The 288,358-nt window shown below is 39.9% G+C and overlaps 1 protein-coding gene across 13 annotated transcripts; it reads right to left on the bottom strand.

Annotated features, from left to right (window-relative positions):
* Nucleotides 1–59,827: 59,827 nt before the first annotated feature.
* On the bottom strand, nt 59,828–274,528 carry MITF (melanocyte inducing transcription factor). Of its 13 annotated transcripts, none has more exons than XM_035728636.1 (11): nt 274,268–274,528; nt 146,833–147,082; nt 92,839–92,898; nt 92,671–92,763; nt 91,524–91,607; nt 89,232–89,327; nt 81,574–81,691; nt 78,308–78,382; nt 72,570–72,645; nt 69,049–69,196; nt 59,828–63,401 (listed from the first exon to the last, which is right to left on the bottom strand). In XM_035728636.1, the coding sequence occupies exons 1-11, from the start codon at nt 274,369–274,371 to the stop codon at nt 63,000–63,002; spliced, it is 1,506 nt and encodes a 501-aa protein (XP_035584529.1). In that variant the 5' UTR covers nt 274,372–274,528; the 3' UTR covers nt 59,828–62,999. The 13 variants fall into 13 exon arrangements, with proteins under 13 accessions (XP_035584529.1, XP_027440798.1, XP_035584530.1 ...); XM_027585001.1 differs by adding an exon at nt 158,128–158,212 and having other exon boundaries at nt 63,000–63,401; nt 92,671–92,898; nt 274,268–274,367; XM_027585002.1 differs by adding an exon at nt 158,128–158,212 and having other exon boundaries at nt 63,000–63,401; nt 78,308–78,364; nt 92,671–92,898; nt 274,268–274,367.
* Between the last annotated feature and the right edge of the window lie 13,830 nt (nt 274,529–288,358).

Below are 288,358 nucleotides of genomic sequence, written 5' to 3'. Positions count from 1 at the left end.
TATAAAATGTTTCTTCCTACACAATTAATGGAGGTGGGATTTATGATAATATGACACCATTTTTCATTTACTCTCCCAGCTTCTTCTATAACTGCAAGAAGCTGGTGGGGTAACAGGGGACAGAGGTGTGAGATGGGTTTTACTCAAGCAGATTTAGGGGTGCCTCTTTGTCATTTACTCCTACAAATTATTATTTCTTTTTTTTTAAAAAAAGATATATTTATTTTTTTGGCAGAGAGAGACACACAGCGAGAGAAGGAACACAAGCAGGGGGAGTGGGAGAGGGAGAAGCAGGCTTCTCGCAGAGCAGGGAGCCCAATGCAGGGCTCAACCCTAGGACCCTGGGATCATGACCTGAGCCGAAGGCAGATGCTTAATGACTGAGTCACCCAGGCACCCCCAAAATATTATTTCTTGACTCTGTAATGGAATCACGTCAATATCAGATTGGCCGTCAAGAACACATAAGAGACTCAACTTATTACGGGGACATTGTGAAAGTAGGAATATTCTTACAGGTAATAATTTTTTTGCTTTTCTTATAAATAACTAGTTATTGAGTTAAGAAAATAAATAGGTTATATATTTTTAACTCTCTTTAATAAAAGTAAATATTACTTTTTACAGAGCTAAGAAATCAAACATTAAAACTCCACCAAAACTAATTTAATAATTAAGTTAATAGAAATGGAAAGAAGTCAAATAGGAGAGACCTTCCACAATTTTTTTAATCTAAAGACTATTGTATAAAAAGATACCAATTAAATGGGATCATTAACATAATCAAGATCAGATCTACTGCCTTATTTTTCATTTAGTAATATACAGATCTTCATATGTCCACACAATGTAACACTGAACAACTCCTTTAACAGCACAAGAATCTATGCTTATAAGGGTGTTTATAATTTACTTAATCACCTGCTGTAAATATTTATACTATTTTCTGTTTTAATTAAACAATGCTACTCTGAACATCTTCATTGTTAAATCCTTATGTACATCTTGAATTATGTCGTTAACTTTGTAGAAGTTGAGTAGAAGTCAAATTATAGGAGCCAGATAGCCAAACTGTCCTCCAAAAGATTTTATTGAAAGGTAAAATTCAAGTTCACCTTTACACTTGCTGTTTTGCCTTCTCTAACAATTTTACTCTATTCCTGAAAGTAGTGTCCCCTGCCATTCCGGATAAGCATGATTGTTTTCTGTGATGTGCTCTCCTCTATGGGACAAGAGATAAGCCACAGCCTACCCAAAGCTACCTAAATTGAACTGACTTACAGGTTTTGATTCAACCAGACTTGATTACTGATCACTGAATTATTCAGGTAAAAGTTCACAGACACAGACCCATAGCAAATCTGATTCAGCCATGAGGGGAACCCTAATTAGCAGTTTATCGTTCCTTCAAACCAACCTTCTAACCTCATTCAACTGTCAATGTGTCAATTCAATTTACATATGTAATTAATTTTTAAATGTTGCTCCCAAGGACCACCTACAGGCTTCCTCTTTCTGATAGGCTCTCGGCAAACACTCATGAAGACACACATTATTTGAAATTTCAGGCCTTCCTTTTCTTGTACTTATTGTCAAGAATTTGGTCTTCACTTTTCTTCTGACACCTGCTCTGCTGAACTGGAAGACATTGGAAGTGGTTGGCCAACCTAATACCAAGGTCTTGGGGGGCGGGGAATTAAAAAATAACTACACTGTGTTTTTTAAAAGTCCTTACAGCAGACTGTGTTTGTGCCTGGGCATGTGTGCCATCTACATAAAATATTTGTAATGGAGTGGAATTGATTCCCCGAATGTAAAGAGTGTTCTATGCTTCGAAAAATAGGGACCAGGTTGCCAGGGTGCTGCAGTTCTTCCCTCTGGCCACTAGGATGCCGTTTGCTGCTCCATAAAGGAATTGACGAGATGGGACCGTGAGCCTATAATACCAACTTCCAAGTGTCAATTTATTCTTTCCTGCCTTGCTAGCGACTTTTACTTTTCCAGCTTGGCACATAGAATCTTGCAAGTCTCCCTGGAAGGTGACTCATATTTAAATATGAATGGGGCAGCTGGCTTCTGTTATCTTAAAGGGTTACATTATGTCATTGCACATTCTCAACAGGGGTAAAAACAAACTGTGCCCTTTGCACACATCAATTCCAGGAATATATATTTGTATAAGATCACAGGGACTTATAAACTGTCTGAAATTTTTCCAGCCTTAAAAATTAAGACCAATGTACTCTGTTTCTTGATAATTCGGCAGCAACCACCAAAATAATCCCTTTGTTACCTGTCATGCTATTTTGTGTTTCTTAAAAAACAATGATAATAATGATGCTAATGATGACAATGACAAGAGCAGTGATAATAAATGTTCACTTGTGTTGGCATTTACACAAGGTACCGTGCCAACAGCTTTGTATGGAGTCTTCACCACAATCCAAAGAAAAAGAGGGACATTTATTGTTCCCATTTTTCAGATGAGGGCTCCAAGGGCTTCATAAGGAAAAGGTCTAAACATGAGAAAATGGCAGAGACAGGGTTTGAAAGTAGGCAGGGTTTTTTTCCCCCCCTTTTTGTTTTAGGATTTTATTTATTTGTTTGTTTGAGAGAAAGAGTGTGCGAACGGGGGGAGGGACAGAGAGTGAGGGACAAGCAGACTCCTTGCTGAGCATGGAGCCCAATGGGGACTTGACCCCACAACCCTGAGCCAAAATCAAGAGTCAGATGCTTTACTGACTGAGCCACCCGGGTGCCCTCAACGTAGGCAGTTTTAACTCCAGAATCTATACATTCAACATGATATACATTCACCTGCATATCTTAGTAAATAATTTTCTGAGGCTCTAGTAAGCAAGTCTTGAATTTTCCTCATGACTTATGTCCTCTGGTAGACCTCTCCTGGCCACCCGAAGCTAGATGAGATGTCCTGAACTTTCCTGAGCACCGCATGGGCAGACCTCTGATAGACCAGGCATCACACTCTATTTAACAGTTCCTAGTCACTGCCTGCCCCCACCAAGGACCGAGCACTCCCTGAGCACTCAGGACTTGGTAGGCATTTAGAGTTTGATCAAATAATGAACATATGAGCAAATGAATGCTGTCTGTTTTCTCTTAGAGCAGCAATGTAAAATCTCAGGGCTATATTCCTCTTCCATTTTCACATCATCTCCCACCACAAAGTTTGCCTCACTGGAAAGTTGTCCCAGATCCTGCCTCCTTCTGACTCATGATGGACCCAGAACTCTAACCATCGGGGTTAGAGTTCTGGCCTATCACCCCCTTGATGGAGAAGTAGGGCTTCACCGTCTTGCCTCCATTCCCTCAGCAGTGAAATGGGTTCTGTAACAGCACCTAATACACACTACAGGCCGTGCCGTGGATTAAATATCATAATGTGATTGAGCAAAACCTTAGTAAAAGGTAAGTATTAGTAGAAATGCAATCATATGAATAGTTATAGGTATAGGAGCAAGAGTATTAAAAGTAGTAGTATTCCCTGAAATGCTGAGCATGAGGAATCAGGGAAGGAAAATTAGGGAGGGAAGATTAAGACACAGCCTCAGTTTTTGTTTTTTAACATTTATCTGCTATTTGGTGCTTTCCCTGTAAAGGGTATAACTTCCTCATCAAAAATAGTACCACGTCTTCTTTAGGTACTAAATAATCATTTTAAAAATTACAAAAGAGGGGCACCTCGGTGGCGTAGTCGGTTAAGCATCCAACTCTTGATTTCAATTCAGGTCGTGATCTCAGGGTCATGGGATAGAGCCCTGTATCAGGCTCCATGCTGGGCATGGAGGCTGCTTAAGATTCCCTCTCTTCCCCTCTGCTCCTCCCACCTGCTGGCGCGCTCTCTCTCTCTCTCTCTCTCTCTCTAAAAAAAAGAAAATTAAAAAATAAACATTTTTAAAAATTACAAAAGAATAATTCTCATGTGCCAAGGACTATGCTAAACATTTATGTGCATTATGTAATTTAATCTTTCAAGTGAAGTCCTATTAACCTCAGGCACAGATGAGGAAATAGATTCAGAGAGGTTCAGTCATCTTCCCAGGACCACACAGCAGATAAGTTACAGCACCAGGATATGAACTTTAATCTGTTTATTTACTTAATGGCCTCTCCCTCCCACTAGACTGAAAGTACTATGAGGCAAGAGACAAAATCTGTTCTCTTCAGTATTGTATTCACAGCCCATCACATGGTGAGTCATCAGTAATAGAAAACTTTGGAATGGGTGGAAAAATGAATGAGTAAATGGATGAATAAATCCAGAGCCTAAACTCTTAACCAGTTAAGCCTCTTAATTATCTGAGATGAATGATATTTTTGAATAACACATTATGGGCAAAATTAGAAGCTGGCTGAGCAATTTTATAATAACACTAACAAGGAGACCTGCTATTTATGGAGTGCCTACTATGTTGTTCCTGTCCTAAAAAGCCTTCTAAAGATATCCTTAATCCTTTTCTCTGATCCATAAGGTGGATATTATTATCATAATTTACAAGTACATTATGTCACCCAGTTATGCAAGATTTGAATGCAGGTCTTATGGTCCCAAACCCAACACTTTTCTACCTCAGATTTCCATCTCTGAAGTAGAAGCAAAGGCAGCTGTGCACTCTGCTTACTCTCAGAGAAACACGAAGTTCCTGCCAGCCAATCCTCAGGAGTTACAAGAAGCTTCACAACTCTGTTGACTGTGGTCAAGAAGAATCATCCAGGAGACCAGATGATGTCTGGTGCCCTGTGTATGCAGAGCTTTGTCTTGTCCCCTCCCTGTGTTTTCCACAGGGTCGAAGGAATCCTCAGAGTCATGTTGACTATTTCCTTCAGGGAACAGGCAACCAGGTTTGCACTCGGACCTTTGAGTGTGAACAGTGCCTTCGCTCCAACACGTGACATTTAGTTGTAAGTTAGTACACCCCACACACCTCTGGCAAAACCTGACACCAAGCTCTGGATTTACTTCTCCAGATCAGTAAACTCCTGTAAAACCTCCCCATTTCTCTGCTAGTGACCAACTCTGAAGTACCCTCCCACTTCTGCTAAATGCTCCAAATAATGACACCTGATGAAAAAAGATGAGAGTCAACCAACCTTTCATTCATTTACTCAACAAATACTTGTTGAGTGCCTGTTGTGTATCATACATGGTCATTTTTGTAAAGGGCACAAAAGAGGCATCAAATAAAAAAATGGCAGCCACTACTGTTGCTGTTGACTTTCCTCCTCTTTCTGCTCCTGGAGGCAGAACGATCACCCCCAAAAATGTCTGCATCCTACCCTGTGAACATGTTACTTTACCTTGCAAAAGGGACTTGGCAGATGGGAAGGACTTTGAGATGGGGGACAAGCCTGGGTTATGTCTGGGCCCAACTTCGGTACAGGAGTCCTTAACCAGAGCCTTCTCCTGCTCTGGGGAGAGGCAGAGAGAGATGTGACCATGGATGGAAGAAGGGTCCCAGGGATGTAACATGGCTGGATTTGATGATGGGGGGAAAGGGCCACGAGCCACAGAATGTGGACAGCTTCTAGAAGCTGGAAAAGACAAGGAAACAAACAACCTCCTAGAGCCTCCAGAAAGGACACAGTCCTGCCAACACCTTGATTTTGGCTCAGTGAGAACTAGAATGGTAAGATAATCAATTTACACTGTTTTTTTGTGGTCATGTATTACAATGGCCATAGGAAACCAACAGACACTGCAACTGAAAGAAATAGTTCTCCAAGATTTCTAAATAGTAGGAAAACTGATTTTTTTAAAGTATTTCAAGGGTGAATATCAAATTTTACACCTAAAAATTGGAAAGTACAAGAATGTAATGAATAATTAAGTAAATATTAGTGTTGGATACAGTTAGCACCAGCTGCAAAAATACCTATTGGACGTATCACATTGCAAATCTTCCAGAATCAATATGCAACATTAGTGGATTAAAATGAGCTCCCTCACGAGTTGAGGTAGATGGCCATTCTGTATAACCAGTCAGCAGAACTCTACACTGTTCACCAAGAAGAGCTGCATCAATCACTTGATTTTCATTGTTTAACTTCAAATATTTTCACTGGTCACAGTTACCTGTAAATTTGCTCTTTCATAAAAATGTGTTTTCCACTCTGATCATTTCATCCACTGGGAGGGGAAAGGGAAAAAAGATTGGAGCTGTGCCAAAGAAGAAAAAAATTAATTTTCTTGCGGCAGAGGATCTTGTTAAAATGAAACATCTTTCCCATGAAATGGATGCTAACACAACACAACGGAATACTAATAAAGGCCTTTCATAATATTTTTCCTAAAGATTACTTGCGTTTTAAGAATTGCCTTTTATATCGCCCCCAAGTGATGCTTAAAAAGATAAATCGCTTCTGAACAAGACTTACGTTTTCCTTGCATTTCTGGTTAACTTACAGATGTTTTTGTGAAGTTATCTTTAGTCAAGGAAACTTACCAAAAGACAAGATCATTTACTGTTAAAGGGAAAAATTTGTATGATTTAAAGAAGAGCTAATAAAGCCCCCGATTTTCCCAAGACAGCATGAGTGCATGGCAGGACCATATTTGTGCTTAACAACTGGGAAGAAAGTACTCATGTTTAATATTTCACAAACAATATATTCATTTTATGCGCATTTAATACATGCAATTTTAAAACCCAAGCTTTTAAATATTCACTAGTCACCTCATAATGAAGATTGAATGCATCATGCTTTTGGGCCTTGGGGGTGGAGGGGATGTATAAATTTTTAAGAAAATGTGTATCTCCTCTCCTCTCCCTCAAGAAAAAGGAGGGTGGATAAAGAAAATGTTGATGGTGTCAGGGTATTGGACTGTTGGTGAGCAGGTGTGTGCTATTGAATGGGCCTCTGGGGACTTGGAGGCTTTTAAAAGAGATTGATTCTCTTAACTAATTATTTCAAACACGCTTTTAAAGGTATTAATTACTTGTGGAAAAGATTCTCCATTTGCTTCTAAATTGTTTCTTTGGGTGATTCTTTGCCTGCAAAAATGTCTGGGGTAAAAGTGAACATTCTGTCACCGTAGTTTTAAATAACATATTTAAACGACACACTTAAATGTGATCTTTAAATTTATATAAGCTGTATTTTTTTTTGTCATTAACTTTCTTTATTAGGAACGTTACACAGGTGCTATCGGCAGAGACACAGTAGATGACCTAAAGATATACATTTCACTTTGGTTAGATCTACTGCTCCCACTTTTTCAAATCACCACAAAGTATGAAAAATTACATTTTTTCTTTTATATAAGCTGTATTTCAATGTCATTAGAATTAAGACGTATTTAAAATATTTAAAATTCTTTGTTTTATATGTAAAAGTAATTTATTCATGTGTAAAACCATTACATGTATACATGTAACATGTCTATCATATATAAATATATGTAAAACCATTTGTATACATATATAAGTGTGTGTAAATATGTTTATATCCATATATAAATGTACATAAATGTTAGATTGAACGTCTCTTAAAAGATCTTCGGTTTTATTTGTGAATGTGTGTGTATGTCACATAATTCTATCAAAAATTCTATTTAGCTTATCTTGCAGAATTGTGTAAAAGATACCTAGACACTAATCAGCACCTTCTCTCCCTTCAATCCCTGTCTTTAGTGCTACAGAGTTGTTTATTCAATGACTTTTCAGTTTGATCTGCTGGAGGCATTTCAATCTGCATCAAAAAAGGCATCTTTGGTTGGCCCGAAACATTTTAAATGCATCAAATCTAGTAACACAGGGGTAGACATCCCTGTAATCAAGTCATCGGAATATTACACACAGTTCCATACTGCCTTGTGACTTAATTGTTGAGTGTTAGCAGCCTGGGGCATTCAAGTTCACATGAAAAAAAATTTTTTTTGCAACCCCTCAGGCACAGATTATTCTCACTGTGCAGAAGGAACAACTTCCAGTGACAAGAGGCCGTTTTGCCAGTTTGCTGTCCAGAACTTAGACTCATGAGTCACAGACAGCAGAAGAAAGAAATTTAACACTCTTGTCATTAATGAGGAGGGTAAGGATTGGTCATTTTGAATCTCCTTAGTAATGCCATAAAGTAACAAAATAACACTTAAAAAAAAACCCACTGGCACCTTGATGTTTGAGCAACTACTTTATTCTAACCCAGAATCTGCCAAAATTTGTAGGAATATCTTCCCTATGCCAAGATTTCTATATCTTTTTTCACATAAACATTAGAAACAAAAAAGAATACCTAAAAAAAAAGTAACCATATCAATTTGGTTCACTTCTGTTAGATTTTTTAATAATACTACCTCTATTCACTGTCACTCATCCAGGGTTGTAAAAGTTTTATCGCTAATGTGAAATATATAGATAAGAGAAACACAGAAGGTAAAAAATCAACATCAAAAATGCATCTTTGGTTCCCCCAAAATACATCGTAAGACACCGAGTGAATACCTAATTGTTAAAACCAACACAAAGGACTGAAATCTTTCTCTCCATGTTCCCAACAGGATAATATAGTGGAACAGTTTATAAACACAAGCCAGGAATTAAAATTAAAAACTACCCCAGGTCAGAAATGAGATCACTTTATAATTAGAGAAAAAAAACTACCAGTCCCCAGTGGAGATTAAGAAGGGGATGGTTTCTGAAAATGTACATAAGAGGGACAAAAATAAACAACTTCCACAGTCTGGTGGCACAATTCTGTTCCCTTGTGATGGAAACACAAAAAGGAGTCTCTAACAAGCTCCAAAAATATGTGTATGTGTATTTTAAGTAAAATTTAGCTTTCCAGACAACTACGTTTTTCTGCTGGAAATAATGAACTAACATAAAAATGATATAAGGATGTGTGTAAAAAGGACATTTAAGAGAAACAGGTTGAAGAGCTTCATAAATTTACCAAAGATTAAATTAAAGCTGGATGTGTAAGATGTAGTGATAAAACAATTGGGGGCTGTTCCTTCTTTTAAGCAAGGATGGTTTGGGCTTTATCGGAAACCAGGCTTGCATAACTAATCAGTGGCATGACCAGCCCGGGCTCTGAAATGGAAGTCCCAGGCAGCCCCTTGCAATGCATATATGCTCAAAACTCATTACGTTTGATATGCCTTGTTCTTGACCTAAATGCAATAGAAATTCTTCCTTGGGGTGTATGATATACATGAAAAAGTACAACTTCTTTTTAAAACGCCATTAGAATATTTTATTGTGTGTGGACATACACTCTTGTTACTCCTAAATGCTATTCTATTGAGTACAGTTTATATTCACTGGCAAAGCGAAATCTCCGGGGAAGCCAGAGAGGGAATGCAATTTCTAGTAATAACAGCTCACAACAGTGAATACTATCCACTTATCCCCACAATTTCCAGCTATTTTGGACTCCTTTCTGAATTAACCTTTCATATCAAAAGAAGCAATTGTGCACACTAGAGACTCCGGCACAATTTCATGCATAATTTATTCACTCAGTTCAACATTAAACGCACAGTCCTTGACTTTGTCAAGGTGGATTCTGTTGGCAGACTTCACAAGCAGCAAAACAGGAGAAATGAGATCTACAGCTCAACCTCTTCACCTATTCTGTCTGGCGAGAGATGGTGGGTGGGGGCAGAGGGAAGAGAAAAATAAGGCTGAGATTGGAGCCCAGCGCGCTGTCATATATAGAATCCCTGGCAAGCACACAGTATTTTCACATCAGTAGTCTCTGAAAGGTTGTTGTTTCTTTCTTTCTTTCTTTCTTTCTTTCTTTCTTTCTTTCTTTCTTTCTTTCTTTCTTTCTCTCTCTCTCTCTCTCTCTCTCTCTCTCTCTCTCTCTCTCTCTCTCTCTCTCTTTCTTTCTTTCTTTCTTTCTTTCTTTCTTTCTTTCTTTCTTTCTTTCTTTCTTTTTTAAGTCCAAAACAATTGAAATAAGCTTGAATTCTGTTTCACCAACAAAAGTCTGGGGCAATTTGTTACCTTCCTGACAATTCCACCATCCATGGGAAAAACAATACTTTTATCTTGGGTAGCTTAGGAGGCACAGTTGGAAGAAATTACTCGAAGCTGTTATTCAAACACACCCACACATTAGCTTGAGGTCATATTAGAAGGGCTCATTTCAGAAATTTCAATAACGCACACTTTCCAGTGAGATCCCAAATCCCAGCTTTGCACTCCCAAATTGGCCTTCAAGAACATAGACTTTCATTTTCTCTCCTAAACTACCCATTTGAACCCTCAAATGAGGGATGGGTGCAACCAGTTGTAAAAAACAGAACCGGATACACCATGAAACTCTTCCTCCACGTTTTCAGAGTTGGCTAAAGCTCAGAGGAGACAGGAAGTCCATTTTCTCTCCTTGAAAGGCCACCTTATTCAGAGCTATTCAATCCCATACCTGAGCCCATCCACTGTCCAGGTAGAAACCCACAGATGGTTCTCTTTCTCAGTCTCCTGGATTACAAACAATTCAGCTCATCCTGTTACAGAGGGATTTTTCCTGTTAATGATTACTCTATGAATACTTAACATATGGCAGCAACTTCATTAAAGCCTCACAATCATTACGGAATTGATTCTGTCCAACAGCACCCTGAGATAGTTACTAACATCACAAGCTGCAGATGAAGAAGCTGAGACTTGGAGGTCTTCATTGGTAGGCATACCCTTGCCGGCCTCGTTCTCCCTCGAAAGGCAAACCATGAAACTACAGCAAGAAGTAAATTTTAACACCGAAACAGATCCGAAGTGATTTCCCTAAATACACTAGACAAAGTGAATTGGTCCCTCACTTTAGCACTTGCTCATTAAAATACTACCTTCCAGAAGCCACAGCCCACTTTCCAAACCTGTGAATAATATGAGGCCGAGGAGGATGCAATGAGACGCCTTTTGGAAATACGACAAACCGCTGGAAATTTTCACGCAGGACACCTTGGCAAAAATCTTTAAATCTAAACTTTCTTTGCCGGCAGCCCCCACAGTCTAGTTAGAAGAAGCCCAAAGCACATAAATTGGAGCCTTACCAAAACCGAGCCTCACTTTTATAATTTGCCTTTAAATTTACTGCAAGACCATGAAAATTAAATGCCTCTGTTACCGTCAGAGTAGCTCGCTGAGAGTTCAGCCATCCTCCTCAGTTAACATTCAGCAGCCTTTTTATTGTCTCGAAACTCTGGATTTGGACCAAACCATTGAAATCTGTGAAAACTTAGAGCTGAAGCAGGTTTTCCATTTATGAGCTTTTCAACCCAGAGATTCCCATCCTAATGATGACATAACAAATTGACCTACCAAACTGGGGTTTAGAGGCATCATTTTGCTCTCACTTCCACTGACCTGCTCCCCTGCCCCCTTGCAGTCACTGTGCGAGTTGAGGTGCTTGGCAGGCAGTGGGAATACACAAGGCGCATTGGCCTCGCTGGACTCAAAATGCCATGTCAGTGACTGGAGTCCTTGACATTCCCACCTCTCCCCTCCCTTGCTGCAACATTCCTGGGGGCCATGAGCCCCACAGTAAAAGCCTATAATTTCAGGTCCCTGGAGCAAGATTTCATGCTGCCAGAGTGCCAGTCAAGTCACAAAGCTTCTAGAATTCTATGTGTCAGAAGCCAAACACCATGTCAGGGCTCTACTTCCTGATAGACACTTGGAACAGTGTCTGCTCCTTTGGCTTCCTAGCCCAGTGACCTTGGGTATGTGTCTTTTCTACATCTCAGTTTCCATGTAACAAAACAAGATGAATAATATCTACTTCAGGGAATGATTGTGAGAATATAAACTGGTAACATTTTTTTTTTGAGAGAGAGAGAGGAGAGAGAGAGAGCAGGGAGGGGGCAGAGGGAGAGGGGGAGTGAGACTCTTAAGGGGACTCCACGCCCAGCGTGGAGCCCAACGTCAGGATTGATCTCACAACCCTGAGATCACAACCTGAGCCTAAATCAGGAGTCGGATGCTTAACCGAATGAACCAGCCAGGTGCCCCTAACTGATAATACTTTTAAGTTGTTTAACCTACTGCCTGGCACGGAGGAACTAAGTACTCGCAGGTGACATTTATTGACTTTTCCCATATGACATCAGCTTTCATTTTAATCTTCACAACACATATAAATGTCATTTGGTGTGGAATCCATACCCAGAAATTAAGTGACATGGGTAAATATTGCTCAGCAGATAAGCAAAGAGTTGGCATTCGAACATATATCTCTCTTTGACTTCAAATCCCAAAAGTTGATACCACCATACCGTGCTGCCACACAAATAAATGTCGCTAAAAGGAGCCCAGCAAGAATTCACAAAGTATTGAGGAGGGATTTGTGAAGGGCCATAAACTTAACTTGCTGCTAAATAAATTTAATTTGCTATTTATTCCCACATCATTCTCCAAGCACTCCATAAAAGGGCTGTCCAAATTGGTGCTCCATCAAGAACCCCTTGCCCCTCGGATGCATCCAGCCACCAGCGGCTGCTTAGACCTGTGACATTTGCAGAGACCTTGCCCTTGGCAGATGTGAGCCACACCCTCTGAGACAGAGACCTCTAGGAGGTGTGTTAGTCAACATTCTCCAGGGAAATAGAACAAATAGAATGTGTATATAGAAGAAATTTTTATTACAAGGAACTGGCTTACACAGTTATGGAGGCTAGCAAGACTAAGTCTGCAGTGTGGGCCCAGGATCGCTGAAGGTGCAGTTTCAGCCTGAAGGCTGGCAGGCAGAGACCCAAGAGAGACAATGGTGTAGATGAAGTCTAGAGGCAATCTGCTGAAGAATTCTCTCTTGCTTGGGAGACTGGAATTTTTGTTGTGGCTGTATTCAGTCCTTCAACTGATTGCATACAGCCAACCCACATTATGAAGAGCAATCTAATCTACTTTGCTCAAAATTCATGGATTCAGATGTTAATCTCATTCAAAAACATTCTCCAAATTAGCCATCACGGAAGGTTACCCCCAGCCCTCCCCATCCAGTTGGCCAGTGACTGGTTAATCCAGGATTCAAAGGGCTCAGTTTGAATGACTTTATGGACCAGAATGAAGCTAGACTTCACATGAGATCATCTCCTTGCTTGACCTTTCTCCTTCTCTCTTCAGCTTCCATCTCTCTCTCTCTCTCTTTCTCTCTGCATAGCAAATAGATTAGTGTTTTAAACTTTCTAAGTCCTATTCTCTGATCTTTTTTTCTCATCTCTAAGAACCCCAACATGGAATGTCAAGTTCATTTAACCAAATGTCTTAATACGGCATTCAAATCCCTCCACGCTTCTGAACTCAACAACTTTGTTAAATTTACCTGACAACCCATCCCTCCACATCAGGGAGGTATCTTAGTCCGTTTGGGCTGCTATAGCAAAAATAACATAGACTGTGTGGGTTGAACAACATTGATGTCTCACAGTTTGCGAGGTGGAGAAGACCAAGATCAAGGTACCAGCAAGACTGAGTGTCGGGTGAAAGCCATTTCTGGGTCATCGATGGCCATCTGCTGGCTGCATTCCCACAGGTGAACAGGGCAGGAGAGCTGTCTGGGAGTTCTTCTGTAAGGCCACTAGCCCCATTCATGAGGGCTCTACTCTCATGAACAAATCACCTCCCGAAGGCCTCACTTCCTGATACCGTCACACTGGGGACTAGGTCTCTACATATGGAGGCACCATCATCCACTTGACCTGCCAAGCTCAAACACCAGATGACCACTTCAGCTTTGGTCTCCTTCAGCCCTCCATGTCATCACCAAGGGTCTGCTGCTTCTACATTTCTCCATGTTGCCCTGTCACCTCTTCCCCATTCACACCTGAAGCCCCCTCATCCATCCTCGCTCCCCTGGACTGTTACAGTCCTCCTAATTCCCTGCTTCCTGCTTCCTGTCTCTCACCTCTGAGCATGGCATCCCCACTGAGCATGTCACCTGCCCTCATGGACGGAGACAGTCCCAAATCCTTCTCATGCTAATAAGGCTTTTCTTGATTGACCCCAGCAGACCTCTACAGCCTCTCTGCCTTCCCAGATCCCTTAGCCCAGAATATTCTGACCTCTCACTGCTCCCCACACATCCTATCATTTTATAGGCCTCCCAGAACTGCTCCCAATCCTTGGTGACTTGAGCAGCTGCTCCACCCAGGTGGAAGATACCTTGCCCCTTGGCCCACACACAACCTCAGCTAACTCCTACCCACATCATTCATCTCCCAGCTCAACTGCCACATTCTGTCTTTGTTTGGGTTCTTCCAAAAGCAGAGCCTAAAGCCAGTGCTTGAATGCCGGTGGTTTGTTTGGGAAGTGATCGCAGGAGGCAGGAGGGCAAAGTGGGAAGATTGAGAAAGAGAAGGCACAGTGAAAAAAGCTCCAGTGTCAAGGTTGTTGCTGTAGGCAACACCAGGATATCTGAAAAACACACAGAATGTTTCTTAGAATGTGTTCCTTTAAAGGGGGAGCGCTTGGGAATCTGCCTGTGGGCAGTCATTTCCCCCATCAGTGGGAGGTGGCCCCTGGGGGCATCAACTACCTGGGCAGTTCAGCACTATAGGCCCAGGTCCCCAGGCATCAGAGAAAGTTCTCGGTCAGAAAGGCTGAGATGCACCACTCTCACCGTCAGTGGGTCAGAGCTAGCCCCTTCCTGGCAACCGAATTAGAGATGGGGAAAGAAGAGGTGGTGAATGGCTCCCAGAAGCACCTGCTACTCGTGCTTTGCAAAGCTTTCCCCTACCCCTCCAAAGATTGTTCTCCCTGAAACCCTCCCCAGGGCTTAGTCTTCTGACAGCACCTAGTAGAGTGTATTGTGATTGTCTCTTTATTGTTCTCTCTCTCTCTCTCTCTCTCTCTCACGCACACACACAATCCTGAGCTCTGAGAGGGCATGTCCTGCTAGTTGGAGCCGTTGGTCTATACTTGAATTCCGTAAATGCCTGTTAAATGAATCAACCAAGAAAGTTTTTCTGAAGCCACTCCATCTTACTGAATGTCTGATTCCACATAGTTTGAACACAGATAAAAAGATAAAAGTACCAATTCGTTAACATGAAGCTTAAGATCTGTAGTCCTCCCTGTCAAATGTACAACCACATAATTTAGACTCAGTTCAAAATGCTATAGTAAAGTTGTTTTCTTCTTGTCCTTTGTAATTTTAAAAGTAATAAGTAACAGAGACAGAGGGAGCAAAATCCTCCAGGCTGAAAGAATGTAAAATGTATACATACGTATTGTTAAAGTCAATATTCAATACATCTTTATGATATATTTTTTTAAATTTTTGTTACTGTAAACTCAATTGATAAAAAGTGAGCTTTAAAATAATTTAAGTGGCTATATATTTTTTTTCTATTCCAACCTTATTCAAATTAATTTGAAGATTTTTTTTCTCTACTCTTCTTTTCCTGTTTGCTTGATGTCCCCTGACATAAATTCAATACAAAGACAGGTGGTTGTTCAGAGGGGCGGCCTGGAAATGTTAATTGGCTGATCACAATAATGGTCTCATCCTAATCCCAGGAGCAGTGCACCTCCCTAAAAGAATCATGTTCCCAAATTTCTGTAAATTTAAAATAGAATTCCAGTGCCTTGAAAGCAGTTCCTGCTTTCAATTCCATTTTGAGCTAATTCTTGTACCTGATTTAAAGTAAGTCCAACTTCACTCTTCTGCATGTACATACCCTTGTCCCAGCATCATATGTTGAAAAGACTGTCCTTTTCCCATTGAATAGCCTTGCATCTTTGTTGAAAATCAACTGGCCGTATATTTAAGGGTTTCTCCTACATGTCTGAATTTAGTCCTAGTGGGTCAGTTATAAAAATTAAGCACTAGAAAACAATTTGATAAATCTCACACACTCCACAAAAAGAAATGATCTTTGACATGGCACAAAACATGGGATTTTTAGCATGGTATTTGCCAATTTTGTTCAGATCCCTGATTTTGAAAAATTCAAATATTAAAAATACTATTTCTTCGACTTTTTTGAGAGAGAGAGAGAATGCGTGTGGGGGGGGCGGGCGGGCAGGCAGAGGATGAGGAAGAGAGAGGATGTCAAGCAGGCTTCATGCCCAGCTCGGAGCCCGACACAGGCCTTGATCTCACAACTCTCAGATCATGACCTGAGCCAAAATCAAGAGTCGGACCCTTAAATGACTGAGCCACCCAGGTACTCCTAAAGATCCTATTATTATTTAACTCCACATCTAAATATACCATGCTACACATGAGCTAGAGAAAGAGTATTGCCTCACATTGTCACTTCAAGGTAAGGGTCAGTTTCTTTGGATCCACCTGCTGTAGTGCTCTTGAGCTCAGGAGGGCTCAGGAATGACTCCATTAGCAGTGACTTTTAACCATATTGGATAATTTCACTAATGAACAAAACATGTTCTAGAATTCTGGGCCTACAAGTTACAAATGGTGGTATCTTTCAAAATAATAAGTCCCAACTTCTGCATTTAGCTGACTCTACAGCCCAGTTGAATTCAATCCATTTTCAATTATTAGCTAAGAGATTCTGCAGACAGAATTAGTTTTTTAAGATTAAGGTATATATTCCCTAGACCTAGAAAAAATAATGAAAACATCTAAGCTACCTCAAACTTCATCTTGAGTATGGCATTTTCCTTTGAAAACTTTACCAGGCAAAACAGAACAACAACAACAAAAAAAAACCCAGAAAACCATAAAAATAGAAGTTGTTATAAAAAAATAGTTGAGGCAATTTATGGTCAGACCTTCCATAAATGAAGAGATTATGAAGCCTGTGGCTCAAACAGGTACATAAAAAGTGCTCCACATCACTCTTCATCAGGGAAATGCAAACCAAAACCACGATCAGATATCACCTCCCACCTGTTAGAATGGCTAGTATCCAAAAGCCAAGAGATAACAAATGTTGGCAAGGACATGGAGAAAAAGACTTGTGCACGGTTGGTGGGCATGTAAATTGGTACAGCTACTCTGGAACACAGTATAGAGGTTCCTCAAAAATTAAATATGGAACTACCAGAAGCAATCCCACTTCTGAGTTTCTATCTGAAGGAAGTGAAATAACTATCTTGAAGAGATATCTGCACCCCCATGTTCATTGCAGCAGTATTCACAATAGTCAAGTCATGGAAACAACGTAAGTGTCCACTAGCAGATGAGTGGATAAAGAAAATATGATGTATATATAAATGATGGAATATTATTCAGCCATAAAAACAAGGAAATCCTGCCATTTGCAACAACATGGATGGACCTCAAGAGCATTATGCTAAGTAAAATAAGTCAGAGAAAGACAAATACCATATGATCTCACTTATATGTGATGAATCTGAAAAAGCTGAAGTCATAGAAACAGGGAGTAGAATGGTATTTGCCAGGGGCTGGGGGGTGGGGAAAATAGGGAGATGTTTGTCAAAGGGTATAAACTTCCAGTTATAATATGATTAAGTTCTGGTGATCTAATAATGTACAACCTGATGACTAGAGCTAAAAATGCTGTATTATATACTTGGAAGTTCTTAGTAAAGTAGATTTAAATGTTTTCATCATACACACAAAAATAGTAATTATGCCACGTGATGGAGATGCTAGCTAACCTCATTGTGGTAATCATTTCGCAATATACACCTGCATCAAATCATCATACTGTACAGCCTAAACTTACAGAAGATACTATGTCAATTTTATCTCAATAATGCTGGGGGCGGTGAGAAAGAGGGGGGGTGGGGGAAGAAAGCAGCTCTTAATAATGCTTTGTGACTTGCTTGGGGAAGAGACACCAGGAGGCCAGGTGTAGGTGGTAGGGGTAGAAAGCATGAAGAAAAAGACTTAATCGCTGCTTTATACAATCCTTTGCATTACCCTTATAAGACAAACACCAAAACATTTTAAAATCTGTGACTTTAATGTATTAATGACTGAGAACATTTTTGTTAAAACATCTAAAATGTTTTTATTAATAAAACATTTAAAACATAATAAATGAGGGGTACCTGGGTGACTCAGTGAGTTAAGCATCTGCCTTCGGCTCCTGTCATGATCTCAAGGTCCTGGGACTGAGCACCGAGTCCAGCTCCCTGCTCTGTTCCATCTCCCTCTGCCCCACTCCGCTGCTCGTGCTCGCTCTCCTCAAATAAACAAAATTTAAAAATATATATAATAAAATATATAAATAAAAATATATATAAAAAATATATAACAAAATATATATAATCAAATATAATGTGCATTGCAAAACAAAGCAAAAAGTGACAAGAATTTGTGCCATTATTATCTTTAGCTGAACTTTCTGAAACATTACCAAAAAGTTGGTAATATCAAACAATATCATCATGGGTTTTGGTGTTAGACAAAAAACATATTTATAAGCTGATGAGCCTACTTAAAATATTTCATCTTTAGTTTCCTTATTTGTAAAATGAGGTTGTTAATAACCACTTCAAGGTATTGCTGTAAGAAACAAATGAGATAATAATGTAGAATCACTTAGTACAATGGGTAGCAGATGGTCAGGACTCAACAAACAGTTCTATTCTGAATATATTAGCTGTCTTTTCTTAGGGCAATGGTGAGGTACATTAATATCTTCTCTGGTTATCTTTGTAGAAAGTAAAGCAAGATAATCACCCATCAGAACTAGTTGCTTGATACAGTCTATGAAGGTAGCCTGTGGTATCTTTCCATCTTAAAGAAAATTGATAAAGAATAAAGCTAAAGTTATAGGCTGGTTCCAGTCTTTCAATCACTTAAGCTCCAGAAAGGAAAATCTGATTAAGATAGTAAGTAAACAATTTCTTAAATTTTATAAAAGCTTTATAAAACACTTGCTTTGTGTATAAAACTAAGAGCTTACAAGTGATAACTATTGCATCATTAATTTTTCTTGTCACATCTGTTCAAATTTATTGGCAAAAATATCAAGTAGGGTTGCCTGGGTGGCTCAGTTGTTAAGCGTCTGCCTTCAGCTCAGGTCATGATCCCTGGGTCCCGGGATCGAGCTCCGCATTGGGCTCCCTGCTCCGTGGGAAGCCTGCTTCTCCCTCTCCCACTCCCCATGCTTGTGTTCCCTCTATTGCTGTCTCTCTCTGTCAAATAAATAAATAAAATCTTTAAAAAAAAAATCAAGTAAAACTATATTGTCATCCCATTTCCCTCTTATTGGCACTCACACAAGATAAATATTCCATAGAGTGTGAACCAAAATTAAGCTCATTCAGAAAGATCATTACAATTGGATTCTTTCCTCAGCACTGAGCAAGCTGGAATAAATATGAATTCAAGAAAACAATTCTAGAAGTGAAAACTATCAGGTAATCAGCACATTTAAAAAAATGATTTCTAATGTAATCCACAAGAAAACAGTAAAGAGCCAGGATTTCAACCAAATATTAGGAGAAATTAAAATCACTACTTCAAAGGACCTAACTCAATACATAACCATTTTCATCAATAAATTAAGGTATAATTAGTAAAAATACAATGCTGCCTTCTGGAAGAATGGGAAGTTTAGAGCCACTATTCTAGCTCTTACCTGAGAGGAGAGAATTTTAAAGGTACATTAGACAAAGAAAAGATTTCACATTGGTCTTATCCATTGTTTAAAGGCTAAGAATAATGACATTTTTAAAAACCCTCTAAGTTTGTGGGGTACCTGGGTGGCTCAGACTGTTAAGCATCTGCCTTCAGCTCAGGTCGTGATTCCAGGGTCCTAGGATGGAGCCCCGTGTCAGGATCCCTGCTTGTTGGGGAGCCTGCTTCTCCCTCTCCCTTTTTCCACTCTCCCTGCTTGTTTTCTCTCTCTCTCTCTCTCTCTCTCTCGCTCACTCTCAAATAAATAAATAAAATCTTAAAAAAAAGATTATGAAAAAAAAAACCCTCTAAGTTTGATATGACACCTAGCTAAAAAGGGTAGAGTTGACTCTTCTTGTGCATATGTTTGGCAGGAAAATTGGGTGAATTAAATGTATTATCGTCTGGTAAAAGTCAATAAATTGTGCAAAGAAATTATTATTTTCAAAACCAGTCTATTATGTGATGCCCACATTCTCACGTTGTGGTATGGAGGGAGACATAGGACTCATTTTAAAACACATGAACCTGCAATATAGTTTAATAGTTTAGATCGTGTCATCAGGAGTCAGATGGTCCAAACACCAGTTCTACTGTCACCCTGAGCAAGTGACTTACCTCCTCCAAGCCTAAATTGCTCATCTGTAATATAGGCCTAAAAATTCTGCCTACCCCGATTCAGTGGGACAAAGCACAGAAGCCCCCAGAGCAGTGGCCCACCATACCCCGGACATTTCAGTGATGATTTCTATCATTATTTCAAGGGAGAAGCTCTGTTGTGTGGATATTTGGACTTACCATTTCTTTCCTTGGAAAAACACTAGATACATCTTATTTTGGTTATGCCCAAAGAATGGGAATGATGCTATGTGGAGAGGCTTCACCCCCAAGTATTAAGAAATGATTCGGTTGCAGTTTTTGCTTTCTTTAGCACAAAGAGAAAACACCACACTTACCAAAGGAATGACTTCCACCCAAACATTCCGGTGTTTCATTTTGCCTCTCAATTTCTCGATTTGGGCGTTTGAGAACTAATGAATGACCACACAATTTCTGGGCATGGATGTGACACAACTCTGTGGCACATACAGGAATTGGCCGCCCACCCACATACCTTTGGCCAGAACTAGAGTCTCCAGCCACACATTGTGCCAGTGAGTCCATCCTTCTGACTGCAACCATGAGAACATCAGTCTTGCTCAAAGTAAAGAGCTCAGAGTAAACTCTGCATATTCAAGGCAGCATGATATCCACACAGAGAAACAAACACCAGGTGAGAGATGTGTAAAACAAAAAGAAAACCCAACAAACAAACAAACAAACAAACAAAATCCACCTTAACTCCCATGAGGGAAAGCATTAAATCAGTTTTCACTGAAAAATGCAAGGCCATTTACATTTTCCTTAATACTGCCTAAGTGCCTGTTACAAAGGCATTGAAATACTGTCTGTTTCAGTATTACCCCCATGTGAAAATGGTTTTGAGATGTCTTCTGTATTCTTTGCTGGGGCCTGAAGAGAAATCACTGCATTACCTTGCATTTGCTCTTAGAGTCATTAGCCTTAGACAGCACCATCATTTAAGAAATTTATCATCACTGCTGTCCTTTGCACAATGTATTAGTGCAATACATTATAAGAATACCTCACTCTGATGATGTATGGCTCCAAAGATGGCAACATCTGGGGACAAATGGGTCTAAGAATAGATCTGGTGTAAGAGAATAAATGTATAGATCCACCTTGGTAGTGTTACTCTGAAATAAACCAGCATTTGCTATTTTCAACCAACCCTGGAACACATAACAATCTTTACAACTTCCCTGACTTAAAAAAAAAAAATTATTCATGACATTAAACTGATTTTTCAGGACAAAGAAGGAAGGTTTCTAAAATTAGTGGGTTGGTACATTGAGGGATAACCTCACATGAGCTTGATAAATTTCAATCATGGCTTTCAAGAAAACTCTAATTTAGTCCACCTCTCACTCACTTAAATTTTTCACTAGATTCTCCAAAGGAGAGAGAAGATATTAACGTCTGGTGTCTTCAAGGGTATTAGAACCAAAATTGAGTCACAATTAATTAGTCTATACCAAATTCTAGCTTTCTACATGGCTGATAATACATTTTTTCCAAAGCTCAATTCCCTCATTTTCATTCTTCAAAGTCCAGAATACTGTCCTCTCCATTACTTTGCCTAAATAGGATGCAAATATTTTAACTAACTACTGAAATAAATCATTATGAACATTCAACCTCCAAGAAGATATGGCAAATGAAAATGCTTCAATGGCCCAATTCATGCATGCTAGAGGAAACTTCAGGGCCACAGACGTTGTTTCTTAAAATGGGTACAGAGTGGGGGCGCCTGGGTGGCTTAGCCAGTTAAGTGGCTACCTTTGGCTCAGGTCATGATCTCAGGGTCCTGGGATCCAGCTGCATGGTAGGCTCCCTGCTCCTCGGGGAGTCTGCTTCTCCCTTTCTCTCTGTTCCTCCCCCTGCTCATGCTCTCTGTCTCTGTCTCTGTCTCTCTCTCAAATAAACAAATAAATCTTTAAAAAAAAAAAAAAAAAGGGCACAGAAGGCCTGTTTTACAAACTTCCCAGCACAGTTTGAGCACTGGCCCTATTTTCCCATTTTCAGCACTGTGCCTCTGAGAGAGAGCGCCAAGGGATGCCACTGTCCAAATTGCTACCCTGTCCCATCAGCCCATGTTTCCTTAACTGGAGTTTATCGACATTCCTCATGCTAAGAGAAGAAGAAAAGATCGAGAGGATAAAATGCCAGGCATGCACCATCTCACAATTACGTCCAATTAGTGTATTTCCTGTAACTGTGTTGACACACCAATCAGCTCAGCATCTGAGTGTGGTGAACTCAGAAGGCACCACCAGTTTCTTCAACTCCATGCCCACCACCATGAATCTCGAAAGAGACTTGGGGCTCTCCGGTCTCTCAGCCTGCTATAAGATCATCATATTATCTGACCGTAACAAACCAACTACTTTCCTCCCACAGGATGTTGTGGAGGGAGGGAAAAAAAAAAAAAAAAAAAAAGCCCTAGACTGTCTAGACCACTCGTCTGTGGTGATCAGAGTTGCTGCTATGCTCCATCATCTTTTCGTCTCTGCTGGGGCATGTCCCCATGTTATTTGTTACAGATTTACTAAACTACCAGGAAATCTTGATTTTGGTGGAAAAGAAACATAGAGGTGGAAAGAAATGCAGACAAGTCAGAGAGACTGAGAGAGGAGCAGAAGGGAGGAAGGAATGAAAAAGACATGGATAAAAGAAATAAATTGCTGAGCTTCAAATTGTTTTATATTTAATGAGCTAACAACTATCTTAAATCAGAAATCTTATCCTCAGAAGTTGAGAGAGAATATATTCAACACCTGCAGAGCAGCGCTGAATACCATCTTCTAGTGACATTATTTCCTTCCATGAATTTCAGAACCTTCGCAAAATAAAATATTTAATTAAGGAACATATCATTGTGTCATTGAATAATTTTCCAAAATTATTTCCTCCTTTTGCACTGTTAGGAGTTATGAAACCTTCGCTGCTCACCACTTCCATCATCCTGACTTGTTCTTCCTGTTTTCTGTTTTCTCTTCCAAGTTCTTTCTGAGAACAGGACTTCTGATTTAAGGAGTTGTGAGCAAATTAAATAAAAAAGCAACAGGATGCCCAGTATTAACATACAACCACTGTATTTATTCCAAGATACCTTTTCCTCCAGACTCTTTTAAGCGAGCATGCCTCAAAACATGACCCCACCCAGAAATCCTCAAACGTTACGGAGTTTAGCCGATTTCATTTTAAAATAACATGCCCTCTGCACCTAACTGGGGATTAGCCCGTGGTGGTCTCTGCGGGAATCTCACTGCCTCTTTCAGCCCCTTCACCCCTTTCCCTGGAAATGGGACAAGCACATGACCACAACAGACACAGGTCATCTTTCTCTCACCTTCTCCCACCAACTCCTCCACAGACCCCAGGAGTCAAATGTTCTATAATTATCTGCTTCTCTCACTCCTTTTCCTCGGTATCTTTCTTTGCCATCAGTGTTAAGACCCCCGATTTGCATGGGATAGGAGGAAACAGATGGTCAGGTGGAGGCTCTCATTTCTGGAAAAAAACCAGCCTCCTATTGGGATCAACCTAAGTGGCAGAGTTGTACACTGAGGTTTGGAGTAAAAGTTGCAGCCAACAAAAGAGCATTCTGCTGATTTCCTTTGCCTCGTCCCCAATGGAACCTGTGGAGAACGACAGAAATCAGGACAAAGCAAAATTCAGCTGGGAGGCAGCAGAGCGTGATATTTGAGTGGTCCTCTGGCATCAGAGGCTGGGCTGCTTTCTAGCTCTGTGCATTTGTTCAAGCATCTCACTTTCTCCAACTTCCATTTCGTCTGATGGCATATGGTAACTTGTTGATAAACAGCACCTAATTTTACTATTATTTTTGAGATGCTTGTGTAATATCTCCTAGCTTCTATATTCAATGAGAATGGCTAATTTTTAATTCGGGGCAGATAGAAGAGGTGACTTTGAAAAACAAAGAGGCTAGGACATGAAAAATCATAGTAAACTACTGTTTTATACCATGGTATATCAATACAGCCAGGAAAGCATGTCATGATTCCATTGATCAGATACTCATTTAATATTAAGTACCTACTATATGTCTAGACCTGTGCCAGGCATTGCAGGAAAACAGAAGAGATATGGGACATTGTTCTTTGAATCAAAGAGCTGCCAATCTAGGGGACAAAACAAGATGGACATTGAGGAGTGGGATTTGGACCTGTTAGTGATTGAGGCAGATCTGGAACAAGGGATAGACCAAAGCTGGATGAGAAATTTAGGTTGAGACAGGCAGAAAGGAAAGTGAGGTCAGATGTAGCTCAGTTCGTGACGGTGGACAACTGCGAGCCACTGACAGGACCGAGTTCAGAAGAAGCACGAGAAGAGGGTGTAGCAGATCAGGATTCAAATTTTTATGTACTATGAACACTGCCTCCCAGATGTGAATTGTCAACGGTGCCTGTGATGACAAACAGCTACCCAAGAGGAGAGCCATGACTATGAGGAATAAAGAAAAAGAAAAAAATTATTGGAAGATTCTTAGCCTTGGAGACTGGAAATTATTTTGGTAGTTTCCACTGTAATGAATAATGTTTTAGGAGGCAACTTCAGGAGAGAGAATATGAAATTAGTTAAGGTTTTGCAATTCTGATGTCATAACAAGATGTTTTAGAATCTAGGGCAACATCACATTAAGAGGGAGTTTGGATTCAATTCCTCTAATCATTTTGTTTTGTTTTGTTTTCCTCTAACCATTTTCTGAATTTGGGGCAATCACATGACGATAGTCACCCCACCCAGCTTTTTTTTTTTTAAGATGTATTTATTTTAGAGAGAGAGAGAGAGAGAGAGAGAGAGCACCTGCACATGTGCTCATGCCTGGATGGGGGGAGGTATAGGAGGGAGAAGGAGAGAGAGAATCAAGCAGACTCCTCCCCACTGAGCACGGAGCCCAACACAGTGCTCCACCCCAGGACTGAGATCAGTCCTGATCTGAGCTAAAATCAAGACTCAGACACTTAACCAACTGAGCCACCCAGGTGCCCCACTCAGCTTTTTCTTCACAAGAAATGTATCCATGCAATTGCCCCTCTATCCCCAGAATAAAAAAAGGAAAAATTATTTACAATGACAGAAGCTCTTGAATTTGAAAACGATGGCAGCTACCATTTTGTTGTGCACCAAATTTAGTCAGAGTCATTGAATTCTTTAATGATATTCTGGAGAAACCACCTGGGAAGACAAAGTGAAATGGTGAGATGCTTAAGTCCAAAGGGACCTCATCTGGTCCATTAGAATTGCCTTTGTAATTTATGATGCAAGCCAGAGCACTACATAAATTTTGCAATGAGAAATGAAATTAGCCCCATAAATGTTCCCAACTGAAAGACCAAAAGAACAACAACAACAATAACGAACAACAATATCAAACAACAAACAACAAAGAAACCCACCAAAAAAAAAAAAAAGAAAGAAAGAAAAGAAACCCACCACGAGGGATTTTTAGAAATAATCCATTGTCTCCCTTCTGTACTGGGTATCATACCACATAATTCCTTAATGAAATCAAATGTACATTTGGGGGCCATAATATCATTCGTATCCTCTGAGTCTCCATAGAGAATGAGTGTGTAGAAAATCTCCGTATATTCCAGCCTCAACTCAAGGACAAGAGATTACTAGAAAAAGAAAATATTTAGGTTGGCAAAAACAAAAGTCCCTTCTTGTTAATACGTTGCCTTCCACAAAACTACTTCTCAGCAGGCGACACGAGACTCTGTCACCTACCAGGGTGGTTAACACAGGTTTAGATCTCAAAGTCTTTCTTCTCCTTGATAAGGACTACTTCTTTAAAAGTGTTGACGAAGATTTCACAGATTTCTTTGAAAATAATTATTAAAACAGAAATGGCTCCCAGGCTTTATCCATGCATAGCAATAAGCCTCTGCTGCGAGCAAGTTTTTTAAGTCAAGATTTTTGCTTCCAAAAAACAGATCTGTAGAAATGCATTTAAAAACTTTATTAATTGGAACAGGCTACAGGCCAATTACACCAGTGGCTTGAAAACAATCCCGAAATAATAAAATATATAATAATGCTGACTTTTTCCCCTGTTAATATCACCACAACCTGAGAAATCCTTTGAGGTGTTGCACTAAAAAATGGTTTGGATCCTTAATGACAATTAATTACAGAAAATCAAAGGGAGTTTTGGAAAAGTAAAAAATTATAATCAGGTAAAGTAGACATCCATTTGGCATCATTTAAACAAGCTATGTTTTTCTTGACTACTCTTTTAGCATTTTGCCATTTCTTTATTTTTGCCAGATGTTTTATTTTATAAGTTGGTAAATCTCGTCATTTTTATAGACTACAATTTGTAAAAATGGGGTGAATGATTATAAAAACGGCAAAAGGTTAACAAGACTGAAAGGCCAGATGCCAGCTTCTCTCTTGAAAAGTAAGCATATTGAACAAAAATAAAAGAAAATCCAATACAAAAATTATGTCATTTTTAACTGAAAATGAAAAGTCATTATACTAATTATAATAGCAGGCAAAGTGTTTTTGTAGCCTCCTATATACGTCAAGTCTCCTCGGGTCCTCTCTTCCCTTCCTGGCCTTACACACACACACACACACACACAATCACACACACACACACACAGACACACACACACACACAGAGGCAATTCTTTCCAGGAATAGACAATGTGGTGAAAAGAGAAAGATCTCTGAAGTCATTTCCCACGAAACATAAAATTTCCACTTTTAGCACCCTCCTCGAAGCGAGGGCATCATAATCTCCAGAACGCAAATTCTGACAGGCAAACATTCTTAACTAGGAGGGAAAAACATTTCGCTGGCTATTACCAACTCTTTCAAAACTTGGCTCCCTCATTATCTCACTCTGTGGAACACACAAACTTGCTTCAACCTTAGAATCTGAATCCTTTTACTGGTAAGTAACAATGTATGTTTCTATAACAACACGTTTCCTAAAGTTGGGGAGGGCTTCCTCTGCATGGTGCCTCGTGAATTGTAGGAGCTCCATCAACAGTAGCTGCTACGGGGATGATGATGATGATATTATCATCAGTCTTCCAATTAGCCAGTGGAGAGAGAGGGAGAGAAGTGCACAGAGGAAGCAGCAGAACGCGCTGGGTCCCACGCAGCAGGGATCAGGGAAAGTGGGAGATAAATACCACTCTTTGACAACTTTGCTGTGGCCAGGCCTGACTGGACTCATTTGCGGCTATGACAGACACCATGGTTTGGGGCTGCGATAACAAAACACTGTAGACAGGCTGGCTTCTAACAGAAATTGATCTCCCATGGTCCTGGAGGCTGGCAAGTCCAAGATCAGGGTGCTGGAAGATATGGTGTCTGCTGACAACTCACTTCCTGGTTCACTGCCTTCCAGCTGTGTCTTCAAATGGCAAAAGGGACAAGGGAGCTCTGTGCGGTCTCTTTTGTAAAGGTACTAAGCTCATTAATGAGGGCTCTACCCTCATAAACCTAAATGCTTCCCAAAGTGCCCCTTCCCCACCCCAGCAATACCATCACCTTGAAAGTTTGGCTTAAACATGAATTTGGGAGGAATATAAACATCATAGCATTAAAAGAAAGGATAAAAAGATAACTTCTATTAGACCCAAATGTATTATGCCCAGTGTTTATTTCTCCAAGATTCACCCAGGGATTTGCCTAATCACATAATCATACTCACAACTGGTGCTCAGCTCAGTGCCTTGACACAGTAGAAACACCAGCTTGGGTGTGACTGTGTTGCACACAGGGCACCAGTCTTCGGATATCCCTTGCCTATAACTGAGGAGCCAAGCGAGAACTTCCAGAGCCTCCAGTTCCTGGACTTGAGGCAGCATTTTCTCACCAAGTGTTCCAAATTTGAATAATTGTTATACAAGGTGTTAATCAGTGTGAGAAAGGCTAGTCAGACAAAGCCAACCAGGCTCCCTTATTGCAAGACTTCTCAGAGCCTTTAATGTGCTAGTATGGAATATAAGCTCCCCAGAGAGGCACTTCCTTGATCATCCAACACAGAGCATTTCATGGGATTAGTGGTCTCCTAAACACTTGGGAAAAATGCACTGGCAAGTCCCAAGATGGTTTTCATCTTGATTTGCTTCTTTTGTCTTGCATAGATTCAGAAACCCAAGTCTGTATTATCTACTTAATGGAGGATCATTCTTAGTAATGTGGGTATGATGTTTAAGGACACAGAGCTCTGGATCTCCAACTGAAGCCACAAGTCCTTAAGAGATATAGAGAAATGGACAACTCACACAAAATCACACACTTGACTTCTATGAAAAAGTCTTTTCCTCAAACTCCAGGGTAGACTCTTGAGGATCAAGGCCAGAAGTTACATTGGGGCTTGGAGGAAAGTCAGGGCGATCGAACATACTCTCCATAAGTGGCCCCTTTTCAGGCTCGATGGGGAAGGTAGTCAGAGTCTGTGTGTTCATTCCCACCTCTACCTCACAGAGCAGAACCGGTACATCTGGATTTGGCTGGAACATGTAGGCTCAGAGAAAGGTAGTTTTTTTTTTTTTTGCCTAGATATCAGGCAAATGTGTCTAAGCACAGAATACATTTATAACCTGAGGAATTAGGGATCATGGTCTTCAGAAGCAAGCAATCTCTCCAAAGTCTCCTCATGGTAGATGAGGGTTGATTGTGCTTGCAATTCTTTCCACCTTCTTCAGTTACCAGAATGTGTTTTATTTTCTTTTTAGACACATCCACATCTTGGGGGAATGTCAAGATAAGGGCCCAGGTACTCTACCCTCATTGGAAAGCAGGTTACTTTAGCCAATTAGATTTCCTCTGTCCCCTGGATAAAATCTGGAGAAAAACAGACTTGAAAGATGGGTAAGTAAAGATTCCTGATGACAATGTTAGATCCCTTGGACCCAGCCATACCTCTGAAATGGAACCCTCCAAAGTTTCAAATTACAGTGGCAGGAATGTCTTTTCTGCTTAAGCTAGTTTGAGTTGGGTTTCTAAAGCTTCAATAAGAAAGTGGCGGAATAATCCACTCCTGTTCTTAAAAATTCATGCAAAATTTGCATTCTCCTTCATAATACATCCATGTTTGTTTTAAAAGAAAAATATGTTAAATTATTTACCTTTGAGTAAAGTTGACTTTCCACAAGATGTGCCATGTTTATATAGTCTTCTCACCCACCTGACTCATTGCTGAGGACCCTAGTTTTGAGGTGCATGGTTGTTGAATGAGAATGTAATGGTGCCTTTCTTAGTCCTTTTAATCTTATTATCCTGAAAGTTAGGGAAGGAAAAGCCAAATAAAGGAAGATGAAGAAGGATTACATCGTAGGGAGGCTTAAGCATTGACTCCTGGCTTCCTTTGCTTGGATCCCCACTGATTACAATGTGTCTCAGGTTTACTGAGCAGTTACTATGTGCCACATGCTTTATGTATGATCTTAGTTCTCAGAACAACATTTCAGGTGGTTACTATTATTCTCTCTTTTTATAGATGAAAACAAATTGAGATTTGCTCAGGGGAAAAAACACTGTACAAGATTACAAACCTAATAAGAGAGTCAGAATCAAAACCTAGACAGCTAATCATCATCGTCATCTTTATCATCACATGTACCATGTTCTAGGCACCATTCAAAGGTTTTTATGTAAACAATTCATCAGATGGATACTATTATCCTTTACTCAAAAACGGAGAGACCAAAGTGAACTTATTTGCCTAAAATCTCAGTTAGTATATTTCAAACCAGATTGACTCGCTCCAGAGTGTGCAAACTTGGCCAATCTACTCTCTTCTTTCCTTGGCCTTTTAAGGTAGGTAGAAAGGAACAACAGTGCTTCCTTCCAAGATAGAATAGGCCCAGGACCTTTATGCCATCCCACCCACATAAGAAACCAGAGCTTCTAAAAAAAACAAATAAATCTTAATTTTTCACTTAAAACTAAAGAAGCAGAAAATTTGCTACACAAAACCCTGCTTTTCTCTATATCACACACAAAGTTGCACCTTCTAAACTGTAATCTGATGCATGTCTTCTGATTTGCCTGAGGCATACCAAGACTCCTATAGTTAGAGAGGAAAGGGGCAAGTAAATGTACTAGTTTCCTATTATCACTCTAACAAATTACCACAAACTCAGTGGCTTAAAATGGCACAAATGTATTATCTTATAGTCTGGATGTCACACATCTGGGTCACACAAATGGGTCAGGAGAGCTGTGTTCCTTCTGGAGGCTCTAGGGGAGAATCTGTTTCCTCGCCTTTTCTATCTGCTATAGGCTGCTGTCTTCCTTGGCTCATGTTCCCCTTCCTCTGTCTTCAAAGCCAGTGGTGTAGATCTTCAAATCTCTCTTGGACTCTGACTCTCTGGCCTCTCTTCTTCACTTACAAGGACACCTGAGATGACACTGGGCCCATCCGGACATCCAATGTACCATCTTAAGTTCCTTAACTTAATCACATCTTCAAAGTCCCTTTCACCATGTAAGGTAACATACCCCCAGGTTCTAAAGATTAGAATATGCACATCTTTAAGGAGACATTAATTTAGCTACCACAGTAGGCAAAGGAAGTTTCAGCTTCCCCAGAGGCCAACAGACACTGCTTCTAGAAGCTTCATACTTTCAGAGAAGTAGCAACTGTCTACTCCAGCTCAGGATCTTGGGGTGGAACCAGAAGCCGTCCTGCTGTCTGGGAGGGATCTCAGACAAAGGGGTGGAGATAATTCACACAATTATCCCCAACTTTTCTGGGCCAAAGGTCACATTGCCTTTTAACCCAGAGCCAGCCAGTTGTGGTTTGTCAGGTGCAGGCCCCTGTGGAACTAATTTCACCGGCTACTTCCAGAGTAAGTTTCCAGAGAGCTCTCTTTAATAATTGTGTTTTAAAACATAAGATGAATAATGATTATTTCCTTGTTTAGGTCTGAGATCACTGTGCTTTCCATGCTTTAAAATAGCAAGTGATTTATTTGTTTTATAGCTAGCTTTCTTGGATTCCTGCCCAGGTCATGTTTGAATGGGTGTTATCAGATTTTCCCAATCTTTGTTTTCTTGGCTATTAGAGAAATGGAACTGAAATACCCACAGTTTTCTTTTCAGCCACTTCGTAACCAATGGATTTCCCTTCTATAATAAATTAAAAAATTAAATCTATGTTCATTTCAGTCTCCCATGCAATTCTGAGATATCTTCACTCCCTTGAATTTCAGATTAAATGAAAGCAGTTGTGAGCCAAAGTAGACTTTTGTTATTATTACAGACAAATTATATACATTTCAAATGAATAATAGAAAAAAAAAAAAACTCTCCCCAACTACATATTGGGCTAAATTTAAAAATGTCACTGGCCAGGCCTTAACTGAAGGTACTTTGAAAGCTTTGGCCAAACCCTTAGGCATTCAGAGGAGGTCTGGAATGGAGTTTAGAGGACGAGCAAGGGAGAAGCGGATTTCTCTGCGTAAGAAAATAGGAGACTCTTTGTTTTTCCTTTTTATCTCCTTAGAAAGCAGTCATAGACAATACATAAATAATTGAAAGTAAAGGTGTTCCTACAGGCAGCAACCTCTTCAATCTCAGCCACAGCAACTTCTTCCTAGAAACACCACCAAAGGCAAGGGAAGCAAGGGCAAAAATGAACTATTGGGACCTCATCAAGATAAAAAGCTTTTGTACAACAAAAGAAATAGTCAACAAAACCAAAAGACAACTGACAGAATGGGATAAGATATTTGCAAATGACATATCAGATAAAGGGCTAGTATCCAAAATCTATAAAGAACTTATCAAACTCAACACCCAAAAAACAAATGATCCAATCAAGAAATGGGCAGAAGACATGAACAGACATTTTTCCAAAGAAGACATCCAAATGGCTAACAGACACATGAAAAAGTGTTCAACATCACTTGGCATCAGGGACATACAAATCAAAACCTCAATGAGATACCACCTCACACCAGTCAGAATGGCTAAAATTAACAAGTCAGGAAACGACAGATGTTGGCGGGGATGTGGAGAAAGGGGAACCCTCCTACACTGTTGGTGGGAATGCAAACTGGTGCAACCACTCTGGAAAATAATATGGAGGTTCCTCAAAAAGTTGAAAATAGAGCTACCATATGATCCAGCAATTGTACTACTGGGTATTTACCCCAAAGATACAAATGTAAGGATCCGAAGGGGTATGTGCACCCCGATGTTTATAGAGCAAGAGAGGGAATGCAGGCAGCATTGGTAAAGCTTCTGAATTTTTAAAAGAAACCTGGAATCCAGAATTCTTGCAGAACCTACTGATTCATTATTGCTGATGATTAATTCAAATTTTTTTTTCAATGAGATACCACCTCACACCAGTCAGAATGGCTAAAATTAACAAGTCAGGAAACGACAGATGTTGGCAGGGATGCAGAGAAAGGGGAACACTCCTACACTGTTGGTGGGAATGCAGGCTGGTGCAGCCACTCTGGAAAACAATATGGAGGTTCCTCAAAAAGTTGAAAATAGAGCTATCATATGATCCAGCAATTGTACTACTGGGTATTTACCCCAAAGATACAAACGTAAGGATCTGAAGGGGTATGTGCGCCCCGATGTTTATAGAGCAATGTCCAGAATAGCCAAATTGTGGAAAGAGCCAAGATGTCCATTGACAGACGAATGAATGAAGAAGATGTGGTGTATATATACAATGGAATATTATGCAGCCATCAAAAGGAATGAAATCTTGCCATTTGCAACGATGTGGATGGAACTGGAGGGTATTATGCTGAGTGAAAGTCAATCAGAGAAAGACTGTATCATATGACCTCACTGATATGAGGAATTCTTAATCTCAGGAAACAAACTGAGGGTTGCTGGAGTGGTGGGGAGTGGGAGGGATGGGGTGGCTGGGTGATAGACATTGGGGAGGGTATGTGCTATGGTGAGCGCTGTGAATTGTGCAAGACTGTTGAATCACAGACCTGTACCTCTGAAACAAATAATACATTATATGTTAAAAAAAAAAAGAAGAAGAAGAAGAAGATAGCAGGAGGGGAAGAATGAAGGAGGAAAATCAGAGGGGGAGATGAACCGTGAGAGACAATGGACTCCGAAAAACAAACTGAGGGTTCTAGAGGGGAGGGGGGTGGGAGGATGGGTTAGCCTGGTGATGGGTATTAAAGAGGGCACGTTCTGCATGGAGCACAGGGTGTTATATGCAAACAATGAATCATGGAACACTACATCAAAAACTAATAATGTAATATATGGTGATTAACATAAGATAATAAAAAAAAACGAAAGTAAAGGTGTTCCAATAAACTTCTCAAAAATAGGTAATGGGCCAGATTTGGCCCCTGGGCCGTAGTGTGCTAATGCTTCTAGTTCTTTACACCAATAAGCTCATTTTCGCTCATGGCATGTTTTCCCTTCTCACTTGAGCTAACTTAAATTCTGGTCCTAAATTAAACCATATCTCAATAAAATAGGCTTCTTTTGTATTTTCTTGTATGCATTTAGAAGCACTGATTTGAGGAAACTTTACCACACTGCCAAAGAAGCCGAAGCCCAAAAAAGGATAAGAACCCCTGAGTAACACCACAAAGTGTAAAAGCCAGTGTATTATATACATTTCTCAGAAACCAATTATTCCTGAGAGATTATATAGGATGAAATTATAAATAAGTTATTAAAAGGGAGCCAGGGAGGTTTAACAGAAACCCTAAGACATGAGAATGACATCCATGTAAGTAGCATCCTTCCCTTGTTCCATTGTCTGTTGAGAGCACCAACAGACATTAGAAGAGATTGGTCCCAGAGTGACCCCAGTCATATGTCCCAGGTACAACTGTATTTCCTTTGAGAGACAGCATGGGAGTGGGAAACCATATGGAATTTGTGAAGCACTGAATCCTGGGTTTGAATCCCACTGCCATGTCTCAGTAGCTGTAGGTCCTTGAACTCCTTGCTTCATCTCTGTGGGTCTCAGTTTCCATCTTTGTCAACCTCAGAGGGCTCATCCAAGTAACAAAAGAGAGGACACAAGGAAGAGAGGGCAGGCACTCAATCGATATTCTCTTGCTCCTCCATTTGCTGTGGTTATTGGTTTCCTTTGGATGACGATTTAAACCAAGAGGCTGAAGTATTCCACAAATGTGTATGAGCGCAGTGCTCGTTTAGCATTTCAGGTTTTTATTAAGCAAACTGATAAGACTTATATTCTGTAATTGGTACGTGTTCTTTTTTATGCCTAATGACACTAATCTGTTCTTATCTTAGTCATTTAACTGAGTTTTGTGATTAGCACAGGCAAGGTTTTAGGGATTTAAATAATTTGTTTGATGTTTTTGCTTTTAGGCATGTTTGATTATTTATTAAAATCGATAAAATCAGCTGTGTCAACTAGTTATTAAAACTATAATTCTTTTATTGGCTAATACCAGGAGGGCTGAAGCAAATGAAAAACTAAAACATTACATGAATTCTTGATTATAAAGCAAGCTTCTATAGGGGTGGCCTACATACTTTGCATTAACTGCAGCCTGTTTAGAACAAGTCTGTTCTATCTTTAGTCAATAAGGAAAGGACCAAGTGGGTAAGCATATGCGCGACTCATGTTCTAATTTATGCTTTAAAATAAATACAAGTTTGAAAGAAGCAATGTGTTCTGGTCTTCAGAAAAGAAATATGAAATACTTGCTAACAGAGAGTAGTGAATAGTATCCAAAGATGGCTTCCATCAGTTCCTTCCGTCCCTGTACATGCATGCCACTCCAGTGACCAAGAGGTAGATTCAGTTTCCCTTCCTCTGAATCTGGGCCTGTACTGTGATCTGGTATGACCAGTGATAAATGGAAGTGACACTCTGCTGGCTTTGTTCAAGGTCTTCAAGAGACCTTTCAAGAGCCTCACTTTCAACATAGGAAGCCAGATGTCAAGCTCTCAAGAAGTTTAGGCCAGAATAGTAAATGAGAAGACACACACAGAGAAAGAAAGGACACGTGGAAAAGCACAGAACTGGAATGCCAGACAAGCAGTAACATCTTCTTGTACATTCCAGCCCAGCCCAGCCCACCCATATGGAACAGAAGAACTGCCCAGATGAGCTCTACCAGAATTCCTGATGCAAATATTGGGAAGGATAATAAGTCATAATTGTTTCAAGTCACTAAGTTTGAGGGTGCTCTGTTACTCAAAAATACATAGCTTAAATGGAGGCAGGAAGGATCAGGGAACGAACACAACTTTTCATGTAAGTCCTCAAAATCAAATACCTGGTTGAATGAGTGAGTTTTTATTGACCTAAGATTATTTCTTCACTCCAAAACAACTTCAGAAGAAAGAGTACCTCTTCTGAAACACCACAGCGGAAGAGAAAGAAATGCCCAACGTGTCACACAGTTGTGGAAAAGTTGGTCCAGGAGTTTGCCATGTGAAATAAGAGTGACTGTCAAGAATGGTTTAAAAGTCTTGATGTCATTAATAATGGACTTGTCCATATGAAGAGTTAATTTATTAACTAGAGACAGCTCTTGGACAGATCACTGTGTCTTTGTGTGTGCAGGGACACACCTGCAAAATGAGCAGATATGTTACCGAAAACATAGATCATACTGCCTTCACCTCAATTATGTGAATAATTTAGCCTCTCCTCGTCTCCTGAAAAAAAAAAAATTGCTTTTAACTTTATAAAGAAATTAAATACCTAGGAGAAGAAAGAGAATAGGTAGTAAATATATAAAATATATGCAAATTAAAGCAGTATGATACCATTATCACTTGTCAAACTGGCAAATTAAGAAAATTAATTCCCAATGAAGGCAAAATAGACATTTTCATTCTAAAAGACTAAAAGAATTTGTCACCAGCAGATGCTCACTGAAGAATATATTAAAAAGGGTCCTTTAAGTAGAAGAAAGATTATCCCAGATGAAACAACAGAGATGCAGAAAAGACTGAAAAGCAGCAAAAATGGTAAATAGGTGGATATGTCAAAATGGATATTAAATATACAAAACAACAACTCTAATGTTTTGTTTGCTTTTCTCATGTATAAAATTAAAGTGCACAATGTCATATTAATCTGTAGGGGATAAATAGCATTAAAGTGACTAGCATTAAAGTCCTCAAATTATCCATAAGCAAGTTAAAAATACTAATGGTTGACTTTGGTAAGTCAAGAATGGATGTAATAACCATACAAATAACAGAAGAATGTCAATAAAACTTTCAAACTCCTAGAGAAAAATATGAGAGGATTAAGAACCCTTTAATCCAAAATAATACTATAAAAAAATAAAAGAAAAGAAGAACAGGCTAGACAAATAACATTCTGTAATATATCAATAATTACATTAACTATAAATGTACTAAATCCTGTATTTAAATGACAAAGACTATTTGACTAGGTTAAAAAACAAAATCCACTACAAGCTGTTTACAAGGGATAGGTTAAAAGCAAAATATTTTAAAGAGAAGAAAATTTTATGCCATATAAACTAACAAAAGGGAAGCTGTGGAATAACAAAAAACAAATTTAAGTCAAAAATGCTACTAGAGTTGAGGAGGAACAATTTTAATAATCAATATGTAACTCACCAGGAAATACAAGTATTCTAAATTTATATATGCCTAAAAACTGAGCCTCAACGTGAAGCAAAAAATGACAGAATTATAAGAAGAAATAGACAAATCCAAATCATAATAGGAAATTTTAACATACCTTTCTCTGTTATGGACAAATAAAATCAATAAGGTTGTATATTTGAATAGCACAACTAGCAAACCCAATTCAAAGCAAGTACAAAGAATGCTGCTCAAAAGTAGAGACAATACTCCTCAAAGACACACAGAAATGCAACCACAACTGAACATACAGTGGTCCATGAAGCAAGTCCTAGCAAACTGGAAAGCACTGAAAACATACAGAGTATGTTCTCTTACCAATAGCAATTAAATTGGAAATCAAAAATATAAGTAGAAAATCCCATATATTCAGAATTCAAGACATACGTTTAATGGCCCCTACTTCTAGCTATGATGGTATTGCTAATTGATAATAATCCTTTTTAAAAACACTCGCAAAACTGGACAAAAAAACAATGAGTGGATATAATTCTACCACTGTGGGTAAGAGAATCGTAAGTGACTTGGTGGTTGGCTTTTTTGTAAGTTTATATTTATTTTCCCAGTTTTCTAAGTTCAGCAAGACTTACATTTTCACTTAGTGACCATAAAGAGTTGTTACAAATAGAGTCGTTAAAACTTTTTCATTATTTATATTCTCAATCGATAATTACAATAACACAATCATCCTCATGTGAAGGCCTTCAACAATGTTTGATGTTATTAAAAATGTATAAAAATATCCTTTGACCCAGCAGTTTCACTCCTGGAAGTTTATCCCCCAAAACATATTCATATATCTGTCCAAAGATGGATATACAAGAATATATTGTGTGTGTAGGTATATATTCTCAAGTATCTGTTGACAGAATGCTGGAAACATCTTAAACGTCCACTAATAAGTGGCTGCTCAAGAAACTATGATCCAGACATTCCCACTTTCTGAAAGTTTGCTTTATGCCACTTTGCTTTCATGGAAGACCTACGTTAGTACTTGTTTTTGCAAATCAAATGAAATCTGAAGAGGATTTTCACTTTTGCTTGAAAAGTGAAAACCATGTTGTTTGTTTTGCAGGGAACCCTTACAGAGGCAGCACGTCCTGCCTAGGGAGAGAGACCCCACCAACCGAGCTCCTTCCCTGGGAAACACACTCAGCATCTCAGCATCCAGCTGCCAACACTTTGAACTGCGTTGGCAAGCATCTGTGCTTTATCTCCATTTATTTTGCTCATCTGTTAGCAAGATGTGTCCTAAGGTATTAGAAAAGCCTAAGAAGTTATTTTCGGGGTCTGGGAATGCTCAAGATTTTTCTGTATAAATTAATGGTAATTGCTCCTTCACTTTATGCCACTCCCGCTTACAAAATATTTCAAAGGATGCTCTGCTGTCAGATAGTGGGGGAGACCTGTACATCGATAGAACTGGATGCCTTTCAGATACTAACAAAAATGAGATAGGTCTAGGTATGCTGATAGACTGTATGTCTTGGGCTAAACATCTTGGGTAACAAGCAGCAGAGATCAATTCTGGAGGACTCAAGCAAAAATGAAATGAATTGGGACAACATGAGTCACAGAATGGCCAGAAGGCTGGAGAGAAGATGACGAATTAGTACCTCCTGACCATTCAACATCAGCTTTCACTCCATCATGTTGTCTGGATATTGTTGTCTCAATCCCGAGTCATTTGAGGGTTGAGATTCACTCTGAAGAGAGAGCGAAGGGCGCCTGAGTGGCTCAGTTGGTTAAGCGACTGCCTTTGGCTCAGGTCATGATCCTGGAGTCCTGGGATCGAGCCCCACATTGGGCTCCCAGCCCAGCGGGTAGCCTGCTTCTCCCTCTGACCCTCTCCCCTCTCATGCTCTCTATCTCTCTCAAATAAATAAAAATCTTTAAAAAAAAGAGAGAGAGAGAGAGAGAGAGCGCCTGGGTCCTGGGTCTCGTACCCAACCCTTGGCTACCAGGTGATTTATGTTCCCATAAGGAACATGCAAAGCGAGAAAGAGGTGATCCCCCAAAATAAAATCCGGGTGTTATTTGAAAGAGAAAAAAGAATGTTGCACAGAAAAAATAAAAAAACTTCCTCCACATATTGTTAATGGAATAAAACAAAACACAAAAGTGTATGTAGAGTAAATCACTACTTGTGTGTTTAGAAATGAGAGAATACATATTATGTATATGCATTCACACAAAAGCTATCTTAGAAAAAAAACACTAGAAACAACTTAACATCTGTATCCCCCATGAGGGGAAGGACTGTCTATTTCCAATGACTAACACACAGGAGGCTCAGAATAAATAGATGCAGAATGAATAAAAGAATATAATTCTAAGGAGAAGAGCAGGGAGAGACAGAGACTTGCTTTTCATAGATTATTATTATTTTTTTTTTTTTTTTTGGTCAAGTGCCTGGAGTTCTTTTGCAACTATGAAAGGAGGTACAGGGAATTACTAAATAGAACAATGTATACACATTTGGTTTGAAAATTCCTTACTCTAGGAAGTCTGGGAACTGTTGTTATCAATGACCTGCCTACCCTCCCCTGAACCGTCTCAGTGTGTACGTGCCCAGAAAGAGTCTAGCAGAAAGGCCTCATTGTCCAATGGAACAAACCAGTTTCAGCAGGGGAAGCTCCCCCCCCCCTCCCCCGGGATGCACACGCTGCAACTCAGTTACTCCAGCCTCGGGAAATGATGCCTTTGGAAAGATAAATAGTCAAGGGTGATTTGGTCATCACACTGGGGCTCCAGCTCTTTAGAAGTCTGCACTGATAGCAAAAACATTGCTGAGTGTCTAAATAATTTGAATGATATTAGTCGGGAGACCCTGGATAGAGGAAAACAACAATGGCTTGCTGACAGCAACTGACAATGGAACAGAATTTTGTGGGCTGAGATGATTGTAAACGCAAACAATGGTGATATTGTCCTTCTGGTGTTATTGTGTAACGCTGTAATTTATGGATGAAGTGGAATTTCAAACAAAATAAACAGACTTGAATTTGTTAACTAATACAGTAAGCAGAGAACATTCTGTTATGTGAGAAGAGAAATGGGAATGTTTTCTATGCCCCTGCTATTTGCTAAACAGAAATATGTTTATATTTGGCATAAAGTCTTGCTTTCCATTGTTTTCACTAGCTTTTTGAGAACATCCTCTTTCATTTCATCGTGAAAACAGAGCTACAGTGTGGGCAAGAGAGGAATATTGTCAATATATATCACTATACAATTACTATTATAGTTTCAGGAGTTAAAAATACAAGACCTTATATATCACCGGCCAGAGAAAACTCTTTTGTGCAAGTGTCAACCAATTGTCTCTTAACTTGGAAAATGCAATGCCTGTCTTATCACAGATGAGAGGTGCTGGGACGGCTGCTTTTCTATCACGAGTAGTTTATGGTGTCATGTAGGACAGTTTGCTTTCCCTTACACTTATAAAGGAGGAACTGCTTCTCTCTACACTAAAAACATCAGGCTTATATCTCAGGATGCATTGTTAATACTAAGTTATTACTTACAATATCATTGTTAATGATAAGGTCTTATTTATGAAACTATTTATTATATCTAAAATTATTATTTGTGAAATTTAGGATACTGGACAGAGAGCAAATTATATCTCTTCTGTCTCAGTGCTGGGAATAGTCTCTGGCATGTAGTAGGTAATCAGCAGATATTTGTTGAATGAGTAAATATTTGATTCTTCTATGGGCAAGGTGTTGTTCTAAGTTGGGGATACATCTGTCAAAGACAAACCTAAGTCTGAGACAAAATTAACAAACACTATGTATTCATAAACTCACAAAAGAACCCGTCGACTGTCACTTTTCTTTCAGCAGAGATTCAAGGGTGTTAGAAGGGAGAGTGAGTTTTAGAGTGTCAAAAAGGGAAGGCTAAGACAACCTCTGATTGGTAAGGGTTCTGTGAAGGTGGGATTTTTGGAAGCCAGGATGACTTTCTACATGTATGCTTGGTGGTCCTTGGTTGGCTGTAAAAAAGCAAGTGAGTAATTTGGGGACATTGTTGAAGTGAATGCTAGGGGCAGAGGGTTTTCTGTGGCCAGTCACTTCCCGGAATATCGTGATATTCAAAGGGGCACATTTTTCATGGTCAAACTCTCATGATGGTCCTTAATGCAAGCTGCCTGCCGCCTGCGTTCTCCCTACCCCCCACCTCTCTCTTTCAAAAAACCCCCCAAAACCAAAAACCATAAAACCCCACAAAAACCAAACAAAACCAAACAAATTCTGTCTCTAAATTGGCAAAAAGCCTCCTAGAAAATCTAAAAGTAAAAATATAAAACAAGATTTTATATTGAAAATAAAAAATGCCATCACCCCAAAATCCTAAATGCAATAAAAATAGATGAGTGACATAAATTCAACTGTTCATGAGAATTCATCAGATGTAAGTCAACTTGCATTTTTATATTCAAGCCTTATTTAATCATAGATGTGGTTTCAAGGCAAAGTTCAATAGTTTATTGGAATTTAGGTAAGATCAGTGAAAAATGTACCAAAGGAATCAAGAGCCTGCTTTCTATAGGCGTCACTATGTTTACTGAGCAAAATAACGACCGTAAAAAAAAAAAAAAAAAAAAAAAAGCTTCCACACGTTATTTGAAGTTAATTGCAAGGATTCACAACCTTTCTGATGGCTCTGTCTTTATTTATAAATTTATGAAACTGCTGTCAGGGGGACAGTATTAGTGACCATGGGAAATTTTGAGAAATTAAATAGACCCTTGGCTTCATGCCCAGAAAAAAAAAATGTCAGCCTTACACAGAAAACCAGGCAAAAGATAAAAAAGATTCCATTATATCTATAACACAATCTTCTTATGGCTTTAGTACAAGTTTCTTCTCTGCTAACAGAAGTCCCTGCAGAAGGTTTAAACAATCTCAACAATTTCATTATGTGAGCGTAGCTAAATCCAATAATGTAAAAGGGTTTAGAGAGCCTTCCCATATGCTCAATTCTATACCCTCTCCTTCTAGGGGAAGTCAAAGAACTTGGCTCTCTGGAAACTGATTCTACTCCGATTGCCCGGAGCACAAATCTTGCTTTGTTGACATCAACGCAAGCTCTCCTGAGGACACACAAAGAAGAGAAGAAGCCATTAGAATTTCTCGTGACCCTGCTCCGAGCCAAATCCAGCTTCGCCTAAATGAATGAAAATGCTTGTTATGTGGCCCAAGAAGCCACTTTGTCCATTTGAAAATTAATTAGACCGTAGCTGGATGAACAACCGTAAGACGCTTTCACAATGTTCTTAGATGGATGACCCTGGCTGAGGGCCCAATTTTAACAAATTTGCCCTAAAGCTAAAACATGGCCTTTTGGCTAAGCTAGTGCCTACAATTGTAATGCTTTCCTGAGTGGTAGCCAGCCACGAGGCAGAGCCCCAAAGGAAAGGAACAAGGAAAGAGTCGCTACAACTCTTATAAGCAATTGTAACAGGAGTTGTTCTTGAAGGAAGTTTTTTGTCTCAAGGAGCCAATTTAGTTACCCATTGCACAGCTGGGCTTGGAGGAAATGTGAAAATCTTATATATGTCATGATCCACTGTAGATTAAGACTCCTTAAGAGTAGAGATTCTGTTGTTCCCTGTAGTACTTTAAGTCTAGTGGGACCACATAGATGAACTAGAAGCATAAAACACAGACCTGCATGTAAGTCTGTTTCCCAGAATGTCAGGTGGACAGTGCTCATGTCAGGCTGTGGTTAAGAGAGAAACTTTGTGTGTATAAGACTCTGAGCCACCCCACTCCCAAAGAGACTGATGGCTATTTTTAAAAGTAATCTATATGTTGCTACAGTTAAGAAGGTTGTTAATAAATATTAGGTTTGACAATATAACTGATGCTAAGTATCTGTAACGTAGAGCTGAAGGCCAAGACAATAGGAGTTGGACCCATTGTGTGAAAAATAACATCATCACAAGAGAGGATCAAAAATAGATTTTGGAAAGCTTGCCCAATCTGCAACTTCTTTATCGATAAGAACAAGTCTCAAAGGTTGATTCTGTCCCCCTGATAGCTGATAGGGGCAAGGACAGACACCCAACTCCAATGGAGCCGGTTTGTTGGCTGATACTGACCAATTACACTGTTTCTCTGTCTCCACTGGGCTCTTTTGATCTCTTCTACACATGCTCTCTCTTTCTGGGGCAGACAGTGGAGGGTCTTGAGGCAGGACTAAGATAACTAAGAAGAGACACCAGTCGGCTTGTGAGGAGAATAGTTCAGGTGTGGAGAGGACAAAGAAAAGAGGTCATGTCAGTTTTAGTTTCTTGGTATGTAGGAAGATTATAAAAGCCAAAGAAAAATAATGGAGCAGACTACCAGGTATCCTCAAGAATTCCTTCCTCTTGTTCACCTCCCACCAGGAATTTATAAAGTTCAAGTGCAGGGGCACCAGCACATAGATATACTTTTTCAGTTTTCCTAATGTAGCTAATTGTTTTAGGATAGCTCTTCCTGCCCTCCTTAACGCCAGATCTTCTTTATGTCCTTGTATGGCCTTAACAGTTACCAATCATCATCCCTCCCAGAGCTCCCTGCAAAAGAAAGTAATTAGCTCTGGGCTCTGGAACATCTAACGTGGTCAGAAATCTTTTGGTGGGGTGGTAGTATGGGTGTCCGAGAATGGGTGACTCTGGAAAAGAGGGATATTTCATAGCCCTCCTACCGCTTACATGGAGAGGACTTGTGTAGATTTACATAAATCTGATTCAACAGGTGATTCCTTGAATTGAGTTATGGAAATCACATTGTTTCCTCCTGTGGAGTTACTGGACTTCTCCAGATGAAATCGTTCCCAAGTTAGATGATAGAATTGGCCAGTTTTATCTAGAACCCTCAGGAGGTCACCGCTGCTAGCAAGGAGAATAACTTGATTTCCTGAAGGTAAGCTGGCTATTATAGATATGCAACCCTGCTGTCTATCCTTTCAATGAAGCCTCCCTTAGCTAGGCTCACTTAAGTCAGATTCTGTTCCCATGCTCTTGGCCAATAGTTTGAGTGTTTTCACCCACCACTCAAACTAAAACTTTCACAGAACATCCAACAAGTATCCAAAACATTAGATGGCATCAGGTTCCTATCTGCTGTATTTTGTCTTCCATCCAGAGGAGAACTGACAGAAGGGATCATTTTGACAAAGTGGATTGACCAACAAAGGACCATGAGAAGGCAGCACAGAGACTCCCAGGCTGATTGTATAATAAACAGGAAAGGGGCACCTGGGTGGCTCAGTTGGTGTTAAGCGTCTGCCTTTGGCTCAGGTCATGATCCCAGGGTCCTGGGATGGAGTCCCAAGTCAGGCTCCCTGCTCAGCAGGCAGTCTGCTTCTCCCTCTCCCTCTGTCCCTCCCCGCTTCCCCTTTTCTCACCTCTCCCTTTCCCCCTCCCCCTGCTTGTGCTCTCTCCCCCGACTTCAAATAAATAAAATCTTTAAAAAAAATGGGTATTAAAGAGGGCACGTTCTGCATGGAGCACTGGGTGTTATATGCAAACAATGAATCGTGGAACGCTACATCAAAAACTAATGATGTGATGTATGGTGATTAACATAACATAATAATAAAAACAAAAATTTAAAAAAATAAACAGGAAAGATTAAACACAAAGTCTTATCTGACAAATATACAAACGAGACTCATCACAGGCAAATTAAAGCATTGAATGTAAAAACACAAATCAGTAAAAGTAATAAATTTGTATTTTCCATGATGCTTTACAGTTTTCAAAGAACTTTCAAGTACGTTCTCACAGCTGAATCTCAGGACACACTGCAAGAGAGGGGTTTGGTATTATCATGCTCAGATTGCTGATGCAGAAACTGATTCTCCAAGAAGTGAGGAAATTTAGCCAGAAGAACCAAGCAGAACTGTGCTATGGGCACACACTATAGAGGCAAAGAGATAGAGGTTGGAATTTTGGTTCCCACTTTTTATTATCTGAATGGACTGGGGAAAGTCATTTAATCACTCTATGCTTCAATCTGTCTACCTGTAATAGATATCTGGGCCAATGTACAACAGCCAAGCACTGTTCTAAAATACATTAAATATTCTCCCAATAGCCCCATAAAATAGAACCCCCATTTTTCAGATAAGAAAATTGAGGCAGGTAAAGATTAATTAACTCGCTAAAGATGACACAGCTAGGAAGTGGCAGCAGTGGGAATCAGGCTCAGGCAGCGCATCTCATGCCCATGCACCACTGCTGTGCTCTTGTTAGCTGATGCGAAGGGTAAATCGCATCATGAGACTATGCTGTGTTTGGCACAGTGAGAGCTCAATACAAGGTAAGCCCTTGTTCCTTTTAAAAAAGCTTCTCTTATTTATTGGCTGTCTTTCCTATGGCATGGGGCTCTGCCAGGGGACAGGTGTCAGTTTTGCCCACCATTATAGCCCTAACGCATAGAATAGTGCCTGACCTGAAACAGGGGCCCAGAAGTGATTCGCTAGTGAATGAATGAGTGAATGAGTGAATGAATAAGGTTTGTTCATATTTGGAAGTCTTTTGGAGAGTTGAGGGAGGCGGGGGTCAGAACAGAGCAAGAGCTATTCCCTCTGAACATATTCTTCAAAACTGGTGCACCTCACAACTCTACAGAAATACCATTCACATAAAAGTTAAGAGTATGAGAAAAAGGTGTCTTTGGAAGCAGAATGAAATATACAATCGAAACTTCAGAGGTCAGCCCCTGAGTCAGGCAGAAAGGTGACAGAGGGCTGTTTTGCGTATGTACACACTTGCTCGCCTACCAATGCCTCCCTTCCCCCGCCTCCAGCCTTGCACGCCACCCCCCACCCCCACCCCAGCCTCCCTTTCCTTGAGTTTAGAATCTGGCTGCTTCCCCGCACACACCTGGCCAGGTTGGGGGCTGAATGGAACCCAAACCTCCCGACTCCTATCTCAGTTTCCTATCATCCTTTGTGACCTTGAATGCCCCCAGAAGGATTCCATAAATGGACTAGGATCCAAATGAAACAACTAGATTGAACTTAGGCAGAGAAGTGAGAGTGTCCTTTAAATGCCAATAGGCAGTGCCTTTGGCATAACAAAGGAGTTAAAACATAATTAAGATCTGAAGGCTGATTACAGGAATGGGTATGATTATTTTTATTATTTTTCCTCTTTCTATCTTTGTGATAGCATGTGATCAACCTCTGCCATGCTCCGTTGCTTAGTAGCAGACAGTCAGAGTTTTAATTATATACTAAAATAAGCTAAAGAACAGAAAACTGCTTTATGTCTAATACGTATATATCAAGAAAGGCATGTGACAGCATCTAAATTGCTTTAGTGCCTGATAAAGAGTGCCTCCGGTAGGGTTGTCATCAAAAGATCACAAATGGAGTAGGAAAGTATTATTAATAAAGCTGCTACTCTATTTATATGTCCTCCATTGTTTGTGATTCCTTGTTAGAAGCAAGAAATGAATTTTTATCTACCACTAATTTCATCAGTTTTTTTTCAAGTCAGAAGGAAAAAAAAAAAAAACTTTTGTCAATTGCACTGCCAACCCTAGTCCTCCAAATAGAATTCTTTTCACTCCTCCAGATCTGCAATTCCCAAAATATTGTATCTCGCAATAAAGAATTAAAGAATTAGCTCATTCATTCTTTCCCACGTTCCACGAAGTTGTGTTCCAGCAGCAAACCCCAGAGGCATTTTCTGCCCTCACAGAGATTAGATATTAAGGGGAGGGAAAGATAATCAATCAGTAAAACAATGTAAAGATAATCACAGACTAAAACAAGGGTTAAAAAGAAGTAGAGTGTATTACTTCAAATTAGGTTTAGCTGCAAGGGACAGGAGATTCAAAATCATTTTGCTCAGACCAAGGCTGTGATTCAGCCACAGCAATTTTTGGACATTGGCATCCATTCCAATGGATCTGTGCCTCTTCTCTTTGGTTGGTTCAGGTTAATATGCCGGACACGTTGCTCTATGTGTTGAATAATGATTGTGGTCTCAAAAGTTTATTTCTCCTTTCACATTAAGGAAGTCTCTTCAAAATGGATAAGGCAGTTGGGGCGCCTGGGTGGCTCAGTCAGTGAAGCGTCAGACTCTTGATTGTGGCTCAGGTCATGATCTCGGGGTTGTGAGATCGAGCCCCGCATCTGGCTCTGCGCTGGGCGTGGAGCTTGGTTGAGAGTCTCTCTTTCCCTACCCCTCTGCTGCTTCTGGTTCCCTATCTGACTCTCTCTCTCTCCCCCCCCCCTTAAAAAAAAAGGGAGAGAGAGAGAGAGAATGGGTAAGGAAGCTTCATGAATTCATCAAGGACATAGATTTGTTGTTCACCATTCTAAACACATGGCTTCTACTTCATGGTCCAGGATGATGGTGGCTTGGATTTCAGCTGTTGCAACTATACGAAGGACAAAGACAAGAAGAGGACTATACCTCTCCCCCAAACCCTTAAAGATGTTTCAGTGTTTCTCCCAATAGCCAGATGTATTCTGGGGCTGCAAGAGAAGCTGGAACATGTAGCTTTCATTCTAGGTGGTCCCCTGCCTGCCTGGACATTGCGCACTAATTTATTACCAGGGAAAAAGGGAGAGCAGATAGAGAGACAGGTACCAGACACTGCCACGTCAGGGTGATGTGAGAGCCAGTCAGCGATACGGAGGAGGCTGTGTTAAGTATGGTAGTCGAAAGCCTTCTTAGAAAGGAGATAACAATCAAGCTGAAACCTGAAGGATGCAAGTGAGCTCACCATATGGACTGTAGGGAGAGGACACCAGGCAGAAATAATGCCTTATTTCAAAATAGTTGGACTTATGCTCACAGAGTAATCCTGACCTTGTTTTATAAATAATATTACGCAACTAGTAAGTTTTCCTGGGCTGAATGATAGTCTGTATTCTTCTGTAATTCTTAGTTCTCCAAATTTCAAAGCATGTTACATTATAGGAATTTTTGAGTTATTGAAACAGCCAACTACTGCCACCCAGTAATTTTGAACCGGATAGGAAAATAGTTGAGAATGCATTTAGTAACAGGCTATTTGATGTATTATTTAGGGGTGCGTCTCTTGGGGGAGGGGAGTTAGCCAAGCCAGATAAAGTGTGCATCTAGTACGTCCTAGAAACAACCGTGCGTGGTGTAAATAATGCTAGGTTCAGACAAAACTACCTACAAATTAGGGTATTAAATCACAACTCACATTACAATAACATGATTTGGTTTGGTGTTCACTGGAATAGAACTGATCGTATGGAACTAATGTGATGTTTTGTGTGAATGTCACATTAGTTATGCATTTGTTACATGAGATCGTGGGTGCCAGAATGTAATTCATTGGAATAAACAGAAGAGCCTAGTGGCATTAAAGCCTAAAGCTATAAAGGGGAATTTGCCTTCATTAAGCCTTCTCATACTATAATTAAGGTGACATTACATCCAGCGAATTTTCTTAATAAATATCTCACACTGACATCAAACAAAAGAAGAAATCACTAATACTATTTATTTCTGCAGATTTCATGTGAGCAAAGATCCTTATACAGTAAGTGGTTTTTGTCTAAATATATCATGCAATGACAACACATCCCAGTACTGAATAAAGAGATGGTGTGTGGGGATGCATGTGTGCATATGTGTGTTTCAAGCCTTTCTCTTGACTCTGTTGACCAAAACACAGAAGAGGGGAATTATGGGTATCCTTACTATGCGTTCAGAGGAAGAAGCTCTAAGGATGTGTGTGTTTTTTTAACTGATCAGATTCCCCACATCTATATGTGTCTAGCTATAAACCTAAGACCTAGCTATGAGACCAAAAAAATCATGTCTGTTCTAGAGCTGTTACAATGTGAGACTCTTACCTCTGTTAACTCCACTTAAAACAATGTTTGACATGTAGTGGTTGCTCAGAAAGGTTTAAATGAATGAATGGTAACTTTCATTCACAATTTCCATTTACTCAACAGCGAAGTCTCTATCAATGTATTTGATAGAAACACAATATATAATAAAACTCCAAAAGAAATAAGAATTGATTATAAAAAATGCCATATAGAATTTTATTGCATATATCCACCTCTCCCCAGAAACCTCAGTATGAAACACTGAATATATCTAGTGAACATGGATCATGGTATACATCTTTAGGTGTGCAAAAAAAGGGAACTTGTTTCATTTTTCTAAAACTAGATTTAATTTCTCCTTTGAATCTACCACTTCCTATTAAGGAGGTGGAAGATTAATCTTTGTCATCTGTGGGTTCCCTTCCTTTTCCCATGGGGTTTTGTCTAAGTTTCCTGCAAATATAGAAAAGAGGCTCTGGGTGAAGCAAAGCACCATGTCCTCCATGGTATTCTCTCTGGTCGTTGGCGATGGGCCTATGTGGGTGAGTGATGAGTCTTTTCTCATCCTTCTCTGCAAGGTCCTTCCCTGATTGGTTGTTTCCTTCTTCAGTTCCAGGTCTTTCTAGTGGGTGATGCTGTCTAAGGTCCCATCCCACCTCAATACTGCAATCATCATGTTTTCCTCCAGAACACTGCTTCTTCTACAGGAGCTCACCTGAGAAGACTTTCATGTCCTCTCTGCTCTCGGATCCCATAAAACTACTTGTGATTTTTGCCGTCTCCCCAGCCTTTAACCAAAGTAACAATGCACAGGACCTGTGTTACTGCTACTACTCATACCTCTACTCTTATTACTCTCCCTCTGACCCCCTAACCGGAGAACCTTTATATCCAAATATTTGTCCTATGCAGTGATACTCTTTTCTATTTTCCTATGAAGAGCCTCCTCGGCTCTCCCCTTTCTGAAGAAACATTCCTTTTCTGAGTCCATAAGCATGGAGCTGTTGAACGTCAGCAAGTTGTGGGTAGACCAAGGAGGAAGTTATAGTATTGAGGGAAAGTTTGGCTAGCATTACAAAAATATTATTCCACTCAGTGAGTGTTCTGTAGGCAGATGAGCTGGAGCAAAGAAAGGCGGAGAGAGGCAGGACTGGGTAGTGGGCAGGAACAGGGAACGTTGTCTGAGCTGTGGAGGGACCAAGTGAAGGTTGCCAAAGGGATGTTCTAGAGCCCAAATCCTATGGGTTGGGATTAGTCAAGGGGACACAGCAACCAGGGAAGACTAGGGACCACTCACCAGAACTTGGGTAACAAGTTCCAAACAGAGCCAAACTTATAGGAGGAAAGTTTTAAAAAAGAAAACAAGACCTCAGATCCTTGGCACCTGCATCCAGAGTGGCATCCATGCCCCCTTCCTTGGAATCAGAGAAAACCTGGGATTGCTAGATCAGCCGAGCAGCAGAAGTAATACTTTCTGACTTCTGAGGCCAGGTCACAAAGAGCCATGCTGTTTCTGTCTGGGTTTTTTTTTTTTTTTTCCTGAACATTTGCTCTGGGGTTGCTCCTTCTCAGAAACGAGCCACCATGCTGGGAGAAACCCAAGCCACGTGGAAAGGCCATGTGTGGGCACTTTGGTTAATGGTCCCAGCTGAGCCAAGCTTTTTGAGTCACACAGCCCAGGCGCCAGACTTGGGAGCGAAGGAGACTCTGAGTGATCCTAGTCCTCGGCCATTGAGTCACCACCAGTCCCTGGACTCTTCCCAGCTGAGGCCCCAGACATCACAGAGCAGAGAAAACATAGGCCATCCCAGCTACGTCCTGTCCAGATTCCTGACCTACAGAATCTGTGAGCCCAACAAAATGGTTTTTGTTTGCCGCCACAATTTTGGGCTATTTTTTTGTTTGTTTGTTTTGTTTTGTTTTGTTTAATGCAGCAATAGATAAATGGAACAGTCCAGAACCAGAAAGAAGAAAAACACCAGAAAAGTAGTGGGCTGGCTGGAACTGCCCATTACTAGAATGGAAGGCCCATCCAAGAAAAACAAAAAACAAAAAACAAAAAAGCATCAGCTCCCATGGCACAGTACGAACTAAATTTGCTGAATGTCAGTCCACGGCAGGCACAGATGCTTTGATATGTACTGACTCAGTGAGCCCCACACTGTGCGATGTAAGGAATATCATTTACTGACGTTTTACACACAAGGAAAAAGAGGCAAACAGAGGTTAGGTATCTTGCCCCAAGTGACAAGGCTCCAAGTGGAGGACAGTGTATTCAAACCCAGTCTGTCTCCAGCATCCATGATCTTAACCATGCTAGAGAGCCTGGTATATGGGCCAGAATTTGTGTGGGTCGTGGAGAAAAATCTGCAAACCTAGAGAAGGTTCTATTAGCACTTTTGATTTATAAGAAAAACAACTACTGTCCTTTTTCCTCAAGAAACTCTATTGAAAAGATAAGAAAATCCAAGTTCGACATCTTAAACCGTTTCAATCACTAAGACCAAATGCAGGTTGGGCTTTATAGCCACTAGGATATGCTGGCTAATAAATGCTTTTTTATGGAGAAAAGACAACTCTGGCTTCAAAGAAAACACTGTGGTATAAACACAACTGGAGAGAAAATAACAACTACCGTCGAGTGTGGCAAGACATGTATTTTACATTTTCTCTCAGCCTTCACCTCAGCCCTCTGCAATAGGCACTTTTAGCCCCATCATCTAGACAAGGAAACTGAGACTCAGAAAGCTGAAAGTATGTGTCCAAGAATGTATCACATACCCCATAGCCTTATAAAAGGGTGAGAAATAATGCATTTCTAGCCCTCTTTTCTTGCAGTGAATCACAGCCCACAGACAACGCGTTCGTACGAGTTTCAACGCCTCTTCTATGATTGTCAATTTTGTGCATGCGTGTGTGTGTGTGTGTGTGTGTGTGTGTCTAACACTCTATGCTCAGCAGTTCCTCATCTCAAACCGGATGTGATTAAAGTTCAGCTGACAACCAATCCAGCCTTTTGTAACAATCCCCATAAACAGATAAAATCTGCCTGTGGGTTTTGCTAACCGAGGTAAGATTACATTTGCCAAGTTTGTTTTGCTTCTTGCTATTACAAAAGAGCAACTCCATCTCATGAGCTTCATTTTGGAAATACACAAAATCCTTAGATAGCTTTTAAATTCTATTCAATGATTCTCATCTAAGCTACAAAGGGGAATTTAATTTGTTTTTTGCTTAAGTAGGAAAAAAAAGAGAGAGAGAGAGAAACTCATTGATTTAGATGATTTGAGTAGGAAGGCCAGGAGGAGAGGGTGAAAATCCTGATGTCATTGAAGAAAAGGATGAAGAAGAAGGAAAAACAGGAGGACATGGAAGAGAAGGAGAGAACATGTCTTCCTTTGAACTGTAGAGCATACAGTATATAGTATCTGTGAGTGTATGATCTCAAAATATAGACTTGAAATAAGTTTCTATCTTGTCCACATAGCAGTCCAGAGGCTGGTGGGGCAGCTCTGCCATAGTCATCAGGGCATCTACTCCTTCCAAGGAATGGAGGGCTACTCACATCTGATTAACCAGAATGAAATAGCCTGGTCCCACCGAGTCGCAAGGACGGCTGGAAAGAAAGGAAGCCAGCAGTGTGGCTAGGAGCTGAGCTAAAGTTCAGAACATTATATTACTAAAAGGAAGAAGAGACAACAGATATTGAGGGACAATGATCAGTTTATGCCATAGTCCAGGGGTCGGGAAACTATGGCCCAAATCTGGCCCACTACCTGTTCTCGAATAGCCTGTAAGCTAAGATGGCTTTTACAGATGACTATTTACAATGAATCTGATGCTAAAGAACACTAACTTTGAATCCCAATTAAGCAAAATGTTACTTCCTCCCAAAAAGGGATTTCATTCTTCCCATGAGTAAAACTGTGTTGCAAAAATTATACTTGATTATCATTATTTATACTTTGAAACTCATTCATGTAAAATCCATGGAAATTTGTTTTTTCCCTTCTCATTCACGTACCAATATCATATCCTTGATTTTTCCTGTTGGCCCACAAAGCCTGTGGCATTTACTACCTGGTTCCTTAGAGAAGAATTCGCTGACCACTGTCATCGTCTGAGCTGAACTAATTTAGTGAAACTCTTGCAAAGTGTGGAGAGAAGAACGGCCTGTGAGAGGTGTAGGAACCCAGAAGCCCGTGAGGCCAAGGAGTCTGGCCTGGGTTTCTAATCACAGTAAAATGTCTTTAACCAAGTCACAAACTGGCAACTTCTGTTAGCTAAAGCCCACTGGGAGACAGGAAAGTAGGAGAAAACAGTCTCTGCACAGCCACAGTGAAAGCCTGAAAGCTGATGCACTGCACGTAAGAATGCCCTGATCTTCATCCGTGATGCATCTCCCCCATACAAGACGTAATTCTGTTAACTGTCAATGACTTGACTGGGTTAGCCGTTCTCCCAAACCCACGGTAGGGCTGCAGCAACACCCTGGAAGGGGCTGGGGAGGAAAGAGAACAGGGTAAGAGCACTGTCTCTAGGGCCCTTAATTCGGGGTCCACAACCCCCATTCTAGCTCTGAAGCCCCCAAGGACACTGCCGTCTTACAGCTCAGTGAAATAAGGACCTTACAGATGACCCTGTGCCATCAAGCTCAGGTAAAATTATCTTCATGATATTCTGTCTCAAAAGGCAAGGAATAATACACTTGAGAAAGTCTATCATCAAAATAGAGAAGAGAAAATTTGGACCATTCAAAGATACAAGTTACATTATTTAATTCATATGGAACTTGTACTCTCCCAAGAACTCACGGGAATAGGCTGTGAAGATGTCCTTGTAAACGTATTTCTATAATAAACATATATTCATCTGCTATTTCTTAGCAAACACATTCTTTCAACCTAGTACTTTTTCCCAATCTTATTTATGTTTCATGTTATTTAAAAAGAAAAGGCTGCATACTTATTGATAATAAATTGTCAGTACGTTTCCACCGATCATCGCAAATATGATTATTTTATATACAAGTGACAGGAAACCAGTTCATTGGTTTAAGGAAAGGAGATGGAGGGGAAGGTGGAGAAAGATTGGGAGGGGGAGGAAGAGAAGAATAAACAGGCTCTGAAGGAAATAAACAAGATGGCATACTGAAAAAATACAAATAGAACTTTCTTTCTGAAAGGTGGTCAGTGCCCTCTTCTCTGAGGAGGTAAAATTTAACCTGAGCCCTAAATGATAAAGAGTCCAGTGGTGGAAGAGCAAGAGGTAGGCACCCACAGACGGAAAGGACAAGTGAACAAGGGCCATAGTTGGACCGCCTTCCCAGCTTTCAGGGCTGCCCCTTTCCCCTCCAGATGGACAGAGGCCACTCTGGCTCAATGGGTGGAAACATGATGAGGCACGACCTATCAGTCTGTTCCATGCCCCTGGCAACACAGATGGGTCCCGGAATAAGCACACTGGCCAATCTGGGCCAAGGAGACTCTGGGAGGAGAGAAACACCTCTTCCAGGCTGGTTGATAAACTGCAAGGGTGTGTTTGGGGCCATGAGTCATTCTGCTGCCTCACCAGGAGAGCCTGCATGAGAATGAGGCCAACAGAGAGGAGACCCGAGGTGAGTAGGAGACAGGAAACCATTCATGACCTTGTTGTTTGAGGATGGGAGGTCACCATGCTGGGGAGTTTCATCCATGGAGTTTTTTTGTTATGTGACCAGCAAATCTCCCTTTCCAGTTTGAGCCAGATGGGAGTTTGGTTATCTGCCATGAGCAAGTGAACACACCCTGACAGCTCAGGGGGCTTTGGAAATGATGGAAGTAAGAGTTCTTGTGTACTGAGAGGAACTTGTGCTTCGTGAGTCCTCTCGACATCTTACTGAAGGACTCGGGTCTTAGGATCTCCATGTGGGGGCGGGGGTGAGAGCTGGAGAATTGTTTGTGGAAAACTAGCCACGAGTGATGAGGAGAGAGATACAACTCTAGGCATTGAATACCTTCTTCCCCTCCCTTCCCACCATCCTGCCATTAAGGTAGAGGACAGAAAAATCCCAAATTGATACACGTGGGAGGAGCAAGAGTCTGGCAAAGGGACAGCTTGCCCAAACCTCTCGAGATCTACAAGAATGAGTACTTGTGGTTTTGTCTGCCCAGAATCTCCTCCCCATTTTAGGCTCAGCCATCACTCCTTGCAGTCCGGGTGAATTAACCCCACCTTCCTTTCCCTTGGTCCACACGGTTTCGGTGCGGCTGAGGGAACCTAGGGGAGTGGACCATGTGACCCAGACCTGGCCAATCGGCGAGTGCCATCTTCCTGCCCTGGTGCTCTTACTCAGGGGGCCTGACCAGAACGCATACAGGGACTTGACGATAGACACTGGGAAGGAAGCATCGGCTTTCAGCTGGACTGTGGGGTCCACGTGGAGAAGATTCACCTGCAAAGAGGAGCACAGAATCAAGAAAATGAGAGACAGGCAGACTGAATGCCTTTGCGTCCTTAACAATTCAGACGCACGTGAAGTTACATTTACCAATTCAACTTTGTGGTCATGTAAACCAACGCATTCCTCCGTCCCACCGGAGCCAAGGTCGTCAGCTCACCATTTATTTCCAAACTGTGGGGGCTTGAAAAAAACATATCGTAAAAAAGGTGTCGAATGAAAGAAATCTCTGATCTCGTTTGTAAGGAATAGAAAGATGTGCTAATGTGTTTTCCCTCAGACTTTGTAATATGGCTATTTCAATTCTCAAACAATCTTAATACTATAATATACCTGATCCATGACAATTAACGTGGCTTTTGTGGCTTGGCCTACAACCAATTAACTGAACTTCAGAGGTATCACCTGTTAGGATTTGCCTGCATTAAAAAAAAAGAAATCATTGAGGGGCACCTGGCTGGCTCAGTCAGTGGAGCCTGCGGCTCTTGATCTTAGGATTGTGAGTTCGAGCCCCACATTGGGTGTGGAGATTACTTAAAAATAAAATCTTAGGGGCGCCTGGGTGGCTCAGTCGGTTGGGCATCTGCCTTCGGCTTGGGTCATGATCCCAGGGTCCTGGGATCAAGTTCCACATCGGGCTCTTTGCTCATCGGGGAGTCTGCTTCTCCCTCTCCCTCTGCCTGCCACTCTGCCTACTTGTGCTCTCTGTCAAATAAATAAATAAATAAAATCTTTTAAAAAAAATAAAATCTAAAAAAAAAAGAAATCATTGAGAAGACTATGTAAATTCTGAATACCATACTATTCTTCCTAACTCCCTTCCACCAAAAATCACTGAGCAGGACCCAAAGTGATAAACCCCTTGTACTGCAGGTGAGACCTCCCCCGTTCCTCCTACACATCGGGTATTTGTATTTCAAGGGCTGGGAGACATGCAATATAAAGGACTACTTTTTACCAGTCATAGAAGAGGCACATTGAACGTGAGCCTAAGAGAATTTCTATTTCCATTAAAAATGATAACATAAATTACTTTTTAAATTCAGGAATAATAATATTTAAATAGCAATAGTTTCCTTAACCAGAATTTTATATTTGCAGAATCCAAACCTTAGCAAATCTGCTTATTCAGGAAGAATTCTTTAGTGACAATGGTTTCTACCCATTGAATAATAAATAAATGTAAGCATACTTACCTTAGGAATGAAAGAAGTTATTTTATCAGTTCTATATAATTTCTGTAAAATCTCTGGAATTTCCCAAACTATGTTCTTTGGAACCATGAACAAGTATTTTACACACACACATACACACAAAATCCTGTGGTCAAATAAGATTGTGAAGCATTAAATACATTTCTCAATCCTGAAGACTCTCAGTGCATATTGCCATATTTGAGAATGTGAGAAGTCTCACAGTACAGATACCTGTTCAAATATGTTTAAGTTCCTTAAAATGAAATACGGTGTTTTGCTTCCTATCCCAACCTCCAAACCCCAATTCCCCAAAGCAACTTTTGGAACAGCTTGTGGAACTAGTTCCATAAAGCAAAGTTTGGGAAACACTAGTTGAGTGGTTTCTATCTACACAGATTTTGCTGTCTGAATAATATGGAAGACATTTTGAGTGACAATTGCACCCATTTGGATTTAACTTCAACTGACTCCATAATTAGAAATTTAAAATGCAAATTTTTCAAAAGCAAACTGCCTTTACCATTTAGAAATGTTGCTGAGACTTACTTGGATTTGCGTACAGTTATATTACTTTCCAGTATATCTGGTATAGGTAATAGGCTCCAAAGATCTATAAATATTGAACACAAATAAGATTAGCCATGTCTAAATTTTATTTATAAACAAGGGCTTGACAATTTTAATATGGCAAATTTGCTCTGCTTTTTTTTCTTTCTTTTCTTTCTCTTTTTTTTTTTTTTTTTTTGGTACATGCCTCTTGGGAAAACTGGGAATGGAATGGAAGCTTTTTCATTTATATTCCGCACAAGATGTATATTATGGATTCATGTTAGTATGGGTGAGGACATGAAGCCATTGCTATTGAGCCTCAGATGTGGCAGCAAAGAATTAAGAGATCATCACCATCTCTCACTAAATATAATGAAATCTAACTTTACAACACTCCTCTTAAATGAACTTGCCTCATGCTACTTGGCTATGCATTAAATCTTGGCATACACAAAAAATAAAAACAGGGTAGTTCTAAAGGTTCATTTATGTTGGCTGGATTATGAAGATTAACTCCTCAGATGGTGTTCCGAGGAAGTCATCAAATGTAAGTATAACTGAAAATAAAAACCTGAAAACCATTTAAATATTGATAGGAAAGTGAACAGACAGGATATAATCAAGACATCACTCTTTAGATATATAACATCATTGTATACCATAAAGGATCAAAAAGTTTAATTCTCTAGGGAATATAATGGAGATTTCAACTTCAGTAAAGCACATTTCCTGGGAATAATATAGCATAGTTATTCTCATGGTAGAGGCACCCATGCAGATTATACACATTTAATACAATTTAAATCTTAGGTCATTTGTGCTGATGATGTTTTTAAAAGGTGTTAAATTGGGTTTATTATTCTCTAAAATATTCTTACCCCAGGTCCTAGATACAGTGCGGTCCTCTTCTCGAAAGTACCCTGTGGCTTCTGTCACCTTGCCAGTTCACACGAATATTAGCTCTGTGCTAAAATGCAGCGTTTCTCAAACAGTGCATGCCACGGTTGATACACACAATGTTTTCAGGTAGTCCAGAGAGTGGGCTCCATTTTATTAATGGAGGGGATTATGATCATAAAATCACAGCTACCATTTACTGAGCATTTACTATGTGCTGTCAAACAATAATTCTAGTCTGTTCACTTGAGTGGACTTCACAAGACCACCACGTGGTAGCCGCTGTTATGATCACCAAAGAACAGAAAGGAAAATGAGGCAATGAGAGGCTAAGTAACTTGCTCAAAATCACATAGCTGGAAATGGGCAGAGACAAGATAGAAATTCAGGAGATCTAGCTGCCAGTCCAGGTTTTGTCACTTCATGGATAGATTTATCTGTTAAGTGGGTTCACTTAATACAAAATTTAATAAATCTAAGTCTGTGAATATGAAATAAGGTCACACGAGCTGTAGGCAAATGTGTGATGTTCACGTAACAGTGCTCTAACACATAGGGTGTGTGTGTGTGTGTGTGTGTGTGTGTGTGTGTGTGTGTTTCTTTTGGCAGGGGGAAGCTAGTGATTAAGGATATTTAGGGGGGCGCCTGGCTGGCTCTGTCAGTACAGCTTGCAACTCTTGATCTCCAGGTTTTAGGTTCAAGCCCTATGTTAGGTGTGAAGATCGCTTAAAAAAAAAGAAAGGAAGGATGGAAGGAAGGAAGGAAGGGAAAATAGGAAGGAAGGAAGAAAGGAAGGAAGGAAGAAAAGGAAGGAAGGAAGAAAGGAAGGAAGGAAGAAAAGGAAGGAAGGAAGGAAGGAAAGGAAGGAAGGAAAAAAAATAGGAAGGAAGAAAGGAAGAAAAGGAAGGAAGGAAGAAAAGGGAGGCAGAAGGAAGGAAGGAAGGAAGGAAGAAAAGGAAGAAAGGAGGGAAGGAAGGAGGGAAGGAAAGGAAAGGAAGGAAGAAAAGGAAGAGAGGAAGGAAGGAAGGAAGGAGGGAAGGAAAAAAAGGAAAAAAAGGAGGAAAGGAAAGGAAAGGAAAGGAAAGGAAAGGAAAGGAAAGGAAAGGAAAGGAAAGGAAAGGAAAGGAAAGGAAAGGAAAGGAAAGGAAAGGAAAGGAAAGGAAAGGAAAGGAAAGGAAAGGAAAGGAAAGGAAAGGAAAGGAAAGGAAAGGGAAGGGAAGGAAAGGAAAGGATCCTTAGAGATTGTGAAGTGAATGTGAAGAAGCAAATGCCAGGTCAGGGTTACGGTTCAGCTGCAGACCTCCTGAGATGAAGAACTCCAACCTTCAGCTTACCTGCTTTCAAGGTTGCCCAGAAAACTTCTTGTTGAGATAGGAAATCTTCCTACTTTTACACGTTTTTAAAGCATCACATAATCACATTTCTATGGGAAATATAAATAATTCAAATAACTCTGAAAAAGAAAGGGCTTGATTATTGTATATTACAATTTAAGAAAAAAAATCAAATTTAACAAAAAGCTAACAATCAGATCTGAAGCGTTACAGGAAGTTTCTTGCTCATTTTCTCCAGAGGTTAAACCAGAATATTTTTTAAAGAGGGCAGAAGTTTAAGGTCTAGCTAGGGAATAAAGACATGTTTTTGTCTGACACTTCCCAAGTCAAATCCAACATTTATCAAATGATTCTTAAGTGCTGTATTTAAAAAAAATACAGCCAGGAGCTGGCAACCTGGGTATATTAAGCTTTCATTATTGTAAATTTGTATTTTAAAAACCCAATGTCTTTTTCGTAAATATGCAAGGGCTTCCCTGACAATTTCTCTTCTTGTAAAGCCACCTCTCACTAAAACATGTTAAATAAAACTCCTATATCTAAAATGAATTCTTGGCATCTGGGAGTTTAAAATCTCCCCCAAATTCAGAAGGGGGTTAAAAAGCTGTATAATTATAGTTCATCTGAGTGCAAGTCATAATCAAAAATGTTGAAAACCAAAAAGTAATATCTTAGAGTGGCATTTAAAACCAAAAAAAAGTACTTACTGGCATTTTAAAATTTTTCCTCCAATTTGTTATTCGTTAAATCAGAAGAAAATGTGTGCTACCATTCTGGATAAGGCAAACAATATTCAAAACTGTCATTAACTAAAAACAACTGGCCACCACTATGTGAAAAACCAAATGCTTTAATGAGGCTATCAAGAACAACAGTTCAATTATTTCATTGGATACATTAATATCGATCCATAATATACAGTGCTATGGACCATACAGAAATTATTGCTGCATCCAACAGCAGGTGACTATATTATTAACATTACAGTACCAAGCGTCCGCAAGAGACAGTCATTTGTCATTTTTTTTCAAGAAATAGGGTTTTTTTAATATACTGTTATCAACACCAACTTTTCCCCAGTGCATTTTTAAAAAATATTAATAAGTGCATTCCTTTGTGCTTTATTTTATATCTCTTAACTTCCTATGTATTTTATTTGTTCTTATTGCTTTATTATTTAAAAACAACCAGAAAGAACTTTGTCATCCTATGTATGACCAGGTTGGTTGTAGGATTTTTGGCAAAGTCAAAAGGTTTGGTATTTCCATTGCCTTACCCGGAGGCAGGTGGACAAGTTTGGCATTTTGGTCACTCCATATGGAGGCCCAACCCCGAGTCACAAGTCTGCTCTCAGGGATGGGGGGAGTGGTGTGGATCGTTCTCTCGTTGTTCATAGACGACGACCCCAAACCACCGCTTCTTGGCTTAACTAGTCCCTAAAACAAATCCACACTCGATTTGGCAAAAAAGAAAGAAATAAAACCACCCCCGAAGCTGCAGCATTCTCCTGGGCTTCCTCACCCGTCACTCCCAGAAATTGTCTCTTAAGAAGGGGATGGGGAAGCAGGCGACAGTGAGCTCAGGAGTTGCGAAAGTCAGGACAGTGGTACGAGATGCCATGCTTCCTCTCAACAGAGCTTTCTGTAAGGTCACTTAGCCCTGGCCATATTCCCTGGGCCAGAAGCTAGTCACCTTGCTCCATTTTTAAGAACCCTCACCATCAGCTAAAGAAAACAAGCATCATACCGTCGCGATCTTTGACTTCTGTACCCAGCTCCCCTCCCCCCATATAAATATGAAGAGAAAAATAGACAATGCTATGATTGTATCAATGAACACTATGGTACAGTTAGCTGTTCATGCAGATTTGCATCACTATTCTAGGAAAAGAGCTATACAATTAAGGGGACTGAAAGAATGGGAATTAATTTTCCCTACCCCCTTTGGTAATAAAGCTATAAAACTGATAGCATCATCAATGTTTCCAAGGATTCTCATTGCCCAACGTGCATGGGAAATATGCAGTTGATTATTTTCACGGAAGCCATCCATTCATACATCTGACAATCACACCCTCTCTTTGAACCCTCCAATACCCATCCACCAATTCATATTTGACATTTAAACTCATTTTCTTTTTTTTTTAAAAAAACCCTCCTGAATAAGGTTTCCTGATGAAAGAAGTTGGCACTCCGTCACTAAAATATATTTAATATGAAAAATATCTGAAGGAAAATTGGAAGCTCTTATATTGTCTACATAGGCACCATGCTCCATGTTCCTCTTGACTATAGATACCATCTTGAAACTGTCTCCTATATTACGGTTCAGTCAGTGCTAGTCCAAAAAAGACTACTGCTATATTTAAGGCACTTCATTCTGAATGGATATGCTTTATGCCACTTGCTATTCAATTGTAGGCTGCTACTGAGAAATTCCATTCAACAGCCTGGCTCTTAACACCATATGTCAGCTGTATAAAACACGTAGGCCAGATAGATTACATGTAACACTACTGTTGTTGCAAGGGACTACACAAGTAGATAATGCACTGAAACTAACTTACAACTTTGCTGCTTGTTAAAACACGGTTATCAAGTAACAGTAATTTGCCAATACAGTATTTCTCTCCTTCCAAACATTCAGCAAGTTTGCTGAAATAAACCCCAATTTAAGTGACCATAATGGGCATATTAACACTACGGTTATCAGTCTCCAAGAATATTGCTACTTTTATATCACTAAAAATAAATATGTAAGTTTATTTTCTCTAGAAAGCCAGTTTTAACCTATTAATACTACACCTTAAATGTGTGGAAAAAACAGTTCCGAGTGAGACTGTAATATACAAAATATTTGCAAAGCTCTCTTTAAACACAAGACCTTGCATAAAAGTTTTCTTTCACGTGTGTACAAAGAATGCAGAAAACCACCAGTGAGTTGTAAAAATATTGAAAACTTGCCATTTTAAGATGCATATTCTTACAAATTAATACAAACATACTGAAAAGAATGATGATAATAAAGAATCTGTACAAATCAAATGAACAGTAAAACATAATTTAAAAATAAAAATAGGAAAGCCAATTAGAAATGTGCCCAGTTTGGTTTTATCAAAAGTGAAATTGAAGAGAGAAAGAAAAAAAAAAGACAACTTGCAGTGCTCCTCAATATTTTACTTTGAGAGGACACTCATTTCCTTTTCAAAATAAAATATATCTTATGGAAAATTGAATCACACTCATTGATGAGGAAAACTGTAACAGAGCAAAGAGTGAAGGACAGCAAGATTAGAGCCCATGTTTCAGAGCCTAGGTCTCTAACCCTTCAATTTCACTTGCACCTAAGTAAGGGAACAGTTACATTTTCTAACCAGACAATCCTCATGAAATTGGGTGCACTTTTTTTTTTCTTTTACAGAATAGTGTATTGCCTTAAATAGTTTGCAGTAGAAAAACCTAAATGCTATTAGAACGGTACTGGATCTTTAATGTAGTACCAATGAATCAATACATTTACAAAATAAAAAAAAACGTTAGTGTGGATTTCTTCCTTTCTTTCCTCAATCTCTTTCTCTCTGCCTTTTTTTTTTTTTTTAATTTTTGGTTGCTCTACATTCTTTCGATTAAACTTTACATTTAATTTCCAAAGATGTCACAGGCATAAAGATCTCAAACCAAGTTTCCCCTGAATAAAAATGGACAGAAACTTCTCTGACGCAGAATCCTCTTGCTCAGAAAGCTGAAGTCCAGGGTGAATTCAGTTCGCAGATACTGTACACTCATTGTACAATACCTCGGAGGCATCTGTAGTTGTAAAATAGAATATACAAGTCTGTTTCACAAAATTCTAAAAATAAAATATATCCTGGGCTATTGATAAAGCATGAAAAAAACTTTCATATTAAAGGAAAATTATCAAGAAACCCCCTTCGGGTAAATTATGAAACCTATGAATCAAGAAAGGAAGCAGTTCCTGAAAGCGCAGGGCAGGGAGGGCCCGCTAACAAGCGTGCTCGGCTTCTTCCATGCTCATGCTGCTCCTTCGGCTGCTCGTTTTGGAAGCTCCAGGGGACACTGACGAAAGCAGTGGGTCAGTTACGCCCACGGGAGAAAGCGTGTCATCCATCAGGATGTCTTCCAGTTTGGATCCCATTTTCGTGGGGACGCCGTAGGCTTGGTTACTCTCGGTCCCGGCTCCAAGGTTGTTGTTGAAGGTGATGGTGCCATCTGTGAGGTCGAGCGTCGTCGTACAAGGTAGGTCTGCATGATGCTGAAGGAGGTCTTGGTTGCAGTTCTCGAGAGTGGGTTCTTGCTTGATGATCCGATTCACCAAATCGGGGGAGCAGAGGCCCGTGGATGGAATGAGTGAAAGTCCGTGAGCTCGAGCCTGCATTTCAAGTTCCTAAAATGAAAGTAAAAAAAATCAGATGTTTCAAGAGGGGGAGTACAGAGGACTTTAGGGTAGTCCAAGTACTGTATGTGATACTATAATGGGGGATACATGTCATTATGTATTTGTTCAAACTCACTGGATGTACAACACCAAAGGTGAACTCTAAGGTCACGTAGAGACTTTGGGTGATGATGTTGTGTGGTGTAGGTACATCAGCTGTAGCAAATGTACCACTGTGGTGGGGGATGTGGCTAGCAGTGGAGGCTATACCTGTGGGAGAGCAAGGAGCATATGGGGAGTCTCTCTATACCTTCTTCTCAATTTTGCTGTGAACCTAAAATTTCTCTAAAAAGTAAAGTATGAGGGGTGCCTGGGTGGCTCAGCCAGTTAAGCGTCTGCCTTCGGCTTAGGTCATGATCTCAGCATCCTGGGATCCAGCCCCATGTGGGGCTCTCTGCTCAGCAGGGAGTCTGTTTCTCCCTCTCCCTCTGTGCTCACTCTCTCTCTCTCTCTCTCTCAAATAAAGAAATAAAATCTTTTTTAAAAAAGTAAAGGATTAAAAATTAGACACTTGGAGGAAAAAATAAATTATGAAAATAATCTTTTTATTTTTGCTCTTTTCAATTAATAAATGCTATTTCTTAAAATAGAGTATAGGAACCATCAGTAGTGTATGATGTGAGTTTTAGGTTCTACACGGATTTCATTAGGTATTAAATACAGAGACAGTCTCTCCCAGATGTTCATATTTCTGAAGATAAATTTTAAAAACACAGAAATAAAAATAAATATAAAAATAAAATTTCAAAATGTAAGCTGATTAAAGGAAAGTGTTCAGTAAATAATGCAATTCTGGGGTCCCTAAACTGTGTGCACATATCAAGGGGTGTGCTGCAGGGAACTCTCAGGGCACTGTGACATTTTCAGATATCTGGGGAAATAGCACACTACTCTGAGAACTACCAAATTCAAGACGGTTCACAGTCTCAGCATTAAACTGTGCGACATGCTTCTCCATCATGTATCATTGCGAAGCTGGGTCTTTGGTGGTTGCTGTGATAAAAAGTAAGAATTGCATGAAAACCAGCCCGGGATGAGAAATGAGGGTGGCACTATCCAACCAGATTCCGTGGCTGGAGAAGCTGTGCAGTGTGCAACAGACACACACATCCCATTAGTAGGTATTGCAGTTATTAAAAAATAAAATAAAAATGCTTTTTTCCTTTCGGCTTATATGTTTTATATTTTCAAGTGGCGACTAAGTTGTTAGGACCTAAATATTCAGTAAGTTGCTTGGACCTAACAAAGAAATGGTAGGTATTGCTTTGGCCGAGGGCAGAGTGAAACAGTTACGAAGGGTATCATGACCTAATAAAGTCTGGGTGGGAATGGTGAAACTTGTAGAAGTCGTACAGAAGGAACTTAAGTTTGAGAAGTGTCACTTAACTCATCTTACCACGGCCAAGGGAAGTATGGTGTTTGGTTGGTTTCTGTTTTTTTTATTTCCAAAAGAAAGTTCTTATAGGGAGGATGAATAATTCCTTTCTACGCTTCTTCACATCCTTCATATAATGGGCTGAATTGAAAAATTTATTATGTTCCAGGGTCATGAGATCAAGCCCCACGTCAGGCTCCCCGCTCAGTGCCCTGCTTGAGAGCCTCTCTCTGCCCCTCTCCCCACTTGTGCTCACTCTCTCTCTCCCCCTCTCTTCTCTCTTTCTCAAATAAATCTTAAAAAAAAAAGAAAAATTTGTACAAGTCCTAACTCCCAGCACCTCAGAATGTGACTATGTTTAGAGATGCTGTTTTTTAAAGAAGTAATTAAGTTCAATGAGTTCATTTGGGTGGGCCCTAATCCAGCCTCCAATAGGACGGATGTCCTTAGAAGAAGAAGAGATTAGCATATGATCTCACTGATATGTGGACTTTAAGAAACAAGGCAGATGATCATAGGGGACAAGAGGAAAAAATGAAACAAGATGAAACCAGAGAGGGAGACAAACCATAAGAGACTCTTAATCTCAGGAGACAAACTGAGGGTCGCTGGAGGGGAGTGGGGGTGCCGGGATGGGGTGGCTGGGTGATGGACATCGGGGAGGGCACGTGATGTAGTAAGTGCTGCGTATTGTATAAGACTGCTGAATCACCGACCTGTACCCCTGAAACACACAGTAGCTCATATGTTAATTAACTAAATTTAAATTAAAAAAAGAAAAGAAGAGATTAGAACACGGACACACCTAGGTAAGACCATGGGAAAACACAAAGAAGAGGCAGCCTTCGGGCGCCTGGGTGGCTCAGATGGTTAAGCGTCTGCCTTCGGCTCAGGTCATGATCCCAGAGTCCTGGGATCAAGTCCCGCATCAGGCTCCCTGCTCTGCGGGGAGCCTGCTTCTCCCTCTGCCTCTCTCTCTCTCTCTCTCTGTCTGACTCTCATGAATAAATAAATAAAACATTAAAAAAAAAAAAAGAAAAAAAAGAAGAGGCAGCCTTCGAGAGAAGTACAGAAAAACCAATCCTGCCCCCACCCTGACCTTGGATTTCCAGCCTTCGGAACTGCGAGAAGATGCAGCTCTGGTGTTTCAGGCTCCAGACCAGTGGTATTTATTAGAGCGGCCTGAGCAGACTAATGCACTTCCCAAGTGTCACAGCCTCCCCGGGTTCCTCGTTTCAAAATGCCTTCCAAGTGCGCTCTTTCCACTCTCCCTGAGTATCCCTGGATCCCTCCTAAAATGAAGCCAAATGACTCTCAATGAGCGTTCTGCTTCTATGTGCCAAGACGGTCCTTTCTATGCTTGTCATAATTTAATAAGGACAGAATATAAATTTGATGCAAGTCACGGTGCCTCAGGAAGAGGGAAAAGTAGCCTCCCACGTGATCCAGCCACTCAACCTATGCCCACAAGCCTAGAAATGCATGTTCCTGAAAAGTCATGTTCAGTGTGCAGTAGAGATCATTCTCTGGACGCATGACACGTCAGAGACGGGAGCCTGAGATGTCACACAAGTATGTACATGTTCCTTTGCTCGATCTCCAGAAACACAAGTCTCTTCAGGTATCATTTTAAAGCCTTGGGCTGTTTAATAAAATTACGGTTCCAATGATATTAAGGCTTCATGCTCTTTCTTCTGTGAAAATTTCTGCATGCATCACTTGGAGCGAAAATGAAAGGAAGCCCTTAGGCCCAAGCTTAAAACATGCACTATTGTAAATCAACACCAACATGCTAATAAGAACAGCTCCTCCACACATGTAGTTTGTCTTAAAAAGGAAAAAAAAAGTTGGATGAAAAGAGGCAAACATCTTACTCTGATCTCTTATTGTTTAATTAAAAATGTTTATCAGCTGATTAAAGCATTACTTAGATTTCTAAACAATGTGCTAAGTCTCATCTGGAGAACTCAGGCTCATCGTATGGCAGAGCCTCCCTAATTACCAATGTCTTCCATGATATGCAAAAGTTCTACAGGCTGCCCCACACTGTCACCGGAAGAAACCCACGACATCCTCACTGTGGCATTTCCGATCCACGTTTTTCACAATACTCATATTCCACATGAAGAGACGTGTTTGGATGCTGAAAACAAGACTTAGCTTCTCTTTCAAAAGAGTTCCTATGTTTTAACATTTGTATAAGGAAATAATGCATTAGTATAAGCTGCTTTTATAAATGGGTATGTCACATTCAAGAGAAAAGGACCTATGGCTACTTACTGAAGAGATCATATGAACATAAAACAAACAACAAAAAACAAAAAAAGATTTTAAAAAAGGGACTTTCAAATGACATGCAACCTCTGCTTCACTATGGACATTCGAAAATGCACCCCCTAGGGGAGAATCGTCATCTGCCCCCCTGCTGAAGATCACTGCCTGCAATGGGAGAAGTGAAACTGAGCGATGTCGACAGTGTTCTGGGGCACTCAAAAGATCAGAGATCATTATTATAAATGAATGACTCTGTTAAAGAGGTTCGGTGTCCAGGACACACACCACCAGATCAAACACGCTGCTGTCTGAAGGGTCAGGCTTTGCTTGCCACAAAGAGTTGCCCTGGAAACCTGAAAAAATGGCTTTTGCGGTCCATCTACTCAAGAAGGTACTCCGTTGGCTCTTACTGGTGGACTGTGTTCAAGGTCAGCAAGTAAATGAAAATTACTCTTGCCAATTCCTTTGGTCAGCAGCAGAGATTCCATTTTTCTTTGTCTTCTTCAAGACAGTTTCAGAGGAAGTTACGTATTTACTCTCAGCCGGAGAGCCTGAGCACCTACGAGGAGTACCAGGAGCTGATACTACAGAAGGACTGCCCCATCTCACACTTCACACTGGTATGTATACTCGATACATAGAACAACAGATGAATTCCACATATTAGAATTAGTATTTCTCCCTCTAAGAATAAATAGTGTGAGTTAAAGATATATACATACATATGATATAATTTCACTAACTGTAACTATTTCCACAATTTTTATCTTGAGGATAAGATCTTCTGGATGTCTCCAAGTTCCCTATAAACATGGGCTTTGACCATGGGCTACATGCCCCCACCAAATACTAAGGCATCTTGGAATTTAACAACTTCGATCAATTCTCACTATTGGAGGTAATCATTGCTACTGATGGAATGTTTGCGTTCCCATCCCACCCCTGCCAAAATTCATATGTTGAAATCTAATCGCCAAAGTGATGTATTTGGAGGTAGGGCTTTGGATGGTGATTAGGTCATGAGGGTGGAGTCCTCATGAATGGGATTCATGCCCTTATAAAAGAAACAGCACAAACCCCCCCTCCCCTGCTGCCATGGTGAAGACCCAGACACACTACCCCTTGTCCATGAAACAGGAAGCAGACTCTTACCAGACACTGAATCTACCTGCACCTTGATCTTGGACTTCCTAGTCTCCAGAGCTCTGAGAAATAATGTTTGTTGTGTAAGCCACCCAGTCTGTGGTATTTCGTTACAGCAGTCCAAATGCACTAAGACAGTTATGATCTATAAAGTTGCTCTGAACTCCGAATTAGTAAATACCAAACGATTGCTTCTAGAGGAAATACAGAGTTAGGTTTCTATGAGTGTCTTAGTCACATTTTCGTTAACCGATCGACATATAACCTTGTTTTATGTTCAAAGGCACCTTAATATATAACGTTGATTCATTAACATTGAACTCACAGCCAACAGCACTGCAACTCACCTACAAAGGAAACTTATCTCCGTAAGACACCTTACAGCCTTTTCATGCTTAGGAACACCAGACAACTTCAGTAACACTCTTAGGGGCCATTTTAAACAGCAAAATTCACCCATATAACCCAGAGAAATGTGAAAAGCCTAAGGACCATGAAAAGGATGCTTATTTATAGTGTGAGCTGAAACAAGACAACAGGTCACTGCCTTGTTCAATCTTAACTCAGATTAGCCACTCTGCACATGTCCATGAAGGACCATGAGAGTGCCAAGAATGTTGATCTTGGGGTTACGGTGAATTTTTATGAGTAGCAAATTCACAAACAGGGAATCCATAAATAACGAGTAGCTACTGTATTAGGACCGTGTAAAAATCAAGTCCCCCATGGCTCATTATATCCCCTTTTCCTCCCACCTCCAAGTCAGGGACATATTGCAAACCATTCACAACACATGCCCCATACCTGTATTCTGAGCAGTAAATGCCGGTTGGCGTGCTCCAGTTTCTTCTGTCGGTTTTCAAGTTCTTTTGCACGTTGCTGTTCTCGTTGCAACTTTCGGATATAGTCCACAGATGCTTTTAAGATGGTTCCCTTGTTCCAGCGCATGTCTCTGTAGCGAAGAGGAAGAAAACAACCTTTTTCGGGATTTGAGGCACAATGAAAATTCATTATTCAGGGCATGAATAATGCAAATATAATGCAATGATTTCTAAAGATACCGTAATCAATGACACGTTGATGACAGCTACCATTCACTGAGTGCTTCCATGTGCCGGACACTATCCACCCCCTTCTTAGACCTTATTGTACTTGTCCCAGACAAACACCTTGGGAAGGAGGGGTGAGTGCACATGCTGAAACAGATACTATTCAATATGCCCTTGGGTACAGAGTTACTCTAAGGTGGAGTCAGGACTTAAATTTAGTTCTGTTGATTACAAAAATCAATATTCTTAAAAACCATATTAAAGAGTTACAGGTTTCTAGGACTATCAAAGTTAACTCATTCAGACAGGCAGAATAAGCTACAGTTTAAAAAAAAAAATTCCGTGAGATCCTACTACTTGACCATGTGAAGCATAAAAGTGGTATCCTTGGATTTTCTCATGAATATTCCTGGCCAAGTTCTCTAACCTCTCTCTGTGTCCCTGTTTCTTCATCTATAAAATGGTGATACTACACATGTATGAACAGCCTCGCAGGTACGTTACTGAACTCTAAGGAGGCCTCTTAGAGGAATGTGCTATGAAAAGTCCAGAATGCAATTCAAGTAACAGAGCAGGCACTGTGTTAAAGGCTCAACAGAATAATTAGAATGGTTATCTTTAAATAGCATTTACTATGTGCTAGGTATGTCTTAAGGTATTTTACAGATCATTTAATCATAACAACCTCAGTGGCAAGGCACTAATATTGTCCCCATTTTGTAGAGTGGGAAGGAAACAAAGGCACAGAGAGGTGAAGTAATTTGCCCAAGGACACACAGCTAGGAACTGGCAGAGCCAGGAAGCCTAGAGGATATGACTCCAGACTCCATGCACTGAATCATTATTATATCATTCTTCTTATGTGACACAGTCCTCAAAACAACCAGACTAGGAAGGAATATTCTGAACACCCCTGCCTTTTTTAACAGATGAGGAAGATCATGTGTCTTTCCCAAGATCACACATCTAGTAAGGGACTGTTTTGGAATTTGAACCCAGGCAGCCTGAGCTTGGTGCCTTTGAGTTTTTAAATCACTGTAGCTGTAATGTAGTCATGTATATGAGGAAATTAAGAACACCATTAAAATGTAGGTAAAAGTGAGCTGAAAAATTTAGAGCACTCCAGAAAAATAATTAAGAATTAAATTATAATTACATAAGTAGTATTTCTGGGGTACCTTAATCTGAGCTCTTTCATAGACAGTGCTCATGACGACAATGACAGGGACAATGAAAAAAAAAGCAAAAACAACTTCATGTATGAAAACTCTTCTACCCCACAACCTACAGCTGCTCGAGGCAGACCGGAAGTATCAGCCGGGGATGTATGAATGGAGGGTCATTAAAACAAGTCACCAAGTAATTGATCCTCCTATGGATTAGATGAAAACAAAACAGAAGTTCTCTCATGAGAGGCAGACTTACAGACCCCAGAGAATTCGCTGGGGGGGGGGTGGATCCCTGGGGTCTAAGCACCAGAGGGCTACCCAGGGAGGTGTCCTGAGATAGAGGGAGCACCCAGCTGACTTGTTTAAGGTTCAGGGCTAAGATCAAAGTAACAGACCCTTTAGCAGCCAGAGAGAAATGTAACTATAATGAAAGATGCTTTAATGAGGCCAGTAAGTTGAAAAACCCATACTGACATATGTAAGCAGCTACTCAGTTTTTAAGAAGTGACTATTCCAACCAATTATCTTATTAGGTTTTGCTTCCTTATGAGACCCAATCAATCCATTATGCCTTTAGGCTTAAAGGAAGGGTATTCAAACTTTTTTTTTTCCCTTATAATTAGAGAGCAACCCTTTTTTCACACAGAAGTATAAAAAGATCCCCAATATATAAATCAACAAAAGCAGATCTGCTGTAGGGGAGGAGAGCATATGGGGCTAAGACCCTGGTCAGATGGACTGTGTCCCTATAGCAGCCCCAGAGCCTGTTCCAGAAACTGGCATGAAAAAACTCCCCTTAGAGATATAGTCCATTTATCTTAAAACAATGCCTACAATTAAAGATCATTATCAGTTCAGATTATAAACACGTAAGTATTCTAATACAATAGAGAAAGAAGATATGCAAATAGAGGCTTTCACTGCAGCTCCATAATTTCATAATACGTTGCTAAAGAGATTCATATGCTACAGTTTAAAAGAATATGCTAAAAAGTGAAAGCTGATAAAGAACAGGAAAATGGGAATTCAATTTCAACTATCATGCAAGACTGACTATAGGAAATGAAGGTCACAGCCCCTTAGTAGGATAAATTTGTGCTGCAGAACTGAGAATTTGAATGTTTTGAGTTTCAAAATGGCTTTCCTTGAAACGTGGGAAAGGAAAATGTTGACGATGGAAATTGTGCTTGAACATCCATCAAAACCACCTTACAATGGGCAATGATTTTATTTTATTTTGTCACAAATTCCCTGACAATAATGTGAATAGCAAATTTAATAAGCCTTGCATGAATAATGCTTGATTTCATCTTTACATTTTATTAGGTAGCTAAAAGGTCATATTCAAAGGCTAATTTCATCGGATGCCTGTGGGAGCCATTAAAATGTATACATCCTCTAGCCCCTTACTTCAAATGGGCCACTTTCTAATGGATAAAAATTGTGTATTTGTTGTCCTACTTGCTGACATTGTTGGTAGGAAAACTATCTTTACAACTGTTAATCTCTGTCTGAAAGGGGGTGGGAGGTAAGCAGAGACTGGAAATTGAAACCCAATTAGCTGACGTGTACTTAAAAAGAGGATTAAAAATTACTTTTCTCCAGATTGGTAACATACCGAGGGCATGCAAGTTTTCAAAAAAAATTTGTGACCTTTTGTCAGTTGAATATTGTTAAATTCAAAGTCTCTAATACCAGCTCTCAGGACCCATAGATATTGTATGAGTTGTACAGCAAATAGTCAACAAATCTAGTCTAAACAGCTACTAAAATCTCTGCCCTGCGTGAACTGTTAAGAGAATTTTTCTAGCAGCTTGGTGATCACTTGCCAAGGAGGCTCAGATTTCAGAAAGCCACCTTCTCATATCCAAAGCTAACAGGTGATGTCCAGTAACCCTTGAATACAATTCAGTTGATTTCTCTCAAAATTTTAGTTTGATGAGACCAACCAAAAGAAAGGAACAAGAAACATACCAGAAATGGAACCAAAGAGAGAGGGGGTACTTCTTGACTCTAGTTTCTGTAACTGTGCACTTTTTGCAACATATGAATAAACATTAAGGTACCAAAAAATATACGATGCAGATTAACATGGAATTGTACTCACGGATCATTTGACTTGGGAATCAAAGTACCTAGTTCCTTAATGCGGTCATTTATGTTAAATCGTCTTCTTCGTTCAACTTCAAGAAAAGAGCACAGGAAGGGACAATTAGTAACAGCCGCCTCATACACATTTAGTATATCTTGTTAAAGCCATGTGTGCCTTAACTTTGCCGGCTCAAGGCCATATAACCCGAATCTGTATTTCCCCATTGTTATCACGTTTTTGGGACTGAGGTTAAAGCACTTCCAAAAAATGGGCTACCTTTGTACAGAACTTTATCATTTACAAAGTCCCGAGGCTGTAATTTCTCATTGGATCCCATAACACCACTGAAATTGGAGTGAGTATCCTCAATTATAAATGTCAAAACTACTTGGGGGATATTAGGGACTTGACAAGGATACCCAGCAATAAGTGGGAACAGCCAGAACTCAACCCTGAGTGTTCAGATTAGGGGGCAGCCAACTTTTACAGGGCCAGATGATGAGTTACTTTTGGCTTTGAGGGCCAAATGGCAAAATTGAGGATATTATGTAGGTACCTAAATAACAAAAGAGAAAATAGAGTTCCATAGATTTTTTTTTCTTTACTGACAAAATTCAAAATGTGGTAATATTAACTGGATACAATTTTTTTGCAATGCAAGTCTACCAACAAGAAGCACTGGGTGCCAGAATTTGGATTTTATATAACTTCCACCTATCACAGAATATTCTTATGTTTTTTTTTGTGTTTTTTTTTTTAACCATTTAAAAATGTAAAAAACCCAGGGGGCGAAATCAGAGCGGGAGACGAACCATGAGAGACTATGGACTCTGAGAAACAAACTGAGGGTTCTAGAGGGGAGGGGGGTGGGGGATGGGTTAGCCTGGTGATGGGTTATCAAAGAGGGCACGTATTGAATGGAGCCCGGGTGTTATATGCAAACAATGAATCATGGAACGCTACATCAAAAACTAATGATGTGATGTATGGTGATTAACATAATAAAATTTTTTTAAAAAAGGTAAAAAATCTTTTTAGCCTAGAGGCCATACAAAACTCCCTGCTCTAGGCTCTGTCTTGCCCAACAGAAATACAATGCAAGTAATTCCTGTAATTTTAAATTTTCTAGTAGCCACATTGAAAAAGTAAAAAGAAAGATTATTTTTGTATTATTTTGTAAAAAGATTAGATTATTTTTGTAAACCCAGTATGCCTCAAATACCATCACTTCACTGTAATCTGTGTAAGTATTAATAAATTAAATGTTGAACATTCTTTCTTGGTACTAAATTTTTTTAATCCAGCATCTTTTTTATCCTTACAAGCACATCACAATTTGAACTAGCCACATTTCAAGCGCTCAGCAAGCAGCTCTGTTGAGTGGCTAGAGTACAGAGTAACACAAGCCCAGGAGTCAAGTCCAGCTTGTTTAACTACACCATGCATCCTAATGGCATCCCTATTTTATCAATTCAGTTGCGTGGTTAGCTAAATTACCATCTTCTTAGGGGAGGATGAAACAGTAAAGCATATGAGTTAATAAATGTTTCTAATTTACCTACTCTGGCAAATAAATTCCAAATAACTTAAGGTCTAATACATTGGATTAAAGATGTTAATATTTCAATTTAAACATATTATGTCCTGATACATATTTATATTTGACCTACTAATACTCCATACACTTAGGTAAATAATATTATGTGCTACTTTCCCAACACATATTGGTTTTTTTTTTTGTTTGTTTTTTTCTTAGCTGGGTGATCACTTCTATGATTCAATCAGTTACATAAAATACTCCCTTATCATTAAGCTTTTATAAAATAGAAATAGTGATACTCAATGAGTCTAAAGAAGGAATTTTTGGACCTCTGATCTTCTAGCTAAGCTCCTCTAAAACTCTGAAGCATGACATGTTTTCTTACTTTTCCAAGCATATAATAATCATAAAGATTCAAATAGCACTGAAATACATAAGGTGAAGTAAAAGTCCCCTATGATCCAAATATGACCACTGTTAAGTTTCTTATACATCCTTTGGGATGATTTTTCATTCTCCAAACATGCTGCGTACCCAGGGCACGGTTCTTGGGACTCTTCTTGATCTCCACTCACTTAGTGGTGACCTCATTTAGTCTCACAGTTTTCAACACCACATACACACTGATGACCTTCCTAGTTGTATTTCCAGCTCAGACATGTCTCTGGAACCCCCGACTCATATGTCTGACTACTAGATGTTTCCACAGGGAGGTCTAATGAACAGCCCTAATACTCCACACACAATCTCCTGGTTTTCCATGCTCAAATAACTCTACCCACAGGCTTTTCCATCTCATTTAATATAATTCCATCCTTCCAGTTACTTAAGCCAGAACCTTGGAATCAATTCTGCACCTCTCTTCCTCTCATACCGCACATCTGATCCATCATCAAAGTCTGTTGGTTCTACCTTCAAAATATTTCTAGAATCTGTGCACTTCTAACCTCCACTGCTACCTGAGAGAAGCCACCATCCTCTCTCGCCTGGATGACTGCAATGCTCCTAACTGCTATCTCTGTGTCACCCATGCTCACTGCTTCCTACCCACTTTGGTCTATTTAGACCACAATGGCCAGAGGGATCCTGTAAAAACATAAGTCAGAGCATCCAACCCCTTGCTGAAAACCTGCCAATCATTTCCCACCTCACCGAGACAAAGGTCAAGTCCTACAAAGATCTGGAGGGCTCCCATCCCTCTGACCTCATGTTTTCCTCCCCCTCTCTGACCATATCTTCTGTCATGACTCACCTGTGTCCCACCTCCCTTCAGCCCCATGGGCTGCTTGCAATTCCTCAACCACTTTAGGACTCCCCAACTTTAGGACTTCATACTGCTCTTCATCCTGCCTGGAACACTCTTCCCCCAGATATCTGAACGGCTCCGCCCTCTCCTCCCTCAGGTAGTAACTCAAATTTACCTATGAGCCTTCCCTGACCACCCTACTTAAAAATGAACCACCACCTCCTCCCGTGCTTTCCCTGACACTCTATTCCATTGCCTGCCCTTTGTCTCCTCACAGAACCTTCTACCATCTGCATAGTTCATTTATGTGAATATATATATATATGTATATATGTATATGTATATTTATTCATTGATGCATTCCAAGTACCCATATTAATCTGGCACCCAGTAGGCCCTCAGTAATTTAGTATTAAACAAAGAAAGATACACTTAAGGTAGGATTACAGTAAAACTGATTCTGCATCTATCTTTTCTCACTTAACAGTATATTGTTGACATCATGCAACATTTAGACATACTACCCCTTATTTAATGCAGTGCCTTCCCTCCCCAGTTATTTTTTGTTATAACTTGCAAAATACTGCAAAACATACACAAGTGCATAAAGGAAAAAGTAAAAGCCAACTCTTTACACCATACAACACCTATTTGCCTGAAGAAATTGTCAACGATAAAGGTAAACTCCTAAATCTCCCAGCACACACATATCCTCCACCCCACACACACATGCACATGTCTAACCACTGTGATCTTTTTACATAATGAGATACATACATATTATTCTGCCACTTGCTCTTTTCACTCAGTAATATATTGTGGACACCCAGGTAAGTCAGGTGAAACAGACCAACTCCATTTTTCTTGAGCCACTGAGTATCCCGTATATGGATAACCCATAATTTATTTACAAATACTCTACTGATGAATATTTAGACTATTTCCAATTTCTCCATCACTGTCAAAGGTATAACAAATGTTTTGGCCAATGCTCACAGGTACATTTTATTCCTGTCGTAATTCTTGCTCTATACTGAAAACACCACCTTACTGTATTTTTTTGCTCATCTATTCTGTCTGCCCCTTACTCAAATGGAAGCTCATAAGAGTGGGAAGCCTCTCTGTCTGATTCACTTCTGTAGAAAAACGCCTCGTAGAGAATGGGGGCTCAATAATAGTTATGAGTAAATAAATGAATATATGATTGTGCACATTTTGGCAACTACTTTTACAAGGTAAGCTTCTAGGAGAGGAAAAGCTATGCCAATGGACAATCTAACCTTGAATGTTCATTTCTAATGGTTAGATGAGATTTTAATATGTTTTTATAGCCCTCAGAGTGTGACCTGATCATGTTTATACTTACTGACAACCCTAAACTTGAGAGTTCGGGTGCCTAAGTAAAGGCATTGTTTATGACAAGATCCAGCTTAGTTTTCCACATTTCAGTTAGGTGAAGTTTTGGATAATGCTTAATTATCTTAATTCTAAGTTATTTGAAAAGAAGAAATATCTTCGAGTACAATTACTTGGAAGCTGGAGGAGACCTTAGAAATATTAGTGCAAATCTTTTGGTAGAAAGGAGCAAAGCTTCTCAGACCTGAAACAGGAACTGGAAGGGCAGAATCTATTAAAAGAAAGCACTGACCCCTCTCTGGGGCCCAGCAGTTCTATTTCTCAGTACCTAACCTGGAGAAACAAACTTCCCTGTACACAAAGAGGTGTGTGCACAAATGTTCACTACGGCATTGTTTGTAACTGGGAAGAACTGGAAGCAATATCAACACTTAGTAGTAGGAGGATTACTGAATTTCACACCGTCACGCCACGCTATGGAATAGTATGCAACAGTTGTTAAAAAGGAGACAGATCTATACTAATAACAGCAAAAGTTCTTCGGGACGGACTGCTGAGTAAGAAAATAAACAGCAACAAACATGGATAACATGATACTGCTTGTGTTACAACAGACACACACAAAAACCACTGTTTATTCTCTGTGTGCATGTGTATGTTAATTACTGGGCAGAGGCTGGGAAGACCAACAGCAAACCGAAAACAACAACATCAACTACAATGATGATGACTCTCAGGGATCAGAGGAGAACTCTAGCTTTATTCTATCATTTTAAATTATGGTCTCATTTTACCATTTTTACGAGGACAAAGTATTTATATGTAACCTACGTTCTTAAAACTCAGTTTAGCAAGAAGAGGACAGGGGGCCGTGAGATGAAAAATTCACACACACACCAATGACTTCCTACCACCAAACCTCATCTTTTTTTTTTTTTAAACTGTGCAGTTTCTCTTACTCTTGTTATGAAACAAAAATCTTTAGTTCTCATAGGAAAAAGCTTAAAGACTTGGTTAAGAGTAAATTAAAGACATAAAAAATAATTTTAAATGTTGGAAGCTATTTTTTTAAGTCACAGTTTAAGTTAGAAATTTGGGAGGCGACCTCACCACAGACTCCCCTCCAACTGTTTTTTTCTTTTTTTTTTTCTTTCAAATCTCACTGGAGAAGGTGATCCCATAATCCCCTTTTGTTAATAAGTTCCAGTGTGAGCAACACTTGTAATTGGGTAGTTGGGGATCAAGTCTCCCTCCGACCACACACACACACACACACACACACACACACACACACACACACACACAAGTCTCCCTCCGACCACACACACACACACACACACACACACACACACACACACACACACACACACACACACACACCAGAACTATTTCTATAAATAAGTACTCTTCAGAAGACTGGAAAAAATTTCCATTTGATCAGAGAGAAAATATGGGAAAAACCTTAGTTTCTCTGAAAAACATTTTTTCTTCCATAAATGTACTTTTAACAGCTATACATATCAATTTCCTCCCATAAGATTTCAAACAATTTGGATATAAGGGGGAACATCCACTCCAATATCAAACATCATGAATATGAAACCAACTTACTCAAGTTGTGATTGTCCTTTTTTTGCCTCTCTTTAGCCAATGCTCTTGCTTCAGATTCTGTGGGAAAAATACACGCTGTGCACGTGAATGAAGTAATTAGAAACGGGAACTGTTTAAGGCACGCAATGATGTAAACTACAAAACATCTCATTTTCTAGATATATATGAAACCTTATCTGACTAGACTGTCATAATAAAAAAAACAGGATTTTTAAAATCATGATTTTTCAAAAGCTTGTATTTTTTCAAAAGCAATACATATCAAATAAATGCAAAGACTTGGCTTCTACAAAATGGTAAAAGACCAGTAACAAAGTTGTCTGACACACTACAAACACACAGGAGAAAAATAACTAGAAAACTAGAAATTTGTTGTTGATATGCTATTATCAGGAGTTGAATATTCTTTTCTTTTTTTTTCTTTTTAAGATTTATTGATTTCAGAGAGAGAGAAAGAGAGAGCATGAGCAGGAGAGGCAGAGGGAGAGAGAGAATCTCAAGCAGGCTCCATGTTGATTGCACAGCCCGACGCGGGGCTTCATGCCACGACCCTGAGATCATGACCTGAGCGGAAACCAGGAGCTGGACGCTTCACCGACTGAGCCACCCAGGCACGCCGGGAGTCAAGTTTTCTTTTCATGCAACAGAACTTTTTGTTATTTCTTTGATGCCTTTGTAACACACTGACATGAAAATTGGGGAGGGAAGCTATCACGTCAGATCTCTGACTGGTGGAAATGGACTTATTTTTTTTTTGGAACTTGGAGCCAGGTTCCAACAGAACTTGCTAGAACAAAATGACCCTGAGGAACTCAGACCCTACTAGTCTGAGTCCATAAAAACAAAAATAGGAATAGGGTACAGAGGTGTTCGGGGGCAACTCCATTTGAAAAGATCTATTTGCATTGCAACTCTTGTGGGATCTCTGTGGGGGGATGACTTTGCACCTTACAGAAGGCAAAACAAAACAAGAAAAAGACAGTTGTCTGATTAATCCTGCCATTCTGGGGCCTCTGTTACCTTCTTGTCACAAGTGGTATCTGCAACATTACACTACCATCATTCAGAATTTTACCCAAAATTAGAACTCTTTTTAGCATAACTCATAGCCACTGAAGCTTATATATGTATATATATTTATTATACGTGTCTTAGATATACATATATACATATAAATAATTCAGAAGCTGAATTATTTCAATTGGGAAGATCAATCCCAATCATTTTCTATTTTTTACTCACACGAGCATTATAGGCAGGTTTTACTTATACACCCTCCCCTACAGTATCTTTTTTTTATTTTGTTTTCTCTTATTTATTTATTTATTTTTTCAGTTTGCCAGCCCCACAACCATGGTTTTCTGCCTATCAACCTCAACCCACCAACTGTGGACCAGCTTTGATCAAGGCAATCCTGTGAACTTCTCTGCCATTTTGTAGTTTCACCTACAATCTCCCCAAGGGGGTAGACTCTTGGCCTTGGGCAGGGGGGCAGTTTTCTCCCACCCCCTCCACAGCCTTAGGGTATTCTATAGTATTCATCCTCTCAGTAGATAAGTGCCTATACATGGTTAACAATTCTTTATCTTAAACCTACCCTGCTCAAATCACCTTGCAGTCTCTGCTTCCTGACTAGATCCTAACACGGCTGGGAAAGATAATTTTTTTTCCCCTTAGGTCAGATCTGACTCCTAAGTCTATTCTCTTTTGGCGACATCATGCTGCCTCTCGAGCTAGCAGTGTTCAGAATTCCAATTCCTGTCCACCTTCTCCTTTTCCTGGCATTTTACACTTTTCCTGTCTGGACTGGTCATTTTCTAAGATACAAAGTGATTCTAGAAATGTATAGTTCATTATATCAGCTTCTTTTTAAAAAAAATAAATTTATACCCTCTTACCCATTCCTCTCATTCCCACCCCCTGCGTCTGTTGTTTTGTTTTTGAAGAAACAATCCTACACATAATTCAGAAGTCTACTTTGGGGGCACTGGGGGCACTGGGGGGCTCAGCTTCCAACTCTGACTCTTGGATCCAACTCGGGTCATGATCTCAGGGTTGTGAGATTGAGCCCTGTGTCAGGCTCCATGCTCAGCTTGGACTCTGCTTGAGATTCCCTCCCTTTCTCTCTTCCCTTTACCCCTGCCCCTCTCTCCACTCATGCTCTCTCTCTCTAAAATAAATAAATTATTTTTTAAATTAAAAAAAAAGTCTACTTTGCATGTAATTTGTAAGAATTCTGTTCATGCCACGCTAACCATATTTTATCATTATTTAGTATAGATCTCCGACAGCATTATTTTCTAAGACTTCATGACATTTTTCCTTCCTGGGAGCATACCTACTTTTTTGTTGACTTTCAATGGGTTTACATAGTAATTAATTTACTACCTTTTAACCCCAATGTTTTGTTTTTTTTTTAACTGCTTTTCTCCTGCCACAATCTTCTGAATATTTTTTTAAAAAGACACCCTTGAACAAACAGGAATTTTTTGCACCAAATATATAGTTCATATTCTCAGACCATTCACCTAATCCTGCAAGATGCAAGGGCCAGACATTAAAAAGGGGGATGAGGTGAGGGCCATAAAACTCAGCATGGTAGAATGCCAGTTCTAATGTAGTTTCGTCATGTTTTAACGGCCAAATGCCTTCCGTAAAGCCTCAAACAAAATGGCAAAATAGATAATTTCACACTTGCCTCAGGAACAAACAATACCCATTGCTCCATTTTATAATTTATTTTTTTACTCTGTATAATAAATCTTTTGCACATGATGTAGCAAAAATAAGATGAGGCATCTAAAGATGTAAGAAATTCTTTCTTTACCCCCTCCTGACAAATGTGGGCTTGAACGTGTGTCAAAGAGAAATTCAGACCAGGGTTCTCAAAGTGGAATGCCTCTAGGGGCTTGGCAAGTAACACAAACACCAGACTGGGTGGAGACATTTTATTATTAACAGTGTTGCCCACTGCGCCCACCCCAAAGGGTACAGCAGCCAAAGACCCAGCGATGGGTGCATGGTGTAATATGGGGCCTTGGGGAGACAGCAGCCCTCCTCCCAGAACCTCAAGAAATACTGGAAACCAGGATTTCCAAGTATAAATCCTCCATCCTAAAATATTCCTCAATGGTTTCACCTCTACACAGACCTAAAAAAATTACGTCTACAAACGGAAGAGTCCAGAGGTCACAATTTTGATAACTTTGCTTGCCAGAAAATTAACAGAAAATCCCCAGGAAGAGGCACACTTGCCAGTAATTTACCTGTGAGCTCCCTTTTTATGTTGGGAAGGTTGGCCGGACAGGAGTTGCTGATGGTGAGGCCTGGGGGCGGCAGGCCTTGGTTACCATAAAGGTCAATCAGATTTCCAGAGACAGGTAACTAGAGAGAGAAACAGTAACAGAAATGAACTGCTAAACAATTCCTAGGTTATTCAGCTAGAACCCAGATCTATTCCAGACTTTACTTAAAAGAAATGGTTTGATGTAAAAAAAAAAAAATCATTTTTTTTTAAAACAGGAAGGCATGACACGTTTACCTTTCCACTCACTTAGATAAACGGTGACATTAGCTCGTTCCTTTGAAAAAAGAACATTATCTCACCCCCGTAAGACGGTTCTACGACCAGCCTATAGTTATATTTTGAGCATGCAGACAGTGGCCAAGGTGGCAAACTCATTATCTAGCACATCCAGCAGCACACAGATGTTCAGGAAATGCTGGCTTTTACTGTAAAATGGTGTTCCATGTGGCCTGACTTTTTCACCAAATCAGGTTTTCCATCAAAGTCACTTTTTTCCTTCCCTCTCTTTCCCTCTCCCTTTTCTTCTCTCTATTTGATAAGGAAAAGCAATAAAAAGTGTTTTCTACTGGAAAAGAAATGGTTTCCTTATTGCTAAAGAAAAGCTCTTTTCCTTGAAACTGAAATCTTTCACGGAGCCACAAGGGGGAGCCCACTGACTTTAAGAAAAGAACAAAAATTTACACTCAAAAAAAATATATATATATATATATATATTTAGCCCTCTCGAGCTAGCTTAAGAGTGTTTTTTCTCCAGTTCTGCACTGAATATTCTGAAGTAGTGAACTTCTTTCTGCCCCCGGTGCCGATTTCCTTTTGTCGTATACACACTTCCCCGCACCTCATTCACTGAAGGAGTTTGATGCACCCATGTTTGTGGACATCAGAGGTCCCAGACATTTCTTCTTCCCACCCTCTGAAATAAAGTTCTGAGTATTAACTAAGGGGGCACAGTTACGGGACCTCACTACTGTCAGTGAAGAAGCTCCCTCTTCCCAGCTTAATTCAAACAACTCCTGTAACTATTACTGCCAAGGAAGACTTAGAGCATTTAGCCCACCCCCTCCTTGATCATACACTCTAAGTTTTACTCTACATCTGAGAAAAGTGACTTGGGACGGCGTTCAGGTTGTTTAGTGACCAAGAGGTATTGAGGACAGAGTACACTGCACATCTCACCTTTCATTTTCTCCAATGGCCACTAACACACAGATAAAAATATCCCACAAAATAAAGATACGAATGTGTTTCCCTTCGACGATCTCTTCCCATTGTGGCTTCTAGAGAAGTAGTCTATGAACCAAACCCCCAGCTAAAGAGGCAGGAGAGGCCTATACCTTCTGACAGGTAAACAGGACACTTGCTCTAATACGACTGGGGCTGAGGGCGGGGAGCACAGACAGATCAGCAGAACAGGTCTCTCTCCTGCCCACTCCGTCCTTTGCTTCTTTTTGAAGGCAGGATTTATATTGTGTATATAAAATGTAATACACCTATCCCACCTCACAGATGCATATAAACAATGCACTGTGATCATTCAAAAATGCCCCTGAAGCACAATTCAAGCCCCTCTAGCTAAAAACCTGATAACCAGTGACTTTGATTCTTAGCTGTCATTTCGCTAAGCGGTTTTATTTGAAGTAGGTCACCTTCCTGGAGTCAATCTTGCTCTGTGAGTGCTCAGTTCCACTCTTGTACAACTTAAGACAGCAAAGTGAAAGGTGTGCAAATGTCTCAGTACAGCACTGTAAAGAGTCAGAGCATCAAAACTCAGAAAGCTGCTAGGCCATCTCATAACCCCTCTGGATTCCAAAGATTTATCCTCCTATCTTTCTGGAGTTTCAGATTTTGGAGGAACTACCGAATATTAATAAACCAAGAATGTGGCTTCAAAATTCAATGCAACAAGCTAAAAAATATTTCCATACCTCTAGAAATACAAATCGTATCTATCATCTTTTCAAATGCAAACTGTAGGCAAAACAATGCAATTGTGTTATTATGATGATTTGTTAGGGAAAATTTAATAGGCAAGAGATACATACAGTAAGCTTTAAAAAAAAAAAAAACCTCTAAGTCCTCAATGGATTTACATTGAAGAGATAGGTATCTAATTATAAGCTTCTCTGGGACAAGACCATGTTTTCTAAACACATTCTAAAGGAAACTATGTGCACATATACTTAATAAATGCAGAATCATACAGAGGGAGGGAGGGAGAGAGACAGAGACAGAGGCAAAAGAAACAAAAATTGGGAACGAGACAGAGCGACAAAGACACAAGGGGAGGGGTGGAAACAAAAGAGAGAGACACGTGTACACAGAAGGGGGGAGGTGGAAAGACGGACGGAGACACATTCAGCAGAGGGGTGGGGAGGAAGAGCATAGGACGGGGGCGCCCAGACACGAACGGGCTGGGCAGACAAGATTGCTGTGACTGGCGTGGACTGACAGCCGTGCCTGCCAAGAAGGGAGAGGAATTAAAGTCTCTATAACAAGATGCCTTATCAGACACTCCAATGAGATCAGACATCATTACTTCCAGTCCAAAGAGTGGCTTATAGCCTTCCCCTACTTCTCTAAAAGATTTCCCGCTTCGGCTGCTTCTCCAATACTTGCCGATTAGGAATTGGCAGCATACAACCTGCCAGAATATTTTGCCGGGGAACATTTTTCTGTGGGCTCCTTCTCTGGGCCAGGCACAGAACTAGAAAGGCACTTGGTATATGTTGTCTTAATTGATTTTACGAAAGATCTAGCTATGCCTGAATAGAGCTTTGTGGTAGGAGGTTCATGTACTATGTTAATAGCAGTATTTGGGGGGCAGTGTCAACTGCTGATAAACCAATTCGAAACTGCAATTTTCAACTAATCTCCAACTGATTCTAAGCAAATAAAAACCTAACTGCTCACGAGACAAGTATGGATACTCAAATTTACAAATTAATAGTGCAGGCTGGCTTAGGAGGCAGAGAACTGGGTTGACACCTGCCTGTGTGATACTAACCTCTCTGAGACAGGATGCCCCCTTTGAAAAGTGGCAATCCTATCAGCCCTCTCGCAGGGTTCTGTACGAATCAGAGGTCGACTGGGTGAAACACTGTATTTAAGTGATCAATACTGCCATGTTTAGTAATATAATTTTCTACAAAGTACTGTATTCCTAGTCTGTTTTCAACAGTCAAGCTAATTTCCACTTTGATAGACTACACCCCTCGCCCTGATAATTACTAAGTATCCTGTCAACCATTGCACCAATTTTACCAGGCTGCAAAGCAAGTCCAAACACAGGGATCAGGGAACTACAGGACTGGAGTAACGGCCCAGTGTTCAAATCAGGGCTTCTCCATTGTCAGTGGAGGGCATTTGTCAATGTCTAGAGCCATTCTGGGGTGTCACAACTAGGGAGGAGGGTACCACTGACATCTAGTGGGTAGAGGCCAGGGATGCGGCTAAACATCCTACAATGGGCAGGACAGCCTCACCACAAAGAATTATCCACCTCGGACACCTGGGTGGCTCAGTTGTTAAGCGTCTGCCTTCGGCTTGGGTCATGATCCTGGGGTCCTGGGATTGAGCCCCACATCGGGCTCCCTGCTCAGCGGGAAGCCTGCTTCTCCCTCTCCCACTCCCCCTGTTTCTGTTCCCTCTCTCGCTATCTCTCTCTCTCTGTTGAAAAGTAAATAAAATCTAAAAAAAAGAAAGAAAGAAAAAGAAATAAAATCTTAAAAAAAAAAGAATTATCCACCTCAAATATTAATCATGCTGAAGGTGAGAGACTCTGCCCTGAAATGGTGCCTTATGTTTTTTGTATTAATGGCTGTCATTTGTTGAAGCTAATGGAAGGTTAATGAAACTAAAAGGAAGGTTGATGAAACATGGCTTTCTAATGAAAAATCAGCCATGCATATTTAAGAAAGGATTTTGTGGTTCCCCTTCTGGGTTAGAAAACCTGCCCCATAAACATTATAACTGGGTCAAAATAATATCTTTGGAGCTAAGGAAGAGGAAGAGGCATCTTCTGCTAACATGGCTATGTTGTATTTTTGCTAGGTTTTTATGCAGCATATTCACCTGATGGACAAGATTTCACTTCCAGCAAACAAGCTGTACAATGGATGGAAGCCATAGTCTAATAGGGACAAAGAAAGAGAAAGTAGACACATGTGGGTCTGTGCCCCAAACTTGGTCTGAATTGAGTTCTTCAATGTTCTCCTCCACCAAAATGAATATTTTTCCAAGTAAATGATCATTGTAAAATGTTATTATTTTTTTCTTTCTGGATGTTCCCCTTCTCTGAATATCAATTGAGTACTGTTAGCACAAGTAAACTGGGACTTTTATTCTTTGTAATGGTACAAGAGGGCCCTTGTGCTCTCAGAATAGTTATTTCTAGACTCCAATTCCCTTAGGATAGTTTCCTCTCTAAGTGCTCCCTCCACTTTATTTTTTTTAAGAAGTTAACTTGAAATAAAGCCTATCAAAGAATCAAATAAAAGGGAAAAATGCCTAACATGAAGAACACTAAGTTTAAACTCTATGGGGGTGGGGGGGGATTAAAATGTTAGTAAGTTGTTGATAGCTTTGTTATTTATTTTGACAATCCAAACCCAAATTTACCAAGAATAAGAGCTAGTAACTAACATCTAGTAAGAGCATATCAGAACCAAGATTCTAAGTGCTTTTTGTAGAATAACTCTTACAATTTTCATACGGATTCTATTGTTTTAGATGCTATTTTTATTCCCATTTACCAGACAAAGAAAGTGAGGCAGAGAGGTCAAATAGCTCACTCAAGAGTAGGCACTGAATTCAGCTATCTGGCTCACAGTCTGTGATCCTAACTTTTATTTTATACTGTGTCTCCTCTAATAGCAAAATGCTGAAACAGTTTTGTCATGGGCTGGTTCTGATGGGTAGATTTTTTCAGGGTAGAAATATAGAAAAGTAATGAATGCCTGGAGAGTCAGTGACATCTGAGGGTGGCTACGGGTTACTCCTCCCCGGCTGGCAATTAATTCAACTCTGCCCAGGGGATCTTTCCTACCCAGGAACTCCCCTAAGATGGCCCCTCTGCCCCGGAATTATCCTCCTCATTCGAGGTCTGACAGGGTCTCCCCTTCCCAGACTGGTAAGCCCCATGAGTACAGGAAGCATACCCTACTCATCTTCATCTACAGCACCTCACCCAGGGCTGGTGACATACTAGGTATTTAATAAACACTAATTCCATCTTAAAGTTAGCTTGGAAGCAATCAGATAATGAAGGAATAAGATTCCATTCTAATGTAGAATGACTGAGGAGGAGACATGGGTGTTCAATCTAAAGGAGAGAAGCAATTGGGGGTCTTGAGAACTGTCTTCAGAAGGGTTGTCATGAGGACAAGTTCTCCATGATGGCAAACTAGACCCATGTCTGGAATTCACAGAAAGACACACTGTGAATAATATCTGGATTATTAACTATCATGTTATTTTGAAGTAGAGTTGAACACGTTACAGATGCTCAAGGAATATCACCTGAATAAAATACTATCAAAACTATTTGCTGTTAAAAGAAATTATACTTAATTTAGATATTGTTGAGTACAGCTTATGTTTCCAGTGCTAAATGCTATACATATTTCATGAGATGACCATGGGAGGTAGGTACAATCATCAGTCTAATTTTAGAGATGGAGAAATGTAGGATTTCAAGAAACTAAGTATCATGCAGGATCACATGGGAAATGGCAGACTTTGGAGATGAACCTGGATATGATCACACATCTCCAACTCCTAACCTCTGTGCTTTCCAGCCTGTCTTGTGAGTTAGTGCATATCCTTCACTGGAGGCTTTCCAGAAGATGGATGTCTAGTTTTTCTGTGTATGGGCTGGGGGGGAGGAATACAGAAGATATGCAAGAGGAGACTAATGCACCGAGTACTTGATTGGCTCAGATGACCTCCAAGGTGCTCACCATTGGAGAAAATTTTTTAAATTATTAACTACTGGCAAAATGACCATGTTCATCAAGCAAAGTTCCTTTGGGATGACTGGGCCATTGCTAATAATTGCTGTTGGGCATTGAAAACATAGTAAATATACCCATGTTTGGGGGTATATTTATAAATTTCACAGTGCAAGCTCTCCCAAGTGTCTTGTTCACACTGGTCCTAGGATTCTGACCGCTGACAAGTGTAGCCCAACTCACAAGAGGCACAAAGTTGGAAGCAGAGGGTTCTACAGAAGCCAACCAAGGGCTCAAAGAGGGTGGGGAGAGTCTGACATGGAGACATCTGTCAAGACGGCGGAACATCTAGTTCTTTCAAAATCAGGGAGTGAGTTTAAATGGGTAGGAAGTTGACAGAAATGAGAGATCCCAGAAAAGACTTTGGGGCTGCCAGGGGAGTCCTCACCCCTCAGGACTTCAGGTTAATGAACTGAAAGAACCGGACCAAGACGGAAAAAAGAAAATGCTACCTATAAAACTTTAGTTCACTAAGAATTTTGGTGTAAATAAGTAAGGGCTATCATATTCCCTGGTCAAGGGAATTTATTATATGACTTTATTCTTTAAAACAATTTTCTATTGTGGTAAAAATACATAGGACATAAAATTTAGCATCTTAATCATTTTGAAGTGTACAGTTCAGTAGTGTTAAGTCTATGCACACTGTTGTGAAACAAATCCCAGAATTTTTTCATCTTGCAAATATCAAACTCTATACCCATGAAAGAACAACTCCCCTTCACCCTTGGTCCCCTGTGGGAGTTAGTCTTTTAAATACAGGTTATTAAAGAATATGACACTCTCATGGCATTGCTCTTATAGAAAACAAAAAAAAAGATTGAACAAGTTATTCAAAGCCTACCAAGAAGTCCTGACTCTGACACATCGAAGCTATGTAATCCTGTGTAAGACCAGCTAACCTTTCTTAATCCTAAAAATGAGGGCAATGATACCACCCCAACTTGACTCAAAGAATTATTGCAAGAATTATTGCAGAATCTCTAGATTTAGAGAATTATTACAAGGACTAAATACGATCTATAATAAGACTTTGGTAAAATGGAAACATAAGACACCATTGTAAGGAGTGAAAAAAAAAAAAAAACCCAGTAGGGGCAAGGCTCCAAATTATAGAGAAAAATAAGTTTAATAAACCACTGATTTATTAACCAAAATCAGAATAAATTTTGCTATTGAAGAAAGGCAAATCGAATGTCAGTCACTCCATTACTTATTAATAGTAGGTACTGCCTTTAGAAGCTGCATTCGTTTTTCAGGCCAACTAGAATGCTACTGTAAATAGTACCATCTATAGTATTCCCCTTGGCAGCAGTGTACTAAGCTGGGCATTAGATGTCAGGGGGAATTGGAAGGCCTAACTTCCTATTGAAAGTGGACTTGGACTCCAAGGGAATGTAGAGCTTTATCATGGGGTTACTGATAAACTCATGAGAAATTCTTAATTTCTGATGTCAAAGTCACTTATTTGTGATCCTGAGATAATTCTTTTATTATTAATAAATTTCTCAATCAATCACTTGCAGAAATAAACTAAAAGTTCAGGAAAAGGGAGAGAACGCTGGAAATATATCAAGATTTTCTTAAAAAAAAAAAAAGTCATCAATACCGTATTTGCCATTTGCAAAGCAGGATCCATCAATCCCAGGATTTCTTCATTATAACTTGATTCTAGGCTAATGATGTCATCGATTACATCATCCATCTGTGGGAAAAAGGGCAATGTAAGAGAGACAAACATAAGCAAAAACTGTGTAAAACCACCCAAAGAGAGATCCGTGGTCTTTTCTTACCCTAAGCACTAAAGCTCTTCAGTTAGATGCTAAGAAATTACTGCCCTCTTCTTCCCAAATAGGAACATTACTGAAGGTCACGGACACTAACAGGTGATAAGGATGACATTTGCAACCAGCACTTAGTGAGGGATTACTAGGTGCCAGGCACCAGGTTCAGGGCTTTTGATGGGTTAAATTATTTCCCCTCTCAGAATAACTCTATCGGTGTAGGTACTATTAGTATATCAATCTGCCAGGTGAGGTAAATGAGAAGCAACTTGCCCAAAGTCATACACAGAAGAGGGTTAAAGCCACAACTTGAACCCATGCTCTCAAGTGCTATGCTCAACTGCCTTTCCCAAACAGGAAAGATGAACCAGAAAACCTCATCTTGAATGATGGCTGCCATTTCTTTTTTTTTTTTTTCTTCTCAAGACTATACCCCACAGCCTTCCTAGACCCTCCTTGCAGTAGGACAACCCAGATAGTAGTTCAGACCTTTGCTCTCCTAGGGACGTAGGGAGCACTGTGGCTCTCAGGCAGCTGGCTAACCCTGCACTGATCCTGCAGTGACTTGTAAAATAAGTTTCTCCTTGTACAGCTGCCAGTGTGCTCGGTACTCCCCAAGGACTACACCAGGACGAAGTTACCATTACAGTCATGGAGCTGACATTCCCACTAGATCAATTTTATTCCTGAAGTACCAAAACATCAGTTATGATAATAAACAACAGTGATTACATGTGCATTGCAGCAGTTGCAAAGACAAGGTTGTGAAAACATTTCTTTGTAAACACCTGATGTATCTGAGCTGGTTGGTGTGTGTGTGTGTGTGTGTGTGTGTGTGTGCACACACACGTGCACCCATGCTTGGATCTAAATAGTGCTTCACAAGTACACAATGAAATCTCAAAACTCAGAGGAATGTTCCTTTATGTCTTTTTACCATTTCCAATTATAGGGGACAGGATCCAGTGCCACAGGGCTTGGAATCCTCATTCTCCCACGTTCTGTATTAGGGGCAAAGCCTTCCATCTTTAAGAGCCTCAACAGGCCAATCTGGAAAATGGGGTTAAGAATACTCATTGCCTTATTGGATTCTTGTGAGATTTCAGGATAAACCATATAAAGTGCTCATAGAGCCATGGCTATATAAACACCCAAAAAAATGAGGGTTATTAAGTGACCCCCCCAAGAAGAATAATTGCAGGTCAGTTTTGAATAACTGCCAGTAGTTTATTAAGTTTCATTTCTAGATACACCAGTTTTGTTTGTTTGCTTTCAAGAGATGATTTTCTAATTGAGTTGAACAGGCAAATGGGTCAGAGAACTTAGGATCGACCTTTCATTGTAAATTTTTTTAGGGAAATAAAATTAGTGGGCTCGGTGTGATAGTTTTTTAAAATAATTTCTTTTTCTGATAAAAAAGAACCACTAATGCAAGTTAATAACAGGAAATATAGAAAAGCAAAAAAAAAGAATTTTTCAATGCTTATTCTTCTTTCTCTTATGTATCTATACACACATTTTAAAAATATGTTGATAAATGTAGCATTATTTATATATTAAATAGGATGTCACAGAAGAATCTCTAATCACTTGGGAAAAATCCATGAAGTATTATTAAATTAATAAAGTTTCAAATGTGTGTTTGATGAGATTCCATTTTATAAAACAATATACAGATCTCTCTCTTTCTCTCTCACTCTCTCTCACACACACACACACACACACACACACACACACACAATCACATGCATATTGTGGTTTTACTAACAGTCTACTGAAGTTGCTACCCTACAAATTTGTGTAACACACTGATGATGGTAACTAAATGAAGTACAGCATATTATATTTTATGTATCAAAATGTATGTATTTCAAGCACTTTTTTAATGACTTGAAGCAACTTAGGGAAAGTGCATTTTAAGTTTCATTTCCCTGAGTTATTTAATCATGAGACACTATGAAGAAAATGGCCCTGTTCATAGCTTTCTCTTTTTCAAAAAAAAAAAAATCAATGAGGGGGGAAAAAAACCCTTAAGTCATCAGGAAGGTGTGATGAGCCACAAATATAGATTCTCATTACAAAGTGTTACATCCTTGGGCTGCCGAGTCATTCAGTACCTGCATGCACGATGCTCGTGAATGCGTGTTCATAGTTGGGCATTCGCCTTCCGCCCTGTTTTGCTCTTCAAACTTATAAAATCCCTGCAAAAACACAAGCAAAATCAGCCCATGACTTGGATTTGCAAATGACTTTTCAATGACATGTTCACACGAGGCTGATGGTGCAGCAACAAGATGGACTAATAAGCTTTCAAACAAAGTGGAATCTGACCGAGAAATAAAATAGTGCAGAAAGAACTTCCATCAAATCAGCTTGATAGATGACAAATACGGACAGAGAAAAACAAGACAGCTGGTTTGGGCCCAGGGGAAAAGACTTAGTCCCTCTAGAAATTAAAATTCAGCAACTTCAGAAGAGTCACCTCTGAAATCACATGAACATTTCAGAGTACAGTAAAAACTCCATTAAAATGAGGCTTATCATCTTATAATTTGGAAATAACAGGCATTAAATCACAACTCTCCCCTCAGGTATTTTTATGCTTCAAATTTTGATGCAACAATTAGCTTGAGGTGTGTTTGAATCTCGTCTCCAATCCAGCCTTTACAAAAGCAGATTTCACGGCAGCGGCAATCTTATTACGAAACGGAATTTATCGGCAATTAAAACCTTTGCTTTTCTGTTAAATTCTCAAGTGCTACATTATTCAAATCCATCCATGCACATTCTGTGCTTTTTTTTTTCTTCAACTCAGGGAGAAATAAAAATAATATTCCAGACATTCACAACAAGCGGAACTTCTAAACCGCCTGTCCCACACCTTTTCTATTTTTGCTTTTTTCCTTCTCCACCTTTGCCTTCTCCTCTCTCTGCATTTTTACTGCTTTGTAAATGGAAAGGCATTGAAGAGAAGAGAGCGCCAGGCTCTAACGGAGCGGAAACAGGGTGGGAGAGGAAGTGGCCTTGCCTCCCCGTCCCACTCTGGAGCGGCCAGGTGTCCTGTCCTGAGCCATGACCCGACAGACCCCGGTGACGGCGTGAGGAGGCCAGAGCGCGGCGGCCACACCGCAGAACCTGGGACCAAGGCTGGCGGCGCGTGGGGCCCCGCAGACAGACTAGAGTCCACAGTCAAGTGTGGGAATAATACCCAACAGACATTCATTTAGTGTAAGAAGACAGGAGAGGGGAGGAGACATGAATTACCTCTTTTTCACAGTTGGAGTTAAGTGTGAGCATAGCCATGGGGCTGTTGGGTGCGCTGCTCCCCGGCACTGGTGGCATGACATGATCGCCAGGCTGGTTTGGACATGGCAAGCTCAGGACTTGGTTGGCATGTTTATTTGCTAAAGTGGTAGAAAGGTACTGCTTTACCTGCTGCCTTTGGGCTTGCTGTATGTGGTACTTGGTGGGGTTTTCGAGGTGGGTCTGCACCTGAACATAGCCACGGAGGGAAGAGAAGACAGCGCCGTTATTCGTGAGTTTTGCTCGGCTCTTTTCTCACGCACAAACATGAGATTGGCCAGTGCACCAACAGAATAAATTATTAAGCCCCTGTTATGTACCAGGCACTGTGCTAATGGATTTTGATATTACTGAAGTTTAAAGTCTAACGCTCAGGATTTGGGGTAATACTTTGCCCTGTTTTATTTCCCCGCTAATTAGTTGCACATCTCTTTGAAACCTTGTGCCCTTTTTGCTCATGTCCAATAATTTAAAAATTTGCAACCGTCTGGAGGGCAAAACTTTCCCCAACATGACTGTAAGGGTTTACTGAGATCAGAGAACAAGCTAGAAAAAGGAGCATAACAATTTATTTTACTTTCCTTGGCAAACAGAATAGCTTTCTGTTTAAAAACAACAACAAACCTCCTTAAGAGCCAGCTGTAAAATGGTTGTAGAAAATAAACAGAAACATTCTGATGATTAAATCAACTAGTTGTAGATTAATTCCTCCCACTTTCATTTGGACATGATTATTCAACATTTTAATTAAGATCTTGAACTCAACATAAAAAGCAATTTACAGGAAGCAGTTTCTTTCAAAATGCCTCACACTTACACGTATGTGTTTTTCAAGGCATGACTACGAAGCCACCAGGATCTTTTTCCTCCTTTCTTGTAAACACTAATACAGAATTAAACTTGCTTTTTTTTTTAAATCAATGACACTCAATTTAAAGTTACTTTTTCCTTGATAAACACAATTTGATCTTATGAGCTCTGAACAGGAGCTGATGGAGAGAGCACAGCCAGGCACTAGGGGAAAAAAAATACCCTACTAATATTTACTTTGTTCAAAACCACATTGAATTACTTCTTATGGTATCAAACAGTAAACAGCATTAAACTAGTAGACCTGCACTTACTGGAAAGAGTACAATAACATGAAAAGGTGAATTACTCAATTTATTGCATTACATTTCAGACACTAAATATGAATAAGAATAAAGCTCACCTGATAGTGATTATATTCTAGCATTTCCAGCATAACAACGTTTTAGGTGGCCCCAATCCAACGAGAAACGGTAGACTATTCACTCCCTCTACTTTCTGTAATTCTGACTCAAAGACTGACTGGCATAGAGAAGGCACTATAAACAAGGTATCCTGAGACACCACCGGAAACTTTATCACAGAAGCCCAGCTTATAATAACCTAAGCTAATTAGATATGCATGTAAAAAAAAAAACCACCATTCGCACAAGGGGCTTTTTTTTTTTTTTTTTTTTTTTTGGAAGCCCTACAAGTTTGGTCTTCAATATTGCTATCAATTTCCCCCCCTTGGCTTGACGTCATGCTTTTTTTCATAAATATAAAAGAACCTTTTTAAGTGATGAGCTATCAAAGTCAAACTCACTGTCAGATCAAGGCCAATTCACTATTCATCTTTAGTTCCAGTAGTATTAATAGACAATGGTATTTCTCTTTCAGCAATAGGTTAAGAGCTAGATGCCCCCCTTTGGAGAAGACAGCGCCTAAAAGCTACTATTACACTTAAGACTTTTCTAATGGCCACATAACTCTGTAACTGCCAACTGCAGGAAGAGTGTCTATGGAGGGGTCTCTGTGCTGCACTTTCAAGTTCAGTGGCCTCACCCTGTAACTTGGTCTCAGTTAGCTGCATGGATATGTAACTTGCCTACTGACCTCGCATCAGGAAGAAGGGAAACTATCCTAAACAGAACAAGAAGCACGCACACACACACACACACACACACACACACACACACAGGACCGGATGTACATTTACATGGAGTATAAGAAACAAATGTCTTCCCAATTTAACCAAGTTGGAAAACATGAAAATTTTTACTAAAAATCTTTTATTATAATTCTTAGGGATAGAGAAGAATAAAGGTTATATGCACAACCGATATACTTTATCTTAGTCATTTATTTATTCCATTATTTACGGTTATTATCACCATCACAATAGACATTGTGAACAAACTGACCTGACTGCCAGCTTTACAAAACTTGTAGTCTGGGGTGAGACAAAAGAAGAAAAAGGCAAACAAATAGATATCTAAAAATTAGGATAAATGGTCAACATTCACTGCTGAAATGGGGAGATATCTTACATATAAAAATTTGAGATTCAGTAATTCGGTCCAAATGCCCAGGAGAAACGAAGTCCTTTAGGTTGGCAATCTCAAATTGTTTCAAATGACTGATCTAACATGCACACAGAGGTTCACAGAGACATTTTAAGCTTATGAAAGGGTCCAGACACGATAATGATGAGGACAACAGACATTACTAAAATAAAGATAAAATGAGGGCAATGGGTGTAATGTGCTTATTTCACTATTAACACTAAAAAAAGAAAGGGCTACACATTTAAAAATAAATGTTAATTCACTGGCAGATCCTTATTCTTTAATGAATTAGAATTTGATGCTTTAGTAAGGAAGGAAGCAACCTGTTCTCTATTCGGCATTGCCAGTGGGTTCTTTACTATATCCAGGTGGCGGTAATCAGAGTGGAATGTATTTTGTCCCTTTACTGCCAGTGTCTTTTTAGTTTTCAAATAAGTTAAGTACAAATTGGCTATAAACACCATGCAGGAGGCAGGACATCTCCAGCTGTTTCCAATCCAAACACTGAAAACAGGTAACAGAAAGGAGGAACGTGAGCTCTAGGTAATAGGGGGTGGTGAGGTCTGTGGCAAACTAGAGCACACATGTCTCATCTCAAAGAGTGACATAAGCTGCAGCCGACTGTGGCCATATACGTATACCAACCTAGTCTAGATCTTCCAATTTTGAGATAAAACTAAGTTTCCCAGCTGAAAAAAACTGACACCCAACTATTTGACTTTTCACCCTGTGTGGGACACCTGTGGGCTGGACTCAGTCCGTAAGCCAGTAGAATGTGGTCTCTGCTTCACACCATCCTTGTGGATAATCTCCCTATCTACATTCCCTGAGGGGTGGGAGGGAGCAGGTTCTGAGGGAAAGTTACGGTCAACATCCAGGCATTTCCTGGCCCCCTGGACAGCATGCCTGACAGCACAGTCAGCGAAAGAGTTAAGGATTCAAAACCTGTGTTCGAATTGTGACTTTGCAACTTCACTGTTTATGTGACCCTTTGTAAGTCATTAACTCTTCCAGGCTTTCATCTCCTCCTGTGCTCAAGAGGAATGGTAACTGGGCCTGCATCGTGGAGGTACTGCAGCATTAAATGAAATCACACTTCTGACAGGCTTAGCAATGTATCTGAAAAACAGCAGTTCTCAAACTTTTTTTTTGTCCTAAAACCGCTTTAAACCCTTCAAGTTTAGAGTGTCTACGTGAGTTATATCCATCAGTGTTTAGCATATTAGGAACTAAATCAGGAATTTTTAAAACCCAAGATTATACATGATCATACATTCCATTGGCCGTCAGAAGAATGACATTTTAATGCCGATGAAGCCTTCATAAAACTCTTCTGTGAAGTCACAAAATGAGCATGAAAAAAGGAAAAGAACCTCTCAGTATTATTAAGAAAACAGTTTTGACCTGAAAGAAGCACTGCAAAGGTGCTGGAGACCCTCCGGGCTCTGTGACTTTGAGGACCGTGGATCTAGAACACAGGGGGTGCTCGAGCATTATCACCTCCCCACCCTAGGCATGCTATTCACCACTGTGTAGTCGTGGTGTGTGACACAACCTGTATGTCTTGCCTCCCTCAGCCAGAAGATGCTGGAAGACACTAAACCCTCTAACTTCCTCATAGCAATATTATGAGGCTCTGAAGTCCTATGACAATTTTAAAAGCCACATAAATAAGATTTTCCATGTTCAACCATCCTAAACCATAGCTTTTCAGTTAGTGACTTCCTTTGTGTTAGTTTCTAAATAGCCAATCAAGTGAGCATACAAAGGAAAACACATGTAACATTGAACATCTGTATGATTTCCTGAGAATTTCGGAACAGGGTCGACCTTCAAACGAACTACCCGAGTTAATGAATTTGGAGAGCAAAGTTAGGTATTGCTGAGCACTTGAAGCACAGACCACCAAATAAAGCTACAGTACTTCAGACTCCATCAAAAGATACTATTTTGTTGATATAATGGATATTTCATATAAATAAACTATGTTAGCTGTCTTGTTAAAGTGCAAAACTCCAAAGGCTGTGAAACTCTTCGTCCTTGTTACTGCTACTCTTTTTGTGCCTTTTCCTTTCTTCATTCAGATCCTGGACTGATACCCAGAGAAGTGGAATGGATCACCTTCTGTCACACTAGCTCTACCACTTGCTGGGTGACAATGACAGGTTATTTTCCATCAGTTTCATTCGAAAGAGATTCTGGAGCACATCGGTGTGAGATGGTGCCTAGAGATATTACCATCTTGAGTGACAAAAGAATTCACTGGAGGGAAAAAAAAAATTCCCATCTAAGGTCCACGGTTCTTCTATTCCCTCTACTATTTGCAAACCAGAATGTAAATAAAACTGGGAGAAGATTCCCATAATCCTTTTAGCTCAAAAATTTATTTTTTTTTTTAACACGTCAAAGGAAAGTTCAGATTTCTCATTTTATGTTTAGGGAGACAATGTGTCCTATTGCTCATTAAGGTCAAGAATCTTAAAGGGATTGTAATTCACTCGATTGCTATCCACTACTGCCCCCCACTACCAGTCTTTTATATTGTTTTCTTTTAATGACAATTTATAGAAATGGTCAATTATGCAATCACCATCCCTGAGAAACATGGTAAAACAGAGAAAGCTAGCTTTCTTAAATGACTTGGGCCAAGTCTTGTCCAGAGTCACATTTGACAGTTGCAGGGATCTTTTCAGTTCCACAACTATAACGTTACCCCTAAAGAAACCTCAAGCCCAAACACACGTTTTTCAGACACTTAGTCATGTGCTCTGTGCAGACTGTACAAAGGTATCCTCAATAAAAAATAAGGATGAGGATATGAATGCTGACCTAAGAGAGAAGAATCAAAATGGGATGCAGACGAAAAGCAAAACTAAAGAAGACTCACATAAAGGAGAGGTACAGGGGATTAAGGCTGATGAGCCCAGGCCCCTTTCCCTAGCATGGCGGTTTGCCCACCAGCTCAAGTGGCCCGCTCCTTATTTCCGTATGGCCCGTAAACTAAGGATACATTTTACTTTTTTTTAATGGTTGGAAAAGAATCAGAAGGAGAAAATTTCATGATACATGAAAATTATGGGAAATCCAAATTTCAGTGCCCATACATAAAGTTTTCTTGGCACACAGCCACGCCCATTCGTTTACATATTGCCCGGGGCTGCTTTCCCCATGCTGGGCGGAGGAAGATGGGTAGAGCCTGCCTGGCCGCCGGGGCCTCAAGTACCTCCTATCTGGATATTTACAGAAAATGAGAACCTCTGCTCTGTAAGAAAGTCTCACCTAACTGGAGTTCGGCTTTCTTCTTAAACAGAAGTCTTAAGAAGGAAAGGATGAGGTGACTTTTCTAAAGAGAAACAGTATATATGTAGATATAATTTTGTAGTTGTTCCACCAAACATTGTCTAAACCGGGCAAGCAGCCGTGTAGGAACACAGGGTATGCTTAGTTATCCCCATTTTAAAGATAAACAGAAATTCTGAAAAGACAGCTCGAAGACATGCCGGGGTTGAAAATCAAACCAAAGTCTTCATCATTCCGTCCCCAGTGGCGACTATAGAGTCACCCTTCGCCATTGACGGATTTTGGTCTAGGGCTTTAACTTAGTTAAGGGGGGGAAGATAAAACTAGGTAAATCCAGAGGTGTACTCACATACTCTATGTGTGCACACACAAATATATATAAGTTTATATCCCATTTCTTTGGTCTGTATCCTTTCACACTACTTCCTCTCATATCACTTTGTAGAATCATCAGGCTTCTGAACTCAGAGACAGGAGTTATAAATATGTACAAAAGGAGAGGGTGGTAAATCCCATTTTTCTAAAATTTTGATGTGTTAATAGAACACACCAGACGAGCTTTACCAAAATTCCTAATAGGTCTTTTATCCTTAGCTGATGACCTATAAAACAGTGTGTTTATTATAAATATAAACCACAAGGTGGGCATGCTTTGGGTTTACGACTAACAATATTTAGTAGTCTCAGGAAAAAAAGAATATTATTTTAAGTAAATTCCTACTATATACATTATCTTTTCTCTCTCAGACTAAAATAAGCCAAAGGCCTGAGTATAAAAAGAACATCAAGTTTTTATCACATCCAAATAGAAATGAGATTTAAGAGTGGTAACTGTCTGCCTGCAGAGTATTTATAATCCCAGAATAAAAACACCACTTTCAGAATCAAACTCCTATGAGAGAAGCAGCAAAACCCAATAAATGTAATGCATTACTCACTTTAATAGAAAACTATGCATTTACAGGTCCTGTACTATGAAGATTATATCAGTCATTATGCATGGGTATGTCATATTAAACAGCAAAATTTTAAAACATATATTAAAAAGAATTAGCATTCATTCACTCAAAATTCTCTACCCTGTGCCAGACACCGCATTTTATATTCACTCCAAGCTTAGGTCATTTAAAAACAAAACTAAGAAATCACCTGGATAACCACATAAAATTTTCTCGAAAGCCTCTTCATGCAGTTAAAAAAAAAAAAAAAATCATATGATGATAACTGATTGAATCCAGAAGGAACTACAGAAGAAATCTGATCTTGATAGTTTTAACCTCTTATTTTGAGTCGCTGCTGTCTGAGACTATACCCAATTGCCTCCATGCCATATACATCAAGAACTAAATATAGGTTTGAGTGCAAACCTTAATGTGTATATAAATCACCTGGGATCTTGTTAAATGCAGTGTGATTCTGTAGGTCTGGGGTGGGACGAAAGATCCTGCATTTATAATAAGCTCCCAGGGGATGCCCACCCTACTGATCCATGGACCACACTACACCTTCAGCGTAGGGTTGTAATATGTTCTCACCTGGATTTCTCCCCAAAAAGTGATATGTTCATGATTCATTCAATAAATATTGCTTAAGTGCCAAGCAGATGCCAGACAACCCCCCTCATCTCACACAGGCTGTTCATTAGGGAAGGTCCTGCAGAGAAGGTGACAGTTAGGCACAGGCCTGAAAGTGGGGAGGAGATGAGCCAGGCAGACTGGTGGGAGGAGCATCCCAGCAAAGTGCAAAAGTCCTAAGGTATGAACAAGCCTCGCCAGCTCCAAGAACAGCAAGAAGGCTCTTACTACACATTCCTCACCTGGCTTCCAATTTAGCACATGCACCTAGTTCTCCTCTTACCTCTTTCATCATTTCTTCTCAGTCTCCTTGGCCAGTTCTCTCTTCTGCTCTTAAATGTCAGTGTGTCCCAAGGCTCAGAGCTTGATTTTCTCTTTGGACTTGCACAGCCCCGGAGAGCTAACCCAGTCTCAAGGATTTCAACACTCAGTTCAGGTGTCTCTGAACTCCAGATACCTCCACCTGCCTATTCCATAGCACCGTTTGGAGCACTGCAGATATCCCAAATTTCACATGGTCATCACCCCCTCCAAACCAGCTCCTCCACCATCTTCTCCATCTTTATAGGAAATTACCTTTTGTTTTTCTTGTAGGGCAAAAAAGTGGTCCTCAATGGTTCAGCCTAGCTGCACATTCAAAAACTGGTCATCTTTTGACTCCTTTTCTTTTTCTTCACACCCTCTATCTAATCCATCAAGTACTGGCCCCCTCTCCAGAATATATCCAGAATTTAACTGATTTTCACCACCTCTACTGTTACCATCTGATCCATGCCATCATCATTTCTTGCGTGGATTACCGAAAAGTCTCTGGACTCTTCTACTGGCTTTTGTCTGTGCCCTCTTGCAGTCTATTTTCAACACACCAATAGACTGATCCTTGTAAAATATGTCAGATCATGTCACTACTCTGGGAAAACAAAAAACAAAAAACAACCCTCTGCAATGGTTCCCTATCGATCTCCGAAGGCGGGGGGGGGGGGGGGGGGAGTACTTACAATGGCCTATAAGTCCCTAAACCAGTGCCACCCCTCAGTCTCGGGCCCCACCCCAGACCTAATGAATGAAACTCTTTGGGTTGGGACCAGAAATCCATGTTTTACGAAGCTAACGAGGTAGATTCTTAAGCACATTAAAGTCTGAAGACCCCTGCCCTCTTTGCCTACTTCCCACTCCACCCTGGGATCACGACCTGTCTGATCTTATCTACCACAACCATCCTAAGAGCTTATTCAAAATCCCAACCCATGACCCGCTAGTGCTCCTGATCCCCTTTGTACAGAACATGGCCTGGCACATAGTGGGCACTCAGCAAGAATGTGGTCCATCAGTGAATGAATGGAGTGGCTGTGGCCGAAGGGCATGAATGTGGGGGGGAAGAGAAGCTAAGGACAAGGAGTCAGACTGTGGAGGGCACTGTAGGGGTTGAAGGCTAGGATTCTGAGAGCCTCTAGAAATGTTCTAAGGAAATGGAGAAGTGACAAGTACGCTCTCTTCCTGACTAATTCAGGAAACTCTAGAGGAACTAAGTATCCAGGCTAGGTAGTGATTCATAGCCTGCCTCCCTACTCTGAGAGACGAAGCCTTCCTTTTCTCTTTAGGGTCTTCCCAAAGACCGTCAATTCTTAGAGCTCTCATCTATAAGGTCTAGGGTCCTGAGGGTCTAGGACACATGGCCAGGAGCCTGGAGATTTGCCTCCCTGTCTAAACCATGTCACACCAGAAGTCACAGTTAAAGCAGAGGTCCCCAAGCATGTGGCCCATGGGCACAGTTCACAGATGGGGCTTACCATTATACTCAGTATTTAATTAAAAATTGGGAATTTCCACACAAAATTTTGGAATTCTGGTTTCTCTGGATAAATCGGAAGATCTAGCAACACTGAAGCACACTCTAGCGGGCCAGCAATGGACAGAGTGGAATGGCGCTTCCCTCTTTGGATGGGCCACTTGCTTCTTTTGTCAGCGTTCCACCATTCCTCGTAGCCACGACAGTAGCCTGCTCCACTCATTAATCTCCCTGACTCCCGAAGGCATCTGAGCTGCAAACTCTACTTATCCTTTAAACACTCCCCATTCCCAGGGTAGTTCCAAATCTGATAGAATGGGTAGCATATATATGCGTACAAGCCACATTAAAGGAACAGTCTTATGTGATGGGGGAGAGAATATAAAATAAATTGGAATAACCTTAATACATAAAATAAACTGATGTAAACTTTTTTTAAAGGTACATGCACACCCATTGAGTAAACAGTCAAGCACTTTTCTAAGGAAATCAAAAGATACAGGGAAAGGTTTAAGTACAAGGATGTCCATCAGAGCATTAACCCCAGCAGGAATGGTCAAATTGCTACCCTAAAGCCTACGGTCTGGTTTCATAAGTAGTTTATGGGGATATGGCCATGTCCATTTGTTTGCATACAGTCTGTGACTGCTTTCAAGCTAGACAGTACTAGAGCAGAGTTGAGCAATAGACCTCATGTCCCCCAAAGCCTAAAATACTTACCCCGTGGCCCTTTACAGAAAGTTTGCCAACCTTGGGCGCCTGGGTGGCTCAGTTGGTTAAGCGGCTGCCTTCGGCTCAGGTCATGATCCTGGAGTTCCAGGATCAAGTCCCGCATTGGGCTCCCTGCTCAGCAGGGAGTCTGCTTCTCCCTCTAACCTTCCCTCCTCTCATGTGCTCTCTCTCTCTCTCTCATTCTCGCTCTCAAATAAATAAATAAAATCTTTAAAAAAAAAAAAAGAAAGTTTGCCAACCTTAAATCTGTAACAACAGCAACAACGACAAAATGGAACAAAAATCTAAGAGCAGGCAATGGGTTAAATTAATTATAAGATGGCCACATGAAGTTCAGGGTTCCCCCAACCTTGGCCTAGGGCCAGATACTTCTCTGTTATGGGGCTGTCCTGCACACCGCAGGATCGTCAGCAGCATCCTTGGTCTCTACCCAATAAGATGCCAGTAGCACCTTCCCTGCAACACCCATTGTGACAACCAAAAATGCCTCCAGACATTCCAAACATCATCGGGGGGGGGGGGGCGGGGAGCAAAACAGCCCCCCGTCGAGAACCACTGCATGTAGATGGATACAATGCAGTCATTAAAATCCATATTTTACAAAACAATTTAATCAGGGGGAACGTTCAGAATGTACAGAGGAATCCAAAGCAACTTAGAAACACTATATACACTGTGATCCTAAACTGGTTTAAAAATGTTATACATCAGCATAGACAAAAAAAGACCAATTACCAATCATTCAGTGATCTTAACCATGACTATTCTGGGATGATGAAATTATAGGGGATTGTTACTTTATTGGGGTTCCCCCCATATTTTCTATAATCCCTGTGGCACTAATTTTGTAATTTAAAAAAATCTACAAATTCCACAAAAACTAAATTCTGTGGATCTGGACGAATAAAAATATATTCAGGCAGACTTCCTCTACTGAAAATTTTGCAAACAATACATAAACCCATGAAGTTGTTATATAATGATGAAATCTGTCTCATTTCAATTTTCCCTTTAAATACTTGATCAGATTAAGAGGACCCTGTTATTCATGAAATTTTTAGTCCAACATTCAAGCCCCGACAGTTCGAGTTTGTATAATATTTGACACATTTTTATGGTTTGGTAAAGGGCTGTGATTACGTGGTCCAGTGATACCCTAATAATAACCCATTGTAAGGGCTGGCCACTTCTCCCCCTCCTAACAGGAGCTGTGAGCGCAGCACTCCACGTGCTATAACTTTTCAATCTGCCCCAGTTTAGCACTGCCTCAGAACTGCAGACGCCTTTTTGTCTTAGTATTTCCCCCCCCAAAATGCCCCCATTGTTTGCAGTTTATCGGGTATTAGAGATCATTATGGCACAGGCAGCAAAACTCCTTTTCATAAGGACCGGCACTCTTAAGAAACTGGCAGTGGTCAAGTTTGTCAGAGATGAAAACATTGCCCTGGGCTTAAGCAAAAGGTCAGTCAGAAATGAGAGCTGAAGGCTGCCGATTTGAAGGTCAAGTCCACACGGGCTGCAACTGGCAAAAAGCAGCCGCCTCCTAATAACACAGACTTCAGGGTCCATATCATGAGACTGGGGGGTCTCCTGGTTTTTGAGGAACTACATTGTCTTAAATTCCTAAGACTCGTTGCCCAGATTATGGGACAAGGAAAACCTGGTTTGGAACAAACCACCCCACGGGAGTGCTTTCAGAGCATGCGGGGTGCTGTGCTGAGCCCCTCAGAGGCAGGCACGCGGATTCTACCCCCCTTTACCTACTCAGGCGGTCAGGCAACCAGCATGTACACAGGCACTGACTGATCGTATGGAGAACAGCAACTACAGCTGGGCTCCTGGCCCCACAACAAAGCTATTTAAGTTGGGGAAGCAGAGACAAATGCGATGGAAACAAATCGACAAAGAAAGAATTTCGTACAGTGACTCAGTGCACTGCAGACAATAAAACAAAGTTATTAGGAGAAAAGGCTGCTCGATGGTGGTGACATTCTTGCCTGAAGCCTAAATGATGGGAAGAAGCCAGGTATGTGGAGAAGCCGAGGAGCTGAAATCCCGGGTGAGAAGCAGCCGGCGGATGGGAGAAACAAGGATGTCAGCAGTAAGAGTCCAGCGGTGATGGAGCCGTGACCAGGTCAGCGTGTGAACTAAGACAGCCAATCGGGACCCCCTGATTTGGGGTTTTGTAGGCTCTGTGAGGAATCTGATTTTTCTTCTCTGCTACTTCAAAGAAACCTTTCTTTCTTTGGAAGGTTTTAAGCAGAGAAGTGACATGATCGGATGAACATGTGTAACACAACACTCTGGGGCTGACATAGATAGGAGGTAAGAACGGACATAGGAGGAATAACTCGGAGGCTCCTGCAGCCCCATATATGAGAAAGGATAATGCCTTGGACTCAAATATTAAGATGCCATTGGGTATGAAATAAAGGTTACGGGGTCTTGTGCCTGGCTTGCATCAAATTTAAGAAAAGCACATACGAAGAACTAACAACAACAAAGAAGACTTTATACAATGCTCTGAAATGTCTCACATCACCAATAAGAAGTTAGTATAAATGATGCATATAGTTATAAAATATCCCCTATAGACCTGTTTGGGGCCCACAAGCTAAGCGTATGGCCAGCTGTCAGAGTGCAGTGGAGAGAACCGATCTACTATTGTTAATATCTGGCTGGAATTTCAGATAGACCTGAATTCAAATCCTAGTCAAGTTGCTTAAATGCTTTGAATCTCAGTTTTCTATCCGCAAAAATGGGATCATGGATACCTACCTTGTAGTTGCTGAGCTTGATTTGTGTATGTGACAAAATGCATGAGAAGTGCTTAACACGAAATAAATGCTCAATAAATTAATACTAAATAAATTAATACTAAATAAATACTCAATAACTAATACTATTATTGTTAGCCCTGGATTTTTTGCTTTCCCATTCTAGTAGACTGGTGTTAGGTCATTTAGCTCATCTATCTCAAAAAAAAAAAAAAAAAAAGGCAAAGCCACCTTGAAGGAGTAGAGAGGGCAGAGGGAAGTGGGGGCCATGTTCAGCCTCTTCCAGGCAGGATTTTATGTCCTTCTCTTTAGCTGACTCAAATATCACAGATGGACACTAAGGGCAGAAGTGGATAAACAACAATCTTAGTGCATGGGACACTTGCTGGCTAGAGTATCTTATGGAAGGCTTTTGTGAAATTATTTCTCTCTTCTACTTTCCAAATCGGCTAGCTCAGTCACTGGTTCTTAAACTGGGCTTCAGGAACCTGGAAACTCCTGAAAATTGCATGCAAACTTCTGAGGTGCATTTTTCCTAGGAAGAGGTCTAACAAAAGAAATAGGTGAAGATGAAATTCTGTTTAGGATTTACAAGGGAGAGGGAGGTATGTACATGAAACAAGATGAGCCCTGAGTTGTCATTGTTGAAGCTGGGGGATGAGGATGTGAGGGGTCCATTACATTATTCTCTGTTTTTATATGAGTTTGAAACAACCTATACACGTTCATGCACAGCATACATATTTATGAATTAGGTATTTTCATGTGGACTCATTTTTTATCTTCTTTTCCTATAAAAAGGCGAGTCTTATGGTAACATATTTACTAAGCAAGCGCTTGGTTAATCCATCAACGTATCATAAGGATAAATGCCTGCTTTTTTTTGCTTGCTCTTCTGGCCTTATGCCCAAACTTCCTTCTCAAAGGGCTGATTTTATGTTCTGTGAATTGGTCGTGGATTCAGTATGGTCCATGCCATTCCTCTGTGGTGGTGTCAGCCTGAGCAACTCTCAGAGAAACATCTTGTTTACAAAGTAATTCGGATCTGTCCATGAAGTGTTCTCACTGATCAAAGCAGGAATGTGTATTTTAGCCACAAATAAAACATTTATTTGCACACAGGGTACAGAACTGAATTCATATTGACCTTTTCAGATCAAAATCAGGACTACCTCTTTCAAACAAAATGCCCAATGATCTGTATTTATGTCAGATAAAAAATACAAGCAACTGAAGCTAAAGTTTATAGAGATATTTAGAAGTTGTTTTTATTCATTAAAAAACATTTGCAAAAAAATGATTCATCATACTCTACAAAGCAAATTCTAAGAGGGGTTTTAAATCTGCCATATATATATATATATATACACACACACACACACACACACACATACACACACATATATATAAATTTATATAAGTGGGGTACACTTACTATAAAACCAAAAAATGGGATAGCCCTGTTTGGATTTTTGTGTGTGACAAAAACAATGAATAAAGGAAGTGAACACGAAAAGGACAAAATACTCCTTTGGGAAAGAGAGGTGAGAATTTTAAAAGGTATAAGAAAATGGGACTATACTGGGACTTCTCACAATGAGGATAAAGAATTAAAAAGTGACACTGAAGTAATGATTAGCACTTACTATGCAAAGGGATTTTTTTCTAGACGTTTTCAATGGATGTGCTCATTTCATCTTCACTCCAACCTTATGACGTAGGTAGGAGCTGTCATTCCCATTTTAGGGAAGAGAAAACTGAGGCTTTTTCCTAGCCACGAGACTAAACACTACCAGGTTATGAGTTATCTATAGAATTCATATTTCAACGTAATATTTCTGGTTTTGATACTGTACAGGCAGCCTCTGTAATAATTACTTCTTTTGTGTACTTGCTTTCACGCTTTTGTCATAAACAGGCCTCTCTTTAATATTCGATCTTCACCTGGGTGGACAGAAGGCATTTAAACCAAAGCTCTACTCAGTTCCTAAGTGAACAGATGCAGGCACTCAGGCCAACAGCGGGTCAAAGAAGACAGGACTTTACAACAGAGAAAGTTAAAGAGAACATTTGTTATGGGAAAACTGCCTCAGGACTCTGAGTAATTTAAGAGTTGATGCTTTTTCTTTCTTTTCCTTTTTCTTGGGGGGTTGGGGGAGTGTTGGGGGGGGCCGGCAGGCAAACAGAATCTTCCAGACTCAATAGGAATTTTGTTAACCAAAAACATCTAAGTATCATGGGGTTTTTAAAGGAAAGATTAAACTATTGTATGATATAGTAATTCTTTTATGAGAAAGAAAATGGGCCACTGTATTATAGAAATGCCAGTTGCCATATACCTAATTATAAACTGTTATCAAAATAGGGAAGAAGAGAAATGTGCAGATCACCCTTTTGTAAAAAAGACCCACTGCACTATACAGTTTGGATAAAGACAACAAAAAGCAATGGTTTAATCAGTCCCCAAAAGTCTATATATTACACGCAGTAGATGGAAAGAAAGCCCTCAATATGAAAGAAAATCCCTCATTCCTGTCCTCAAGGAGCTTACAGATGTAGGGTTGTGGTAAGGGTGGGAGGAAAGGGACACCCACACACAAATTTACACCTAAGGTGCCCCTACCCTTTAAAACAGTGGTTCTCAACCACGGGTGGTTTTGCCCCGCAAGGAACATTTTCTGGTTGTCACAGCTGGGGGTACTGGGGTTGGGGGCGTGGCTGTGGACACCCAGTGGGTAGAGAGTGGGGATGATGCTGCACATGGTATGGTACACAGCACAGCTCCTCACAGGAGAGAGTTACCTGGCTCCAACATTGACAGTGAGAAGCCACAACCAGGAGATGTGGTGTCCCCTGCCAGCACCAACCCTCTCAGGGGTAGTTTCAGGAGACAGCAATGAAACCAGTCAAGGCACAGCAAGGGCATAGATACCCCATGAACCACGATGTGCTTCCTCCTGGTATCTGAGCCCTGCAGTTAGGCAAGAGTCACTTCATATCCCGTCTTGACATGCAAAGGACAACTTTTTAGTTAATTGTAAGGAGGAGGAAATGTCATCACAGTAAATAGCTTAATTCAAAACCCTTCATATCCTGCACCTGGGTGGCTCAGTAGGTTAAGCGTCTGCCTTCGGCTCAGGTTTTGATCTCAGGGTCCTGGGATCGAGTCCCGAGTCGGGCTCCCTGCTCAGCAGGGAACCTGCTTCTCCCTCTCCCTCTGCCCTCCCCTACCTTGTGCTCTCTCTCACTCTCACATAAATAAATGAAATCTTAAAAAAAAAAAAAAACCCTTCAAATCAACTACATAGTAATGTGGGAAGGAAAAGTTAACACTGGAAAACGGAAAACCATCAATTCAACACAATAATAAACTGGGCCTAAAGCTACGCAGGAAGAACGTGGATGATTCCAATTATTTAAAAGCTCACTGGGAACCTGCTTTGAGGTTTCTGAACATGAACTGAGTACACTATCGATACCACGGAGTGCCATTCACAAGTCCCTTCTGTCCGATAAAATACTGAGTAAAGGAACAGTACTTGTTTACAGTACTTGTAAACAAAGCCATTCGCTAGTGCTTAATTTTACATAAGTCCTCCTTCCCATCCTAAACCGTCAACAGCAAAACAACCACAGTTCCTTATCTATTCATTTTCTACAGCTTAAAGGAGAAATTGTCTTTTTTTTCCCCTAGTTTTTGGGGAGGGGGTGGGTTTTTTTTTTAATATTTTTATTTGAGTATAGTTAACACACAACATTACATTAGTTGCAGGCATACAACATAGTGAATGGACAAGTCTACAGGTTATGCTATACTCACCCCAAGTGTAGCTACCATCCATCACCATACGGAGCTATGACAATATCATTGCCTATATTCCCTATGTTGAGCCTTTTATTCCCGTGACTTATTCATTCCATTACTTGAAGACTGTATCTCCCAGGCTTTTATCCATTTTGCTCATTCCTCCACCCCCTCCCCTCTGGCAACCATCAGTTAGTTCTCTACTTATAGATCTGATTCTTTTTGTTTATCCATCTGTTTTTTTTTAGAGTCATATATGAGTGAAATCATATAATGTTTGTCTTTCTCTCTCTGACTTATTTCACTTGGCATAACATCTTCTAGGTCCATCTGTGCTGTCGTAAATGACAAGATTCATCCTTTTTCATGGCTGCATAATATTCCACTGTGTATCTTTTTTCACTATATTTTAAGAATTTTCAAAAGTCATTAATTTATCATTTTGCATGTGACACACAGACTTTATTTTATAATTTCTTTTAAAAGTACAAATGGAAGTGTAGCAATGCTGATAACTGTTAAAGATAAAGAATGGCAGAGAAAGCGTCAAAGAGTCACACTGGGCAATTCTTCCCACTTTCATATATATTAGAAATTTCCATAACAGTTATTAAAAAAGGGAAAAAAGTTGGGGCGCCTGGGTGGCTCGGTTGGTTAAGTGACTGCCTTCGGCTCAGGTCATGATCCTGGAGTCCCGGGATCGAGTCCCATGTCGGGCTTCCTGCTCAGCAGGGAGTCGGCTTCTCCCTCTGACCCTCTTTCCCTCTCGTGCTTTCTCTCATTCTCTCTCTCTCTCAAATAAATAAATAAAATCTTAAAAAAAAGGGAAAAAAGTATAAATAGTTCTTACACATGCACACACATACACACACACACAAATGTGGCCTTGTATGTTTACATAAAATAATTTAATCCTGTTGACTTCAATGGCAAATTCTTTGTGGTCTTAAAGATTCTAGATCTAGCTTTATTTTGCTATCTGCCTCCCCATCATCTACATTTTAAAAAAAATCTGCAAAATGCTCAGAAAGGAAAAACAAAAAACTCCCTAAATTTGTAGAAATAGCCCTAACTAAACAATATCCTTCCCACAAAGTGTCTCAAATGTCTATAACAGACAAAATCACCCAAATGACTTTAAATGGACTCTATCTTTTAGCAAAATGACAAGAGGTTTCAACTGCCAAACTGAAGCTTCTTTGTATTATGTGTTTTATCTAATTAGCACTCTAGGAAATGCATTTGTGGTGACCAAACATGAGGATTCCCTTCTCTTCTACTGACCTTAAAATATGGAGTGATGCAGTTACACCTTTAATATAAAATAGTATGTGTGTGCAAGAGAGAGTTCTTTCTTCAAGTAATAGAAATGATTAAGGAAACGCGTATAATAAAAGGCCAGATAATATAATAATTTTGGCTTGTTTTCCTTTAGATAGAGCATGATTGTTTACTTAACAATAAGCCATATCATTTTCCATATTCAACATGGTCATTGGAGGGCATGAGAATGAGTTATAATACAATGTTCACCCTCTCTGTTCAGGGAAAAATAATTAGGGAAGAAAATTAGCTTCTGCTGAGCATCTCTTCTATGTCAGGCATAATACAGGCCTTTAAATACATTAATCTTATTTGATGCACCCATGAGAGGTAAGTGCTCTTGCTCATCTGGTCTTATAGATGAAGGAAACAAGAGCAGAGAGGTTAAATAACCAGTCTTATCTTACCTGCTTGCTCTTATATAGTGAGATATTTAAACCTTAGTTTGCTGGGCTCCAAAACCAAGTGAAATATCCAGGGTACATTATGGCTTCACTTCTCAGGAGTGATCAGTATCCTGCTAAAAGTAATATGGTAAATATGCTTATTTGAAGACCACAAAAACTGTTACCACAAAAAGGAGTGCACTAGAGAAAATTCACCGAGGGAATTTTATTGAATTATTATCGTCTTCAAGCCTAGGGACAAAACAAAAGTTTTATGACTTTTCTTATTAAAAATGTAATATATGTAGTTGAAGATAATTTAAAGAATAAAGATGAGCAAAGGAAAAGAAAAAAACATATCACAAATAATCCCATACTGAGAGATAAATCCTGAAAGCATGATGGTCTTTATCTTTCTATAGGTCAAAGTAGAATTGTAATGTGGTCATCAGGCAATGTTAGCAGGACTAGAGCAAAACTTATCGTGTTCAAAAAGAGCAAAGGTTCCATCCTTCTTTCCTCCATCTTTCCTAAAGGGGGATTTATACATATCTCTAAAACAGAAAACATACTCGCTAACCTACCCACCAAGATTATGTACGATTACACTCAATTCGATCTCTGAAAGTAGAGTTCAGATTTGGATTATTAATTTAAATTACATTTTACTATTCCTGACTCTTTACATGTTGTAGGGTCCCCATCCTAGAGAATACTTGGGGCTATAATTAGCCCTTTGCTAGGTATCAAGGAAGTAGAAATGGAGTCATCAGTGTGAGGAACACAAGGAATGTGCTGTAAGGAGAGACTTACTGCTGAAAAATCCTGTGCTTTCCCCCCAATCCTTCCACTTTTGCTACGCTGTCTTTTCTACATCATGCCATAAGTGCAACCACCCTCACCCAAGACAGCATTACAACCTATATTGGGCTCAAGGGCTAATGACGGCAAAAAAAAAAAAAAAAAGACGGAAACTGTATCAAGTCAAATATCCCCATATTTCAAAGGCAAGAATGGTGAATAATACCTAAGCATTTTCCAGACCTGAGTTCTCAAACTATGTACCCTAATCTAAATGCCAATAACTTAAATATGCACACATGAGATTCTTTTGGTCATTATTCCCAGAAACAATCCATTGAGGTTTTTCGAAAGCATCCACACATACATTTCCATATTATAAAACCACCTCCTTGATGGAAGCCCCTTGACAGAGAACAGACTTCCTTCTTATTCTTGTACTCTAGTACTTAGCACAGTGTCTGGTACGCATGAGACATGTAATAAACACATCTCAAATGAACAAGTGTTGATAAGAGAAATTCACAGGAGAGAGCAAGTCTTCTAAAGATTCAAAATGGTAGACTGACAGATTTACCAAAGAGGCTGGCTAATAAATTATGGTATCATTCTATGATAATACCATTTAATTCTAAAAGAATCCACTTGTAAATACTGTAATTGACTCAGAACATCCACAAAGTAAAGAGAGTATCATTCTAATAAATGTAATTCTGATGAAAATGGCATGTTTTACTTTCAAAAAATATTGAGGCAAGTGTTGATAGTCACAAGGTAGCCATAAGCTTATTATCATGCACATCAAACTACCTCATCTCAATACAGGGTATTTATTATTAGGTCATGTATTTATATTCCTAATATCAATTTTAAAAGCAGTGCTATTTAGTACATGTTTGACTAACAAACATAGCTTGCCTATGCCTGGCTGGCTCAGTCAGAAGAGCATTCGACTCTTGATCTCATGGTCGTGAGTTCGAGCCCCATGTTGGGTGTAGAGATTACTAAAAAAAAAATAAATAAACTTAAACAAAATACTTTAATAGTTCAAACAGCCTCAATTTTAACTCACTCAATTGTAAACCTATAAAATTTCACATCAGAAGGAGTCAGAAATGTGTCTACATTTAAATCAATTACAGAAAGGTATAAATTAAATATATTGATTTCTTATTAGAGAATGGACAGTTAATAAGATACAACATCCAGATGCCAGAGCTTTAGATAGGAACATCTTCACCATCATCTTTCATAATAATAAAAATGTATCAGCAACCTCCAACATTAGAAGAAATGGCAAAGAACATTCATTTGAATTATTATGTAATTAACAATGATACACATGGAGAATATACAATGTAAATACATTTTATATGCAATATAAAAACACATGATATTGAAAATAAAACAGTAAAATTTAAAAAGATATGATTACACTGGTGTAAAAATAAACTAGAAGGTTAGAAAAGATTAAGATAATTGTATTTTTTTGCTCCTATTTATTTAAGTTTTTTAATTCTAGTTAGTTAACATACATTGCTATATTAGTTTCAAGAAAATTGCATTTTAAAAGAGCTTTGTATCTGAATAGAATACATTTTCACCTTTTCTACTTTCCAAAGTTTGCCTTCTGACCATTATAATAACAATTTGCCAATTTTCTTTTCTTTCTTTTTTTTTTTTTTGTCTTCAGAGTCTGCTTCTCACTGAAGAAAGTGGGAAAATGTAGGTATTTCTTTTCTGGCCTCCCCTGCAGCTCGAAGTGAACACATGACTTAGGATTCACCAATCAAATGTGCCCGCACTAGACTGGGGCACTAGAAAGAAGTAGCAGGTACAACCACGGATGGTTGTGTCGCAAGAAGACTCAGTTCCTCCTGCAACAGGAGTGATGGAGCAGGCTCCAGTGGTAGTTCTCTAGACGAGTTCTGCGGTGCCGTTTGAGGTTCTGCTCCAGGCCATACAGCTCCAAGCCTGGTTCTCCTACCTACTTCTGCAGGTATCCCAACATCCTTTCTATAAATTTCTTTTCTTTTAAAATTAACCAGAGTTGCTTACTACTGCTAGCTATTAAAACCTCTGACACAGGGCTAAGATTTGATTACTTTCATAGATACATATTATCAGTGTTATAAATATGTATTTATTATAAAATACTACATATTTAAATATATATGAATGCATGTGTCTGTATGTACAAATATATTTACACAGATATAAGGAGGAATTAGTATTCATTAATCTTTACATAGTAGGAAATTTTACCCAAACAAGAACTGTATGGCATGATTCATTTTTATTATGTCTGATTATGACTATTTGTGTTTAAAGGAATACAAACTCTAGTTTAGAAAAGAATCCTAACAATATGGGAAAACTGCAAATGAATGGGTTCTCTTAGATTTCTTCCCATTGGAAGCAAATGAAATTAGCTGTTAACATTTCTCTCTGGGTTATATGTTACAATTAAATGTAAATATGTGAAAGCAGGTAGTATCTCTGATTAACACTGGAGCAAAGGGTGATTATGTTTAATATCCATGCTTGTATCTATGTATTATTGGACAGTGACCCACAGGACATAAGAGTTGTTTGTTACATAAAGAAGCACACCTATTTTAGGGTGTTTACCTTAGAACCTACTCAACTAGGATTTAGATCTCCTCCTACACTTCATCCATAACTCACAGAAGGTAGTGAGTTGATGTGAACTCTCCTGAATTTGCTCATTATCTTGGAAGGTTAAGTCCCCCAGAAGAAGTCAAGCTCCAGGTTCCTCTTCCCAGTCTCCTCCTCAACAACCAGCCAACTATTACAGCCCATCCCCGTGCAGAGCAACCAGCCCCTAGCAATCACCCTTTTTCACACACTTATTCATCCGACCCTGCACAATGATGACAATGACTTGATGCTCCCGTGGGGCAGGTATCCCCACTGCCTCCTCACAAGTGGATAAAGCACCCCTTCGAGCAAGTAACAATATGCCCAAAGACAGACACGGAATACGCGATGGGAGTGTCAAGTTCATCTACTAGGGAGTGTTCAATGCATGGCCCAATCTAAATGTCCTCTTCTAAAATCAACACTGTCCTTTAAAAGCAAAATTGTTCAACTCCAGGAGCAAGAACTGATGCACTGTGGGTGAAACTGTCTGTCTGTCCAATTAAGGGGCAGGAGAGGAGGATAACCAGAACAGAAACAAATGAAGAAGCCCATGAAAACAGCTTCTCCCAAGAATAAGCATTTTATTAATTCACATTTCAAAAAGAGAGAGAATTCCCTTTCTCATTTAAAGTGCCATAACCCACAGTGTCACAGTTAATAAAAAGCGTAATATCAAACCTATACTGCATTCATGAAAGCCAGTTACAGCTTTATATCGTCCTGAATATGGAAAGGTTGAATAGGCACCACCACCAAAACAATTCAAGGGCCTTCGTTTTATCATGCTATTAACACATTTGTTAGAACGATATAAAATCGCTGGCTTAGTTTTCATGCTGATGACACCCATGGAACTGCCTGGCTCTACCCTCCTGTCCAATGAACTGTGCTATTATTTATACCTAAAAAGAATCGACTGTATTATCATAAACAAGATGCAGTCCATCACTGTGCACGATGATCAAGTATCTCAAGGGCTGAAATCTGAGTCACCTTCATGCAAATTCAGCTATGCACCATTGTCACTGCTCCATTACCTCAGCTTTTTCTTTGGAACTGTAGAAAAAACTTACATTACAAATGCAGGGCAAATGAGAGCTCTCAAGGAAGAATTCATCTCCTAAAGAAAAATAATGGCCTACAACATGACACGTAGCTCATGACATGCTTCCTTCACATATTTAGATAGAAATGTCATCCAAACATTAGCAATACTGCTAGGTTGTTAATTAAACACTGATAAAATAAGCTCATTAAAAAAATCTTAAAACAATAAAGACAAATGTAAATCCAGAACAAAAGCCTGTCCCATCTCCTTCTTCTCTTTTATTTCTACTCTCTGAAAGTAATCAATTTTAGAGTCTACATGCATTTTCTATATTTCTAGGCTAATTCAAACAGAATTACATAAAAATGTAATTACATTTATGCGATATATGTATATACGATACATGCATTTAAAACAAACACCTGGTTGGGTGATGCACAGGTTCCTGCAGTTTGCTTTTTTAAAACAATAACATAATCTGGACAACTTTCCATGTCAATACACCTTGATCTGCCCCCTCTCTTTTAAAGCAGCCACCTAATGTTCCATTCTAGATTTCTAGATTTAAGGACATAAAGGTGGTTCGCAATTTTCACTACTACAAGCAATGCAGAAAAAAAAAAAAAGTAAGTAATGCAGATGTGTATATCACTGACTTCATGAATATTTTACACCATTATATAAGCTTCTGTCTTTAAGGCAGAGGGCAGCTGGACAAGGAGAATGCCCGTTTTACATTTTAGTAGATGCTGTCCAAATTCCCCACTATAAGGCTATTCCACTTACATTCCCAACAGAGGATCCCAGTGCCCATTGACCCACTCCTTCCCCAACACTGATTCCAAAAGGTTTGAGAAGCTTTCTAACAATTTTTGTGAGCAGCTTAAAAAGCGAGTGTCACATTTTTCCTTAGGAAAATGTATGAAGTTTGACTTCAAAGAAATCACAGGGAAAGCTCCTGCCCCAAAGATAATTACAGCAGAAGAGAAAATAGCAAAAACGACAATTAAAAATAGCACTCAAGGGAGCTAGCCAAGCAAAGATAGTATGACAAGCTTCTGTGATAAATACTTTAGTGATCTCTTTGGTTGAGATGAGCCTCAATGCATTTTCTTTCTCCTTGAAAGGTGTTTAAAAATTTAAACAATTTAAATTATTTTTTATGTTTTTATTGAGATATAATTGACAAATAATATTAGTTTCGGGTGTATACCATGATTCAATAAATGCATATATTGTGAAATGATCACAATAAGTCTAGATTCACCCCACATAGTTACAATTTTTTTATTTTTATTTTTTAAATTTGTGAATCATATAATAGCAATCTTCCTGTCCCCAGAAAGAAAAAAAAAATTAAAATATTGTTTGTTTGCTTTGGATTAAATATTAGAAATAACAATAAGTCCCATTCCCGTCTCTCTCTCCCCAGATGCAACTATTACCCAGAATTTGTTGTGTATCCATTCTGTCTATATCTTTATGCATTTATAACATAGCACCTATAAAATATGTTATTTTATGTGATCTTCTTTAAAAAATACATAAATGTTGACCATATGTATGACTGAACCAATTTGTTTTTATCACTTAAGTATTACATTTCTGAGATCTATCCACGATGATATATACACACCTAATTCATTTGTTTTCTCCACTTAATAATGTTCTGTGTAATCCATTCCCTTACTGATAGACATTTAGGTTAATTGCCATTTTTCACAATCACAAAAAATACTGAGTAAGCATCCCTGTGCATGTCTCCTTTAGAGGAATTGCTACAGAGTAGGTTCCATGCATTAAAAACTTCATTAAATGTTGCCAATTTTTTCCCAGGGTATTTGTACAATCTGTGTCCCTGCTAGCAATGTATGAGGGCTGTGATTTCTCTGTTCTGTCCAAATATGGTATTAACAGGCTTTCTAATTTTTGTCAACCTGATTGTATGTGAAATAGTGTCTGGTTATTGCCTTAAATTGCAGATCTCAGATTATGAATCATGTTGAGCTTTTGTGAATTGTCTATGTATATTCTTCTACCCAACACTTTTCTCACTGATTTTTCAGGAGTTCTTTATATATACTAGGTACTAATCCTATGCCTATTATTTGTTATCAACCTTGTTTTCAGATTTATTGCTTGTCTTTTAACTTTGTGTTTCTATTTAACTACATCTACCTTCCTTGAGAAAAGGATCAGGAATAAAAAGCCCTTAGGAAGACATGTTCCATTGTTAATTTTTCCATTTGAACTGTGCTTTCATCAAGCTTCCAAAGTAAAATTTAAAGAGTTAAAAAAAAAAAAAACAAAGAAAGCATACACTGTTTTTAAATTATTTCCAAACAAAATATTTTTAATAATCTTATTAGGGAACTAATTCATAAATATTGTATTAAAGGTATCAATATATAAAATCTGGCTTCTTAACATTGGAAAACAGCTTTTTAAAAAAGATTTCATTTATTTACTTATTTGAGAGAGAGAGAGAGGGAGAACATGAGCAGGGGAAGGGGCAGAGAGAATCTCAAGTCAACTCCTCACTGAGCACCGACCATAGAGCCCGATCCGGTGCTTGATCTCACCACCTTGAGATCACGACCTGAGCTGAAACCAAGAGTTGGACGCTTAGCCAACTGCGCCACCCAGGTGTCCCATCAGTTGTTTTTTTTTTTTAAGTGAGAATTTCTATATACAAGATTCACTATTTAAACACAATCACTTAGAATGATATTCAAACTTAACACAGAAGATTAAAACCTTATATAACCTAACTTCTGTGGCAACTCAATTTGCCTTTCACACAATCATAGCGTCAATGTCCCAACTTTTATAATACCATCTCCTGAAAGTGTAGCTAAAAACACAATTTAGTGGGGCACCTGAGTGGTTCAGTCAGTTAAGCGTCTGCCTTCAGCTCAGGTCATGATCCTGGGGTCCTGGGATCAAGTCCCGCATTGGGCTCCCTGCTCAGTGGGGAGTCTGCTTCTCCCGCTGACCCTACCCCCTCTCATGCTCTCTCTCATTCTCTCTCTCAAATAAATAAAAATCTTTAAAAAAACACACAATTTAGCAACTGGTAAAGGAAATCACCATATCCTATAACAATAAGCATCAAAGACGTATTTTCTAGGGACTTATTTCACATTAAACATATTTTATAACATAAATAATCTCAAGTTAAAAGCAGAATTGACACTACAAAGGAACAAACTCTGATACAATCTTCAGAAACTGTGTTTGCTCAAGTACAAACAAATACTCTCAAATTGTTCTTTATTCTTTTCTCCAAAAGAGAAAAATAAACTCTATGTGGAATTACCAGATAAAAGGATAACATAACACTGAAGCTTTTGATGCATTTTGCCAAATTTTCACCACAAAAATACCAATTTACATTATTACTGGCAGTGTATGAGTGCCCATTTCCCCACATCTTCATAAGAAATTGAATTGCAGTGAACAAACCACAAATATACAGATAATAATGTGGCAAACAAAAAGTCATACTATTATTTTATTTTGGTAATATTTAACATCGTTATTTTACTATAAACTTTTTGAGGATGATTTGTTATGCTTGTTAAAGAGCAACTATTTTTTTCATTGTCAAATTTTTAAAAAGTTGTACCACCCAGGAATTTTTTTTTTAACGGGAAGGGAGTAAAAAAAGGGAAATATGAGTCAATCTGTAAACTCATGCCAAATAAAGGAGTGATATAGGATGTAAAAGAGTTTTATTTTGTTTTGTTTTTAAAATTCCATCAGGCAAAGCAGAAAAATGGAAACCATTCTTCACCATTCAACTGCACTGGAGACAAGGAGAAGACAGAACTATATCCAAGGACAGCAAAGCTCCCTCTAGAATGTTTTCCTGCTGTTTAATATGCTACAAAGTTGAGTCATACCCCCAGAGTTAAGTGGGTGGCCTAACCAACTGCTTTGAACATTTCTCCATTATCTTTCCATCTCACGTATCCCTCCTGGATGCTACAGCAAGACCAAAAGGCAAAAGGATGGGACAAATGCAGCAAGAGCATCTGCAAAAGAGTATTAAAAGAAAAAAAGACCTGGATATTTTGGGTTATTTTCCTCACTCTTGAAATAAAACCATTAAAATGATACACAGATCATTTCCCTCTTCCTTCTAAAAGTTGTTTTTAAGATTTGTGTTTAAGCTTCTCCTGAGTCAACTTTGAGAAATTCTCTTTGAGTCCAGCAGACACGTTTTCTCTGGTGTTCAGAGAGACACTATTTATTCTCAAGAACAATTACTCTGTTCGGGGAAGTTTGCTCTCAGACGTTTAAAAGGCACATGGAGAGATGAATGGTCTTGGGGAAAACTCAATACTAGGAAGTACAGCCAATGATCTAAGCTAAAGTAAAACAGATGGTCTACTAAACTAAAGAGAGCACTCAAAACTGCCAGGCACAGACAGGCTGGGTCTCCTGCCTGAAATCAAAGGTAATTTCAACCTTAAGTTTTGTCGCTCTATAGGCCATTAGCCGGGGATCGGAGGAGGATATTACATCCAGCTCATAGACTAAGCCGTTTGTATTATCTCAAAGTTGTCCATCATGTGTCCCTCCCCAACAGAATATAACCTTCATCGAAGAAAGACCTTTGTGTCTGTTTATCTGTTTGTTGTGCTGCTGTACACTTGGTACCCATATGTGCCTGGTATATAAATACTCAGATTTGTGTTGAATTACTCAATGAATAAATGATCCATTTATTTATTCAAACATTTGACCCACAGGGCCCCATCTCTAAATACCATAAGACTTTTTCATTCAGTGGTTCAAAAGAGAACATTTTGGACATAGAAAGTTAAGAATTCCAGAGATCAATGGCCTATTTAAGTTGTATTTCAAGTTTTGAATCCCTTTCATTCTTTCAGTGCAAAGGGTATTACAGCACAGTGGTTAGGAACAAAGAGTATTTGGGGAAGCAAGGAAAGGATCAAATACAGGATCCATCACTTCTAATTGTGTGGCCTCTGGCACATTTCTTAACCTCTCTCCAAGCCAAACAAGCATTGATAGCACCTACCTCATAGTGACAACTGAAGTATCAAGTATAACAGTTTGTATGAAGTACTTAGCACAGTGACTGCCATATACTAAGTAGCCAAACAATAAAGCTGCTTCTTTTATTGTGTACATGTGGTCAAAGAAGTAGAAAAGGGAGTGTGTCGACAGCTCCTATTATAAATCACACCCAACAGTCCATAGGTTGCCAGTCTCCATTCTAGGCTCTCTCCACTTGGGCATCTTATAAAACAAGCAAACAAAAACTCAACCACAGCCCTCCTGGTGGGATTCTACAATCCACTTCAGAATTTACCAGAGTTTGATCAGTCTTGTGACAAACTCTCTGAAGTCACTTCTTAAATGTTCAGTAACTATATTGTTAAAGGCTTTGTAAAATAAGGCTTACAGAAAATTAAAGATTAAACAAATGGACTTGTTTAACTCATTCCTCAGCTACTTGGGAAAATTCTGAAATGTCTCAGAATAATAAAAAATAAATTACCTTAAGAAAAAGACACCTAGTAGAATGTCAAATCATGGCATTTATTAACCAGAGTGATAAAGCAAAGTTTCAGTTTTACTTCTCTAAAGGCTGACATCATGCACACGACTCTTAACCATTAAATTCCACTGGAAAAGTAACAACAGAAGAACAAATTGAAGTGCAGACACTACCTGACTTCAACACTTACTATAAGACAGTCTGTATCAGTGCAAGGCAGATCAGTAGAAAAGAACGAAGTAAGGAAATAGACTTACAACTGATTTTTTGAAAAAAGTACAGACAATGCCATAGAGAAAAAAGTCTTTTCAACAAATGTTGAAACAACTGGACATCATATGTAAAAAAAAAATATTTATTGTCTTACAACATACATGCAGCCTAACTCAAAAATGAATCGTTAACACTTAAAACTGTAAAACTTCTAGAAGAAAACATAGAATAAAATCTCTATGATCTTAGGTTAGGCAGAGAGTTCTTAGATATGATACCAAAAGCATAATTAATAAAGGAATGGATTGATAAATTGGGCTTTGTCAAATTAAAAACTTCTGTTCTTCAACAGACACTATTTTTTTTCAACAGACACTATTAAGAATGAAAAGATAAACTAGAAACTGGGAGAAAATACTTGCAAAGCAGACAACTGATATAGCACGTCTTGATCTAGAACAAATAAAGAATTCTCAAAATACAATAAAACAAAGAACCTAAATAAGAGAATGAGCAAATGATTTGCACTGACAGTTCACCAAAAGAAGACATAGAGATAGCAAACAGATACATGAGAAGATGCTCTACGTCGTCACTGAGGAGACGTGAATAAAAACTACAAGGAGATAGTATTATACACCTATCAGTACACACACCTCTCAGATAATTAAAAAGATTAACCATATCAAGTGTTGAAGAGGATTTAAGGAAATGGAGCTCTCATACACTGCTGGTAAGAATATAAAGTGGTACAACCACTTTGGAAAAAGGTTTGGCAGCTTCTTAAAAAGTGAAATATATGCCTACTATATGTTTCAGCTGGTCCACTCCCCAGTACTGACCCAAGAGAAAAGAAAGAATCCAATCACACAGGGAGCTATACACCAATGTTTAGAACACCTTTATCTATAATATTCCAAAACTGAAAACAACCCCAAATGTCAAAAAGTAGGTAAATTTTCTAAGCTAGCATTTATGTTTTGTCTCTTTTGTTCACCACCGTATCCCCAGTGCCTAGTACTCTGCTTGGCACATAGTTAATACTAAATTAGTATTTGCGAAATGAATAAAAATTCCAGAGAGGATGAAAGGAGACAGTAATTAACAAACAATTATGGGTGACACTGCTTTAAACCAATGATGACAAGTTGTCTCTAGAGTTTTATTCAAAATGTGTAGCAATACGGTTATACCAGCCATTAACTATTATTGAACACTTACATTTTTATACACAGAGGCATTATTTTGTATTTCCAACAACCTTACATCATTATCCACAACAACCTTACAATCATTGTTATTACAATGTGTTGTATTACAACACAATGATGATTATTATTGCCTTTTTGCCAAAGGAAAAATAGAGGCTCTCAGAGGTTAAATAATTTGGCAGCCAGATCACACCCCTAGTATGTATATAGGAGAGGCAAAATTAGAACCCAGGTGATCCGATTCTAGCACCTCTTGACCAGACACTCCCAAAACATATCCCACATGAAGGCAGAGTTAAAAGTTATGACTTCTAGAAGGGAGTTGAGTTTCTGAATTCCAGCTTCAGTGGATACTGGAAAGGACTGCTGAATCTCAATTAGTGGCAACTCAACAACACCCCTCTGCTGACCACTGATTTAAAAAAAAATAAGAAGAAGAAAGAAGTCCCCAGCGATAAGGCATAGTTAACAAAATGAGCTGCCTTTAGAGAAGATGACCCCAGTCACCCCATCACCCAAGAGTTGGTCAGGGTCAGAAGCAGGTCTCAGGTCACAGAACAGAGCACAATCAATAGGCCAACAGACAAATCATGCCGATGACCTTGAACTCATTGAGCCAGTGTTCTAAATCAGACTTTACTTATCATCAGAAACCACTAGGGAGATTTTTTTTTTTTTTAATAAAGATTGAAAGAGTACTTCCACATCCTAGGTCTGGGCCAGGCTATCTTTATTTTTAAGAGCTCTCCAGGGTATCCCAGTGATTTGGTAGTTTGGAAATCACTGTCCTCAACCACACACTAGACTCACATCCTAGGGAAAAGAACTGTTCTTATGATACACATTGAATCTTCATCTCTATGGTTTCATAATAATTGAAACTAAGACCCATAAATGTAGTCAACTTAAAAGAGCAATCTAATTCCTAAACTCTTTGAAGACTCAAGAGACCATAGCTTATCAACTCCACAAACAAAATGGGAAATGATGAAACATGTTAGAAAAAAACCATTACTGCATTATTTTCACTATTCTATATTTTTGTAAAACAAAACCAAAACAAAATAACATATTAAAACTCAAAAACAAATTCATTTGGATTTTTTTGTTGGTTTTTCATCTTCTTTTTAAAAAAGTATATATTAAAATGTTCTATCCAGAGGCAATCCCAATTAAATATCATGGACTGCAAATAATAACCAAGTCAGAAAGCAAGATCTCTAAAGACAAAGAATTGAATGTGTTACCATCTCAGGGTTCCAGAGGTTATGAGTATAACTAAAGACTGCACAGCAACTATAAGCAGTATTTTTGTCAGAAGATCAAACTAGCGTCATATATTTAAAAAAAAAAAAAAAAAGGCCTCAGGCTGGTTTTCAAAGGGGTCTATTTTATACCAGAATAACCTATGAGCTGTTTAACTTTTCATTTGGAGGAAAACATAAATCATCCACACAAGCCCATTGGACAGCTAGGTCACTCAAACATAAAACTCAAGGGATGAAAAGCGAGCCATGAATTCAACTGTAATTCAACTCCATTAACACTTATGAGCCTGTAGTATGTCTCAGTACTCTCCGGGCGGTGAGTCCCCAGCAATAAGCTAAGTACACAAGATCCATGTTATCATGAAGTTAAAACCAAGCTTCAAGTATAAGCCTATTAAGTATAGAATAGTTATGAATTTATATAAGTGGAAAAAAAAAGATGAAGCACAGTGATCCATCACTGGAGAAGCAAAAGAAAAAACTAAAGAAAGTAACAACCACACAACATGAATGTATTTCTTTGTAGTAGATCTTATGATTCCAATGTAAAAGGTCTCAATTCCACTGATCTTTATTCTCACCAAACATGAGGGACTCCAGAAGGAACATCCCCCTCTCCTGAGGCCACATCTCCATTTCCAATGCAAAGCAAGCGGAACTACTACCATTTGTTCCCATCTTGCCAGACTGGGCCAGGGTCCCATCAGCCCATACTATCCCCATATGGTCATGGAATGGACAGCTCCCAGTGTGTGCCTGCAAGGCTCACACATTCTGGGATAAATGGGTCAATTAATTGCCTATACCATGTGAGCAATTAATGACACAGGGATGGGAAGCTACACTCAGAATACAGCCCATGTTGGAGGCTCAAAGTTCTGCCAGATAGGTGGTGACATGTTAAAGGCCTGGATTCACAATTCACTATGATATTAATTAGTTTCTTCATCTGGTTGCAATCTATGCGGAAGGATGGAGCTATTCACAGGATAGAACCAGTTGTCTTATGTCAAAATGACCATGGGCCATGGGGGGAAAAACAATTAAACAACCACTAATCTCCATGGGCTCGCACACTATTCATTCTGAGTAGACTCTGACAGAGATCATCTTAAAGAAATACAAACTACGGTGGGTGGGGGAGGGATAGAGGATGAGCAGAAGGGTAACCTGTGGCACAATGGCCCAAAACTTGGATTTCTAAGTTGAAAAGACTGTGCTCAGACCCATAAAATTTATCTAAACCCTGGCAAAATGGCAATGGCAAAAACTGTTACTACAAAAAACTAATTACAAAAAGAGCCATAATACTTGCGTTATTAATGACAAACTGTTCCTATTTAGAAAAATAGGCTCTAAATGAAGCATACTACTACTAATTTTAACACAGAGGCAAAGACTTACTTAACATATATCAAATTGTTAAACATCATTAGTTCATATGACCACTAATTTAATTAACAAGCAATTCCTTTTATCTAGCTGGTCTGGGAGTATGCTGCTTGATATTACAACCCAAACCCAAGTCATAGATAGATAAATAAAAGTTACACTGTAGCAACTTTCATCCAAAGAGCTGAATGTACTTCACACATATCTCATTCCATCCTTACAAGTTTTTTTTTTTTTTTAACTGAAACAACTTTTCTGGGGAGACTTTAAAAGCGGCAGGGGGCTTCTGGTGTTTACCATACTTTAAAAGCCCACTTTTCCTCTGTATAACTTTTCCAGGCAAATTCTCCTCATTTTAATAGATAACAAATTCAGGACTTTCACTTTTATTATCTCTAAAATAGACACTAGACAGTCATTTTTTACTCTATCCATTGATTGTATTTGCCCTTAGTGAGCGCTCCCCCGCATCCTTTGTTTGCCTTAATTACGTTACTTTTGTCCTTGAACAAATGATCTAGTCAAATATTCAAAACACAATTTCCTTTTAATATATTCACCTAAGCTGCTTCCTCTTTACTAAAGAAAGCGCTGGCTGCGGGCTTCTATCTACCCTTGCCCCCTCTTTTATCAGCTTTTGTCAACTTCAGCTCGAAAAGAAGGTCACTGGCTTGCCAAACGTCAGCCACTGTCACCTCCTGAGTCAATCAGGATGAGCATAAAGAACAAAGATGTGGGAGGTGTTTGGTTAACCGGCGCCAGGAAGGATGAGAAGAAATTCAGGTAATTGTACCACTCATTTTTTTGCAAAACTAATTAAGAAGACACTGCTAGAAAAAGAGGGAGAAAGGGTTTAGAAACAGGAGAACATAGGCACGAACAAGACAGGGAGGTATCACAATTTTTTTAATTCCGTGGAGAAAGATTATCAATGACGCAAAAATAAACCAGCTGCAACAGGGCTGCTTGAGGTGAGCCTTGACTGGGAGCAGAGAAAAGGCCACCCACCCACCCACCCACTGTGATCAGAAGTTCGGCAGAGGAAGCCCCCCAACAGCATCATTTCTCACTCCCCATCCAGGCCAATGGTGATCATGTTCTCTTAACATACAAAGATTTCTTGGCGGACACCATGTGAGTTACTCTTTGCAGCTTTCTTGACGCATCAAAGAACAGGAGCGCAGAAGTAGGGAGGGGTATAAATGCCTCTTTAAGAGAGAGGTCTCTGGAAACCCTCCTCCACTTTGCAGTCATGTCCCCAGACAGAAACCCACCAGTGGTAACTCAAGCCCAAAGCCAGTGACCCTCAAAATCATTCCGTTTAGAAGTCACCTGCACTTTTGTCTTTTTGCCTAAAACTGGTTGATCCAGAAATTCTGATCTCCTGATAAAACAGTGTATAGAGTCAACATGGATATTATTCTCCTCAGGAGTATTTTCTCCAAGAGATTTTAGGAGAAATTTCCATGCTGTTTGCCGTGCAGGCAAAGGGTGGATATAAACTAGTGTTTCCCTGAGCAGCCTCAGAGGACCCACTCTCAGACAATGGAACCACTTTCCCCTGAGATGGGAATCCTTCTCAGGACTGTCTGCTCACGTTGGTTCAGAAGGGTGTAACAGCTTCACATTCTCTCTACAAACAGTAAGCTACACTTCCTAAAATTTAAGTCTGGTTAGCCTGGTCACTCCCTTTCCATAGCTTCCCACTGCTCTTGGGACGAGAATCCTTAAGATGGTCTACAAAGCCCTGGATGTTCTGGCCTTTGCCCACCTTTGAGCCTCGTACTATACCATTCTCGCCCTCGCTCTCAGCACACAACCACCTTGACTTCACGTCTTGCTTCCTGGAGCTGCCAAGCCCTCTGGCAGCAAGGGCCTGGCCACAGGCTTCTTCTCTGGTCTCTGAAATGTTCTGTCACTACAGACTTCAGAGCTAACACCTCTGCTTCCTTCAGCTCCAGAACTACTCGGAGGATTCGTCCCTGCCCAAACGACTCCCTTTTCCTCTGCTTCATATTCTCACAGAACCCTTTTTCTTTCCTTCATAGCACTTACCTTAATTCACTTTTTTGGGTGGTACTGGGAAGATGGTTTCAATTTTTAATTTTTTTAAGATTTTATTTATTTATTTGACAGAGAGAATCACAGTGAGAGAGGGAACACAAGCAGGGGGAGTGGGAGAAGGAGAAGCAGGCTTCCTGCTGAGCAGGGAGCCAGATGTGGGGCTCGATCCCAGGACCCTGGGATCATGACCTGAGCCGAAGGCAGACACTTCACGACTGAGTCCCCCAGGTGCTCCTATACTGGGAAGATTATTTGATTAAGTGTCCATCCCTCTCCACACACGGCCGTCCCCCACCCTTAACAGTAAGCCCCAGAACAAAGGCCCTGTCTGGTTTTGCTCAACACTGGATCCCTAATCCATAGATGCTCAATACCTATTTGCTGAATAAGTGAATGAACATATACTTGTTTTTGTTTCCTCTCTGCTCATTCATTCAACAAATTGACAGCTCCACCCTACCCCTTCACTACCAAAAATCTATTCTTTCAAAGGTCACGGCGATCTCCCAGTGGAATAATCCAATGCACACTTTTCAATCCTTAATTTCTCGGACATATACGCCTTATCTATGATTGACGAGCTATTCTTTCACCTCAGAACTTTGCTGCCATGCAGATTCTCCAGGTTTTGTTCCTAGTTTTTGTATCTCTCCATTTCTCCATACTCAGTCCTTCCCTCTTTTGGTGTGTTCCAGAGTTCTTCCCAAGACCCATATCTTTCTCTCACAACACTCTCTCTGGTAAACCCATACTCTCTGGATTAAAGTACTTACTGAGTCTCAAACTTGTAGTTCAAGTTCAGACTGGGATCAAGAAGCGGAAGGATTCCTGATCCTAATCACAGGAGCCCTGCCCATTTCTCCAGTCTCACACCCCCAGCATGGCCAGCTTTCCTCTTTGTTTTTTGCCTGCTCTGACCTGCCACAGGGCCTTTGCACATGGATCTGCTTGAAATACTCTTCCCACATCCCTATGACAAATTAAAGTCTACTCACTCTTCAGACTGCAGGTCAGGTGTAACTAGGAAAGTCCTCCCTGACTTTTTACACTGAATCTTCCACCTCTAGCTCCCCTAGCACTGTACCCCTCTCTTTTCTGCTACCCATCAACACTGCAACTGTGTATCCATTTCTGTGATTATGTGATGAACATTTGTCTCCTCTATTAGCAGTGAGCATCATGAGGGCACATAAAAAATCTTCAAACCGAGAACACCCTATATGTTGGTGTAACTCAATAAATACTCATTTTATATTTAACTCCTGCCTTGATAGCTTTATAAGAATTAGAACAGAATAAATATAAAAGCACAGGCTGCAAATAGGTAGATTTAACTCTGCTACTTTGTTCATTCATTCAATCATTCACATTCATTATTCATTAATCCAGTTAAGAGTTCATTTATGAAGGCTTACTATATATTGGACACAGTGTAAAATGCTCATGATCAGAGGTGAACAAACAAGATGTGATCCCAATTCTCAAAGACTGGAAGCCTATATCCACAGACCAGAGGTCAACAAACTTTTTTTCTATAAAGATCCAGAAAGTAATTATTTTCAGCTTTGTGGGCCATGTGGGCCATGAGTCACCCCTCTACTATAATGTGAGAACAGCCAGAGACCATACAAAAATGAATGAGCATGGCTGTATTCTAATAAAACTTTACAGAAATAGGCAGAAGGCAGAAAATGGCTTGTGGACATTGTTTGCCAAGCCCTGGTATAGGTCAATGTCTTCATCTCTGCTATGTTCTGTTCTCCTCTATGTCAAATATGCACAGTATTTTGCTACCTTCCTTCTCCTTTCTATCTAACAAGTTTCGGTTCATTTCACCACTTAAGGCTTTGTTTTTTTTTTTTTTAACTCCTGCTTTCTACTTAGGTCTTCTAAGACTTCTGGAGTCAATGCTTTCATAATTTATTCCCCAAATTATTCTGATAGCCTCCCCACCTCCCATGATATTCCTCTAAAATGGAACCCCCCACCTCCACCAGCTCCCAGAGGCATCTATCTGAACATCCCTCTTTTTCTCTGAAATGAAAATAAATGAACAAACCCACAGAAACAAATACAAATACGTACCATCAGTGGCTACCCAACATCCACACCATCAGATCTAACCTCGGTAGGGTCACATACAGGCCCTTCATGACTTGGCCCCTGCTCATCTGTCCAGCTTCACCTCCCAACACACTCTCGGCCCCATCTTCTACTACCTTGCATTCCACTGCTTCACACCAAGGTCCAGAGTAGGTAATGTTGACTCGCTCCTCTCCTCATGCCATGCTCCCTGATCCTAGAACTTCTGGCGTGGCCCTCCTTGTTCTTCACAGTTCCACTCAACATTAACTGCCTCACCTTCTGGGGCGGAACCGCAGTCCCTCTGTGGGCTCACCGTGTTTTGCCACCAGGCAGACCGACTGCCTTGCCAGAGTTGGGAAAGTGAAGGGTCCAACGTTAGAAGGCTTTCCTAGTACCGGCTAATATTTATTGAGTTCAATCTTACTTGTCCTTCAGGCTTCCACTCAAAGGCAACCACCTCAGGAGCTGTGCTATGTCCTTTACATACATTAATTCATTAAATGACCAAAACTCTGGAGGTGATTCAGGTGTTTCTGCTCTAACTCCATCTATACAGTCCTGAAAAATGTCACATTTTGCAAAATCACACACTATAAACAAGATGGCATATAGGAAAAGAGGTTCGGGCCAGACCTCTCCAAACTTCTGGACCTTTGTAACCAGAGCACGAATAACAACAATCAGTAAACCCTAATTCAACACGAGCTGGTTAAATTTCTACTGGCATTCGCAGCCAGCTTCACAGACAGTTTTAAACCCTGCTTCCTCCCCTCAAAAGGTAGAGTATGGAGGGTAAGTGCTTCTAATGGAGATCATTTCTTTAAAAATTACAACCTGATCCTGGATATGGCCTTTTTTTGTGAGTGATTGCACCACTGTAAAGGGAAATATCTTAGCAGCTCCTTCCTCTGCACACTCATCTTCTCCAGAGAGTGGAACGTGGTGGAAAAGGCAAGCAGCTCTAGCAGCCTGGATTGCCTAAACCTTGTAGACATTCTGCCTATTTTAAAGTCTTCATCTATGGCTAAGGCTTTCTGTCTAAATATGATAAAGCTTGCCCTTGACTGCTTCCAGCATTTACATGCTGTGGAGAATGAATTCAAAAGGAGTTGCATGTTACACCAGCATGAGTTCTTCATTTACCAATATTAACACTGGAGGTACACACGCTAAAGAAACATACTGCAACAGGATGGGGGGGGGTGTACTGATACTGTGCCCATTTTACAGATAAGGAAACCAAGGTTAGACTAGAGATTAGATCACCTGACCAAGATTACTAATGACAGAGCTAGGATTCAAAGACAAGCTGCGTAATTCCAGATTTGTACATTTAAGGAAGGAGAGAGGGAAGGAGGAATGGCAATATCACTGAAAAGGAAAGCCTTTGAGAGAAAACTTGAAAACACACACACTCTATCTTACTTTCTCTCTCTCAAGAGAATTCAAATCAGTATTAATATATAAACTAAAGTAAAATTAATAAATCTATAGAAGTGAATCATACACTCCTGTCCTCACCTTCAATAGTCAATCATAAACAAACATCCTTAGCCTCCACTCATTTTCTGCCTAGTAAAGGGAAGAAAATAAAAGCTATCGAACATTCTGTGACTGCAAATTATGTCAGAGGGGCGCCTGGGCGGCTCAGTCGGTTAAGCATCCACCTTCGGCTCAGGTCACGATCCCAGGTCCTGGGATCGAGTCCCACATCCAGCTCCCTGCTCGGTGGGGAGCCTGCTTCTCCCTCTCCCCTTTCTCCTGCTTATGCTCTCTCTCACTATCCTTCTCCCTCTCTCTTTCTCTCTCTCTGTCAAATAAATAAATAAAATAAAATATTTTTAAAAATTATGTCAGAAAGGAGTTTTCATGTTAGAGATTCAGTAATCCTGAGAATTAAATATTTAAGATGGATTTTAAGCAGTTTGCACAAATAAACTCGTGGCAGCTCTGGGTTCATCCTCACCATCCAGTCCTATCAGACCTGTGCTCAGTCTCAGAAGGCCTCAGGAACATCTCAGAGACATGGGAAGTGATAGTCAGTAATGATATTGTTATTATTACAGGAAGTAAAGCACATATAGGCAAAATAACAGAACATCTTAAATAATAATACAAGAGGTTTTCCAACTCACCTTTTGCCAACCTCCAGGAGAAACTGGTCACTTTAACTACAGTGGAAGTGTAAGCCTTATATACACTGAGGTCTTTGTCATGGTAACTGTTCTGTGTATATCATGCTGAAAACAAACCTAATGTTTCTTTCAGGGGCTTTCAAAGTCCTTTGTCCTCTTCATATTACCACGAATTAAATTCCAGGGATGTGTAGGTGGGCCCTTCTCAAGGAAAAAGAAGAGGCAGTTCATTGAATGCCAGTGTTAGGAGGCAAGTCTGAGACCAGCTAGTTAGACAGGGAGACTGAGGCCCAGGAAGGCAACTTCCCCAAGGTCATACTGCAGGTCGATGTTTGATTTCAGGGCTGTAGTTTTGACTGTAAAGTAGCAAATACTGTAAGATCGGTTGAAGACAATGGCCTTTGGTCTTATCTCAAGATAATACGTATCATGGAAATAAGATAAATGGTTTAATAGCAAAAAATAAAGGTCAGTGAGTAAACTAGTGTTGAGTACAGAACACTCAAGGTGACACATGTTTCTAAAAGGCAAAAAAATAAAAAGGCAAGACTAAAATTTTATATAAGTTACAAGAGATGGGGTTGGGACAGCAGGATCTTAGACAAGAAAAAAAAGGATGTATCCTGTAAGGAAGAAGTCAGGTAACCCCAGGGCATGTTAGTCAAAGTACCTGGATACCAGAAAAAATAATTATGCCATTTGATTATCGATAACAATTTTCTGAACTCAGATACTGGTTTCTATCAGTTGACTGGCTCTATAAAGCAGGCACTGGAGCTCATGGATGAGATGCTGTGATTAAATGTATTTGGAACCTCTACTTACCTAAAAACAGTAATGCCTTCAAAAGCGAACAGTTCATAAAATCATGTATGGTCACTTATATTTAACCAGAGTTCCAGAACCAAAATTGCTGACTTCTCAGCTTGTAAGTGAAAGTTTAATCTCAGAATCAAGGGAGCATTTTGATAGCCTGACACCTATTAAATTTTTTTAAATTTAGCCCCCATTTATACCAGTTTCTCCAGAATTTTCTATAAGCAAAGATTTAATCTTTACTGTCAATCATCAAAACAATTTCTAAGAATTTTAAGTAATGGGCATAAAGTAATTTGGGGGGACAGTTAAAAACTGTGCCAAGCATCCCACGATCTTTCCCCTCCAAGAAAAAGTCACTGTGAAGGGAACCTGCAACACCAGATGATTTTTAAGAATAAAAATTCCTTGCTACTGAAATGTAATTGAATAGTTACCAGTTAAAAGAATCTTTATACCTCCCATAGACCACTGGAGAAATTAATTCCAGATCGTATATACAATCAACTTTCCTTGCCTTTTGCCAAAGTATTAACTTTTAATCATTTCTCAAGCACCCATTATGCGGCTGAGTCACCGTGGACGTGGTGTGTGTCCCTGGTTGAAATGGTGACGAAAGTGATCAGCATTAATAAATACTGTGCCTCGTACAGAGCTAAGTGCTTTGCAAGCACCATGTCACTGGCTTCTCACAGTAACCCTATGAACGAGAGACTTCTATTATCCTTGTCATACAGACAAGGGAACTATGGTTCAGAAAGGATCTGGACAGTGCCAATCTAACTCCTGATCCCATGCCCTTTCAATGTGAGAACAGGCACAGCACATAATCAAACACCTTTGGGCAAGAGTTCTTTGAATTTTTAATTGAAAAATGGTAACTCTACCAGAAAAGCAAAATTTGGGGGCAGAAATTTGCCAGGGGCATCTTAGGGTTATTTCTGATTTCCTCCTCTTAGTAGGAAGGAAGATAAGACCATAATCTTTATCTTCTGGTGGAAGCAAAGTGCACTTGATGGCTCCTATGTGAGCCAAGCCTCTTTGAAAGCTGGACTTAGGTCCACACTCTGGTTGTACTAGTGAAGGACTCCAGCATCAGAACGAGTTGGTCTTGCCTGTGAAGCTTCCAAAAATGAACCTTTGTTTTATTCCAACCAGGGGGGCAAGTTGGCCACATGCACTGGATATACTGCCTTCAGAGCAGAAACTAATACTGGAGAAAAGAAAAAAGAAAGAAAAACACTTTCTGTTGATGTCAATGCATCAGTGTAAAAAGGCAAAGCCAAGACTATGGTCACGTCAGTGAAGACCTTTGATGTCACAGACTGACACATCAAGGGCCTTCTGCTTGTGAAATTATAGATGTTAGAGTCCCTTGGACTCTGAAAGGCCATTTTGTGTTACCACTTAACTAAATCCAATTTGACAAAAGGAATGTAGTTTCCAAAAGCAGAATTTAAGTAACAGTTGATAGTTAAAAGTTTCTTAAAAAGTAGCTCTTAATCTTTCTTAAAAGTCAAATGCCTTAAGGCCCCATTTGATTAGGAATTGTGCTTTTAATTTTTGTTAAGAAATGTATAGAAGTAAGGGAAAAAATGAAATCCATGGTTCTTGTATCAACTTGCACTCTGTTCATCACAGCAGTGCCAACATTTACTTAAAGGAGCGATGTATGGTATATATGCAAGTGAGGTATAAATTTAGTTGATAAATATCTGTGGCCAGTGGATTTACTGACCCTTCAGAGCTCCTCCAAAGGCACAGTGGTTTCTGTAGCTTAAAGTAGGAACCACTGTGTAATTTTAGAATTGCTTATTTCTCGTCTCCATGGGATTTTACAGGATTAATCTATTATTATCAACTTTGCACAAGTACAAGACTCCAAAGGACCACTGGATATTTTGCAACTTCTCTCTCTTTTTAGAGAGAGAGAGAGAGAGAGCACACATGCATGAGCAAGTGGTGGAGGGCAGAGGGTGAAAGAGGATCCTAAGCAGGCTCCACACCCAGCACAGAGCCCGACACAGGGCTCCATCTCAGGACCCTGAGATCATGACCCTCAGCCAAATGAAGAGTCGGATCCTTAGCCCACTGAGCCACCCAGGTGTCTCTGTTTCAAAACTTCTACTTACCAATTTTACCTGAGAGCAACATCTACTTTGTCATTCTCCTCCCCTCTCTTCTCAAATAAGTGCCTACCTATTGTAACACTCTTGGAAATTTGCCACAACTCTTGACATATTTACCGTAGATCTAAGAAGCCCTACAGGAAAGAAACTTGGTTGACTTTATTTATACTAGTATTTCCCAATTTTCCTTACGTTTCTTACAAATTAACTTCCAGACTTCTACAGCAATGATTTTCAAACATGAGCATGCATTAGAATTTTCCAGAGGGCTGGCTAAAACAGAGATTAATGGCCCCACCCTCAGAGCTTCTGGCTCAACAGGTCTGGAATGGACTCAAGGAATTTGTGTTTCTAAAGAGCTCCCAGACATTGCAGGGGCTCTAGGCCCCCCGGCCACACTTTGAAAGCCACTGAGTTACAGAATATTCTCCCAGAAACACCATGTAGGATTAAGTTCTACACACATTAGCTTCACGTCAAACTGAGTAAAATTTTACATCAAGATTAAATGTCCTTCCAGAATGTTATGGCTTTCCCCCCATCTATGAGATATCGGTGGTCTTGAGTGTCCATAAAAATGGACACAATGACCCATACTCTTAACACTAAATTATGAATTCTATCAAGATGATGCCAATTAATGAGTTGAAAAATTCTTGAGGTATATGATTTTAATATAAACCTGGAAAGCTATTAGGAAAATTGAAATCAACTTTATAATGGCCTATATGTTTATTAACTTTCATCAAGATGATAATAAAAGAAGTAATAAACATTGAGAAAATATATAACTCCAAGCTAAGGCAATCATAAAATCTAACAACACAACGATTTTTCTTTCTGGAAGTCACAGCATAGTTAATATTTTTGCTCTCTTGACTTTCTTGCTTGTTGTAATTGTACAAGAATGCTACTTTGTAGGCTTTTAGTATTATATAAAGAACAAATTAATCTCTCCAAAACAGTTTAATTCCAGTATAATCAACTCATTGTTTGCATTAGGAGTAACAAGGTATCTAATAAAATTTAAATTATCATTTTAGGTGTATTATTTCTGGTTTAATAAATGGTCAAAACTGGTATCAAAACAGAAAACTTGGGTGCCCAGTGAATAAGAAAAGGAAGAAAAATGGTTTTGTTGAATTATTAGCTGTGCTGAAAATGCCTAAAAATATACTGTAAGTTAATGGAAAAAAAGTTGCCTTAGCGACATGAGCATGGACAAAAATCATATATAAAACCCCACCAGAACCACTGGCTTTCAATAACTTACATGCAATTTCATTATAATGAATATATAGTACATTAGTTAATCCTAGGATTAACCAATCTCCTTTTCCTTCAATGTCTTTTTCTGCATCAAGAACCTTTTATCAATGTTAAAATGCTTATACATTCCCAGGGTCTGAGACATCTTGAACACGCTAGACAGGCGCTAGGTAAGTGTGACATGCAGAGGTTTGAAAAGAAATTGGGTTGGGAGCATGAATAAGATGTGTGACTAACAAGTCAAGAGCTGTTACCGCGCTCAGGCCTGAGTGGAAGGCTGTTGGCAGAGACAGGTCCAAATGCCACATCACCAAGGGTGACTCTTCACTGTGCTCTCAGGTGAGAGGCTATTTTTGACATAAAATATCAACCATACATAAGGTATGTCAGCTAACCTGGGCTCCAAAGGGTTGTGAGAAGGAAAATAATGATTAAATTTTTTAGGTTCTCTTTGGTGGGGAGGGAGGCCGTAGGGAACCAATTGTATTGGGCAGGTGTCATGGCGGCATAGAAGGATGTCAACAGGGGCACCTGGGTGGCTCAGTTGCTGAGCGTCTGCCTTCGGCTCAGGTCATGATCCCAGGGTCCTGGGATCAAGCCCCACATCGGGCTCCCTGCTCAGCAGGAAACCTGCTTCTCCCTCTCCCACTCCCCCTGCTGGTGTTCCCTCTCTCGCTGTCTCCCTCTCTGTCAAATGAATAAATAAAATCTTGATTAAAAAAAAAGATGTCAACATGGAGATGATATTAATTACTGTATTTAGGTAATTAGTAACTAGAAATTATTATACCATTCATTATCAACAAAAATAAAGCAGAATCGTTTACTGAGCACTTTCCATCCACCCGGCACTGTGTTAAATGCTTTGGGTCTGTGCTAACACAGAAGTTGCAGGCCACATGTGGCTATTGATAATGCTGCAAATATGGCCAGTGTGACTCAGAAAATGAATTTTTTACTTTTATTTCATTTAAATCCAAATTTAAAGATGTATACTCAATTTAGTTATTAGGAATCTTTTACATATGTCTGAGACAACTTGAGGAATCTTTTACATATGTTTGAGACAAAGTATAGGCATCTACTTTTTCAACTGTAAATCTCAGAAAAGCTAAACACAAATCGAGCAATTCCAATGAAAGTTTAGCATCGAACTGAGATGTACTTACAGACGGAAAATACACACTCGATTTTGAAGACTTGGTATGAAAAGCCTAGTATGAAGACTTATTATGAAAAATAAAAAGAATGAAAAGATCTTGTTAATAATTTTTATATGATATCTTGAAATGATAATACTTGGGATATACTGGGTAAAATAAAATGTACTATTAAATTGCTTTTCTTTTCGCTGCTTTTAATGTGACCACTAGGAAACTTAAATTACCGTATGTGGCTCACATTCTGTGTCTACTGGGCAGCACTGATTTAGGTGTACAATCTCGTTTAATTCTCACAAAAACTTCTACAGAGCAGGTACTCTGACCTCCATTTCACAGATGAGGACACTGAGGCCCAGAGAGAATGGTAAACTTGCCCAGTCACCCAGTTAAGTATGGGAGCCAAGCTAATACTAGGTTTTCAATCAGGGAAGCTGATTATGATTGCCTCCCAAAGCATGAAGAAGCACACCAGTTGGCACGAATGGAAATTTAGCATCCAAATAATAATTTACTACATTGTATGGATACCAAGATTACAAGGCTGAAGTCACAAGGTTCTGTACTTCTCACAAATTCAATCTTTTCAGATTAAGCTGCCTGTCATAAATATCACCAAACACTTAACGATGCAGGAGGAGCACAGACCATTACTACAGCCTGTCTTACCAGACGAGGGATTCCAATTAAATTCCATCAAACTACACTGAGCCGATACACTTTGACAAGCACCTCACATCCAAAACCTCCAAGAGCCTGGAATTTTTTTTTTCTAATTTGCTCCCCCGTTCTCTTCACCAAGAGACAAAAGAAAACCCAGTAAAATTGCTGAATGGGGTAAAAGCAAACACAACAAAGTTAGCAGGGGCCTATAAATGGCCCTTCAGAATTTGTAAAAATACAAAAACAAGAGGGCGCATTTCCATCACTGCACAATATCGCTTTTGTTTAAGAGCCAAGTCTCAGGCTTGAAACGTGTTGGTAATAAATCAGCAGGCATTATTTTAAATCAACTGGTTTTATGAAATAAGCCAAGAGTTGAAAGAGGCAGGACTAATTACCAACATTCCTTGATGAATTACTTAGCGGCGTGTGCTAAGTCAATGTGCGTCTACGTCTTGATCCCCAATTTTATCCCATACTTATTTCCCAGGAGGTAAAAAGAACATGTGGCTAATTAAGGCACCGATCTCCACAGCCAGAAGTACTCAAGGTAAGATTTCTTTCGAAAAAAAGAAAGGTTCTTTGCCTGGTACTTATTAATCTAATTTTTACTACTTCACTAGAAAAACAGAGCTAATCTTGTCACCTTTAGGCAGTCTGAACTACCATGCAGTGCTCAGAAAAAATGTTACATATTTGTAATTTAGCCAATAAGAATTTCTTAAGCCCTTCCTAACCAGCAGGAATGTCTCTGGTTTGTCGCTTCTAATTAAGTCTCAACAAAATTTCTAGCTCCTAAATTTTAATTATACAAAACTCAGGGCCAACGGGAGATTACGACAAAGCTATGCCTGGTGGTAAGGTAGCAGAAATCTGAATTTCGCTTTTCATGTTGGGCCTCTTAACTACTTTTGAAAATTATTCACAACCTGGTGATTCAAATCCTTTTCTTCATTTTTAATTTTCAGGACCTGTACACCTTGCAATCTTTCCTGCAGGAAAGGCCATGAGAGTTACAGGATGTGTGGAAATCTAGTCAACTCACCTGACAGACGAACTGTACTGTTCAGAAAGTTGTGAGCGAAGAGAACTTTTTCAAGGCTCCTAAATAAAATATACTGGAGACACTCACTTTAATTACATTAAGAATATATGCACACACTCTCCTAATAAAAACATAAAATAAGGCCTTTGACCGCCACCACCTCTAATTCTAAAACCCACTCGAGGTAACTAATACAAACAGTTTGGTACAGATTCATCTAGACCCTTTACTAAAACATTAGTTTTTAAAAGAATGGTTAAAACAATTCTTTTTCTCAGACCACTCTCAAGCAGCCTCCTACTTCATCTGCTTTGTAAATGCTCCAATTTTGATTCATCTCATTTGTGCAAAGTTATAAATTAATATGCAAAAACATCCAACTTCATAAACAAAGTCTGAAAGCCAGGAACTATATTTTCCTTAAAGTTCAAAATGACACTCAAAGAAGTCAATAAAAAGAGACATATTCAGGACAAGAGCTAATATTCTAGCCCTGATTGCAGCTATACCCTTGCACAAAGCCACTGTGCTGATTTACATATTTTTAAACACAGATCCCACCCACTTATTTTAGTAGGGCAATGGTAAAATTAGATTGTGCTTACACATGTCCACAATCTCTGTTGTTCAAGGTCGTATTTACAAAAGGTGGTCTTTCAAATCTAAGCCCGCCCTCTCATTGCTGGGAATAAGTAGGTAACATTCGTGAAGAAGACTAGTGCCTTTCTGTATAGTGATATGATTGACATTATTCACTTAAAATTTGCTTGAAAGCAAACAGAAAAACAATCATAATTGAAGCTCCAGTTTTAAGTGCTACAATATAGCAAAAGCTTTAATACTGCAGGAGGGCAGGATAAGGAAAACTAAAAATGCAACCATAATTGCAGGAGAAAATTCCTATTAAAAGATATGTGAGTCTATCAAAATCAGTATTTCAAAAGCAATTTGCTGCAAAACAAATGCACTATATATAAAACATACATAGCTATAAAGGACATGAATTGGGATAGCCTGAAGCCAAGAGGATCTTTAGAACATAAGTGATCCTGAGTTACGATTTTTGGATGTTGTCACAGAAACTTTCACTGCAGTGCTTTTTTGTTCAATAATGATACTATAACTAAACCATAAATTACCATTATGGTCACTGTGGCCAGGCAGTCCTTTTATGCAATAAGAACACATCCAGATCTTTCATCTGGAGGAGACTCAGGGATCCACTCTAATTATTCAATATAGATGGCCCCTTAATAATTCTAAGTTCTTCAGATCATGTATCCTTCCATTAAACCTATAAAACTCCTCTAAAGTTTCTCTCTGACCTCCCACTTTGCTCTAACATACTCTGTTACTGGTGATTCTTTAGAAATGTTTACAGTATGTCCTTGTATGTCCTTGAGCTCTATAGAAAACACAGAGGCAGCGGGGGTTGTGGATATAAGTAGACAGGGTAGGGTGTGGAGCCTAACTGTGTGTCAACAGTGACAAATCTGTCTGTGCCTCAGTTTCCTCATCTGGAAGATGGGGCTTATCCTATCTAGCCCATAGGGTTGCTAGAGGAATAAATCAGATAAAGAATATGAAGTATTTGGCCTACCACCCAATACAGCCAATAATCAATGCCTGTATAGTCACTGTCTTTCCTCCCCCAAGTTGTTTCAGGCAATACCACATTTATACTAGTAATTCTTTTTTATTTACTTATTTATTTCTACTTATTTAATTTTTTTAAGTAAACTCCACCCCCAATGTGAGACTCGAACTCACGAACCTGAGATCAAGAGTCGCATGCTCTACTTACACTCTACTGGCTAGGCACCTCTACACCAGTAATTCTTATTAAAATTTTAAGCTGTGGCCTGAAGCTGTGTAATAAACACTTGCTGCAGGCCCTAGGCTACCATGTCACTTGAGAGCGTAACACAACTCCTTCTCCCTCCTGAAGTTTCTCAGGCCATTTACTCTAAGAGAGGTACTACCACCAATGGTTAAGCAATCTGAGCCACGGAATCTTAACTGAGTGGGTTCAAATCCTGACTGTTCCCACCTGCTTCTCTAGCTTTGGATGAGCTGCTTACCCTTTGCCTTAGTTCCCACATCTGTGACATGGGGATGCTAATACTAACTGCCCGGAGCTGGACATACCAACCATGACTGATATTCTAACAGTTCTCCTTGGGAGACACAGACTGGCTGGAATGTAGGAGTCCCATCGATGAGAGCCTTGGTAAGTGTTCTCTAAACAAAGAGAGGAGTTGAGGAAAGTGCTAAGCACTCTACAGAAATGTTCCTCAAGCTTTTTTTCATCATCACCCCCCCTTAAGGAGCCTTTTTAGACATTTTTCCCCCAAATTGCCTCTCCTCAATCCCACATCCATGAAATTTTAACAGGCACCTAAACTTTATATACAACGGCCCTTTAGAGGCCCAAACCACTCTAACATCTATGACTTTTTGCCCTCCAAGGACCAATCTCTGCCCCCCGAGGGGCAATATCACCCTTGTTGAGGATGCATGCTTTACAGATCCCATCACATTAAAAGGAAATTACCATTCAGAGTCAAATTTTAAAAGCCCACTTCAATTTTCAGTCCTTACTCCTAGGCCCCCAACCTTAATATTCTCCATAAAACACTACCCTAATCTCCACTGGTACTGAATGATGAGAACTGTGTCAATGAACAGAGACACACTTTATTAGCACGGCTTCTTTTAATAGCAGAAAGAGAAGGAGCTGAGCAGGCACCTGCTCACATAAGCCCCCAAGAAGACTTTGGTGGTTGCAACGTAGCTCAGTGACAAGATGATAACGATCCTTATGCCTAAAGAGAAAGTGTCCTTCCCAAACCTGCATGGTCCAGGTGTCCACTGAGTGCAGCTGGCCTACCCACAACCTAAGGAAATCAAATCACCCGGATTCTATTGTACTCCTCTGCCACATAAAAATGGCCCTGTGGTCACAGGAAGAGAAATTACTTACATTTTCTGCGAATATTACCAAGTGAGTAGGTGATTAGAGCTGATGTTTCAATGTTTTCAGAAAAGTGGAATTAATTCATACACTTAACTGTGTCAAGACTAAATATTTTGTTAAGATAGCTGCTCTAACCATGGCCCCGCCCATTTAAGTGGACCAGGCCTAATAATCTAAGCAGAGATGACTCTCTTCAGCCAGCATTTCATTACTAGTTACTAGTCACTGAAAGCACTGCAGACAGAGAACAATATCTAAAATTAATCAGTGTGCATTTACAGATATTCTTACACTACTTAGCCTGTGTTAAGTTTGATTTTACCAATTGAAGACAAGTTAATGGAGCAGCTTCCTGTGCCAGCCCTGAGATGACTAAATCCTTACCCGCAGGGGTTTGTAAAGCAGCAAGGGAGGCAAACAGTCTGTCCGTCAGTGCTCATGGAAGCTGGCACACACTTGTGTCCCCAGAATGATCTAACTGCTTTCCAAACACAGAGTAAGAAGTTCCCACTCCGCCCCACTTCGGGAAGAACAGTTTGAAGCAAGAGTCTCAAAGTAGAGAGAATCCAGAAGAAACACTGTTTCTTTGGTTCTGTTTGTAAATGTGAACAAAGAGAAAGGCAGGGTTTATGTCTACTGATCAAAACTGCCTAATATATTTCTTCAGACCTTGCTCCCACAAAAGGCAATTGTGGGATGGGAAAACAGCAGAGGTCAGGGAGGCTATACCCTGAACAGCTAAGAGCAGCTTCTTCCAAGGAGCTCGAGGGAGGGAAGAGGTGAGAGGGAAGGAAGGTGGGAGAGTTTCCAGTTGGGATTTTTCTTTCCCACTGTTCAAATTGGTTCCATGTTAACAAACATGGTCTACAATTTTTAAAAATCAATAAAAATGAGTTTTGAAGAGAAAGAAAATTACCTTATGTGTCACAATGAACACATCAAAATGATACAACCAGAAGACTCAAAGAGCCCATAGGGAAATGAAGTCTCTGGGAGGATGAGAAGTTGTATGAACCTGGAATCTGACCCCCGAAGAAGGATGTGGCCTTTGAGACACTGAGTTTGATGCAAAAATGAAAGGACCCCAAAGTTTATAAATAGTTCTGAAATCAAGGCTCACAGAATGTGTATATCACACCATCTAGTCACAAAAATATATGATGGACCACAGATGAACAAGAATAAATATGTGATGGCCCACAGACTATGGTATTAGAAGAATTCTTGGACACCCTTTCTTTTGGGGACAGCACCTGTAGCAACAGATTCCCTAAGTAAGAGGAACAATGTGAGCCTATCTGAGACATGCTGCACCTGTTCCTGATTCCTGTAGCCACCATGACACTAATAAGGTTCCGTATTCCTGGCTAAATAAATCAGGAACAAAATCTAAATGCATAGTGGAGTACGGAAATAGTCCCTTTCGCTAATCTGTAACCCACCAACCCAAAGGAACTCCAACACCCTTTTTCGTGCTTCTGTATTAACCTCAAGGAGAAGCAACACCTTAAAAATTCTACATCAGGTCTTCTTCATAAGTTATGGACAAAAGGCCAACAAATCAGTCATGCACCTTTCCCTGGCTAGTGAAATCTCATGGACTACTGGGTGTAGAACAAGGTGACAAGGAAGCAGGACTTCCATCTTGGCTCACCAGAGTATCTAAACGGAATGCCACATTATTACACAACCAAATAAATGCCAAAGTAAACTGAGTTTACAACGCAGCAGCCCTGGCAAATTGTTTGTACATTTCATGGAACACCAAGCACTGTTTCAAATTTTGCAGCAATCTGCCCAACTTCTTGGATTATCTGAGATTAAAAAAAAGGGGGAAAAATACAGTCTTGCAAACTACTTAAAATATCCTAAAGTTACAAAAATACCTTTTTTTTCCTTTCACATTCATATAACCTTTCTCCCAAAGCAGAACAGAAAATTCCAATATACCATCCAGTCCAGAGAGAACAACATGCCTTTAAATTTTTAAATTCCAAGGTGAAGAAAAGAAGGGGATGGAGGAAGGAAGGGAAAACGTTGGTGATTCCGTACAAAACTCTGAACAGAGAAATGTCTTCAAACTATAAACTAATGTCTTCAAGTTATGAGCTGTCAGAGCCCTTGTTGTGGGAGGGAACAAAGGGAGAAATTCTGATGAACTTGCCAGTCCAAGATGAGAGCAACCAGCTGCTCCTCCAATCAGCCGGTGTTACAGATGAGACAGTGAAAACACAAGCCTGGTAAGTGTGCGGATGGTAACACAGAGCGTGGTTCTGTGATGCTTCCTTAACTATGAGACCTGACCTGCGTCTGCAGGGTCTACCCCTGGTTCCTCTGCTTTTGTTTGAAAGAAGCTAGATCAAACTGCAAAGCTAAGATGTGCATGACTCCCACGTCAACAAAACCCACTTGTGGAAGAAACTGCTTCCATTAATGGTTCCTAATGACTTTTTGTTAGTTCATAATTTGAAATATGAGGTGTGTTCACTACGACGAATAATGCATTATGTATGCTAAGTGTTGGTTAATTTATGATAAAGAAGCATCCTTAAATTATAATACCCAGTTGAGTCGGGTTGTTCTTAAGAAATCCAGACAATATATCTAATACTTAAATATACAGCAGTAAGGCTAATCAGTCCATATTACCCACCATGAAAGTCAATAATAAGAATAAAGCCACAAGGTAATTAAAGAAATACAGAAACAAGAAGCTAATCCTACAAAGCTTCGCAAACTTACAGACTAAACGGTGAAAACGTGAGGAATAAGTAGTAATGCAAAATTTCCATGCTCTAATCTGAATTCCAAAGACTGGACCTAAGTTTACAGGAAACTGTCAACAATTTTTAAACATGCTTTATAAAGCTCCATTTTTTTTAAAGCCTAACTCTGCCAAAAAAAGGAATTAACCTGAAAACATGAAGTTAGCTTTTCAAAAATCATTCAACCCACTGATAGTAAAATGTTGGTAATGAGTGTGCGTGTGTGATCTTCCATCAAGTTCTCGAAAACCAGTAGGAGATGGGGAGATTTAACCAGGATTCTCTATAGCACTTGCTACCACATCTGACTATACACATCGACCTCCCCTGAGAAGCAGGTATGTTCTGTTTTAGCAATTTAAATCTTCAAAAATTAAATGAAGAATTTACTGACGCTACACTATGAAAAAATATGTTCAACATAATCTGTATCATAATGCTCTCAATTACTATATTTGCTATTACTCATTCCTTGAAAATGTATATTCATAAAAAAACAGTCCAAGATTAAGCAAATTAACTGTTTTTACTATGAACTTTACAATTTAACTTTACAAAATTACGCTTATGATTTAAAAACCATAAAAGGGAAAAGAAAAAAAAAAGACCACATTTCTCTCACTTACCTTTCTATAGTAAGTCTTTCATAATAATATTTTCATATATAAAAGTTTTGAAAATATGTAAACTATTTTTAAGTACCAAATCCTTAAGTATCTGGAGCCATCCCTTACATACTACTCTCCCCAAAAATATTATTTGAATTTCTTATAATGTCATTTTATAGGAAATCACATATTTTTATTTGGTCTTTTATCAAAGGGCACTACAATTTGTATAAACAGCTATCAAACCCGTCTGCATTCCTATACCAACTATACTTTTTTTTTATATGACACACTTCACTACTTTATATACTGAAGTATAAAAATGCGCAACTTAAACTATATTCAGCTTGAAATACAGATTTACCAATTGCTCATTTTTAGTTAGCTTGGGATTTCTATGTCTAATAATTTATTTGTGCTTTAACTTGGGACATTTTTCTGTGATACCTAAATTGAAGGTTGTAGCTCCAGCCACTGTTACCAGGACACAACATATAAGGAAAAATGGGTGTATTATTCAAACCACATAGTATAGGTTTTCATTCTAAGCATTTTCAAAATAACATTTTAAGTAATAAAACATTTAGGAATGATATCCATTTTAAGATGATACAGAAATGGTATTTCAATGCATTTGCATACGGGGTGATTTCCGCACCATCACATGTAATTGCCTTTACAGAAATACTGATTGCAATTAATATACTTTAATACAATATGAAACATTACCTTTGAATTGGACAAAAATCACTACTAGCACAAATCCATGTCATCTCTTCTACAATGTATCCTTCAGATTTAAAAAGTAGACTATTATGGTGAAAAAAACAGACATATTTCTCCACATTTTATTATAATTTAACTCATAAAACTTTAAATTCATCTAACTTTAAAAGGCATAGACAAAACAACTGTGATTCCTGTGAACACCAAAAAACTTGGTTTTTGTCAATTTTCACCCAAGCACAATGGAAAGATTGAATGTATAATCTACTTGCCTTTATGGGGGCGGGGGGGGAGGGGAAAAATATGCATTAATTGTGGCAATATCTAGAACTTCAATCACATCAGAGTAATATTATATGCTAAACTGTTTGGATCTTTTTGGCCCTCACCAAATTTCTGCTTGTTTTTTCATGAAAGAGCTTCCTTATTTCATCACTACATCTTAAAAGAGTCTATGCAAATAAAAAACAACTGACTTTAAATTTGTTTTTCAAGAATCTTTCCCACTTCCTGGTAAGAATCATATATTGCTTCCAGTTATAATACATCATCCCTCTATTTACTTTAATTGTAAACTTTAAATGGTGGGAGATGTTTTTATCTGAGCACACGAATGAATGCAAAGACCAACAATGAATCACCAGTGTGTAAAGTTCACATTGTTTAATGAACACTAACACTTGGGACTCTTTCAAATGAATCAATTAGGTGAATGGGTTAAAAAAAGGTTCTTTTAAGCAAGGAAGTTCCCTTACTTGCCCTTTTAGCTTTCCTTGCCTCAGTCATATTGAAGAGTTGGAATGTTTATCTTTAAACAAGGAGTATGTCCAATGTGATGTGGAGGACACACGTGTGAGATGGAATTCTATTCTTAGACTTGTTACAGTTTTCCCCAGTAATTAGGAAGCTATATGTCCCTGATAGAATGATGCTAACAAGCTCCTGCAGTTTCTACTCTAGCAAGAAATCAAAGAGCCCCAAAACAGACCACTTCAGTTAAAGGATGATGCATTTCGGTTATTAAAGTGAAGAAAGCTCTCCTACAGTTTTATCCCAGAAGAGACTTTCTAAAATGGTCAGATCCTAGAGTCAAGATTGCTTACTAAATAAAGAGAAAATTAAAAGAATCACCATGGAACATTTGGAGGCGGGGAAAAAAATACATTAAGTTATTAGAAGAGATTCGTTTCAGGTAACTTAGACATTTTGAAACTTTCCCAAAAGGAAAATATGGAAAAATATCAACACACCTGATGCCTATTCCTACCTGCTATTTCTCGTGGAACACCGACACTCTTCCCCCATTTAGTGAGGGCTACTACTCCATTACTTTGCGCCCTTCTTTGAGCATGCAAAGCCATGTAGCATCAGTAGAGTTGGCACCAACAAGACAGATAGGATTCAGACGGGTTAATCTGACCAAAAACACGAGATAAATAAAACACCTAGGAAATGGAAAATGTTGGTCTGGAAGAGGGCTTGGCCCCGCCAACGAGAGCGACACGTACCTTAAGGACTTCCATCGGCACCTGGGTGGCAGAGGGAAGGGTGGTGGGTACGCTGACGTTTATGGCTGGGGTCGGACTCACAGGCACTCTCTGCTGCATGAACTGGGCGGCCTGCAGCTTCTGTTGCTGCTCCCTTCGCTCCTGCTCCTGCATTTGCTCACGCATGAGTTGCTGGCGTAGCAAGATGCGTGATGTCATACTGGAGGAGCTTATCGGAGGCTTGGAGGCCCCAGGATGCTCCTCGGAACTGCTGTGGGAAAACCAAAAAAAAAAGGCACAACATTTAGTTTCCTAATGAGACCTCTCGTCTGCATTTTGGGGGGTATCCTAAATTGCACCCAACTATGAAATGAGCCTGTGTGACTATAATCAAGTCGCAGAATGGTACTCCACGTAATTGAAAATCAAGAGGTGACAGGATTTAAGTCATTAGGAGTTGAATTAAAATAAGTCGGCTTGATTGCATCTAGGCATTTTTATCATGCGGCTTATTTTTTTTTTAACATTTTATACCACATACTACTCATCACCACCAAATATAGCGCCGCCATATGAAGTGCCAAGAAGCAGTGCGTCTTAATGGCACCCAGATTTCCACATTTAAAAATAAATTGCTTGATTTGCTTTTTCATAACTGAATCTAACCAAATAACTACTCCTACATGTTATCTAAATTCCTTGAAGATGTCTAAGATGTTTACTAACGCGGAATAATTTAAAGAAAAGGTGAACTTTGTCATGGGGAAATTCTGCAAGGATATGGGAAGTAAAAACCATTAATGAAAGAAGCATTTGGACCAGAATGTTAACACAGGGCTCGACTTCAGGCTTTGGTAAGGGGGCAGAGGACGAGCTGGTTTGACAACGCAATTCTCCGTCTGGTTTTCTTTGTACGGTCTTTTCTCCTGATTCATCTTGGCAAGCTCTCTCCTACACGTGTCTGCGAGATCCCCATGCGACCTACTTCTAATGGTTTTGGTGCTCGCTGTATCCAAAATTACAGAAAAAGCTTAAACACTAGTCCTAAGTTAGGACAAAAAGACTTCCTAATTTTCCTAAATATGGGTTGCGACTGCTTATCTTGCCAGCTCTACAGTATCAACAAGTTATTCAACCTCCCTCTGCCTTAGTTACCTTATCCGGGAAAGACGGATAATAATAGTTTTTTACACATTTACTCATTTATCAAGGAGAGCTGGTTTAAAAACTTCTGTTACATTCCTTATATTTTATGGCCCTACCTCTTCGGGATTTTGTGCGGATTAAATAAAATAATGTACATAAATTGCCTAGTACAATGAGTGCCATGTAGTACTACCTCAATAAAGGTTTGTCATTGCTATTATTATTAGCTAGAATTTTTCGTTATTTCCAGCAATATGGTTTTCTTTAAAAAAAAATCTCTGTTTAGGGCAAACAGTGCAAAATCTTTTAGTACCTGAAAACAGAAAAACAGTAACATTTGAGAAAATGTTCACCCTCAAGGAAGTCACTCATCCAGGGAAATATGTGAAGCTTTAGCTTTCTCCCTTGAGTATAAACCCCAGTACTGTCTTCACCTTCCAACGAAAGACAAAATAAAGCCTTTAAGCCATTGGCCGTCCTTATGAACTCCTTAAAGATAGGAACCTTCAAACTCTGCAGGTAACAAAACATGCTAACAGATGAGGAGATGTTTGTGTTTCTCCCTCACATGGTTCCAGAAAACTACATGATAAAAATTACATCAGCAGTTAACCTACTACTCACCATAGGAAATCAATTCAGGGAATTATGATAGGATCATATAATGCAATACTATGCAGCCATTCAAAGTGCTGAAGAAATATATTTATGGTTGGAATTTAATCTACACAATATAATAAACTTAGAAACGCCAGCTGCGAAAAAAAAAAAGTGTTCGAGGTATGACCTAATTAAAAAAAATAAATGTTCACTACCAGAACAAGTGTCCTGATAATGCTAGTCTGAACCATTGCTGGCACAGTCCTTTAAGGCATATTACAAAAAGCACAAGAAAAACAACATTATCAAAAAGCTGTAACACTGTTCAGACAATCTGACTCAGAAATTTCATCGATGGACAGTTTTCCTAAAAACGTAACTCAGAAATATGGAAAACCTGATACTGCAAAGCTATTTACAAATTGCAAAATATTCTGAACCACCTAAATTTCCTCCCTAATATGAGAATGACTACATAAATTATTAGGGGAGATACTGGTCAAAAGGCACAAACTTTTAGTTATGAGATCAGGTTCTAGGGATCCAATGTTCATCATGGCAACTATAGTAATAAAACTTATTGTACACTTGAAATTTGCTGCAAGAGTAGATCTTAAGTGTTCTCATAGCAAAAAAAAGAAAGAAAGAAAGAAACAGAAAAGAAATAGCGACTACATGATGGACGTGTTAATTAGTTTGACTGTAATCACTTCACAATGTATACATAAATCAAATCATCACGTTATACACCCTTAAATACATATAACTTTTGTCAATTGTGCCTCAATAAAACTGGGGGAAAAACAAAGCCATTTAAAAGATTTAAGCATAAAATTGGTTTTAAAAAAGTAAGTTGTAATATATGAATTTGATAACATACTACTTTTTCAAAAACTGCACAACTACAAAGTGAGAAAAGTATATAATAAGAATAAAATAAAAAGTAGCAATCAAAAGTGTATTTATGTTTTAATTTAAAATAAGTAAGGTGTGTGTATGTATGTACACAAATACACATGCCTAGTAGGGACTGTATCAAGGTGATCTTAGCTTTCAGATGTAGAGTGGAATTAGAGGTTAATTTCTTTCTTTTTTTTTGTTTTTCCCCGCTAAATTATAATAAAGCCAAAATATTTTTTTTCAATGGCAAAATATATGTCTCTAATTTAAGAACATGAATTAATTTACAAACATGAAGGAATGACTTGGTAATCAAAGTCACCCTTTGCCTGGAGAAAAAGAGACAGGGTCTATCACACTGACTGTATTTTGACCGTAGGAAGGGAAAGTGCTGAGAGTATCCAGTGCCTTGGTTCTCGTGGACAACTTCAGCATTCCAGAAAACCTAAACCCTCTGTCCTTTACAGTTTCCTACAGACACGCACAGACTGAACAATGTGAATACTCTGCTTCTTATTTTAATATCATGCACTCATCCACATGGTAAGAACACCTAGACGTTACTCAAAATAATCTATTCACCAGGTAAGGCTCTACTTAGAAGAACATAAAAAGCAAATGTATTTTCCCACTTTTGAGTGTGTGTTCAAAGCTCAAATGTAGCTTCTTGAACGAAGAAAGGAAGCGGGAGGTGGGAGGGCCGGGGAGCAGCTCTTAAAAAATAAATAAATAAATAACGGGTCTTACTATTCAAAGCCTGTCAGGTTAAAACATTCCCAGAGAGACTGATCCTTTTGATAAAAACAGGAGCAAACCTTTGTGCTGTAGCAAATGCAGCTGTGGAATAATCGCACTAATTAGCTGCTCAAGACAAGCCATTGGCTGTGATACTGGGGGAAAAAATCCTTTCAATTAACAGTAAAGCATTCTTGAGACATCTTAAATTAAAATTACCAGTTATCAACCACACTAAGGCTTCAGACTTTAAGTTCACAATGATATCATTTAAAGCATGTGCTGAGATAGCCTATCAGAAAAAAATATGCATATTTATACAGTACGCCCCTATAAATAAATTGAAACTCCAATAAAGAAATGTAGCAGAGCTCGGCTAATTGAAATTATTTTAATAAATCTTCTAAAAAAATGCAAAAGGAAGACTGTAGTCACTCTGCACATACTCCCTGCAGGGTCTTTTTACATTGTTAAAGACGACTCCCAGATCCTCAGCTTTACTTGACAGTTTTTAAAGACCCCTGTCTCTTAGAAATAATTGAATCTGCAATTATAGACAAAAATGAAGATATCTACCCTTCAAAGTGTGAGCAGGACAAAGGAGCATCAGGTTTTAAACTCAAAGTTGCGGTTTACGTGAGAACATTACGTGTGGCTACAAAAGCTTATGTGTAAAATGAGGACCTGATGCTTTGGTCATTTAAGATAAGCAAGGAGAGTCGTCCAGATGAATTTAATTTTAAAAGCTAACCAAACTCATCCGGGGCCCCTGGAGCGCAATCTGCATTAGGTAATCCTAATTCTGTGAGTCTGATTCCTTTTAATCAGATTATGTAAAGGTCATTTATTCAACAACTACACGGTGAGTGTTCTCTCTGTGCCAGGTGCTGGGAATACCTGGTTTCTAATCTCACACAGTTTAAAGCCATGGTCACAGACATTTTTCTGAGATGCCCTAAAATTAAGTCAGTTATCCAGGTTATCTGACTCTTAAATAGATCCACATGGGAAGGTGTCTCTCTCACTGTAAGAAATCACCCTTTCAAAGCCAAGTAAAGGAAAGGCAAACGCCGTTACTAGCAATTCCCTGGAGCACGGAAACCTGACACACAACTTCCCCGAGAGCTGCCAATTTCTCAACGGGATTCGAGAAGGAAGGCCATCAACCGGACACAAGTTCTAGCTCAGTCACTGCTGAGCAGCCTGATCTTTAATGAGCCATTCAACCTCTCTGATCCTCTCCAAACCCCACCTCCCTAATGCATGGCTGTGACTGCGCTAATATTACCGACATTAAATTCCTCAACACAGCAGCTGTTAGATGGACACCAGGCAGCCACCCATGGGGCCTGAGTTCCCAACTCCATGGCTGAATTTGTATTTTAACCTTCAAAGCCTCCCCATTCTCTCTGGGATGGCGCAGGTATGTGGACATGTGCTCCAAAATATCTCGTATATTCCTAAATTCAAATAGTCAATTCCGTTGCTTTCATTAACCTCTTAAATATATCAGATATTCCATGAAATCCAAATGACATTGGCCCACCCAAGATACCTTCATCTTTGACAGTGATGCCAATATCCCTTTAGTAGACCTTATGGTTCAGTTTGGTCTCCATATCATGGTAGGAAACCAGATGTCAGTTGAAATGTAGTCTCTAGGCTGAAGGAGATGACACACTCTTTCCTGTGTTTCCTCTCTTCAACTCCTCAGGCAGAGTCCAGCTCTGCCACTTACTAACCTGTGACTGTGGACGAGTCAGTCAATGCCTTTGAGCTTCAGTTTTCCTTATTCATAAAGACTGTTTAATACATCTGCCTGTCAACATGGTGATGAGGATTAAAATCTATGATAGACGTAAACAAAATTAGCACGACTGGAACAAAGTCCAGTAAACTGGAGCAGAGTTCAAAATTAATAGTAGAAGAAACAGTAAACCATGAACCTGCTACTTCTTTTTTGATGCAAAGAAGCAATTTTGTATAAGCCCATATGCAAGTTTGGATGACAGCAGATTTATCTCTTAAGATAGGGAATCCCTATTTAATTCAGAGAATGGGACACAGTTTTGCAGGGGTGGAGGGAGATTATTTATCCTGCAATTGTCTCATGAGTTATAAAGTAAAAATCCTAGCATTTTTTTCTCCAGGGAAAATTAATCTTCATTATAATCAAGTTGATAGAGCTCAAAGCCTAGCATTTGCCTGCACTGGAGTATAATGTAATTATGTCCAGGAAAGCACAATGGCTGAGGTTCAAATACACAGTGGAGACACAGGAAGGCACACAGGTGAGAAAGCCAGGTCATAGATAGGTTAAGGCACAGAAGTTTCCAAATGCAAGAGTGGCTGCCACAAAATTAGCTGAGAACGCTGTTCCAGTGTCCATCCCTGGAAATTCGGATTTCCGGTAAGGTGAGGTTCAGGAATTAATATGTCTACAAAAATTCTGCAGCTGCTTCTGATGCCTGACCATGTTCAGAAACTAATAGTGAAATACCTAAGGAGTTTAGTAGGGACTGAAACTAGCAGCTCTGATTCTTAGGTGAGAACACTTTCTTCCACATCTGAGGAAATTCATTCCATTCCCCACCTCCAGCAAGCCTGCCAAGAGCTCTGAAGTCTTTATTACTCTGATTTCAACATGTGGAATGGAATGAAATGGGGACTACTCACTCCTGCCAAATGGGCTATAAAACCAAACAAATAAAAACATCTGTCCAGAAAGTGCCAATGGATCTTTATGGTCACAATACAACTATGTTATCCTAAGAAAAAGGAACCAAAAGGCTGGATTTATAGAAACTGCCCCCAAATTAGTTTGTTCTGTCAGCAAAAAGAAATTCTTAAGAATCTTCTATGAGTGCCTCCAAGTGCACAAATCACTGAAGTAAGAGTTGGTCAATGGATTTATCTTTTTAAATGACAGTCTGGGTATTCAATACTTCAGAATGACCAGCCTTTCCATTATCTTAACCTTCCCATTCCTTCTCAAGTAATCACTCTATAAACATAAGGATGACCTTTTTACCATGTACGGTAGAACCAAGCACCAATAAGAAAAGATATTATTACTTGTACTTTAAAATGCCTAAGGCAGTGGTCACTCATGTACATATCAGAGCACTAGATTTCATAGTTCGGCTTCAAAAACTGACATCTTCTGGACTTCTGTCATCATCAACTCTGGGTTTTACTGGTCAAGAAAAAAAAAATGAAAACCTGCCAAAATTTTTCTGGTAACATTACCAGCTCAGACAATACATACTACAGGTTTCTGGCACAGAGAAAATAAAAAGGACTGCACAGTACAGCTTGTCTTTCTCCTCTCCTTTCCTTCACCTTCACCAAATATTTGGATGCTTCCCAAAAGCCAGGTTCTGCTAGATGTGAGGGAGATCATGGTGTCCTAAGTGGACAGCACTCCTGCGCTTTGAAGCTCTGTACCTTCCATTGTACGAAAGGAGGAAAACATTCTAAAAGAATCACCACTAATGACATTATGTTAAAAACTGAAATCTTCACTTTTCCACACCTAAACCCTAATTCATTGGTAAAAACTGGAGACTCTGCATCTATTCAGGATTAATATTCTTGAAGCTGGACCTCCAACAGGTATCAGTAAGAATAATCTCAGTAACTGATTAGATCAAAGTTAAAGAGAACCCTAAAAAGACTCCCAGTATATCAATATTCTACAAAGGAGGGTTCAAAATATGATTTTCTGGGGCTCAGGAAGAAAAGATTAGAACATTTCTTTATATATATTTTATCCATCATTTTTATTTTCTATTTTTGTACATGTTGTATAATGTAATGTAATTATAATGTAACATAAAATAATGTGTATAACATATAAACATTATAAACCTGTTTATAATTTACAAATAAAATAAAAATATGTTGAGAGAGTTTGCTTGAAAAAATTTAACTAGGAAGGATGATCAAAAATGTTCAAGAGGCCTCTATAATATATGACCAATGTTCTTTCAGGCAATTTTCATCATGAGTTTTTAAGTTGGTTATTTTCCCCACTCCCAGAGTTTCTCACTTCTATACACTCTAACTAGGGAGAATGTCAACTCTTACTAAAAGATGAAGTTGAATGATACGAGAATGCCATTTCCTCATTTTATGACCACAAATGTTCTTCATTTTCCACAGGTGCCACTATGGGCTGGCATAATCTTAACACTCAATTCCCTTCAGGAAATTGCCTCTGAGAGCCAGGCCATCAAAAAGTTATAAAGGCGATAAAGTTAAGGTGGCCCCACACTCGAGCTTTCTGTCTTTCATATCAAGCTTTATTTATTTATTATACGACATGACATGATACTATACCTACAATGTTTCAAAACGAAGACTTCCTTGATGCATGTCTAGTACATAGCTACCGAGATGCAAAGGTTGCAAAACTGTGTGGAAATCAAAAGTACAAATGATGGCCTCAGGAGCAGCCTAGTATCCTGTCCCACTTCCTTGGTAAAGTACCCCAATTTCACCATGAAGGACCAGGCTCCTCACTTTCAGTGCATGAGGTTATGATGTGCTACTAACTCCAGACATAGAAACACAACCCAGGATTAGCCAATCAGCATATCCACCGAATGGGCTTGTGCCCCAAGATGGTCCAGTAAGAGGCAGCCCTATGCCTGTGACTGCAACTACTGGGGTAAAAGAACTCTCCTTATGCAAAGATTTGGAAAGATGGTGGAATGTAAGTCTGGAATTTCCTGGGCCAACTGAAAAGAAAGCCAGACTAGGTGAAACAGTAATGTAAACTGAACGAAGAAACAGAGGATGGAGAACAAGAAGGAGCCAGCATGTGGATGACACTGAGCATCTGAATCAAATGATCCTTGAAGCCCTGAAAACCCTGCACATTGGATACTGATTTGCAAAGACCAGTCAATCTCCATTTTTTATTAAGCCAGTTTGATGTGCCCTGGAATACAACAGTTGGTTTTTGTGACATTTTAGAAAATATCATTCTGAAAAAAATAAAATTTCGGCCGAAAATCTACAACTCAAACAATCCAATATTCATTTTCCTATTTTCTCCTCAGTTTAGCTGGTACACTGCTACTCACAACATTTCCCAGATTTTCAGGAGCTAGGTTAGCTTCATGTCTAAGTTCTGCCATCATATCTCCTGGACTTTGGTTGTAATGGCTGGAGGTCCAGCAGCCACTCTGGATTGTAAGGATGAGGCCCAGACTTCAGAATGGAGCTGAAATGTGCATAGTCCTTCATGATCTGGTCTCCACGAGGAAAGGATTTTTTTATATTTTATTCACATATAGACTCCCCAGCACCCAGAGGACTACTTGGCACCTCATAGGCTCAAATAAATACCTGTTCAATGAATAAATTTGGTGTCTCTATTCTAACAAATATCCCACCTCTATTAAAATCAGATATTAGAATCTTATGTTGGAAGACCTTTCATCAGACCATTTGCTTGAATCATCCAGTGACAGAGAATACATTTTTCCAAAGAGCTCTGGGCTCTAGAGACCTACTATATTTCCTTAATTCTGAGACAAACTTTCCCTCTACATTTTAAGATTTCTCAATTCAGAATGGATTTTATAATCAATGTATATATTTAGTAGATCTTTTGCCCCAAATAATTGCCTTATAATTATAATCAATAGTGAACTTGATATAAGGAACTATATTTGATAGACAAATACTGTGGCACTGTAGTAACTGCGGCCCCCAAAAGCTCAAATGAGTAACCGATGGAGTAATTCAGAAATGTGTGCATTGGAGGAAACCCACTCAATAAAAAGGCAGAGGAAGAAACATCAAATCGTTCATTATCTTAATGAAAATGCACAGAGCATAATAACAGAGATTAGCATAAGCTCTGGAGCCAGAATACCTAAGGTCGAAAACCTGGCTCTATCACTTCTCAGTTACACGACATGGGCAGGATTCTTCACCTGCCCAAACCTCAATTTTCTCATCTGCAAAATGGAAGTAGAAAAAAGCGCCTTTGTCACAGAGCAAGTATGGGAATTCAGTGTGCTAGGACAGGTAAGACCCTTGGAATGGTGGCCGGCACACCATGAACAATAAGGAGAAGTTATATAACTAAACTATGTTTTAATTCTTGATTTGGCATCCTCTGAGCATCTTCTTAATTATCTCAAAACTAGTGAAAACTGACAAGGTATTTTCTAGGAAGCCAAAACTCTTAGTATGTTGCCTTCTGCTATGGTGTTCCTCTGCTTTCCTAGAGGAAAATACAAAAGAAACAATTAATTCACAGTGTGCACCCTCCCTAAAAGAACAGGCACAAAGAATTTAACAGGCAACAGCTCAGTGAACAGTTTTATCAAAGATGTGTGCTAAGAATTTCCTTCTGAGAGTTCAGAAGGGAAGCATGCCCCTATGGTGACTATTTCCTTTAACCAGAAAAAGAAATTCAAAATCAATTAAGCAAAAGTAGTTCAAATTAAGAATTAACTTTGGTGTAAATTCAAGGGTGATATCATTACTGTCCTTAGGCTGCATCAGAGTGGCATGTTTTATCCACTCATGCCATCCACTAATTTGCATAAAATTGATATTTAAAAAATTAGCAAGTTGCACAGTACATCTTGGGTGTGAGTCACACAGAGCAGCCATCATCTCCTTAACTATTATCTGATTTGCGAAGCAGAAATTTATAACGTTTCTAGGATAATGACATTTTGAATACATAATTAAAATACATAAACTGTGTTCATAAAATGCTCTATCATTTCAGAGAGGTAAGTAATTAAGCTGTTTTAATGACCTACAGAATGAAAACAGTATCAATGAAAACAAAATACTGCCAAAATAGCGCAAGAAATTAGAAATCATTTTAAAAGCTACTCTGAGAACTTCTAAAGATGTACCTACTGAACATTATGAACTTCAACCGCACTTCAATTTGTGGAAATTTATTTTTTAAGAATCAAATTCTAAAAATAGTTCTGCTACATTTAGTATTTTTCCATTATTCTTGCCGTCTTTAAACACACCTTCACAAGCTGCTGAACATAATGCTTTTCTGACTTAATCAGAACCTCTCTCATGACCCAGGAACGTTCAGTAAATAATTATTAAGCTCCAGAGGTGGCTTTTGCATAAGCTGATTTGCTTGAATGCGTATTCAACTGAGGGACATAGCTTTTAGTATTGTTTCCAAATCTTATCACCTAATACTGAAAGTAAATGTTAAGGCGGGGGTGGAGGGGGGGGGACATGCTATCATCTACTTAGTCTTTCTCTTTTTTAGTAATTCTTTGAAACTGCCCATCTCAGACTTGTTCTACATTGATATGCCAGGCAGATGATTCTGATATTTGGATGTTTTGTTTTCCTCTCAAAGAGAAAAAAAAAATCAATATACAGAAATGCAAACGAGATATTTATAAATGCAACTGCTACTATTCCACAGTCAGGTAAAAAAGAGAGAGAGAGAGAGAGAGAGAGAGCAAAAAATCTAAAGTGTTTGCAATAGGACAATTCTGACAAATGTTACTGCTAAGCACACTCGTTTTCGTGAAGAAAATCCTTTTTTACTCATGACGAAGCTGAGCTGCAATCTACCCCATAATCATAAATCAAGCTCTGTTCTCAGATTTTTCAAGCGGTCACTTTATTGGCATTATTAATTTAAGACCGACATTCAATTTTAAACAAGAAGACAAAGCTAATGGGCCAGCATTTCGATTCCCCCCCCAACAAATTAGTTGTTATCCTTGTCATAGCCACATACTAGAGGCTACAGCTGAAGCTGATTAAAGCCACAGTCACAAAGTAACAGTTCCAGTATTTTTAACTCCCAATAAAACATTCCCGTACTCTATCCTCCCCCTTAAAAAAAAAAAAAAAAAAAAAAAAAATCGCTCCTGTTAAGTGGTCCCGGGATTATTTCCAGAATAAAACTTCACTTACAGATACAGGCTTTCAAAGGAGCAAGGCATGAACATCTGAACTCTAAGCGCCTCCATCTTTTTTCCTTTAAGGTGTTCTGCAAGCCCTTGGCGAAGAGTGAAAGTCAAAGTTAGTTCTGGCACTGGCTGTGTCACTAGGGGTGGCTCCTGATAAGGCCCTGGAAACTCCAATCCAAACACAGCTCGTGCTAGAACGGTGCCTGGTGTCTGTCTGCAACAGCAGACCTGTTTAATCCAGTACCTACTGTACCTGTGGGACAAAATTGCTGCCTCACCCTGCACAGGGGGTGAGGCTGGGACCCAGGCAGGCCCGCAATTTGCCCCAGCAGCCAGGCGAGCACCTCAGGATGCTCACTTAGCCTTCCCCAGCACAGGTACTGGTGGAGGCTTACAGCGGCTGCGCCTTAGTAGAGAACTTGAAAGAGAGGTAATTTCACATGCCGGTGAATTTTTAACATTTCATACAGTCCCAGAATCTAGGAGGGCTGTGGGATTGCTTGTGTCCCTTCTCAGTTTGGGCGATCTCAGACATTTTTGGAACTGCAGCTGATAATTGGACATGCTCTCCTGCTGGCAGGCTAGAGAGCCAGAGAGCATTCCTCACTCTTGGACCCCAAGAATCTGAGGGCTGTCCCTGCCCCGTCCTGCTGGGAGCCAAATGCAAGCTGCTTCTAACTGTGGGCACCATCTTTTGGGATGTGCACATCTTTAGGCCGCATATCTGTGTATTCTTAGACTGTCACCCAATTAATTCTGCACACACTGGTGTACAAGAAGAAAAAAAATAACAACACATGTTCTCCAACAACACTTTAAAATTCCAACATGACAACATCAATATTATCAAATATTGATGGAGCTCCTACAGACTCAGCACGCCAAAGATGTCCTGTAGAGCTATGAAAATATGTATGTTTCTCTTTACACATCATTCAAAGGTCAGAACAAAGACATGTGACGTGGGCTAGCTGTGTGCCCGGGACAAGTGACTTCACTTCTCTGTGCCTAAGAGTTTATCTCCAAAGTAAATGATTGGAAAATAATGCAGTCTCGACAAGCCGTAATCAAACTCGAATTCCATAATGTAATGAAATTATCTTTGTCTTAACTTCCCTTTAATAATAGGAAATCCCTAGCCAGGAGCCTCAGGCAAACTATTTAGTCTTTTTAGTCTTTGTTCATGTGTTCATTCATTCATTCATTCTTTTGTGTAATAAATATTTATGGGACACCTACTATGTCCCAGGCATTGGTAAACTCTTGGAGTTTATGGACTAGTGGGACACACATATTAAATAATCACACAAACAGATAATGATACAAGTAATAACCGCTACAGGGAGCTAGAAAGGCTTAGAATATAAGGGTCAGAAAAGACTTCTCTCGGGCAGGGGGACCTCTGCACCGAGGTCTGAGCAGGGTCACCAGTTGGGGGTAAGGAGGACATGGAAGAACAGTCTTCTGAGCAGTGGTAACAATATATACATGCAAGAATCCTGAGGTGGGAATTAGAAGAAAGGTGGACAGAGAAGGAGGGAAAAGGGTGGTGTCCATGAGACCAAAGCAGTGACCAGCACCAGACCACACAGGATCTGGTAAGCCTGGTAGAAAGAGGTGATTTTGATTCAAGGTGAACAGGAAACCATTGAGAGGCTGTATACGCAGGAGAACAAAGGGCTCAGATTTGAATTTTTAGGAAGTTCCCTCTAGCTGCTATTTTGAGACTCAGATAAAGGAGGTCTAAGATTGGCTATTGCAACAGTCCTGGTAGGAGGTAATGATAGTTCATGGGGGGTGGGGAGCAATGACGATACAAAGGGTAAAGAGAAGTGCAGAAAAGTGCACAGAGGACTGGCAAAACTAAAGACCAATAAATAGAAAGACTAGGGGTAGCATAGGGAATACAGGTCCCTAATGCAGTAATTGTATTCATTAACTAGAGTTATTGAGCACTTCCTACACACCAGGTATTTGTTCTGGGTAGGGGAGTAAAGAGATGACTAAGATGCTACACTATTCCCTTTACTAACCTACCCAACCTCTCTTCTCCTGTCTCTGTCACAAAATGGCATAAAAATAAAGAACACAGGTTCTGGTGTTAACTTATCCAGGCTGAAATTCCACCACTTACTAATTCTGTGACCTTGTGCAAATTTACCAAACTTTCTGTGCCCCAGATTCTTCACCTGAAAGGGAAATGGTAAGTGCCTATCCCGTATGTTACCGTTAGAACTGAAGGAGATAATATAGTGATGTGTTTGGCATAGTATCTGGCATATAGTAAGCTCTAAATTAAAAAACAGCTCTCATGATTATGACTGTGGTTAGGGCTGTTATCCTTGATTCACACTGACTGATCTAGAGAACCAAGGGAAATAGGACAGAGTGGGGAAAAAAAATAAAGTAAAGGAGGCATGACCATAAGAAATGACCATATTAGTGAACCATATCAGTGAGGAATTCTTAATCTCAGGAAACAAACTGAGTGTTGCTGGAGTGGTGGGGGGGTGGGAGGGATGGGTGGCTGGGTGATAGACACTGGGGAGGGTATGTGCTATGGTGAGCACTGTGAATTGTACAAGACTGTTGAATCACAGATCTGTACCTCTGAAGCAAATAATGCAATATATGTTAAGGAAAAAAAAAGGAAGATAGCAGGAGGGGAAGAATGAAGGGGGGAAATCGGAGGGGGAGACCAACCATGAGAGACGATGGACTCTGAAAAACAAACTGAGGGTTCTAGAGGGGAGGCGGGTAGGGGGATGGGTTAGCCTGGTGATGGGTATTAAAGAGGGCACGTTCTGCGTGGAGCACGGGTGTTATGCACAAACAATGAATCATGGAACACTACATCCAAAACTAATGATGTAATGTATAGTGATTAACATAACAATAAAAAAATTTTTAAAAAAAGAAATGACCATATCAGGACCTTTAAGGGATTATCTCTTAAAAGACTGGACTGGACTCTCACTTTGGGCACTATTTGAAATTGCATTAAGTTACAAGGTACCGGGTAAGTTTTAGAACTAAAACCCTGATTTATTACGTGCTTACACACAGGGAAAATCTGTACCCTCCATGGGCTCTCAAGTGTTGACCATGAAACCAATGGTATCAATTCTAGCCATTCCAGCAGGGACACAAAGTGGTGCCAAATGCTCCCCTGGCATGTTCAGCTGATGACATCGCCCGACCTTTCCTCCCAGATAATCCACCACCCTAAGAAGGCTGTCCATTGACTGTTTATATAAGTGTTTAAATAAAATTACTTTTAAGGGGCATGTGTTCACCTATTCATGGTACTTTAGAAAGATCTATATTAGGCCAGTGTTCTTGGAAAATCTTCTTGGCCACAGCAATCAAATACCCACCAGCCAATGGAGTAAAGCTTGACTGAAATGTGCATATATGCCACCATCTACAAAATTCATGAAACATTACATACATTCCCCTAAACTCAAATACTGGTCTGCTCAACACCAAAAATAAATAAAAATCTGATTAAAAAATGGGCAGAGGACCCAAATAAACATTTTTCCAAAGAAGACATCCAAGTGGGCAACAGGCACATGAAAAGATGTTCAACATCATTCATCATCAGGAAAATGCAAATCAAAACCACAATGAAATATCACCTTCTCCTGTCGAAATGGCTAGCGTCAAAAAGACAAGAAATGACAAGTACTGGCAAGAATGTGGGGGGGGGGGGGCGGTAAGGAACCCTCATGCACCGTTGGTAGGAATGTAAATCAGTGCAGCATTACTGAAAACAGTACGGAGGTTCCTCAAAAACTTAAAAACAGAACAACCATATGATCCAGTAATTCCACTTCTGGGTATCTACCTGAAGAAAACAAAAACACTAATTCAAGAAGATACATGTATCCCTATGTTTCCTGCACCATTACTTATAATAGGTAAGATATGAAACCCTAAGTGTCCAATGAAAGATAAGTGGCTAAAGATGTGAGATACACACACACACACACACACACACACACACACACACACACACACACACACACACACACTGGAATATTACTCAACCATCAAAAATAATGAACTCTTGCCATTTGTGACAATATGGATGGACCTAGAGGGTATAGTGAAATTAGGCAGAGAAAGACAAATACCATATAATTTCACTTATATGTGGGATCTAAAAAAAACAAACGAACAAACAAACACAAAGAAACAGACTCATAAATACAAGGAAACAAACTGGTGATTGCCGGGGGGGGGGGGGGGCGGGGGGGGAGGATAGGTGAAACAGATGAAGAGGATTAAACTTCCAGTTATAAAACAAATAAGGCACGGGTACAGAAAGTGCAGCATGGGGAATACAGCTGACAATACTGTAATAACTTTGTACAGTGACAGACAGTAAGACTTATGGGGAGCACTCTGTATTTGTCAATTCACTATGTTGACATCTGACACTAATAAAAATTTAAAAATAAAATAAAATACCAGTCCTCAAGCAGTGATCCAATTATTCAACCAGTGTCTCGGAGCAGTAGGAACCATGTCTGCTTGGTTCACCACTGTGTTCCTAGAACCTAGTGGAATAAACTGTCGGTAGTTGATGTTCAACAAATATTTTTAAAATGAATTAATCTATAACATGAAAGTAACTCTCTTGTACACATCTGTATTATCCAGATGAGTATCCTAAGTGCATATACATATGTGTGTGTGTATATATATATATACATATATATATATATGTTTATGTGTGTGTGTATATATCTTAAATTTAAATAAGAATTTTCAAATGCAAGTAGAGGAAAAGGAAAAATAATATTTAAAAAATAAAACACCGAATGCAGACTAAAAATATTACCTGTATTCTAATGCATTTCAAATCTTAATTACTACTGCTTGCCCCAAATCCAAGTGACAGCCAAGTTTTTCTTTGGATGCTAAATTTGGGCCTTGGAATCTTTTTGGAAGGAAAAATTCAATCACTATGTTGAATGGGTGAGAGAAGAGATAAGAGGTTTTACTTGTTATCCTGTCCAAAACTCGGCTGAAGAAAAGTAGAACCATTACCACAGATTTCTCGTTTTATTTGGATATCAAATGTTTTATTGCCCCCCAAAGTGCACCATTTTCTTCTGTCTTTTCCTTTGAGTCATTGCTCTTTCCGGTCAACTTGCACTTCTGCTCGTTGACCTAGTGACAGTTCATAGGTGAGGGCTTATGATGTGCCCAGCACTATACTGACGCATGAACTACCTCCCACAGCCAATTTAGGAAGCATCTAACCACTCTTTGAATGTTTCATTATGATCCCAGCCAATAGTTCCCAAGCCTGTCCTCCTATCAGAAGCACCTGAGGACTCTTCTCCTCACCCTACTCCCTTAGAGTCAACTCAGGAACATTTAATGTCGAGGATCATGCCCCAAACAAATGACTGAATGAGACTCTGCAGGAGTATAGTTTGGAATTCTGTGTTTTTTAAAAGATTCTCATAAAAGTCTAATGTGAAGTCAGGTCTAGGAACCCCTAATATATAATGTATTATAATATATACAATTAAATATAATATATCCTATGTAAATCATCTAAAAGAGGCAGGAAAACACTCCAGAAGACAAGTGCTCTTTATTTGTTGTAGAATTTAATCCTTTAAAGCATCCACTTGGAATTACTATGGATATGCTTTGAATGTTCAGTGAAAGCCTTCTTATGAGGTAATTAAAGAGTACCATGAACGTGACTATAAAACTCAAGAAATACTCTCAAGAGTAACAAACACACCCCCTCTTCTCCCCACATACCATTATGCTCCATCCTGGGAAAAGTCAGATGCACTGAAAGGCCCTGCAACACAAACACTGACTGACTGGCCCAGCACATGAGAGGTGCCTTCTCGGTGCTGTGTGCCAGACCAAAGTGAAGAAGCAAGGGGCTCTGCTTTTCAGGGGCTCACACCAAAGAAGGCCAAACTCCCATATACATGCCTATATCCTAAGACTGGGTGGAGAGGACATCGTCAGGGGCCCCCTCTCCCTCCTCCAAGGACTCTCCCATGGCTGGCTGCTCCTCATCTTTCAGAGCAGGGCCTTACAGGGTTGACATTTTTCCCTCAGAGAGATCTTTCCTGCCCTCCCTACCTAAAGCAAAACACCCACTTCTGGTGGTTCACTCTCCAAGCAAAGCAAAAGTTTGCTTCTTTCTTTCACAGCATTTAATCCAACTTACAATCATTTTATTTGTTTGTCTTTTGTCCTTGATGAAGGCAGGGTCCTTTGTATTTATTTTTTTCTCAGTGCCTGGCATATAGTAAATGCTCGATAAATATTTGCTGGCTGGCTGGCTGGCAAGAAGGGAGGGAGGATGGACAGATGAGTGACAAAATGAAAAAAAGATCAGTAAGAAACGCCCTCCAAAGTACAATCCGACAGCATTTAATTAATTACAAAGGAGTCAACAGGCATCAATGGGAAGCACAATTACATACTCTGGAAGCTTTTAGTTGCTGAACCTAACTGATCTTCATGAGTAAGTACTGGGAGACAAAGTTACAAGAAAGTGGTCCAGCAGTTCTCATCTGAAACCCTCACAGCCTGACTGAAGGCCATTTCTGATGACTACCTATCTGCAGAAATACCCATTCAGTACCATTCAATCACGATTATCTCTTATCATTCTGTTTCTATTTTCTTCTACTACCAAGAACAGACCTCCCTGTAAAAATGATGGTACAGCATCTTCTGAAAGACTGTTCATTGTACCTGGCACACAAAGAAGCCTTTTCAGATTGAAAAGGAAAAGCAGACGAGACCAAGATGACCCCAGGTAAACTTGATTTAGGCTCACTCTGACATTGTTAAAGAACTGTTTAGATGCTTATGCAAACATCCAAAGAGAAAAATTAATGCTTTTTAAGACTGTTTAGAAAAATCTGTCCTGAATATAAAAATATAATAGACAAAGAGGCATCTCAAATGTTGCCTGGAGTCAATTTTTAAGCAATTAATGAAGGAAGAAATCCATGAAATAATAGTTTGGCCTTTCATTTAATATAATAATCAATACAACAGATTAATTCCCTATCTTGAGCTTTCTGATATTCTCTATCTTAAGGGTTCACTTCAAAAGAAATACTTGTTCCTGAATTAAAGGAGATACAGAGGCTGTTTCTTTGTTATCTGGGGTATTTTTCAATAAGCAGACCACAATCTATAATACGGGCCAAGTTTGTGAGACAACACAAAGCTGGGGAGGCAAACACTGATGAGATTATGCCACTTTGATTGGCATTTCTTCAAATGAGAAACTTAGTAAACTGCAATTTACTTTCCTTTATAAACAGAAGAAGATAAGGCTGTCGCCATTGTGGGGGTCCAAAATTACTTACAATGTGACTTCACGATAAATAAAATCTTCCACTTCAGGAGTTTAAAATCATGGTGTTTCTCTCTCACTTTAGTGGTTAACTCCTAACTCATTTAAAAAGAAAAATGTGGCCTTCTCTTTTATTGTAGTCAACTTTTTTTTTAAGTGATTAAAGACTGAAGAGCAAATAAGCACACAGGATGTCTCTGCCATCCTCTTAAGGGTGCTGATGACTGAAACAGGACCGTGTACCACTGTCTTCATCATCTAAGACTTCAGCTTATTTCTTCTTCAAAGCAAGAGTCAAGATATTAAAATATTTTAAAGTAACATAATATTCAGATATTAGAAATGGCCTCCACAGACCACCTGAGATGCTAAGGAAGGTGAATCCATCCTTCCCAAGGTTTCCTCTCTGAAAGAGGTCTCTGGGCATCAACAACTCAAAGAACCACCTAAATCCTTTATGGTCCACAGAGAAGCTGAAAAAGGGGACAAAGATAGGAAGAAAGGGATGGATATTTTGTCAGCTAAACTTTCTAATCCATTCATGTAAATGTAATACTTGTATTCCAAAAACTGAGCTGCAGGTAGAGACAGACTGCTTCTTGTGGACAATCATGCTATGGTGGAAGGCGATATGGAAGTCAACAGAGTGAAGTATGGAAACTCCAGTTTGTACAAGATGTAGTAAGGACCCAGAAAAATGGTTTCTATCTGTGGGTGGCAAAACTCTGAGAGGTCACTATTTTATAAATGAATGAACAGTTGCTATGTCTCTCCTACGGATACAAACAGAACATTTTTCAATCGGAGACAATACAGTGTGGTGGGGCAATGTAGACAACACAGACACACACACACTGTATTGATCTCATAGTTTTACCTAGGGCAAGTCATTTAATTTCTGAGTCTTAAAATCTGCATCTGTAAAATGGGGGCATGAATATTACCTGTTTGACAGATTAATGTGATGACGAAATGAGGTAAGGTATGAAAAATACTTAGCACAGTGCCTGAAAACAATGACACTCAACCAAAATTCTGTAAGGAACAGGGATTCGATTTCAGAATACTGTAGGGAATGAGAAGTCAGCCTTTAGAGCCTCAAAAAACTTCAAGTTATGGCAAAGAAAAGTTATTATTTAGAGGCAACAGTGAAAATGCTTTTGAAAATTGATATTTGAAGAGGTTATACAGATTCTAAATATTTGTAACTGTGAATAATATATTCATGATGAATAACCAAAAACTAAGATGTTGATAATCTATAACTTTTGATAGTGGACAACTTACTGCCTTTTCAATGGTTGTCTTAGCTATAGGCAAAAATTCTAGCCCAAGGAACCCTCTGCTCTGATTCAGTATGCCAATTATGTTTTTAACTTGTATTTTTACTATATAAATATACCCAGAATTCAAGCAGGAAATCATATATTTAAATAAGCAAAATGATAACAAATAGAACTTCTTTGTGTTCAATAGATCACCTTATGTTAAATTTGTTTTACTAGTCAAATTTCCTAAACTTCTACAGCATCTCAGTACTGACTCTTATACTAATGACATCCTGCTTTGGTTATGCTGAGCAAACAGGATTTAAAATGAGAAAAACAATATTTGCACACAAATCCTTCCTGTCTGTTGATTAAATCCAATCAATCATAATAAACTCAATACATATTAGCGTTCTGTACCTAATTTACACCCTAAGGAGTCTTTCCTATAATCAAGGTGTATATTTATGTGGATAGTAAAATGCTAAAATAACCAATATTTTAAATTAATGGCCTGTGTAATTTCAAGTAATACTGCCATAAACTAACAAAAAGGAAAAAATTAAATATTTGCTTTAAAAAAATTAAGTCATGTGTCCTTAAAAAAAGAAATAGTGCCAACAGAGCTACCTAATTTTAACATTTACTAAGTATTAATTACCTGCCAGGTATTACTGGCAAGGATGGCAAAGCAGATGCAGAGAATAATAAGCATTCCTATTCAGGATTATCTAGCTTCTAATATCAAATAACATTGGTTCAATTTTAAGAGATGTGGACAAAATCATGGGGGGAAAAAAAAGGAAAACTCAAAATATTCTCATTAAAACTCATTCCTTCTAACAGTTAGGGGCCATGGGAACAAGTCCCAAGTGAAAAACGTTACGCACCTGGGATACCTTCTGTGGGCTGTCCCCGTGAAACGACTTCTCTTACCAAGTGGAACCTGGATGCCGCCAAGATGCAGCCCCATACACGAGCCAGACAACACTGAGGACCCCGGCTCCGAAAAGCATCAGTGAGCTGCCTGAGTTACCTGCCAATACCGACCAATCAGGACAGGACCATTCCAACCAATCAGGAGGAGGCACTTTTTTTTTTTAAATGCCTTTACCTCATTAGCATAGTGGACCAGACCCAAGTGGGAACCTACCAGAAAGGGAACTTTCTCTGTATAAGCAGGGCCTCCCCTCTGTTCTGGGAGGCCACCCTGACCATTCTTGCTGGTGCTGTGCTTCCCTTCCACTTGAGCTGTAGCCCCACCAAAGCCTTGCCTATGCCTTTGACTTCTGGATCGATGGGAGGGCCAGGAACTCGACTCTGTTCAAAATTCAACAAATATTTTTTGAGCACCTACTACATCCCAGGCACTGTTTGATATATTTGACATAAATCAGTGCTATCAGGGACCTTAGAGCCTAAAGAGAGAAATGTTTTGGAGTACCTCTGAATGCTCAAATCACTTATTAATTTAAAAAGACAATTTGAAAATTATGTGGCTTTGCAGTCTTTAAGCACTATCCACAATGATACTCCCATTAACAAGGATGTTTGCTTTCTAGTACTGGATCAAAGATCAATGTATTTTCATTTACAAGTGTGGCAGGCAAGAAATTTGAATATTTGGGGAAAATGACATCATGTCTCTCTCTGCCATATTTTTAAAAAGTTGGGGGGTAGGAGAGAAGACAGAATTCATCATATTGTCACAATGATAACTGTACCTTGTATTTGCATATCACACCTTATGTTTATCTTTTTTAAATTTAAATAAGGACACTGAGGGACACTGAGTGAGGTGAGTAGCTTGCCCAAAGTCAAGATGTTAATAAGCAGTAGATCTGGGGTCTGAAATTCCAGAGCCCACATGCCTTTTTTTATGCTCCTCTGTTCCAAGTTTACGTGAGCCACCCAACAATCACAGAAGCAAACTAATTCTATAATTAGAACTGTGCACTACAGTCGCCTCTTTAGTTGTCTATGCCCCACACCCTACACCAGATTCTGAATTCCATGAAGGCATAAACCATGTCTATTTAGTTCACCTCCTCATTCTTGAACCAGGTACCATTCCAGATCCAGAGAAGGCGCCCAATAACTATTTGTCAATGGGCTAAGTGATTAATTAATTGACCATGGTGCTTTTTCTGACCACTTCTGACCATGATTTACCTTTAAAAAAAAAAGGAGGGGGGGGATGAAGCATGCTTCCCTGCATATTTACGCCAAGCATGAATTAAATTAATGGCATTCGTGAGAAGGAAACATAAACACACAATTTTTGTCCTCAAGTAACTTAATCTAGTTGGAAAAGAGAGTGAGAAAATGCAAGATATCAGCACAATTTATACCTGTTAATGGAAGAAGAAGTAAGGAAGTACTCGGAAAAGAATTATTCGAAAAGGCTTTTCAGGGGAAATAAGGCCTTTCAGAAATGAGGAAAATGGGATGAAGTTACTTTGGCAAAGATGGTAAATCTTGAGCAGTCTGCCAGTGTGGGACACAAGATGATCTCAAATCCAGACACACAGACTCCACAATAAATAACCATGGAATTACACAGTGAGAAAAGTCCTTTCAAATTTCTTTCATCCCAGGAAAAGTCTCTGTTTGATGCTAAAATATGTCTTCAATCTCTCAACACTTGCCCTTTGTAACCAAAAAAGCTCCTTCCTCAGGCTCAGGCACATCCAGACAATACACCTTGTAAGAATCTAACAGTTTTCTTCATTATATTTATTTTACATGTACTTCCACTTGTAATTTCCATTATATCATTTCTTTAAAATACATTCTTAATTTTTTAAGTCCCCACAGAGAAAATGGGGGCAAAAGTCATGAAGTTAGCATGAGAATGGCTGAAATTTGGGAAATGCTGATTGAAAGAAATGAAGAATGTGCCAGAATCCTTCCGAGGAAACAAGATTAAACACAACCTAGAAATAGGGGCCTACTCTATTGCAGTGAGAAGCTCACAGCTATAAAGAATTTCAGTGTGATAAAGAAAATCACTTAGGGTTCTGAAAGCATAGTAAGTGGGCCTAGCCCTAATCGCTCACCTAACTGTGGAAAATGAGCATGACTCTTGATATGATTCCATACCGGAAGAGGGGGATCTGGCCAAGTAGGACTGAGAATATCACAGTAGAAGTGACACACCATGTTTGTTGACAGTGCCTGTAAACAATACCTCCATCCAGGAGGGGAAAAAAAAATAGGCAAGGCTGTTAGAACAAAATGTCAGGCATGCTTGACGTTGATGTTTCAATACAAAAAGAGTCTCCTCTCTCGCTGTGAAGGTCATTTCTGCCTGTGTCACCTCCTAGGGCACAAATATAGCTTGTAGTCCACTTTTAGTTAGTTTTTTTTTTTTTTCTAATTTCATAATGAAGTACCAAGAAATTTTCAGTACACATTTTCCCCCCTAGCTGTAGAATACTTTCACACACTAGGTGGAGCCAACTTTATAATGCTTTGGGATTCATGGACAGGTTTGCGTTGCACTTGAAAAAAAATCCATGCACAAAGTTATGGGAGAGCTGTGTACACCAAAATATATTTTAATTTAAATTTCTCAGATTTTAATTTTAAAAATAAAAGGTCCCATCATTTCTACCAATGTGCATATTTTCCATAACTCCTAAGCCCAAATCAATATCAAACTATCAATAATGCTATAAAATGTGTGTTTAAAATATGTGCATCTTATGGTTTATTGGCACTTTTAACTTTGATTTATTAACATGTACTTAATATGTTTTTTTTAATGACAATCTCCAAAATTACATGCTTTTTTGTTTGCTTGGGGAGAAATGGAAGCAATTCATAAATGCAATAAGCATGGTTCTCTCATCAGGCCCATAAAAACTACCTCGAGGGAGGAGGGATTAGGGCAAAGAGAGATGGAGGTAGATAGAAAGTAGACTCATGGTCCGTGGGAATTTAGAAAATAGTCACCAGCACTTGGTAAGAGGAAAAGGCCCAATTCCAGGACCAGGAAAGGTCCACTACCGAAAGACAAGAATGTACCACTGTCCACAGCCACCAACCTGGGGCTGGTGTGGGGCAGCAGGGAAGGAAGGAAGGTTATACAATGGTTCTCTCCTGTCAGTCATGGAAACTCAATCCTTTTCACTGAATCCTAACACTTCAGAGCAGTGGTTCTCAACTGGGGGTGATTTTGTCCCCAGGGAACACTTGACAATATCTGGAGACCCCTTTAGCTGTTACAAATGGAGAGGCAGGTGCTACTGGCATCAAGTAAGCAGAGGTCAGAGATGCTGCTAAACATCAGATAAAAGACAGTAAAACCATCATGAAAAGCAAGAGAGTGACTAACCTAAAATTCAGGGTGGCAGTTAGGTTGGTGGGGGGTAAAGAGAAGGATATGATCAAAGATGAGACTTCTAGAATGTTCTGTGTCTGTAGATACAGTGGGTCCATGTTTATTCATTTTATTGTTCTTTACTAAAACAACAGGTTTTAGACATATATATTTAACAATCTAAAAAAACATTACAGAGTATGAAGTGTAAGGGAAGGGAAGACAGAGAGCCAGCAAGTATAGGTCACTCATTAAGGATAACAGTGAACTTTGACAGAACTGGCTAACATACCACCAGATCAGAGGTATGTTTTACTCTTTGTCCCCTTAACCCTCCACTGTCCAGTTACTTATCGCATCTTTCCCGTCAACCACCAAATTGCATCTCCTCTGCCCTCAAGGTTATTCTGCCATGATTCAGCTCTGGCCTGGACGGCTAACCTGTTCTCTCTACTGCCCTCAGTATATCCTACACTAACTACTAGATAACGCTTCCTAAAGCATGGCTTGCTGTTTTCATATTTTAATAAAATTAATGTGTCATCAACACAGAATAAATGAATTTCAAGTTTCTTATTGAGACTGGCAATCAAGGCCCACTTACCTTTCTAGTCTCAACTACTCTAAGTATTCCAAGCACTATAAACAACATATTCATCCCCTAATCCTAGCTACATACTCTTGCTTGGGTTGTTCCTCTTGCCTAGAGTACCCTTCATGTACCCATAATCCCTTTCTATGAAAAATCATGTACATTATTTAATAAAATGAAACAGAGATGCATTACCAAACGTTGGCAAGGAATGGAGCAAGTGGAACATTCAGACATTGTTGCTGAGGGTATAAACTGGAACAAAGACTTTAGAAATGTTTTTATATGCACCCCTATGTTTATTGCAGCATTATTTACAAAAGCCAAGATATGGAAGCAGCCTAAATGTCCAGTAAATGAATAAAGAAGAAACGGTGTACACACACACATTCATACATACGCAGATACACAATAGAATATTACTCAGCCATAAGAAATGGATGAGATCACACCATTTGCAACAACACGGATGGACCTAGAGGGGATTGTGCTAAGTGAAGTAAGTCAACTGAGGGGTGCCTGGGTGGCTCAGTTGGTTAAGTATCCGCCTCTGGCTCGGGGTCCTGGGATCAAGCCCCACATGGGGCTCCCTGCTTCGCAGGGAGTCTGCTTCTCCCTCTCCCTCTGCTGCTCCCCCTGCTTGTGCACACTCTTTTACTCTTTATCTCTATCAAATAAATAAATAAAATTCCTACAAAAAGTAAGTCAACTGAGAAAAACAAGTAACATATTTCACTCATATGTGGAATCTAAAAAAAAACGAATAAACAAAAAGCAGGATCAAAAATATAAATACAGTGAACTGATGGTTTCCACAGAGGATAGGGGTGGGGAGAGTAAGCAAATGAGTGAAGGGGAGGGGGAGATACAGGATTCCAGTTATGAATAAGTCACAGGAATAAAAGGCACAGCAGAGGGAAAATAGTCACTGATATTGTGATAGCATTGTATGGTGATAGATGGTAGCTACACTTGTGGCAAGCATGGCAAAATGTATAGAGAAGCTGAATCGCTATGTCATACACCTGAAACTAACATAATATTGTGTGTCAAATATACTCAAAAATTGTAAAAAGACAAGTGAACATATGCATACCTTATAACCTAATAATTCCACCTTTGGGTACATACCGAACACAAATGGATATGTGTGTTCACCAAAACCATTTAGCAATAATGAGCATGGCAGCACTGCTCGTAATAATGCCAAATTGTAGGCAAATCAAATGCCCATCAACAGAAGAGATAGTGATGTGTTTTTATAAGGGACTATTCCATGGGAATGAACTATTGCCACAGACAACAACAGAGATGAATCTCACATACATGTTGAGCAAAAGAATACAGACCTGAGAGTACATACTGTATGATTCCATTTGTATAGAGTTAAATGACACATAGACATTATTAATCAATGGTATTAGAAGTCAGGATAGTGATTATGTTTTGGGGAAAGGCTGCCTACCAGAAGGTACAAGAGAGCTAGTAATGGGCTCATAGACTGGGTACTGACTACTTGGTGGAAATTGACCAGGCAATACACATAAGACTTGTACACTTTTCTGTAGAAATGTTATACTTTAATTAAAAGTTTATTGAAAAACACTTTAAAACTCTACCCATTTTTCAAGATTATTCCTTAACAAGCCTCCTTCACTTTTTTAAAAATAATCATCCATGATCCCGACTAGATGTATCTTCCTCCTCTACCTAATTTCCCATAAGATAATTACAACCCTAAAGTTATCTTATAGTTTTTTGCGCATGTTTATCAAAGTCCAATTGTTATACCACTAGACAAGTATTCCCTTTATGACTTCCCATAAAATACTGCATTATAGTAGCTCACCAATAATATTTACGGGATTCAAGTGACATACGTTACCCCTTTCAAAGCGAGTCCACACTTCCGAGTGTTGGGTAAATGTGGCATTCCCTTTTTCAAATTATTTTATTTGTATTTTTATACATGAAAATTCATCTTTTTGGTGTACAGTTCTGCAAGTTCTGAAATATACAGATTATGATAACCACCACCACAATCAGGATACAGAACAGTTCTATCACCTCAAAACACTCCCCTGAGCTGCCCCTCTGAAGTCAAAATATCACCCACCCCCAACTGCCAGAAAGCACCTATTTCTTTTCCAACAATTTTGTCCTATCCAGGCTGTCATACAAATGGGATCAAATGCCTGGCTTTTGAGTCTAGTTCCTTTCCCTTAAGCAAGTACTTTTGAGAGCTTTCACGTTTTTGCAGTTCCTTCCTGTTCGTTGCCACTTAGTATTCCATTGTATGGAAGAACCATGGCTTGTAATCCTTCCGTCAGCAAAAGGACATTTGGGCTGTGTCCAGTTTTTGGTGATTGTAAAGAAAGTTGCAATCCACTTTAAGGATTTTATTTTTAGTAGATACTTGGAAGCAACTCACTCAAGGTCATACAGTTACCAGTGATAAAAAGAAATAGTATATACTTTTTTAAAAAATGGGAAAAGTAGGAGTCGACAGTATTTTCCCTTATGTCAATACATCCAGCTCACAATATATCTTCTGTAATGTAAAGAGATTTTGAGCTATCTTTTCTGTATTTAGAGCACATTAATGGGGCCAGAGTTTGTAAGTAACCAACTAAAGCACTTTTCTAAGGGCAGCTTCTTGCCAATGTGACCCTACAGCCGTACTATTAGAAATAATGTGTATGTCTTGGTCTATGTACAGCTATTCATCAGTGCTATGTAAATAAGTGAGGATGCCCTGCTGGCTTCTGTCTTTCATCTGACTTACTGGACTCTCTTGCAATGCACAGAGGGGACAGCAAGTGACAGGCGTGGCACTCATGAGCTCCAAAAACCTGTGAGCACAAGGCCTACTTCAACGATTATGCAGAAGGGTGGCTACAATTGCACTTTTTTCTGTTGATTTAAACACAAAAAGCATATGTCCAAATCCTTCGGGGCAGTGTGGCTACATCACAAAATTTCCATTAGCTGGCGTTTTGAGGGGTCTCCGTCTGTGGAGCCTAAGCCACTGCACAGCCAAGGTTGAGGCCATGGGGAAAGGGTGTGTCCAAGAACAACATTTCTGGGAGGCATCTGAGCTGCACCTGCCACCGTGGCCAGAGGAAGCATCTTGGTTTTAAGCCTTTAAAACTTGAGAGTGGCATGATAACTCTTTTTGTAGTACCTCCATGATAGTCACTGGAAGAACCACGAGAATCTCGTCCTTCGGCCCTTTTCCAATGCTCGTAAGTAACAATCGCAGCTAATTATGGAAAGTATGCTATGTACTCTTATACTAAGCATTTCTGTGCAGTACCTTGTTTCAATCCTCAGTAAAACCCCTCTAACTTAAATACTATTAGGATATCCCTTTTGCCAATGAGGAGAATGAGGCTCTGAGATATTTTAGCACTTGTTGAAGGGTTTGCAGAGAAGGAATTTCATTCATGACAGTCTGAATCTGATCGCATGTTCTGAACCCAGAGGCTCTATCACCCCATGGCCTGACCAGTAAATACATTCATTTATTCACAAACTCAAAACATCTATTATTATATCCATCCAAGGAAATAAATATGAATAAGATATGCTTCTCCCCTCCAGGTGTTCATTACTTGGGGGAGGGTGGAGAATCCTATAAACAATAATATCTTAACCTTTTTGGTCAACTCCTTTCCTGAGACTCACATAAAACCTTCAGGCTCTCCAGAAAAAATTCACACAGGCAGATACACAAAACTCAACCAAATTCTTGAGCCATAGCCTAGGAATCCCTGGACTACTTAAATAGCTGACTATTAGCTGCAAAGGGTTTTGGTTAAGATAGGAGCAAAGTGTTGTGTGAGCTCAAAGGAGAAAGCCAGAGCACTGGAGTCCTGAAGACTGAGAGGAATTTACCAGACAAGGGAAAGAAGGTGGGAGGGAGGGAGGGAGGGAGGGGGGCTTCTATGGAGAGGTCCTTACTTCAGAAAGCCTGGTGCCAGGGAAAAGATGTAAAGACAAAAGAGGAGGAAAGCAGGGAAATAAGTAGCAGGACATTGAAACAATGCAGGCAAACTTCCTCTTTCTAGAAACAATGTGGTGAGAATAAGCTGTGAGCCCAGGCTCTGAGGTCAGAAAAAACTGGGGTCAGAAATAACTGGGTTCAAATCCAAGGTCATTCCTGTCTCACTAGCTGTGCACCCAGGGGAAAAGTATTATGACCCCCTCTGAGCTTCAGTTTCCTTTTCTGTAAAGTGGGGATAAGGAGAGCCCCAACATCTCAGGCTGTTATGAGATAACCCATGGAAAACAGCATGACAGACACTTGGCACAAAACCTGAAATGGTGCGAGCATTCAACACACTGCGGTAGCTATTACTACCAAGCTCATCATCACCACGGCCTGATGCTAACTCAGCCCCGCAGAAAGAGCTGCTCCATAACAGCAATGGAGCTGAACTCCTTCATATGTGTTTGGGTCAACCTGCTACATTCTTAGACACATGAGGTGCTACAGAAGGATCTCTGCCCCCCAAAACTCCCAGTGCCAAAAGCCACCTCTTGAAATACTCTCCTTGTAAACTCACACCTGATTTCTTACTCTTATTGATCACATCAAGACATGAGAGGCATATTAAAGAGAGTTAAAAAAACAAATTATGATGCCTGTTGGAATATCTATGGTGGGCTTGTTTTATATTTGTCACATCATCAGTGTCTGCTCTCAAGTGAGAACAGAGGTCATTATCAACAGCTAAAGAGATGTTACATGCTGTTGTCATTACTATTGTATCCATAACAAGAGTCTGAGAGCACACATTCTTGCAAAGTCCTTCTGCACCCAGTTCGTTGTCACTATTCCCGGTATGGTAATACTATGCAAAAAGAAGAAAATGGTACAAATATTCTACTCAGTTCTTAGTCACCATGTGTTCAGTAATATTTTATTTTAAATTCTTCATGTGGTCTAGGAGCTAACATAAAAGTAATATACTGGAACCCATCCATGAATGCTCGAGGAAATGTGGAGACTATTTTGTTGTGATTCCTCAGCCATGGTAATAGACAGAACATTCATGAAACCCTTGCTCGTAAAAATGTTCCATGGCCAGCCAGTATTTGCCATAGTGATACTGCCATATAGTCAGCACTGGAAAAATAAAGTCATGAGAAACACAACCATTCCCATCTTCCCCCAGAAAGCTGGCCAGGATATCTGCTTCTCTCTTGGCTGTCTAGGCTGACACCGTCCACAAAAATCAGAATGTTCTCTCACTTTAAAACACACAAGTCAAAGGAAAATGTAGGGATTCCAACAATCCTTCCTGAACCCAACAGACCATTACAAATTCACCAAGCTTCCTTTCAGCTTTAAATTTGTTCTCCTGCGAAAGCACAGTAGTACATGAGTTCATTCCATCAAAAACATAAATAAGCAGTAGAAAACCCAACTGTCCTACAGCAAGCAGAAGAATGTGTTCACAAAGTGGGGACAGAAGCGAGGAATCGAGGCCAATGAGAAGATAGTATTTCTAGCACATCATTAAACCGAACGTGGCAGGAAGAGCTTATAGGCTGCGAAGCCAGTGGAATGCGATTCTGACGGAAAATACCCAGGTCTTACCAGCATCAAAAGAAGATTCATGTTATAAAGAAGGGGTTCCCAAATGGCTTTCAGAAAATCTGATAAATTCTCAAGAAACTGAACCAAAGCATTCTTTGAAGCATACACAAGAAAATGAGAGAAGTGTGAGTGTTGAAGGAGACCTTTCTCTCCATCCAAAACCCGTCGGATGTGAAAGAAACTTCTACCACAGAGAGCACCATCAGTTACCGATGCCTCAGTGCATTCTCTTCAGGTTTCTATTGCTACCATTGCTAGTTATACTCTCCTGAAAGCAGCACACTCTGGGGGGTTAGGGACACAACCCCTGGACGCAAACTACCAGGCTTGGCCACTTCACCACTCTAAGGCTCCATTCCCCCATCTGCAAATGGGCTTAGCAACTAAATGAGTTAAAGCAAGTAGGATATTAGCACTTGACACCATTGTCCACTGTAGTCTTTTTGATCTCCTCCAGCTCCAGTGTATCTTTCTTGGGAAGGAAGGAGAAGGTACAATATCTTTCCAGCGTGATTCCCACAGGGCTTATAAAAGAGTTGCAAATATATGCTGGCTTTGATTTTATTCACTCTAACAGCTATTTATTAAGCGCCTATTATGAACCCACAGGTACTATGCTAGAAGTTGGGAGATAGCATGAACACCAGATACAACATCAAAGACATAGTCCCCGCCCTCTGCCTACCTCCCAGTGCAGTGGGGGGCGGGGGGAGAGAAACAACATTTACTTGAATTTGGGGAACTGGCCCCCTATTGATTAGGCTTATGCCTTTAAGAGGAAACCTTCAAAGAATCCCAGGTCCCTTTCCTGGGTCCTAACAGTCCCCAGTTGTGCTGTGTAGATGCGCCTTGCTAAGCACAGAGAATACTGACTTGCCATTAAAGAAAAATTCCTAGTACACATGCTTCCCAGCTGGTCATGTCATTAATGTATGGGGCTGTGATATATACTTAGCTAAGACCCTGCTTTGGAAATGCTTTATATGCTTTTAAAACCATTTGTGTGTCCATCTGTTAATTGGACATATATTTACCAAGAGCCAAAGACCAGATGTGACCTTGGGTAGAGACTGGAGAGAAAGTCATGGTCTTTCTCTAGCGTAGAATCTTAGCGTTGTAGAGACGAGTCCACAGACGGGATCCAGAGAGCAAAAGCAACTGACCTTAATTCCCACCATTAGGAGACCCGGCACTGAAATAAAAGTCACATCTAATACCAAATCCAAGCATGTTCCCTTCTCCAGGATTCTGCTCTTGCTACTGTCCCCACAGCCCACAATGCTGTTGCCCAGACAGCTGCATGGTTCCTTTGTCATTTAGTTAATTCACCTTCGACTCAGAAGGAACCTACAAGGCAAGGTCCAAGCTATCAGGCTCAAATTAAATAGGGACCCCTCCCACCTTTATTCTTCTTCACAGCACTTACCACGGCTTACCAGAAAGTAAACTCCAGTTGGGCATGTATTTTTGCCTGTTTTATTCACTGCTCTACTCGTAGCACAGGAACAGCACCTGGCACAGAGTCAGTGCTCCATAAATATTGTCGTAAGAATGAGCCCAGTGTTCCTTTTATCTCCATCTCTATCTTAATGATACTCCTGCTGAGGAAGCTCACAACCCTGAGACTGAGGGGGAGAGGGGCAGTAAGAATCGAACTCATGAAATGTGAGTGCTATGAAAACAGCTGATGGTTGTGATGCACATGGCATGTGACTATGGCAGGTAAAAAATATGCCTAAATACGAGTTATACTTAAGCAGCAAAATGAGTTGGGATGGGTGCCTCAACATGGGATTAAATAACAACGGATTCCAGATGGAGAATCAGAAATTCAGGGTGATGGCGTTCTGCCTTCGTGTCATGGAGCAACGGAGGTGGGAGGATGTGGTGAACAAGACACAAACCCAACCAAAGGCAAATGTTGTCTCACTCCTATCGGGTCTTCAGATTTCTCAAAGGAATAGGGAAATCATGAATCGTATGTGAAGATGAACCTTTCCACATTAACTTGGAATTGTGTTCAACACTACTTGGGCCACAGCATAACATCTAACATCAAGAATCAGACCAGTGGCACCTACTGTCTACTCTGGCCACTTCCCCAGGAGCCACAGCAGTGCCACGTGTGGGACACGGAATGATGCCTTCTCACGCAAAGACCAAACCTCCAAGCAGGTTCGGGTGTCCTAATCCTCCCACTTAGAACTGAATGAACAACTATTCTCACATACTTAGCTTTTCAGTTCTTAATGCAAGATCATGGAAAGTCAACCAATCTTTGCTACAAAATGATGTGTCTCGGAGTCTCTCTGAAGAATTACAAACACCAAATAATTACAGAGCTTTGACGGGTACTAGAATCAGGTAGACACTAAAATAAGTCAGAGAAAGAACTTAAAATCATTTTAAACTCCTGTCAGACAAAAAGTTAAAAATAGGAGTGGCTTTTCTCTCTTCCGATTATTTTATTTTTTTTATCTGTTTCTTCCCAAAAGGACTTAGAGCCACTTATGTAAAAGCACACAGCATGAAGACAAAACAACAACAGAAAATTAATGTGTGTGGATAAAGCAAATAAGATGAAGGAAGGATAATTCAAGAGAAAAATATAATGAATTTAATAAGATTAGTATATAAAATGCAAGTAAGGGTCGGCATGTTTGCTAGAGGTGGGTCACAAATCGCTTTCTAAGCTGGGGACAGAAAATCTAATGTCTACAGGGGCCAAGCAGTTAGAGTAAAGGAATAAAACAAACTGAAGAGTGCCTGTTTTATTTTAAGGAAAATGACATTATATTACTAGCTCCCAAGGTTTCCATGGAGACATGTGAGCCCAGTGTTACCAGATCTGATTTTTCAATAGATGCTGGAAATTCAAACATACTTGTGTGAAATCTTCCCATTTTCCAATGTTGGCAAACGAGTTTTTCTTTTGGCTAAAAAAAATATGTGTGAGTTAAAGAAAACATGCCTATGACCATAAAGAGGAAGAAGACATGATCAGTTACATGACTAACTATATCCATAAACTAACCCAAAGCTGCAAAGAAGTACAGTCATTTGTGGTATCAAAACCAGAGAGACACTTCTCCCAAGAGTCTAAAGAGCACCCTGTAACATTCAAAAGATAAGCACCCCATACAATCAAGATTTATGGGGCTCTATCTTATAACGACCTTCAACAGAAGCTAAGGGCATAATACTAAGTATAATTTAGTAGAACTAACTGCCAGGGTGGACAGGTGGCAAATTCTCAGGGATCGAGATTTCTGCTGGTCTCATTTATTTCAAGTATAGATTTTACAGATTTCCCTTAATTTTTAACCAATTACCCTTGTTGACAAATGTAAAATTCTCACACCTTTCTTTACTGTTATTTCACAAATCAAAGCAAAAACCACCCTGGAAAGCAAAAACCACCTTGGAAAACAATTTTTCAAACAGCATTCTCTTCTTCCCTCAGTGTTTTAGAGTATCCAAAGAAAGGGATGAAACCTCTATCCTTCAAACTGTAACCCCCATAAATATTTTTTTTCACAGCAACATTTGACAAGGCAATTCACTTTAATGGACAGTCCATCTGGCAGTGGGACTGAAGTTTGTGAATGCTGCAGAAGCTGGCACACCTCCAGTCACTGGCCAAGAAAGGATACACACGTAGGACCAAATGTCTCCACAAAAAGAGCATTGTTCTAGATCTGTCCCAGGTCACGAACAAAAGGACAATCAAGTTCTATGCCACACAGCGATGCTCCATGGAATCCCCGGGGTGGTGTGGTTAGAGAGGGTGGATTCCAGCCTGGGCCCCTGACGTACCTAGAACTAGTGCAGCTTTATTTCATCTCTCTCAGGTACATTCAGTTCTGCTAGAATGCTTCTTTCTAAAATGCAAATTTGTTCAGTTGCAACTGTTACATTAGAGAACAATTTGCCCACAACTCAAATGAATTTTGGTTTGCTGTGCATTGTTTTGTTTGCAAGAAACACTAGGTGAACACAAAAAATGCACCCAGCTGAATCGAGCCATGTAGGAATACACAAATCCACACACTTCAAACACCTACCAGCTACCATAGTTTACCATGCACATGATGCACCACACCCATCCACTTCTAGAGGCACAATTTTCCATCGATTTCAGATAAGCTTCCTTCCACCTCTTCTCTGTAATGTACAAGCTGCAATCCTTCTAACACCCACTTCCACAAGCAAACACCAGGTCTTTTCAAGGCAAACTACCAAGTTTATTGCTGTATTTATATATATTATTAACCATTTAACAAATGTACAACTGTCTACTGTTTTTATTAGGTTCCTATCTTTTCTTCTTTTACTATGTCACTGACAAAGTTTGTGAGTGTGATACCCCTAACGCTCTTTTTCCTATAGACTCCATGATTTTGCTGAGCCTGGTGATTTTAGAAATGCGTATGTTGTGTTACAGCAGAAACAACCATCCTAGACTCTACATAAAATATTTGAAAAAAGGAGTTTTCCTAGAATGTAAGTTCTACGCAAAGCTAACATGCTCTGAACTCCAGGGGACACCATTTACATCATATTTTATGTGGATCCTTTCTATGATCGATTAATTAACCTGGCATTCAACAAATAATGTGAAGCCTCATATGTGTCATGAAAGTACTATGTTCCAAAGAATGTACTTGCTCACTTTGGAAAATTAAAAGAAAACCAAAAAATGCATAAAAATTAAAATCATTCACTATCTTAAAATGCAAATATTTTGATGTTTTTCTTTTCAGTCTTTTTTCTTTATATATGTACTACTACCATTCCTACTATATGTGCTACTTCATCTGACCTATTTATCTTACTTTGGCTTAAAAATTGACTTGCCACTTCTAAATCAAATATGCTTATTTTTCTGGGTGAAAAAAAAGCGTTGCCAAACTGAGTCAATCACTTAACATTAAATGAGCACACACTATCTGCTTAGCACTATGCTCTGTGACACACAAATTAGAATACTCAACAGATTGTGCTTAATAACCAAAAGAATTTCTTTAACTTTCTAAATTTGGCACATTTACAACATTTCTTGCCCTTAAGATTAATCACTATTTTCATTTGAGTTCTAAGATTTGTTAAAAATATAAATTATATAAATAGCACATTTAGAAAAGAAAATGGACTTGTATTATTAGTTTCCTGCAAATTATAGCTTCAAGAATTATATTCTGCCCTTTTCTCTGTCACCTTTTTGAATACTGTACCACCAAAATTACCTACACAAAACAAAGCTGCATTTGAATATTTCTAAGTAGTAAATACACATATTAAAGTCTCATGAAGACTGCCTACTAATTTTCCCTCTTTATTTTTTCTAGCAGAATTATTTTAAGATTTGATTTTTTTGTGAATATAGATTTAAGAGTTTAGTAAATTGTGTGTAAGATATAGATACACACACATATGTATATATGTGTACGTATCAAAGACTGGGCTAAATATATATTTTTTTTACATGGAAGATTCAGATACATATAAATATATGCATGTATTACATGGAAGATATAGATATATAAGTGCAAGATACAGACAGATACAGATGTATACATACATGCATATGTAAATATATGTATGTATGTATCAATCAAAGATCAGGCTCAAATATATATATTCTTGAATTTTCTCTCCTACAAAATGTGAAATATGTTTGCCATTGTATCTGTTTAAGCTAAATTCCCTAACTAGCAACAAGCAACTAGGAGTAAAAAGCTATTTGGGATTTCATCCCCTCTTGCCCTGTGATAAAATGCTCATAAACACCAAGAAATGAGGCTAATAGGACAAAATCAAAAGAGGCTAGATAATCCATAACACACACAGTAATTTTCTTAGAAATCATCAATAAATGATTTCACTCTTCACTTAAAAAGGGGGGGAGGGGCGCTTGGCTAAGTCACTGTTCAAGTTGCAATCCAGGTATAGGAGGGAACATTGGAAAAAGTCACAAGGTTACATCTTGAGGTGCCAGTCTCCACCACATTTTACTCGTGAAATAAAAAAGACAATTGTCTTATTATTATAACAGTTTTGGGGGAGAGGTAGTTAAACCTTCAGTCCCGATTCCTCCCTGTGTGTGTGACATGATGGATTAAGTGTTCCAGCTCACCCTGGGCTGTAACTTTTCTAAAACCTCACAACGATTCACCTTGTTTTATATATTCCTGGGAGGGCTGTGTTTGAGAAGGGTTGAAAGTGAACCCTGTAACTTTTCCACCAAAGCACACCTCACGGCACAGGAGACACATCCTTCCCCGGAGGACTGAAAGCAAGGCCTGGGAGTAGGATCTGAATTCACCATCAGTAAAGGAGATGTCTCTTTGCAGCCTCAGACTTTATCTCACATTCTATTCCGTGATATATTCTTGCTTTTACCAGCAGGAAAAAATTCCTAAATAACTGACCAGTTGGATTACTCCAACTTTTGCTCCCCTTCTCCAAATATTCAAGAACTACTGATGGTCTAGAGAGATGAGCCCCATTAACCTCCTCCAACTTCATGGAGCCCTTAGCAGAGATCTGTGGGCTAAAGATATTTCTAGGTGACACATACAGCACTAAGGACATGGGTGCTTTAATTTTTAAAGTCTATTTTACAGTCTCCTGAGTGTTTTCCTTTTTTTAAAAAAAATCAATTGATACACTCATTTTTATGTATCAGTCTTTGCTGAGGTAGGGACTACATTTAGAGCAAGGTCCATTTTCTCTTTCGTGAGTACTGAACATTAATGAACAGAAATCTTGAGGCAAAGGCCCTTCTGAGCCTGCAGAGATGTCACTGCCACTCAGAAAAGCTATCGGCCACCACCAGCATGCCCCAGCCCTCACATCACAGTGACCTCCGGCAGCCTGAAAGCTGAAGGGGATGAGGAGAAGGGCAGTACCTCCCACCCCTGGCTGGCCAAGGATGCAACTGGGCTCTTCCACACCCTCCAGCCCAGGCTCCTCTGCATGCTCTTCCCTTTAGAGAGCTAGTCAGACAGCTATTATTCATCAGAGTGTCCTAAAAAGATATAAGAAGATAAAGTCCTTGACTGGGCTAGGCACCGGAAGGAAAAAAGCAGCCACAAAATGAAAACTGCCTTTTAGAAGTAGCTATGGTTAAACATTAAAAAAAAAAAAAAAATCACATGGTTTTGCTCCCCATACTATAGCTAATGAAAAGGGGTATTTAACATCCAGTGGGAAAAGCACTGTTTTTATAATTTCAACAGCAATTACTACAAAGCTCATTTGTAAGAGCTTGGCGAATCCTCACTTATTCTGACCTCAAGAACCAACATTCTCTGGGGTTAGAATCCAGGGACTTATTCTAATGTTGAATGTTCTCCCCAGTCCTTTTAAGAGAAAAAAAAAAAAAATGAACTTCACATCGACTGATGCATGACATTGTTTTAATCCAAAAAAAAGTGCAGGTTGAAACCATTATAACATGTCATAAAGCATCAGTAATGGCCACTCAGCAATAGCTAAACCATTTTTAAGGTCATAAACAAGCACATAAAGTGCGCTACACTAATTTATTGGAAACATCCTCTTTAAGAGAAAGGGTCACAAAGGGCTCCGGCTCAATCACATTGCTCTCCTCAAGCCATCCGCCAGCCGCAGAACTTACATATGACCTTTGCAATTCCCCTTACAAATTCTTTCAGCACTTGGGCATTCCACTTTCAAACTTAGGGGGAGGTTAGGCAAAGCTATAAAAATCAGCAGCAGGAACACTAGAATATGCTGGAATGGGATAAATGTCTTTCTCGCAGAAGAAATACAGGCACTGTTAATTTACAGAATCCAGTGCAAAAAAAAAAAAAAAAGGCAACTCGTCAGACCTCCTTCACCACTTATATTTTAAACCCAGAAAAGCAAAATCAGACTTACCCTGGGAAGCCATCCTATAGGCTGACTCAGAAAAGGAGCCTGTTGACAAGCCAAAAACAGCTACAAACCAATGCTCCAAAAACTCGCTGGGTTTAATCCTCTCATCCACCTACTAACCCCTGCTACTACGTATGCATCTGGCTTTTGTTAAAGAACTTCTGCAAACGTACAGTGGATGAGTAATCGTTCAGACTTCGTAAAACATGCCAAACCCATCACTAATAACAGTAGTTTCATTTACTCATCACATTTTTGAGTGCCTTTATTTGATTTTTCTAAGTGAAATTAGTGCTTTTTGCTGATGCAAATTCCTTGCCACTAAAGCATGCACACATTGCCCAAAAGGCAGTAGGTGTCTCGGTGTGTTCCTAACTTTCTCTTGGTCCTTGTCAGCAGTGGATAGTGTTGAACTCATATGTAAAGGCACAGCCTGCTCGACAAACTATCTTTTAAAATTAATATTACCACTATTTCCCCAAATAAATAAAACCTCCAGCCAATTCTACTTGCTTTTTTTCATTGAGAAAGGCAATTATTTTATCATAATAATTATTAGAAATCCCGAACAATAGGAAGCATAAATTCATCCCCCACTGATTCCCCATCCAATCCCTGCTCTTAGAGGTAATCACTGTCAAAAGCTTTTAATAAATCATTCCACAAATTTCTACTTAGATATTATACATGTGTATTCACACAGACTCTTGGGGACTGATAGCTCTTGGACATCAGAATTTTCCAGATTTTATAAAGGTAACAGTACATACACAGTATAATATCCCCAGTGAGATGGGGCAACAGCTCATAATCAAGTGCATTAATATTTCTGCCAGTAAACATATGAATATTCAACTAAGTGAGATAATAAAGACTTTAAATAGCCTCATGTCATTTCAGGTCAGGTAATTCTGCCAAATGAAGTAAAAAAAAAAAATCTTCAATATTCAGAGACTTTTAGATTTCAGAATTGAGGATAAGGGACTTCAAACCCATAGCTTTTCTCCCAGCTACTTCCCAAATTTTCAAGACTTTCTTTTTATTCCAAATGTTCATAACAGGAAACTTAGAAAAATATACATAAATAAAGTTAAAGTCACCTGTAAAATCCCACCACACAGAGAACTGAGTTTTTATTCACTAATGTATCAAGTGCCTCCCGGGAGTACAGACTCAGAATCCTATGGGCAGATTAAAAAAATCAAAGCAAAGGTAATTCCTGTTTTCATACCAGGTCAAAAGTAATACCTGTTTTAAAAAATTAGACGGCACTGTGCTACCAAAGTTCAAAGGAAGTGTTAGGTGGACATGTATTATCTTTCAGGCTACCCAGCACCTTTTAAGATACTCCCTGTGTTTCGGAGAATTCCCCTCTTTTTTTTTTTTTTAAAGACTTATTTTATTTTTATTTTTATATTTTTTAAACGTTTTATTTACTTATTTGTCAGAGAGGGAGAGAGAGAGAGAGAAAGAGATCAAGCACAAGCAGGGAGAGCTGCAGGCAGAGGAAGAAGCAGGCTCCCGGCCAAGCAGGGAGCCCGATGTGGGGCTCGATCCCAGGACCCTGGGATCACGACCTGAGCTGAAGGCAGGCGCTTAACCAAATGAGCCACCCAGGCGTCCCAGTTTTTTTTTTTAGAGAGAGATAAAGAGAGAGCGTGAGCAAGTGGGGGGAGGGGCAGAGGGAGGGAATCTCAAGCAGACTCGCAGCTGAGCATGGAGCCTGACATGGGCTCAGTCTCAGAACCCTGAGATCATGACCTGAACCAAAATCAAGAGTCGGATGCTTAACCGACTGAGCCACCCAGGTGTCCTTGGAGAATTCCCCTTCCTATTAGTTCAGAGGGAGACAGAGATAGCTTCCACAGTGGAAGCCAAGTACTCACTTTCCCAGACTCCCTTGCAGCTAGGATGAGACATGGGCCTTCTGTTCCAGCGATCAGATGTACCTGGGTCAGAATGTGCAGAACTGTACTCCAGTGAGGGAAAGAAGCAGCTACATCTGGAAGATGTAGGAGTGTGGAGTTTGGCTGTGTGGTTTAATGGTCTGTGCTAGTTGGGTCAATGGTGCAAGCTACAGTGTCTACACCCAGAAGCAGCTACATCAGTGTACTCACTGGATCGGTTCTATGGTGTGCTGGGGTATGGCTCCTCACTATTCAGCCCCAGGCTGCTTCGCTGGCCTCCCAGGGGTCACAGGCTCCTGAATATTCTATAATAAACTCTCTTTCTACTTCAACTAAACAGAGTTTAGTTTGTTGATACAGTGAAGAAATGTGACTGCTACAAGGAGGAAATCTCTTTTAACAAGGCAAGGCAGCATGACGTAGTGAAAAGAAAAGAAAGATAACTGAAAGCCAAACAGAGCAGCTTTCAAAATTTGACTCCTATTCCCACCCTATGCCAACTGTCTCAGAGCATGGGCAAGCTGATTAGTTTAGTCCAACAGCAATTTCCCTATCCTTGCAAAACTGGTCCCGAAAAAGAAATGAGCTCTTTCATTTATTCAATCATTCATTCAGCCAAACACTTTGTTGAGCTTCTATTATGTGAGACACACTGTGCTAAATATCAGGTACTAGGGTGGCCAGATGTAGCAAATAAAACTATCAGCCACCAAACTGAATTTGAGTTTCAAATAAACCACAAATAATATCTAGTATAAACAAGTCCCACATTTGGGATATACTTCTACTTTAAAATGGCCTATATTGGGAACTTACATATATGAAAATACTATTTGTTTTGCTCTAAAATTCTAATTTCTCTGATGCCCTATATTTCATCTGTCCTATATTTCATCTCAGTAAAGAACAGTGCACAAAAGAGGCAGAGTCCTTGTTGCCACGGACCCTCAGTCCAGTACTGGGGGTTGAGAGAAGGCAGGTAGACAAGTTACAAATAGGCACAACTACACAATGTAAATAGAGCAAAGAGCTACAAAGGTGATAAACCGAGCAATAAGATGGAAATAAAGAGGAAAGTATATTTAATTAACAGGATTATTAAGGAAAGGCTTGTCTAGGAAGTTGAATCTGAAAGGAAGATCATGCTGAAGGAAGTAAAAAAACTTCGCAGAATAGTAGGAGATCCTGCACAAGGCCTAGCACACAGTAGATGTTCACTTCAATCTTTAGCAGAACTAGGACTTCTATCTCTCTTGCTCACCCTACATCAACCTTGACCCCGTGGGGTGCAGAAAGATGCTAAGAAGGGATATAAATGGAACACCAAAGTCTTCCTGCTTCCGAAGGCATAGCAGCCACCCTCAGTCTAAAACGTCATGAAAGTGGCGCCTGGGTGGCTCAGTCGTTAAGCATCTGCCTTCAGCTCAGGTCATGATCCCAGGGTCCTGGGATCGAGCCCCGTGTCAGGCTCCCTGCTCCTCAGGAAGCCTGCTTCTCCCTCTCCCACTCCCCCTGCTTGTGTTCCCTCTCTCGCTTTGTCTCTCTCTGTCAAATAAATAAATAAAATCTTTAAAAATAAATAAATAAATAAAACGTCATGAAAGACCCCAAGCCCGAACTTCCCAGCCCAGTCCTCCTGAATGCCTGACCCACAGAGACCACAACAGATAATAACATGAAAGTTATTTTTTTTCAATCACTATATTTTAACAGGATTTGTTATGCAGCAATAGTGACCAAGCGTTGGCAAGAATGGGGAGCTTCCAGAACATTCAGACACTGCTGGCGGAAGTGTAAACTGGGACGACTGCTTTGGGAGACAGTTTGGCAGTGCTTAAGAAAGCAGAACATACATATACCCCATGTCCCGCCCTGGCTTCCACAGCCAACGGCACTGTTGCAATTCTGATTCTAACTAATTCCCACATGATACCCCCTCCCTCCCGTCTCTGCTCGATTTGCAACACCCCCTCCACCAATTATGCACAGTCCCCAGGTTAATCTTCCTAAAACTCAAATTTCACCATGCCATTCTGATGCTCAAAAAGTCCTCCATATATAGATACTTAATAAACCTTTGCTGATTGATTGTAAGATTCAAACCTGGGGAGTTTTACTAACCTGTCACTGAGGGAAAAAAGACAAAAAACAAATAACCCAGTCATTCAGAGATTTAGAAGGCAGCTCCTTGAAACGCCCTCCAAAACAATTAAACCCTGGCCACAAATCGTGATCGTTGTGAAATACATGTGTGGAAATATGTCTCAAGGAACCACGCTAGTTAACTATTGCTATCTGTTCAAACAGAATGTTGCACAAAAGGCTGCGTGCAACATGATGGTGACAGCCACCACCACACTGCACAGCAAAGAATGAGTTTCAAACCTGAAAGGTCTTTCAGTGCACAGCAAAGGAGAAAAACAGTTGCTTCCCAGCATGGAAGAGGAAGAGGTGGGGGTGGAGGTCGAGGAAGGGATGGGAAGGGAAAGGAAGACAACCCTTAATCTCCTCTACAGTTTCCTGCTAATGCCCCACTCTCCGATGATCATCTGGAACTGTATCACGGGCGGTGGTAATCATGGGTGGGGAAAAAGCATAATAACCGTAACAACCCCCATTTGCTCTGTGTCTGCCACATGCTAGACATTATGCTGAGCTGTAAGACACATCTTCACCAGCGTTATTGCAACCAATATTTAGGCCAGGCCCTGTCTAATCCACTTAACAAGTCTCATCTCATTTCACCCTCACAGCAACCTTGCAAGGTTATATAAATGATCATTCCCATTTTACAGATGAGGAAGCCAGGGGATGCTAACTTGCCTAAGATCCTGTCTGTGAATGCTTCAAGAGTCTAGGGTCAAGTAAGATTAAACAAACAACAAAGAATCAGCAAGAAAAAGATGAAAGTATCTCATGGGAATATTCAAAATTTGGAAAGAAAAATAAAGAGATGCACTAAAAGCCAATTTATGGCAACACAAGAACTAAGATTCATGAAACCATAACCTATGGGATGGAGTACACACAGGGCAACATGAGGAACCTCACCTGAACTGGCCAAATTTAAGCTCCATGTTGTACACTCTGAAAGGGAGAGTCAGATCCCAAATTCATTCATTTATTCATCAAATATTTAATGAACACCTACTGTGTGCTGGACATTGTTCAAGTTGCCCAAGATATAGCAGTGACCAAGAGGCAAAAGTCCCTGTAGAGCATCCGTGGACAATAAACTCCATAAATAACTAAGCCACAAAAGACATTAAAGGAGTACAAGTAAAGCAGAGCAAGGAGCATCACAAGGACCAAGATATGGGCAGGAAACGGATGCAATTTTAAATATGGTAGTCAGGGTAAGCCCAGAGGGTGACATCTGAACAAAGCCTTCAAGGAGGCGAGGAGATGAATTCTGGGGATGGTTGGAGACCAAGCATTCCAGATGGGACTGTGCCAGGCCCGCTGGAGCAGCCATGAGGAGGCCAGTCTAGTCACTGCAGAAAAGCCCAAGGGACAAAATAAGAGGAGATAAAATCAGATTAAATAATAGAGGCCAAACTACAAATGGTGCTGTAGGCCCCCATCCACCAATGATTCTTCAGCCTTAGGGGTCACAAATCACTTGCAGAAGCTGATGGAAGTTGGGGCACTTACCCCAGAAAAGTGCACATATACAAAATGCTGCTCTAATTTCAGAGTGTTAACACCTCCCTGGTGCTTCATCCTAGACTCCCAGGATTGGAACATGGTCCTGCAGAAGATCATAGTTTCTCCTGCTGGACCAAAGAAATGCACTCAATATGAACCCCATTTAATGGTATCCCAAAAGGGGATAGCGATTCAAGACAGTGAACAAGTTCCTCCAGTCTCTGAGGTTTTATTTGCTCCACTGTCCTCATCAATCTGGGGAGGCCACACTCAAAAGCCTCAATGGCCCTAAGGGAAGCCATCCACATCTGTCACCTGGGGACTCTTACCTTGCAAGCCATAGCATTCAGACACAAAGCTACATCAAGGATGATCTTAATATCCAAGTAGAGGAAAGTATGCATCAGGAGCCCAAGTGCAACTGGATGACACTTGGAACCCATCAACCACCACACAGTCCATGTGCGTGTATACATACATGCGTGTGTGATTATAAACATATTTATATATTTTAATTCTTTTCATATAAGCTAAGAGCATGATTATACATCTGTTTTGTTACCTCTGAACTCCCAATGCTTAGAAAAGTACCTGGCACACAAGAGATGCTCAGTAAATGATGGCTGAATGAATGCATAAACCCAAAGAATTGCTTCTTTGCAAATCATTCCAGGAAATAAGCGGATCAAAATGTCACCATGAGATGGACAGAATAGTTACGCTGGAAAGGGTAGGGAATATGGCTAAATTAGGGATTGGAAAAGCCCATGCCATAAGAGCCACAGTTTTCCACGTCATAAAGCATGTCTATGGAATATTAGAAATTATACCACCTTTCTGCCACAGTGATACAGGCTTTTCACCAATGGTTCTCAAACCAATCGTGTCACCAGTTTGTCTGTTTTCCCAAATACATCACAGACCAATACTTTTGTAAAAAGCAAAATAAAAATGAATTCTTAGACAAACGAGAAGAGAAACAAAACACACACACAAATACAAAGTTTGTATCAGATTCAACAGACCTAAATTACTCTGCTCAATTGCTATAGACATTTCTAAACACTCTCAATTTCTGTTCTTAACTTACTGCAAACCAGCAACACACAGCTCATGAACTACTCCAGCTCATGGGTCACACTGAGAAGAACATGAGTCTTAGATCATACACACATCTATACACACACGTGTGTTTGCACGCACATTAGGAAGTCCAGTATTCGATGCAGATGCAAGTATGTTTGCTCTCCAGCTGATAATAAAAAAAATTCTTCTACCTATTAAATTTCTGTCAAATATTTATTTCAACTATCAAGTTCACGATGCTCATAATATCAGACTCCAAGAATATGTTAATATATTGATTATGCCCTACTTCAAATCATCCCAAGATTTAAATAAGAGAAATTAGGATCAGATTGTTCATTTTATAACAGATCCCACATTTGGTAAGATAATTATCATAAGATTGACTTTATATACCTAAATACCATGGTGATTTTAATCCATTTGCAAAATAATGTTCATATATTTATCTTCTATATTTATGTACCTGCAGCTTTATAGAAACATATTGATTATGTAAACTAGTATGATGAGGTTTTTAAAATGCTATTAAAATTATGTTCACTTGGACAACAGTGTTTTCCTTTCCTTATTCTAGAAAATTATCCTACCCAATCTAAATAAAATTTGATTAAAAATAATTTATAAATAAACCTAACATATGACATTCTAAGAAGGAAGCAGGTTGCCCTTTTTGTTTTCATTAAAATAGCTCCAGATTAATGAGGGATGCTACCTAATCTTTTTAAATCATCCTTCATCTAAAAAAAATAATAATAATACAACCTTTGAAACTACATAAACATAATCCTGAAAGCTCTAGTCATTCACAAAGCTTTCTTAAGTCGGGATGAGTTCATGATTTTCCTCAAAGTCCAAGTTAAACATGCATTCCAGAGAAAAACATGCATGAGGCCATGCAAGGAGTCAATATGGACTGACTGACTTATTACCTAGTACTCATGCAAGTAATTTTGGTTTTAGGCCAATTGTAAAAAAAAAAAAAGTGAGGATATTCTTGATTATATTTATAGCACGAATTTTCTAGAAGCAGGACTCAAGACCACAGCCTTCAAGCTTCACAGAGCTTCTATCACATCATTTGGCAGAAGGAGTCAATATTTACTGAATGAGAGAATGAAACTGTGATTCCCCATTTCTTTCAGGCTACCAACAAATTGGGAATTAATGCCAGAGACCCTATCTACCAAAACAATGACTCTGCTGCCCCTTCTTGCCAAGTCCCTTCCCACTGACTGCTCCTTCCAGGAAGATTCTATTTCCCTCCCACTGGTACCAGACTTTGCCACTGACGTCTTATGGCCAATGAAACATGCATACAAGTGACATGACATACGCCACTTCCCCGGGGAAGTTCCAAGAGCCAGTGTGTGATTCCACTATTTCCCTTTTCCTTCTGTTCAAGACAAATATGTCCCAAATAGGTGCTGCTCTTTACGCATTAGTTTCAGAAGGAAACTAATGACCTAGACCATAGCCACTGCCAACAGATTTTTTTAAGTCCCTAAAATTTTGCAGGGCTTTGTTAACGCAGCAAAACTTGGCCGCTGCTGATGGATACAATGACATGTCTTTAGGAGAAAAGCCCGTACGTGGTGTGTATTGAAGACTTAATGGTAAAGCGGAGTTTTCTTAAGCTCTTACTATGGGAATAGCCGACAGTCGCAGGTCTGGAGAAGGACAATCCCATCAACTACAGGTAGCATAGATTATACTAGTGAAAAGCTGAAGAAGAAGCTTTGCGCAGTGGCAGTATCATAGCCAATAAGGTTTATCTGAGGCGCAATTATTGCTAATTGAAAAGCTGAAGAAGAGCGGTATGTGCATTCAGAGGCTGGTGTGAGGTAAGGAGGAGGTGAGCCAAGACAGTGGTAATAAGTAAGGACATCAGCAAAATTTAAGACATGGGCCTATTTGCTCAGTTGTCCTCCTCTATCCAAAGACCAGGAATTCCAACAAGCACGGCCCATGCTTAGCGGAATATTTCCAAAAGTGTAATATGCAGTGATGGCACGTGAAATGTGTTTGAGGGTAAATGACAAACTCTTAAAATATTGCTACAAACCCCTTACTCCAAGGATTTTGCATCTTTGGACAAAGTAGAGTAAAAGAAAGTGAGCTGATTAAAAGCAAAATAGGAGAAAACATAACTGAATAGCATTATAATGGTGAACCTCTATGGCAAAAACTGAGAAGATAGCTTGGTAATGAATTAAAGTCTTATAAAAACTCTGTTCTTCAATCTCTGCCCCTATACCTGGATTATAACAGGCAGGTAACAAGTGTAGCATGGAGGGAAGGAGAGGGAAGAGAAAAATGTGAGCAAAGCCTGTGCAACCTCTGGGGGGAAGAAAAAAACACTGCCTACTAGCAACAGAATGCAAAGAGTAAGTTATGTGGATGCTTTGTTATAATTTACAAAAGTTTAATTTAAAAAACAATAGCAACCTCCATTCTTTCAGTACTTATTATATGTCAAGCACTATGAAAACCATCCATCGTTTCATTCCTTTCTTTCCAAAGCCCTGCAAGACTGGAATTCTTATGTCCATTATAAACGTGGAGACAGGCTCAAGGAGGTAAAAAAAAACTTGACCAAGATCACACACAATTAATGGTTTGTCCAATACCAAGCTTGTGCCCTTAACCTCACAGTTGGCAGTCTTCCAATGTCCAAACATCTAAAAAATAACAACAATAATGACAAATGTTCATAGGTGCACTATTTGTAAACACCCCAAACTAGAAAATGCCCATCAACAGTAGAATGGATAAATAAATCCCAACAGGTTCATATAATTAAATACTTTATAGCAATGAAAATGAATGAACTACAACTACAACCACAGTAACATGGATGAATTTCAAAAATATAATCATGATTAATAGAGGCCAGGCACAGATGAGTACCTATTATATGACTATATGATATTACATTTCTAAAGGGTACAAAGCAGGCAGAATTAACCAAAGCTGTTAGGAGCCAGGATGGTGGCTACCCTTGGGAGACAGCAACCAAAGGGCACAAGAAGGGAGTATATGGAGTGCAGGTTACATTCTGTTAATTGGTCTGAGTGCTGGTAAACAGGAGGCCAACTTATAAAAAATTCATCAATGCGATACACTTACAATAAATGCCCTTTCCTCTACATATGTTACACTTCAATAAAGTATTGTTCAAATTAAAAAAATGAGCACCTACTTGAGGCATTTTCTGGTTTGTCCTTTTAATGTATTTAGACTCAAATATTCTTTAATAAAGCACATACTATATTTTCTCAAGCTTTATAAATTTTAAGAACAAAGGCAAAAAATAAAACATTAGAGATTTAAAAGTTAATAGGTGGGAGTTAGGAGAAAACAACTGGCTAGGAATCAAAAAATTTTAGTGTATTCTTCTGTTCTCTAACTACATGCATCCTCTAGAGCAAGCCATTTCACCTCACCTTAGTCAGTTTCCCCATTAGAAAACTGAAGGGATCAGACCAGATAATCGTCAAGGCACCTCTTTTCTTTTCTTTCTTTTTTTTTTTTTTTTTGAGTCCTACACTTGCCATTATCACATTGCTGCAGCATTCACACAGAAAAGGGGAACAAAAGAGCAACCGCTTGCAACCCTATCACATGATTCTAGGGTAGAAGGAAACAAACCTGACATGTACATCTATCTAATCAACACTTGATTATCAATGTAGATCTGCACTGCTCTGCAGGAGATCCCCAAAAACAGAAGTACCACTCACCAACTGGGTCCCATCAGCAGCCTTGCTCACATATTCTAAAGCTCCCATGAAAAACGGAATGGCCAATTTATAACACAAAATCTTTCGTGGATATTTTATTCTAGGACCACGAGAACCACTAACCTCCTCCCTTACTACAGATAATTGCAAATTTCCAGAATTTCATAAGATCTGTTCATGTGATCAGAAGAATGCAGAGAAATATATAATAGCCTATGTACTCATATTTCGTGCTCCTTTGTACAAATCCATTAGACACTTCTTACCTATATGCTTTTGCAACGCAAGCAAAGAACCTAAATCTATTGATGGTACCCCGTATTAGTCAGGGTCCAATTAGGAGAGAGAAACTACACAGTAATTTAAACAGGGAAAGTTTAATATAAGGAATTCTTAACTATAACAGGGAATTAGCTAGTAAGAAGTCAATAGAAGGGGCGCCTGGGTGGCTCAGTCAGTTAGTGTCTGCCTTCGGCTCAGGTCCCGATCCCAGGGTCCTGGGATCCAGGCCTGCATTGGGGTCCCTGCTCAGTGGGGAGCCTGCTTCTCTCCTTCCCTCTGTTCCTCCTGGCCCCCCGCTCATGCTTGCTTACTCTCTCTCAAATAAATAAAATCTTAAAAAAGAAAGAAGTAAATAGAACTCTAAAGAATGTAAGAATGGCAATAATATATGGAGCAGCCATATCCCTAGGGCTGAGACACAGTGCCCAAGGGAGAGCCTTATCTCCCCAGGGCTGAGATCAAGGGCCACTGTGCTCACTGCATGGCAGGGAATTCACTGTGATATTGCATGTGTGGAACTTACTGGAAATCCATCCTCTAGGGTGCCAGGGAAAGCTGTTTACAGAGAAGTGGTTCAACAGAGGCACAGTGCTCCAAAACCGCCTAAGTAGGGATGCCAGAGAAAGCGGCTGGCTACTAGATGCAGCTCCGGCCAGCACGCACTACAGGAGCCTGGTGCTGCAAAAGCACCCATGCTGTAGGAGCTGGGGGATGGAAAAGGCACAGGCCCTATAGGCAATAAGCCCTGGCAATGTCTGTCATGCTGCAGTAGTCAGGAGCTGGAGAAGCGGGAAGGAAAACTCCTTCCTCCTCCAATGTCTCTCCAGATTGCTCTCCGGACAATGCTTTACATCATGCCAACTGGCAAAGGAAGAACATTCAGAGTCCTGATCCATTTTCACAGAGCGGGTAAGAGAGTGTGAATCTGGACCTGAAAGGCAATAAATTGATACCCAGCACAGACCCTACAGCAAGCAATTGCAGTTAAGTTCTAATAACCCAACACGCCGCAGGCATGCCACTGATATTAACTTGATCCTGTGAGTACTACCCTGGCTACAGATGCCAAACCTGATTTGGGGGGCGGAGCTCTCGGGTGAAGAGGCAAACAAGTCTGACGGCAGCACAGAGAACAGCACTACTGGGTCAAGTGCAGGCTTTTTGTTTCCTGGAATACATCTAAATTGTCTCCTTCTTAGCTGTGTTCTGAGTTTGTACTAAATCACTTCAGAGATGGTCCTTCGCCTGGCACAGACGTTGAGAATACCAGTCTTCTGACAAAAGATGACAGGCTTTGAATAACAAATCGCTCACTGAGCCATAAATAATGTTGCTCATATTTTGACCTTTGCTTAGCCATTTACATGAATGTGGCAACTGTTTTGTAACGAGATAATTTCAGGCCTGTATATGTGTCAGCCATGGCCTTTTGTCCAAGCTCTGGTCATTCTGCTAACCAAAATGCAGGCTAGAGGGCATATTGTAAACCAGAGAAGAAATCACACTCACCTACTCATATGCTCAGGAGACCAGGATTAATGATCAGGTAGAGTCACAAAGGATTCCAATTAACAGGAAAGATCCAAAATGAAGGAACAAACATTTGCCAAAATTCACTTAGGTAAAGACCACAAAATGCAGGCTTTACAGAGAAACTCAGATGTGGGGAAAGGCCCTGATGCTAAAAAAAAAATAAATAAAATAATCATAATCCATTATCTCCAGAAGAGAGGGAGAGGAAAAAGCCTAAGAGACTAAAGTTCAAAACCCAAACTATATGCTACATACAAGCAGTGAACCTGAAGGAGAAGGACACAGAAAAGCTGACTGAAAAACAAGAGGATGGAAATAAACAGACCTGGTGAGCACTCACCTAAAGGCTTCCGTAAGCCCGGCTGCATAAGGAATTTCAGTTGGGGCAAAAAAGCAACTTTGGGAATAAAGTAACAGAGAAAATAAGGAAATCACAGGGGAAAGCAAACAAGTGTTTTCTTGTGTTTGTGTGTGGGCATGTGGGGGGTGAATTCAAAATCTGGGAAATAACTTAGTCACCACTTCACAGCACAGTCCAAGGGAAGCATAAGGGAGGCTGAGAGGCACAAAACTGCCTCTGGCATTATTCCCTATCTCACACTCCTCGGCTGCTTTGTCTTCCTAGCACTTCACTTTACAGTTTCTTATTTTTCCATTTGATTTGGTCAGGGTTTGTCTTTTTTTTTTTTTTTTTTCTCCACAGGAATGTAAGCTCTGTGAAGGTAGAGATGGGAGGGGTTTTTTTTTTGTTTTTTTTTACTTTATTTCCCCCCATATCTAGGACAATGCTAGGAACAGAACAAATACTCAAGAAATATTTGTTGGGTGAATTAAAAAAAAAAAAATCCAAGAAAGGAACTTTTTATTTGATCACATACCAAGTATCAAGTGTCGCACAGCAAACATTCTAAACCAAGGGTCAGCAAACTATTGAAGAGCCAGGTAATGCCTTTGGCTTGGTGGGCCACATATGGTGTCTATTGCATGTGTTTTGTCTTGTTTAACTTTAAATGGTTGAAAACAACAATGTTTTTTTTCCTAAAGATTTTATAAAGAGAGAGCAAAAGTAGGCACAGTGGCAGGCAGAGGGAGAAGCAGACTCCCCGCTGAGCAGAGAGCCGGATGCAGGACTCAATCCCAGGACCCTGGGATCATGACCTGAGCCGAAGGCAGGCGCTTAACCAACTGAGCCACCCAGGCGCCCTGAAAACAACTATTAATTGTAAAACCACTTTTAGTTCTATGGCTATACATGGAACAGGTGGCAAGTTGGATGCCAATTACAGTTTACTAACCCCTACTGTACACTATCCCATATAAACTCAATATAAGGCCAACATTTTCAAATACACACACACACAATATCAAGAAAAGCTGGCTTGTACTTTTGTTTTCATGGATAGATTTTTTTGTTCCATTCTAAATGAGGAATTCAGGATCTAAAATTAGCCTCAATGACTATCTACTTAGGCTTTAAGTTTTTTCAATCCAAATCTAATTGGATGCTACTGATGGAAAAAAAAATAAAGTCAAGGTCCCGGAACAGGAAAATGCAAAGTGAGCAGGTCGCAGGACGATAGCAGCAAAGAAGCTGCCTTGCATTCAAGCTTATGTATGGTCTGTGCCACCTCTCATTGTTTCTCATACATCTTAGCAATTAGATTTTAAGTTTCAGCAGCCTCATTAGTTTTTCAGGCTTTATGACTCAAGCATCGGGGTGGGGGAGAGGGCAGCGACCCACAAAACAAAGACTTCAATGTCTCCAGAAGCTGAGAAAATTCCAGCATTGTCAGGGCAGATACTATTTATAACCCGTGTAATGTGCATGCTCCTGAATGCATTTTCTACGGAGAATATCCGACCTACACTTCTGAATTCCTGGCTTTAGCAATGGTGAAGAAGTCAAGCAGCTAAGAATCTGACGACTGAAGGGGAATGGGGGGGGAGGTGCGGTGAAGAACTCCTTGCTAGTAACTATTTTCTGAATCCGGCATCATGTGACAGAATTAAAAGGTTCCTGTTTTTGACTCACCTTTGACAAGAAAGTGCCTCACTGCTATGAGTTTTGAGTTTAAGTTACTGGAAAAATGTGAGGTTGGAAAATATCCTACAACTAGGCTGAAAGAAAAAAAAAGTTGTGGAAAACCCATTTAACTTTTTTCCAGAAAAACACATACACACACAAGAATCAATGCCAAGCAATGTTACTGGATGTGTATATGTGGCCTATAATTACGTACATAGTCTATGTGTATGTTTACACTTTTCTCTTTTTCCATGAGAGTTGGGGGTGGGGGTTCTCTAGGAAGGTATCTTGACATGATGCTGCCCACAGTGGAGGGTGCTGGGCAGTCTAGCATCCCAGCAAAACCTCTGCAGTGATTGATTACATGGACTCTTGCAAGCTTTGCTCATTACCTCCATTCCATTCATGGATCCCAACCAAATTAATTTTCTCCTGTGCCAATTCTATCACATCCCCTGGGTTTACAAAGAAATTTTACCAGGCCATCAGAACCCAAAAGGGACTGAACATTTTTGTTCTGGCAGAAACTTAAAATAGAGCTTAAAAATAAAACAATGAGAATGAATTTTTAGCTCTGCAAAGCTCTTAGTTTCTAGAAATTTCTTTTACAACTAAAAAAAAAATCCTACTCTTGCTTTTATTGCTACATTTAAACTGCAAGCTACTAAGAAACTAACTTAGAAATTCCAAGACTTTAATTCTGTATTGGACCTAACATATTTCAGAATAAACAGTCAAATCAAAGTTGGACAAAGTTTCCCAGGACATCCCTGGTAAAGATTCTCCTGCAAACACCACTGTCCAATAGAAATATAAAACTTGACACATACATAAATTTAAATTTTTTGTGGCTGTTTTTAGAAAGAAAAGCAAAATAAAACAGGAGAAATTAATTTATCTTCTTTAACCTAGTGTGCCCAAAATATTGTTTCAACATTAACCAATATTAAAAACAGTAACCACATTTTACATTATTTTTTGTTATATGCATACATTATTTTTTTATACTAAGTTTATGAAACCTGATGTGCACATGTTACACTCACAGCACATCTCAATTTGGACTAGCCACATTTCAAGAGCTCAACAGCCACATGTGCCTAGTGCTACCATACTGGACGACAAAGCTCTTAAAGATTCTTTTATGCTTCCTTGAGCTCACTCTTCCAACAGTTGCAATGGCATGGCTATCATCGAGAGAAGATATTCTGAGAAGTGTTTCAACTTCTTGGACAAGTTCACACTCGGGCTTCACTCTCTGGCACGTCCACACTTGGGGCCATCTGTTATAATGGAACAATGCCCACCCGAAAGCAGTTACCAGCTTCCAGAGCCAGACATGCAGTGACAGCAAGAAGATTCTCCTAGCTTAAGCAGTTTCAAAATCTGAACTTCTGAACCCCATTTTTCCCAGGTGCTGCATCTGGACATTTTAGGGCTTAAATTAGTACCATTTTTGAGATACTGTCTTTGAAAGAGAAAAAAAAGCAAAGCTGAACCTTTTTTAGGATGGGCCTTTGAGGAAGGTTACAGGAAACATAAGCTAACACTGGAGGAGACACTGCACCCTTTATATGGCATTTTTAAAAAAACAAATCGTGACTTAAAAGTCCCTTCAGTGTGAAGCTTTATTACCATCCTCCCTTCAACTGAATGATAGCTGCCTTTCTTAAGCCATTATAAGGTTCTAATATAGAAACGTTTACTTTTTTTTTCTTCTTGAAGGTGAATGAATCCTCTTATTGAAATTTCAACCTATTAATCAGATAGGATTAAGGAAAAGTGGAACTGACAAGTGCTGCTTTTTATTTTAAACACTCCCCTTTGATTTTTTTCCATACCATGTGCTACTTGTAAGAAATGTTTTAATCAATTTATTTAAAGAAAACTAGCCTATCAATGCCAATGGATTCTAACAGTGCTTCCCTTGTGAGTAAACACTTTACTTCTCTGACTTTAAAATATAACTCTGACCCCAAATCCTCTTTTATGTTTTATGAAAATAGTCACAAAAATATTTGTGTTTTATTTAAATCCAGTACCTTCCATTAATATTTTTTAACTAGCCAATGAGCATATGTAAGTCAAAAGCTCAAACTGTACTTCATTCATGTATTCATTCAACACAAATTTATTTACTGCCTAAGTTATAGCAGACGCTACATAGGTGCTAGAAACAAAAGCAGTCTCTCTTGAGTAGAGCTTAAAATCTAAACTGGAAAGATGGCCAACTCAGTAATATCAGTAAGGATATTATTATATTGTTGAGAGGATATTATTAACATTAATATGGTGGACCCATACAGTGTAAATGGATGAATGGATGGATAGAGAGAGAGACAGGGCTACTGAAGCTAAGATCTAACAGATGTACAGCTGGGAAGACAGAGGGAAGGGGGAGGGAGGTAGAGATGAAGGAAGAAATCAAGTGCAAATGCCCAGAATGAAAGTGAGGGAATGAACAAGAAACATGAGAGGAAACGAAAGAAGAAAAAGAAAGAAAGTCGAGGACGGTTGGATGACAGAAAGAAAGAGGAGATGATGGTGGGAGGCAACAAGGCGGGGGGCGGGGGCGGTGCTTGACAGGTGCCCTTAAGTTGTAGGATTTTGTCCCACACTGAGAATCCATCCTGGGCTTTTAATGTTTGAAAGGTTCGGGGGAGCATGGTTGAGACTTGGAGCACAATCCAGCAGGAAAAAGTTCCTGCAGTCTGTATTCCCAAAATCCAAACTTAGGTAGACCAAACACCAAGTTACAGAGCTACAAATACATATACAGGGGGAAGGGTGTTCTTGATCTCTGGTTTAACTTTGTGGAATTGTTCCAGAGTAAAACACAGTGCAGAATACTGTCATAACATCCCAAAAGCCTTGCTAAAACAAGGGGCACCTGGGTGGGTCAGTTGGTTGAGCAACTGACTCTTGGTTTCTTCTCTGGTCCTGAGCTCATGGGTCATGGGATAGAGCCCCACATCGAGCTCCATGCTCAGGGTGGAGTCTGCGTGGGATTCTCTCTCCCTCTCCCTCTACCCCTCCCACTGGTGTTCTCTCTCTCTTTCTAATAAATAAATAAATCTTAAAAAAAAAAAAAAACATGAACCAAGGCACTAAAGTGAAGAGTTTTAGTTCCCACTCGAACATTAATGGTATTATATTTCTTTTTAATGTTGTGTATGTGTGTGTGTATCTCAAGCATACAGAGAAGAATTTAACAAACACCCATATAAGTACCATCCAGGTCTCAAGATGCTACTCTGAATATCTGATTCCATTTTTTTTCAGAAATAAAACATCATGGATTCAATTTAAGACCTTTTTGTATTCTTACCTGCTTTTTCTCCCATCCATTTCTCTTCTCTCTTCTCAGAAAGAAATTGCTTTCCTGAAATTAATGTTTCTTTCCCAACGAAGATTTTCATATACAAATACACACACTTTCATTAAGAGTACATGGTAAAGTTGTATATGTATTTTAAGTGCAACTTATCCTACCCATCCCATACTGCAGTTTGTATATTTAAATCAGTATTTTTAAAATATATACATCAGGACTATTTGAGGGGCTAAGACAGATGTTTTTAAATTATGGAACATTTCAGGTGTACTAAAAAAAAAAATGAAGACAAATATGAGCACACCCACCACACAGCTTAAGAAATAAAACATTAAAGATATAATCATGTTGATTTTTAAAGGCATTCTGCACACACTGTTCAGGAGTTTTAAAGGCTATAGGAGTGGCTTCAGAACAAGCATCAGCTCTTCTTATTATCATGCCTGGAAGTCATCAGTGAATTTTTGCGTAACTTCTCTAACAGTTCTGCAGGCAGAGAAAAGGAAAAGTGTCTCTGTTCTCCTTTACCCTATTCCATTTGGGTGACAACTAACAGCCAAAGACTTGCAGCACCTTGACTTTCTAACATAAGAATAGCATTTTTTTTTTTTTTTTGCCCTGTAACATCCTCACTTGATGGTGCAAGTAAAGCCAAATACCACCAAAGTAAGTATCACCATCATCATCACCAAAAAAATGAGCTCTAATATTTGTCAGGAGCTATACCAAGCATTTTACTTGGACTTTTACAAATAATGCTCATAAAACCCTATGCAGGGTTTTTACAGATAAAGCAAGTAAGTCAGAGAGATGTCAACAAAATGTCAAAGATCAAGAGATGATAATGTTGAAGACTAAATCTGAACCATATATGTACCATATATGTCCAATTCTCAAGCGCTGCTCTTAATCAGTACATAAAAACTATGCTAGAAAAAAAAATCCACTTCCAACGATGCAGAGTAACTGGCACCAGATTATCTCTCTCCCTGTAATTAACCAGAAAAAAATTACTTCGAGAAAATATATGAAACAACAGTTTTCGGTCAGTGAACAATAGGCATGTCATGACTATGATCCCTGAAGGAAGAACAAATAAGATGAGCAGTATGACCGACTGAGCTTTCTGTTATTTTCCCAATTGTGAGGCAGAGAGGGTTGGCCTGAGCAGAGCAGAGCAATCTCAGTGAGTTGAGAGGAAAAGGGCTGGAATATGGGGAGAATGAGCTGGTTGGGATATGCAGGCCAGAGTGCAAGAGAGGAAGGATCTATGCAGAAAAAGGGAGGATGGGAATCTAAAAATCTTCACAGGAGTCTCCTTGAGTCTTTAGCTAAATAGCAAGATGTATATGCAGAGGGTGAGACTCTACGAGGCTGAGCAAAGAGCAACAACCAGAGAAGGAATGACTACTGGAAAAAAGCATCTGTTGGGAAGCTATAAGCTGAATAACTCTCAGCGCCCCCAGAGGGCTGGGAGACAGTCAGTGTCCACCCCGCCAAAGTGCAGAGCCTCCATTAAACACCTGTACAAATTCAACAGAGACCAGATAGTCCCTAACTTGGGAGTAAGGATAAACTAGGCCTACAATAAGGTACTCTGGTTTTAATTTCACAAAGATTAAAAACAACCTTAAAAAAAAAAAAAAAATCAAGCTGTTCCCGGGTAAATGAACTGCCTGCCAGAAGAAAACTCAACACTTCGAGAAAGACAACAAAATCCAGAGACACAACAGCATGACAGTCACCATGACTAGCAATAAAGTATTGCTAGAACTGTGGGCAGGAAAGACAACTCAGCAGGTCCGGGTTACTCAAACCCTGAACATTCCAAAGAAAAGTCTGTCTTCAGGACAGGCTTTGGTTGCCTCTGAGGAGATAACCTCTGAGCCCTTGGAATATTCTGCTTGATCAGAGTGTTTTTGTATGCCTGAGGCCTTGGGCCATGCTGTACCAGTTTACCAGAGGAGTTTATCGTATCAAAGTCTTCCTAACAAAGTGATCTAGGGTGAACATCTGTTTTTGCAGAATTCTATCTATAATCCTTCAGTATTTTTGCCTTCTGTTCCTAACAGCAATCAAAAACAATGACAACACAGCTACCAAAAAAACTCAAAAAACAAAGGCATCCTCTGCAAATTACTGGTTGTTCCCTGAACATAATTCTATAAACTTTAATCGACTTGTCAGTAAGTTTTGAAAAAGAACGGTATGGCATACCCCATTCATTCTTGACTGGAAATAACAAACTTCACACCTTTTAAAGAAATCTTAAATATTAGGCAGTTAGGTAACTCCATAAACACTGTCAATGAAGAAACCTATGTTTTGGGGTGGCTCAGTGTGTTAAGCCACTGCCTTCAGCTCAGGTCATGATCCCAGGGTCCTGGGATAGAGCCCTGTGTCTGGCTCCCTGCTGAGCAGGGAGCCGGCTTCTGCCTCCCCCCACCCCCAGACTCTATTCCTCAAATAAATAAAATCTTCAAAAAAAAAAAAAAGAAACCTGTGTTTCAATGTCAGATCTATGAGCAGTATTTGATGACCTTCCTTTTCCACTAAAGTAATAGAAAACAATTTGAAATGCAAGGAAAATGGCCTAGGTTTTTCCAGCAGTAAAATCAAAATTCCTACACTTATATCTCTTACATAAACCAAATGTGTATGTCGCTCTGAGAAAGGGAATGATATTAATGTCCAAATATATTGGGAAATTATTCCACTTGGTGTCAATAAACACATAAATGACTGGAAAGATTTTTGCACAATCTACCTACTGACTGATCCAATCTTCCTTTTATTTTACCTTATCTGTCTTAGTTACCTGTGTCCATGAAAAGTTATCTTCAAGAGTAATGCGGAAGGATGAGAAAATCTTGTCTGAGTCAGGCTTAATGGTGTCCAAATGCTAAGCATGTTCACTGCAGGGCCAATTCCCCTCAGTCCTGAACTCCTGACGCCCTTACTATTCCAATTATAAACCTCTCCCATTGTCTGCCCAACCCACTGAGTGGGAGACAACAAATTGTGTTTATGATGTGCTAACTGAGGACAAGAAGGAAACCAACCAACTAAATTGTTTGCATCCATGACCCAATTCTTGCTCTTCACTGAACCCAAAGAAAGAAAAACAATAACTTTATCATTAACTCATTCTGTTGCCCATATGTGCAGAACTTCATGAAAAAAAAAACTGAACTATATCTAAAAATATGTATTAGAACGAATCCAGGAAACGATTCAGGCAACAAATTAAGTAGAAGTTCGGAGAATGAGATAATAACCACTGGGAGAAAAAAAAATCAAGCTATGAAAATTAAAAACTGACAGAAGTAAAGAAGTCTTCCATTTAGAGTTAAATCAACACTTAAAAATTTGGCCCTGTCAGCATATTTTATAACTCAGCTTCTCTTCTCTACTGTATCTGTCTCTGAGAGCAAACATCTCAAAACTCACATTCTCCAAGTATCTGTTCACAAGGCAATCCCCTCACTGACGTGCCCCTTTCCCTTTTCAAAGCATTTCTACAATGGTAATCTAATTTTTCACTACACCATCCCTGTGCGATTGCACCATTCCCATTTTAGACAAACCTAGTCGTGTCAGGCACCTTGGATAAGGTCACTGAGCTATTCTGGGACAGAGCTAAGACTATAACTTACTATCCTCATTCTTTCCACAACCATGCACGATTTTGCTTATTCTCCCTACTCTGTTTCTATTTTTATTATTGCCCCCATTTGTTTCTCAAAATTGTCTACTATCCTAACATCCTACTCAAAGTATATGGGGTTGCAAAGGGCAGAAACCCACTGAAGGGAGTAGAGGAAGGAAAAATGATAAGGAAACGGCAGGTGATATCACAGCTGCCCAAGGACAAGAATTAAATACAGCTGGGGCCCTGGGGACTGCAACTGGGAGGAAGTCAAAGACAAAGCTCTCCATGCCATCACTCTCGTGGGTCATCTAGCAGCATTCCTGCAAAATCTGTGCCCCTCTCCGCACACCTCCTCTACGTAGTCTCTCTTTGTACAGTTGGCCTCGGTTCACACCGTAGTAGACAATGGGTCCAAGGTGATCATCTAGGTCCCCCAACCCTTCCTCAAGCTTCTGTGCTTCACACACTACAATAACACTGTAGCTTTACTCAAACCCTCTCAAGAGTGAATTAGCTGTCTGTCGGCCCAATGATGGTCTTGCAGGCTCTGGTTAGATGTCTACCACTGGTCTGGTTAGCTCTGGGGAAGGGAAGGAACAAGGCAGCATGCCAGGAAAGTCATTCTGGTAACAGGTAATCAATTCATTATAGCACAGCAAGATGTCAGTACCATCAGGCACCCTCCGTGTACTTAAACAAACCCCTCACTTTAAAGATGAGAATACTGACGTCTGAATGCTAAAAGGACTTACCTAAGGTGACAGATGCACTGTGGCATTCATGCCTACAGTCCCCATATCCTGGCTCTCGGAAGCCAACATATTTTATTCTGAAACCTATCATTGAAATTCTTCAATCTATAGCTAATGGTATAGTTCCTCTCTCATACCAAGCTATCACCTTGATATATAAACAGCAAATCTATGATTACCCACGATGTGTAAATACTCATAAGATATTCCTACCTGTAAAGCAATAAGTATCGACCACAGCTACCTATTAGAATCACCTTAGGAGCTTTTTTAAAAAGATACCCCCGCCTGTGTCCCGCCCTAGACCAATTATATCAGAATCTGAGGACAGCCTTGTGAAACTGGTATTTTAGTTTTTTAAAAGCCCCCCAGCTCATTCTAATGTGCAGTCAGAGTTAAAAATCACTACTTTAAAACCTCAAAATTGATGTGCAAATACATCTACAGAAATTCTTCAATACCCCTACTTTAATTCAAATTCAAAATAAGGAAAGTTCTCAAATAATTTAACAACGTAACTTAGACCATAAGTTTTAGAAAAATTTTCTGTAGCAACAGTTAGAGCTACCATTTATTGATCACCCATAATGTGCTTTACAAATATTAAGCAGAATATAAGCTCCATGAGGGCGAGAGTTTGGTTTGCTTCTGTCATATTCCCATTGTCTACTACAGGGTCTTGCACGATGTAGATGCTTAAGAAATATCTGTTGAAGGAACAAATAAATGAATGGTCTTATTTATCTCTCACAGTGGCCCTTGAAGGTAGGCGTTATTATTTCCTTGTCACTAATGAGGGTTTTTCAAGCTAAGAAAGACTCTAATAAACTTATAGCAACACAAGTGCCCCACTTACACACATAATGCTGAAGTTACATGTCTTTTCAGGGAGTTAATCAAAACTGGTCTTTTGATCAAAGATCAAAACTGGCATGTTAAAAAGGTTATTTTGAATACTAGCTCTAGTTTTTAATTAAAGCTGAGCATATTGCCATCAAATAAATCTTTGGGCTGTTCAAGTTCGTAGTGAACGATAATCCACAAACAGTTTCAAGTCAAGCCACATATCTAACTCAGTGTTTTAAGAACTGAATGGAAAAAATTAACCACATTTATCTAAAATACGACTCAATGCTTAGTAAAGTAATGAGTTGGCGAGCAGGACTCAAAGCCACCTGAATTATCCCTGAACGCTGGCCTTGGTCATTCTCGGTGTTAAATCCTACAATGAGACATCAAAACCGGTACTAAGCTTTTGAAAAATAATATCCAATTCTTCTGGCTAGCCAATGCCAGGCTCAGGATGAAGGACCAAAGACAGATGAGCCTACTTAAAATACTCAGCTTACAACAAATAAAGAAAAGCAAAAAGGGAAGAGACCAAAAATTAAAGGAAAATTGGAATTTTTAACAACATCCTTCCTCACCTCCAGTCACGCAAAACTGACTGCTAATGGAAACTGAATCTCTGTGTCTCAATTGGGGTAGAAATTTCATAATTTGCCAAGACAAAAGAGCTCAGCAAAAGAAGTGAAGAGAAACTTTTTCCTCTTATTTAATTGAAACAATATTTGGGGAAGAACATTTAAGATACCATATTAAAAATTTTTAGAATGCCATAAAACTGATATTTAATATCTAAGGAGTAAAGAGAATTTTTCTTATGCTCACATAGATTTTGATGTTCTTAGTACAGTGTCTGAACTAAGAGTGCAGGAAGGCCCCAGAGATATACCTGGTTTAACTGTCACTAAAAAGTATGCATGCTGTAACAGCAAGAAGGCGGAATGAATGAAACAAGAATCCAGCGTCTAAGAAAGAAGCAACCTACACTATGTCATCATTTGGCAAATATTTAAACGCTAATGTTAGCCTGATACTATGCCATTTGCAAAAGCAAAAGTCTCCTACCCACGACACTATGTCCTACAAAGAAAGATATACTTAGTTCACTGGTGTTAATACACACTCACGTGACCCTGTGGGTTTTTATTTTTAATTCATAAGCTCTATTACATCACACTTCAATATGAGCAACAGCCTTATAAAAGAACCATGTAATAAACCAGTTGGCCCAATGTCTAAGATACAGCCTGGTCATGGATGAAGCATTTGGGAATCCTTCCCTTAACCCCTTCAATGCACTAAGGTATTATTTAGAAAATTACTGCCCTGGCCTCCTAAATGATACCTTAGTCACGCTGCCCTACAGGCTAGTTGAGAAGAGATCAGGGTAAGAAATCAATGACACAGCAATACCAGTTGGGATCATACTGTAGTTCAACTCTTGCATAAGAATGTAAAAAAAAAAAAAAAAAAACCTATACTCTTCCCCCCACACCCAACTCATTCCTTACGCTACTCCTCCTCCACACACTACATGGCACCCTGGTGATACCGAAAGGGTAAAATATCTCTGAGTTTCCAGGGGTAGGTGCAGGGCCCCACAAAGGAGCATTGAAGACATTCCTCTCGTGTAATGTCCCTGGCAGGCATTTGCCAGGCCCTGGGCTTTAACCTTATGCCAATACTTGTTTTAGCGATCACTCTCTGTTATCCAACTTCAGTCCTCGATGTTTCGTACAGATTTTTGTCCAGCGCATGGAAAAATGTTTATAGCACATTGTAAAATGAAAAAGAAAAAGTGTGCTGAACCATAAAAAAGAAAAAAAAAAGAGGATATTTCTGAGTTTCAAACTTCTTAGAAACGATCTCCAGTCGCTCAGGGACTATCTGAGAAGTCAGTGAAGCCAGCTCTATCTGTTCTGTGGTTTCTGCTCAGTGCTCCCATTTTTATTTTACAAATCAGGTTGACCGGACACACTCAAAACAATTTTAAACATCCTTCATTCCCCATGTCTCCACGGACTCTGTTTCCAAGTGCTTTTGAGTTTTGCTCCTAAATATCTCTCAAATCCATCCGTTTGCTCCAATTCCACTGTTAGTTACCACCCTAGGGAAAGTCACCACAGTCTCTCAGTTGGACAGCCAGAAGAGTTACCTAACCACCCTCTCCAGATTTACTCCTGCTCCCTGCCCTGCTTCAGTCCAGCCATCCCTGCTCAATCTCTTCTTCACTCTTCAGTCCAAATGATCTTTTCAAAAACCATATCTGACCATGTGACCTACCCACCTACCTATATACCCCACACCCACCTCTTAAATTCTATGATGGCTTCCCATTTCGGTTAGGGTAAAGATCTCAATCCTTCCAGGGCAGTAAAGGCCCCGTGTGGTGTGGGCTCTACCAAGCTTCCCAGCCTCATCCCACTCCATACTCTGCAATGAGATCTATGCTTGAGTCACTCTGGTCTTCTTGTTTTTTTCCTGGGCACACATACTGCCTTACCACCCCCAAAATTTTTGCACACTGTTTTTCCTTCCGAAATACTTAATCTCTACCTTCTTCCAGATCTCAGCACATAATTTAATTCCTTAGGGAGATCTTCCCTAACCCGAAGACAAAGTCAAATTCCCTTATTATATGGTCTTTTATAATGTTTTTATAGCTGTAAATTAGTATTCATCATCTGATTATTGAATTAAACTCCATCTCCTCCACTAGACTGCAGCTCCACGGGGACAGAGACCATGCCTGCTTTAACTAAGGTGACCATTCATCCCAGTTTTCCTGGAACAGTCCCAGTTTACACCTGTTGTCCCAGAGTAATTATTAAGAGTGCCACCTTTACCTCTTGAAGGTATTCAGTTGGACTAAAACTTAAATGGTTATCCTACTTTTTAGTTCATTACTGAATCCCCAATAACTACTGTTACAGCAAGTATATAGTCAGTAAATAGTGACTGAATTATTAGTGAGCAAAAAGTCTAATTTTATATACCTATATATTCATATTAAAAAAAAGATCTACCAAGTAGCTTTCCAACAAACAAAGTTGCTAAACAGAGAGAACCATCAAATATATGACCAACTCTTAAGTTTCTGGCATTCGCAACAGCTAAGTTAGTTACTAAATACACAATACTTTCGATCAACTCTATAGAGAAGCACCTCTGTGTCCATATTACTCCAAAATAGGTCACTGGAAGATTAACTGCTTCGATGAGGTCAGTCCCTCAAAGGCTGTGTAAAGAGCACTTTGACGCAAATAAAGGTATCGAAGTGGTTTATCTACCACAGAAGTGCAATAAAGTGTCCTGCCTTAATTACTGCACCTAGTAAACAAAGGTGTTGCCTGTATATATGTCATTCTGACACACCAAATTCAGCCATAGGTGTAAAAGAAATCAGATTTCATTTCCAATTATTAATTGGCTTTAATCAATATAAAAGGTCTTTGTTAAACAACTGTCTTAGAAGCAGGGCAATGTAAAATTAGGCACAGTTCATGTATTTGCTTTGGGCACTAGCCAATCTCCGATCATTAAATCCATCAAAGCAATAATAGTTCAGGTGAACTATCTCCTAATACAGTTCTGAATTCCCCATTAATCAGAACGAAGAAGTAAGAGATCCACAGACTGCCCAAGGCAATAAAATAACATCCAAGCGTTCCTCGGGTCTGAGGTAGACTATGGCATCCCTAATATGGCTCCGTGAGCGCTATCATGTCCCACAGGAATTTTAAAATAAAAGACAAGTCCGGCAATAAGACCACCAGCCAACGTGCTGGGAGAAATCATGTACAAGAGATTCTGGCCCAGGCAGAATTAATTTCTTAGGGGTGCTCCACCAAGAAAAAGCAGACCACACTGTTTTCCTTTAGGTTGAAAATTCCAAACAATCTATGCAGCCAAGATAAGAATCTTCAACAGAGAAGTACACAGGGATGAGTGTGTAAAGCCCTCTTCAAAAGGAAGCTGTGCATCAGAATTTCCTTGCATTACTCATTTTACTGGCTTGTATTTTTTTCCTGTCTTAATTACACATGGAACCAATCTAACAGTAATTGTGGTTTTCATTACAAGTCCATAGGCTCACAGAGTTTTAAGTAAAAGAGCTCCATCTCTAAACTATCAGAGTTTTGTTCCTTATACAAAGCTTCAGAGAGAAGAGCCTGAATTCTTAGCATATGGGTTCAAGGATCCACATATAAAAGTCCATAAACCTTACTGTTCCATGTACAAATTTACAATAGGCTAAATATATTTTTCTAGGGAAAGAAGCCTTAGCTTCAAATTATAAACTGGCTCTTCAGTTAAGAACCTTTTTATTGTTACATGAATTCCTCATTTAAAAAAGAATCTCTGTTAAAAGAATAGTAAAATGAATCCCTCAATTAAGAAAGTTGGGTGCAGATAGCCTGCACCCAAAATTTGCTTTGCAAGGTAGATTTTCACATAACTAGTATACGTTAAATGGGCTTAATTATAACAACTCTATATGCCATTCCTCTAAAAACACATTTCTTCACTCACCAAATGTTTATTGAGTATCTATTACGTATCGTGCATATTTTAGGTACTGAGGAAGAGTAAACAAAATTTTAACATTCTTCCTGTCCTTACAGCATGTATAGTCTGGTGGAAGAGGTGACAATAAACGAGCAAATAAGTAAATGACTAAACTGCATAATAACTAATGTTCTTAATCCCTAGGAAAGAAACCAACCAGCAGCTGTGATTAATTATAACATCAAGTGGTCAGGGAAGTCCTCATACTTTTTCCCTCTGTGGCAAGTAAAGAAAAAATCTTTAAAAAATTGGAGCTAGAGAGGACCATAGAGAGGGTCTTGGTTTTTAGCTCAGAGTACCTTTAAAATATTGAGTAACAAGAAAAAAAATTTTTTAATTAAATTAAAAATAGGTAGATAAATAAAATATCGAGTAACCATTAAAATTTTAGTTAATGGTTGTTACGATATTCGTTACTTTAAATTCTAGCTTCTAGCTAAGGAAGAACAAAAATTACAAATGGGGAAGAAATGGAGAGGAGGTTAAGAAACATGTGGCCATAGATGAATGATTTTTCTAATTTGACCTGGTTAGCTAAGAAGGCAAAAGGAAACTTTAGGGTCATAAAAAGCTGCAAGGCAAAATTACATCATCTTAGAGACTCAGTCTCTTGTGAGTTTAAATGGAACGTGCGTGAAAAGTCAGAGAAGGATTCCTGTAACCTCTGGCTCTACGACACATCTAGAAAGTGACAAGCTTTATTTGAAAATTAGATTTAGAATCTTTTTTTTAAAGATTTTATTTATTTATTTGAGAGAGAGAGAGAATGAGAGAGAGCACGAGAGGGAAGAGGGTCAGAGAGAGAAGCAGACTCCCTGCTGAGCAAGGAGCCCGACGTGGGACTCGATCCCGGAACTCCAGGATCATGACCTGAGCCGAAGGCAGTCGCTTAACCAATTGAGCCACCCAGGCGCCCTAGATTTAGAATCTTGAACACTACATGTGTACTAGAGTTGTGTGAGCTCCGTGCATACCCCAGCGTGGTTTCCTTGTTCTAATGAACAGCACGCAGTGGTTTTAGAGCTTTTTAAATTCACGGGACAAAATCCCAGGTGGCAAAGTCTCAGGACTGCATCATGCTGGCCTTCCACAAGATGGCCAACACTCCACACCTTCCTTGCGCTCAGAACTCCCTTGCTGAAGACGGTCTCTGCCTCTCCAAGGCCCCTCTGAGAGCCTTCAGAGGCTCTTGAAAAGTAGAACCAAAAGAAGCGGAGAGTATAGACATCAGGGCCAAATAAAAAATCTCGTCATCATACATCACAAAAGCAAGTCACATCTTCTTCCTATCCACTCTCAGTTGCACTTGTGTACACAAACTTTCCAAAATTCTCATAACAAAAATAAACATGAGAATGATAACGAGTGCTAGCATATATAATTTCTTAGAGAGTTAACCATAAAAACTTAGTAAGCGGTGGGCATGGAAGAATCATAGGAAAAAAAGAAGTCAGTAGTAAAGAACAGGAAAAGGAAAGGAGAAACAATAAAAAGGAGGCCTCATTCCCCAGAAGTGTGCGGAGTGCTCAAAAGAGATTAGGTGTTGACAGGAGGAGAGGGGGGATGAACCAAACCAGCAAAAATTGATCAGGCAACAAAACACTACACTATCTGTCATGACAAATGGTTATGCATTTTTAGAACTTCAGAAAGATCATACAGTTGGCTGCCCCACAGTGAAAAAAGTCAATTGTTCAGACAGCGTAAGTATATTTAAACTGTTTAAATGGTTCAGATTACGCAGGAGTGACCAGTGAAACCGAGCTCCATGGTGCTGACTCAGTTCTTCCCTACGTATACCACAGGGTATATCAGCCTCGCAGAGTCTTTCTTCTGGTTAGTCAAGAACAGAAACACACACACACAACTCACATACCACAGACACATATACACATATACACTCACATACATACACACATACACATATACACACATATATATACACACATACTCACATGAATACAAACTTACACATACACACAATACACTCATACACATACACTCACACACATACACACACACATACACATATAAACACATACACACTCATACACATACACATATACACTCATACAGATACATACACATATACACACACACACACATATATATACATATATACATACATACACACAACATATACCTATATTAGCCTAGCTCGTCCATGATGAATATACACTTCTAAAAAAGGGACTTCCCAGCACCAGGGGAACTGTTTGCCTCTTCCTCACTATGGGAAAATTTGTGTTTAATAAAAAATCTTTAAAAAAACACAGGTATTGGGTCAATGGAATTCATAATAATAGTAAGAGTAACAATTCTTGCTTTTTCATGGGATAAAAGTACAAACTGTTGAGAATCAAGACCTTTTTGAGGTATGTGTGTACATACTTGCTTTCCATCGGTAAGGAAATTTCTATCCAAATAGACATGTAAAAAATAGAATCACTTTATTCCTATTCCATTCTTTTTATGTAAGTGAAGCATTTACTTTTGTGAGGGAAATTAGGTATTTTATGCTTCTGCCCACAAAACCCAGCAAAGTAGCTTATACTAAAATACTTATTAAAAGTAAACCACAGGGCTCAGTAAATATCCAAGGAAGAATCTTCCTTCCCCAAGTATTAACCTCAATTCCAGAAGTCATCTGAAATCCAGACCAAACATCTCCTGTTTCTGAAAAGATTTTTACTGGTAATGAGAATGATAAAACTGCAAATTCTTTCTGAGGGCAATATGAGGGTTTCTGGAAAGACAAATAGAAGACAGATTTCCTTAAGTATACAGTATCAGGACCTAACACAGTGCCTAGCAAGAAGATGCCAGTGAATGGATGTGTTTGAGTTGTCAATGAATAAACAAAGATTAATGGGAAGGTCCCAACCAGACAACTTCATCAACTGGATTTTCATATATTGAATAATTTTTTCTCTTATGTTACATTTCAGAAATGTTTTCTCCCATTTCAGGGTAATGTTTGGCTAGGAGAAGAGAAGCTGCATGAGAACAGAGACCATCAACTAGCACACAGTTGATGCTCACTAAGTGCTCGGAGAATTAATGATCAACACATAAATCAATACATGAATATCCAATCAATACAGGAATGAACAGTGAAAGAATAAGTGAATGGCATTTCCCTCCCACATCACCTCGGTTTCTCTGGACTTGGCCTGTCACCCTCCCCATAAAGGCATACTGGAGTCTCAAGAGACTCCAGACAGTCAAGAGACTATCTTAAGAGTCTTAAAGTCTCAAGAGACTTTAAGATAGTCGAGAGACTATCTTAAAAGGTCTTGTCAAAAACTTACTTTATTTCACTCCTTGGATTTTCATGAAGAAATGAAATGGTTTCAAGGGGAAAATATAAACATACGATTCAGAAAAGCTGGTTCAAATCCTATTCTTCTACCTAGAAGGTCCATGACTCCTGACCAGGGTTTCTCAGTCTTGGTACTACTGACATTTTAGGCTGGATTATTCTTTGTTATGGAGGCTGTGCTGTACACTGTGGAATGTTCAGCAGCATCCCTAGCACTACATATTATTATCACAGTGCACCCCAAGTGTGACAACCAAAGTGTTTCTGTAGACATTATCAAATGTTTGGGGGGGGGTGGTCAAAATCATCCCCAGACGAGAACTACTCCTGCAGACAAATCTCCTGATTATATAAGCCTCATTTTCTCACATGAAAAATGAGTGTAATACTACTTTCTTCGAGTAGTGGATGGAAATAATAAAATTATAAAATAACAGCAATTACAAACAATTCTGGCCACAAGGTTAATATTTATCAGGTGCTAATTATGTGTCAGGCCCCGAATAGAGGAGTTACCTACAGTGATCCCCTCCAATCCTCACAACGGCCGCATAGATTGCGGACACTCTCATCTTCATCTTAATCACACAAATAGGAGCTATCTCAGCCAAGATCCAATTAGAAGCCACGTGACTCCAAGAGCCCTAGCTCTCACCTGCAACACCACTTGGCACCCATAGGCCCTCAACAAATAGTTGTCTCCTTCCAACATTTTTTCTTAATTTTCTCTTCCCAGAATAATCAGAGTTCAGTATGCTTCTTTACCGCAGGAAATCTGGGAGTGATGTCTTCTACTGCTGCATCAAACGTATCATCATTGCCTCTTCCATCCTTATCCTCACTGGCTTCCTCCTGCCTGGTATATGCTGCAAATCCCTCACATCCCTGTAGCCACAGTAATCAATGTTGTCTGGATTCAACTATAGGTTCCTAAAGATCAGAGACCAGCTTCCCCACACAACTGAAGTACTCATTACATGTTTATGGGTGATGGTGGTGATCTTACATAGTAACCAAAATATATAGGTGTTGATTTGGCACTGTCTAGGTTTATGATGAAAGGCCATATACAGAATTTTAGGAGGGGTTAAGAGAGCTGAACTTCAGCGGAAGGTGAGGAATTTTTACTTTTTTTTAAATACTAAACTACATGTAATGAACGTAAAGAAAAGAATCTGTAATTGTTTACACTTCCTAGTGCTGGGCCCTCGCCCATGATGCTGTACCCACTCCAAACAACAGAATAAAAAATAGGGTTGGCTAATGTTAGCAGAGCCTTTTCTACAGGATTTAAAGGATCTTATAAGATTAGCCTACAAATGAATAATCATTGTGGTAACAGCATATGAAGAATACGTGTTTAAAATTTAAAAAACTGTTAAACAAGGGGGGGGAAACATAGAAAGACATAAATTTTTATTACCCAATTTCTTTTTTGACTTTTTTTTCCCTATAATGATAGGTTTCTATAATTTACCCATGAGAATATTTACTTGAGGCTTATTTTGGAGGAATAAATCCTAATTTGTAGGCCATAACTGCCATTTTCCGGTTCAGTTACTTTCTTCAAGCACGTCCTTTCCAATCCTAAAGTAGTATTTCAAACACTGTTCAAGATTCCCTCAGTCCTAGAAAAGGCCCAGTTCAAAATCCAGGTCCAAGAAAAATGATGAGAGTAATATCGTTTGTTTTCATTGAAAGGAGTGGGGGAGAGAGACTAATCACGGCCCACCAGAAACCACCATTTAAAGAGTAAGACACAATGGCCACTCCACATATACTACAATAGCAATGATCAAAAGACTGAAAATAGAAAGTGTTGGCAAGAATATGGAGAAATAGAACTGGAACCAGTACCCAGCCGATGGGAATGTAAAATGGTACAGCTGTTGTCGAAACAAGTCTCAAAGTTCCTCGAAAAGGTGGAACATAGAGTTTCCACAGGACACAGCCATTCTACTCGTAGGTATATACTCAAGAAGACCAAACACAAGCCCATAGAGAAGCTCATACAAGAATATTGAGAGCAGCATTATATGTAATAGCCAAAAGGCAGAAGCAACTCAAAGGTCCATCAATTAAGGAATGTGGTATATCCCTACAATGGAAGATTCTTTGGCTGTAAAAAGGAATGAAGAACTGACACATGCTACAGCAAGGAGGAACCTTGAAAACATTATGCTCAGTAAGAGAAGCCAGACATAAAAGGCCACATGTTGCATGATGCCATTTACAAATATCTAGTAAGCAAATCCATCAAGACAGAAAGTAGATCAGTGGATGCCAGAGGATGGGGGAGAGAGAAATTGGGATCAACAGCTTATAGCTTCAGGGCTTCTTCTTACAGGGATGGGAACATTCTAGAATTCGACAGTGGTAATGATTGTGCAAGACAGTGAAAAATATTAAAAACCACTGACGTGAACACATTAAAATGTGGAATTTTATGTGATGAGAATTATATCTTAATTTAACATAATGTCCAAAGGAAATGAAAAGTCTCCCTGTCCATTTAAGTGACATGAACGACTGAGATGAAGAGCAAGTGCTAAAGCTTTAAACAGTTAGAAATGGTAAGGAGAGCATGGTAAGGGGGTTCAAATCCACTTCAGTGTAGAGAACATATATAAATTTATGCTTCTTTTTGTGTATTTTTTTAAAGATATTTATTTATTTTACAGAGAGAGAGATCACAAGTAGGCAGACAGGAAGGCAGAGGGAGAGGGAGAAGCAGATTTCCCGCCAAGCAGGGAGCCCGATGCGGGGCTGGATCCCAGCACCCTGGGATCATGACCTGAGCCGAAGGCAGATGCTTAACCAACGGAGCCAGCCAGGCGCCCCATCTTTTCGTGTCTTTTTGACAGAAGAAATAATAAGAGAGTGAAAGTAAATGATAAGGTGGGGGGAGGGAGGAAAGTATCCCAGCAAAGCAGGACAAAACAAAGGTTAAACTGCTATTGTTTCTTTGCTCGTTTTTGGTATATAAAAGTTTGTCTGTGTAAATAAGTAGACATGGCATCCTAGGGGGATAAAGTAAACATTGTAAAAACAGACTTAAAAAAAAAAAAAAAGCAAGGCTGACCAATGTGTAAACCAGACAAATAAGAACGACAGCAGAGGAAACAAACGCACAATTTTCTGTCGACTCACTTCTCAGTTATTTCCCCTTTCCAACACTCCACAACTATTTCCCGTCCAACTCTTTCCTTCCTCCCCGCATTCCTTCACTTCCACGTTTATCCTCCTGCATAAACACACTGCTCTTCCTCCACGGAGGGCCAGACCTTTAGCTAATCTGCGCTCTCTGGATGCATTCTCCCAGGGATGAACCTCACACCCCACAACCTCCTGTCTCTCCTCAAGGGCTGCCCACATATTTTCTCTTACTGTGTCAGTCATCCACTTCGTCACTCCCTCCCCTAGCAAATGAGTGTGGTTGGGCACTAAATGAAGATACAATGGTAATCCAAATCCGACATCATCTCCGCTCTATGAGAACCTATAGTCTGGGGTGGGCGGGGGGAGAGACAAAGAAGTCATCAAATGAGCACGCAAAAAAAGTATAAAATGACAAGTGATTTAAATAATTAAGTATAAAGCAAAAGTTAAGGTTACGTACAAGGGCCTGGGAGGGTATCTAAGAAGCGGTGGGTAGGCGAGTGAAGAGGTAGAAGGGGAGGGGAAGAGAGGACAAGACTATTCCAAGGAGAAAAAGCAGCATATGCAAAGGCCCTGTGCAAGGAGTAGCATAACATGCTTGAAGAAATAAATGAAGTCCCTGGTGGCTGAAGCACAAAAAGAACTGTAGGGAAGCAAGGTGGGAGCAGAGCTGGGTGGGAGAGGGCGGGATGGGCAAAAGCCAGTTGTGCAGGCTCTTTGTGCCAACAGAGGGACAAGGGTTAGAAAGCTATTGCAGCAATACAGGGAGAGATGACAGCAGCTGGGCTATGGAAATGGCAACAAACCTTTAGCGATGTGGATATATACTTAAATAATAATAAATATGATTTATTATTTATTTTTATTTTATTAAAAATAAAAATAAATAATAAAAATGATAATAAAAATCATCATCGTAACAGCTGCAGCTATTATTGTTGCTAAATGCTTATGACATGCCCAGACCCACTCTGTTTAGTTTAAATACATTATCTTTTTTCCCCACAACTCTAAATGATAAATATTGTGACTCCCAATTTGCAATCAAGGAAGCTGAGACTCAGTGACTTAAATCACCTGGTCAGGACTCCATGCTATTGGTCTGTGATACACAAGGAACTGAATGAAATCTATCTGCCTGGCTTCCACTAACAACATAGTTTTCGTATCATAAAAGGAATAAAAATACCAACTGTTGTAGAGCCAGGAACTGTGCTGGGATGTTTAAAATCAGTTGGGCTTTCAATCCTCCCAACAACTGTGCCATATGGACAGCAGCAGCCCCACTCTGCAGAAGGGGAAACTGAGGCAGAGCTAGGTCAATTGCAGGGATATGCTGGGTACATAAATGTTCCTAGGTCACCAAGTCACAGAATAGGGAACTGAACTGTTCAAGACAATTAAATTCTGGAGGGTTTTTTTTTTCCTTCTCAATTAAGATGCTTATTAATTAAAAACAAACTCTGAGGGGTGCCTGGTTGGCTCAGGTGGTTAAGCATCCAACTCCTCATTTCAGCTCAGGTCATGATCTCAGGGTTGTGAGATGGAGCCCCGCATCGGGCTCCATGCTGGGCGTGAAGTCCAGCTTAAGATTCCCTCTCTCTCTCCCTCTTCCTCTGCCCCTCCCCGCCTTTCTCTCTCTCCCTCTCTAAAAAAGAAAAAAGAAAAAAAAAAAACTAAAACTGAGACATCCCTTTATCTGTAATTGGGTGAAATCCCTCTGTAAAATCTAAAGTGGCATTGCTTCTGAAATGAACATTCATATTTTTATTGTAATCTCTGACCCACAGCATTGGGAGTTCCAGATTCGTATCACTGCATGTGTCACCTCATCACCGACAGCTCACAAAGATAAAGATAATCTCGGTTAGAGACGAAAAACACCGAGTATTTCCACCAAAATGGGCAGAAGAAATGACTTTGACGATCAAGTCATCGATGAGGAATCATATGATTTTCACCAAATGTATCGTCAAAGTATCAACACTTCAAGATCAAGACTGAAAACAAATGTTGCTTACCAACAAAGAGGAAGATTTTAGACTGAGAATTCAAGAAAACAGAAGAGAGTGAAAGGGCTCCCTGAATTCCTAGTTCCCCCATCGTAGCCTTTCCCCCTCAAAACTCTAATGCTGCAATAGGATTGATGTATCTATCTCCCACTGAGTCCAGCGAAACAGAAAATCCCTCCTGTTTGGTCCAAAGAATCCTTTTTTCCCCCCTATAATCTGTTCAGTCCCCAAAATATTTAATGAATGATCGCTAGTAAAATAATAGATACTGTAACAAATGTTCATTTATATGACTTGCAGGTATTGCCACCCAGGCAACAAATATACCTCTATGAATACTACTATACAAAGTGAGAACACAGGTTTAAAAAAAACAAACTACTTAGATAAGGAGATTGTATTTTATGTTTCCTTGAATCACCCTAACCTTCAGCTACTGTGACAGGTATAATCTAGTTAGTTTTCCATTTACATGTGGCATTAAATTGGTTTGATGAAAGCCAAGTAATTACAGGTATACCTTTTGGACTAAAATATAGTGCAAATTACTGCATTTTGCTATTAAAAAATAATTTGTAAACTTAGAGCAGAAGACTTTCCCTTTGCTAATGCATTTAGCTTATATCAGAGTCAGAAAACTTACAGTAAAAACCTCCTCTTCAATGGGTATGGTTTCTGCAACCTTTATCATCTAAACGTGGTCTTGGTGCATCTGCTTGAACAATGTAACCCCTAGGCATCATTTGTTTGTGGCATTTGCCCAAGTATTTTGAAATGTTTAGTTTATTGCCAAGGCAACAGATGAGGACTAAGTAACAAATCAGTCCCTCCCAGTTTTTGTTTCACAACTAACCTAAAGAGATGTTGCTTGTCAGCTTCACAGACCACAGTGAATCCAAAAGGCATTAGAGGTTTTACTACCTGGAAAACTATTTCAAAAGATTCCTCACAAGCACTGAAAGAAAAATTCCTGCCAGACCAGATCCTCTTTTTCCACCAAGAAGTAAAACTGTCATACTCCTCAAAGGAATAACAACTAAACTCGGTCCTCAAAAACGACAACAGAAAATTAATTTTTTTTCATAACAAAAGATTTTGCATCAGTTAGGATGTAAGGGACCAATATTCTATATAAACTGCTATGGCATGAACATGAACAAAAGTGAAGAGAAATCACAGATTACCTTAAAATGTGTACTGTATACTTAATCATTTTAAAACATGTGAACATAAAATATGTAAGACTGATTTAATAGATTAGCTATGTATAAACATTTGAATTTTATAAATGGATTGATTTTTAATGTAAGAAAATTCTTTTTTTAAACCAAAGGTGTTCTTTTTATCATATGAAGAGTGATTACATAATTTTCTGTATTTTTTTTTAATTGAAAGTGTTCTACATCAGGCTTTCTTAAAAAGAGGCAAAAGAACAAAAACTGGTTGATTACATGAAGTTCAAGAACAGGTTAAACTAAGTCACAGATCAGACAGGTGGGGGTTCAAACAAGTGGTTACTGGCTGAGAAGGGTACCTGAGAACCTTCTACAGTGCTGTAAACAGTCTAATTCTTAATCTGGGTAGTAGCTACATGGGTATGGGGGATGGGGGTGGGGCATAAATAAATAAATCACAAACACAAAGCAGTTTAGATGACATTCCATTTCTTAAGTGCATATAAATTGTAATGTTTGCATATTACCTTGACAATAAAGCTATCAGAGCTAAAATGCCAACCAAAGACATGACAACTGAGTCTCGATCATCAAACACATGACAACTGAGTCTCGATCATCTAAAGCTCTCAATTAAGGCCAAAGAAGGGACATGCACAGGGCTTATTCCCCAGCCCACAGAAACATGAGTAATCTTTATAGTCACCTATTTTTTTTAAAGATTTATTTATTTATTTGAGAGAGAGTGAGAGAGAAAGAGCATAAGCAAGAAGGGGAAGGGAGAGAGAATCTCAAGTTAACTCTGCACTGAGTGCGGAGCCCAAGGCAGGGCTGAATCTTAAAATCCTGAGATCATGACCTGAGCCGAAACCAAGAGTCAGATGCTTAACCGACTGTGCCACCGAAGCACCCCTACAGTCACCTATTTTAAAAAGGCATTAAGTCAAACCAACACATGGCCATCTGACTTTATGTAATAAACAAACAAACAAATAAACAATGCTTTTATCAAGGGTCACATTTCTGATTAAGGGCCTGATGCCCAGCTTTGTTCAGATATGAGAACACACACCATATTAATCAAGCAAATCACCCATAAATTGTCATTTGTAAAATGTAAAAATGTAAAATGTAAATCACACACATGCATCTCTTTCCAAAAAAAAATCATGCATGGGAAGTAGGGAGCCCCCCAATGATACGTCCAAGTGCAGCTATTTTGCCCAAGGCTAGAAGCTGGAGAGATGTGGCAGGAGAGAGAGAAGGAGCGGTGGCAGGTGACTGGCTACCTGGGTTCCACTGCCTCCTACACACTTGAAATATCTGGAGTGCCAAGGGCAGTACTACATACACCACATGAAGGGCCTGAACCCCAGTCGAATAAAATCATGCACAACTCAATTGGCATTCCCATCTCCTTCCCATGGTTCTCTAATTTGAGCAGGTGTTGCCCCAAACACAGCCAAGAAACACTCAAACTGTTTGATAAATATAGCACAGCTTATAAGCAAGGACCCTGTTATATACATTATACGTTATAGCAGTGGCTCTCAAACCAGCGGGATTTTGCCCCGCAGGGAAACCTGGCAGTATCTGGTGACATTTTTGGTCATTACAACTTGATGTGGGGGTTGGCATGTTACTAGAATCTAGTGAGTAGAAACCAGGGGTGCTGTTAAATATCCTACAGCATACAGGACAGCTCCCACAACAACGAATTATCTGGCCCCAAATGACAACAGGGCTGAGGTTGAGAAACTCTCCAGTGCAGCTTAGGTAAGCCAGCATGCAGATTCCAAGAGGCAAATTAGCAAATTATAAAAGCTAAAGACTTAAGCTCATGAAACCAGAGGAAAGCATAAATAAACAAAAGCAAAATGAAAAATAAGCCCACCAACTTTCCTCTTCAAATATCACACAGGGTAAAGGCTTTTCAAAAAATATGAAAAATAAGCTGCACTGTTAGGTGGTTTTTTTGGGGGGGGGATCTATAAACAATCTGAATCAATAGAGGATTATGTAAATAAATTATGATAAAATCATACAATGAAATTCTCCGACGCCATTAAAAATAATGGTTTTTAGCTAAATGTACTGATTTGGAGAGACACCCATGAAACGGTATCAGGAAAATAAAGTTACAGAACACTGTAGACAGCAGGAGTCTCCTTTTGTAAAATATTAAACAAACATATATATGAGCAGGGGAAGGACTGCTGATACAAACCAAACTGTTTAATGAGGTCTTTAGAAAGGCAGGATTGCTGATGGTGAGAAGGAAAATTAACAAGTTTTTCTTCAGATGTCATTATTCTTTTGCAATTAAAAAGCCTTATCAAGTCAACTGAGCTTAGGAAAGGAGAGGAGTAACAAATAAAGGAAAGAGAAGAAGAGAGGGGAAAGGAAAAAAGAGCCTCATGCCCAGAGTTCATTGGGAAATCTGAGTCTGTTGTTCCCGTTTTTACCAGTAAGTGCTGCTGTTGACCAATTTAATAGACACAAGCAGTGAAATAAAAATGGGGAAAGCAACTCCAAACATCTGTCCCTTTGTTCACTATCAGGCCCCTTCAGCCAGCATGCACGGTTTCGTTCAACTGGCATGTTTGGTCTGGTTTCTCTGACCCACTGCTCATCTTCAAAACTGTACCGCATAGTGATGGAATCAACTCTGGTCATATCTCTTCTCAAAAACAGAGACACCGCCTGTGCTAGATGACAGGCTCACTTCTGGCAAGCAGAGATAAGGATTCAGCACATCAGTTTTCTTTGAGGAGCAACTCAGGGCACAAGAACTTAATTACCCAAGTCTCATTACCAGAAAGTTCTTTGAATACCTCTATTCTACCAGTACTCAAAATTAAGGGCTCTTCTACTATTGGTCACTATTATTGAAAGCATCAAACTGTATTTTTCCAGTTCTACTGCACAAATGAAATAGACCCAGCATGCACCACAGAGGCATTTCTACTAATGCCTCATGCGCACATACTTATATGCACATATGAATGTCAAGCAATGTGTAACCTTGAAAAATGTATGACCAACGCTTTTCCAGTATTTTGTTCCCACTTGCAATGGACACCACTAGCCCTATCTTGAAAGACAACATAATAAGATTTAAAAGATACAAGATAAAAAGTTGGGCGAGTTTGAACTTTTTATATTTTGCACAAGTAACCATTCTTAACTTCCCATGACAAGTAGGTCCTTGGGTCTCTGTATTTCTTTCTACTTGCAGATAGCACAGAAAGAATCAGAAAACACGATTTGTTTTTGCTTGTATAAATGATTTATTACTGTACTATTAATCTAGTACTAGTAAAATGAACTAAGGAACATGTATTTATCTTTTCTAAGTTATGACAGTCAAAGAACCACCACACTGTTAAGAAGAAAAACAACTTGGAAAACTCTTGAGCGGTCGCTGAGCTTTCTTTCAACCCCAGAGCTGAATCACAGTTGCAGCCGGATTTCACAATTCCCCCAGGGTCTGTGAAGACACTGGCGCCAATCACAGCATTTCCCCTGATTAGCAAACTGGCTTCAGACCCATCAAAAACTTTCACATTTGAAATTTAACACATCTATATTTAGAACATGAGTTGTAGGGCAACATTTGCTGCAAGCAAAACAGCAAAGGAGAAAAAAAAGCACTGAGGCTGTATTTGTTCTTATGGAAAGATGGGTCCTAACTCTCGGACCTAAACACAGAATAGGCTACTTAGAGATTACAGAATAGGCTACTTAGAGATTAGGCACCTGAAGGAGTTAGTGTAGGACCAGCGAGCACCCACAGTGTATTATTAGGAGAGGCACCTGGAATTAAGGAGTTTAATATGTTAGACCTACCAATACCATGGCCAGCAAGTTAAGCATAAGAAATTAGGGAATGGTATAAGAAATTAGGGAATGAGAAAAAGGTAGTCTGAATTTCATGCCCAGTCTAAAAAGAGGCTGACTACTCCTCAGCTCCAGTCACTTGGTGATTAGACAGAAATGTGGATCCAGACTTTCCAGATTTTCCAGTTTTCCAAGGGAAGCTATTTTTATGTGAAATTTCCTAATTTTTTTAAATGTTAACCACTAATTCATATTTTGTCAAAAACAGATTTATGGCTCCATCCGAATGTGTCTGTGGGCCACACTCAGCCTGTAGGGATGGGGTTTGCAACTTTGAGTAAAATGTTCAAGTAACTCCATCAAGTAGTTAAATTAGCAGCAAGAGACAAATGCATTTTTAATTCTGGTTAAAAAAAAACCACACACACAAAATTTACCCTCTTTTAAGTCCCCATTTCCATCTCCAAAACTTTATCATCTTGCACAACAGAAACAATACCCATTTTAAAAAATCCCCTTTTCCCCTTCCCCAAACCACTAGCAGCAACCCTTCTGTTTCTGTAAATTTGACTACTCTAGGTACCTATAAATGGAAACATACTGTATTTGTCTTTTTGTGACTGGCTTATTTCACACACAATAATGTCCTCAAGGTTCATCCGTGTTGGAGCATGTAACATACTTCCTTCCTTTTTAAGGCTAAATAATAGTCCATAGACATTTGGGTTGCTTCCACCTCTTGGCTATTATAAATACTACTGTTATGAACAAAAGTATAAAAATATCTCTTTGAGACCCTGCTTTCAATTCTTTTGGGTATATGCCCAGAAGTAGGATTGCCAGATCATATGTTGATTCTATTTTTAATTTTTTGAGGAACCACAAGTTTTCCATAGCATGGGCACCATCTTACAATGCCTCTAACAGTAAACATGTTTCTGATTTCTCCACATCCTTGCCAATACTTGATATTTTCTGTTATTTTAAGAATAGCCATCCTAATAAGTGTGAGGTGATACCTCATGGTGGTTTTCATTTGCATTTCTCTTATGACTTGTGATGTTGAGCACCTGTTCATATCCCTGTTGGTCATCTGTATGTCATCTTCAGAGGAATGTCCTTTGCCCATTTTTAAACTAGGTTATTTGACTTTTTGTTGTTGAGTTATAGGAGCTCTTTATATATTCTGATATTAACCCCTTATGAGATATATGATTTGTAAGTATTTTCTATCATTACATAGGTTGCCTCTGCATTCTGTTGATTATGTCCCTTGAGGCATAAAAGTTTTTTTTAAGTTTAATGTAGTCTCACTTTTATATCATTCCCTTTATTGTTGCCTGTGCTTTTGTTGTCATATCAAAGAAATCATCCTTAAGTCCAATGTCATAAAACTTTTCCCCTATGTTTTCCCTTAGGAGTTTTATAGTTTTTGATCTTATGTGTGACTGTTAATCCATTTTGAGTTAATTTTTTATACAGTGTAACACAAGGGTACCACTTCATTTTTTTGTGTATGTGAATATCCAGTTTTCCCAACACCACTGGTGGAACAGACAGTCCTTTCCCCACTCTGAGCTCTTTATTTCTGAGTTCTTTATTCTATTCTGTTGGTCTATTTGTGCGTCTTTATGTCAGTATCACAATGTTTTGAATACTGTGGCTTTATAATATGCTTTGAAATCAGGAATTATGATGGGGCGCCTGGGTGGCTCAGTCGGTTAGGCATCTGACTCTTGACTTCAGCTCAGGTCATGATCTCAGGGTCGTGAGATTGAGCCCCGCATTGGATTCCGCACTCAGCACAGAGTCCGCCTGGGTTTCTCTGCTTCTCCCTCTGCCCCTCCCCCCGCACTTGTGCGTGCACTCTCTCTCTCCTCTAGATAGATAGATAGATAGATAGATAGATAGATAGATAGATAGATAGATAAAATCTGAAATCAGGAAGTGTTAGCCCTTCAACCTTGTTCTTCTTTTTTGAAATTCTTGGGGCAGATGCAAATTTTTCATGAAATTTGGCTCTTGGGGCAGATGCAAATTTTTCATGAAAGACTCCTGGCTCAGGTTTTTTCAAGGCTCATGCTGGTAAAAAGCTCTTTCAATCCTCTACCACTACTAATATATACAGAAGCATATACCTTCAGAAGGACTTAAAGACATAATAAAACTTCCCAGGAATTCCAAACTTAACAAAAGATGGAATACATTGGAAGTATCCTGGCTTTGTTGGTGAAAGAACAGTGGTTAAGAGACAAAAAGTGGTTAAGAGTCAAAAAGATCTGTGTTGTGGCTCCACCATTTCCTGTCCCCGTGACCTTGTGCATATGATTTAATCTCAGTTTCCCCATCTGTAAAATGGAAGTAATGACAGCACCTCCTTCCCAGGGCTGCTGTGATGAACAAACAGAACAATTCAGATAAAGTACTTAGAGCACAGTGCTTTCCTGGCACACAGTAAGCACTCAGTCCACTAATGACTACTCCCAGCACTCTTGGAATTTATGACTCCCAATATTAAATATTCTATTTTTATCAGTGGTGTAATTTTTAGAGAATAAAATATGATGTCAGGCACCTACGAGACCCGTATGGAAACGTAACTTTTATTTACTAAAAGCAAAAAATTCAATGTCAGAAGCAAGGAGATCAATATAAAGAAAAAACAAAGTTAGGGTAATTTATACTACTTTAATGAAACCTCAGATTCATTCACCCAAAAGGCTCTTGGCATAGAGATCCTCTGGGCAGAGACAGACTCGATTTAATGCTTTACAAATCAATCCCAAACACCAGGACTTTTCAACAACCTAAAAGGAAGAGAATCCTCAGTTTGGTCCGGTGTAGCCCATACTACTAAAGAACTTGAAACTAAATCCTTAAAAGTTAAATCTCAGTCTAGGTCTTTTATTCATTAACAGGGCAGCTGCACAAGTAACTGTTAACATGAGTGTATAAGAGAAAACTATCAGATAAACTGTGTCCTGAGTCCCAAATGTTTATATCTATATCCATTCCTGATTTTCCTACAGGATCCAGAGCTCCTTTGGCAAAGCTCACTTCACCTTGGAATCTAGGGGTGGAATATAGAACCATTGTATTTTCTAGTCAGTCTAAACCCATTCCCTCATCAAAGGCATTGGTTGATGAATAGAACATGACTTGAGAATGGCCAACAAGAAAGGTTTGACTTCTTCCTTGCTATTCTGAAAGAGCTTCCCAGAAGTATGTCTGTCTGTCTGTCCTCTCTCATTTGCATACTCTTTCTCTGGATATGGAGAAGGGAGTAAGTAGCCCCCAGAGCATGTGGTAGTCTCCTGACATTAGGAGAACCAACAATACACTAAAGGTGACATAACACCATGAAGGCAGAGTGGACGGGACCAGAAACCAGATCCATGACAGTAACGCTAGCCTGAGTCAAACCAACCATGAAGTTCAAACCAACTCTGAAAGGACCTGGACTCTTCACCTAAATGAACCAATAAAGCTTTTTTACTTGAGTTGGATTTAATGCCATTTACAATTACATGAATTTTTACCTATACACTGATAAAACACTAATTCTAAAACAAAACTTGTAAAATAACATACCCTTCTAAGAATATATGCCCCAGACATGTATTTAGGTCTCTGGCCTCAAATATTTGGACATCAAAAGGATAAGACCATACAAACAAACATATGGCTCTCACAGTCTTATGGGAAACTCAGTATCAACTTGAGTTTCAACTCAAGTAACTGTCACCCATCATCTCAATGCTACTTTAAGCACTTGAAGATTTAACTCAAGGGAGCTATAAACATTTTCCAGATATATGTCCTTTCCTCCTCTGAGTAATCTAAGGCTATTGAATCTGTCCCGCTAGGATATACATTCATTTTTCAATGTTAACCAAAATGAAGGAACTCTGGGTATCTGATATGACATGAGGAAGACCTTGGACATCAATAGCTTCTTTCATCTAAGGAGCCCAAAGAGCTTTATGCTCATTTACTGTCAACATTCCTATAAAGTAGATAGAAGCAGGTATTCATGCCCCTGGGGGCAGCAAGATGAAGCTCTGATGAAGGTCACCAGGCACTGGGCAGTTGCAGAACAAAGCCAGACTCTCAGGGAGTCCTTACTCTATCTTGAAAATAAATCATGTCTCAAACCTTCATTTGAGGGGTCAGAATAAAATGATTCTCTTGTTTGGGATTTCCCAAAGTACACACTGGCAGATATTCTCCCTTCAACTCTCCTCCCCCTCCAAAACAAACAAACAAAAAAAAAGCAGGAGAATTCTGTAGTCAAGTAAATCTGAGAAACGCTGGGCAAAGATACACCAGTTTGTTGATTACTGCCCATTTCAGAACCTTTAATATGCTGATGCACATTATGATACTTGAGAAGGTTAAGTGAGTCAACACAAATATAGGTAAGAACTTAGAAAAGGCCTGACACATAAGTATGTGCTTAGCAGGTGTTACCAGAAGAGGCAACAGTAGATAGAATCCAGTATCTAGATCTAGACTAGCTTGGTTAGGATCCCAGCTCTACTACACAAAAGCAGAATGACCTTTCTTCACCTGTGAAACTGGAATTAAAATACAGTTGACCCTGACCAACATGGGTTTGGACTGCACTGGTGCACTTATACGTGGATGCTTTACAGTACAGTACTATAAATGTACTTTCTCTTCTTTATGATTTTCTGAATAATACTTTCTTTCCTCCAGCTAACGTCATTGGACGACTTCAGTATATAATACATATAACACACAAAATATGTGTTAATCGATTGTTTATGTTATTGGTAAGGCTTCCATTCAACAGGAGGCTATTAGTAGTTAGGTTCTGGGGGAATCAAAAGTTACACATGGATTTTCAGTTGTGCAGGGGGTGGGTGCCCCAACCCGTGTCATTCAAGGGTCAAGTGCAACACCTACTTTACAGGGGTGATGCTTACAAAGTGCTTAGAAGGCACAGAAAGCAGTAAGTGTTAGGTGCTGTGGGTGCTTTGTTACTGTTGTTCCCTAAATGGATGTTAGAATGTATAGTTCCCCAAATTTACTTAAGCACAGTACCTTTTGTTTTGTTTTTTCATAAAACCTCCTATGCCATTAATTATTATCTGGCTGACCTTTTAACTCTAGTTCTTAAATTCTATTTACTATCCTTCCTTCTTCTCTCTGAAGGAAGAAATCACCCCGGATGTGTCCACCTGCCTATCCCCTTCTCTCTTACCCAACCCCCCCAACATTTTACCCCATAGGATTCCTTTTTTCCATTGACCATTCAGTAAATGGACATGGTCCCAGGCAGAAGGTCATGCTCAGTTTCCCAAGGCTGAACATTCTCAAGTCCTATTCCTTCTCACTTAAAACTTGAACTCATGAAAAACAAGAAGAGAGACTCTCCAGGTCCCTGGATCACTAAGTCAAAACTGCCAAGTAAACACTGATGATGCTGTGATTTAAGAGGAGGCAGGGAGCCCAGTAACATGGTGTACTTTGGTCAAAGAGAGTATAGTGCAGCTTTGAAAGGCATGAGTTGGGGCATCCAAAAGATCAGGGTTCAAGTCCCACTTCTACTCCTTGCTAGTCACGTCACTTTGAGCTTCTTCTCTGTAACATGGAGATGAGAGATGGTACCCAGCTCATGGGATTGTTGATTTAAATGAGATCATGTGTGTGAGGCACTTAGCAGAGTGCCTGGCACGTTGGAAGCATCAATAAATGCTAGGCTGGCGACTGCTATTAAATTGCCGCCACTGCTGTTGTTATTTCAGGACACAACTGCCGCAGCATGCCATGACTCACTTCTCCACTCAGCCTGCCCTGCCTCAGCCCTCATGAGGAATGGTCGAGCCCCTCGCAGGATAACCCGAATTATACTGCTCGCCACAACTGTCAGCCCAGCTCCACAGCCAAGAGTTCTCTGCCAGGACAAAGCTTTCATGGAAGAGACACGGCAGGAAGATAATAGATTTGTACCATTAAAAAAAAAAAAAAAAAAAAAATCCAACCGCAGCACTTTGACAAAGATAACAGGCTCTCACTTGTGTTAACCAGCCCGAACAAACAAAAGCCAAACAGTTAGCTGCTGGAGCCCACAATCCAGGACAGTTTTTCCAGATTGGGATACAGGACCCTTGAGATTTACCTGTGGGTCTCCAGTGGAAAATATACCTTGATCTGACACTTCAGAAAAAATCACCACAAAAGTTTCTTAACTTTACAACACTTAAATTATGATCGCCTTGGGTTATCAAGTCTTTTATAAAAGAAGGACCTGCCTCTAAAATCATCATCTAGATTAATAAACCTTTAGGAGTATCCATTCAAATCACCTGAAAAATTCCTAATCTCTAGTAATCCAACTACTTATTTACCATAGATTAAAGTGGAGAATAGCTTGCTAGTTCAGCTTTTCAACAAAGCAACTTCTCTAATATGGGAGAAAGAGGGGAGGGAATTAACTTGTCTGGAATACTTTTAGTTAAAAACTTCATATTTTAAAAAGTCACTCATGACTCAAGTTTTATGACTACTTCCAATACTTAGAAATCTTAAAATCCTTAACACTAAACACTGAGAGAATCATCACTACCTATTCTGAGATACCAGAAAATCCTTCAAAATGATTTCTCAGAGAATTCTGATTGCCTCCTCTCACCCTCAAAAGTATCTTCTATAAACTTCAGAAATGTCTGTACTGAATTCTGGGATTTATGAAAAGGAGGAATCATAAATTGCTGGAAAGCACTGATCATGGTTCATCTTGAGAAAAGAACAAACAGCATATTGTTCCTTCCTGGAGATCTGCTATAGAGAATAGCGGGTATTTAAAAACAAAAACAAAAACAAAAACAAAAAACAAAACAAAACAAAACTCTTCCCCAATGGCTCCTTTTATACAGACCACAAAGGAAAAGATGGAATTGTGATACTGCTAAAATTAGCAAAAGCCTTTCATGAACAAGAAAAAAACATAAACCATTAGAATAACTCTTAAAATAGTTTTCTTTAATACATTTGAGGGAAGGGGAAGAGGAGAAATAGGCAAGAAGAAAGTAAAGCAAAAAAAGATAAAATTAAATTAAATCTTTATCTTCATGCTGATACATTTCAGACCACGGCTCTCCAACAGTGGTGGGGCAAAGAATCACAGAGGAGCTGAGCAAAATACGGTGGTCCTAAAACCCTCAAATCAGTAGGACTGGAGTCCCAGGACCCAGAAATTCATATCTTTAACGCATCCCCAGATGATTTTGACACAGGTGACCTTCAAACTACATTTTGTGAAACACTGCTTTTAGACACAGAGAAAATAATTTTAAAACATCTTTTATCAGAACCTTGCAAATAAGGATCCCATAGGTCCTGGCCAATACTTCAGTTAGAATTGGGAAGTCCTCGGTCAATATTTGTGGTGCTGAAAGCAACATATCCTGACTTGGCGTTTTAACAAAGGCTATACCTATACGCACATGCACACATATATATACACAAACGTACACGTACACATAAGTATGTATCTATGTGTATGTATATATTTGACTAAGTCTACTGTAGTCAAATAAAGCACCTCGTCTTTCTTTTCTACTTGCTCAACACAGACTGTTAGTCAAAAACAATCAGAACTTTTAGAAAGATGACTCTATCATATTGTTTGCAACTTAATACGATACAGATGGGCAGGTGAGACAAGAAGCATCCAAGCAAAACATAATTTCTGGTATCTGAACTTCCCCATAATCCGTCAGAGGATACCCAGGTCTCTGCTTCCAAACCAGCATTGTTCTCACACCTGGAAAAGAGCCTGTCTTTTTATATGCATAAATTTAACCGACAAGCACTCTGATAGAATTCTAGCTGCTACCTGGGAAAAAAAGAAACAGAACATAAAGGTATTTATCAAGAGAATGGTCTCCCCTCTCATCAGAGAGCACATTATACCAAAAGCAGTATAAATTAGTTGAGACCAATTTTCCTTATCACTAGTAGAAATTCTCTGGTGATGTGTAGGGCTCTATTCTCATCTGTGTCAAGGAAATGAGTTAATTTTTATGTTCTCTTAAGGATCTGTAAAACACAGCTCAAAATAATCACACTCACCATTTACCGTTTGTAATTTCAATTAATTCAGATCGCATATTCCCAGATTTACTTAAGTAGATACCAATAAAACCAAGGGAAGGCCTGGTGGTTACTTTGAAAAGAGGTAAGAATCCTGAAAGAAATAACCATAGGTGGAAAATATTTAATCAGGGAATGATCTAGAAAAAAGAAAAGGCCCCTGACAGAACAGGCTTTGAATTGTGAAGTGTCCTATGTAAGCATTCCTCTAAAAGTATAGTGCACACCCTACGTAATGGTGCTTCGGTTTGGAAATCAAACAGAAGTGGGATCAAATCACAGCTTGTCACTTAATTAGCTATGTGACTATGGGCAAGTCACATAACCACCCTTAATCTCAGTGCCCTCCTCGTCTGTTAAATGGAAGAATAACAGTAACTATCTAATAGAGTTGTTGTGAAGATAAAATTAGATAATACATGCAGAGTTGTTAGCACATAATAAGCATTCAATAAATGTTAGCTTATTATTATTCTATTATAAGGGCAAGGTGTGTGGGTGTGTGGGTAAATTGACCTTGGCATCCACTGATTGACGGGAAAGATTAAAACAAAAAAAAACAACATAAGAGCTTATGATGCTACAAGTCAGGGACCCAAACAAGTAAATCAAAGTGGCTCATGTATTATAAAAACTCAGCTGCAGAAACACCTCTTCTTTAAATGGTTAGAGTAGACAGAGATTCTTATAGGGCACGGCCACTTTGGTTGTGCATGGCACAAAGCCGGGGGCTGCCCTTCCCAGGCTGTCATCAGAAGATGCTCCTACTATGGGTTGAATTATGTGCTCCCAAATTCATATGATGAAGTCCCAACCACCAATACCTCAGAATGTGACCTTATATGGAAACTGGGTCGTTGCAGATATCTGTTAAGATGAAGTCACGTTGGAAGACAGTGAGCCCCAAGTGAATATGACTGACGTCCTTATAAAATGGGGAAATCGGGACACAGATACACATGCAAACAGATGTCATGTGAAGACTTGGGTGATGCTACCACATGCTAAGAACTACCAGAAGAGAGGAAAGAGGCCTAGAACCGATCTCTCCCTAGCACTGACAGAGGGAGCATGGCCCAGCTCCCATCCCACACCTTGATCTTGGACTTACAAACCTCCAGAACCAGGAGACAAGAAATGTAATGTGGCAGCCCTGTCTACAGTCCACCGACTACCTTCCAGAGATGTTGACCCCCACACTCCCAGGCCCCTAACATAATGAACTGTGCTAGTGTCTGTTCCAAATGCACTGACATGCCCATAGATGAGACAGGCAATCCATTCTGTATGCTTCGGAAAGAGAGCTCAGTAAAAAGAGAGAAAGGACATGCAGGAGACAACCTGTCAAACACTAAACAACATGTAATGTCTCTGCTGCACTGGTGTCACTGGGATTCAGGAAGACTGACTGGCAGAAAGCTCCGTCTAAGGCCTGCCAACACCAGTTGCTGTGGCCAGAAGGGGTACTGTCTGCTTGGGAAAGAGAACTGTTCCAACACAAAGCTTCTACCTTTTCTGATTTGGCTGAGCAGTGCTTCTGAAACTTCCTGGGGTGTCAACATCAACTGAGAATTTGATTAGAGCCAATAACCCTCTATTGGAAAAACATACTTGACCCCAACATTTGCACACAGGTTCAAGAGTCTGAGCAGGGCCGGCCTGAGGGGCAGTGACCTAGGTAACTGCATAGGGCCTGCCTGGGTTTGGTTAAATACCCTGCTGTTATGGTCTTGAAATTCTTAATTTTTAAATAATGGGTCCCACATTTCCCTTATGCATTGGACCCCACAAATTATGTAGCTGGTTCTAGGTTTTAGGAATACAAAAGCACTGGGAGAATGGACCTTTAGCTGTACCTATTCAAGGTCAGGAAAGATTTACAACTCCTATTCAACAGATTTTATGTAAGGGCTCCTTTGCAGAAGGGCTACATGGTTAGGGATGCAACATCTCAAGGCAGCAAGAGGGGGAACACCAGCAGGGGGAGTGGGAGAGGGAGAGGCAGGCTTCCCGCCTAGCAGGGAGCCTGATGCAGGGCTTGATCCTGGGACCCTGGGATCATGACCTGAGCCGAAGGCAGATGCTTAACGACTGAGTCACCCAGGTGCCCCTATTATTAGTTTTTAAAGGACTGGAACCCAAATGACTACAAATGACTTGTGTGTCCAGGGAAAGCCATTATATCAAAAACCCAATTTCTTCAGAATCACAGTTATTTTAAATTTAAATTTTATTAAAATTATGTTTTCTCCAAAAACTTCAGAGGAACATGAGCCAGCAAGCAGGAGAATCTGCCCTGTCTTGCCAACTTATCTTAATAAACAATGTCACCACCATGGGGACGTCTTGACTTCAGCTGTACAGAGTCTCCAACGATGGCTGCAGGAAGTTTCCAAGGATGGCCTTCAAGCAACTGAACCAGGCTGCCCAGTGTTGATACCCTTGTGTAGTCCCCTCCCACAGTGATTCTGGCCTGGTCTCTTGATTTGTGTTTACCAAGGGAATGTGGCATAGGTGATGCTTTGGCAATTCTGGACCTAGTCATAAGGAGACTGTTCACTTCCACTTACTCTCTCTTGGAACATTCACTGTGGAGAGGCCTGAGGCACCAGGCAAGGAATTAAGTGACCCTACTTGAGAGATCACATGGAGAGGCCACAAAAGACCCTGAAACTATATAAGGCATAGAAAGTTCCAATTGTCTCAGCGCTCAAGACAGATATCCAGATTTCTTCAGTCCTGGCCATCACCTAACTACAACTATAGGAAAGATCCCAAGGAAGACCAGCAGAACTGCCCAGTTGAACCTAGTTAACCCTCAAAATCATGAGAGATAATAAAATCATTATTGTTTTGAGCCGCTTAGTTTGGGTCATTTGTTACACAACAGCAGGTAACTAAGTTTGAAACTTTCTGAAATAAGCTCCAAATATTCCATGGAGAAAAGGGAGGGTAGGAACTGGGCATCCGTGAGATGTATACAGCCCACAAATGAGTGCTAATTCATGTGCACCCTTCCCTCTTTTTTTTATTATATTAGGTAACATTTAAAATTGGGAGATCTCAGATAAAAATCCAGATTTCTGGTTTCTGAGAAATCAGAATAGCAGCCACACTGGAAATACATTCCATCATGGTAATAACCAGCAGCAGCAGAATAGCACTTGCCCCTCTACAAAGGGTTCATGATCTTGTTCTGTCTGAGTTTCCACCTGGCCTCATCTCTGTTAGACCATCTTTTCACCCCCACAGTACCTACCAGAGTGACTGGCACACTAGTTGGTCCACGCTTCGTTGAGCAATTGCACTGAGTACCAACTGGTATCACTCCACGTGATTGCCAAATCCTGTTCTTACCTCAGTTATCCCCTCCTTTCCAAACCCATCACCACTGTCTTCATGCCCTCTCTTAGGTCATTGCAAGAACATGCTAAGGGTCTCCTAGCCTCCACGTTGTACCTCTAATCCATTCCAGTCCGTCCCCACTGGGACCACCCACTTAAAACACAAACTGGGCATATCACAGACTCCCCCCAAAAGTCTTCAGTTGGCTTCCTGGTTGTGATATTGTACTAGATGTTACAATTGGGGAAAACGAGGCAGGCACACGGGCTCCCTCAGGATAATTTCTTAAAACCAGGTATTTTAGGAATTAGAGTCTACAATTATCTCAAAATAAAAAGTTTAACTTCTAAATCTATGAAAATTTTCAATGTACATATTCTTTGACCCATAAAGTCTACTTCCATCAAAATTCAATTTGTATGTAATTTTTAAATGTCTTTGGTTGCTCCCCTACACCTATACCTACAGAACAAAGTCCAAACTCACTCAGCCAGACTTCCAAAGCTTTCATTTTGTCCTTTACTGAAAACAATAAATCCCTGGAATCCTCAAACACATCCTACATACTGTGCATTTGCCCAGCCTAGGACCATCCTCCATCATCTGGTAAACCCTCTGCATTCTCCAACATGGAATTCAAATTCCCTCTGCCACAAAGCCTTTTTTAAGTCTCCGAAAAGAAATTAATCTCTCCCTATCCTACCCCACTGTATTTTGTTTGCACCACGACTGTGCCCCTGCTGCCCTTGTGTAGGAGCTATTTCTATATATATATATATATATATATATATGTATATCATCCTAATTCATACACTAAATCAGTTCAGAGAGGTTAAACAATATTCCCAAGATCACAAAGCAAAGTGGCAGGCTTGAGATGCCTCTTTCCAAAAATCTCTCCTTTTCTGCTATACCTCAAAACCTGGAAAGTAATTTCTCCTCAGAACTGCTGTGAGCTAAAACAGTCACTAACAGAATTCTGCATATATTAGGTGAGAAGACTTTCTTGAATTAAACTAGAGTAGAAGACAAATATTTGCACCTTATGATACCCTAAATAATGTTACCTTCAAAAAAAGTGAACAAACATTTCCCCTCTCTAGTTTTAAACATGGAATAATTATAGCCTTCGCAGATACAAAAGTCATAGGAAAGGGTATGACATTTTCCATCAAGCACGCCCTGATTTTACTTGCCCATAAGTAAGGGAACGCCAAATGAAACTGTCCTCATTTGCTCTAAACCCAAAAAGGTCCACTAAGAGATTAGGGATAAGGAAGATTTGGAATAAATTTGAGAAAAATGTCTTTTGTAGGTTGAGAATTTTAATCGGACAGAAAACAAGATGTGTTTAATATATTTTAAAGGCAATTCAGAGTTATAGGTTTTTGAAGATAACTAACGAATATATAGTGAAACTTCAAAATTGACATGTTAATGAGAAATTACAACTTGGGGCTGACTGCAGAGTTGAGAGTAAACATGCCCATGGACATTTCCCACCCATGTGATTAAACTCCTCCATGTCCTCAAACATTTCATACTCCTCCACCTCTTACCAGAAATCTTGGTGAGGCAAACCCAGCAACTATTTGCAGATGCAAGTTCCACTTCCTTTGTTTGCTACTAACAGAACTAGAACTTGCTCAGGGCGGCAATGTGCCCAGACAGGAGAAGCCATGCAACACAGTTCTAGCCACTGAGATGCAAGGAGACATCTCTGGGGGGATGGGGTGGGGTAGGGGGTTTCCTGGGAAAGCCTGTGGTTTTTTTTTTTCCTGGTAGAGATGCTACTCCTCTTCCCTTTGCCCACTTCTTAAAGCAGATGTGATTCCTGGAGGGGTGGCAGCCATTTTGCAACCACAAAGTGAAAAACATTAGGAAAAAGCCAAGAAAAATGGCTGTGAGGATGGTTCTGACACCATGGAGCCACTAAAAAAACGGCTATGGTCACAGACTCCCTGGGTTTCTTGTAGGGGAGCTAAATGAATCCCTATTTGTTTTCATGCATGAAAAGGTAAACCTGATTGAAAACCATTCCCCTTTCCTCACTCTCTCCCCACCCAAGTCCAACCAATCACCCAGGCCCGTGCTTCTTCATCCCCCAGTATCTCTTATTTCCACCCCCTTCTCTCCATCTCTCCAACCACCAGGCAGTCCCAGATAGCACCATCTCCTGCCTGCACTGCTCTTCATTGGTCTTGTTACTACCCTCTGCAATCCATTCTCTATGGTACCTCCACAATGACCTTTTCAGAAACAAAGAGAATCCCATAGCTCCTACTTAAAATTTTTCCATGCCTCCCTATGGGCCTATGAATAAAGCCCATCCTCCTAATCATGGATTAAAAGTTCCTCCATTCTATGGCCCCTATGACACTGAACTTGAATTAATTTCCCCTCAAGGTTCCAACCTTCAAACCATTCCCCATACTCTAAGCAGATACTTGCACATGCCCCCAAGGAAGCTCTCCCATATACTTTTGATTAAATAACTTTACTCATCCTTCCAGAATACAATCTATGAATTTCATCAGCACTTCCATGTTTGTCTTGAGTATCTGACCACCTAGGACTGGTACAACCATTTGCGCTTCTTTGCACATCCAACTGCCCAGTGCAAGCTCCCACCTTCCATTAAAACACGGAGACTTGGGGCCAAATGCTAGTCAAAGCCCTGCTTTTCTCAAATGCCATTTATAGCTCTGTGCTATAATCACTGTTTTTCCTTCCCTACCTTATTTAAAAAAAAAAAAAGGAAGTTGAACTAAAGATATATTGCAAAACAACACAAAAGTTTAAATACAGATACTGTAGAAATAGTGACCCAAATGACTAAAATGGAAAATGTTACCAACGTTGGAATCAGTGTTTAATCATTTCTGGTGATGCATCGTTATGATGCATGGTTATCAGTCATAAGTAAGCTTTAACATCAGAAATTTAAACAATGTCAAAACTTTACTCTATGAACACAATCCCACTGAAGATATGAAATAGAAACAGACTTGACTTAGACATGGTTTATGTAATGGCTTTTTATTTCTTTATTTTGGACATTTTAGTTCCTAATGTTTCCTAGGAGTCGTTTTCCATGTATATAATACTGTCCACCTAACACTGACCCTGACTGACTTCAATCTTTTGTGACCTATCAAATCGTAGATGCATGATTGTAAGATGTTTACTGAGTATTTTCAATTTCCTGAAATAATTCCACTTATATAAATATACCAACGGTAACAACAGACCTCAACATTATTTCCTACATATGAAGCATGTTGATTTCCATAGAGGGTCTGTGGAATTCATCTTACCATGTAAGTTCTATATAAGACAGAGATATATATTATGGAATTAAAAATAATAGAAACAGTGACAATTATAAGAAAAGTCTTCGCCGTAGTTATGATTTATTGAGCATTTTCCATGTGCCACTCCCTATTCTAAGCACTTTACACATGCATTATCTCATTGATTTCTCATAAAACTTGGCACTACAACTGGAATCATCCTCATTTTACAAAAAAAAAAAAAGAGGAAAAATGAGTCTCAAAGAAGTTGACAACTTCATGTAGGTACATCTGGTCCATAATGGAACCTGACTTATGACCCTAGACCATCTATCTGCAGGCTTCACTTCATCACAACTGTAAACATTTCCATAACACTTCACATGTACCAGCAGTTGACAAATAGTTTATTTTCAGGACAACCCAATGTAGCAGGTATTACCACTATGCTCATTTTACACATGGGGAAATTCAAACATGGACAGGTCAAGTTACTAGGTCAAGATGACCCAGCCAATAAGCTCCAGATCCAGGATTCAAACCCAGGCCAGGACCTCTAGAGTCTGTGCCCTTAACTACCACCCTATTCACCGCACTATCCTCCAAGTAATAATTGTATCTTTAGGGCATTTATAATGTGCTGGGCACTGTGACACTTTCCATACATTATCTCATGGAATTTTCGTAATAACTAAGGTAGGTGGTATTTTTATCTCCACTTTACATATGGAGGCTCTGGGACTCAGAGAAGTTAATCCAGTTGCCCAGGGTCACACAACCAACAAATGCTACATCGGGGAATATAAAGTAGCAATGTTTGGGTTTCACTCCCCACCTCCCCAAATATTTTCCTGGGGCATGTGTGTCTGGGAAACAGTAGGCATCAGATTTTCCACCTCTTTAAAACTGTTCGGTTCATGTAATTTAGGGTGTGACTATTCATAGATACTGTTGAGCTAATCTTATGGGAGCCAGTGTAACCGCAGTGCATACTGCAGAACAATACATGCTTTCTCTATAAATTACATTATGCCAACCTGGCTTGGGAAAAGCCCATCTTTGTGATACGAACACTTAAGACAGTTTAGTTTTAGAAATAAAGAAGGTCCACTGTGGATGCTGTTTTTCTTTTTTACAGACAGTAGGAAACTTTGCTCTTTCTTCTAGAGAAAGCACTACTCGGTTTTCTATTCCTACCCTCTCAAAAGTTCCATTATGTAAGCCAAAATAAATCCCTCCAAAAAGGCATTATGAATCCTATTAAGAAAAAGCAATAGTTTCTCTATTCATTTTCAACAAACAGAATGGAGGAGGATCTAAACAGAATTAAAGCTCATTTCTGGAAACAGAATTAAGGAATAAAAATGCAACTACAGCAAAATAAATTGATAAATCATAGCTAAATATGTCAAGCCTATACCAGTTAAAGAATGCTGAGTTGTATGTGTCACTGAGTTTTGGTTTTTGCAGAGACAACTTTAATAAAATTCCACAAGGCCACAGAGTTATGCTGGAGACAAAAATCACATCTTCAGCATCCTCAATAAAATGCAAAGTCAATAACAGTTGTTATCCTTAGCCAGGATAGACACAAGACACTTAATATGAATAGACAGGAGAAAATGCAGAGTCTGCCTTTTAATCATTTTATTCTTTCACTTAGGGACTCACTTAATCAACAAATATTTATACATGTGCAGGCCCTGGGCTAACCTCTGGGAATACAATAGTGAACAAAATCACTGTGCTCCCTGGCCTCATGAAGTCAGGAAACACATATTGAACACAGACAAATCAAATATAGGATACTTATGTAAGTAATTAAGTATGTGAGTAGGTTGTATGAAGGAAAAGATCAAGAAACCATAAAGGAGAGGCCTGGGTGGCTCAGTCGGTTAAACATCAGACTCTTGATTTTGGCTCAGGTCATGATTTCAGGCTCATGAGATAGAGCCCCAGTCAGGCTCTGTGCTGGTCATGGAGCCTGCTTAAGATTCTCTCTCTCTCCTTCAGTCCCTTCCCTCCCTCCCTCCCTCCCTCTCTCTCTCTCTGAAGAAGAAGAAGAAGAAGAAGAAGAAGAAGAAGAAGAAGAAGAAGAAGAAGAAGAAGAAGAAGAAGAAGAAACAAACAAACAAACAAACAAACTATAAAGGAACAGCACAACTAACGCAGGTAAGGGGCAAGGAAGTGGGTCAGGAGGCAACCTTTAAGTTGGTACTGAAAGATGGAGTAGAAAGTAGAAAGGAGAGTGGTAGAAAAGTTTTCCAGATGGCAGGAGGAATGTGTGAAGAAGCCCGAGGTAGAAAAAAAATAAAAGGAAGTAATGTGACATCAGAGTCAAGAGTTCTTGGCTCTGTTCCCAGCTTAGGTTCTAAAGGGCTAGCTACAGTCAAGGTGTTCACAACCATGGTAGCTGTCCTCAGCAGCAAGGCCTCCGGTGCCCCAGCATACGCCGGGAGACAGCTGAAGGGCCAGTCTGGGCAAGCGGCAGCCCTCTTATCTCCTGGGGAGTTGTTTCCAGAATCCTCAACCTGGAAACTTACAACATTTTTTGGCTGCCCAAGATGAAGCCAGTTAACAGAACATGAAGAACAGATTGTCAGTGGGTGACATGACTCCTGACAGAGCGCACACTGAAGACCTGAAGGTAAGGCAAGGCGAGGGCGATATCTCCCCACAGGGGAGATAAATAAGCTGACCAGCCTTTGTCTATCTGAAGCACCAGTCAATAAGGGCACTAAACTTTCACAGGAAGTGGAAGAAATATTCTGATGGAAGGGAGAGGGTTGAGATACCCAAATTCTTGAGTAACAAAAGATGGTCCGTAAACTGCCTTAGAGACGGTTAACTGTACGACCTTGACGTGCTAAACAGTGATATGCAAGTTTGGGGCAGAGCCAAACTGCTCAAAGCTGTAGAAGAGAAGCTGCTGGGTCTCTGGCACCTCCTACTCCACATGGCACTAGGTCCAACTGGCTGGTGGAACATACTTAGAAATCCAGGTATGACGATGCATCTGAATATTAGTCTATGTGCAACTCCCACAGGCCTCAGGCTAGCCATGCTTCCTGCCCTAATGTGTGCCATTAAGACTGCTTTGTGGGGTACTCCCTTAACCGGGACTGCCTCCTCCTACTCAACTCCCTGAGCGGCAGAAGCTGTGTTTTGTTTATCCCTCTACCTCAATTGATAGCTCACTGTAACACTCAATAAATTAGCTCTATTTCTGTAACCAAAAAAAAAAGAAATAGTTTTAGGCTATATGCTAAAGCATATAATTTGTGTTACCCACACCATTTAAACTGCGAGCAACCTTTAATGTCAATGTATAAAATTACTTCATATTTGCAAGGTTTTCAATGTGAGATGTTTATGGAAAATTTCAAGAAATTAAATAAAGTGCAGTAAGATATTTCACACACTGAGGTCCAACCGTGCATACTCAAAGAGAAATGTAATCAGCCACAAATATGAAATGCTCACACACTGAGATGGAGGCAGGGATCAATAAATGCAGAGAGAGTATCAAACCCTGCAAGGTCAATAAAAATTATCTAGTCCACCAGCTTGCTTTATAAGGAGGAAGAAAAACAGAAAACAAACCTGAAGCTCAGAATGCTGAACAAATCTGCCTCTGCACAATGACAAAACTATGACTTAAAAGGATCTCCAAATTCGCAGACCACTTCTTCCCCACCATACTGAGCTGCCACCTGAATTAATCAGGTCACCTTACTCCTCTAGCTGGAAACCTGCCATGACTCCCCATTTTTAGTGAATAAAGGGTAAAGTCTTTACAAACCCCTTGAGTGTCTTCCTCCACTTGGATTCCATTTCTTCCCTGACCTCACGTCCTGCCTTTCCCAACACTTTTCCCTTTGCTCAGCCTGTTCCAGCCATTACGGCCATCATGCTGATCCTGAACGGGGTACACTCCCATCCAGGGTCTACGTACTTATTCCTCCCTCTGTCTGCTGAGCTTCTCCTCCAAATGTGAGTATGACCCACTCTCTAACCTCCTCGAGAACCTTCCTTAAATGTCATTTTCTCAGGAAGACCTTCCTTGCCTACTCAGTTTTAAATTACAAGTCACCCCAAACCCGTCCATGCTTTATCTCCTCTATAGGACCTCTCACCCTTCATCATAGCATATATTTTACTATTTATGTATGTATTTATTTCTACAATCCTCTCTTCTCCCACATGTAAGCTCCATGAGTGTAAGGATTTTCAACAGTCTGGTTCACGGCTCCACTCCTAAAATCTAGGATGGGTGCTTGGCAAACACTAAAACCTCAGTAAATATTAGTTGAATAACTGGTTGTATGGATTGATGGAGTTCAAAAGTGGCCCAAATCCAGAGAGTTCAAGAGCTGTGAAATGTCTGATAGTGTCTGGCAGCCCCTAGGAAGCAGCCTGTGGCCTGGGTGTCATCTGCCGTCACTATGTACCCACTCTAGAACTGGCATTCACTGATACCCTGTGGGAAAGTCAGTAAACTAAGAAATAAAGTGGTATAAAGACTTGTCAAAGCAGTCCCTTTTGAGCCTGCGTGACTCTGGGTTAAAGGGTGAACTAACAAGCCGATTTTTTTTTTTTTTTCAGAAATAAGATGCTCTTACATGTATACAGATATATGTATAGACACAGAAGTCTCTTCTGAATTGCTTCCCCATGGCCTTCAGCTTAAGAGTAAAAAGGGGTGGTTTGCTTAGATTGGACATCCCAAAAAAGAGACCAGGTTTCAAAAACTTTCTGGCATGAACCAACATTTGCTATTAAGCCTGAATGGCTGGCACAGCTAAACCTCCATGCATCATTCTAAATATAAAACACCAAGCTTCAATTATAACTTAATGACAGATATATAAAGGAAGATATTAAGAGAGGCCAAAAATAAGGCAGTAAGAACCAAGGGTAGATATTAAAACTCCATAATATTTGGCCCAGGCATGAAGGGAAAAAAAAAACAAAACAACAACAAGAACATTCACATGGACTCAAACGGACATAAGCAGGTGATGCTCTTTCATGGATAGGAACCCTGTAAAGGTTTACATCCAGGCTTCATCTCACCCTACCAGTACCTGAAATAGCAAAATAGCCACAAAGCACTACCTGTTGGAATTTGAAAGACACAGGTTAATCCTAATTTACAAAAATAAAATACCAGGGGTCACTGCATGCCTTGCTAATTTCCAGTCTAATTCAGAGGTTTACAGCCCAACGCACACACTAACTGAAGACTGGACTTTTCCATCTCAAAGTCTTAGTAGTGTCTCTTAGGCACTGGGCAAGCTGCCAATCCACTGCTCTTCAAGACATGCCTTATTATCCCTTTACAACATGAACACCCTATCATATAATTCATTTGCCGGAGAAGTTGGGTGATCTGAACAAGTTCTGAATGCTGGGGCCATTTTTAAATGGCATTCATTTCACATGTAATCATTTCAAACAACAAAAAGTACTAGGAAAGAACTGTTGCAAAATAGTTTAATATTTCCTACAACTGTAACTCTTACTTTCTAGGATTCCAAATGTCCATAGCTACATCTAAATTCCCTTTAATCCACTATAGCTGAAGCAGGTATGTGTGTGTTGCATACCATCTGCAGAAACCTCCCCATTTGCTAATGGCACAATGCAGGAGAATCATTTGGGACCATTCAAAACCATTAAGGCTATTAACTCTGACTTGGGCCAAATCTAATAAACCAGTGTCATCCCAACAGGAAATGAGTTAAGTTGGCCTTCAAAGTCATTTAAGCAAATACCCAAAGTCAGACTGCCTAGTAAGAAACACTTCTGTTGTTTTTGCCCAGTTTAAAGCACAGATCACTGGGAATGCATTTCAGAAAAGAAAAAAAAAAGGTGCATTTCGTTTAAAAATATTTAAATAAACTGACTTTCAGTTGGTTTTCAGTGACCAACTGAAAGAGTGTCTAAACTTGCTTAAGTCCCTCTGACCACTGCATATATACAAACAGCAGGTGCACAATAAATATTTAAGAAACCAACATGGAACAAATCCAGCTCCACCTACATAAGGTCAAGTTTCTGATCCAGAAATTCTAGACCAGAAACAGTACTCATGAGAGAAGAGGTCGTAGACAGTTGCCATGCTGTATATTTTTTGTTGTTGTTGAGTCTAAATAATATATTCATTTCAAAATGTGTCCACCCCCAGGTCTTTGTTAACGCTAACCCTATACCTAGAACAATTCATTTCCCAAATGAAACCATTCCCATCTTTGAAGAGTTCTCTCACATATGAACCCCTAGGAACCCATTCCTAATAAAATATGTTCCGACTCCACTTGTTCTTCAGAATTAATCACTTCCTACATTCAACCATCTGGGACCTGGCTTTACTTGCCTTAGATCCTGCCCTTATGTATTCTGTCTTTTGTCATAATTGTTTCTGGCCTTGCTGCTCCATTTAACATGAAGGTTTTTAAAGGCTGGAGCTATCTTTGCAATTCCTCTCTACCCCTATGCAGTTGCTTTACACCCAGTAGATACTCTGTAAATACTGGTTGAATTGAAAGGATCTCAGTCTTGGATTTAGTTCTCTCAAAGTCTCCAAACAGTCTAATAGCTTGAGGACCAAACCTACCTAAAAATTAACTTAAATTGTAAGTACAATAAAATTATTCTAAGTTATTAACCTAACCACTCAATATGTTTATTTTCTTACCTGGAAAACCAGGCCAGCCATAGGAAATGACATTCCCTAGATCAGCGACTCAAAGAGTAATGAGGTAATTTCCTTCAAAGATGATTATGTTTTCAGGATTCTCTGGAATGCATACCTACCCATTAATGTGTCATTATTAATAGTTCCCTCTGGGTAGAACCAACACTAGCATATTTCAGAATTTTCAAGCAACTTTGCACTATATGTTCAGGTGTCAACATAATCTCAATTTGATAGTCCCACTGTTTCTATGAATCAGAAGACAGATTTACTAGAGATGCTAGGGGATATTCCATCATGTCTTGTCTAAGCATCCATATACCTCTATCTGAGTAAAAAAAAATGGATGAAAAGGTGAAGGGGTGAGTTTTATCCCAAGACTAGAGTTGCCAGATCTAGCAAATAAAAATATAGAATGCCCAGTTACATTTGAATTTAGATAAACAAAGAATAGTTTTTAGTGTACGTATCCCATGAAATATTTGGGGCATACTTATACTAAAAAATTATTCTTTGTTTATGTGAAATTCAAATTTACCTGGACATCCAGTATTTAACCTGGCAACCGTACTCCAAACCTTGAAATTGTATTGAGTCTCCAATTTTATTTTATTTTTTTAAAAGATTTTATTTATTTAAGAGAGAGAGAGAGAGAGCATGAGCAGGGTAAGGGCAGAGGGAGAAGCAGGATCCCCACTGAGCAGAGAGCCCAACACGGGGCTCCATCACTGGACTCCAGGATCATGACCTAAGCTGAAGACAGACGCTTAACTGACTGAGCCAGCCAGGCGCCCCGAGTCTCCAATTTTAAAAAAGGAAAAAGGAATGCACATATGAAGCTTGTAACGTCTTAATTTTATAAAAGAATATATCAATCAAATAGCATTACAGAATATTTTAGAATGCTCAATATAATCATGGTAAGAAAAGTAATTAAGTAAGGTAACACTGGGTGCTAACCATGTACCAGATACTACACCAAACCCTTTGTGTGCTTTATCTCATTTAATTCTAACCACATCCTTATGAGGTAGGAATTATTATTATTATTATTATTATTACTATTACTACTACTACTACGACGACGACGACTACTACTACTACTACTACTACGACTACTACTACTACTACTACGACGACGACGACGACGACTACTACTACTACGACGACGACGACTACTACTACGACGACGACGACGACGACGACGACGACTACTACTACTACTACGACTACTACTACTACGACGACGACGACGACGACTACTACTACTACGACGACGACGACTACTACTACGACGACGACGACGACGACTACTACTACTACTACGACGACGACGACGACTACTACTACTACTACGACTACGACTACTACTACTACGACTACTACTACTACTTCACCGATAAGGAAAGCAAACTACAAAGAGAACAAGTTGCCCAATGTCATGGAATAGTAGAGCAGAGATACAAACCCAGGCAGGTTTAACAAAGGGCTTACAAGCTTAACCACGACCTCATTTTACAGGTGAAGAAAAAGAGACTCTGTGATCTGCCCAATTCAGACAGCTGTTAATCAGTGCAGGTGGAATTCAAGCCTAGGACAGTCTGACTCCAGAGTTTTAGCACCAACAATATACCACCTGTGCAAGCCAGGCAAAATAGAAAAAGTGCACTTCCCACCTAAATCAGCTGCAATTATCATTGTAATAAGTCAGAATGCTTCATCTTCAAAGAACAGTGTTTGAACCCAGAAAAGCTTCCTTGGAATTTTTATCAGATGCCCCCAGCTAAATTTTGACTCCTTATAATCAAGAGATTATCCTGAGTTGGATAGAGAATGTGGAGATTTATGTTTGGGGGGAGAATTTGTTGTTATTGCCATTTCTGTACCAAAATATCTCTTTAAAATAAGTCACTTATCTAATGTCCACCAGTCTTGCAGCCCTGAGGCAAATTCTTGCTACAGCACATGAATCTCAAACATTGCAAGTAACCTGGAACGCAGACATAAAGCCCAACTTGAAGCAGCCACCAAAGCTAGCAAGGACCACAAGAGCCAAGATATTTCTTCTTGGATCTGGAACTCAACAGCCAGGATTATTCCATGTAAAACATACGAGTTCAGGAAATGTTGGAAGATATCCGGAGCTTTACCTGGAGCAGACTGACCTTTAGGAACCCTCATATGACTTATTCTAGGTGCTTGTCTACCTCTGGAGTAACCGCAGATGTCTTTAATCGTGTGTGTGTGTGTGTAAGCATGTGTAATACAAGGCATATACAATACAATGCTTATCTCATTTTATCCTCAAAACCCACTCTAGGGACCAGAGAGCATGCTGGTCAGTGTATGAGTTAGCTGAAGTAGAAGAGGGGTGGTTCTGTGGATAGGACAGACACTTAGAATTCTTCTCATGGGGGTGCCTGGGTGGCTCAGTCGGTTGAGCATCTGTCTTCAGCTCAGCTGGTGATCCCAGAGTCCTGGGATCGGGGCCCCACATCGGGCTCCCTGCTTAGCAGGGAGCCTGCTTCTCCCTCTTCTTCTGCCTGCCTGTCTGCCTACTTGTGATCTCTCTCTCTCTGTCAAATAAATAAATAAAATCTTTAAAAAAAAAAAAAGAATTCTTCTCATGTAACTTACAAAGAATGCATAGTAATATGTCATTTCTGTTTACCTGACCATGTCTCCCATTAGAATATAGGCTCCCTCAGGGGAGGGACCATGTCTATTTTATTAACCACTGTATTTCCCAGGTGTGTGGTACAGAAGAGGCATCCAACTATGAATGAATAAATGAATAAGCAATCACTATTGTCACTAGTAAGCAGTATGCACACAGTCTTGCCTTTGCCTTCACTGCCCTTAAAATCTGGGACGAAGGTTTGCATCCTCTTGCAATCACAGCCGCTCTTAAGGCTGAACAGAGTGTGTGTATCATCATTTCTCACAGAGACTGTTAGGCTGGAACCATCCTAAGCGGCCTCCGTGACACCAGATCTGGCCAGCCTCCAACCCATTCTTCATTTGGCAGCCAGAGTGCTATTCCTCTGCTTCAATCCATCCATGCTCCCTGATGCTCTCTAGTCATGCTCAAAAGCTTACACAGCCCCAAAGGCACCATACTGGGCTATACCTCTGTGTCTCCCATCTATACCCGGAATGTCCTCCTGTCTTCTGCTTGGCAGTCAAAGTTTGATAATGAACTCAAATTTCATTTCTATGAGACTTGACTCTGCCCTTCTCCCCTCAGAGGAAATGACCCCTCCATTTTTGTCCTCAAAGGTACAATTACAAACCTAGCATCATATTCATGTTGCTGTGAGTTATAAGGCAGAGCTCAGGCCTTATGGGCCACCATCTTACCACTAGCATAACGTCTGGCACGTAGCAGATCACTTCCTACATGGATAAGCAAGCTTTGGAAAGTAAAACTGAAAACCTTTGTTAGTTTAATCATTTCTTGATATCTTACTCAACTGGAGAAATATGGTCTGGACCCATTCATTAAGTTCTATCTGTATCTGCTAATTCTACCAGGAAAATTATTGCAAGGAGAGACAATGGTGTATGCTGTTGTTATTGCATTGTTTAAGCAAACACCTGCTCACCAAGGGAATATTCCCCACCTGTAAGTGGGCTTGAGGTATCAAAAAGAAAATGACCCCAAATCAAGGAACCAGAGTGAGGGACCTGAGAGAGAAGGTACTTCTGAGATAACAAATAAGTTTGCCCTCTAGTATCCATGATGAGTTGTGAAAGCCTGGTACACTGAATTCAGAAGGGCCTAAGGCTCCTCCCAGGATCATGGGACAGAGCAAGGTGATCACTGGCAACTTCTACCATGGCGTAGCTGGGGGAAGGAGCAGCAGAGGAACACGCAGCCACCCTGATCTAGTCCTTACCCTTCACTCTACATAAGAGGAGACAGAGTCCTCACAAGTGGTTAACTCAGGGTCACACAATCAGTTGACACAACTGGGCCTGAAACCAGGCTCCCAAAACATCCATTCAATTAACCATGTGTTCAGTAGCTATTAGGCCTTGCATGGTGCCACTTGCTGGGATAAAATGAACAAAAACATTCACAGTCATCAACCTAGTAAAATGTACTGTATATTTGATGCTTCATCCACAGTTCCTCTTACTACCTCATGATGTTTCCAGTTCCCACCTCCCCTCAACTATTAAACTCCCATTTTCTTATATGGAGTGACATTTCCTCGATAAATAACTCTTTTTAAAAAAAAATAATTCACTCCAAACAATTAAACCAACTCATAACTCTTCTTTCTTTCCCCACCTTTATTCTATTTATCCAAACTTTGTGAAATTCACATTTAAGCAAAAACTCCATGGTGATATTTGAACTATTTTGCAGATACCTATAGCATTCTCATCTCAATTCCAAGAATTTAACATCACAATGTTGGAAGGAAGTGTTGGCTAAGAATATACAGATCTTGCAGTGCACATTTTCCAGAGACTGAACAACCATAACTTATACTCAGGATCTCAAACCAGAACTGAATAGTTCTTACAGTAAAGAAATTCTATTTTTATTCCTAATCCAAATCTAACCACTAAAAGTTCAACTAGATTCGCTCTATCCTCAAAGACAACAGAAAGAGCACAAGTCACCATTTTACATCTTACATCAAATAGTGTAGAACATGTGATTCTGTCCTGTAACGCTTCTGTTTAATCTCACTTTCTCTTTAAAAATTAGAAAAATTAACTAGTGGGGAAAATTCACCAGAAAAAGAGACTGCTCTGAAATCTTAAATAATTTAGTCAAAAACATTTTTTTCAAAGAAAGTGACCCAAAATGGAAATATGTAAGTATCTATAATTTTCACTGAAGAGTTTCCATTTTAACTCTGAAGTAAACATAATTTTTCAAATTCACGTTGGTTTGCAAAATCCCAAGTCACCAAGTAGCACTTATTTCCATAAAGTAAAAAGACACATTCTGGTCTTATTCTAAACAGGACACCAGAAAACAAAACTAATACTGTGAACAAACAAATCTTAGCTAAAACTCATTGAAATAATCCAAATGGTTTCCATTCCAGGGAAAATAGTAAGTCAGCAGTTTGCATACGGCTGCCTTTTCCAAATACACAAAATAAGCAAAAACACCACCAGAGGAAAGTGCAAATGCTGAACCCTTTCTATTTCTGTTTCCACAGGACTGCAATCTGATCAATACCACCGCCGTGCACTGCTCAGCCACCATTTACACACACTTCCAGGTGGCTCTGCTGTCCCGCCCAGAAGCCCAGAGAACTCCCAGGACGAGGTTCAGAGAGCCATCACTCAAACCACAAAGAGAAGGAGAGGAAAGCCTGGGTCCCAGGCTCCGGCTGCTAGAACAAGAGCTATAAAGTCAGAAAAATAAATGTTTGAGGGTGTCAAGCAAACAGAACTCTCAGAAAGAACATATAGATTCTAAACAAGAAAACAATGGGGACAGAACTTGGCATTCCTTGAAAAACAAAAGGTTCCGGAAAAAAATAATAAATGAATCACAACCCTTCACCTAATACCAGTAACTGTCTGGAGTTGGCAAAAGACTGTTGAGTAAAAATATCCTATATAAGGAAACTTACTTAAGGGAAGTATTCAAAACCCTTCACCCAAGATAGAAGACAACCCAGTGTGCAAAATCATGAGTGGGGAAAGTCTGCCAGGGTTATGAAAGGGCATCTGCAAGGAGCATCCTTAACCCGAAATTATTTTTGAAAAATAACATTTAACAGACCAAAAAAAAAAAAAAAAAAGGAAAAGGAAAATTGCTGTCCTGACTTCAGGACAGAGAACTTACTTCCAAATCCCCATCCTCCTACAGGACTTGAAAGGACAATAATTAGTCAAGAAAAGAGCAAAATGAGGAAGTGGTATTCTTTTACAATTTCTGTTAATCCCCACCAGCTGTAATTTAAGAAATTCAGTGACATCAGCATTTATATTTGATCCAGCAAGAACGAGAACGACAGAACTACAACTGCAGAATCATATGAGAGGGGAAAAGAAACTTGGGGGCAACTGGAAAACACATTTGAAGATGTGGAAAATTAATTCACTTTGCAGTGAATCACTTCAACAGCTTCAAACACCACCACTGCCAAAAATAACAAAAAAAAAAAGTGGAAAGGGAAGCTTAAGCACTCTAAACCTAATCAAATGATCCAGTGGAACTTCTGAAAAAAAGGTTCACTCAAACAAGTGTACTGAACATTTCTGAAAACAAACAGCAAGCAATCTAGCCATTTATGAACGATAAGAAACCAAGACTCAGTATCATATAAAGATCACCAGTCTCTTTTAAAAATCTGCTATACAAGGAACTGTCAAAGGAGTTATTTTCTTTTAGCGTCTGCATTACCTTCTTGAAGACAGGCATACGATCAATTCCACGCTCTCCTTTTCCCAGGTAGAGAAATTAGTTCGAGGAGAAACCACCACAGTGTTTTCAAGGTGTCCCATCTAAGCTCACAGACGGACCAGGAGTAGGTCTGAATTCCCACCGTAAATGCCAACCATCAGCTTTTGACTCGGCTCAGAGTCAAAGGGAGAAGAAAACCACCCCAAACTTGACCTACCAAACAACCTATATAAGAGAGTTGAAAACACTCACCAGGGCCACCTCGGCCCTTTGGCTGCACATTGAGTCCGCTGAACCGTCTCAGAAAGGAGATTATTACAAAGAAGATGTGATTGCAGCTGCCCTGCCACACGCTTACATGCACCTTCTCTCAACACTAGGAAGGCTAAATTAGAGATAGAGTGATAATTAATAGGATCCTTGGCAGCAGGAGCCAGCTTCTTTAGCAAACCAGTAATTGCTGCCTACTTAAAATGACAGGGGATTGAGCCAGGAAGGAGGGAGGCGCTAATGATGGGAATCATAAAAGGTAAAACAGACTTTACATCAACAGGTTATTGGCTCCCATTCAAAACTACCCCTTCATCTATATGGATTCAGTTAATAAGGACAACAATCCTATTCAAAATCATACAAAGGAGGACTAGAGATCCATAATCCTTCCAAAAATACCATCACAAATGCAGGGAAATTGGGTGAAAACAGATCTCCCCTCCACACACTCCCCAACTCCAAAAATGGCCTACCTTCCTAAGGTTATCATTAAAATAATTATCCATTGGTAGAAGAGATCATACAAGGAAAACAATTTTTTTTTTCCCTTAAGTGATATATTTTGACTAGGACCTCCTTTGAAAACATCCAGTCTTGTTGAGAAATTTTTAGTGGTGGCCATAGACAGAGTTTAGGCCCTCTATTTTGACATTAAAGTAATGTCCTGGTTTACAGCCTCTCTAGGAAAGAAAAGGTACTGAGCCCACAGGTTGTTTACTGGAATGACTGAAGAGGGCCGGCCAGCAAGGTAAAGGAGAGTTAGCACACGGCGTCTCTGGTTCAAACCTCCAACCCCAGGAAATAAGAGAGCACATCAACCCGTTACACTGATGACCACGCATGTGGGCACTATTCCATCAGAGAAGGCCAGTACCTACTACACACTCCCCAGCAAGAAGCAAACCAATATACCTCTAACATCTTTAGATGCCCAGAGAGACATGGAGAGATGAGGATTCAATCTTCTGCCACAGGGAGATGTCTACAGATAAACCAGGGCAGCAAGGTACATAGTTTCACAATGACTAATGCTGACCAAAACTCTTCATAAAATCAACTCCACAGGTAAAGAAACATCTCGTTTGCTCAGGAAGTCCCTAGCTCTCTGATGGTATTGCAAAGATGCCCTGATGGCTCTCTAAAAAAAAGAAATGATTACAAAGCTAAGGGCTTTCCAACAAGATGCAACCCAGAAGTTCCTATTGTAAATATCTCATGGAAATCTCCAACAATTCTTGTGGTAGTCAGTTAAAGATGTATCTGAGGAAGTAAATCGAGAGGAGAAGCACTGGAAACTCAGAAGGTTTACCTTTCTCTCAGTGTGTATAAGAATCAAGTGCTTTATTTCCCCTACTATTGGTCTTTCTCCTCTCCCACTAATAAGGAGTAAGAATGTTTTTATGTTCATTCTATGAATGTCTAGCCCATTTCTGATGGAACCCACTAAATATATAGCTCACCAATGAAGCCACCAACTAGTATTTTTATAACTTCTTCCTCTCTATTAGATCATTATATCCTTTTATTGAAAATATTTAACTCAATACTTTGCAATGACTAATGCTCTTAACACCCACATGTCAAGGCAGAAGTTATGTTCATTACACAACATTATGATGTTTCAAGACCTTTGGCATTCAAAGATAAACAGCCCAGAATGGAATAAACCGGCTACAACTTTATGAAGACACACAGGAAAAGCAATTAACGAGTCAGGCTGAGGAGGGAGGGAGAGATAAGGAAAGAAAGATAAGTGAAAAACATCAAGACGTTAGGAGCTCGATGTTCAGTGGCAGACCATAAGTACGGGTATGTAGATAAGACTTCTTGATGTCATCAGCAAGGAAAATCTGAAGATCTTTAATGAGGAATGAGGACCATCTACAACTTACATACTATATCCTTGTGAATAATTAAGTGTCCACCATCCCACTTTTTGCTACCTCTCTTGGAGCCTTCAGCACCTAACTCCTTTCTTTAGAAACAGCTTTGAAAACAAAGGACTACCTTTAATAGATAGACCTATTTATCTTGGATTCAGATGTTCAACCACACCCAGAGTCTCTTGTCTTTACTTCATCAGAAACCTAGTCCTCTTTCTATTCCAAAATCAACATGAGTTGTCACCCCTCATCACTTCCCATCCCGCCTCCCTCTCTGTACCCCAATATACACAGTAACACAGTATGGCAGTTAAGAGGGTGAGCTTTGAAGTCAGTCCTCGGTTTAAGTCTTGGTTCCACCCTTATTTGAATGGCTGTAGGCAAGTTACTGAAGATGGCCAAGTTGAGTCTGTTCATCTATAAAATGGGATCCTACCTACCTCATATTAGAATTAAATTATACAAGGCATTTTAAATGTTTAACACAGTATCTGGTAGATAGGAGGTGTCTTAATATGTTTGTAATTCAACTAGATCTGAACTATTCATTCCCTCTGCTTCACCTTCCTGACTTTTCTAACACAGGAAAAACCTGGGAAAAAAATTCACATAGGTACCTTCCTGATCCCAGAACTGAGACACACACACACAGACGTGCACACATGTGCACACACACAAAGACAAACTAAACAAGCTATTCTTTTTATACTACACATAAATACAGTATGAAGATGCACAAGGCAGGCTACATATGATAGGAAAACAACAGGCAACTTTCATTACCTTAACCCTAGTGAGTTTATCAAAGTATAAGAGGTTAAAGCATCAATACAAGGCACAGCCCACAGTAAGGACTTGAAAAATGCTAAGTGCTGCCGTTACTATTATTGCTCTCTGGGTTTCTTTGTTGTTATTACATGATGTGATCTGCCTCCTAGGCAACCTACACTACTGGACCCACCAAAAATAAGTCTTTTCTTCTCTCCTTAAAAGAATTCCAAGTACTCCCAAGTACTCAGGTAATGTTTATAACAATGACATCGTTCCAACAACAGTAACAATTGCTGATCCTTATAATATGCTAATTTGCAATACACTGAGAAGTATGTTGAGCCCAGTTTCTTCGAAGACAGCCTACACCATAATTTCTACATCATTCTACCACTTTCTGCTGGATTCTTCACCAGTGGCCCCCGTAATATCTCTGCTCTTTTTCCAGGTCCCCACTCCCACACTCTACTTCCTAAAGAACAGTTTAAATATAGCCAAATAAAAAGTAACATAACCAAACAGTCCCACCCAACTTCAAAAATTTGGAAGTAACGGGCCATTTTTATTGGCAAATAAATGTAAAAATGGGAGATAGGGGGTCCTTAGAAAAGCTTCATTAACGTGGCTTCACGTATAACCCACAACAATGTTAGAGCAAACAGTGTTTGAAAATATTTTCCCAAGTGAGCATGTTTTTAAACTCAGAGAAAGAATTGCTAGAGAAACACAGATCGAAGAAAACAATTTTTTAATACAGCCAACCCTCACTGTTTGTGGATCCCCTATTTGTGAATTCACCTACTCGCTAAAATTTACTTGAAACCCCCAAATCAATATTTGCAGCATTTTTGCGCTCATTTGTGGATACACGCCAAGAGGTGAAAAAGTTGAGTCATCCAATGCATGCATTCCCAACTGACATCAAACAAGGTGACACTCTGCCTACTTGCTCCCGTTCTCATACAGTACACAAACGTCCTGAAGTTGATTGAGTGCCATGCTTTTTGCATTTTTGTGTTTTTGTAGGTGACTTCACCATTTAAGACAGTCCCCAAGACTAGTGCTGACGAGCTATCTAGTGTTACTCTTCATGAGAACGCTGTGATGTGCCTTACCCAGGAAATACAGGTGTTAGATAACGTTCAATCAGGCGTGACTTAAGGCACTGCTGGCCTTGAGTTCAATGTTAATGAATCAATAATATGTATTAAATAAAGTGTCCTAACACAGAAACACACATGAAACAAAGTTAGGTATTAGTTAGTTAACAAAAATGTTGTGACCAGAGACTTCCAGGAACCCAACTATGCCTTTCCTCTAGGAGCAATGGTGTAGTGTTCTCTAACTAAATGCTCACGGTGGCTTTACAGAACATAACTACCACAAATAACAAGAACTGACTGCATATTTATTTCATCTCTGAGCACCCAGAGGAGCAACAACACTGATGGCCCCTACTAGCTTAATGGAGCATTTACATACACTAGGCGCGTTACACATTACCTTCTATAACCTTCACAGCTATGCCAAGAAAGAACACTACTACCCCCATATTTTAGGTGAGAAAACTGAGCCTTAGAAAAACTTAAGGGCCCACAGCTAATAAGAAAAGAGTCAAGATAATTTCTTACACATGTTCCTGAAAGAGCTTTAACAGAGTTCCTGAAAGGTACTGATCCCTTCTTGCACACCAGAAACACATCATCCATTTTGGTCATTTTTATTCAGCGATTATTTTTTTTAAAGATTTTATCTATTTGAGAGAGCGAGAGGGAGAGCACAGAGGGAGAGTGAGAGGGAGAAGCAGACTCCCCGTTGAGCAGAGAGCCCAATGAAGGACTCGATCCCAGGACCCTGGGAGCATGACCTGAGCCGAAGGCAGACACTTAACCGACTGAGCCACCCAGGCACCCTATTCAGTGATTATTTATCAGGTACTAGCTATCCTGGATCCTGGAGATGCTCAGTGAACAAATTCCCCATTCCCACTAGACCTCTTTCAAGGAAGAACTGACAGACAATAAAATAAGTATCACCTATCAGCCTATTTACAGGCAGAAGATGCTTGATTTCTTAAAATACACATTATCTTTTAAATAAAAGCATCAAACGAAGTGACAGGTAATGACTCTCTTCAGTAATATCAGCTTAAAATATATTTCTTTCACAGGGTCATTGATGTGACCAGCAAGTGGGCTCTTTTCCACTCCCAGAAAGAGTTCCTCTGGCCCTTGATGGCCTGATCTGGGTTCCACACCATCCCTTGGTGGCCACCCATTTGTCAAAAGTGACAAAGGTTTATGCTCAACATTATCTCCTGACTCCACGGTGGGCTCAGTGAATATTTACTGAAAATCATTTTACCTCCTATGGCAAAGAACATTGGCCCAAAGATTTTGCAAATCATTCCCAAACCATGACTCTGAAAAAATAAGGGTGTCAGAGATCTTAACATCCACCTATTTAGATGACCAAGAAATAAATCTACTCTGAAAACTTCCAAAACTGCCTTGTCCATCTCCAACGGCTGCCTCTTCCCCTACATATGGGTGTGCTAACTCTCAACTCCATCCTACACAGCTGATTCACCCTGCTCTCCCACAAAAATGCGGAAGTTAGAAGGCCATCCGACTGTCCACATCTGACCATCCTTCTCAGGCTTCATTCTCCCCTGTGCTCATGACTTCTCAGAGCACACTGGCTCTCACCCTAAAGCATCTAACTCTATGGTCCTTTGCTTCCGTGTGTGTGTGTGTGTGTGTGTGTGTGTGTGTGTGTGTGTGTGTGTGTGTGTGTGTGTGTGTGTGTGTGTGTGTGTGTGTGTTTCAATCACACAGAAAGAGGAAAACTGTCATTTTCTCTGCTTCTTTATAAAATTCAGGACAGGAATTGTTTAACCAAGAGTGAAGTTTTGATTAGTCATGACAATACCAAAGAAAAGATGCAAACACTCTAAAAAACGCTGCCTTGAGAATCCAGTATGTGTTGGTATGAATGTGTGTGTGGATTCTTATAAAACACGTCTCCCATTAATTGTTAATCAAATTAGTGCCATTCCTCTGCACACGACAGCTGAGAGTTGGGGGAAAAGGCCTGGTAGGCTCCTGGGAGAAAAATGAGTGCTAGCACATGTCCAAAAACTTGCTACAGATATTCCCAACTTTCGAGAACTGACTATATGGTTGGGGGGTTTTAAGCTATGGAGAATCAAATTATTTATTTACTCCACAGTGACAAAACAATAGAGTCAACAGCACTTGCACAGATTAACCACTTCTTTGATTCTTAGGTAAACCCCTAACTTCTAATGGCAGTGATGCCAGCCGTAGCACATGGGCGCACTGCGGGCCGACAGAGGCTTCATGGTCATGTAGCAGGAACGGTAGGGCCATCGGGCACCAGCAGAGAGCCAGCATCTATAGCACCCTTCCTACAGGGAGTCCTCTCAGTACCTCACTGAATCTTCACAGCGATGCGATGACCTCGTTAATCAGGTAACACGTCAAAACTGTAATGATGAAGGCATCCACTTATGTGCGCAATGTCATGCATACTTTTCTCCTGAGACAGAGAGCTATTATCTGGGCTCAACCCCCTTTCTGCTTTCTAGTGACCAGTTTAGCCACTGGTTTTGGGGAGAAACTTTCTGAGGATCAAGAAAAGCAAGCTATCTGATTGTGGTTTATGTACGCCAAAATACCAAGTTGTACACCTTAAATATATACAACTCTTATTTATCAAGTATACCTTAATAAAGGTAGGAAAAATAAAAGACAAGGAAGCTATCATACTGATGTGGATAAAACATTTTAGTTTTATCACAGGATCAGTTTAACCAGTAGATGGAAATCCACTTGGTTAACTGAAATGGCCCAGACAGACGCAAAGGACTAGAGCAATCAAGTTTTCAGAAAATTCAGAATAAAGGGTAAAAAACAAGCATAAAATAAAAAATTCTTTTAAAAAAAATTAAAACTTAGGCTCTAGTCTCAAAATAGCTATACATTGCTACAAGGAGGGAAAAATCCTAAAAGAGTAAAAGATGTAAAGATTTTGAGGTTCAGGAATACAGGGCATTATGGCTTACTTTGGATACGGGCAGCTATATGAAGAGGCTGCCGAGTTAAATGTTAAAAGATAAGGCAGGAACTCACTAGAGGCAGAATTGAAAGCTGACAGTTAGGAATGACAGATTCCCATGTGGAAACAGCGATACAGCTTGGCTCCAAGACTGCTCAGTGTTGTGAAATCTCGATCAGTGCATCTTATTATTTATTCTTCCACCTGGCTACAGTCTGTAATTATGATGAAAGGCAACATGTTGATAAAGACAAAGATTGTTCTGGCAACAAAAGGAACGCCTTACCTGTAAATAGCAGGTGCCATCTTTAAAAACCTCCCTGCTAGGCTTCCCACAGTTCACCACTACTTGACCTGCATCAACGCTCAAAGATCTTGCTGAGGATTCTCCAGCTTAGGGATCATTTAAGGCCTCCCCCTTCTCTTCTACGGCCCTCTTCTTTACCTGCTGGCTAAAAAGTCATTTCAAGTCAAAACCCTTATTGATGCTATGGATACAAAGGGAACCAGAATGCAGGGACCAGATACTAAGCAGCAAGAGCCAGGCTTTGGGCTGAGCACTTTACCCCCGATTTCTTTTAATTCACATGATCACTCTGTAGCCTAGATCATATTAATGTCCATGAGCCCCATTTAGCCCACTCCTGAAACAGAAACTACAAGAAAAACTTGCCCAGTTAATAAAAAAAAAAAAAAAAAAAAAAAAAAAAAAAAGCTAATAGGTGGTCAAATTGGAATTTAAGTTAAAAATTTGTCTTATTCTAAAGGTTAAATCCAGAACTTTAGACTTCGACTGGTTGGGGCTTTTAACGAGTTTACAAGAAGAGATGCAGGCCTTTGCTCTGGAGAAGGTCAGCATACAGCAAAACAAAACAAAACAAAACACACAGACAAACAAATGTTTGGGTCTAAGTAGATTAAGGGTAGGCTGAGTTTCCTGCTAAAGTAAGCAGTCTGGCAATTTTCTATAGGCTCTATTTGTCTGACACAACCTTGGCCTTGTCCTTCCCTGTCGCAGTCTATACCTCCCCACCAGAGAAGTGAATGGCCCGGTGAGATTCAGAACAAGGGAAATGATTCCGTGAAGTCAGGACGCCCGTAGTGTGACAAGACAGATGCTGGTGGGTCCCAGCCATTCCATCCCTCTGTTTTGGAAGCTCCTACACTCTGCAAACTGTCTGGAATTCATTAAGACAGGAAAACAGGCTGAAAGCCATATTTCAAATTTTATTCAGCAGAAGTTTTGTGAAAAACAATTTGGTCATGTGGGCATGCTCAAAATCATCATCACCCTGTTTCTCAACCAAATCTTTCAGTCAAGTGATTGCATACTCTTTGAGCCTGTATCACAACCCTCTCTTGAGATATGGGCCAGGGCTCCTTGTGGCAGTGCATCTAGGTTAACTCCAAGCCACCCAGAGATCACATTTAGAAACCCAGGAATCCTTCCCTGGTTTCACTAGGGTAGATACTTTCTAGAAGGGAAAGTTCTGGGGTTTTGGCTTTTGGTTTTTAATCAGTGCGGAATTAAAGCCAGTGATCATCTCTAGCCTGACCATAACAAGCAGCATCCCATTTTTCTTACTAAATGTATTCTAATCCAGGAAGTTTTTCATTCCAAAACAGCAATATAAGCATAACTCAATATGGAGACAGAGAATTCATGGTGAAAGCATCAGGGTATTCTGTCTCAAACATGAGTGAGCATCACCAACTGTGGGGTGCTTATTAAGACACAGACTCCTGGGACTGACCACCAGCGTCTGACTCAGTAGGACTGCGGTAGAGTCTGAGAATGTGCACTTCTAACAAGCCTGAGGGCCACGTTTTGAAAACCACTGCACTAAGGTGGTAGTAGTGGTGGATGGGCTGGTGTTGCAGGGCAGTGGGGTGGTGATTTTGCTCAACGAACGTAGACTAGGAAGCACTGCAGAAAGGTCAGATTCAGAAAACACAAAAGCTTGGACAGTCTCCATGCAAGTGGCAGAGAATCCAAACTAACCATGTTTACTTAGAAGAGGAAGTTATTGGTTAAATAACAGAAAAGTCCAAAGATAGGCCTAAGTAGGCCTACCAAGGAAAGCCACAACGTGATCCAGAGGTGAAACACCCCTTCTAGGATCACCACAATGATGGCTGGCCATCCACCAACTATGCACACTCTTTTCTAGCACAGAGGTGTCGTTGCCCAGCTGGAATCTCTATTTTCCAGCTCCCACCCCTGCATCCAGACACAGACAGGAGTCTGGTCCTTGTCAATAGAATTTGAGAAAAGTGAGGCCTGTCACTTTTGGACCTTAGTTATGCCTTCTTCCCTTCTTTTTCCTTTCTACCACCAAGACACAAAGGTCCTAGGCAAAGGAAGAACCAGAAGATGGAAGGAGTCTGAGTACTTGATTTGCCACGTGGAGGAAAGTTGCCTGCTAAGCAGGAACTATTTACACGTATGAATTTTGCATGCCACTTTGCTACAGCAACTAACATTGACCTAATTTAAGAACTTGCTTGTTCTCTGCCTATAAGGTATGGCTTTATTCTAAACCCTGACATCTTCCCAAGTTCAAGATCAATGAGAATAAAAGGAGAATCTCTGTTAACGCGCTAACAAAAATCCTGGGATTCATTTTCACTAGTCAGCATGCACCTCCCTAAAACCAATCTCCATGATAAAGAACTGTGGCAGGGCCTGTGTCAGATTCTCCACTCCTGAAGCCAGGAAACTGAAGCAGATGGGCTGAGCATGTGGGAAGGGGTTGTTACCAGAATTTGGAAAGGAGATTAGGGGCAGGCAAACTAAAGGTGTTCACTACAGAAAACACATAAAGAAAGGGAAGTTGGCTGCTGGTGAGAAGTGACTAGAAAGATGTCATGTATATGAACCCAAGAGTGAGAAAGAGGGGTACACTGGACCAGCAGAATGACTGACTCAGTCAGTATCACTGACTCCAAAAACAAACCTCAATTAATTGTCCTTGCCATTCAGCCTCCTGCTGTTAAATCATGCCTTTCAGTGATTATGATGCTATGACCAAGCAAGTGCCATCAAACCTTCTTGTTCATTTCTGAATCAACAAAGACTTAAAGCTTCCATATGCAATCAGTATCATCAAAACTGCATTCCGGATCCCACCATTCAGTATGTACATATACGGCATTTACTTAGATAAAACATTATTAGTGTTTACCTAAGCTACTGCAAACTCTTCTTTTAAAAATAAATAGAATTTTCAAGAACGCATGGCCAGTGTCATCCTCTTACCTTGAAAGTAAGTGACCCTACCTGGCCAATGCTATTTTAATGTTTATTCATAGTTATTCTCTGCCAAAGACATTATAAATTAATTGCAAAGGGTTCTACTGGCCAAGGTGCCAATGTTCTAAACTTAGATGGTGTGCTTATGCCGGCTCAGTAATAAAACAAAGCAAAGCTAACCCTGAAATAGTACCTTTCCATCTTTTGCTGAAAAACTTCAAAGGCTAAAAAACAAAATAAAAATGTACCAAATTCTTTTGATGGAGAAGGGATTGTTACAATATCTGTGTGTCTGTTCACTGACTCAATTTTAGAGTACTCTCTCCAGCTGCTTGGGAGAGATGCAAGCAAGACGAACAGTGTGGCCATATCTCATTGAGATCCTCCAGTAGGCTTTATCAGGACTGTGCTAGGTTCCAGGTTCACCAGGAAATCATCTTCAGGGTTTCTACGTGCTTTTCCTTTCACTAAGTTTCAAATCTCCAGTTATAAAAATGAAATGTATGTTCTGACAAACATATGTCTTGAAACCACTTAGTATTTGGGAGCATTTTACAATAAAGGTACCAAAGTAAATGTAGCATTCCTATCTGTCAGTTCATAATTTTATATCTAACCTCTGCCATCAGGCTAAATGAATCTTCCCGACATCAGCTCTTCTTCTCACCAAAACAAGGTAAGCTTCCTAGAAGACAAACATGTTCTACAAAAATAAGTTCTACATTGCCAACAGTGGAGACAATTACTTTTCCCATTCTGCCTTTGATCACAGAGGAAAACAGACAAATGCGTGTGAATGATTCAGCAAGTTATCCCACTTTGGGGAAGGGGCAGGGGTGGAGAGGGTGAAGGCCACAGATGCCCTCCTGAAGTTGCTCAACAACCCACAATTTTCTTATAGAAGGACAGGATTCTACCCATGTACTCCACAGACCTGTAACTCACTGCATTCGGATTTAAAATATTTGTTCTCACATGACCCAGGGTTTTTCCTTTTGAAAGTCACCACTCCGTGAGTACTTAAATCAAAGAACACAGCTACTAGAATTCGAATGCTTTGAAGATTTTTGTTTTAAGTTGTTGAATTAAAAACACGCTATTGCCTGTGGATGTCAACACTGATGAAAGCTTGAGGTGCTGTGTGGGAAGAGAGGCTTCTTCTTGAATTTCCATTTCTGCGCCAACACTGACATTTTCACATCAGTGTGAAGAGGAAGCATGATCTAGGGGCTGAAACACAGGACTCTAAGTCAGGAGTTCTGTAAGAGTTGTTCATGGTGTATATTGTGTTAAATGAATCTTAAGCTCTACATTTTAATCCTAGGGCACTAGGCCTTCTCCTTTATACCAAAACTTAATTCAGAATCCAGCCAGAAACCATTCCTAGGCGAAGCATGGTCAAACACGAATGATCTCAATGCAACAACAGTGAGAAGAGCAAGGGGACAACTCGAGTAAGATGATCCTGGAGGAAAGAAAGGATAATAAAAATAACAAGACCCATCTCCATTTTCAGTCCGAGGTTAGGTTTATAAAGACAAGCATAAATCTGTGACTCATTCAACGTTAGGAAAACACTTAAAACCAAGTTACAAACAGTTGCAGGGAAGATTAATGTCTGTATTTTTCTCCACTATTCATGTATGACCTTAAACCAGTCCTATGTGTCTTCCTGAGCACCTATGAGGTAAAGCCTAATGTTAGCTGCTTTAAAAAAAAATAGCTTTTATCTGCACAGCAGCCCTACAAGGTAGCTATTGCCCCATTTTATAAAAGAAGGAACTGAGATTCAAAGAGGTTAGGGAACTGACATTCGAAGAGGTTGGGTAACTTGTCCAAAGTCATACAGCTAGTGAGTGGTAGCACCAAGATTTGCACACTTTTTTTCAGACACACAGGTCTTGCCTCAAAATCACCTCCTCTGTGAGGTCATTTTCTCTGATATCAGATCCAATCAAAAAAGCCCCTTCTTTCCCAATCACACTGTATCAATTACACCCTATTGAGCAACAAAAATTATACTGTCCATTTATTTGGTACATTATTAACTATGTTCCCATCTCCAAAATGGAAGCACCATCATAGCTGGAAGCTTGCCATTCTGGTTCTACATCTGATTCCCTCTGGCCAGGACAGAGCCTGACACACCATAGGCGCTTAATAAATAACTGCTGTAAGAAGGGAGAGAAGGAAAAACAAATAAACCCAGGTCCTTCTGACCCAAAGTTAGACTGCCTCTGCTTAAAGTGACTGAGGAACGTTTCAGAAGCACCTTGGGGAGGACACCAGGGTCCTCATGATTCTGAGGTACCGTTTACTTCCCCGTGGGCTTTTCTCTCACCTTTACCTCACGCTTCCCCCCCAGCTCAACTTCTGACTCCGGCAGAAAACAACCAATAGGTTATCATCTGCAACACACTTGGGGCAGCACCCATTGCTTGAGAAGCCCCCGGAAATTTGAGCGCTTGAAGACAAGGACCTCATGGTCCTGAATCTCAGGACAGAGGTCTCGTGTGAACACCACAAAGGTGTATCCCTTTATTCTTCGTGGCCTGCCTGAAAGGCCAAAGGAGGAAAAGACATAGAGAAGAAATAAGGAAGCCATGTTTAAGAATCAACCTAGAGAAAGGAGGAGCCTGGCCCTCGCCCCAAGACCTCAGGAACTGAGAAGGGGGGGCAGGGAATTGCAAAAGAGATCCAGTCCTGCTTGCAGGTCTTCTTGCCCTCAGCCTACATCTGCCCCCATAAAGATAGACTTCATGACTCAGTGGAATCCCTTGCCCTAGAGTACACAATGTTTGCTAGACTCAAAAACCTTCTTATAAACAGCAACTTGTCTTTGCAATATCAAAAGCCTGTAGTAACTCCATTTAATATCTTTCACACATCTTCTTGATTATTTTCTCCAAATTATGCAGAGTGGAGTCAAACATATTTTTATAATTTACTTTGGTGAGACAAACCTAACAGCAAAGTACATTTCATACTTAAAACACACACAAAAACACACACAAAACAAATGAAACTCTTGCTTACTGTCCTTGAAAAATACCTCCCCCCAAAAAATTAGCCGAATGTTTTTTTTCCCTATTATTTATCCTAATACTGCCAGTTCTGAAACAAAGCAGTTGGAGGGAGAAATTTAGTAACTTTGATTTGTCCCAAGATACATTTTTTTACACTGAGGTCCTATTCCTGACAGTATGCACATGTGACCTGTTCTAAAAAAAGGATATTTTCCACTTCTTGCACAACTGGAGCAGATATAAACATCAGCCTGTGCAAACTGCACTGCAGAACTCAAAGGCAATTAAAAACACACACATACATACACTTAAATAAATTCTATAAATAGCAGTACTCAGGAAAAGGAAATCTCTAATAACACACAGAACCAACACTTACAATCCACTTTAATCAAATTTTCCATCTAATCATACCACAAAACTAATTTGCATAATAAGACTTGAACATCTGCCAGTGTGAGGCACCTCGATCTTGCCTATTTTGCTTCAGATTCACGGATCTATACGTGTCTTAGTTATTGTCATGAAGAAGAACAAAATGTCCATGGTAAAGTAGAAAAGAAAGAATTATATTGCTAACATGTGCTAGGCCCTATGCAAAGCACGTTTACAGATTTTATTTCCGTTTTAAAACTTTTCCCAACAGAGAATGGTTCTCTTGACCCCATTTTACCGTGAAGGGAACTGAGGCTCCTAGAAGCTAAATGTCTTGAACACACATGTAGCAGTTACATGGCAAAGCCTGAGCACAGCACTTCAGCATGTCTCCTTCTGAACCAGCCTGTGTGCATACAGTCTCTGCTACCACCACGTGCTCCCAGACCATAAGGAAGCTCTGCAAGTCTGCTTAAACATTTAAAAGGCAACCAAAACCCCCAGAAGTCTATTTTAGGACATGTCCTCCAAGATGTCTAACTTTTATTTAATGTTGTAGAGAAATAATGCTTGAGTATTGCTTGACCTCCAAGGCCAAACTCAAACATCCCCACCTGTTCACAAAATTGGCCTCCAATGTCCCTTCCTCTATGACCTCCACAAGTTCATTCAGATGCCCATTGCTGATGCCCACCTCCCCATAAGATCACACTCTGTCTTGTATGTTTAGCTGGGTCCATGTGTTCTTTCCTTCATCCACTGGGAACTTTGAAGAAGGTACAGAACGATGCGACTCTGCATTTCCACTGCTGTGCACGGTGCCTCTTACAAGGCGGTACAGGCTAGTGGACAAGAGCTTGAGGCTACAGCCAGGCTGTCTCAGGTTAAAACCAGGCCCAACCACTTGCTATACCCCAATTTCTTTCTCTGTAAAATAAGAATAATAAGGGGCACCTGGGTGTCTCAGTCAGTTAAGCGTCTGCCTTCGGCTCAGGTCATGATCTCTGGATCCTGGGACCGAGCCCCACATCGGGGGGCGTCTGCTTCTCCCTCTCTCTTTCTCTCTCCCTCTGCGCCTTCCCATCGCTCATTCCCTCTCTCTCTCCCTCAAATAAATAAATAAAATCTTTAAAAAAAATAAGAATAATAAAAATACCTACACCCAAGGTTGAAGTGAAAACTAACTGAATCAATACAAGCAAATATACAGAAGCAGTCCTGGCAGATAGTAAGCACTGTGCAAGAATTACCAGGTTTAAAAATTATAATTAATATCATGATTGTTTTTATTTATTATCTCATGCAAGTTTTTGCAAAGACTAAGTCCACGTACATAAAAACACTTAGGATAGGGGCTAGCACAGGGTATGCGCTCCATGAATGTTAACTATGTTTATTGGTGTTAATTTGCACATAACAGAGCTCAATAGACACATGGTGAATATGAGGTTTTATGCATACACTAAGGCCACAACTGCTTTTTTTTTTAACCAGCATAAATTTTTATGGATTGGATCAAAAATATAAAATGTGAAAAAAAAACTTATCTGAATACCTCATTAAGTGGTGGTTAAGTGGTGATATTCATTAGGAGACTGGTTGTTGTTCACCAACAACTCTGGCCTTAAGGAAGAAAGCCAAAGACAACCAAATGCAAACACCTTCTGGAATGTCAGGACTCACTGCTAAGTAATAAAGAAATAATAAACTAACAACCAGAACACTATTTACTGAACCCTTAGTATGTGCCTGGCACATGCTAATAATCTTCCACAGTCAATGTCATAGATACTGTTTTTAAGACCCCTAGGATGCAGGGGTGAGTCAGATGAGTAAACTGAAGTTAGGGGTCACCCAGCCTGCCCAAGTTCACCAGGCTAGTTAGTGACAGTGATGCCAGAATAATTCTGGCAGTTCCCTGCAGACTGGATGGACAGAAAAATCAAGAAAACTCTCAGAAACCAATTAAGAGATTGACAGTTGTGTTTTGCCAAGAATGGATTATCATTTCACAAAAGTGTATTTTTTAAATCAGATTTATTTTTCTTTCAAGTAGAAGTTTGAGCTGATAGATTAGATGGATAGTCAGCTGTGTTCCACAAGTTCATTTAGATGCCCATGTTCCTTCTAATCTTGTCTTTTCAGTGTTCCCTAGGGTACTACCCTTGGCTTTATGGTTAAGCAAGATTACCACTACCGTATCTGGGTTCCAGCCTGCAATAAGAGGAAAAGACAGAGTGGAGAACGTGCAGGCTCAGAAAGGGTATTTTTAATAGGAAGACAGGAGAGAAAATCTCAGAATAAATCCAAGAAACGGCCTTATACTAAAACATGTGAGTGTGTGTGTGTGTGTGTGTGTGTGTGTGTGCATGTGACACAATAGTCTTTGTCTTTCTCATTTCACCAAAAACCTGTGAAATCTTCACACATCTCTCTATGAATCAGCATTGGGAACCACTGCTGTATCCTATCTTGCCATAATAAACCTAAGACTCACTCTCGTTCCCATTTCTAATTTGCAGGAAGTTAGACAACAGTTACCTAAAACGTAACTAAAATTTTGGGAAGAGAAGAAACTGGAAATAGATTAGGTCAATTCAGAAGTCTGTCCAGGAAAGGGGCATTAGCGACTACAAAGCCACAGAATTTCACACCCAGTAAACTGAACAAGAGGACCTTAAACCTGAGAGATGTGACCATATTTTAAAGTGTTGTTTTCAGGTCCCAAAGACCTACAGAGAGTTCCTGCACTGCTAGGAACGCACTGAACAGCTCCACATGTGTTTCTCTTATGAGACTGTGCCGTGTGAATTCTGGGTTCACCCTTGATATTTGGCACTTTTCCCCTGCCACCTACCATTCAGAGCTCATTCCCAGAACACACAAAGGCTTCAAAAACCTTGCTGGGGGGACCAAACTGCAAATAATTCTTCGTTAGAACCTTTCCTCATAGCATGCATCTTCCTCTAACACAGATTTGCCTGTGAGGAAAAAAGGGGGGTTCACATGATCTAAACCAAGCAGCTTCACATTCCTAAAGGCCAGGAGGTCTGGGTTAGGAATGAAAATGTCTTTCCTCATGAAACACCTGCACATTGGAGCTTAGCCCAAACGAAGAGTATATAAGCTCATCTTTGGAGAGACCTTGGTGGATACCTATTTTAAAAGGCTGCAATGTTGAATGCAAAATCTGAACAAAGCACCCCATCCTAAGCGGAGTCCTAAGGGAGAAAGCAACACCTGTTCAAACAACAAATCATTACTGTGCCAGGCAATGTTCTAGGCCAACTGTTCTGCACAGGGGTGGCGGTACCCCTCATGGGCATTTGGCAGTGTCTGGAGACATTTCCAGTGGTCACAACTGGAGGTAGGGTGGTACTGGCCTCTAGCAAGCAGAGGCCAGGGATGCTGCTCAACATCGTGCAATGCCCAGGACTGCTCCCACAACAAAGAATTATCCAGCACGAAATGTCAACTGCACTGAGGTTGAGAAACTCCGCTCTAGATTCTAGGAACACAACAGTAAACAAGGAACAGACAGAAATCCCTGCTCCCCTGAAGCTGGCAGTCTAGTGGGGAGAAACATCAACATATTAAAAATGACAGAGTTAATTGTAATATAAATATTATGGAAACAATAGAGCAGGGCAAGGAAGATGAGAGTTTGGAGGGATAGCAATTGTACATAGTGAGGTAGGCCTGGTAAGAATATTAAAAGTAAGACTTGAAGTTGGTGAGGCAGTGAGCACTATGGCTCTCTGGGCAAAGGACGGTCCGGGCACAGGCACTAACAAGAACAACATACAAAGGCCTTACGGTGGAGGGGTCTGGAGTGTTCCAGGAACAGTGACGAAATGAGCCTGGCAACAGCAAATGAACTCAGAGCTGACAGGGAGCTTGACCATACAGGCTGCCTTTTGCCAGTTAAAGGATCTCGAGTGTTACTGAAACTAGGAGCCATTGGAGAATTTTAAGCAGAGAATGACATGATGTGGCACGTTTTAACCCACTGTTTCTCAGCGTCAGCGGTGACAATTGAGGGCCAGACAATTCTCTGTTGCGGGGGCTAGCTTGTGCATTACAGAATAGTTAGCAGTGTCTCTGGCCTCCATTTACTAAAGACCAGTACCAACGCCCTTCCATTTGGACAACCAAAAATATCCCCAGACATTGTCAAGTGACCCCTGGGGGGCAATGCCTGCCCCCCTTGAAAACCGATTTTAATGGGAACATTGTGGCTGCTGTGTAGAAAATCCACCCGAAGGGGTAAGAGGAGAAGGCAAGAGAGCAGTTAAGAGACTACTGCAATAACCCTGGCACGGGCTGGTGAGGACTTGGACCAAAGTGGGAGCAGAGGAGTTGCTGAGAGGTGGGCCGACTCTGAACACATTTTCAACTCCAAGAGACAATCCAGAGAATACACCTGACAGACAAAATGGCTACAGCAGTCTTAACCTTTCCGTTTCTGCTTTTTCCAACCAAGACTTATGAGAAGGGAGGTGCCCTGGCAAAGACTTCAGACAAAAAGCCATGAGGAGGCCCCTAACAACATGTAGCCCTTTTAAAGTCACACAACAGATGCCGATGACAATAAGTTAGACAACTGTGGAAAACAGTATAGGGAAATTTTGCCAACCCCATATATTTATTCACAGATTTTATTTAACTGGTTTATTTCAAAGAGCATGTGTCTGCTCCACAGACAAGTTTTACAACAACTTTTTTAATTTAGCATTCCTCTCCATACCGGTTCTGTCCCGCACCTGTTTCTAGCTTCAACGTGTGAAGCCATTGCTTCCCACGTACCCACATTTTTCCTTACACATGCTAGCTAGCTACCGAGGACGTTCACCCTTGCAAGTAATTTTTTGCCGACTCTGAAAAAGAACAGGCCCAAATCCTTCAACATGAGTTTCATGGCACTCATTTGGGTTTTTCCAGATGGTATTTTCCTCACTCTCTCAAACTCATTTAATGTTATGTATCAGCTCCCATCAAAAATGTTCCAAACAGTCCGGTTAATTCATTTCTTTCAGGACTACACATAGACACACACACACACACACACACACACACACACACACACACACTCAAACACTCACTCCCTCATTTCTGGCCATGTAAGCATTTGCTTATAGAAGCAAAAGCAGAGACTGCTCGGTAAAACACTGGTCCCTTCAGCCGAATGCACATAAAGCCCCAATGAGCATAACCAACAATACCCTTTACACAATATTACTCAAAACCCCCAACCCCCAACACACACGATCTATGCTCACACACAAAACAGCCATTATGAAGAGAAACCATCAACTAAAGGCTGGGTTTAGGCATCTAACTGCATTTCCTTCCAATCCCCTACAAGCATCTGCAAAGAGACTGCTTCAGCAGCCCAGTCAGTGGGTCTGCCTTTCCCAGATTTTTTCCCCGACTTGGATTCAAGAGTCTTGACACAGCCCTGAAGGAAACAAACCTGGTTCTGCTTGCCACCAGAGCAAATACCAGCCCCATGCACCCCAGAAACAAAGACTGCACGACTTCCGTCCTGAGTCAGTTGCCCTTCTCTTCATCCAGCCTGATTTCTGGACCCTCTCACCCTCTGCCAGCCAGGCCCAGATTCTACCCACTGCCAGGGCAGGCAGGAAGGTTTGAGATGGGTGCAGAAGCACTGCTGAACCTTCCAGGCAGGGCTTCATCTTCTTTCACAACTGAAAGCGGTGGACATAAAAACCCTTCTCTACTATCACAACCTCAAATGACCATCTCCCGCTTTGTAAACACTGGAAATGCAGGGAGAGGCCACAGGACCAAGAAAGGAAGATACCCAACCCATTCCGATGGACTAGTGGAAATGGAGGTAGCATAGGAAGTGGGCACTCAACGTGGTGGGGCGCCAGAGCAGCGGGTGTCTTCACTTCTCTCCAAAAAGTTTTTGAAGTCCTCAGCGAATTAAACACGTGTCGCTGCCAAGCAGGGGACCTGCCAAGCAGGTGTGTCCCAATACCCTCCAGTTCCAAGGCTTTTGCCCCTCCAGGGAAGGCCCGGTTTTGAATGGAACTCTACTGCCCAGGGAGTTTAAACCTGGACGAGAGACACGCCCACCCGCGGCCCCTGACAGACCCGCGCGCGCGTGCAGCCGTCTGCAAGGTGAGAGGCGGGGCTCGGGGAAGCATCACCTGCAGGCGGCCAGGGGCGGGCTTTCCCAGAGGAGTCCGACTCCTAGGAGGCGACAACAGACACTAATTGCTTCCCTCAGCGTCGCGCCTCAATCCACCCCAAGCACTCCCTCTCCGAGTCCTCAACCCGCTAGGATCTCCAGAAAAGGGGTTCAGGAGAAACTCTTTTTTCCTCCTTCCCACCCGGGCAGCGTCCGGGACCCGGGCTCTTCCTCCCCCACCTGCGCGCCAGGTCGCTCCCCAGCCCCCACCCGGTCTCAGCAGCTGGTATCCCCAGCCGAGGGACCCCTCACCTGGGCCGGTCGTCCCGGGCTGCCCGCGGCGCCCCCGAGGCGCACTTGGGCGGAGCCCCCCAGGGGTGTACCGGCCCGGCAGGCGCAGCCCCCAACTGCGGGGGGCAATTCGCCCTCTGCCCCCGGGCAAGGACACGGGGTCCTTGTCCCAGAGCCCGGGCGACCGGCTTTCCCCGCCCCAGGGTGTGGGGCCCCCCAGCCGCCCGCAACGCCTTCCTCCAGCTGTCACCACTCACCTGCTCTTCAGAGGTTGACTTTTGAGTTCGTAATAGGTTTTGGGCTCTTCGTGAAACTCCTCCCCGACTTCGAAATCCGGCACGATCCCCGATTCCGACTGCATGGCTCCCGCTTCCGTCCTTCCACTGCTCGAAAGTGAGAGCAGAGCCCGGGGGCGGAGGGAAGGTGGCGGGGCCTGGGTCCCCCGAGCGGTGCGCCCCCGCGCAGTGCCCAGCTCAGCGCGCTCGCCCGCTCGCTGCCGCCCGCCCCGGCGCCGCGAGTTTACACTCGCACCCGGGCGGGAGGGGCGGACGGCCGCGCGCTGCCTGGGATCTGTAGTTCGGCCCGGACGGGGCGTTCACGGCTCGCCAGGGAAACCGCTCCCAGGAAAACTACAACTCCCAGAAGGCCAGGCGGGGACTGAGGCAACGTGGTGGACACCGCTATTGCAACTCCTGTTTGGATTCATTGTCAATGTCAGCAGCTCCTCTCCCTCTTCTCTCCCCACTTGCTTCAAGGATACAGACTTGGCTATTTAATATTAATAAGGGTGGACTCAGCCTTGCTCTCCTACCGTCACCCCTACTCCCAGCTCAGACATTTGCGAGGGCACGCCAACTCCTTAATAAAATAAAAAATATATATATATTTTATTCGTGAAAGGTTTTGGCACTAGAAAGTTTTAGCCTTCAAGCCTGTCTTAAAATAAAAGGACTTCCTATCAGCCTGTAGGCTTCCCAGCGCTTCTGCGACATATCAACTTGTCCTCGGACTGGAATGGAGTGGAGGAATTTGCCTTCACTTTATAATTAAAACATTATTGTAAAAATTGTTCTTGTGCGTTCCTTTTCTATAACTCAGTCTGGGCTTTTACAATACTATTCATCCAGCTGAGTGGCTCTTTTCACTTTATCCGGTTAGCCACTTTTAATCTAAAGCAGCTCTTGAAAGTTTTGGTTAATTTTAAAAGGCACAAGGTTACAAAACAACGTCGTCACTGTCTGCCTTTAATTTCTCAATTGGCGGGGAGTTCAAACGAGATTTTCCTAACAATTCAGGAGTGAATCTGGGGGTGAATAAATTGTACAGGTGTCATCCTCCCGCCTGAACTTCCCGGCACCCATTTAGGTAACAGAATAATAGGCTCAGTTATGGCTCATTTGTATTTCCAGACCTTCCCTCTGATTAGTTCCAGTAGGATGTGTTCCTTCTTTTAAAAGTGTCTTGAGGCATCAGAGAGGCAGTAGAGAGTTAGAGGGTGGTGTTTAAAGTTATGAGACTCAGAGTTGAAATCCCAAAATCTTTGTCTAAAGCACTGTGTAATCTTGGGCATGTCACTGATTCCTAGAAGTTTCAATTTCTTCATCTGTAACAAAGGAGATTGGCAAACCTGTCTTAGAAGGTGTTGCAAGGTCAAATGCAAGGGAAAGTGATTTGTAGTCTATAAAAAACACGGCTCAATGGTCATTCTTTCATGTATTGTATCTTGAAGATATTCCTCAGACTAACACTTCATCTGTGAGTTTGTCCTTCCAGAAGTAGTAACCTAAATGATCACCCTCGGATAAAATTCTAAGGAGGCTGGACTAATGATTGGGCCTCTCCCAGATTCCGTTAACCCCTTAAAGGTTATCAAGAACGTTATGTTAGAACTGCAGTGTATAACCTCTTTAGAACTGTAATGAAGCAGTCCATTATGTCACTCATCAAATAGTGACCTACTAGACCTAAGGAACCAAACCTGAAGGGGAAAAAAACTGTCAAGAAAGCTAAAGGTCCTGAATTTACCTCCAACAAAGTGCACCTTCCAGAGAGATCTGTAGGGTATGGAGGTCTGAGCTAAGGTCGCCCTGAGGTACACACAGATAACTGCTATTTTTCTCTACACCTTTTCTTCTGGTCTCATCCTACTCTGGGTTAGAGAAACGTTCTCTTCTATCACATGTGACAGAATTATCGATTAGAGTGCCATCTGCAACCCAATGGGAGTGGGTATGTGACTTAATCCTGGCCAATAAATGGCCCCTTTTCCTTAGCAACAGCGACTCCTTTAGAGATGTACAGAGGACACTAAGATGACTAAAAGTTCTCCTTTGAACTTTTCTGTAGGGCAACCAGGAAAGACTGATTTGTGGAAGTATGATGCTCCAAGGAAGACAACTTAGAGCTAATTACTTATGGTCACATAGGGATGCTGACCAAAACTGAGATAACAAGATAAGATCAACAATCAGAGAAACAGATATCCTTAGATTTTTCCAGAGATATGAACCAAAAATTCTTTTCTTTTTGCTGGTACTATTATGGTTTAGATTTTTGACGCTTGCAACAAAAAGAGTTTGAGTAATCAGTCACCTCAAAAACTTTTCACTCCTTTAAATAGATACTTCCCTATGGATAACCATACTATTAATCCACATAACAAAAAGCTGACCACCTGATAGATTGCGCTGTAATCCCTCTTCATTAATGAATTAAACCCTAGGAATAGATACCCCTTCTTTAAAAAGGTGACAAAAGTCAGTATTTTCATACATTTCAACCAGGGATTGTGTCTATTGAAAGTACAAAAGAAAGAAATACAAAACATTATAATTATTGTCACACTTACCTATATTATAATACGTTTTGCTCACGCTTGTCACATGCACCTCTCATTTTTTTTTAAGATTTTATTTATTTATTTGACAGAAAGAGAGAGAGAGAGAGCACAAGCGGGGGAGCAGGAGAGGGAGAGGGAGAAGCAGGCTTCCCACTGAGCATGGAGCCCAATACAGGGCTCGATCCCAGGACTCTGGGATCATGACCTGAGCTGAAGGCAGATGCTTAACCGACGGAGCCACCCAGGTGCGCCCCATGCACCTTTCATTTGAGCTAATAAGAATCCAGCAATAATAGGGACGCCTGAGTGGCTCAGTGGGTTAAGTGTCTGCCTTTGTCTCTGGTCACAATCCCAGAGTCCTAGAATTGAGCCCCACATAGAGCTCCCTGCTCAGCAGGGAGTCTGCTTCTCCTTCTCACTCTCCCTCTGTGCTCTCTCTTTCTCAAATAAAGAATTTTAAAAAAAAGAATCCAGCAAGAATAGAGGGGCAAAGGAGCCTGCTTCTCTCTCTCCCTCTGTCACTTCCCCTGCTTGTGTGCTCTCTCGCTCGCATGCTCTCTCTCTCAAATAAGTAAGTAAGTAAGTAAGTAAGTAAATAAATAAATAAATAAATAAATAAATAAATAAATAAATAAATAAATCTTTTAAAAAAAAGAATAGACAGGCAAGGGTCTTCACTTTAATATGCATTGAACACACACTAGTTATAGACAGAGCTCTGTGTTAAGTACCTAGACGGCAAGAATGTATTTGACCTCCTCTCTGCCCTCCGGAGACTTATAGTCCAGGAGCTGAGTCAAGGTTTGTAACCCAGGGAGAAACCATACATAAGGCAGCAAGTACTAAGCAGCAGATAATTGGTGCATGATCTGTACTTTCATATCCATTTAGCTCAACAACAATGTATGGAGCTCCTACTCTATATAAGGGACATTATGTGCTAGATATGGGGAAAATAGCAGTTTTGAGCCATGTATGGTCCTGGCACTCAGGGCATACTCCCTGCCTTTTTAGGAATAGGAGTGAAAATGATTTGATGGATAAATAAATAGATAGGTAAATATTACAAGTGTCTGAGAAAGGAGCCACCACTAAGGGCAGGGATGGAGATAAAGTGAAGAATTCTTGGAGGAGCTGTGACTAAGCTAAATCTAAAAAAATAAAGAAAAATGAAAAAAAGAAAGGAAAAATCTAGGACATAAAACATGAAAACTGAATCTAATCAAGCCCCTAGATCTAACCACTAATTTACAGGAAAAAAAAAGGAGAAGAACATGTTAATAATGCCATGAAGATGCAATCAGACAAACCCAGAAATTGAGAAATTCTACAAGACATTGAGAAATTCTTCAACAAATAAATAGCATGAAATAAACAGGAAGGAGGAACTGCTATAGATTTTTAAAGACATAAGAGACTTTCATTTATGTAAATTATATCTAAATTTTAAAAATAAATTGGAAAAAGAGACATATCACTCAAATACATTGCACAGACTTTATCTGGAGCCTGATTTGAACAAACCAATTGTCAAAATTCATTTCAGAGAACACTAGGAGAGTACGAACATGGACTGGAATTGGATGTTAAAAAATTATTGGTAATTTTATTAGGTGTGATATTGACATTGTGCTTATCTTATTTTTGAAGTTCTGATTTGATAGAGATACATATAAAGTATTTATGGGTGAGATGATGTGATGTCTGGGCATTGTCATAAAATACTCCATCTCCTCTCCTTCTATTCACCATAAAGTGGGGAAAGGAAAGATGAAACCTGAGTAAGACACTGAAACGTGGTCATGTGCTATGGAAGTTTACTATACTACTCTCTCTCTACTTTTGTGTACATTTGAAAATTTCCATGATAAATATTAAACAAAAAAGAGAGAGAAAAAGAGGGAACTGGCAGAATGATTTTTTAAATGGGGTAGAATTTCTGATAAAATTAGGTAAAAAGGCATGTCATTCAAAAAGAGAAAATGGACATAGGAAGGTGTGGAAGCAAGGTTGTTCATGGTATGTTTACAGGAAACAGCCAAGAGCAACAGGGTATGGTTAATTTCAGCAGAAAGCAATTTCTTGAAAGTGGAATGAGGAGCTCCAGACCCTCTAGAAGGGCTGCAGGACCTGGCACAGAAGCTGTGCAACCAGGAACAAGTCTAAAATCTATGCCGTAGAACTAGGCTACTGAAGCCACCACCAGCACCACCTCCATGTCATGGGCTAACCATCAAAGCTTGGGTCTTTGACACTGAACATGGCATGCTGTTGAAATGCTGCCTCTGGGACCTGGATAGAGCCACAACTGCCCACCGTCAAAATGGATTAGGCTGAGTCCCAGCTGCTTCACCTATTAACTGTCCCATCCAAGGTCAAGACTTGATGCAACTGGCAGATCTAGGTTTTGTGTCCAAGCTCTGACTGCAAGGATACTTACCCAAAGCCATTTCCGTACCCTCTTTCCCTCACTACTTTAGAGACTTAAAGTAAAAAAGAGATTTTGCAATCTCTCTGGGAGCAATAAATTCAGTTATGTAGACAGAAACACATAAAGCTACCCCCTCCACCCCTTTTAATTTGTGTTTCTCTTATTTGAAGCATTTTCTAATAAACACAGGATTGAATAGTAATGAGGCTGTACAGTTACTTCCAAAGAAGGTGAGACAGGCCCAGATGAAGGACAATGTAAATGAAAGAAAAATGCTAAGGAAAAGGATGATGGGGAAGGGGGAACAAGGTGGTCAACAGATAAATATTCTGCACCACCCTTCCAGTGTATGTTCTTCTACCTGTGCGGAGGCAATGGGCTGTGCACTCAGACATGGGCCTGCTCTAAGAAAGCAATCTAAGCTATACAAAATTCAGACATGAAACATATCAAGTGGGAAGATAATTTTCAAGGCATAAGTCTGCTTAGTGGCTTTGTAGGGTTAACTTTGTGGATAGTGGATTTCTTTGAGAATCTGATGAAAGCTGTAGACCTTCTCACCAGAAGAGAGAACATGCTCAAATATCATTGCAACTTCAGAGGTACCATGGACCACCCTATGGTCATTTATTATTCCTTGGGAGTCTGTGGATCCTGGTCTTCTACATATACTGTTCTTACAAGTGCTGTCTAATGAGCCATTGAACAGGGGCCAGGGGAGAGAGAAGACCAGGAGAGGAAAGGGGTGTACCCTTCTCAAAGTGTTGTCCATGAACCATGTCCATCAGAATTACTTGGGGTGCCAATTACAATGCAGATTTCCAAGCCAAGAAGCAGAATGAGTAAATCACGATCTTGAAGGAGTGGGGATTGAGAATCTACATTTTTAGCAAGCTCCCCACCTAGTTTTTATGCACCTGAAAATTTTAGAACCACTACTTTAGGAGGTATCATAAAGCCAGGATGAAAGGAAGCACAATAAAAATGAGGCTAGAAAAAAAGATAATGATAAATAATAAAACTTATAATGAATAACAAAATAATTAATATTCCAATGCAAAATATGTGAAACTTGGATGTAAATATAAATGGCAACATAAATGGATTAAGAAAGAGCTGGCTGGGATCTGGAGGGTGATTTAAATGACTTCTGGAATGGAGATCTGATAGGTCTCAAGAAAAGCTGATTGCAACGGAGCAATTAAGAGTCACCAGGGTTATGAGCTGAGCAGCAGATAGAACTACCTTGTTAAAAGCTGTTAAAGAAAAAGTTATTCTGACACTTAATGAAGAACACCAAGGCCAAGTTTATTCAGGGGGACTATTGTGATATGTATAGGGACCGCTGCAATGGGGCTTTGCTCTAGAATAGAGAGATTGGACTCAACTCCGAATACAACTAGGAAAAGTTGGGGATTTATAACCAAGAAGCAGAATGTGGGTGGGAAGGGCGTGGAAGGTGGTCGGTGGGTAGAAAATTATTAAATGACTAGTGTAATTCTTTGCTCAAGTGACCTAACAGGATTCTTTAAGAAAGATTTTATTTATTTATTTATTTGTTTGTTTATTTATTTATCTGAGAAAGAGAGCAGGAGCAAGAGGGCGGGGGGGCAGGGGCAGAGAGAGAGGGAGAAGCAGACTTCCGGCTGAGCAGGGAGCCCTAAACATGGCTCAATCCCAGGACCCTGAGATCATGACCTGAGCTGAAGGCAGACTCTTGGCTGACTGAGCCATCTAGGCGTCCCATAACAGGATTCTTGCTGAAGGCAGATAAGAGGACAGGTGGGAAATGAGGAAGGTGATCAGATCAGGTGATCAAGGATGTGGAAGATAGCTAAACCATCTTGACAGGATTTTTGTTAAAATCAGTCACTGTAAATGGAAGCCCAAAAGTCAAGGCCTATTTAGGAAGAAGATTCAGAGAAGACTAAAATTTTGTCCAGAGACTCAAAGCAAAGAAGTGGCTTTTGTAGCCAGGCCAATGGCAGCAGATGGCTGTCACCCTACAGCTACAAAAGCAGTGGGAGAAGAGTGATTAGACCCTGGTGTGAACTTTGTGACTCCAAACCCAATGCAGAAAAATCAATAAAAGTCATACCTTTCATTCCCATTCCAAGGTATCTGAGGTCACATGAATTAGAATCAGAAGTACAACACAAAACGTTCCATGAGATAATGCAGCAAGAGATGGAATATATACTCCAAAATTGGCATTCCTGATTTCCGTCTTCCCCTAAACAGCTACCAAAGTAGCCAGAAGTTACTGGCTTTTGTGTAAAATATTTTTTAAAAATTTGTCTTCTTATTATAAAGTAAAAATATTTATTATTTAAAAATCACGGGACGCCTGGGTGGCTCAATCAGTTAAGCGTCTGCCTTCGGCTCAGGTCATTTTCCCAGGGTCCTAGGATAGAGTCCCGCATCAGTCCCCTTGCTCAGCAGGGAGCCTGCTTCTCCCTCTACCTGCAGCTCTCTCTGCTTGTGCCCTCTCTCTGAAAAATAAATAAATAAAATCTTTTTAAAAAACTAAAATAAATAATAAAAAAATAAAAATCACAAAATGCAAATAAGTAAAAGAAAAAAATTGAACATCCATAATACCACTATCCAGTGATATCCATGCTCAATATTCAATATATTCATTATACATGTATATATGTATGCATAGTCTCAATAAATAGTCACAAGGTCATACTGAATATACCACTTTGTCACACTTTTCCATTTCACGTATCAGGAGTAGTTTCCTTATCTACAACCTCATTTTAATGTTTCTAAAATACACTTTCCATTTTATATATTTATTAAAATTTATTTTTGTAATTTCTGCACTGTTGGACCTTTTGATTGTTTTCAATTTTTCACTATTATAGATAAAGATCACTTCACTTCTATCTTAGTCACTAAATCTTTGTCTGGAGGTTGGATTGCTCGACCAAAAAGGACCCATGGTTTCGAAATTTTGCCAAGAGAGATCATTCTAGAATACAGATCTCATCTTGTCTTTTCCCTATTTTAAGCCCTTTTAGAATCCCCACTGTTACCTAATAAAGACTGGGCTCTTCAATATCAGATACCCAGCTCTCCATGCCCTGGATTCCCCCACCCCTCTCTTTTGATACTTCCAGGAAGTATGGATCACTCCCTGACTTCCACACTAAGTACCTGCAGTAACCCCAAACTGCTTGAAGCTCCCGGAATATGTCACATTGTTTCTCTGTCCTTCTCTTTCTCTTTTGCCCCACACACTTCTTTAACCTTTAAGAAAGAGCTCAGGTGTTACCTTCATCAGGAAGTCTCGCTCTACTCTGTCAACCTTCACAAGGTCCCCAGATTGATTTAGGGGCCCCACGCCTGTTTCCTAAATACACTATGTGCAATATACTGCATTATATTTATTTGTTTAGCTTTCTATACAAATCCACCCCCACTACCACACGGCCACCACCACGCACAGAAACCCAACATACCCCTACACTTGCCCAGACTGTGAGCCCCTTGAGAGGTGGGACCATGCCCACAATAGATACTCAATAGCTGTCTGGGGAATAAACAAATGGATTAGCCATTGAGTAAAAGAAAATATGTTTTCTAGCAAATTCACATTGTTCCTTTTTGTAATGATAGCGATGACAATGCAAACAAATATGGGATTTTTTTTAAGATTTTATTTATTTATTTGAGAGAGAGAATGAGAGATAGAGAGCACGAGAGGGAAGAGGGTCAGAGGGAGAAGCAGACTCCCCGCTGAGCAGGGAGCCCAACGCGGGACTCGATCCCGGGACTCCAGGATCATGACCTGAGCCGAAGGCAGTCGCCCAACCAACTGAGCCACCCAGGCGCCCCAAATATGGGATTTTAACTTTGGTTTTCCACAGTGTCCATTTGTACATCAGGCAAATATTGATTGAATGAAATAACTTACCATCACTAGGGCTCTCTCCTAGTCTAAATTGATTTATCACGGTAGAATTTAGCCTGTGTCCCAGAGGTATTGCTGATAAGGAGGCTGAGATTTCTTCATTAGAACAAGCGGACACGTTCAGACCTGCTGATGGGTTATTTGGAGGAATATCATGCTGGAAAATAACTGAATGAATCATATTTCGCACTTATTAAAGGGACTAAAATCAGAAACCAAAATAAACCAAGATGTATGCACATTTCCTGTCATGAAGGTTACAAGGGTAAGCCTCAAGAGTTTTGATGTCTCCATCCATGTTAACCCAAAAACTTGTCAGAAAGTTTGAAAAAACAAGGACTAATATATCAGGTTACAAAAGAAAATACATTCATCTTTGTTTCCCCCTAAAATCCAGTAGGAGCCAGGATTCAACAGTACTGCTGTTGAATTGATTTGCACAAGTAAGATGTTAAAATATCAAGCCTCAGGGGTCAAAAGTGAAGTAATTGGAAAAACAGAAAACTTCCAGCCTGTCTCAGGGCAAGTGAAGAAAGGGAGATCCCCAGTGACTTCCTCTTAGAGATGAATTAGAGTGGACATCAGGGGACAGTCGCAGGACTGCACAAGAATTAATATTTGTAGGACATGTAGACCATAAGCCCATGGTTGCCACATGATATGCTCCATACAAGATATCAGCAAAATAATTAAAATCAATTACTTTATATCTTTATTCATCTAGAACACAAATGTTTATTTTTATTTTCTTCTCACTCATTTTTTTAATATTGAAGTCTAGTTGACAGTATTCACTCTGTGTCAGTCCCTTACTGAGAAAGACTGGTTGACTGATCCAGCTAAGGGTTTCCAAAGTTTGTTCAATCTAGGCAAAAATAAAGAGAGTAAAAATGTACACCAGTAGTCAGACCTTTTCTGCATCAGAAAGGCACAATGACTGGCTTCAAACCTTGGCCGTACCACTTATTGCCTGTGTGATGTTGGGCAAGATACCTAAATCACCCTAATTCTCAGTTTCCTTATTTGTGAAAAGGGGATACTAGAAGCAAATTAGTTGTTGTGAGGATTAAACAAGGAAATCAGTATAAAGCACTTTGCATTTTATTTTCTGGAACTCAAAAGAACTGTTGGCTAATTGTATATTATTAGTGGTGTTAATTGTTGCCGTTGTTGCTACTCTTCTTTTGACCATACTTTCAATTAGCCTTTAGGAATCCATTGATCTATATTTGAGACCTAAAAGACAAAAGAACACTTTCTGTTTCTTTTTTAGTTTTAAGATTTTATTTGTTTGAGAGAGACAGAGAGAGTGAGAGTAGAGGAGAGGGGCCAAAGGACAAGCAAACTCCCCACTGAGCTCAGAGCCTGACCAGACCTGGGGCTCAATTCCAGGACCTTGGGATCATGACGTGAGCTAAAGGCAGAAGCTTAACCAACTAAGCCACCCGGGCGCCCCACACTTTCTGTTTCTCATATCAATTCTCCTTTGGTTTAATTTTTTTAAAGAGCATTTTCTTGCAATTATGAAACATATTACACTTTGGAAAAGTGCATAAAACATAAATGTATTCCTTTACCAATGATCCTTATTCACACACAACTTCTTTGATGGTAATCATTGCCTCTTTTCTCCTATAATTTTAACACCTAAGCATGTCCCCTAAGCAAGATATTTTCTGCCTATTTTGGACTTCAGATAAATGAAATTATGGTCACCAGCTTCCAAGATGGCCCCCAGTGATGCCGGTCTCCTGATGGTCTCTTCCTACCTTGAATCAGGGCTGGTCTGTGTGACTAACTACTAAGCCTGTCATAAAAGTTTACTGTGGTTTCTGCCTAGTTCTCTCAGATTGTTCACTCTGAGGGGAGCATGAGGAGATTCAGGTGGTCCTTTGAAGAGGCGCTCGTGGACAGGAACTGAGGCCTCCCACCAGCAGCCAGCACCAACTTGCCAACCTTGTGATTGAGCCATCTCAGAAGCGGATCCCCAGCCCAAGTCAAGCCTTCAGATGACTGTACCCCAAAAAGGCATTTGACTGCAAACTCAACCTCAAGAGCAACCCTGAGGCAGAATTACTCTGAACCAGTCCCAAATATCTGACCCACAGAAACCATGACCAATAATAAATGATTCCTGTTGTATTAAACCAAAAAGCTTTGGAGTAATTTGTTATACAGCAATAGATAACCAGAGATTATACTGTATGATTTCTTTTGTATTTTGATTCTTTTACTCAACATTTTTTAAAGATTCATCCATGTTACTGAATGTAGTTTATTTGTTTTCATTATGGTACAGAATTCCATTGTATGGTTGTGTTTTGATTTGATTTTCGTGAACATTTCTGTCTGTGGGGGAAATTCTGAACCTCTAGAGCCAGAGGAAGGGTACTTTTTGATGTGGGGGTAGATCTCTGCAGATCCAGGAGGGAGGGATAAACAGCACTTGACACCTTTGAGGTCAAACTTCTTAGAATGATCCATACTTCACTGTCAAAAAAGTCGGTTGAGGAGTGCCTGAGTGGCTCAGTCGGTTAAGCGTCTGCCTTTGGCTCAGGTCATGATCCCACGGTCCTAGGATCGAGCCCCACATAGGGCCCCTTGCCGAGCAGGGAGCCTGCTCCTCCCTCTACCTGCGCTCCCTCTGCTTGTGCTCTCTCTCTCAAATAAATAAATATAATCTTTAAAAATTTTTTTAAATAATAAATAAAGAATATTCACTGGGTCCATCCACCTTCAGTGAAGTAGTGTTTGTTCCAAAAAAAAAAAAAAGTCTGTTGGCATCCTGAGTGACAACCTTAGTATCCCTCATATTGCTTCAGGTAGTCACGGGACCTCTCTGCTTTTCAAATAAACATGAGAAAAGAGGATGAGGTGGAGACAGGCACTTTCCTGGGATGTAATTTCCTCTGACCGGCAATTAAACCAAAGCAAATATGCTGGCTGCAGCAGACTCAGAAAGTCATGTTTTCTTAACACTGAAGCTGTTTGGTCAAGCAGGAATCCCGAGCACTTCCAATCCACAGCCAGCAGGACAGCTCAGCTGCTCGCCCTCTGCCACTGTTTCAGTAGGACCCACTGATTAGCTAAGAAATGGGGATGGCATGACAGGTACCTGATGAAAAACTAAGACTAAGAATTACATTTCCCAAAATCTGTACTACAGAAACACTCTCACAAAGGTGCAAAGGTGTATACACAAGAATTTTTGTTGCAATATTTTTCATTACATTGGAAAACTGGATCCAGGGGCTATAGATAAATTACGTCGTATCCTCACAGTTGAATCCTATGTAAGCATTAAAAACACTACAGAAGTGTTAAAAAACAATGGACTGAGCTCAATGAGCAGACCTAGAAAGACGCACAAAATAAATCTTACATGGGAAAGAGAAGCACATTGCAAACCATATGTGTCAATTCTATTTTCATTTAAGAAACAAACTCTGTGAGTGTGTAATGTTGTGTGTAATGTTGTACATAGATTAAATCATTAACAGCTGTGACAGGGGCTAAGGAATTACAAAGAAATTTCACTTTCAAAATCACACATTCTTGTAATGTTTTATTTTGTTATAACATACACATACTGCTTTTGAAAGCGAGGAGAAACGGTAAACTTTTAATATGGGATTTGCATCAGTTAATAAGAACAGCAAAGATTATGATGAGAAAGAGTGATAAATTACAGATTTAACCCTTTGGATTCTCTTTAGTGCCTGATCTAGTACTTTCTTTTATCTATTCTTCCCAATGGGAAGTAGCTCAGTTGGTTAAGTGTCTGTTGATTTCAACTCAGGTCATGATCTCAGAGTTGTGAGACTGAGCCCCACATCAGGCTCTGTGGTGGGCATGGAACCTGCTTGAGATTCTCTCTCTCACTCTCCTTCTGCCCTTCTCCCCACCCCACCGTGAGCTCTCTCCCTCTCTCTAAAAAAAAAGAAAAAAAAAAGGAAAAGAAAGGGAAGGAAGGAAGGAAGAAAGGAATTGGAAGGAAAGGAGAAAGAAAGAAAGAAGAAAGAGAGAGAGAAAGAGAGAAAGAGAGAAAGAGAAAGAAAGAAAGAAAGAAAGAAAGAAAGAAAGAAAGAAAGAAAAGAAGAAAGAAAGAAAGAAAGAAAACAAGCCACACAGCACAAAAAGGCTGAGCTGTAAGTGACTAATGCATGTATTTCTTACTATCTTACTATCTTTAAAATTTCACAAATAATTTGTGTTCATTTTAGAAGGATAGGAAAATACCACAGCAAACAAAAAGAAAAGAAAAAAAATTATTTGTCATTATTCCACCAGAAAGAAATCCTTTTAGTATTTTCCTTACAACTGTCCAAATTCATTTCTAAAGCTATTAGACACAGACACACACATATATACACGCACACACACATACACACACAAACAATTTTCTTTTCAAAGTAACGGATAATACTCTGCATTGTTTTGCAACCCATTTTTCTTTACATAATATGTTTTAAACAGCCTTTCATATTAAAACCATACTCATATCATAATGATTAAATCTACACAGTGTTCCATTACATCAAAATTATATTAAAATAGTTATGAAACACCTCTGGATTTATATGTAAACGTTTACTGGGTTTGCAAATATCCAAAACATCTAGGTTGGATGCAAAATATACAGGCATTTTTCTGGAAAGAGAGCCCGTATCTCTGTTCAGATTCTTTGAAGATTCCATAGTTAAGGAGGAAGAATAAAAGAGTTGAGTCACTGGCTGATACCCCTGCCTAAGAGATGGCATGACTTATATAGCCAACTTCTCCATTATTTTGTTTGTTTCCAGTTTTCACTATTATAAACAGTGCCATGAGTAAATTTAGGAATTTTCAATTTTTCTGGTCAGGAAAACAAGAAAGGCACAAAATACTGTGATATCTTTGAGACTCCATATGTTGAAAAACAGGTGTAGGTGCTGCAGTTCAACCATCCACCCAGAACTCGTTTTCTTAGTCATCAAAGAAGGGGTCAGAAACGCCGAGACACTGAAACCCCACCAGATCAGTTAAGCAAAGCTTAGCATTGGCTGCCAAATCCAAGACATTCATAGGCAAAAGACAACAGAAAATTGGGATAATTCATAATAGAAAGTAAGAAAAATAAGGACACGGCAAGGAAAAAGGAAGAAATTCATGCAGTG

The sequence above is a fragment of the Zalophus californianus genome, chromosome 1 (assembly GCF_009762305.2).
Source record: "Zalophus californianus isolate mZalCal1 chromosome 1, mZalCal1.pri.v2, whole genome shotgun sequence".
NCBI lineage: Eukaryota > Metazoa > Chordata > Mammalia > Carnivora > Otariidae > Zalophus > Zalophus californianus.
The sequence above is the reverse complement of the archived record's forward strand: the minus strand, read 5'-3'. Positions and strand labels throughout refer to the sequence as shown.

Coding starts and splice junctions, on each gene's coding strand:
- MITF (XM_027584997.1), bottom strand. CDS start 274,371: ATGCAGTCGGAATCGGGGATCGTGCCGGATTTCGAAGTCGGGGAGGAG. Junction 81,692..89,231: donor CTTTGCAAATGGCAAATACG/GTATTGATGACT, acceptor TTCTCTCTCTAG/TTACCTGTCTCTGGAAATCT. Junction 78,383..81,573: donor CATAAAAAGGGAGCTCACAG/GTAAATTACTGG, acceptor TCACGTGCACAG/CGTGTATTTTTCCCACAGAA.